The following is a 231,925-nucleotide window of genomic DNA, read 5'->3' as shown; positions in this document are numbered from 1 at the left end:
AGTCAAATCGTGAGTGAACTCCCATTCACAATTGCTACAAAGGGAACAAAATACCTAGGAATACAACTTACAAGGGATGTGACGGACCTCTTCAAGGAGAACTACAAACCACTGCTCAAGGAAGTAAGAGAGGACACAAATGAAAAAATATTCCATGCTCATGGATAGGAAGAATCAATATCGTGAAAATGGCCATACTGCCCAAAGTATTTTATAGATTCAATGCTATCCCCATCAAGCTACCACTGACTTTCTTTACAGAACTGGAGAAAACTACTTTAAATTTCATATGGAACCAAAAAACAGCCCACATAGCCAAGACAATCCTAAGCAAAAAGAACAAAGCTGGAGGCATCACGCTACCTAACTTCAAACTATAGTACAAGGCTACAGTAACAAAAAACAGCATGGTACTGGTACCAAAACAGACATATAGACCAATGGAACAGAACAGAGGCCTCAGAAATAACACTACACATCTACAACCATCTGATCTTTGACAAACCTGACAAAAACAAGCAACCGGGAAAGGATTCCCTATTTAATAAATGGTGTTGGGAAAACTGGCTAGCCATATGTAGAAAGCTGAAACTGGATCCCTTCCTTACACTTTATACAAAAATTAACTGAAGATGGATTAAAGACTTAAATGTTAGACCTAAAACCATAAAAACACTAGAAGAAAACCTAGGCAATAATACCATTCAGGACACTGGCATGGGCAAAGACTTCATGTCTAAGACACCAAAGGCAATGGCAACAAAAGCCAAAATTGACAAATGGGATCTAGTTAAAGAGCTTCAGCACAGCAAAAGAAACTATCATCAGAGTGAACAGGCAAGCTACAGAATGGGAGGAAATTTTGGCAATCTATCCATCTGACAAAGGGCTAATATCCAGAGTCTACAAGCAACTTAAACAAATTTATAAGGAAAAAAAAACCCCATCAAAAAGTGGGCAAAGGATGTTAACAGACACTTCTCAAAAGAAGACATTTATGCAGCCAACAAACATGAGAAAAAGCTCATCATCACTGGTCATTAGAGAAATGCAAATCAAAACCACAATGAGATACCATCTCACACCAGTTAGAATGGCAATCATTAAAAAGTCAGGAAACAACAGATGCTGGAGAGGATGTGGAGAAATCAGAATGCTTTTACACTGTCGGTGGGAGTATAAATTAGTTCAACCATTGGGAAGACAGTGTGGCAATTCCTCAAGGGCCTAGAAACAGAAATACCATTTAACCCAGCAATCCCATTACTGGGTATATACCCAAAGGATTATAAATCATTCTACTATAAAGACACATGCACATGTATGTTTACTGCAGCACTGTTCACAATAGCAAAGACTTGGAATCAACCCAAATGCCCATCAATGATAGACTGGATAAAGAAAATGTGGCACATACACACCATGGAATACTATGCAGCCATAAAAAAGGGATGAGTTCATCTCCTTTGCAGGGACATGGATGAATGTGGAAACCATCATTCTCAACAAATTAACACAGGAACAGAAAACCAATGTTCTCACTCATAAGTGGGAGCTGAACAATAAGATTACATGGACACAGGGAGGGGAACATCACACACTGGGGCCCATCAGGGGGTGGGGCACTAGGGGAGGGGTAGCATTAGAAGAAATACCTAATGTAGATGATGGGTTATGGGTGCAACAAACCACCATGGCACATGTATACCCATGTAACAAACCTGCACGTTCTGCACATGTACCCCGGAACTTAAAGTATAATAATAAAAAAAAAAAAGAGAGAGAGAGAGAGAGAGATTATCATGCCTCAGCCTCCCAAGTAGCTGAGATTACAGGTATGTGCCATCATGCTCAGCTAATTTTTGTATTTTTAGTAGAGATGGGGTTTCACTATGTTGGCCGGACTGGTCTCGAACTCACAACCTCAGGTGATATGCCTGCCTCGGCCTCCCAGAGTGTTGGGATTACAAGTGTAAGCCACCATGCCCAGCTGGTTGATTCTAATGGGCTTCAAGAACCCATTCAGTCTGGGATGCCTACTCTCATCCCATGAGTTTTGGTGTTTTGTAGGGTGAGAAATGAGCTGTTAATAAAATCCTTTCTCCAAGCAGAGTAGTAAATTTACTTTTTGTTGTTGTTGAGATGAGGTCTCACTTTGTTGCCCAGGCTGGTCTTGAAATCCTAGCCTCATGGGATCCTCACCTCTCAGCCTTCCAAAGTGCTGAATTACAGGTGTGAGTCAGCAAATTTATTTTTATTTCCAACTCATCTTCATTTGGCTAGTATAGGATAACAATAGTAATCTCAATCTTTTGTTTTTTAATCATTTATTCAAAGGCCGAACTCATCCTACAAAGAATGGCAAACTAAGAAAGTGCTTGGTGTTTTGAACACCCACTCCACATCATACACTGGACTGGGCCATTTGCCCATTTAATGGTTTGTTCCAAATTACACTACAGTAAAATACATATGATTCCCATTTTACAGTTGAAGCTCAAGAAATTAAGTTACTTGCTCCAAAGGTAGCAGGGGAGAGCGTGGATTCAGATTCAGGTCTACCATTCACCTAAGCCTGCATTCTTTCTAATACATTACATCACCTGTCAAACACGGAGAGTTACAATTAGAAGGACCGTCTTAGTCCAGTCATTTTATTTCAAATGAAAAGATAACTCTCATTTTAATCTATTTTATTTATTTAATAAAGAACAAATGGCCCAAAGCAGTTTTCTTTAAGTTTTTCTGCTTACTCCTTCTCTTAATATGAGGACCAAAAAGGTACTGGTACCAAATGAGAACCCTTATTATTTGACGTAGTAAGAATTAGTATAGATCCTATGTTGTAACATGTTCCACTCACGTTGACTACCCTTCTTTCTATATAATCTAACAGCCTTCATTGCACAGTTCATTTAACTTATGAACACTTTAATTCCAAAATTGCTAAATCAAGATTTTAAGACTAGAACTAAATTGTTTAATAGAGAATAGAAGAAAAAGTCATTTACTTAAAAATGCATATATTTTCATCTTACATTTCTCATAACAGGAAATATAACATGTATATACATTTTTCCATAATACCTAACAAGAAGAAATGCTTATTTTTAAAAAATACTTCGGCTACTCACTAAAACCAGTTCTTGAAAAACTTTCCACGTTTGTTAATCCTGAAAAAAATGTTCACATTTGTTACCAGTTCTTAAGAATGAGGGAGACATGACTTCCTGTTTCTACTGTTCACCTGCATCATGTGAGAAAGAGGGAATGGGCCGGGGTTCTAGGAAGGTGTGATGTCTCTGAATTCGGTTGAGAAGCTGCTGTGCCGCAGGTTTGAATTCTGTTTCCCAGTGGAGTTTGTGATAGTTTTTTAGGTCTGGATCAAAACTGCCATCCAGTGCTAGTTCTTCATCTGTATTAGAAAAATTTAAATTACAGCATTATTTAGAAATGTAATCCTATTGAATATCATTTAATTTTGATGATATGAGTTAAACTCACCCTGGGTCGGTCACCCTTTAATACCAACGTAACACAAGATAGGATTTCAGAGAAGTTCTTTACTCTCTTCTGTTCTTTATGAATACATCATTTTATTTTATTTTATTTGGAGAAGCAGGGTCTCCATGTATTGCCCAGGCTGGTCTCCAACTCCTGACCTCAAGCAATCCTCCCACTTTGACCTCCCCACGTGCCAAAGTGCTGGGATTACAGGTGTGAGCTACCTCGCCAAGCCCATTACTTTACAATTAGTATATTTTGGTATCTTAATTTAAATGGGCAATATTTTTTTCAAAAAAAATCTGGCCAGGTGTGGTGGCTCATGCCTGTAATGCCAACACATTGGGAGCCTGAGGTAGGAGAATTGCTTGAGCCCAAGAGTTCAAGATTAGTCTGAGCAACACAGTGACAGCTCAGGAAAAAAAAAAAAAAAAATCAGAAGATTATCTGGGCATGGGGGCATGTGCCTGTGGTCCCAGCTACTCAAGAGGCTGAGGTCAGGAGGATCGCTTGAGCACGGGAGATTGAGGCTGCAGTGGGGCATGACTGTGCCACTGCCCTCCAGCCTAAGCGACACAGCAAGACCCTGTCTCAAAAAATAAAAAATCTGAGATTGAACTGAACCTTTAACTAATTCCTTAGTTTTTTATATGTAAGTTTGTATCTAAAAGTTCGATCACAATTTCTCAGAATTACTTCGTTATGTGTACATAGAAAAGTTAATTACTTCAAAGGTTAGATACAAAAGGAATCAGGAAATCTTTGAGGAAAGTAGTTCAGTTAAATTTGACACTTTAAACTTTACTGAAACTCAGAACTTGGCTGGCTTCACAGCAGCAGGGAAGCAGTACTTTGAAAAGACAACCTTCCACCCCCCTACTCTCTCCATAACTGAAAACTAGGAGGCCTTGGGAATCCTAAGGAATATTAGAATCCCAGGTGAGCCCATGGATAATGCAGAAAAGAACTTGTAAGAATAAAATGCAAAAGTACAACTTCGATTTCCAATCCAAGGGCATCCTGAATTCTGGGAACACCATATATTCAATCCAAGTAGGAAGATAAATGGCCACTGAGGCTTCTGTGCTCATTGCCACAGCAATTTTATGTGTTGATGTTGAGCCTCGCACCCTGTGTGACAGACTTCAGAAAAGTACACTGACCTGCCAGTCAGATTAGCTCTGCCACTTCCTACATCTGTGACATGAGGCCAACTTCTTAAACGGTAACCACTAAATCCTAAAACAACCACAGATGTTGTTACTGACATTGCCAACATTTTATTTATTTATTTATTTATTTTTGGGAGATGGAGTCGCGCTGTGTCACCCAGGCTGGAGTGCAGTGGTGCAATCTCGGCTCACTGTAACCTCTGAATCCCAGGTTCAAGCAATTCTTCTGCCTCAGCCTCTTGAGCAGCTGGGATTACAGGCATGTGCCACCACACCCAGCTAATTTTTGTCTTTTTAGTAGAGACAGAGTTTTACCATGTTGGCCCAGCTGGTCTCCAACTCCTGACCTCAAGTGATCCGCCTGCCTTGGCCTCCCAAAGTGCTGGGATTACAGGCTTGAGCCACTGCACCCAGCTGCCAACACTTTTTTATAGGGCCAATTAAAATCCTATTATAAAATGCTTCATGACTCCGTTGATATCAGATTTTCTATACTGAATATTTGTGTACATTCACTGTGTCCTTTGGCACTAGGGGTGTTAGTGTCACCACCCAAAATAAGATAAGGGAGTCTGGAATCCCAGTTTGTACCTTCCTCTCATCACAACCAAGTGGTCAACTATGCAGTTCTGAGATAAACTCTAGGCAGACACAAACACTTCGGCAAGGAGCTCCATAGAGACCCTGTAAGCAAACCTGGATCTCCCCACCCATGAGACAACTGGGCCCCGAGGGGAGGAGAATGCAGGCAGTGTTTGGTGCCTTCAAAGCTCTTCCTGTTTGGCTACTTCCGGACAAAAAGAGTCAGGTAGACCCAGTGATTTCAGATTTCATTTCGTTTTTTGAGACAGAGTCTACTCGGGAGTGCAATGGCGTGATCTTGGCTCATTGCAACCTCCATGTCCCAGATTCAAGTGATCCTTGTTTCTCAGCCTCCCAAGTAGCTGGGACTACAAGCATGTGCCACCAGGCCAGGCTAATTTTTTGTGTTTTTAGTAGAGATGGGGTTTTGCCATGTTGCCCAGGCTGGTCTCGAACTTCTGACCTCAGGTGATCCACCCACCTTGGCCTCCCAAAGTGCTGGGATTACAGGTGTGAGCCACCGCACCCAGCCAGTGATTTCAGATTTCTAGACCATCTTCCTACTCACTGTTTTCCAGATTTTCTGAACATTAAACTTGTTGAAAAGTGAATTCTGCTGTATAAAAATAAAATTCTGTTGTATAGAAAATGAATTCTGTTATATAGAAAATAAATTATGGGCTGGGTACAGTGGCTCACGCCTATAATCCCATCACTTTGGGAGGCTGAGGCCGGTGGATCACCTGAGGTCAGGAGTTTGAGATCAGCCTCGCCAACATGATGAAACCCCATCTCTACTAAAAATACAAAAAAATTAGCCGGGCATGGTGCTGGGCACCTGTAGTCCCGGCTACTTGGAAGGCTGAGGCAGGAGAATCACTTGAACCCAGGAGGCGGAGGTTGCAGTGAGCCATGGTCATGCCACTGCACTCCAGCCTAGGCAACAGAGAGAGACTCTGTCTCAAAAAAATAATAATTAAAAAAAAAAAAGGAAAGAAAGAAAATGAATTCTGTTGTAGAAGTCCTTCTTCCCCAAGCTGCTGGCGGCTGAGCAGTATGGCCTGTGCATGTCATAGTCCCTTCTTCCTCCCAGGGCTTTGGTTGGATTTAGTGGTTTTAGCAAAATCTCTGTTGGGTGTGTGGCTTTTTAAAATCTAATGTCAAGACCATGTTACTTGTCTTGAGGCCCAGCCTATAGTTAATCCACCCACAAACCATATTAATTCTAAATTGGGTTAGAGAAGATAACAAGAATAGCCAAACAGCTACAGGTAAGAGAAATGAGGTCTAAAGTTTCAAAGTAAATACAGTGACATACATTAAAAGTGCCATATCACATGGGGTATTAAATTTTGGAACTTGTACTGCAAAGAGTAGCAGAGGCTGATTGAGTAAAAATTTAGATCTATGATTCAATGTTTTTTTTTTTAAGAGACAGAGTCTCATTCTGTCACCCAGGCTGGAATGCAGTGGTGCAATCATAGCTCACTGTAGCCTAGAATTCCTGGGCTCAAGTGATCCTCCCACCTCAGTTGAGTGGCCAAGACTACAAACACAAACATCCAGCTAATTTTTTTACTTTTAGTAGAGATGGGGTCTCACTATGTTGCCCAAGCTGGTCTCAAACTCCTAGCCCCAAGTGATTCTCCCACCTTGGCCTCCCAAAGTGCTGGGATTATAGGCACGAGCCATTGCACTCAGTCTTTAATTCTTTTTAAGATTTGAATCATCATAAGTTAGAAACTGTGCGTCATAGTATTTTGCATCATGACTCTGTATACATATACCTACTTACATACAAATAAATGTTTCAAGTGCAATACTTGTCCTTACTACATGTAATATATTGTGATATTTTCTTTCTTTGTTCATTCATTTTTTAAAGATGCTGGTCACAACCAACTAAATTGATTTCCTAACCTGCAGTGTGAAAAGTGCTTATTTAGATAACCAATCATTCTTAAGCTTTCTTTAGGCACAGCATGCTTCCAAATACTAAAATTTGGGGCAAAGTATTAGAAAGGATTAAAAGACCTTACAATAATCAATGATCATTACAACACAATCATTATTAGAAGTTTGTGTCCTGTAGCATCTATAAAAGCTTTCTTTACTCACTACACTATTTCCTAGCTAGCTGTTCAGCAGCAGGTGGCTGTTTAAGGGATTTAACATTGCCCTGACCATTCTCTTATAAGGTAAAGTTGTCGAATGTTCTAGAAGCACCTGATAGCTCTTCAGCATAGGTTGATATGATCCTCCAACTTGAACATGGCGCCCCACTCTACCCTTGTCACAAAACCTAAGTGCCCACTGCCACATAACTTATGATGAACATACAACAGCCTAGTGTACTTCCCATTTGCAACAATAAACTGCACACATGGTCATCAGGTGTCAGCTCCCCGCAGAGGGGCTCATGGTAGACTGGAGTGCTCAGTATACCACTAAGAACTTCAGCATCAACACACTGTTTATGAGCTCATAAGACATAACTGGAATATAGTGGGCAGTTTCAGACCACGTTCTTTTAAAGCCACTTTCCAGAAAGACTGTCAACATTCCAACGATGTTGATATATTACTTCTCCCTTTTTTCTAGTCACTTGGCAAGAAAAAGTTAGGTAACTTACATTACTATAGAAATTGCCATACCAGTATTTCCAAAAACAGTGCTCATACTTCAACATGGGCCTCGGTAATTTAATAGCTCATCCTGTTTCCAAAATGGCCTGTTTTTTGTTTTTTGTTGTTGTTGTTTTGTTTCTTAGCTATCTTTGTAAAAGAATTGAAATGCAAATTTACTCTCACCCACACGCCCATTTCACTTGCAGCAGTCCCACTGCCCAGACACAGCCTGTCAGAAGTCAGGGTCTGAGTGCCCACTGCTGAGAGAAAAGCACAGCCCAGCACCCAGCCCACAAGGCCCAGTCCCCACGGTTCGTGAAGAGGAGCTCTCGATCATGTGAGAAACCGGGGATGCACTGCACAGTGGCTTGGCTCCCTGAGTGAGCTGTGTTTATTTGCTGTTATCCATGCCACAGTCTCTCGGCAAGGGTGGGGTGGAGTAAGGGTGTTCTAGGTAACACAGGGCTAGTTGGTTGTTTTCGGATGGAAAGTCCTGCCTTTGCTACAGTGTGACTTCAGGCAAGCCACTTAACTGTCCTAAAACCTACTTTCCTTATCTGTCACCTAGCTGATGGCCTCAGAGAGATCTTTCAAAAATAGAATAAACCTGCTTTTAAAGGGATATAGCACTATTGAAACAAGGTACCACCATTGGTAGCCAATCCACATGCTGCTATCAAGTACCTTCTTTGTATGAGGCAATATCCTTTCCCTAAGGTGGTTCAGTTGGAAAGGGGAAATAAAACTCACAAAATAATAATACAGGATAATTACAGGACAAGTTCCACAATTCATGATTGATTGCTATATAAGAAGTCTAGATTTCCTATGACTAGACTATGACTGTGGGCTTGAGAAGCTATGTGGGAAGGGCCTGCACCTGGATAGGCAGATCGGGATGAGCAGGTAGGATATGAAAGAGAACATGTGCAAAGGCACAGAGGCGGGAAAAGCACGACCAGAAGCCCAATTTGGCTACGGAAAAGTTGGGAATGGACCACAGTCAGCCCTTCGCATCCACGGGCCACACGTCCACAGGTTCAACCAACCACAGATAGAGAATATTTGAAACAACAACAACAATAAAAAGAATACAAATAAAAATCACAGCACGACAACCATTTACAAAGCGTTCACATTGTAGGTATTATAAGTCTAGAGATGATTTAACATGTGCAGGAAGATGTGTGTAGGTGAAATGCCGATTCTATGGCATTTTATATCAGACACTTGGGCATCTGTGTTGGTATCCGAGGGAGGCCCTGAAACCAATCCCCCCAGATACCAAGAGGTGACTGTAACAGGCAGCAGGGCCCACTGAAATGAAGTGCCTTCCAGGTACACTGCCCCTGCTGAGAAGCCAGCCATGCCCACACCTCCTTCTGATCCATCTTTGTGCCACACGGCCCCACAGTCCCACCATCCTTGTTATTTATGGCTGATTGCCGCAGACTTGGGTAACAAAGGAAACCACACGTAGCCTGTCACCTGGTAGCTGCTGCCTACGCAGGAAAGTCCTGGGCCACAGGACACTGACTCACTGAGCCAATCGTATCTTCTCCCTGAGTGGGTGACATAGGAAAGTGCCCTGGCAACAGATACACACAGGGAGGGCAGCAAGTGGAAGCCTGGAGGTAGCTGAAGCCACGATCTAGAAGGAGCCTAGAGGGAGTAAGTGGGGAGAAAATTCTTTCCCTAACAGCGGACACAACACAGCTGCGTCTCCAGAATGGTGGAGCCCAGGGGGCGGAGCTCATGACGCCAGTGGCTGAGGGGTCACTTGGGACTCCCAGCTCCTGACTGGCTCTCTGGGAGGCTTTGAGCAGTATCTTGTTTCCTGGCTTCTTTCTTGTCTGTACGCTCTTCCCTTAAGCTCCTTTGCTAACGAGAGCAAGGGCTCTCAAGCCTAGCTATTATCAGACTCACCTGTGGAACTCTGAACACAGATTCTCAGCCTCATCCCAGAGCTTCTGAATCAGAATTCCTAGGGCTGGGGCCAGGAAGGTGTTTCTGGTTTTTTGGGGTTTTTAACTCCACGGCTGATTTCAATGCTCTACCACCATCGAGAACTGAATTAAGGCAACCTGAACATGCACTTCTGCTTCCTACAACCTGAGACAGTTTAATGCTCATGGAGCCAACTGTGAAGCTCAATGATTAAAAGAAAATGCTTAATTTTTTCCCTTATTGTTTTAAAACACATATAAAAAATTATATTTACCTGGAAAAACCAAATTTCACATCGACCTAGCACACCCAATTCTTTCAAACAACTCCTGAGTTCCAGTTCCTGTTTAGTGGCATAGTGTTACAACACTTAAGACCAACCTGGCTAACACGGTGAAACCCTGTCTCTACTAAAAAATACAAAAAATTAGCCGGGCATGGTGGCGGGCGCCTGTAGTCCCAGTCACTTAGGAGGCTGAGGCAGGAGAATGGCGTAAACCCGGGAGGCAGAGGTTGCAGTGAGCTGAGATCCAGCCATTGCACTCCAGCCCAGGCAACAGAGCAAGTCTCCGTCTCAAAAAAAAAAAAAAAAAAAAAAAAAGTTTCCAGAGCACGTCAGCCACCTTCTGAGGACTTGCTATGTGGCTGGCACTGTGTTTAGGCTCTTTGTATACATCTGCTCATTTATCACCCTGCAAGCTGGACATTAATTATCCTCATCTTGGAGATGATAACAAATCATTTCGGAGCGGCTGAGAATCTGTGTTTTTAAAAGTTCTACAAGTGAGTCTGCTATGCAGCTAGGATTGGGAGCCTCTGCTCTGGTTGGTGAAGGAGTGTAAAGGAAAGGTATCTGTTAAGCTTTCTCAGGTTGCGGACAAGTTGAACTCAAACTTTAAAAACTCAGCACAGCACTTTGGGAGGCCGAGACGGGCGGATCACGAGGTCAGGAGATCGAGACCATCCTGGCTAACACGGTGAAACCCCGTCTCTACTAAAAAATACAAAAAACTAGCCGGGCGTGGTGGCGGCGCCTGTAGTCCCAGCTACTCGGGAGGCTGAGGCAGGAGAATGGCGTAAACCCGGGAGGCGGAGCTTGCAGTGAGCTGAGATCCGGCCACTGCACTCCAGCCTGGGCGACAGAGCCAGACTCCGTCTCAAAAAAAAAAAAAAAAAAAACTCAGCACCTATGGCTTCTGAGTGACCTTGAGCCTTTTCACATGGCCTCAGTATGTGGATCCAGTATGGTGGCTGGGCAATGATGGGTACATCTCCTCTACTTGGGAAAAAGGATTATTAAAAACACTCATTTACCGACCCAAATCATTGTTTTTAGAATTAACCCAGGATGAAAAAAAAATACTCTAAAATTATAAAAGATTTTTAAATGTAAAAAATGATCCTGGCCAGGCAAGGTGGTTCCCACCAGTAATCCCAGCACTTCGGGAGGCTGAGGTGGGAGCATCGCTTGAGCCCAGGAGTTTGACACCAGCCTGGGTAACATAGTAAGACCTCATCTCTACAAAAAATATATATTTTTTAAATTATCTGGGCATGGTGGTGTGTGTGTCTGTAGTCCCAGCTACTTGAGAGGCAGAGGCAGGAGGATCACTTGAGCCCAGGAGTTTAGGGCTGCAGAGAGCAGTGATCGCGCCACTGCATTCCATCCTGGGTGACAGAGCAACAAGAAAAGAAAGAATCGTCTTTCCTTTGATTTGTATCAGTGATTTCCTTCCTTTCAAGGATATAAACCCCATTGTAATGCCAAATAGTCTCACAGGCCCTCACCCACATGACAATTAATGTAGCTAATTAAAACATACAGCTTCATTTAAAAGCATGACTTAATTGAGTAGCTTTTAGCCATTTTTAGCTCTATTTTCTCAATTACAACAGTGTCTATATGCTTTTGAACAAGAGAAATACATTTATGCTGAGGTCTTATATTTATGCACTTTAGAGAAAATGCAAAAAAAAAAAAAAAAAAAAAAAAAAGCCACAGAAGAAATCATGATTGTATCTAGTGAGTTGTAAGTCCTTCTGTCCCCATCGTAAATAGCATTCAGCCTCTTCAGATAGTTCCAAATTATAGTAATCTTTAACATACTCTTGTTGCTTATAGAAATATAGTCACCCAAATGCATACTAATATTTATCTGAACAGGTCACAGAAAAAAACTATCTCACACTCTGATAAAACTCACAGACTCATCATAGTCAAGAGCCTTACCTAAAAATGATGAGAGCAGGAGTAAAAGTGTGTTGGTGTCTTCATTTCCAAAACATGACGAAGCATTAGTGATGTTTTCACTGAAGTTCCATAAAGTTTTACAAACCAAGCAGGCCAGCTGCCAATCAGTAGGACCAAAGTCTCTTAAACAATCCACTAACCTAGTAAAGTTCAAATTGAGAAGTTGTTAGGTCAGAATTTGTCTTTAATATTGTTAGCATGATTATTCTTCTGTGATACATAAGTATAATCCAGAGATCACTTAAAATAATTCCTTATCTATAAAATTAAGTGGTTACAAAGTAGCAGTAATCTACTTCTGCACCTTTTTTTTTTCTTTTTTTTAAGACAGAGTCTCACTCTGTTGCCCAGGCTGAAGTGCAGAGGCACGATCTCGGCTCACTGCAACCTCCACTCACTGCAACCTCCACCTCCCAGATTCAAGCAATTCTGCCTCAGCCTCCCAAGTAGCTAGGATTACAGGCATGCGCTACCATGCCCAGCTAATTTTTGTCTTTTTAGTAGAGACGGGATTTCACCATGTTAGCCAGGCTGCTCTTGAACTCCTGGCCTCAAGTGATTCGCCCACCTCGGCCTCCCAAAATGCTGGGATTACAGGCATGAGCCACCGTGCCCGGCCTATTTCTGCACCATTTTAAGTATCCAGTGGAATCGAAACTCCCTCTTCAGCCTCAGCTTAGGGGCTTCCCAATGTTGAAATCCCTTTGCCCCACAGGAATGATGAGAGGACCCAAGCTCCCGAGAACACGATGTCCTTCAAATCCCGAGTCAGTACCCTACACCTGGAAACTTACTTCTTGATGCCACCTCCTTCTTTCAGGATGACACGCTTGTCTTTATCCACAGTGAGATTGAGGAGAACACCACAGGCAGAAAAGCAGATATCCTGATGCTGAGCATCCAGCAGCGCCATCATGAACCTGTGGACTACGAGGGAAGAGCGCAAATGCAGCCCAGTAAAAGCCCAGGGTTCCCAGCTGTCTCTTGTTTTACAGATGGTACAGGGGAAATGGTGAGTGGTTTGCAAACCCAGAATCCCTGTTAAGGGACTTAACTCATTCTTCCTAAGGCTTTATCCATCACCCAGCAGTGGGTTCCCCAATACCCACCACTCCCAGAGCCGGCTCCCCCAATCCCCAGATACTGCAACACCTGACCCAGACAGCAGCTGCTTCTCCACGGCAGTGAAAGAGTCCCTGCTGGTGGACACGAGGGAGCACAGGTGACACTCATCTAACTGCCAGTTGTTCTCAAGGGTTTTCCTGAACCTCCAGCAGCAACTGTCTTTAAATACACAGTCCTGGAGCGGGGAGCTGGCTCCTGGTGATCATTCCTGAAGTCTCCCAGGGCCACGTGTAAGACTCAGACTGCTGAAAACCAACCTGTGGCAAGGCAGGCCTTCCAGTGGAGGGACATCTCAGGGCAGCACAGGCTCCCGCCTCCGGGGAACCAATTTCCCTTACTCCTAGGAAATGCAACTGGGAACCGATTGTCCTGTTTTCTCATCCCTCAGCAGATGCTGAGCAAAGGGTTGGGGAAGAGTGAGTAAGGTGTGCATTCCGCCTCCTCCCACGGGGCATGCACCTGAGAGGGGCTGCCCTGTTCTAGCCCCGGCCCTGTCGACTGGGTTGGGCAGTGAGCTTGGCAGAGGCAACATCACATACATATGTGCTCTTAAGAGGCTAAAGAGTGCCCAGCAAAATGTGCAGTTATCTGTAGGTAGTGAGAGCTGGAGCATGGTTTGCTGCTGCTGCTTTTTATATCTGTATTATTGAAATTTTCCATTACGAACATGGAAGTTATGTTTTTAAAATTATTATTGTTACATGAAATATTTGAGACATACAAAGAGTCAAAGTATACTAATATTTGAGACATACAAAAATATTTGAGACATACAAAGGGTATAAACATGTGGGTACTTGCCACTCAGTTTGAGAAATAAAACATTACATTCCAAACAACATGTACATAATAAATATAAACAATTCTTATTTGTTGATAATAAATAACACTATAGGTCTAATGATAATCTTTGGACATCCCTTTCCTTCCAAAGGTGAACGCGGTCCTTTTTAAATTTTTAATCTTTATCTTTCAGAGGTAGGTTCTCACTCCGTCTCCGAGCCTGGAGGGAAGTGGCACAATCATGGCTCACTGCAGCCTCGAACTTCTGGGCTCAGCTGATCCTCCTGCCTCAGCCTCCCAAGTAGCTGGGACTACAGGCACGTGCCTGTCTGGCTAATTTTTAATTTTTGTAGAGATGATGTCTCACTATGTTACCCAGGTTTATCTCAAACTCGTGCCCTCAAGCAATCCTCCCACCTTAGCCTCCCAAGGTGCTGGTATTATAGGGTTGAACCACTGGACCCAGCCTGAACTCTGTCTTAAATTGGAGTTTACTATTTCCAATTACTATTTATACTGTATAGCATCACTACATGAATACCTATGCAGAAGCAATACCCAAGATAGTTTTGTATGTTTTAAAACTTATATTCATGGCATTCCTCTGTATATATCCTCCTATTGCTTGTGAATGCTAGAGAACATTTTATGGCGTGAATATACCATAATGAATTTATCCTCTTGTCTGTTGAGGGACATTTAGGTTGTTTCTACTTTTTGCTATTATAAGCAAAATGTAATAGACATTCTAGTACATAAAAGAGAATGTCTTCTTGAGAATATGCCCCCAGACAGAAGTGATGACTCAAGATTCACTGTTTCTGTTAGACATACACACACCCCATCCTGGTGCACAGAAGGCCATTCACAAGGGAGACGGGAACACTGCCTAGGTCCATCTTGGCATCCTGAGCCAGGAGCCTTAAACACGGAGCTCTACAAATCTCAAAGCAGAAACAAGTACAACACTGTAATGACTCAAGCTCCAAAACCACTCCACTGATTACTGGCAAGAAGTGAATGTTTATGAATTCTAGTGTCATTAACTCACCATTGTTCTGCACAATGAAATCACAGACATCACGGTCCTGGGAGAGATTTCCGAAAACACGCACAGCCTCCAGGATTCCATCCATGTTGTTACTGACAAGAAGTTTTAAGAGCACTGGATTTGGTGACCAGAGAAATTAAATCAGTGAATTTAAGTTTTAACTTAAAGGTTAATGGAAATCAACATCATACTAAATACTGATAATTTTAAAATGATAATAAAATACAAACTCTAAGGGACTTTAGCAAGAATTAAGAAACTAATTTTTCCCATTTCTAGTTTCCCCATATTCTAATTTCTTAGAATCATCAGGTTCTAAGTAAGACATTTTTGTACCAGAAGGCAGAAGATAGTAATGTCTCCAGCTCTGTATTTAGTTAATAAAATCGAAACCTCAAATGAGCACTCATTTATCCAAATCCGACTCTGAACCTTACATTCAGCAATATATAGCTTTTTGTCTTGAATTATGGAATTCTTCACTTGGTAGTAAGATAAATTGTTGATTGTTGCTGTAGCATTGATCACCAGCTCCTCACAATCATCAAGTGACTTGTATTCTGAAATGAAGTGAGGATAAGGGAGTCAAAGACCCATTGCAGGAGTAGAACCAAGCACGTTGTAACTACAGCAATAGCAGGGCCAGGGGCAGGCTGCTGTCACGGCAGGGTCCCTACAAAGGCCCTGGAGAGGCAGCTTTACCACTTGATTTCCCCCAACTCCTCCTGCACGGAAATGCCCCAAATACAAGGGCCAGCTCCTGGCCAGAGCGGAGAGGATACTGTCAACTCAATCCTTGCAGCCAGGAGGTTTGGAAAAGCCTGGCTGATCTGGGCTCTGTGTCTGAAGTAAAGCAAAGGGGCCAACATGGCAGCGAGCGGGGCCATCTCTATTCCCGCCTGTTTTCTGGGTTCTCAGGCTCTCCCAGGGGCTCCTCCCTGGAGTCTTTGCCCTACTTCCCACACCGCCTCCTAACAGAATGGCCCTGGGGTCATGATCTGTCAGTCACTATGAACTCTAGAAGACACCTCTGGCCTCCTCTACCACCCCCCTAATTCATCTCTCAGCACTTGCTGGCTTCCCTTCTTCCACTTTTGCCTCCCTAAATCTATTCTCAACACAGTTATCCTTTAAAAGCAAGTCAGTTAATGCCACCCACCTCATAACCCATGAATAGGCCACGTTGTCTGGTCCACAAGACCTACCTGGCAGCTCCAGGCCTTACCTCTCTGGCCTCATTTGCTCCTCCTACTCCCAGACCACCAGGGTCAACCACAGCAGCCTCCTGGCCTCCTGGAATATGCCAGCATGCCCCTGCCTGAGAACCCATGCACTGCTGAACTTTCTTCTGGAACATACTCTCCTCCCAGTTAGCCACTTGGCTCACTCCTTACGTCCTCCAAGCAGTCGCTTAGAGGCCGCCTTGTTGGACATGCTTTCCGTAACCTCCCTATTTAAAATAGCACCTGTTCTCTTTTCTCTTACCCTGCTTTAATTTTCTCCATAGCACATATGACCACCTGATGTTATATATGTGTTTAATGTTTGTCTTTCAGCCCTAAAATGTCAGCTCCCTGAGGCCTAGGGATGTGTCTGTTTTATTCATGGCTGCATTCCCAGCTTCTAGAACAGTGCCTGGCACATAGTGAGTGCTGGATGCAAGAATAATTGATCCTCTAGCTTAGCACATAAGGCCCTTAGTGGTTTTTGTCTCTGCCTCCCACTCAGTCTCCAGACTCATCTGTTGACGTTTCTGGCCACAGTGTGGGGAAGAGCAGACGCAGGGCTGCAGCTGGGAGTGGTCCCAGTGACCTCAACATAGCACGGACATGGACAATGGCAGAGATGTGGCAGAGTGGAGACTGTGCTTGGCAGAGACTGGATGGGGTGTGAGGGAGAGGAATCACCTGGGTGCACATAACTGGGTAGATGCCTGAATTAAGGGCACAGGAGGAGGGCCAAGTTCAGGGACAGGTCATGAGTTCAGCTTCAGATATGCTTCTGAAGCACCCCCAGGAGAGGAGGGGTAGGCAGTTGGATATAAGAGTTGGGCAATCAGACTGGCTGAGCAACACTGTAAAACCCTGTCTTTACAAAAAATACAAAATATTAGCCGGGCGTGGTGGCAGGCACTTGTAATCCCAGCACTTTGGGAGGCCGAGGTGGGCGGATCACTTGAGGTCAGGAGTATGAGACCAGCCTGGCCACATGGTGAAACGCCGTCTCCACTAAAAAGACAACAATTAGCCCGGCGTGATGGCACAAGCCTGTAATCCCAGCTACTTGGGAGGCTGAGGCAGAAGAATTGCTTGAACCTGGGAGGCAGAGGTTGCAGTGAGCCAAGATTGCACCACTGCACTCCAGCCTGGGCGACAGAGGGAGACCCCATCTCCTGTATGAAACCGAAGTTTTTCCTCGGGGAGCAAGCAGGGCTGCTATGAGCTGAGGAAGAGGACTGTGTTTGTTCTTAAATTCTCTGACTTAAGTACCGCCCCCTTTGGCCACCTTTTCCTGTTCATTAAAGAGAACAGCCTTTTTATAAATTACTATGTTGAAAGGAATGCTCAGTCATTTGTAGGCCACAGAAGACATAGACTGTTCCTTCCGCCAGTGGCCCCTCCCGCTAGAGCAGCCAGCATAGGCCCAGTACCTGGTAGGCACTTAATGGATACTTGGAAAAAGAATAAAGAAAGACCTGACTTCCTGTGTTTTAGTTTAAGTACATAAAAAGGGAATAAGGAACTGAATTATTTTGGTTATCAATATGGATTCTACTGTAAGGAAATATCCTAGTTATGGTAAAAGAAGGGACACAGGACCTCCAAAATTCTTCCCTCTTGCTTTGGCCATGACTCTGAAGCCAGAACCCTGTGCTTCCACTCACTGGCCGTGTGACCTTACTCAAGTTATTTAACCTCCCTGAGCCTCAATTTCCTTGACTGTAAAGTGAGCATGATCATTGCACCTACATCATAGAGTTGTTACGAAGTTTAAACGCATTTAAGGGTTTAAATGAATGTGTGGCACATAGTGGGTGCTAAGTAAGTGCTTATTAAATGAACAGATGGGCCATCCAGAATGACCGCTCATGGGGAGCGGCTCAGGTGAATGTCTAACTCTTGGGCAAAGGGTCTACAGCCCTGGTTTCCTCCAGCCCCAGACTGATGACACTAGGTCTTGGGCAGTGTTTGGGGATCTGTTTTATTTCTCTTGCCTTGGTAGGAGAATTCGTTAGCTTGTCCAGAACATGCAGGGTAGCTCTTAGGTGTCTAACCTCCCAAAGGACCACACGTTTGAGAAGCAGGAGTGGTGTCTGGTACCTGGAACTAGAGGGTAGGTCCTCACAGCTGCTAAGCATTTATCATGAACAGCACCAGGCACTTTACATGCATGTAACCCCCAAAAGTCAGCTACTAATAAGTTTTACATGCACTTACAAGAATTCACACCCACAATAATTAATTCTCGAAAGGTGCATCTGTCTCAGTTACCTTGGCCTGTCATAATAAAATACCATAAACTGGGTGGCTTGAGCCAACAGAAATTTATTTTCTCACAGTTATGGAGGCTGGAAGTCCAAGATCAGGCAGCCTGCGTGGTCAGGCTCTGGTGTCTCTTCTTATAAGGGCCTAACTCGAGCATGAGGGCCCCACATCATGGCCTTATCTAAACCTAATTATCTCCCAAAGGCCCCATCTCCAAATACCATCACATGGGGGTTAGGACTTCAAAGATGAATTTAGGGGTCAGATGAGAACACTGAGGTTTAGAGAAGTTCAATACCTCGCCTGACTTCACAGAGCACACATCTGAATCCAGGTCTATTTGACCCTACCATCCTACTCTTTCCACAGAACCCTGCTGAAGTCAAGGACCCAGTGTTGCTGAGTTCCCATTGGAGCTAGTTGGGGCAATAGACTGCTTCCAAAAAAGCATGACAGAACCATCCTACCCTCTATAATTGACTCATGGATACAAGAAAATCTGGAATTTGGACTTGCCACTAAGTCAGCAAATCTCTGAGTCTGGTGGCATACTGAGAGGGTCAGTTCTTACTAGAAACATTATTGATTTTAAAAAGACCCTCTGCAATGAGGCTGACCTCTCTAGGCAAGTCCTAGGGTACAAGCAACTCCCTGTGAAGGGTGCAGGGCTAGAGGGAGGTAGGAAGAAAAAAACCCAAGGAATGCCCTTCCCACGTGACTAGGCAAGGGGGCCATGCCACAAGAGCCATCAGGCTGGGAGAAGTGCTCAGCTCTGAGGCTAAACAGGACAGCAGCAACTCTGACTTCAGTCGGCACAACCAAGCCCTGGGCAGGCCCTTTCGATAGTCACAGTCACAGCCCAGCACTGGCCCTGCGTTGCTCTAAGCTGCCAGGCCTGTCGGAGGGGGCAGGAGGCCGTTCCTGGAATGTGATCACCACTCCACATCGATGCAGATAAAACAGGTAGGAAATCCCCAGAGACCAGTGTAGAAAGGGCTTAGCAGGACTCAGAAACTCACCCAGGAGTCGAGTCATGTAAGGGGAAGGTAGAAGGGGGTGACCCCCTGTCAGGGGTGACTTTTGCCCTTCTATAAACTTTTGTTTGGAGATAAAATCTTTCAGGAGAGAATAGAGAAGGGATCACCTGCTTGTCCAAACAACTGCCTAAGGCATAGGAGGCAAGAGGCCTGACCCACCACGGGAGAGCAGGGTTTCTTCACTTCTGCTCAACCTCATATGGTACCAGGCTCTAATACAGAGACGAAAACACTTCTCACAGGGAGGCCCTTGACCTCCTGTATCAGGAGCAGCCAGGGAGCTTTAGAGAGAGTCTCACTCTGTCATCCATGCTGGAGTGCAGCGGTATGATCTTGGCTCACTACAACCTCCACCTCCTGGGTTCAAAAGATCTTCCTGCCTCAGCCTCCTGAGTAGCTAGGACTATAGGCGCCCACCACCATGCTTGGCTAATTTTTGTATTTTTAGTAGAGACGGGGTTTTGCCATGTTGGCCAGGCTGGTCTTGAACTCCTGGCCTCAAGTGATCTACTCGCCTCGGCCTCCCAAAGTGCTGGGATTACAGGCATGAGCCACCGCTACCAGCCTTTTTTTTTTTTTAGACGGAGTTCTCGCACTGTCGCCTGGGCTGGAGTGCAGTGGCACAATCTCAGCTCATTGCAATCTCTGCCTCTCAGGTTCAAGCGATTCTCCTTGCCTCAGCCTCCCAAGTAGCTGGGATTACACAGGCACCTGCCACCATGCCTGGTTAATTTTTTTGTATTTTTAGTAGAGACGGGGTTTCACTATGTTGGCAAGGCTGATCTCGAACTCCTGACCTCATGATAACACCTGCCTTGGCCTCCCAAAGTGCTGGGATGACAAGTGTGAGCCACTGCACCTAGACCTTTTTTTTTTTTTTTTGAGAAAGGGTCTCACTCTGTTGCCCAGGCTGGAGTGCAGCAGTGCGATCATGGCTCACTGCAGCCTTGACTTCCTGGGCTCAGGTAATTCTCCCACCTCAGCCTCCTGAGCAGCTGAGATCACAGGCGTGTGCCACCACACTCAGCTAATTTTTTTTTTTTTTTTTTTTTTTTTAAACAGAGACAGGGTTTTGCCATGTTGCCCAGTCTGGTCTAGAACCCCTGGCCTCAAGCAATCTGCCTGCCTTGGCTTCCCAAAGTGCTGGGATTATAGGCGTGAGCCACCATGCCCAGCCTCTTGCCTCTTTCTCCTACCCCAAAGCATCACTTTCTTTTGAGTCAAAAGCAAGTTATTCACTCTTCCTTTATAGGTAGAACTGTAATTTCTAAGCTCATAAAATATTTATAAGACGAGGAGTTTTTTCGCTTTATATGTGAATATTAACAATTGTGGGATCATGAATCATGCATAACTCTACTCCTTGGCTATTCACAGCCATGTGCCCCCAGTCCAGGTGTTTGAGGTCTGGTCCTCAGGCCCTTCCTGGGCAGCCACAGTCAGGCAAAAGCATTAATTCGGCAACAGATGAGAACTTGCCCAGTGGGTTTCAGGCTTCTGCTAGATTCTAAGGAGCCAGAAAAGCCAGCGTGGTTCCCTGAAGCACTGGGTCTCAACACTTAATGGACAAAAGACTCACCTGGGGGCAGAGGAGGCATTAAAAGGCAGATTTCAAGACTCTAATGACATTTTATAGAGGCAGTTTCTGGGCAAGGGCCAGAAACCAAAAAGGGTATTTTAATGAGTCCCACAGCTGATTCTGCAGCAGTCACATCCCTGGTCCTGGGCTGAGAAGCCCTGCTCAGTGTGGTGAGTGGATCTCAGGAAGGGGAGAGGAGCTTCAGCACACACGGGCATGCTACAGAGCAAAGGCTGAACATTTTGAGGTTGGAACAGAAACTGAATTTCTCTCACTGTTATGTGCATATTCTTCCATGCGGCTTAATGTGCAGTCAGCAGCTTGGAAAAGAGTTCAAGCCTAAACACAGAGATTGCTGAGTTATCTACACGGAAGTGGTAAGTCATGGTGCAGATCCCAGTCAGAATTGAAGAGTCCTTTCTCTAGACGGGTGACATGTGATGTGGGGTGCGGGGAAGCACAGGTCAGGGGCCCAGCAACTTTGCCACTTGCTCACTTTGTGACCTGTGAAAGTCACTATATCTCGCAGAGCCTGTTTCCTCATCTGTGAAATGATGAAAATAACAAAACGTGCCCTGACATTGTTGTGAGCTAACAGATACGAAAATGCGTTTTCAACCATAAAGCTCCATAGTGAAGCACGGCCTTGTCACTCACAAGCCCACAGCCGGGCTCTGCCACCCGTCCCTTAGCTGTGTGCGCCTAGCTTCTGCCCTTCTCAGAAACTGCAGTTCTTGTCTGTGCACCCGATGTCCCTCTACCACATATACCGAATTCCTTGAAAGCACATGCCAGCCTCCATTTTTAAAACCTTGTTCTAAACTGAATGTTGGTGTCCCCCAGAATGCACATGTAGAAGCCCTATCCCCTCAATGTGACTGTATTTGGAGCTAGGTCCTGTGGGGAAGTGATAAAGGTTAAACGAGGTCAGAAGGGTGGGGCCCTTATCCAGTAGAGCTGGTACCCTTACAAGAAGTAGAAGGGACCCCAGAGAGTGCTCTCTTCAGCACATGAGGACCCAGTGAGAGGGCAATCAACCACAGGCCAGGAAGGGGAGCCCACACCAGACCCTGATCCTGCTGGCATCTTGGTCTCGGACTTCCAGTTTCCAGAACTGTGAGAAAATACATGTCTGTTGAAGCTCCCCAGTTTATGAGATTTTGTTATGGCAGTCTGAGCAGAATAAACAAAACTGAATGCATAGCACAGAACTCATTACCCAGAAAGAGCTCAGGAAATGGCTCTTGAGTTGAATAGTGGAGGCGAGGGGGAGCAGGGAGTTCACAGTTTGCTCCTCCAAAACATCATTTGTGTCAGGCATTAAGCTTCCTTCCAAAACAACAACATTTTTCACAAGTATGGTTAGTAGTAGTTAATTTTCTTTTTTTTGGAGACAGAGTCTCACTGTGTCACCTAGGCTGGAGTGCAGTGGCACGATCTCAGCCCACTGCAGCCTCTGCCTCCTGATTTCAAACGATTCTTCTGCCTCAGCCTCCTGAGTAGCTGGGATTATAGGTGCACACCACCATGCCCAGCTAATTTTTGTATTCTAGTAGAGAAGGGGGTTTCACCATGTTGGCCAGGCTGGTCTCAAACTCCTGACCTTGTGATCCACCCACCTCAGCCTCTCAAAGTGCTGGGATTACAGGCCTGAGCCAGCAGGCCCAGCTAGTAGTGGCAAAATTGATTACCTTGGGTTGCAGTTAATTTCCCTACACACTAGCAGGCAGAAGTGCCTGTGGGAGATGACAGGCCTAAAAAGTGTAAGGGTTGCCATGGACTGAATTGTGTGCCCAACAAAACTCATATGTTGAAGCCCTACTCCCAATATGCTTGTATTTGGAGATAGGGCTTTGAAGAGATATAGCAGGTTACAGAACCCATAAGGGTACGGTCCTAATATGATAGGATTGGTGACTTTATAAAAAGAGGAAGGGGAGAGAAAGACTGTCGCCTACTCCACAAGTGCTTGCACCAAGGAATAGCCATGTGAGCACACAGTGAGTAGGTGGCTGTCTGCAGGCCAGGAGGAAGAGCCCTCACCAGGAGCTGAACTGTCTGGCACCTTACTCTTGAATTTCTCTGCCTCCAGAAGCATGAGAAATAAATTTCTGACAAAGTTGCCCAATCTGTGGTATTTTGTTATGGCAATCTGTGCTAATACAAGGGGAATTAATAGGACTTGAATGACTGGGGACTGTAATTACAAATAATGTAAGAACCTGAAGAGGAAAAAAAAAGGAATTAATTTTAATTATGTGGATTGCCCACAATATTTGGGATGTGGGATTTTAAACTCAAATATTTGGAATTTTAAACTCTTTGTGGTTAGTTTAGCCAAGTTTTCTCCATTTGCTAAGTATAATTTTTAAAAAATTGCAATATAATTCACAAACCATAAAATTCACCCTTTTAAAGTGTACAATTTGGTGGGTTTTAGTAATAATCTCTATTACTATGTTTTCTTTTCCTTTTCTAAAAATCTAGATTACTTTTAAGACAGTTCTGAACAGAAGAGGGAATTTCCTTCATACAGCTAAGACTTTTGCATAGGGAGCCACTTGTGCTAATAAAATCCTTATCACACCCCAGACACAGAACGGTCTTTGGGCTGCAGGAAAGTCGGTTGTGCCTGCTGCAGCCAGTGGGCCGCGGTTCTCACCCAGCGTGGTCAGGAGCAGGCCCACTATCGCCGGGTTGGCGGCCAGTACCGGGCCCACGCCCGGGTGGATGGCAATGTTGGCCAGCACGCGGGTCAGCTTGATGAGCACGTCCTCTGCCTCTGACGGTGGCCTCTGCGCCCTGTGCTGCTCGCCTCGTTGGCCCACCGGCTTCTGGGACTGCAGATCCAGCTGATGGAACATCTGGAATAATGACAGCAGAGTTTGGATGCTCCCTTTCTCTTTGGAAAATTGTTCACGAGCCTGGTTATTTTTCGCCGTCAGGTTGCCAAGAATAAAAACAACACGGACGACTAAATCCTGCAATAAACAAAAGACAGAGTCACAAGTGCAAAGGGGGCTAGAACGCATTGTGGGGCAGAAGATAGTATTTAATTTATTCACAATTGCATTAATAGTAAAATGGAACACATCTGGCTTCGACTCACTTGTACAGTATTTGATTCCCAAGAGCAGTGCAAAGTGACAGAGGAGATTATAAGCACCTGGCAGCAATGAAAGAATACAAACTGACAGATGCGACCAGCAACGCCTCTTACCTTCAGATCCTTCATCTGAAATTCTGGCTCGCCTTTCTTTTTCTCCTTCAGAGAACAATTAGCTGAGTGGGACAGCATTACTAAAAATGTGTCATGGAAATCTAAGTTTTGACAATAGTCGGTTTCTTGAAATTCCAAATCTTTCCTTAAAATTTCATCTCCTGATGAAGCATGGTGTTTTTGAGTTTGGGCAGGATTGACACTTGGGACTGGATAATTCTTTGTTGTGGGGAGGTGTCCTCTGCATTGTAGAGCATTTAGCAGCATCCCTGGCCTCCACCCACTAGATGACAATACCTCTCCAGATGTGACAGCCAAAACTGCCCCTCCACAGCGTGGAGAAGCACCGTGTTACGTAGCTACACTACTTTAAGGCAGTATCTACCAATTCTTGCCCAGGGTGGTGGTTACATGAGTGACACCTTTATAATTACTTGCTGAATTGTGCATACCTGTTTTATGCACTTTTCTGTATATAGGTTATATTTCACAATTTTAAAATGTTTTTACAAACCCTAAGCTGAGAACATTTTGAAATTAAACAAGATATAAAAATCACTGTGCTTTTAGTTTGACAACAATGTCCAGATATGAGTCCAGATCAGCCTTCCCCATGGGTGTCAACGAAGGTGACCTGGGAGGAGGAGATTTTAAATGAATACTCATTGGAGGGCTACAACTGGCCTGGATGGTATTATATATATATCTATATATACAGTGCCAGGCACTGTGCCATTTTATAGACAAGAAACTAGGGCCTGGAGAAGCCGCCCAGGTAACATGGCTGGTGAGGGGTAAGGTCAGGATTTGATTCTAGGGTTACCCAGACTCTAGAGTCCTTTCTACACTAACATCTGCCTCCCATACAGGGTGTCATGTACTTTTTCTCCTCCTTTGCCTTCTTGCAGAACAGTTAAAGAATTATCTCCTTTTAAAATGCAAATATGTCACTAGAAGGGACGATCATAAACCTGACTTTGTTGATCGGGTCAGTAATTAGCAGCAGCCTTAAGAAAAGGGGACAAAGGGGCAAGGGCTGGGCACATTTTCATCGAGGAGCACATGTCCAGGTGCGATGCCAGGGTGTCGGGTGTGGCCAGGAAATTGGGGAAGATTGGGGGCAAAGTACAACTTTTGGATTTACCTAGGCCTTCTCTGCCAATACCAACTTGTTCCTGCTTGTTCTTGCTAAAAGAACCAAAAGTTTTCCTTGACATTCACTGCAGAGAAGCAAGGCTGCTGCTTGCACAACTGGACACCATTTGCCAAACATTAAGGACCGCGGCTAATGCTACAGCAAAAACTGGAGATGGTCCAGGAGAGAGTTCATTTTTGGAGACATTTCAACTCACAGCATTCAACCAACCACAGTGGTCATCCAGTTAGGAGACCCTGCTCCTGACTCCACCCCAGGAAATAGAATGTTAGTCCTCAGATAAGTTCTTAATGCCAGGGGCCTAGGAATACACACACATAACCAAGTCTGAGAGTCAGTGTTCTGAAGAGCTTCTCACCTACTGAGAAGACAAAGCTAACATACGTGGGTAAACAGCAAAGACTAAAATGGCAAACGAAGAAGCGAGATGCGGAAGCGGATTATGAGTCCCAGGTCCAGAGCCAGGCAGGCTGGGCTCACACAGGTGCTTGGCCTCTCTGTGCATCCATTAACTTATTTGCAAAATGGAGATACAATTCGTACTGTGAGATCACATGAGATACAACAGGCAAAGCACAAATTGTATTGACCAATGATTAGGGCACTGCTGTGAACTCTTTTTATGTCCTAGCAATAAAATGCTAACTAATAGCAATAAACTCGGTGGTGCAGGCCTAGTAGTCTTACAAGAGTTTCGAAAAGAGGATGCTCCGGGAACAGTGTCAGGTTCAGCAGAGTTATCACGAAAGAATTTGAGTTCAACCCTGGAAGCTGTGAGATACAGAGAGATGTGGAGGGGAGCATGGGGTTGGGTGGGCAGCAGAAAAGTCTCTTTTTTTTTTTTTAACTTTTTAGGCTCAGGGGTACATGAGCAGGTTTGTTACATGGGCAATCTTGAGTCATGGGGCTGTGGTATGCAGATTATTTCATCGCCCAGGTACTAAGCTTACTACCCAATAGTTATTTTTCCTGATCCTCTTCCTTCTCCCACCCTCCACCTTCAAGTAGGCCCCAGTGTCTGTTGTTCCCTTCTTTGTGTCCATGAGTTCTTATCATTTAGCTCCCACTTATAAGTGAGAACTTGTGGTATTTGGTTTTCTGTTCTTGTGTTAGTTTGCTAAGGATAATGGCCTCCTGCTCTATCCATGTTTCTGCAAAGGACATGATCTCATTCTTTTTTTATGGCTGCATGGTATTCCATGATGTATATGTACTACATGGTGTTTATCCAATCCACCATTGATAGACATTTACGTTGATTCAGTGTCTTTGCTATTGTGAATAGTGCTACAATGAACACATGTGTGCATGTGTCTTTATGGTAGAACGATTTGTTTATATTCCTTTGGGTATATACCCAATAATGGGATTTTTTTTTGAGACAGAGTGTTGCCCTGTTGCTGGAGTGTAGTGGTGCAATCTCAGCTCACAGCAACCTCCGCATCCTGCGTTCAAGTGATTCTCCTGTCTCAGCCTCCCAAGTAGCTGGGATTACAGGCATGCACCATCAAACTTGGCTAATTTTTGTGCTTTTAGTAGAGACGCGGTTTCACCATGTTGGCTAGGCTGGTCTCAAACTCCTGACCTCAAGTGATCCATCCGCCTTGGCCTCCCAAAGTGCTGGAATTAGAGGCATGAGCCAGTGTGCCCAGCCTGTTTTCAGTTTGAAGAGGATTAGTTTGAGAGAGTATCTGGGACTATCTCCTTCCTGGGCCAGGGGTCATCTTCTCATTCTTCAATTACCTGACTGTTCCCTAAAGAAGCTGACATTTATGGGCCTTAAGTCTAAAACAAGCACACACAATCTGATTATAATACTTGAATCCCACTTCACATGAAATAGAGGGTTACTTCAAGTAATGCCTGGTGGCAAAGGCCCTGCCCTGGGCTCTGAGTTGGTGGCTTCTCCTCCACCCTGATCAGACCCAACAGAGAAGCAGAAAATCAGTTTTCCAACCACGACAGAGGGTATTTCCAAGAATTAAGCATCTTAAAGAAGAACTTCATCTGATATTTTCTATGCTGAGGACTATAAATACAATTTTTGTGAAACTTTGATACATGTTTTCTGCTTAAAGACTATATGAGTTCTAGTTCTGAAAATCCTAATAATTAATACCAATAGCAGCACAGTAGTAGCAGCAACTAACACATAGTACTTATTAGTATTTATGCTGTGCCAGGCATTGTCCTAAGCATTTACATATACAAATTAACTAATTCACTGACAATGATAACTTCCACTTCTTTCATCTGAACAAAGCTATTCACAGTATCTTTTACAATCTAAACCACAGTCTCCCTCGTACACTTGATAACAGTGATGTTAGTAAGTTTTGGACTTCACCATGTTCCTGGAATTGGGCTCTCTTCTCTCATTTCCATAAAAGCATGTTAAACAAGACAGGAAATGCATTATGAGTGATTTTAAGTGATTGCTTAAGTAACTTAATTAATAGCTGCATTCTACACACTAAATTGTTACCAGGACTAAACGATTTACCTCCTGAAATGTCATGGCATCTTCTAAGGGTGCTGGATTGATTTTTTTTTTCTTCCTAGGCCTTGCCGTTTCACCTCCATCTACCTATCTTGCTTTTCTCTTAGTCCAGCTCAGTAGGCTTCTCCAGCCCTGTCCCACCTCCCGCTGTCAGTGTTGATTTGCCAGGATTTAGATCAGATCGCTGGTAAAGACAGATCTCCTCAGTGGGCATCATTCTTCAAAATTCAAATGACCTCTCCCTATTGTCACATGCAGTCTAATCTGGGAAGACTAAGTGCTGCTTTTCTTTTTCTAAAAATTCCCTCAGGCCCCTTACTCTTCTAAAATTCTCCCATTCTGTCATCTCTGTAGGTCCTAATGTGGCCAAGATTATTAAGCCTCCAGTACAGAAGCAGCAGCTCTAGGCTGTAGGGCAGGAAGAGTTAACACTGTTATAATACCACTTTTCCTGCTTCAGATGGAAAAGGAGGGGGTGGTTCCTGGCAGCCGTGGTGCCAACTGAAGCATGGCATGCGAGATCAACAAATGGGATGGCAGATTGCACCGTCTGCAGCACCAAACTTCCAGCAACTGCTATCTCTGCTTACTGTTTTTGTCCTGTTTTTCAGGGTTGGCTATGGTACTTCTTCTTTTCTTTTTTTCCCCACCTTTCTTAAATATATTCTACATGGATCTAGGGAGCATGGAAGAGGCCAAAATAGAAGCCGACTCACAGGAGGTCAGCAGAGGTAGTGTTTTCTTATCTCCATGCAAGGGCTTGTCTTGACTCGTCTGGAATCCTGAAGGAGGCTGAGCAAGACAGCTTTCCAGGGCCCCTCTCCTCACCATGGGTGGCCTCTGCTCCCACACTGTGCACTCCAAGGTCCTCCCAACCGAACCAAGGTCTGCGTTGGGCGGGATCATGAAGAGATCATCTACTGTTCCACAGCCCGAGCCATCTCAAGTCTATAAAATATTACTTAATATTCTATAAAGATCTGTAAAAATTAAACCAAGGCCAAAATCATCTATTTAGAGAGAGCACCAATTCCACAGCAGAAACGATTTCATCAATATGCAGCTCTCCTTTGAGCCACAGATTCTCTCCTTTATTCTTAGACAATATCTGAGAATCATCTATAAATTAACACTCCACTTTTATAGCATTTTTATTAAATTTAACACAATGTTGCATATTCATATCATAACTATGTGGTTTTGAAATAGCAAAATGAAGATGAATCAAGAGAGATCTTTTTTTTTTCTAAAGAAGGCAGTCTAGTATAACCAGTTCATATCGACTTTCTAATTTTACTTAAAACAGAATCAGCCTAGCAACAGCTACAGCCAACCAGAGCTTAGACAAACAGGTACACCTAGAGGAAGAAGACTGACCTCAACAGAGCTTTCCAGTTAGAGCCTGGGGGATATTGTCATTAGTTTCGCAGATGTTGTGCCCCAGTGAGCAAGCAAGTTACTCAATCTGAATGGGCCCCACAAGCCTGTGAATGAAATTACTTTAACTGGAATAAAACCAGGAACAGGGCACTGCTCACCAGGATGGTCTATGTTGAGTTCCAATGGTGGCAGCATTGGCAGCAGCCGTTGCATGTTATTTTCCATGGGAGAGACATTGGCCTAAAGCCAACGAAAGACATTTTTACCCCTATATGGAGATGTTGGAACTGAGGCTTCAGGAGACTCATTAAGTAAGCCCAAAGTCAAACACTGGTGAAGAGAAGAGGCAGGACTTGAACAATCATCTCTGTACACACAGATGGTTTCCAAAACCACCTTCAGCCCAACTCCTCATTGCTCCTCATCATCATCTTCCCCGTCCCCCAGTCCCAGCCCCAGCATCTCTGATTCCTCTCTGTCTCATCCCCTCACCAAGCAGTCAACAAGTCTCCTCGAACCTGTTGTCTCAAAATGACCCCCAGCTCCCTCCTGCCCATGGACCGAATCTGCCTGTAGACTGTTGTCAGAGGCCCTTTCCAGGCTCCTCCCTCTGCCGTCAACCCTAACACCACTTCTTGAAGCACAGCTCTTCCCTTTGCTCAAAAACGTCTACTGCCTGTTAAATGAATGTCAAAGCCAGCATCTAATGCACCATCTGGCCCCGTGCGACCACTTCTGTGCTACCTCACATTACTCTCTGCCCACAGCCAGCCAAAGTGAACACAATCCTCCCCGACTCCCACACCCTTCCTACCGTACCTTAAAATAACTCATGTGCATAATGTTGACTGTGGGGAAGAAACAATATCAAGCTGTCACAGAAAGAATAAACTATGTTCAGCAGACTCCACTTAGGAGGGAACTGCTTCCACTAAGTAAAGGAAAACATTTTAGGAAGATTTGTAAGAATGGGTTGAAATGGAAGGGGATGTAAATATGCTTAAAATCTGAACCCTCTATTAACCAGAAAATTAATCAAAATGCCCCGTTTAAAATATGGTTACAAACTTCTCATGCCTGAGAGGTGAATCAGGATTTACAATTTTCTTTGTTTATCCAACTCCCCACCCTCAAACAAAACACAAACATTAATTGAGCTTGCAGGTGGCTTGAAGAACAGATAAATTTTAGCAAACTGGAAGACTGACTGTGCACTACCGCAAAAATGCTAACTGACCATAGGGCACCGAAAGTGGGTCAAGAGTTTGCCTACGTGTTTAACTACATAAAATAGAAGAATCTAAAATGTTGGAGACTCAAAGCCAAGAATCTAAGTAGAAAATCATTTTAAAACCAGAAGAGATTATGCTTGATTCCCCCATCCATCTATCCATTCTATCGGCAATCATTTATTGAGCACCCACGATATGCCTTTGAATGTCACTCAAAAGTACCAGGGCAATGCTAGAATTTCACTGTGCTCGGTTCTTTTTCAAGCCAGCAGACATAAATCAGGCATTTGGGTTCTGTGCTGAGCAAGGAAAGAGCCAGTTCCACAAGGGCAAAGCCAGCAGGAGCTGGAAAGAATGAACAAGCTAAGGGCGTATTGTGCAGCCTGCCCAGTCAGGGGCGCAGACCAAGGCCAAGGCTGAAAAAAGGAGCAAGCTCAGTCAAATGCTCTCGGCACCCACTGGGAATGTGCCTGCAGAGGGGCTGGGAAGACAGCCATAGGGCGTGCTCCTGTCAGGGAGGAGGCAGAGGGCAAGCTGGGAGCCAAGTCGCCCTACAAAGGCACCAGGGGAAGGGGTGGAGGCACCTTCCTAACCAATCCTCAATGGCCCAAAGAGGATGGAGGGAAAGAGAAGGCACCTTCTCTCTGGAATGCTGAAAGGCTGTGGTTATATTCAAGATGAACAGCTAGAAAAATGGCAGTTGGTTTTGCTTTCAGCCCACACTGTTCAGACATTCCAGCTCTCATTTCTGACACCACGATGGCTAAGCATTCCAAATCAGTGTTCACTGTGCATGCATACATGGCTGAAGACAGCAGCTTATGCCTATAGCAGTCTAAACAGAATGAGAGGTGGGACTTTAAGAGCAGCACAACCAAGAATGAGTCTGGCAGTTCCCAGGGTTTGCAAAGACTCTGACGACAGTCCTGCTGCATCGGGAAGCTCTGTGGTAAAAGACACAAGAAATTAACCATATCTACATGTGGAGAGAGTTAAATAGACAGTGGGTCAATGGATACATGTGATAGGAATGTGGACAAAGACTGTTCTTTTTGATCATGACCTTTGAAAAATATTGCCAGTCTTTTGAAAGTCTTATTTAAGGCATTTTACCAGATCTCTTGCCCAGCAGATATTTACAGAAGAAATGGGGAAAATCCCTTCATGTTCTTCCAAAAAACAAACCCAAACGTATTTTCCTGAGATGCTAAATGTAGCAACACTGACGTCAGAGGCACCTCCTGAGGCAGGCTCTGCCTCCCAAAGGCTGATAGCAACCCCACTCCCTCGTTCGTTATTAAGCCCATCTGTTTGCACATTTGTTTTGTACCAAATGCAGTTTACACCATAAAGCAGACAATATGTGCACATTTCTTAAACGAGATTTGTCATTTAATTGATTTTTGGCCAGTGTTTTTAATAGATATTTTACCTAACTCTAAAGTTTAGCTTTCATACAGCCTCAAGCCGACCGAGAGGCTGTTTCATCTCAGTTTGTGTGTGTGTGGGAACTGGAGTTACTAGTTGCATCACGGATCTTGGACAAATTAACTACATAGATAAGAGCCAAAGAAGTTTCCCTTGCTCTCCCTGTGGAAGTCATTTATAGGAGCCGGGAGGAGCAGATGCCTTTTCGTTGAGACTGTTGGTGAGCCAGAAACCCAGGCCATGCACACAACCATCACATACAGATGGAAACGGAGGCCCACTTCACTGAGGGCCACTGTGCAAACAGAGGCAGTGTAAAGCGGACCATATTCTAAGTGAACTCATCACTCTCAATTTAACTGTTGCAAACAACAGCATTTAGATATGGGTATATACTGCACTGTCTCAAAACAGGACATCTGCAGGAATAGTAACTATTTTAAAGACGAAATTTCGTGCTTGTTTAACCTAACAAATGAACCAACAACTCGCGGCTTGTCTAGCCAACTGAACTGAAGACACCCTCCCTTGGACAGGCGGCTCTAAGGGTCCTGAGGAGTAGAGCCTGTGCTCCTCTCTCCTGGGGGAGCCACTCTGGCCAGTGCTTAAAGCCTTATCAGTGTGATGGGCACCTTCAAACTAGGTTTCATCCCAGGACTTATTCTGACACAAGTCTGGCAGCGAAAATTTGTGGAAAAGACTAATGTACCGTCCTGTGTTCTCCAGCTGAGAAATCATTCCTCAGCTGCCTGTGCAAAAGGCAAAGGGCCAGTGGTTCTTACCACTTACTGAGAAGCCTATATCAGCACCTGGTGGGTCTTGTCAACTTGGTTCCTACTTTGTCAGGAAGAGCCACTGTCAGCTGTGCTCCTGTAGAGAAAGACTGACCCTGTGTGGCTGATTTGATTAATCACTTTAAAATCTTTTGAGGTTTTATGGGAACCCCTCTGCTGTCAATACTGGAAAAAATGGTTTTAAAGAACCACCTTAGTAAGTTATACCATAGGTCTCAAAATCTACTGCTCATTTGAGTCACTTGAGAAGTCTCTTAAAAGTAGGTTATTGGGCCCTATCCCAGACGTGAATCAGAATCTCTCTGGGTAGGGCCTGAGCACCTGTATTTCTATTTTTAAATTAAAACAAAATTTTTAATTAAACCCAAATTTTAAGTGGAAAATAGGCTTAAGGGTTCTTCTTGTTTTGTCGTGTTTTGTTTTTGTGAGAAAAAGGGTTTCACTGTGTAACTAGGCTGCAGTGCAGTGACTCGATTTCAGCTCACTGCAACCTCCATCTCCCAGGCTCAAGTGATTCTTCTGCCTCATCCTCCCAGGCAGCTGGGATTACAGGCATGGGCCACCAAACCCAGCTAATTTTTGCAGGGTGTTTTTTTTTTTTTTTTTTTAATTGTTCTTGTAGAGATAGAGGTTTACCATGTTGCCCAGGCTGGTCTCGAACTCCTGAGTTCAGACAATCCACCTGCCGCAGCCTCCCAAAGCACTGGGGTTACAGGCCAACCTGAGCCACCTATGCCCAGCTGAGCACCTGTATTTTTAAAGCTTCCCAGGTGAATCTGACGATAAGCCAAATTGGGGAGCCACTCTGATTTAAATCAAGAAAAAATTAGAAATCTCACCACTTGAATACCCATTATTTGTCTTTGTCTTTGTAATAATGCTTTTTAAAAAATAATATGAATTCTTGTAAATATAAATCCTTGTTCCTCAATAATCCTCACAGTATAGGTGTGTAGAAAATAAAAGTGAAACCACTTCACAACCCCTCCTGTCGATGGACTTGATTTAGGCTTTATATACTTGAATATGTAAAGTATATTCAGACTTCTCATATGTTGAAATCAGACTTTACCTTGACAAGAGAAAAAAATGTAAAAATAATGGAAAATTTTGTGACTTTTGGTATCTTCTCATGTAATTCTAATTTTTTTCCCCTTTGATGGAAAACAACAGCAGATGGAGAGGAAATATTCTACTTTCTTCCAACAGCAACCAGCCCTGGTGCTACCTGGTTCAAAACAGGATTTCCCCCTTGGTGGACGGCAGCAGCGACCGGCAGCTTCCTGTGAAGCTCCCCATCCGCTGATAAGATCAGTTCAAGAGGCGTGTGTAGGTGACATTTCATTTATCACTGTAAAGGGTTTTTTCCCTTTTCTTTCTTGTTCTTTTTAGATTTCTGTTTCTACGTTTTTTGAGAACGCGATTAGCCATAAACATGATTTGATTTAAAAGTGCACTTTAGAAAAATGAAACCTATGCTGATTCTAAATGTAGTCCTCAGGCTTTCAAGACAGAAGCAATATTAACCTCCCAGAACAAAAACAGGGAAAGTCTACTGACTCTGATTGTCTAATCATTTGGCAATGGCTATGTGTATTAAGAGACTACAAAGCTTTCAAAGTATTTCTCTACAACCCAAGTTAGTCTTGCAGGGATGTCTCCTAGAGCTGAAAAAAAAAAAATAATTATAGGAAGTACTAATTCTGTTTAATTAAGTTGCTGGAAGGCTGGTTCACATTTCCACGATCAGTTCTAAGCCTCAACATGCAAGTAAATCCCAGGTGCGGCTAAGTGTCTAACCACTGCAGATCAATACACTCACATCAGAACGTTAAGAGGAAAAACAAATCGTATTTGATCCGCCACCTGGGCCACGGGAAACATGAAACTAAGAAGCCATGCTGTTCTGAAGGAATTCTGTTTTGCTGTTTACGACAGCCCACCCATGTGAAAATTGTGGGAAAAAATTCTTATTATATCCTCCTCCAAACTAGGAAGAAGAAAGTACATATTTAAGGAGGAAGCACTTGAGTATTAGAAAAAAGTATTTTTTAACACCTTACAGGTGGCAAAGCATTTCACATACTCAAAATTCTTTCTTTCAGCACTTACGAGCTTACTTTGCCAAGCATCATCTCGGTCTATCAGGACAAAGTCTGTGTCGTTTAGGAACTCGCAGTAGTGGGTAGGGCAGCTACATAATAATAACCATTTGGAGAACCACTAAAGAAATGTTTTTGAAGACTAATGGGAACTTCTGGTTAATGATTTTAGGAAGTAGTTGGGACACATAGCTACTTCCTTGTAGCCTAAACTCTTTCCTTGCTCTTCTAAAATATTTTGGTTTTGAGGAAAATATAAGTTTGTATTTTTCTTACTAGAAAAAAATCAAAGTAATGAGTCAAAACTACAACATTGCAATCATTATTGTAAGTAAAAGTATTGAGTCAAGTACAATTTTTTAAAAATTAAAAACATGACTCTCATAGGCTCATAAAATGAACACACTTAAAAAGTATTTAACTCATTAATGAGGGGGCCAATACCACGGTAAAGTTTGTTCCAAGCACAATTGAAGAACTGGGGATTTACAAGCACTCAAGATTTCTAAGTTATAAACAGACCTGACAAATGCCTACAAAGTAATAAAACCATAACTTTTGAGGTGATCCTGTCTACCAGACTGAAACCTATGAATTAATGTATAACTTTATTGTGTCTGGGATCTAACCAAATAGTAAACAGCAAGTCCAAACACCAATACGTTGGCCTAGAGAATTAATCCCTGACTGGGCCATTAAACAATGCCCTGGCATGCCTTTGTCAGGACATGCCTCCACCTATTCCACACCTTATCTCTAAGATTTGTATAGTTTTCCTTAATAATAGTGAAGTGGTTAAGGCCATACACATACTGCTTGGGTTCTCAGCTCTGAGTGTACTAGCTGGGGTACTAGCTGTGTTAAAGTCTTAAAAATGTTGCACTGATGAGGGAGAAATTGACTGGTCTTGCTTGGGAGGCCTCACAGAGGAGCAGACAAGAGAGTTATGACTTGAAATATGGAATTGGCTTTGAAGAGAAGTCACAGAGAAGTTTCATCAGAGCCCCTTAAGCTCTTCTCATTAAGTCTGTTCATATTCAATTTTATTTTAGGGTTTTTAGTCTAAAATATCTGTCTGTCTAGCTAGCCAGCTAGCTAGTGATCAATGGCTCACTGCAGCCTGGGCTCAAGCAATCCTCCCACCTTAGCCTTCCAAGTAGCTGGGACTACAGGCATGTGCCACCACACACAGCTAATTTTTTGTTTATAGAGATGGGGTCTATGTTGCCAGTCTTTTCTCTCTCTCTCTCTCTCTCTCTCTCTGAGATAGGATTTCACCTTGTTGCCCAAGCTGGACAACTGGTTTCACCAGAGACTCGCACCACCACGCCTGGCTTATGTGTTGATACTGGAGTTAAAAAAGAAATTATTTAGGCAAATAGTGAGGGTAAGGAGGGCCTCAGTAAAGTTTTCCTTTTAATGAAAAGCAGCCCTCAAATAATTTATTTTCTAACAAAGAGCAGCCTGTAAAATCAAGCTGCAGATATAGAAAGGCAAGCTAGAAGCTTGCACGGGTGAATGTTGCCAGCTGTGCCAATAGGGAAAAGGGTACCTGGGACTAGGCATGTCCACTATGGCAGCTCCATCTTCCCTTCTCTTTGCTAGCCACATGTGCAGTAAAGAGCAGGTAACATGGTGCCGGACAAGCAAAAATCCCATTTGTATAATAAGAAGACTAGGGTGGGGTGGCCAGCTTCTCTGCATGCTATGTAAACATCACACCTGGTCCAACCAATCTTTGGGCCCTGTGTAGATCAGACATGACCTCCTCAAGCCTGTCTATAAAACCGTGTGTACAGGCCAGAAGTCCCACTCAGGTGCCTCTTGTGCACAGGAGAGAGGGCTATTCTCCTCTCTCTTTCTTTTGCCTATTAAACCTCCACAATTAACCTCACTCCACATGTGTCCATGTCCTTGATTTCCTTGGCATGAACCAACAAACCTCAGGTGTCACCCCCAACAATGATGCCATTTCAGTGTTACTTTTTTTTTTTTTTTTTTGAGATAGAGTCTCCCTCTGTCACCCAGGCTGGAGTGCAGTGGCATGATCTTGGCTCACTGCAGCCTCCACCTCCCGGGTTCAAGCGATTCTCCTGTGTCAGCCTCCTGAGTAGCTGGGACTACAGGCTAATTTTAATAAGCTTGGTTATGAGGTTCCCCAGCTAATTGCAGACAAATAATTGCAAAAAAGCAAGTAAAGATTACTAAAGGCAGAGTTAGCAACCAATAGAAAAAGAAGAGAGAGAAAATCTACAAAGAAGATGCAGACATTTAAAGAACCTTATCAACAGACTCAGGTTTCCCATGTGGGACAAACAGCCTCTAGAGCAATAATTAATGCTTATAATAATGACCTTTGCTATCAAGAGGTTAAGTTAGTTTTAATATCTTCTAAGAAGGAAGAGAAACATGTAATATACTTGAATACGATTTTTGCCACAATGATTAAGTTTAGTGATTAAAGTGATAACATGCATTTCTTTGATGGTTCTGAATAAACATGTTACTGTACATGGTTCACAAGGTGCTCTCTATTCCTCTTTGGAAATTAAAATAATTTTAATAGGTGTTTTAGTCTGTTCTCGCATTGCTCCAAAAAAATACTTCAGATTAGATAATTTATCAAGAAAAGAGATTTAATTGGCTCATGATTCCGTAGGCTGTACAGGAAGCATGCTGCTGGCATCTGCTCAGCTTCTGGGGAGGCGTCAGGAAACTTTCAATCACGGTGGAAGGTGAAAGGGAAGCAGGCACATCTTACATGGCCAGAGCAGGAGGAAGAGAGAGAGCAGGGGGAGGTGCTACACACTTTTAAACAAGCAGATCTCACGAAAACTCACTCACTCACTATCACGAGAACAGCACCGGGGGATGGTGCTAACCCATCCATGAGAACTCCGCCTGCATGATCCAATCACCTCCCACCAGGCCCCACCTCCAATACAGGGGATTACAATTCAACATGCGATTTAGGCTAGGACAAAGATCCAAACCACATCAATAGGAATATAAAATGGTAATTAACATCAATAGAGAAAAATGTGGTTTCTTAAACATGAGTTTTGCTTTTCAGATAACCATTGGTCTAATGTGAAAAGTAGTTTAGTTAAAAAGTATAGTAAAATTTTATGCCAATTTAAACTTTAAGACATTTAGGCTGAGTGCAGTGGCTCACATCTGCAATCCCAGCACTTTGGGAGGCTGAAGTGGTAGGATTGCTTGAGCCCAAGAGTTCCAGGCCAGCCTGGGCAACATAGTGAGACTCCCATCTTTATTTTAAAAAACAAAAACAAAAAACAAAAAAACTTTAGGACATTTAGTTACTCAAACTAGAAAAAGCATACTCTTAGCCATACTGATATCTCTAGTCTCTCATATTGGTGAGATACCAGGATTTTTGTTGGTTTATTCCATATGGCCATCATCTAAGCTCCAATCAGAGAAACAAACAGTATCTACTAGTAATGCTAGAAAACAATAGCACTATTTGTGAGTACTCAATTAATGAATTTTCTTCCTTAAAAAAATTATGGATTATAACATATCTCAAAATCAAACTGTTAAAAGGAAGTTTTCTTTTGTTCATATTTGAAAATTCTAGAGGCAAGGCAAATAAATCTTCTCTAATTAAAGACATCTAAATCACCCAAGATCAAAGCACCAAAGCAAAAAAAAAAAAAAAAAAAAAAAAAGGTAGTGATGGGAAAATAAAATTATAATTAAAATTCATAACATTAAATTAGAAAATAAAATATATAAATAGATCTCTTTTGAGTATAACATGAAAAAGAATTCTTTTGGGCCGGGCACAGTGGCTCACACCTGTAATCCCAGCACATGGCAAAACCCTGTCTCTCTCAAAAAAAAAAAAAAATCAGCCAGCTGTGGCGTCACATGCCTGTAATCCCTACTTGGGAGGCTAAAGCTGGGGTAAAACCTGACAAATTTAACAATTCTCAGCAGAAGTCTTTGGCTGGGTAAAAATAAGTTCAATGCTAGTCAGTAACAAACAGAGATTATGTTTTGAGGTGGTCTTAATATGGCTAATAAAACAAACACAAAGCTTTAGATTAAAATATTGTTAGTATATACACACATTATTTGGTCCATAAACTGGTAAAACTTACTATAGGATGTTGAAAATGTACCACATTTAAAATGAATACTTATTGTATAAATGGGCAAAATATCTAAGTTGATGTCACTTTAATAATTTATGAAAGTGAATAAAAGTTGACTCTGCTTTAACGAATACTTAAAAACTTATAATAAAAATTAATGTTTGTGGCCGGGTGTGGTGGCTCACACCTGTAATCCCAACACTTTGGGAGGCTGAGGCGGACGGAACATGAGGTCAGGAGATTGAGACCATCCTGACTAACACGGTGAAACCTCTTCTCTACTACAAATACAAAAACAAAATTAGCCAGGCATGGTGGCGGGCGACTGTAGTCCCAGCTACTCGGGAGGCTGAGGCAGGAGAACGGCGTGAACCTGGGAGGTGGAGCTTACAGTGAGCCGAGATCGCGCCACTGCACTCCAGCCTGGGCGACAGAGCGAGACTCTGTCTCAAAAAAAAAAAAAAAAAAAAAAAAAAATTAATGTCTGTATGAAGTATTATGATTTGATTAATGAGAAATCATTTGTGAGTTCTTTCTTTTTTAAACAACTATATACATTTTTGCCTTGATTCATTAAAACTAAATTATTTCATTTAAGCACTTTACCTAGAAATGTTACCTTTTAAATAAAACAATGGAGTCAAAGAATTAAAGAACTTAAGGGCTAGAAGAATCTTCAGGGACTATCCAGTGCAGGGGAACTGCAAACCTTAATTTGCATCAGAAGTCCCTGTGGTTGTTAAAATGCAGATGGCCAGATAGGTCCTACCCTACCCATCTGACTCAGTAGCCTGGGATGAAACCTGGAAGAATAACAATTACGGAGATAACCCTTGGGGTGGGGTTACACCCCCACCCCCACCCCAAGGTGATTCCCATGTAGGTTGTCTACAGATCAGTGGGAGGAAAAATATTGTTACAATCTACTACCTTCCTTCCCAAATCAGGAAATTTCCTAGAACATCAACATTCCATTTCTGACTCAAACTACTCCTTCAACTCCTATAGGTAACTTACTGCCTCCCAGGGCAGCCCATTACACCTTTATTGGAAGTTTCTTATAGAAACCTATACATTCAAAACATAAAGACATTCGACATGGGCTTACACAAATACATTAGTGTAAAGACTCATTGAAGAATTAAATGAATGAAGAACTGACCTGCTTCTTCTGGTATTTGTTAATTAGATTCAGAAATAAGGCATAACATCTGGAATAGCTGGCCAAGGCTGCACAGCAGTCACGGTAAGAAGTAAGTTTGCTGCAGAAATGCCAAATGGGAAAATAAAGGTAAACTTTGTTTTTCTGTAAAATTCAAGTACACATAGTATCACTTTAAATGCAGACCTTCAAAACATTGCCCAGTTCAAGAAAAGGAGTCTAAAAATCCTCTACATATCAGTTCAGGGAAGCGGCAAGGAGGCTTGCTACCTGCTATAGACTCTAGAGAGATGGATCCAGAGAAATTTAAAAGGTAACTTATATGTATGTGGTGTGAACTTACACTATCCATGTAGTTCAGAAAACACAAACTTACATGAAATTTATATAAAATCTGGTTGGATACCAGTGAGTCTCCTGGCACCACATCAGAAGCAAATGTAAAACTACTTTAGTAGGCCAGGCACGGTGCCTCATGCCTGTAATCCCAGCACTTTGGAAGGCTGAGGCAGGTAGGTTACTTGAGGTCAGGAGCTTGAGACCAGCCTAGCCAACATAGTGAAACCCCATCTCTACAAAAATACAAAAATTAGCTGGGTGTGGTGGCATGTGCCTGTAATCCCGGCTACTCTGGAGGCGGAGGCAGGAGAACTGCTTGAACCCAGGAGGCAGAGGTTGTAGTGAGCCGAGATTGCACCACTGCACTCCAGATTGGGCAATGGGGAGAGACTCTGCCTCAAAACAAACAAACAAATACACAAACAAAAAACCTATACATTCAAAACAAACAAACAAACAAACCTGCTTTAATACAGTAGATTGGTAGTGCTATATTAATATTAGGCAAAACAGACCGACCTTAAGGCAGGAAGCCCTGAAAACAGCTTCAGAATTTCTAAAGCAAGTAAGCAAGCAAGCAAACAAAACCCATAAGGCAATATTGACAAACCCACAACAAATCAGGAGATGTTCATATACTTCTTCCTAACTGATGAATCAATAGGTAAAACATCATTAATATGTTAAAAACTTGACCACATACCAGGCCATAAATAAGCCTCAGTAAATTTTCAGAGAACCGGTATCTCAAAGACCACATTCTCTGGTCAAAGTGCAATTAAATTAGACACCATTTAAAAAATAAATTTTTAAAAAACATTTTTTTTGGAAATGTAAGAACACCTAATTTATAGGTCAAAGAAGCATGAAAATTACAAAAGAAATACTTAAATACAAGTAATAAAAATATTACAAATCAAAACTCATAGGATGGGCCAGGCACAGTGGCTCACGTCTATAATCCCAGCACTTTGGGAGGCCGAGACAGGAGGATCACTCGAGGCCAGGAGTTCAAGACCAGCCTGGCCAACATGGTGAAACCCTGTCTCTACTAAAAAATACAAAAATTAGCTGGGCGTGGTGGCGCATGCCACCAGAGTAGTCCCAGCTGCCTCCGGAGTAGTCCCCGCTACTGCAGAGGTTGAGGCAGGAGAATCGCTTGAACCTGGGAGGCGAAAGTTGCAGTGAGCCGAGATCACAACAGGGCACTCCAGCCTGGGCAACAGAGTGAGACCTTGTCTCAAAAAAAAAAAAACGAAACAAAAAAGGCCGGGCGCAGTGGCTCAAGCCTGTAATCCCAGCACTTTGGGAGGCCGAGACGGGCGGATCACAAGGTCAGGAGATCGAGACCATCTTGGCTAACATGGTGAAACTCCATCTCTACTAAAAAATACAAAATACTAGCGGGGCGTAGTGGCGGGCACCTATAGTCCCAGCTCCTCGGGAGGCTGAGGCAGGAGAAAGGCGTGAACCCAGGGGGCGGAGCTTGCAGTGAGCTGAGATCTGGCCACTGCACTCCATTCTGGGCGACACAGCGAGACTCCGTCTCAAAAAACAAAACAAATAAAAAAAAAAACTGGTAAATACTAAATTCCTCTAATTAGTATTTAGAGGAAATTTTATAGGTTTAAGGAGGCTGAAAAGAAAGGAATTATGTTTTTTACTAAAATAGTTAGAAGAAAAATATGATACATTCAAAGAGTAGAAGAAAATGATTCATAAGGATAAGAGCAGAAGAAATAAGACATGAAGCAAACATACAATACAGTGGGTCAATAAATATATTTGTTCTTGGTAAAAGCTAATAAAATAGGAAAGATTTTGCAAGACTAAGAGAAAAGAGAAACAGCACGAACAATCAAAATTAGGAAAGAAAGTCAATATTAACAATGAAGAAGCAGGGTAACATAGTGGTTCAAAGTACGAATTCTAGAGCCAGACTATGGTTTGAACTGCAGCTCTATGACATACTAGTTGTGTGATCTCAGGAAAATAACTAAACTTCTCTATGCCTCAATTTCCTCATATGTAAAAAGATGACAATAATAACACATATCTTAAAAAGTTGTTATAAGGATGAAATGAATTCGTATTAGGAAAATATTCTGAATATTGCCTAGCATGTTGTAAGTGCTATACAAATATCTGTTAAATAGGTAAAATAAATAAAAGGGGACATAATTAGAGATACAACAGAGATTAGAATAATAGTAAGAGAATAGTTGGAGCAACTTTTATATTGTTTGAAAACTTAGAGAAATTTATCAAATTCCTACAAAAACATAACTTTCTGAAACTGAACCAAGTAGAAAAAAGAAACATATAACCGTGTAGGAAGAAACTGAATCAGTAGTCAACAATATTCACACACACATACACACACATATACCGTGGATAAAAACAGCATTTTGGGCAAGTTTTTAAAACTTTTCAAGAAACAGGTCAGCTTTTTACAGATTCTTCTAGGAAAGAGAAAAAAATTGGATTACCTCCCAACCCATTTTATGAGACTGGTATAAACTTAACACTAAACCCAGACAAGGACAATATGAGAAAGGAAAAATATAGGTCAACGTTCATGACCACCAATGACAAATCCTGAACAAAATATTAGTTAACCAAACTCAGCAATATATAATGGCTTAACTTGAGAAACTTTATTAATGTAATTTACTATATTAACAGATTAAAAAAGAAAATCCATAATCAAAAGCAATTCAGGTAAATGTGATTTATCACACACAACTAAAGACAAAAACCACATGATTATCTCAATAGACACAGAAAAGGCTTTCAGTAAAATTCAACACTCCTTCATGTTAAAAACTCTCAATAAACTAGGTACTGATGCTGGGTGAGGTGGCTCACGCCTGTAATCCAGCACTTTGGGAGGCTGAGGCGGGTGGATCACCTGAGGTCAGGAGTTTGCGACCAGCCTGGACAGCATGGTGAAACTCCATCTCTACTAAAAATACAAAAATTAGCTGGGTGTGGTGGCACGTGCCTGTAATCCCAGCTACTCTGGAGGCTGAGGCAGGAGAATCGCTTGAACCTGGGAGGCAGAAGTTGTAGTGAGCCAAGATCACGCCACTGCACTCCAGCCTGGATGACAAAGCGAGACTCCGTCTCAAAAAACAAATCAAAACAAAACAAAAAACTAGGTATTGAAGGAACAGACCTCAAAACAGTAAGCGCCATCTATGACAAACCCACAGCCAATATCATACTAAATGGGCAAAAGCTGGAAGCATGCCCCATGAAAACCAGCACAAGACAAGGATGCCCTCTCTCACCATTCCTATGCAACATAGTATTGGAAGTCCTAGCCAAGCAATCAGTCAAGAGAAAGAAATAAAGGGCATCCAAACAGAAAGGAAGGAAGTCAAACTATCTCTCTTTGCAGAAGGGTACTTAAGAAAACCTACAACAAATGTTATTTTCAGCTGGTGTAACCATGAAAATATTTCCTTTAGAGTCAGAAGAAAGACAATAGGCCCAACACTTACAGATGATTCTACTTCTAGAAAACGCCATAGTCTCAGCCCAAAACCTCCTTCAGCTGATAAACAACTTCTGCAGTTTCAGGATACAAAATCAATGTACAAAAATCACTAGCATTCCTATACATCAACAACAGCCAAGCAGACAGCCAAATCAGAAAGGCCATTCCATTCACAATCGCCACAAAAAGAATAATATACCTGAGAACACAGCTAACCAGGGAGGTGAAAGATCTCGACAATGAGAATTACAAAACACTACTCAAAGAAATCAGAGAAGACAAAAACAAATGGGAAAACGTCCCATGCTTATGGATAGGAAGAATTCGTACCATTAAAATGGCCATACTGCCCAAAGCAATTTACAGATTCAATGCTGTTCCTATCAAACTACCAATGACACTCTTCACAGAACTAGAAAAAAAAAAAAAAAAACTATTTTAAAACTTACATGGAACTGAAAAAGAGCCCAAAAAGCCAAGGAATCCTATGGAAAATGAACAAAGCTAGAAGCATCACATTGCCTAATTCAAACTATACTACAGGGCTATGGTAACCAAAACGGCATGGTACTGGTACAAAAACAGGCACATGGACCAAGGGAACAGAACAGAGAGCCCAGAAATAAGGCTGCACACCTACAACCACATGATCTTCAACAAAGCTGACAAAAACAAGCAATGGAGAAAAGGCTCCCTATTTAATAAATAATCATGGGGTAATAGGCTAGTCATATGCAGAAGACTGAAGCCAGACCCCTTCCTTTCACTATATACAAAAATCAACTCAGGATGGATCAAAGACTAAATGTAGCCAGGCGTGGTGGCTCACGCCTGTAATCCCAACACTTTGGGAGGCTGAGATGGGTGGATCACGAGGTCAGGAGATCGAGACCATCCTGGCAAACACGTGACACCCCGTCTCTATTAAAAATACCAAAAAAATTAGCTGGGTGTAGTGGAAGGCACCTGTAGTCCCAGCTACTCGGGAGGCTGAGGCAGGAGAATGGTGTGAACCCGGGAGGCGGAGCTTGCAGTGAGCCAAGATAGCGCCACTGCACTCCAGCCTGGGCAACTGAGCTAGACTCTGTCTCCAAAAGAAAAAAAAAAAAAGACTAAATGTAAAACCCAAAACTATAAAGACCCTGGAAGATAACCTAGGCAATACTATCCTGGACATAGAAACGAGCAAAGATTTCATGACAAAGACACTAAAAGCAAATGCAACAAAAGCAAAAATTGACAAATGGCATCTAATTAAATTTAAGAGCTTCTTCACAGCAAAAGAAATTATCAACGTAGTAAACAGACAACCTACAGAATTGGAGGAAATATTTGCAAACTATGCATCTGTCAAAGGTTTAATATCCAGGACATATAAGGAACTTAAACAAATTTACAAGAGAAAACAACCCCACCAAAAAGTGGGCAAAGTGCCGGGTGCAGTGGCTCATGCCTGTAATCCCAGCACTTTGAGAGGCTGAGGTGGGTGGATCACCTGAGGTCAGGCATTCGAGACCAGCCTGAGCAACGTGGAGAAACCCTATCTCTACTAAAAATACAAAAAATCAGCTGGGTGTGGTGGTGCGTGCCTGTAATCCCAGCTACTTGGGAGGCTGAGGCAGGAGAATCACTTGAACCTGGGAGGCAGAGGTTACAGTGAGCTGAGATCACCCCATTGCACTCCAGCCTGGGCAACAAGAACAAAACTCTGTCTCCAAAAAAAAAAAAAAAAAGTGGGCAAAGGACATGAACAAACACTTTTCAAAAGAAGACACACATGTGGCCAACAAGCATATGAAAAAAAGTTCAATATCGGCCGGGCGCGGTGGCTCAAGCCTGTAATCCCAGCACTTTTGGAGGCCGAGACGGGCGGATCACAAGGTCAGGAGATCGAGACCATCCTGGCTAACACGGTGAAACCCCGTCTCTACTAAAAAGTGCAAAAAACTAGCCGGGCGAGGTGGCGGGCGCCTGTAGTCCCAGCTACCTACTTGGGAGGCTGAGGCAGGAGAATGGCGTGAACCCGGGAGGCGGAGCTTGCAGTGAGCTGAGATCCGGCCACTGCACCCTAGCCTGGGCGACAGAGCGAGACTCCGTCTCAAAAAAAAAAAAAAAGAAAAAAAAGAAAACAAGTTCAACATCACAGATCATTAGAGAAATACAAATCAAAACTACAACGAGATACCATCCCATACCAGTCAGAATGGTTATTATTAAAAAGTCAAAAAATAACAGTTGCTGGTAAGGTTGCAGAAAAAAGAGAACACTCATACACTGTTGGTAGGAGTATAAATTAGTTCGATCATTGTGTAAAGCAGTACGGTGATTCCTCAATTAGCTAAAAGTAGAACTACCATTTAACCCAGCAATCCTATTACTGGGTATATACCCAGAGGAAAACAAATCATTCTACCATAAAGATACATGCACACTAATGTTCACTGCAGCACTATTCACAATAGCGAAGACACGAAATCAACCTAAATGCCCATCATTGACAGATTGGATAAAGAAAATATGGTACCTATACACCATGGAATACTATACAGCTATAAAAAAGAATGAGATCATGTCTTGTGCATGAACATGGATGGACCTGGAGGCTATTAGCTCAGCAAACTAGTGCAGGAAAAGAAAAGCAAATCCCACATATTCTCATTTATAAGTGGGAGCTAAATGATGAGAACTTAACAACACAAAGAAGAAAACAACAGATGTTGGGATCTACTTGAGGGGGGAGGGTGTGAGGAGGGAGTGAAGCAGAAAAGATAACTCTTTTAACTATTGGATACTGGGCTTAATCCCTGGGTGATGAAATAATCTGTACCACAAACCCCTGTGACATGAGTTTACATATGTAACAAACCTTCACATGTACTCCTGAACCTAAAATAAAAGTTAAAAAAAAAAAAAAGATTCAGGGCAAGCATTTGACAAAACTTAATACCCATTAATAAGAAAAAAATCATTAATCTTCTAAAGGGTAGTTATGAAAACTTACAACAAATATTATTTTCAACTAGCAAAACCATGAAAATATTTCCTTTAAAGTCAGAAGAAAGACAACAGGCCCAACACTCACAATGTTGTATTGAACTCCTAAACGATGCACTAAAGAAGAGATGAGGATGGGGAAAGAGTTACAATAATTGAAAAAAATTTATATGCAGATAACTTGCATAGAAAATTCAAGAGCATCTATAGACAAACTCCTAGTCTTAATGTTCATCAAGATTCTTGGATATCCTTCCTGTAGCAGACAGCTAAAATACATAAATAAATAAGTAAATATTTTTAAAGAGATATCAACACAAAATAATAAGTTCATAAGGAAGGGAAAAGAATAAGAAGAGTTTGGGTTCTTTTTTCTTTTGTCTTTTTCTTTTTTTCTTTTCTTTTTTTTTTTTTTTTTTAGATAGGGTTTTGCTCTGTTGCCCAGGCTGGAGTGCAAGTGGCTCTATCTTGGCTTACTGCAACATCCACCTTCCACCTCAGCCTCTCAATCCTCTCAATCCTCCCACCTCAGCCTCTCAAGTGGCTGGGACTACAGTCACACACCATCATGCCTGGCTAATTTTTTGGCAGGGGTTGGGGGGGCCACTAGAGATGGGGTTTCACCATGTTGCCCAGGCTGGTCTCAGATTATTGGACTCAAGTGATCCCCCACCTTGGCCTCCCAAAGTTCTGGAATTACAGGTATGAGCCACTGTGCCTGACCAAGAGTTTGGATCTTAAGGGAGAAAAAAAGTGAGAAATTTGAAGGCCAGGCAGGGTATCCAGAACAAAGCTCAGGGAAGTGCAGTAGAAAAAGATTAGATCTGGAGGGAAGGAGGGGGCTGGGGCTGAAGTACCACCTGTTGGGTACTATGCTTACTGCCCGGGTAACATGATTGTTGAGACCCCAATCCTCCACGTCATACAATTTACCCACATAACAAACCTGTGTACCATTTAATCTACAATTCAAGTTGATATTCGTTTAAAAAAAATCAGATTTGGACTCACATCCTCATACAGGGGTCCTGGGGTCAAGTACCAATTCAGTCTTCAGGAAAGTTTGCTTTTCTTTACAACTACAACGTTATAGTTCAAGAAAAAAGCCCCAGGCTCCCGAGAAGAATCATTATGTAAAAATACTGACAAAGAGCAGCAGGAGGAAACAGAAATGCATAATTTAAAGACAGCTCTGAAATTTAACAACATCTTGCTTTGAGGCAACCTGGATTCAATGATCATTATTTCTGGAAGAAATAAAGTAAGTGTAGACATGACCAGTGAAAGCCTGAGCCAAAGTTCAAATAGCTGAAATAGAATAATCTTCTATTACACAGTCAGATCAGACTTTCTAAGCATTGATCCCCTTCTCTGAGTTAAAACTCTTGTTTATTTCCTAGCAAACTGGAACATTTGCTTTGTTTTATATACAGTTTTTTAAATCTCAAATAAACTGAGAGGAAGATTAAACACACACACGGAGCTCACCACTCACCAAAGAACTAAAATGACTTAACAACCAACGACTTTAGAATCACCACAGAATCATATAGACAATGGAGTCATTTGTTTGAATTGTTCATTTTTAACTTGGACCACTAGATTTACCCTTTCTGGTAGGTGAAGTAAAAAGAAGAAAAAGGATTTCTTGCCAGTCACACAAGCAAATATTAAAGATAACCCAAAATCTAAGCATTAGCATTTTTGTAAGGCTACTTCACATCTTAGTCTACCCACCTGAATATTCTGGCAATATTGGTACAGACGTCCTTGTCACCCATGTACTGTTCCACCGCCGTACAGAGCTGGGGAAGGGCACTGATGCTTAGGAACTTAGTTCTTACTAATGGTGAATCAACCAAGTTTCTCAACGTAGCAGTCACCTAGGATAAAAGCATGCTTGTGCCATTTTTTTTTTAAACTGAAAAAATATAACCACAAGAAGCAGCAGAGTACAATTCATCTCATAAATTTTCTTACATCAGTAGCTAAGCGAAGCTCCCCCTATGCCTCTCCCACCAGCACAAGTAGCAACAAATGAAAACAAAGAAAGCCTAATTTGGTTGAAAAGTAAAGAATGAAATATTAATCTTTGTAAGCAATTGGTATACCCCAAACCCAGGGTTAAACAAATCATCATCTAGGTTTAACAGTCCTAAAATCTTCAGCTGGCCCCCTGATAGCCACGTCAGTTCTGCAGATTAGAAACTTTTTGTTCTGTTTATCTTTCTTTTTTTTTTTTTTTTAATTTTATAGGTATTCTTGTCTGATTGTTCTATGCTTTTATAAATAGCATCAGGTAATGATGTGGCCAAGGAATATTTAAGATCTTTACTCTCATTCTCTCCCAAGAGGCAAGTATTAAGATCTCACAAATTTGTCTTATTTTGTAAAAATAAAATAAAATAAAATGAAATTCAGGAAAGCATCTACTTTACCTTTGTCAAAGAGTCAAGAAGAGAAGAGTTTAGTAAATCATAAAATGAATGTTGTTATCTAATAATTTTAATATGCAGTGTGCTCCTTCCTTGTGGGACACTGCAGGCAAGCTACTGGTTAAGAGCCAGTTCAGCCCCATCACCCATCAGCCTAGGTTAGTTACTTAACCTCCCAGAGCACATTTTTCTCATTCAATAAAGTAGAGGTGATGATACTTGCCTAGTAGTTGTGAGGATTCAATGAGATGAGATGTGTGAATGGCATTGCTGCCATCACTTTAGAGTCAAATGACAGGGATTCAAGTCCCACATCTCTTCCTAGTGAAGTGCCTAGGGGCAGCCACTCCTTCCTCCACTTCCCCATTTCCTCATCTGTGAAAAGCGGGTGACAAGCACTGCTCACCTCTGGGGGTGGGGGGGTTGTGTGTAGCAAATGGAACCATGTAGCACTGTTTTTATTACTTATCTAATACTGTAAAGCATCATGTAAACATAAAGCATCATTATAGCCATAGTATATAAACTTCTAAAAACAGTTCTTAAGATGACGTGATTAGTTTTTCTTTATAACAACAGCAACAAAAAGATACATTAAAATATAACTGACTACCCTGAAAACACAGAAAATGTTAAAAAAAAAATGCTTCAAATAAATGTGTACAAGTCTTTTGCAATCAATTCAATTATACAATGATTCTGTAAATTCTTCCCTGAAAGTTTCAGATATCCCAAACACTGGAGGTGAAACAAACTACTTGAGTATTCCACTTAACTCCACAGATCTGCACAATATAACAATATAGTCTTCTACGCTAAGGAATTGACTTTTTCTTCTTCTCTTTTTTTTTTTTTTTTTTTTTTTTTTTTGGAGACAGAGTCTCCCTTTGTCATCCAGGCTGGAGTGCAGTGACAGGATCTTGGCTCACTGCAACCTCTGCCTCCCCCATTCAAGCAATTCTAGTGCCTCAGCCTCCCAAGTAGCTGGAATTACAGGCACGTGCCACCACGCCTGGCTAATTTTTGTATTTTAGTAGAGACAAGGTTTCACCATGTTGACCAGGCTGGTCTCGAACTTCTGGCCTCAAGTGATCCAACCACCTCAGCCTCCCAAACCTCTGGGATCACAGGGGTGAGCCACTGCGCCCAGCCAGGAATCGATCTTTTGTGAAGACTAATGAACCATTCTAGGAATTCCATTGCTGTCATAAAATGGAAAAGTCTCATCATCTGACCCCGTTTCTACCTCTTCTCCTGAGACAGCCCAGGCACTGGAGCACTACTGGTTTACATTAATTCAGAGGATGCCTCAAAACTCTCTTCAATGGAGACCGAAGACTACAGATGCCTGACTCCCAGGCAGACGGACACCATAGGAAACCATGAAATACCCATTCCAGTCACTGCACACCAACAGTTCCTTTTCCCTGGCCCCTAAGGCATCAAAGATGGGTCATCTCAGTCCATAGTCATCCTCATGCTCCCCACATCTAACCTCTGGCAAGGGACACTGCCAGCAGAAAGGACTATAGTTTCCTTAGGAGCTTTTATTTTCTTGTTTCAATCTCAATTTTTTCTCCTTCTCAGGCCTTATTCTCACCTCATTAGCAAAAGTTTAGACAGTTCAAGGTTCTTCTGCCCCACATACATAACTTTCACAAATAACCCAAGTCACGAGAGAAAGTCCACATTTATATGTGACATGTCATCTGATTGAAATCCCTACCTGCACGTGATACACACAGTTGAGTTGATACAATACCTCATATATTTCCAAATTTGTCATTTGTGGTGCTGGTAGAAATAACATGCATGAAACATACACCATGCATTTGAAAAATACACAGCAATAGCTCAATAGATGACACCATCAACCTAGTTGTTCAAGCAGAGACATCCCAGAATCCTAGGAGGCTTTCTGCTTTCTGTTACTCCAAGCCATATTGGCTTTTTGTCCATAGCTCCCAGGATAATATTCAGTTCCCTGACCACGGTCTACAAGGATCAACAGATCTGGTCCTTCTCAAACCATCAAGCTTCATCTCATACCATATATGCCCCCATGAACTCTACTTAATGCTAGGTTATTTAATATTACGTTTTACTATCTGTCTACTCCTCCGGACTAGAAGCTTCAGTAAGGGCATAAACCTTGTTCATCCTTTTCACCACTGCGCATCCAGCTCCAAGTCCAGTGCCTGGTACATGTGGGTGCTCAATAGGCATTTATTAATGGAATGAATGAAGGGGTAACATCTACAAAGGAAAGACTGGGATATCAGAACACTATGGGCTAAGCAGACAATATCTCTGAGGTAGACAGATTTTAAGATTTGTTTTAAAGCAGAGGAGTGAAAAATAATGGATGAAAGAAAAATGAACTCTCTGGAAGGGGACCGGCCTCTGTGTATTTGTTCTCTAGCCTATCTCATTTCTGACAGCAGCCCCTTCCCAGGCTCCTAAACTCCCTCCCAGGCCCTACCCCTTTCCCCACCTTACCGGTCACATGTTCACCCCTTCTCTCCATCACCAGCGTCACTGGTTCAGTTTAAGCTTACTTTATCTCTTACCCAAACTCTACAGCCCCCTGGATGGGCTCCTTCCACAGTTCACCCCCACAGCTGCTCACTGCTGCCAGAGGGGGCATCTGAAAGCCACGCCTTCCCTGTTCAAAGGCCTCCTGTGACTTCTGGCCCAGCCAGTAGCACCCATAGCCTAACGGTTCCTCAGTCGCTGAAGTGCAGTTCATCCCTCCAAATTCATCTCCTTTGCCTCCGCACCACCTGGCCATCCTTCAGACTGCACCACACGAGGTCTTCATCCCTTCATGACGCCATGCCTTTGAATAGGCGGCTTCCTCTGTCCAGAGTGTCCTCGATTACACTCTGCCACCCCTTCTCCCCCTGGCCATCTCCTGCTCATTTTTCTTTTCTTTTTTCTTTTTCGAGACGGAGTCTCAATCTTGGCTCACTGCAACCTCCGCCTCCCGGGTTCAAGCGATTCTCCTGCCTCAGCCTTCCGAGTAGCTGGGATTACAGGCAAGCATCACCATGCCCCGCTAATTTTTGTATTTTTAGTAGAGACACGTTTTTGCATGTTGGCCAAGCTGGTCCTGAACTCCTGACCTCAAGTGATCTGCCCACCTCGGCCTCCCAAAGTGCTGGGATCACAGGCATGAGCCACTGCGCCTGGCCTCCTGCTCATTTTTCAAAACCCAGTTCAAGATAACTTCTCTATGAAATCCTTTCCGAGGCTGATCAGTCACTTCCTCTTCCAGTTACCAAAGCATCCTGTTCCTGCCTCTACAACCCCCATCACAGAAGCATTATCACTTGTCTTCAGGCATCTTCTCTCCCATGGTGAGCTCCTCGAGGGTACAAACCACTTCTTATTCCTCTTTCTACTCAGAAGACAACAAATGTGCTCATAAAAAGCTCTTAAATGTTCAGCTGCCGGAGGGCTGGATGAGTGAATGAGAAGGGGGAGGAAGAGGGGAATGAGGAGGGGGAAGAAAGAAAGAAGGCACAGGAGCAACAAAAGGGAGGTTTTTCCCTTTAAGACACCTCTGGCAAGAAAGTGCAGGAGCTTAGCGGAGGCCTGGGTGAACCAGGGCCTAAAGCCCTGAGGGGGAAGGATCAGGAAGAGGCCACCACTCAGACGTAGCTCTGAAGGCCCTCTATCTTGAGAGACTTGTCACCAACCTCTGAGAGTCCCCAGTCTCACTGTGGGGTGATGATGGGGCCCTGAATGCTCAGACCAGTAGCCTTTTCTGGAAAAAAACGCAAAAAAAAAAAAGGGGGGGGGTGTGGGGAGGAGAGTCTAGCTAAACCATGTGGTCACAGTAAAGGCAAGTTCCAAGCCGACCCATTTAACTCTGAATTGTGCTCCAACTTTTGAATTCATTACATGCAAGTAAAAATTTAAAAAAAAACACAAGAACTGTCAGTTGAACAGAGATAAATCTGTGAGAATTATCAATGAGTTCTGTGCCCTACAGCAGGGTCTTTATTTCCCGCCCCCAAGGAAAGCCCACCCACTGGGCCCGCCCCCAAAGCAGGAGTTAACCAAAGCCCAAGCTTTTTATGCTTGGAGGTGTGCATCCATTTCTTTCTTAACTTCCTATTCTAATTTGTATTATTTATAAATGCACAAACTTAAACACACATTTTTCTTTTTTATTGTATATCATCTTTCAAACCACCTCAAATCCCTTACTTAAAAAAAGTCTAAGTTAAATGAACACCTAGATACTTGTTTAGTCTCTAAAGGACTTAGTAGAGAAATTCCCAACCTCTTACGTAGCATTTCACCAAGAAATAGCACACTGAAAAACACAAGTTTTAATTCCCATCTTTTTCCCCATCTCCTAACTTGCAATCCTGTGGGACTTGCAATCCTGAAGGTAGCCAGTAGGAAGAAGAAAAAAGAGAAGAAAATGACACTGATAATCCACAAAGAGGACTAATAAAAATGTAAGTTTCCTTGCTTATTAGCAATTGTTAGGTGATGTTTAGGGCAAAAGGGGAACTAGGGTTTCGGCAAATACCCAGGAAGAAACACTCCATTTTGCTTCTGGTCACTAATCTACTGCTGAAAAATAACTGCGCTACACTCGACAACCTTCTGGTGCTCACTTTTCTGAGGCAGCTTCTTTCCACGTTCCCCAAATTCTTTGATCATAACAGGTACCACCCGCAGTCAGGTAAAACACTCGAAGAGTTGGCAAAACTACCCAGCTCACATTGAATTATGTAAGCCTCAACGTTTTCATTGTGCAGTCAGTATTGGGAGACCCATTTTAAAGAGAAAAAATGTACTAAGAAGAAATTAGATCATTCATAAATGCACAACTACATTTTAATACAGTAAGATGAGAACTCAAAAGCTTTAGCTTCTGTTTTTTACAAGTTGACTATAGGTACTTAATTATCAATTTCAAATTGTGTTTTCAACTATTAATTAGTTGAGAAACCTTAGCAAACACAAGAAATCTTTGTCTTAAAATATGGGGCTGGGCCCAGTGGCTCAGGTCTGTAATCCCAGCAACTCTCGTGGTTGAGGCAGGAGAATCACCTGAACCCCAGAGGCTGAGGCTGCAGTGAGCCATGCCTTTGATCGCACCACTGTACTCCAACCTGAGTGACAGTCAGACTCTGTCTCAAGACAAAAAAAAAAAAAAAAAAGCGGAGGGGTGGTTCTCCTGACTTGGATCACCGGACTTGAGGACACAACACAGGCCCAGCAGCTGTGGTCTCATTCCTGCGTTCTCTACTGCCGTGGGTGGGTGCAAGGGGAGGCAACCTCCACACACACTGATCATGTCCAGAGTGGATGGCCCTCTCTTTCCCCTCTGTGCCCTTCCTCCATCAGAGTACTCCATCCTCAAGGAACTCACCAGATTCTGCTCTAGAAGGCAACCTGCCATCAGAGCTGCCCCAGATCAGAGGAGCTTGTGACTCACTGAAGCTCAGAAGTCTATCAGCTCCCAGGTAGGCTAGTGCCCTGGCCTCCGTTTCTTGGTCTGTTGCCTCCCTACTCTATTTGGCACTGGTCTCTAAAAACATTTTGCAATCATCTGGAATATCCACATCTGAAATCTCTCGAGCTTTGTCTCAACTTAACTGCCAACTGCAAAATGGTTGACTTCCCACTAATGATGTAAAAGAATAAACGCAGCCGCCAGAGACCACAAACAGTGTGAAATGATTTATGACCAAAGCCACTATTTTCCAACCTCAGCTAAACCATCTCCCTCTATTAATAAAAGCACATTCATTTCTTTGAATTTGTGCCCATTGAGGCCACATATATGCCAAAACCAGAGCCTGTGTGGTAACCCAAGAAGTTTCATATTGTCTCATGTATGATTTGTACAGTTCTGGCTGAGACAAAAGAAATCAATGACAAGATGCTGCTAGACATGTGAAATCACTGGTAACAAGCATTTCTAAGCTTTTATTGGAATTCATTAAGATATACGCATATGAAGGTAATATTAATTAAGAATCCTTGATAACACTCGGTGCCTGGCTACACAGGCCTACTTGGCACATCCCTACCATGGGTGTCCAACTTAGCAGGAAATGCTTCTGTCCTCCTTAAACTTTGGCTCTGTTTATTGTTGTTTCTCCATTTACTGCCTCTATGTCAGTTACCTCACTAAAATGAGTAGGTACCTGATTCTTCCAGCTGTGGCTATGTATGTATCAATACAGGAGAAATTTTGAATATCATACAAACAATTTAGAATGGCAATGCAGCAAAACAAGAAAAAGGAGTCTGAAAAAGATAGTGCGTTAAGACCTACCAAGCAATGAAACCACTATTCACAATTAAATGCTAAAGTTAGTGACATTTCCTTACTGCCACAACTAATATATCCACAGTGAAGAAAGGAGGCTGAGCAGGCAGAGCACTAATGGAGAGCAAATGGCTCTCCTCAGACACAGTAGGAGCCTCATTTTCCACCCTTGATCTGTCTTTTAGCATAACACTCCTGGCCATCCACTACCCTCACTTCCTGATTGGTGAGCTTGGGATAGGAATCGGACACTCCCAGTCCAGCCCCTACCTGGTCCCTCTCTTCCCTTCCTCTTTTAGAAGTGAGCTGCCATCAGAACACAGGTGTTCTGCTCCTCCAGGGACAGATGAGGTCTGTGACTGGGTGAGTAAATCTAATTCTAGGAAACAGGATTAGAAAGCATGCCTGCCTCAGCTATAAGCCACATCCTCCAACCACGGTGATAACTTTCTCCCCATCCCCATCCTCCTCAGTCTCTTATTTCCAAGTAAAAAACCCAAGGCATTACATGTTTAGGTCTCTGAGTCTTCTCAGATCTTCAGATCTGCTGTCCCTGGAAAATCAAAGAACATGAGTTGCCTATAGATAGCTCCTTCCTAGGAAAGGGAAGAGAAGGGAAGAGGAAGAACCTGGGCCCCGAATGCCTACTCTCTCGTGGCAACTGGGCACGTGAGTGGTTAGTTATGCTGCCGGCAGTTCTTTTATAGGAAAGAAACCCCATAAGTAGAAAATAGCTGTCCCCTTCTTATTAACAAATACATCATTAAAAAAGTGGCGGCGTGTGCCTGTAATCCCATCTACTCAGGAGGCTGAGGCAGAACTGCTTGAACCCAGGAGGTGGTGGTTGCAGTGAGCCGAGATCGCGCTACTGCACTCCAGCCTGGGCGACAGAGCAAGACTCCATCTCTAAAAACAAAAACAAAACAAAAATTAACCAGTGTAGTGATCAATACCAAAGACTAACCCCTAAAAATGCTTCATCTAATCTCAAAAGCAATATGCTAAGCAAAATAAGCCAGATATGGTACTCTAGGTAACTACGGCATATCCGTATCAATGTCCTGGGTTTGATAATGTACAATAGTTATGTAAGATATCACCACTGGGAGGAGCCGGGTGACGGGTACACAGGACCTCTCGGTACTATTTTTGCAACATCTTGGGAATTTATACTTAGTTCAAAATAAAAGTTTAAAAAGGTGCCAGACACAAAAGGGTACATGCTGTATATTCTGCTTATATAAAGTTTTAGAACAGGCAGAGCTTATCTATGGTGAAAGAGATCAGAAAAATGGTTCCCTCTGGGAGGAGGGTAGAAGAACGAGGATTAATGAGAAGAGGTGGGAGGAAATTTCTGAGGTGACAGAAACCTTCTGTATCTTGATAAGGGTCGGGGCTATGTGGCTTTCTACTTTTGTCAAACTCATCAAACATATAAGATCTAAGCATGTCACTGGATGTAGATTATACCTTAATTAAAACAATAAGAAAATTAAAAACCTCATCTGCTGCTTGCTATTCAAGCAACACCTTCAAAATAAATGCTTTAAATTTGGTTTAAATTATCAAATCTCCAAAAAAATTATCTGTAAGAACTTAGGAAATAAATCATGGGGCTACTTGCTGCCATTTTATAGGTATGCAGTTTACTTCCTCCAATAATCAGAGCAAAGTTCTACTGGCAGACACTGCTACCCTGCTTCTGATTCCACAGTCTGAAGAGGCAGGCTTCCAACAGGCGGGGTGGCGCAAGAGAAAGAATTAACATAATTTCCAGCATAAGTACGCATACCTTTAATTATCTAAACACCTAAATACAAATGCATTAATCTCTACATTTAAAACTACTGAACATAACTAAAGCAAGATTTAAAAGACCCCAGCCACCTTGATACAATCCTTAATTACTAATAATAACTTAAGTCACTGCTTGGTCAAATCCCCAGACTTCAGTTGAAGGCCTCTCTTAAATTCCCCAAATCTTGAAGCAGAGAATAGTAGGCTCTGAGAATTGGAGTCCATCATTTACCCAGAATCTCATACATCACTCTAACACCCTCCTCCAATTTTAGTTTCTCTTTAGCGCTCTTCTCCACATTGCTTATCAAAGCCCAAACAACAAAAAGATTAAAGATTTGAAATCTATCCTGGACTCTGTCTTCTTAAGTTTCTTGTGATTACGTTTTTATCCTATCAGAAGGAATTGCTCTTTGAAGCTTCAGGTTTGGGTAATTCTGATCTTATTTTATTGAATGGCTTTCTGGTGAGTGCCTACTATGTGCCTTACCCTGTTATGGGCGCTTTACTGGATCATCTCATTTCATTTCCCAGCTGCCCTTTAAGGCAGGCATAGTCAGCACTTTAGAGACAGGAAAGTGAGGCTCAGAGGGTAAGGTGGGCTCAGTGTCCCAGCTGAGCGGCCAGCTCAGGCTGGGGGCTCCAGTGCGGTGCTCTCCTCACTGGACCATGCAGGGCGGCAGCACTGGGCCTGCCCCAACACAGCCCAGGGTTGAATGAACCATCAGGGTTCCTGATGGCAAACACTGAATACAGGATTGAGCTCAGCTCAGCCAAAGTGGGGAGCTCACTCTAGGGCTCAGAAATTTAAAAAACAAAACAAAACAAAACAAGTATATCAAAACACCTTTTAATTTAAAAATACAGAGATAAAGAATTATATGATTGAAAGAGAGCAAGAGAACACACTGTTGTCCTAGGAGATGGCCCCCGCACACCCCTCGCTTGCCTATTCACACTGCTCCAAACAAAGTGGCGGGATTCCTCTTCCCCTACACACTCTCTGCAGCATTTGCCAAAGCTGACCCATCCTTTCGGAGAAAATCTCTACTCTTGTACGTTGCCCTTCATTTCCTGGTCACTTCCTTTTCTCTTTCCATTCCACAAATGAGGCCATTTCACACCATCTGTCGTCAGTCCCTCTGCTCTTTCTCTACTCTCTCCTTGGGTAATTTCATTGTCTTTTCTGCCTTCAACCATCACCTCCATGTAGATGACCCTAAATTTGTATTTTTGGTCTTACCTTCTCTTCTAAGCCTCAGCTCATACCTCCTACTTCCTACTCGACAGGCCTGCATGGCTATTCTGCTGGCATCTGAAAGTTTTATATTAAAGCTAATTTCAGCCAGGAGCAGTAGCTCACACCTGTAATCCCAGCACTATGGGAGGCTGAGGCGGGTGAATCACTTGAGGTCAGGAGTCCGAGATCAGTCTGGCCAATATGGTGAAACCCTGTTTCTACTAGAGACCTACTAAACAATTTTAGTTTTGTACTAAAAATACAAAATGTAATCAGGTATGGTGGCACGTGCTTGTAATCTTAGCTACTCTGGAGGCAGAGACAGGAGAATCACTTGAAATTGAGAGGCAGAGGTTGCAGTGGGCCGAGATTGCGCCACTGCACTCCAGCCTGGGCAACAGAGTGAGACTCTATCTCAAAAAAAAAAAAAAAAAAATTAAAAATTAAAAAATAAAAATAAAGCTAATTACATAATTTTCTTCCCATAATTTTCTTTCCTCCTCTCACCAAATCCATTCCTGTGTATAACTCTCTAATTTCTATTCATGATACTATCATTTATCATTTTCTGAACTATCCAGGCTCAAATTGTCGAAGTGTTCAATACACTTTCCTATACCCTAAACCCTAAAAACAAAAGGAAGGAACCGAGTGAAGGAAGGAAAGGACTGATGAGGTGGGAGGACCGACCTTCCTAAGAAACTTCCATTTAGAAAAAGGAAGAACATGACAGTGGTATGGTACTGAGCAAGCGGGAGAGGATCTGGACTTGTGGGAGCTGCTAGGGAGGTGTCTGCAGGCTTAGGGGCCAGAGAAGCGGGGGTGGGGGCTGCGGGGAGGAAAAGCAAACCATGTTACCTGGGGTGCTGCAGAACAGTTTTAACTTCAAAAATAGTATATCTAAAGCAGGGAAAGAATACACTTCTCTAAGGATTGAATTCAAAATCAAGTGGGTCAGGCTGTAAAGAAAAAACAGATTGGAAGTACAAGCGAATCCAAAAAACAGGCATGAAAGTTCACGTCAATCTGAGCTTCAATAGTTACATTGTCCACCTATAAATTACCTAGCTGTTAACATAGGTACATTGAGATTTCCTTCAATTACAGCAAAGCAGCTTTGTACATGATGTTCTCAAGACACAGAGGACAAAGGAGACAATGGGAGGATTTGGGCTTGGTTGTGATTGTGACATAGACAGAAGACTCTTCTCTGTTCTCCAGGAAAGGGCACAAGGGAGACCAAAATAGACTTTCAGATGGAGGTGACTCCAGGAGTTTCCTTCAGCTCCTATGTCATGCCTGCTCAACTGCTGCTTTTCAAAGGCCACAGATGAACCCTAACACCTCATGATAATCCATTCTAGAGCAGCACTGACAAGCTCCTCTTTCCATCTCTGCCACCTCCTTGGTGGTGCAATTTACTACTGGCATTTAGGGGCCTTGCTTGTTAGTTGGCCTATATTTCTCTTTTTCCAAGTTCCAGGGAGCTCCCCCTAAATTCTAGGGTTCTGGAGTTCAGTGAACATGCACAGTTTAACCTGCTTTACTCTTATGACTTTACAGACAAACTCGCATCTCCAGTTCTGCCAGCCTGGGACTATTCACACTTTGACTTGATACACAGGTGGCAGCACCCAGTTTCTCTGAGTATCTTGTCCTTCTCAAAATGCTATTACATGTCTGACATGCAGAACTGAATGCAATGTTGGCCATGTGGAAGTACCATAATTTTGCAGAAGAATAAGCATTGGAATACTATTATCTGGATACAGGGATCATCAAAAAGTAGGTGCCTACTGGCAGCTCTCCTGTCTTACCACCCAGAACATGCCTGGCACAGAGCAGCCACACCACAAAACTTGTGCAATGAGTGTCTCTTGATTTCAGCCACCAGGTGATAAACATATATTAATGCATACAGTCATACAGATACATATATGTAAGAAACAACACAAAGAAGACCTTCCGAAGTTCAACACTGTGGGTTTTTTTTTTTCTCTAAGCAACATTAGTCCATGTGCTTTGGAGGAGCTTTTCCTTCATACCCATTCCTTTACCTCCACTCTAATCAGTCTAAAATCTAACTGCAGCAATGCCTGCTAACTGGGGCTGCTGTGTTTGAGATCTTAGCCCTCCAATCTGTCATGTACCACGGATACGTTCTCCTCCCATCACTTTTCAGCTATTGGGTCTTTATCAGTTTCACATTTTGTGCACATTCATCTTTCTGCCACTCTGATCTCATCTCGTCCCGCATGCACTCACCTCCAACTGCTCCTTGTTGCCCCAAGTCCACTCTTGGCAGCTGGTATCCGAGACTCATGGCTGTACCTTCTGAATCTCACCTTCCAAGATGCCCACACAGAATCTCTACTCTAGACAGCCCTACCTCTTCAGTACCTCCCAAACACACCTTATTTATTTCCCACTTGAGTGTTCAACATCCTTTTCCCTCTATTCTAGTTTTCCAAATCCTGCACAATCTTCAACGTCCAGCTTTGGAAGATGTTTTCCACTCTTTCCATGCGTCCAATGGAACTGCTTTTGGAAAACAAGATGACTCTAACGCTGTGCCAGATGTTAAAGCAAGCGAAGTTTTGTAATATGAGGTCCCCAGAAAGTGTTCCGAAGCTACTGAGGTTCTTGGGGTTGAAAGTTGTAGAAGAAAAGCAGTCACGCCACTAGATGTGGCCTGTTTGTATCTTTTTTGCCGTCATCATGTTCTCTCTGGCTGGCAGGCATTGTTTTATTTTACTACAGCCATAAGTAAATTTATGTTTTCAACTGAAAAAAGCTGCTTTTAAAAATGCCTCCTGGCCAGGCACAGTAACTCACACCTATAATCCCAGCACTTTGGGAAGCCAAGGTGGGCAGATCACCTGAGGTCTGGAATTTGAGACTAGCCTGGCCAGCATGGTAAAACCCTGTCTCTACTAAAAACACACACAAAAAAAATTAGCCGGGTGTGGTGGCAGGCGCCTGTAATCCCAGCTATTCAGGAGGCTGAGGCAGGAGGACTACTTGAACCTGGGAGGTGGAGGTTGCAGTGAGCCGAGTTCACACCATTGCATTCCAGCCTGGGTGACAGGCTTTTTGTCTCAAAAATTTAAAAAAAATTTTTTAAAAAGCCTGCTGAGCTGGAGTTACCAGGTTCTCAAAGCTGGTGTAAACAGACATTTCTGCTTGTGGCCAGATCTGTCTGGCTGAATTTGCACATGAACCGGCTGGTGAAAAGTCAGTCAGTGTTACACATTCACAAAAGCAGAGGCTTTCGGCCGGGCGCGGTGGCTCACGCCTGTAATCCCAGCACTTCGGGAGGCCGAGGCGGGCAGATCACGAGGTCAGATCGAGACCATCCTGGCTAACACGGTGAAACCCCATCTCTACTAAAAATACAAAAAATTAGCCAGGTGTGGTGGTGGGCGCCTGTAGTCCCAGCTCCTTGGGGGCTGAGGCAGGAGAATGGTGTGAAACCCGGAAGGTGGAGCTTGCAGTGAGCTGAGACTGCGCCACTGCACTCCAGCCTGGGCACAGAGCAAGACTCCATCTCAAAAAAAAAAAAAACAGAGACTTTCATCTGCTCTTGGAGTGAAGTCTTGTTGTTTACATTTTATCATTCATATGATACAAAACAGTTTTTGTTTTCATTAAATATGAGGAAGTGTCCCATTCAGGGAATTCTGCAAATGATAAAGACTAAAACAATGTCTCCTTCCTCCCCAAATCTGTAAACACACAGTGATACAGTTGATACAAATGGCATTTGGTGACCACAGCTGGAGTAAGTTCAGGTGGATGCCATAATGGGCTCCATTTTCTCCTGCTAGACAGGGGTATGGGCCACACATGCCAGGCCTTAGGCTGGTTTCAAGGAAGGCTTTGGAGACAATGACAGAGCCCACTGCCATCAGGTGGTGGCAAGTGGTGGTGGGCAGTGAGGAGGAACTTCTACAGTGCCCCCTAGAGGTAGGAGACACAAATGTCAGGAGACGAGAGGGGATCTGACCTGTTGAATCAGGTTGCACCTGAGGATGCTGAATCCAGGGAAAACGGAAATAAAAGAGTAACACAGGCAGCAATATACTGTATGTGCACACCAGAGGTCCCCTTTCTTGATTTGATACATTTTTGGTAACAGTAACACTCAACTGTGCACACATGCACGCGCGCGCACACACACACACACACACACACACCCCGTGACATAGTTGATGCAAACAGCAAACATTTATATGTGTATAAGATGGGGTTGGAAAGAGATTAACTAGACAAGAATTCCATAAGCTGTTACATAAAAATTTAAAACAGAGTGAATATCTCAATATGGGAATGGTTGAGAATTTGAGATATATCCTAATCACAGAATATTATGCAGTTGTTAAGAAAAATTAAATAAGTTTTTAGGGTTAACTCAAGGGATTTTTACTACGTATTGTTAAATGAGGAGAGAGAAGGGCATAGAATATTCCATTTGTTAAATCCGGTGTGTGTATTAAAAGGTGCTGAACACATCAGTGTGAACAATGTTAAGGAGAAACAGGGAGGGAAGAGAATGATAGAAAACAAACAAAAGTGACTATTAAAAGTAACAGGTTATTTAAAAAGTGAGAATTCGCCGGGCATGGTGGTTCATGCCTGTAATCCCAGCACTTTGGGAGGCCAAGGCAGGCGGATCACCTGAGGTCAGGAGTTCGAGACCAGCCTGACCAACATGGAGAAACCCTGTCTCTACTAAAAATACAAAATTAGCTGGGCATGGTGGCACATGCCTGTAATCCTAGCTACTAGGGAGGCTGAGGCAGGAGATTCGCTTGAGCCTGGGAGGTGGAGGTTGCGGTGAGCCGAGATCGTGCCATTGCACTCCAGCCTGGGCAACAAGAGCAAAACTCGGTCTCAAAAAAAAAAAAAAAAAAAAAAAAAAAGTGAGAATTCTATTAAATTATGTACATGTATATAAATGACCACCAAAATGCTGGAGGTGTTATCTGAGGGTGAAACCATTGCAGGTGATTTTTATATTCTTTCTTACACTTTTCAGCATTTTAACAGGAAATATAATTAGTCTATAATCAGAAATTACTATTTTCATTGAGGGAAAAAAATTGAATGATTCAATAACACTGGGAGCATGGAAAATGTTTCTGAAGTCTTCCTAGCCAAAACAGGGCACACAGAAAAACTGTGCACATTTATGACTCAAAGAGGTTTTCACAATCTTCTTCAAAATGGAGACAGACCACAAAGTCCGAAATTAATAATCATCCAAATACTTTAAGCACCTTGAAGACAGGGCCTAAATCTAATTTTTAACAGTTTCCTAATAGCTTAGAGTGCTCTGAGTGCTCAATCCTCATTAACTGACAAGCACATTTCAAATCCTATGAATTATTACATCAAAGATGCCATTATTTGACATACAAATGCTATTAAAGATAAAATCTCATCTAAAAAAGAGTATCCAAGCCAGAGCAGCTCCAGTGAAAATAATTTAACTATGAAATTTAATCTGCTACAACGTAAGCAATAAAACCCTAACACATAACAAAACTGGTCTACCTGCTCTGTTTATATTCAGTGCATCCAGTTTTGTTCCCTGCATTCCTACAGTCTCGGGGCTGCCTGGTATCTACATACCCACCTCAATGACTGTCCACTCAATCCCATTACCTTCTGTTTCTTACTGAAGATACAAGAGTAATGACATTAGCTACCAATCATCATAAATCATCTCCGGGCCAGGCCCATCTTCAACACTGAACAGCCTGCTAAAATTTGACTCCAACATGCAATTGTTTTGCAGAGAGGTACAACTTTTCCCTTCTTCCAGGCCTGCTTTCTCTGCAGGGCATTGAAAGTGCATGCTGTGTGGAGAGCTGCTCTGGTAATAACCATGGAATAGCCCGTCCAGGACAACAGGCACCAGGTCCTCATGGGGTGGAGGTGGGCTGTGGCTGCTGCCCTTGGAGGCCAGGCACCCACACCTGGCTATAGGGGCCTCTTGCATGCCATTCTTTTAAAACTGGCATTAGGCAATGTGAAAACTAATTTTACACGTCTAATCTTTTCAAGTAAAATACTTACCTGGACTAGCAAGTGGCCCGAATTAGGCAAACATGTACCACATTTCTCGGTGTTCTCATTTATTTGGTTTATCAAATTTATCAGTATTTCCACAGCACCTTTGCTGATCATTTCATTAAGAAATCCTGGATTTCCAGAAATGAACTTTATAGACCCCATACAGTATAAAAAAGCTTCCATGTTAGTTTCCAGGTCTTCACTTCTTAGTACCTCCAACAATGATTCTGTCAAAGAGATGAATTATTATAAATGTCTGAGTATAACAGCGGGAGATAAATATATTAAATAAGTTGTGTGTGAACATAAAATACACTTTGTAAAATATGTTTACCAAAATCTACATTCAAGTGCTTGTTAAGAGTTATATCGTATAAAGAGAAAAGCTTACTTTTAGTTAAGACAAATCTCTGTAATAGTAATTTCAGCAAAAGGATGGGATTATTAATAAATAAGAGAAAGTATTATTTTAATTAATGTCATTCCTTGCCTTTTACTAATTATTTATTGGCCTTTATTTTTTGTTACAAAAATTTTGAGTCATAGAATACTAATAATTTAACAAATTTAAGAGTTAAATTTCAATAAGTCTTTAAGAATATATTTGTTTCTGTATTATTAGTGGGAAATCCATGACAGGAGCTTAAAAAATATCTCAATCACCCTAGAAAAAGATAACTTGAATACAACACCTATCCTTTTCCCAAGACAACTTAAGAACATTTGTTCAATAACATACCACTACTTGGTTTTACGAGTAATCCAGGCAAATCCAATAAGGTTAATAATGCATATCTCACATTTAATTATATTAATGCCCATGTAATAATTTGAGATGATTGTTTTCAGTCTACAATTCTTAATTAGTTGATTCAACATTAGACATTTCTTTCAGTACTGGTTTTGTCCCTGTCTGCCAGGGGCAAAGAAAGATGAAAAGATAATTTATCCTATGTTGCAAAAAGAGAACTCAAAATATTTTCCATGTTGCTGCATGGAAGATACTTTGTATCTTCTCTTCTTGTATCAGCAATATTAATTCATAAAAACATTTCCATTTAGGTAACTAGGTATCTTAATTTTTTAGAAGTACAACAAAAATTAGGCATGAGTTAGACAAGGTGTAATAAAACTTCCTTACCTACAAATTTGAAATATTGTGATGTTAGGTTGCTATAAGAGTTATAGATGTCTTTCAACTTTCAGTCATTCCTAGTATATTAAAGACTAAAATTTTTCAATTATGTCAAATACTATTACATGCATTTTTCTATATATTAAATCCAAGTCCAGGAAATGAATTCTTAAATGGGGAACACTTTGTAAATCACACAATGTTACTACAGGTGTTGAAAGAAAAGAGAAAACTACCACAGGATACATTCAACTGAATGTGGAAAACAGAGAAGGACAAAGTAAAAATGAGCATCGCAAAACTTCTGCATGTTTCTAGAAAACAAAATATTCCTGCTATCATTGATTATACATTTTCTCTCCAGATATCTAATTTTTACTCAAGTACATTTGCTCAATAGTAGCACTGAATGACACTCACCCAGAATGCTGTCATTTTGAATCAAAGAATCATTCTTCTCATTCCTGCTAATTTTAAATATAAGTTTGCAGACATTAAGAAGATTCTTTCTACTCACTTTAAGCTGCAGAGAAAGAAACACATCTCTATTGCAGAAGGAAATAAAGACATGCTGTATTTTAAAAAAATAAACCACAAACATCTATTTTTAAAGTGCAGCAAGAGTATTTTTAAACATGAAGAAAAGTTCTAAAGAAATCAACTTCGAAAAATTTAGAACACATATTTGCTAACTGTGGTATCCAATTAACTCAATTATAGTAAATACAATATAAATGATCTTTAGAATAAACATTTTAATGACAGATCTTGGCGATTGTGAACAGTGTGGAATAAACAAAGAAGTGCAGATTATCTCTTCGATATATTGATTTCCTTTCTTCTGAGTATATACCTAGCAGTGGGGTTGCCAGATCATACAGCAGCTCTATTTTTAGTTTCTTGAGGAACCTCCAATCTGTTTTCCTTACTTATTTCTTACTTCATAAAGTCTCTCTCTCTTTTCTTTTTTTCAGAGACAGGGTCTTGCTCTTTCACCCAGGCTGGAGTGCCGTGATGCCACCATCACAGCTCACTGCAGCCTTGACCTCATGGGCTCAATCAATCCTCTTGCCTCTGCCGCCAGAGCAGCTGGGACTATAGGCATGTGCCACCGTGCCTGGCTAATTTTTTCAACTTTTTTTGGTAGAGATGTTGCCCAGGCTGGTCTCAAACTAGCAGGCTCAAACAATCCTCCTACCTCAGCCTCCCAGTGTTGAGATTACAAGTGTGAGCTAACACGCCCAGCCAAGTCTCATATTTATATGTGTGATTATTAGTTACTTTTAAAGGAGTATATGAGGAAGAAAGGGGTGCAGTGTACTGCTAATACATTTAATTAGAGTAATTGCATTAAAACACAAAAGTAGAGAAAGATGAATACCAAAATTTCACATTAATTTAGAAAAGAATACATAGTAGAGACGAAGGAAAGAAAAGAAAGGGGGAAGCTTTTGGTTTTATCATTTGTATAAAAGAAAACTTAATACTGTTTAATTTGATAATATACATATATTTCTTTTTAAGGTCTACTTCTGGAATGCTTTGAGATAATCATAAGTAACATCTAAAGTTGAAAATTACCTTCTAGGCTGGATGCAGTGGTTCACGTCTGTAATTCTGGCACTTTGGGAGGCTGAGGCAAGTGGATCACGAGGTCAGGAGTTCGAGACCAGCCTGACCAATATGGTGAAACCCCATCTCTACTAAAACTACAAAAATTAGCCGGGTGTGGTGGCACGCGCCTGTAATCCCAGCTACTCAGGAGGCTGAGGTAGGAGAATCACTTGAAACCGGGAGGCGGAGGTTGCAGTAAGCCGAGATCGCGCCACTGCACACCAGCCTGGGTGACAGAGCGAGAATCCGTCTCAAAAAAAAAAAAAAAAAGAAAAGAAAATTGTCTTCTAAATCATACAAAAAGATCTAAGTAAACTAAACACAGGGTGATAAGGAAATATAGTTGGTTTTTTTTTTTTTTTAAAGCAAAGTATAGGATGACTGACTTAATCAAATGTTCTAAATTAGCTGTTTATTTAAAGTAGTAAAAAAGAAAACTAAAAAACACCCTAAATATCCAATATTAGGGAATAGTTTAATAAACTGTGGGACATCAATACTATTCACATTAAGCAGTCACAAAAAAGCGTAACTGTGAACACTATGTTTAAAAAGGGAAACATTTATAACCTACTGTTAGATGGAAATACTATGTGCCCTCATTGCAAAGGTGTAAAAATGTGTTTGTAGGAATAAAGTCATCTGAACAAAAAATTATTTCTGTGTGAAAAGGATGACATATAGGTTATTAGTTTATTATTAAAAACTATCTTTTAAGTTATTTTATTTATTTTTTGAGACGGACTTTTGCTCTTCTCCCCCAGCTTAGTGTGCAATGGCATGATCTTGGCTCACTGCAACCTCCGGTTCCCGGGCTCAAGTGATTCTCCTGCCCCAGCCTCCCAAGTGGCTGGGATTACAGGCACATGCCGCCATGCCCGGCTAATTTTTGTATTTTTAGTAAAGATGGGGTTTTGCCACGTGGGCCAGGCTAGTCTCAAACTTCTGACCTCAAGTGATCCACCCACCTTGGCCTCCCAAAGTGCTGGGATTACAGGCGTGAGCCACCACGCCCAGCCTAAAGTTATTTTTAATAATATTTATTAATGAGTTTTCAGTTACTTAAAAAAATATAATGGAATCTGTCAGGCATATTTGTTATTTGTTCTGTGTTTGATCCACAAATATTTACTGGGCACCTGATGTGTACCAGGCACTGTGCTGCTCACTGCAGAAGACACCAGGATGGCCATGGTCAGCCCCCAGCTGGAGCGGTCCCAGGAGGCGAGCACTGCCTGTGGTGCAGCTTCTGCATGCCCTCCTGCAAAAGGCCACTTACAAAAGTTATTCCAGAGCAACCCTGCAAATTCGGTGATGTCATTCCCATTTTGCACTTGAGGAGTGCGTGCCTCAGAGAGGTCACAGAACCACCTCGGCATCACCTGGGCATGCATTAGGAATGCAGAATCTCAGGCCCCACCCTGCAGTACTGCCTCAGAATCTGCATTTTACAAGATCCCCAGGGGATGCATGTGCACACTGAAGTCTGGGAAACACTGTTATGGAAGCTTCAGAAACTGTAACACATGGCAGAATGGAGATTCCTTCTGTTCCCAGGAGGAAAATAGGAAATGGGAACCTTAATACATGTTTAATGATTAGGTATTTAAAATAACATTGTTTAAAACCCTCAGAAAATAAGAGGGCTTAAGAAAACAGAACATTTCTATATTGATGGAAATATATATTATTCCTAATATTTGGGAATATATTTGAATCGGCTGACTATCTTCTACTAGATTGTGAGTCCTTGAGGTCAAAAACCACCATTTATTACTCTTTCTATATGTAATATGTAGGATGAGTTCCATACTTAATAAAACTTCATGGAAAAAAATGAATAAAACTCACTTTCCTTTCCCCCACCAAATCTTACATTTTTAGTAAAAAGTGGCAAACGAAAACAAAACAAAACAAAAAACCCTTGTATCAGAGTTTTCATTAAAACAACAAGAAGAAAAAATAAAAAAGAAAACAAAGAAAAGAAAAAAGACAACCACAATTTCCAGGCCTGCTGTAATGTCAATTTACACTCAGAGCAAATTTGTATAGCTTCTCCATTGTTAACTGTAAAATTATGACTTTAAGACATAAAAAGATAATAAAATCTTACATTTATGCAAGGGGTGCAGACTATCTTATTTTAAAAATTCCCTGTTACTCTCCCTTTCCTTTGCTCTGCTTTATTTTTCTCCCTTAGTTCTCATTATCTCCTTTGGTATCTGCTGTGTTTGCTGTCTGTCTGCCCTGCTACAGTGGCAACCCCAGAGGCAGGAGCTAGTTTATTCACTTGTATTCCCAGTGTCAAAAAGAGTCTCTGGCCAGGTGTGTGACTCACACGTGTAATCCTAGCACTTTGGGAGGCCAAAGTGGGAGAACTGCTTGAGGCTAGGAGTCTGAGACTAGCCTGGGCATCATAGCGAGACCCCATTTCTATAAAACATTTTTTAAAAATCAGCCAGGTGTGGTAGTGCATGCCTGTGGTCCTAAGCTCCTCGGGAGACTGAGGCAGAAGGATCACTTGAGCCCAGAAGTTTGAGACTGCAGTGAGCTGTGATCTTGTCACTGTATTCTAGCCCTGGGTGACAGAGTGAGATCTTGGCACAAAGTAGGTTCTTGTGGTAGGGTAGTTTTCCTCTTACGTTAAAAACAGTAGTTTATTCTATTTAAAGTAAATTTGGCAAATTAAAGTCAGAGAAGTTTAAAAATCACTCATAATAGTGCCACTATGTATAATCACACTTGCTATTGGTATTTCTTTTCTTTTTTTACCCTGTACAAAGGGTGCTAGATTTTTTTCCCTCCTAAATATAGTCACATTCATACTGCATATATTTGTTTGTACTCTTTTAAAAAAACTTAATATAGTAACATTTAAGCTTATATATTTTTGTATATTATTTTGTAAGAGCTTTTGACACAAAAATTAAAATTAAGATGACAGTCTGGAAAACTTTCATTTGCCAATATTTGCCAATAAATAGGCAGAAAGAAATTGTGAAAAACTTCTTAGTCCCATATAGCTTTAGTTTTTGCTGATTTTTTCTTCTTCAACGGTTCTTACGATGTAGTCTTTTAAAATTTTACACAGAACCCCATCACCAAGGCCTAAGCTAAACAAGACCTTGCCTGGAATGTTACAGGAGATCGAGGCAGTAGATGGGAAGTTGGCCTTGATGGATTTGAAGGTCCTTTCTGATGCTGGTTCTGCAGCTAGTCAGAAGGCAAACCTACCCAGCTCTGCACTCTGGAGTTTTAGCCCAGCATCTTGCTCCTGATTCAGCAAGGCCATCAATGTCACCAAGAGGGCTTTAATCATATGTTTAGCTCAAAACATGTTCACTGCCTGGCAGATCATTTAGCCTTTTGCCCTAAAATAATAAAATTTGTGCCATATATAGATAATTAATTTGAATGACACCATTAATAACCAAAATAATATTTTCTCTGCAAAGCATTAAAAGAATTCATGTTCCTTCCTTCCTCCTTCCTTTCCTTCTTGCTCTTTCTTTTTTTTTACCCCCCTCACTCTTTCTTTCTTTCTTTGGCTTGGTATGGAACAAAATGTCTAGGATCCAGATTAAAATAGCAAAGGCAATCTTTGGGCAGCTACTGCACCACCAGAGTCGTGGAGTGAAATCACTATTTCAAACAAGTATTGCTTTCTTCACCACATATCACAATTTTTAAAAAGAGAGTTAATAGTTTGACAGCTAAATAAGAATGTAGCCTCCCCCTGATATTACACAGATATATGCTCAGAAAATTCTGCTTTATGAAAGACTTCATTACCAGTATAAGAAAAGGTGGCATTCTTATTAACTAATAGTAAGTATGGCAATACTTACCTTCACTGTATACTATAAGATTTTAAATTCTATAAATTATGGGGTGTTAGCACAAAGCTTTTACTTGTATGAAACCAAGAAAACAAAGCTTCATTCATTTGTTTTCGCGGCTCTCTTAGAACATTCTATAATAATTGTGGCTTATCTTTTGGTTCCAACTGTTTATGGCTGTGACAATGAAGTGCTTCCCTCAAACAATGATATCATTTTGTTTGAGACAGAGTTTCTACAGACTGTTTTTTTGGTGTCTGGCCTTTTCTTCTCACACCTTGTGAAAGCCTTCTATGACCATTGAGGTACCTTCCTGTGACCACACGCAGCTGTTTTTCGGTTTCACACTGGTTCCTAAAGCACCTGGTTTATTATGACTGTGGCCTAAATTACTTAGTTATTTATTAAATCATATGACAGAATCAAACATCCAAGAGAAACCACAGCCTGCACCATCTGCTACTGATCTCCAGTCAAGTTATTTGAGCAACCGTTTCGAATGTATTTGCCTACGGTTATTTTCTTTTTCTTTCTTGCCTTTCTTTCCTTCCTTCTTTTCTTTTTTTTTTTTTTTAAACTTAGTCGCAGTCCAAAAATGTTAAGAGTTTCTTTGAACATTTTCTATGTACTCAGCTTTAGTTCCTTAGATAATACTTCCTGGTCAAATTCTGAGATGTCAGTTTATTACCTTAATTTTTTCCAAGATTCTAAACAAATACACTACATTTCTAATATTCTTTGTAATATTTACAAATAAAGCATTAAACAAAGCTTTTATGTGATATAGTCTACTAGACCAGAGGAAAGAAAAACTTACTGCTAGAATTATTTTTGCAAGTTTAAGGCTGAGCAAGTCTGAACCAACATCAACTAGTTTACATAGGGTCTTCAGGAGAATACTTCTTCTCTTAAATTTATTTCCAAGCATGTTTCCTTCCTCTAAAGCATGATGAAGTTCTGTGCAAGCAGCACAAACCGTTTCAATGTTTTCTTCTGTCAGAGCAAAGAGAGTAAAGCAACACTTACTAATTAAGGTTAAGTTTTCAAGTGTGTCAAACACAGTGTGAGTAAAAACCCTGTCATTATTTCCTTGGATATCTTCAAATTCCTGAACTCTATTTTTTTCCTTATCTTATCGCTTCCATCTACCCGATTTTTTTCATCCCTTTGATCCACCTCCTACCATGTTGACTTATTACTTATCAGTCATTAGCTTATCTAGAATACACAGTCTTTCAAAGAGGTATTGGAGAATGGGACTTCTACCTGCTTCAGTTGGCCTCCTTTACTCCAAACACCCTCCACCTCAGCCCGTGCTCTGCTCAGTCTCACAGATGCATGCCACTTGCATCTTGACCTTCAACTCTTTTTTGCATAGTTCTATTGGCCTAAAATGTTCTCCATAACCCTCATTCCTACTGTTTCTGGTCCTTCGAGGCTCTGTTTATGTTGTAGCTGCTTCAGAAAAGATGCACTGTTCCACATTCACAAACATTACCTTAGGTTACTTATTTTTCATGTACATATGTGTGTGTTGTTACATGACCAGTGCCCTCAAACAGATGTCATGCTAAGTGAGCCAGTCCTACATATCTATCAACAGCACATGGTACAGTGAGAATACTGTATAGAATACTGTATATAGCATAACTTCATACATATTCATTTTCTAATATATCTGTTGACAAAAACAATGACCAATATTTTCCTATGAGAATAATGCTCATCATCTAAGAAAAGAGGGCTCTAATAGAACAAAAGCCTGAAATGTCACAAAATCCACCATTATCTGGAGGTAGTTATTAGAAAACAGGAGAATAAAAAGATTTTTGGGGTTGCTCACGCCTGTCATCTGGCACTTTGGGAGGCGAGGTGGGAGGGTTGCTTGATTCCAGGTTCAATGCCACCTGGGCAATATAGCAAGATCCTACTTCCAAAATAAAATAAAATAAAAAATAAATTTAAAAAAAGAAGAATATTTTAGTTAGGAAACAGGGAGATCTAGAACCTTTCATTTTATAATTATGATTGTGAGGAAAGTAATTTTTTTTTTTTTTGAGATGGAGTCTCACTCTGTCACCCAGACTGGAGTGCAGCGGTGCATTCTTGGCTCGCTGCAAGCTCCACCTCTCAGGCTCAAGCAATCCTCCTGCCTCAGCCTCCTGAGTAGCTGAGACTCCAGACACGTGTCACCACACCTGGCTAATTTTTGTATTTTTGGTAGAGATGGGGTTTTGCCATTTTCCCCAGGCTGGTCTCAAACTCCTAATCTCAAGTGATCCACCTGCCTCAGCCTCCCAAAGTCCTGGGATTACAGGTGTGAGCCACCACACCCAGCCTCGGAAAGTAATTTTTGAAAGTGGTAGCCACACTAATTCGCATACAAAGAAGAAAAATAGCACAATAAATGGAACATGAGGGGAAATAAAATAATCTAACATATTCTGTTGAATAATATTATCTCTGATAGATTCCTTCGTGAAATTTAAAAGTAGGAAACCAATCTTAAATAAATACCATAATGTGCTCTTAGAAGCCCACATAGAGGAAGTGTGTGCCTGCAGAAGGAAGTGACTCAGGCCATTTTTAGCTCTTTTCAACAATAACATCTAAGAAAAAATTTTAAACCTCAATAGCTAAGTAACCTTCAATGTCTTTCGGTTATGCACTTAAATGAATGAATTGATGGGAAATGACTTAGACTAACTTTAAATAAAGGGAAAAACCTGAACTCCTATTGTATGAAACACTTGTGTTTTGTTGTTTTATTCTTCTGTGACTGGCGGTTTCTTTACAAACCCTAAGTCCAGGCTCTGGGCCACTCATTGGCAGTGGGTGGTCCTCCAAGTATTTTTCTAACACTTCCTTCCACAAACTCTTCAGCCTGGTAGGTTCTATTCAAGAATACTTGTTTTTAGCTTTAAAAAAGAGGTTAGAAGAAAGGCTCACGGGTCAAATTTTAAACTATTGATCAAATCAATCCTTTATACCAAATAGTTTGTTATAAATGCTCTACAGCTGCAAAAGACAACTTGAATCTACGAACTATCAAGATTTGCAAGGGGCTAAATCTAGTGGGTAAAAGTTTGATGTGTAACAGAGAGTTACATAATCTCAGAGTAACTTCTATCCCCCAATATATGTATTCATCACAAAGGAAAGAATAAAAACTTGACAGTGGGTACAGCTGTGGAACACCACCAGCAACAGAACGCAGCAGCATTGTGTACTCCTGGCAGGAGGCGCTGACAGGGACACAGTGGCACTCGTGCTCTGCCTGCCCAAGATGCTAATCTGGAGCTCATCACAGGGAAAACATCAGACAAACCCAATCTGCAGGACAGTCTGTAAAATATTCCTCAAATAGATCAAGATCACGAAAGAGATGTGGCAAATGATGAGAACTTGTGATCCAGGCTTTTATTTTTTCTATAAAGGAAAGTATTGGGACAAATTGGCAAAATCTGAGTAAGATTTGTATAGTATTGTATGGTAATTTCCAGATATATAAGAGAATGCTTTTGTTTCTAAAAAATATACATGCCAGTCAGGCTCAGTGGCTCACACCTGTAATCCCAAAACTTTGGAAGGCCGAGGCAGGTGGATCACTTGAGGCCACAAGTTTGAGACCAGCTTGGCCAACATAGCAAAATCCAGTCTCTACTAAAAATACAAAAAATTAGCAGGGGGTGGTGGTGTACACTTAACATCCCAGCCACTCAGGAAGCAGAGGCACAAGAATTGCTTGAACCCAGGAGGTGGAGGTTGCAGTGAACTGAGATCGTGCCGCTGCACTCCAGCCTGGGCAACAGAGCAAGACTCCGTCTCAAAAGAAAAAAAAATTAGGCCAGACATGGTGGCTTGCGCCTGCAATCCCAGTACTTTGGGAGGCCGAGGTGGGTGGATCACAAGGTCAGGAGTTCAAGACCAGACTGGCCAATATGATGAAACCGCATCTCTACTAAAAAAAAAAAAATTAGCCAAGTGTGGTGGTGGACACCTGTAGTCCCAGTTACTCGGGAGGCTGAGGCAGGAGAATCACTTGAACCTAGGAGGTGGGGGTTGCAGTGAGCCAAGATCGTGCCACTGCACTCCAGCCTGGGTGACGAGAGCGAGACTCCCTCTCAAAAAAAAAAAAAAAAAAAAAAAAAGAAAGAAAAAGAAAAAAGAAAAAATTAAAATATGCATGCCAAAATACTTAGGAATATGGGACATTAGGTTGGCAACTTGTTCTCAAAAGGTTAAAGAAATTAAAAACTGTGTAGTGGTAGAGAAAAAGAGAGGGACGGGGAAGGGACAAAATGAGAAAGCAAATGCGGCAAAGTGTTACTATTGGGGGCATCTGGATGAAGAATATACAGCATTTTTTGTGATAGTCTTGCAACTTTTCTGTAAGTCTCAAATTATGTCAAAAGTTAAAAAAAGAAAAAGAAAAAAATTCTCAAGGGATCAAGTAATCCAGCCCTGCCACCATTCACTGATGTTTTGTTTTGTTTTCTGAGACAGGGTCTCTTTCTGTTACCCAAGCTGGAGTGCACTGGCACAATCACGACTCACTGCAGCCTCGACCTCCCAGGCTCAAGCGACCCTCCAGCCTCAGCCTACCATGTAGCTGGGACTACAAGTGCATGCCACCATGCTCAGCTAATTTTTGTATTTTTTGTACACATGGGGTTTCTCTATGTTGCTCAGGCTGGTCTTAAACTCCTGAGCTCAAGTGATCCTCTTGCCTTGGCCTCCCAAAGTGCTGGGATTACAGGCGTGAGCCACCATGCTTGATCCATTTGCTGTTCTCAATGTTATCTAGAGAGAGAGATGCCATATTTCCGTGTTTAATAAGCTGCCTTCTGAGAAGGGAGATTCATTCACATTTCAAATCCCCACTCCTGTTAAATTTTCTCTACTAGTGTGCATGGTAGGCAGAGCCCTTAGCACCCTCTTAAAATCCTTCCGGCTGAGCTGGACATGGTGGTGTGAGCCTGTAGTGTGAGAACCACTTCAGCCCAAGAGTTCAAGGCCAGCCTGGGCAGCATTAGTGAGACCCCTCTCTTTAAAAAAACTCCTGGCCAGGTGCAGTGGCTCACGCCTGTAATCCCAGCACTTCGGGAGGCCAAGGCGGGTGGATCATAAGGTCAGGAGTTTGAGACCAGCCTGGCCAATATGGTGAAACCCCCATCTCTACTGAAAATACAAAAAAATTAGCTAGGCGTGGTGGCAGGCGCCTGTAGTCCCAGCTACTCAGGAGGCTGAGGCAGAAGAATAGCTTGAACCCGGGAGGCGGAGGTTGCAGTGAGCCAAGATTGTGCCACTGCACTCCGGCCTGAGTGACAGAGCAACACTCTGTCTCAAAAAAAAAAATCCTTCTTTCCTGTAGGAAGACTTCCTACAAGAAAAGCCTTCACAATACTGACTCGGTGTCCCCATTCAATGTTTTGCAATATATTTTCTTATGCAACCTTTACCCAGACTCATTGTTCTTCTCACTATTGTTTGCACATTATCTCCTAAGATAAAGGGCCCAAAGCTAACCTGGCACACTAATATGAGGGGGAACATAGTAACTCTAGAGGGGAAAAAGTCATCACATTCATATCCTTAGGACTTTGGGCTGCAGAAGCCTTTTGAGATAACCTAGTCTCCACCTCGTCTGGCAGGTGAGGACACTATTGCACGCAGAGTCTAGGTGACTTCTCATGGCCATATGCTTAGCAAGTAGCAGCACCGGGACCAGAAACCCTGTCCAGGGCTCCCACATTAACCATGAACACAGCCAAGCACCAAAGGGGAGCAGAGGAGGGGTGAGGTCATTTGAACCTTTCGGGAATCAGGTCTTTTGCAGCACATCCCTGTTTGGTTGCTGGAGAGTTTTCATTTACCCTGCTTCTCTTAGAGCATATTCCTGTGGCTACCAAGCTGGTTTGCTCACCAACAACTCCTAGCAAAGGCTTACTGTGCACTGTGTGCCAGGCACTGGGCTCGCCCTAGGGCTATGACCACTGCTCCAGAGGGCCTGGTTCAACTTCAGAAAGAGAATCCTTGAGGAGCTGCAAAGAGGGAGAAAGTGGAGGGCCAACCCATGACACGCTTTCCCTCCCCTTGCAGGGACCCATCGATCATGGGCCTTCACTTCCGGGGCAGTTCAGAGTGCAAGGGTGGGACACATCCCAGGCCATTTCCCATGCTGTGGGTGGTATTCCTGACAGATGTGCTCCCTTCAAGAGAGTAGGACATATACCAGTTGGACCAAGGAAACCACGGGCACACCTGTCAAGGACGCCAGTTTATGAGACTCAGCTTCCAAGCCTGAAATCTGTTTTAATCTTTTACTTTCTTGAGTATGAACAGCCACCCGAGAGAAGTTAAACCAGAATTTCCTTGGGCAGAGGAAATGATAATTAATTTATATTACAAAGGAAATTTTAGAAATTGGCTCTCTTGGTGCACATAAAGCATAATCTTACTAAAAATTATGTGTGCATGTATTATTTAATACACACAGGGTAAATAAATAGATGACTTCATTTGTTTTTGAACATGTTCACAGAAATGATAGTGAAAACTTACTAAAAATATCAGGGCAATGGGGAACACATAAATAACTACAGGTATTGTTTTAAAAAAAACAAAAACAGGTTTTTGTTTTGTTTTGTTTGTTTACCCTTTTCTAATTGACGCAAAATCGGTACAATCCTCGTATTCCAAAAGACTTCGTCTACTTCTATTTCTGCGTCCTTTTCTTGCAGGTCAGCTTTTGGGACTGCAAAAGAAATCCAGAACAGGAGAAAAAGTTATGAAAAAGGAGTTGTCATGAAGCACAGTCAAAAGCCTTTACTATTCATCACTACAATTAATAAACTAGAGAATTAAATTACCCTTTGCTCCCCAAGTCTGACTATTTCTCATTAGAACTACAGATCTTCTAATCAAATTACCCCAAATTAAACTCAGACTGGATAACGTAAACAAGTCAGAACTTTAAAATATGATCTGGTCACTTCATAAAGTAGTCAGCTTTGTAAATACTGATGACTGTCAGTAAGGCAAACAGTTCTGAGTTCATTTTTACTTAAACGTATCCCTCTGTAATATAGAATAAATAACTATAGATACGTAAAGAATAAGGATTTTGAAAATGTGTAATGAAAAATTTTCTAAAAGCGAGACCTGAAATGACTTTCTTTTCTATAGAAATAAGATGTCCACACTAACATGGGGCCAGTAGCATTAATGCCAAGTGATTTTGTGTGGTGCAGCAGAAAAGCCGGGGCCTTGGGGGCTGACAAATCTCAGTTCAAATCCCAACTCCGTTAAGGACATGGTGAGTGACTGGGGTCCAGTTTCTTATCCTTTCTGAGTCTCTGTTTCCTCATCAGCAGAACAGAATATTTGCCTTCGAGGGTATAAGAATTAAAATATATGGTATAGGTAAAGCTCTGAGCTCAGTGCCAAGCCTTTAGCAATATACAGTATATAATTAATTTCATTTCCCTGATTAAACAAGCACACAAACAGGTAATCACCCCTGCAGTATCTCATACCTGTGTGATACTAACAAGCCATCAAGAGTAGATGCTGCCTGTGAATATGGGTTGCAGGGAATAGCAACCATTGACTGTGTACTCTAGATGCAGGAGGCCTCCATTTCATTTTTGCAGTAACACTACCAGGAGGTTCCCAAACAATCCCCATTTTGCAGGAGAAGAAAGTGGAGCCCAGGTGTACTAAGTTATCTGCTCAGGGTCATATAGCTCCCCAGCCTCTGCACTTGACCTCAAAGCTATGCTGACTTGCAGCAAACTAGCCAACTAAAGGGTAACATTGGGGGGAAATCTAACTCATATTAGAAACTGCTAATTATGATTATATTTCACACAGGCAGTATCTCAAGATCTAAAACACTGACTGTAGCTGGAGGTGGCATTGCTGTGCTGAGGCATTACTGAACAGTGCTGGAGATGTATTCCTCAGTCTCCCTTCTCTGAAGACCACCCTTTAAATCCTTTATCTGGCACTTGGTCTACATCAAGTCAGGGAGTCCACGCCCTCTCGGGGCAGGGTGGACCTGGTACCAATTAAGTGTACACACAGAAGGTGCCTGGACCCTAAAAAGGTCACATAAAGAGTTAGAAATCAGGAACAATCAGAAGGTGAGAGGTTGGAAGAGAAAGAGACAAGAGGCAGAGAAAGACAAAGAGACAGAAACAGAGAGAGGAGCAAAAGGGTATATAGCCCATATATTTTCAGGTTACTTTAAACAAAGGACAAGTTGAGCAGGAGGCCTGTTAATAGCACAGGTTTGGAGTCACCATCCGAGTTTGAATCCTAGCTCTGCCACCTACTAGCTGGTTGACTATGGGCAAATTGCTTCACCTCTCTTCTGTAAAATGGGGTAACAATGGTTATCTCTAAATATTGGGATTAGGATTATTAATTTATTTGTGCTCTTCTGTATTTTCCAATGCCTCTAATGCATTATTATTATTCTTGAAGAGAAAAATATATACAACACATATTAAATGTGTGTAATACCTTAGTACATATCCGTATTAATATTTTTTAATATTAATATGGATTAAAACAAAATTCTCTGCATCAAGAAATCCAGTAAAGTCCCTTGACGATTATCTGTACAAATAGCAGAGAAATCCATAGATAACACATAATGGCATGTATTGAAAAACTCATTTGAATTCAGAGATATATTTGAATTCTGAATACTCACACCATCAAATGGTGCTGATGTCACGCAGGAGAAGCAGGGACACTGTACAATCTACCTATCCCGCCCAACACAGAGGCCTTCCCCTGTTATACTACATGCTAGAAAGGGCCACTCCCAGTTGCAGCAAGTACAGGCTTGCCTTTTATCAACCCTTCCCACTGCCAAGAGCAGCTGACCCACACAGGGCATCCAAGATCACCTAAGCAGCAAAAGTACATAGAAAGAGATTGTCAACAAAGCTATTATTAAACATTTGCAGTGCAGTAAATAGCCTTAATAGCAAGGTTTCAGATAATCTATCTAACCCAGTACAAGACTTCACCATAAAATACTAAACTGAATTGTCTTTAGGACAAATTAGTCCACATCAGTACAGATTCACAATCCCTTATCCAAAACCTCTGGAATCAGATATGGTTTGGGATTCGGAAACATATGGATTTTAGAAAGTCAATATGGTATACACATTGCACATTACAAACCACCCCCGCAGGGTCTTCTGCAGCAGCACCCTGTAGCAAAATATATGAATATTCACAGTAACAAAATGAAGACTCTAACTGACTTCCCATCAGGCTCAGGGATTTTGGAACTACAGATAGTTTGTAGACTACCATCTCAATCTTTTGGATCATTGTTTTTATGAATCTGCCTTAACTTTGATAATTTATGGATGTGGATTCTAAAAATAAACATGAATATTCAAGTAATACAAAAAACATAGTTTCTCATATTTGTGGATAATTAACCTATTCAAAGTCCAAAGTATATAAAGAATAAAATAAAATAAACATCTATCAAGGCAAGTGAAAGCCAGAAAATAAGTCAGGCAAGTTATTTAATCCACACATATTTATGACACACTTAAATTTACTAGAAACTAGACTTTGAGTCCAGTAAGTTCAAGTCTGCATTTTTTACCTCCTATACAATATGCTGCTTAATACAGAAGTTCTATGAGAAACCACGACTATCAACTGTTTTTCAGGACAAATAAAATGGATAACTTATTCACCCCAGAAAGAGCTAAATTACAGGGGTGAGTCAGAAATCACAGAACAATTGATTTAACCCTCATGGGCCCTTATGAATGTTTCTGAGATTGGCTTCTCCTCAGAACCGAAGTTACTGAGTCACTGGTATGAGGGTTTCCTTCCAACCCTCTCAGGAATTTCACAGTGCACAGTTGTGTCTGGCTATAGCCTTTCTACCTCTTCACTCACCCTGGCCTCCCCTTGCCTCCATTTTATACACAATCCCTGAGTTACTCTAGAAAATGAAGCACGGAATCATATGACTGCTTTTTAAGATACACATAGACACACAAATAACAAAAAGGTTGTCTCAATCTTGGGCAACAATCTAATATTATAGAAAGCACTTTCATCTAGGTTCACAGTTTGCTAAATATAAACATTATGATTCAACAGGAAATTGGGTAAGTCAAGCAAAAATTTCAGCATGTTTTTGAAGATTTTGCTGTCTCAGTGGTTATAGTTGTTAACCACAGCTTTGAGTTCTGGACACAAAAACCTGACACAATGTTTGGATTGGCTGATGTTTTTAGCATGTAAATGTAAAATCCTTAGCAACTATGCTGGCTCGAAAATTACTATATCTAAGATTTTCCTGAGTAAAGAAATTCCCAATGGCACAAAAGTCATTTTATTGATAAAAAACTAAGTTTTGAAGATAACAATTTTTAAAATCTAGTATTCAGTATTGTAAAATCTCATGTGTACAAAAATATATGAAGAGTATAACAGACACCAGTGTACCCCATACTAATTTGGTCAGATATTAACATTTTGCCAAATTTTTATCCTTTCCCTTATTTTAAAGAAATGAAACATTACAGATGTGTGGCTCCCTGCATCCATTCCCCTCCTCCCTCTCCCTCTAGGGGTTACCACCATCCTAAATCCACTGGTTACTATGATTACACTTGACTTCACATGCTTACCACATGGCTGTGTATCAGCAAACAATATATGTCTTTGCTTTTGCAACTTGTTTCATCTCATATTATGTTTATACTGAATTTACTCAATATTACAATATACAAAAGCCCATGAGTTCACTTTTCTAACAACTATATTCTATTGCATGAATACATTTTGTATCATTTCTAGACTGTGGTTTATATTGTTACATATTTTCTCAATTAAACCGTTTAAAGGCCCAAAGGATGGTCTTAGTAAAGTTAATATAGTTTCATTTAAGTGAGCAATGTTTTTTGTTTTTTGTTTTTTTTGAGACAAGTCTCGTTCTGTTGCCCAGACTGGAGTGCAGTGGTGTGATCTAGGCTCACTGCAAACTCCATCTCCCAGGTTCAAGTGATTCTCCTGCCTCAGCCTCCCAAGTAGTTGGGATTACACGTACCCCACTCCCTCACACCATGCCTAGTTAAATTTTTTTTTTTTTTTTTTTGGTAGAGATGGGGTTTCACAATGTTGGCCAGGCTGGTCTTGAACTTCTGACCTCAAGTGATCTGCCTGCTTCCAAAGTGCTGGGATTATAGGTGTGAGCCACCATGTCCAGCCAAGCAATGCCCTGAACTCAAGTTTTTAACCCAAGAACTATGTTAATGTTAAGTTTTGCAACTTTCCAAATGCTTTTACAAAATGATTTCTACAAAACCATTAAGACTGTCATCTAGGCTGGGCATGGTGGCTCACCCCTGTAATTCCAGCATTTTGGGAGGCCGAGGCAGGTGGATCACGAGGTCAGGAGATCGAGACCATCCTGGCTAACACTGTGAAATCCCATCTCTACTAAAAATACAAAAAATTAGCCAGGCGTGGTGGCAGGTGCCTGTAGTCCCAGCTACTCGGGAGGCTGGGGCAGAAGGATGGTGTGAACCCGGAGGTGGAGCTTGCAATGAGCCGAGATCTCGCCACTGCACTCCAGCCTGGGCGACAGAGCAAGAAACTCTGCCTCAAAAAAAAAAAAAAAAGACTGCCATCTACAGACGTTTGAGGCATCTGAGTTGGGTAGTGGTAAGATGGTAAGATTGTATGAATATAATAAAAATGTATAAAAATAAATGTTGATTTGTGATCAAATTGGACAAACTTCCTGAAGTTTTCAGTGAGCCAACATAGATATCTTCAGTGCAAACATTTTTCCTTTAAGTGGAGATGCTGCAGATGAAGCAGTGTAAGGATCCCTCACCTGCTTTGGTTTGCAGCCTGCTCAGGTCTGAGCTACTGGGGCGTGACGAGGCCCTTGCATGTCTCTTCCCCTGGTCCCTAGGAGAAATACATAAAACACTCAGCACAAACGTCAAAACACTTCTAATTTTGTAAATGACAAGAGTCTGCTATATACAGTTTCTTATTATTTTGAGATAGGTCTCACTCTGTCACCCAGGCTAGAGTACAGTGGTGCTGCAATCACAGCTCACTGCAGCATCAAACTACTTTCAGCAAGTGATCCTCCCACCCCAGGCTCCCGAGTAGCCGGGACTATAGGCACATGCCACCATGTCTGGTTACTTTTTAAAAAACATTTTGTAGAGACAGGGTCTCACTATGTTGTACAGGCTGGTGATTCTGGGTCTCAAGTGATCCTCCTGCCTCAGCCTCCCAAAACGCTAGTATTATAGGAGTGAGCCACTGTGCCCGGCCAATATACAGTTTCTGAAGAAACCATCGAGAATTGTTTATAAGGTGGGGTTTGGTGCTCTATATGCTGTTTTGTTTTTGTTTTTGTTTTTATGAGATGAAGTCTTGCTCTGTTGCTCAGGCTGGAGTGCAGTGGCGCGATCTCTGCTCACTGCAACCTGCCTTAGCCTCCCCAGTAGCTGGGATTACAGGCACACGCCACCATGCCCGGATATTTTTGTATTTTTAGTAGAGTCGGCGTTTTGCCATGTTGGCCAGGCTGTTCTCAAACTCCTGACCGCAGGTGATCGGCCCACCTCGGCCTCCCAAAGTGTTGGGATTATAGGCATGAGCCACCACCCTGGCCTCGATATGCTGCTTTAATTTACCTTTGATTTCCAAGTAAGATTTATCTTTTTAAAACAAGTCATATTTGCCTAACAACATGAAATACAGTTACTAGAAAGAACAAAAAATCCAGTTTACTTTGCAAATCAAAACAAAATTGGTTAAGGATATACACCACAAGAGGTCACTGTTACAGTAAGAAAGAACGCTGGGATGCTTGGATTACAAAAGCCTAGCTTTGGGAGCTGGGAAAGACCTCTGTCTCTTTTTCTCTCTTCCTCCCTCCCCTCAACCCTGCAGACAAAGAAATTATGTTCCAGCTGGCCAGATGTGCCCAAGGTCACACAGTAAAGACACATTTGGAACCTAGGTCTCATAATTAATAAATTCACTTCTCTTTCCACTACATAAAAATGTGCCCTGGTTCCATTTTTAAAATTAAATTAATATTCTCTGAAAATATTTATTTTTAGAAATATTTTAAACGTTAAAAAACTGAAAATAAATTTGGACAGTCCCCAGATGACAAATATTTTGTATTCCAAACAAAAGAGCAGTGGCTGGCCAATAGCAGGATTATATGCTCAGGTTTTTAAAAAGTTTTATTTAATGTAGAGAACATCTCTGAAGGGTACAGCTTCTCTTTAGCCAGAGCTGACACTTAGAAGTACTGACTTTTAAATATCTGCACAAAATTCCAAAGTGAAAAAACACCAGGAGAAGAAGAGTGCAAGTTTTATATCAAAATTTCTTTTTGGCCATCAAATATAATAGTTGTCCCAAAAAGCTCACAGAGAAGGCCTATACATATGATAGTCCCGTGGGCATCTGTATGTGCCCGTGGCTTCTGCTTCCTGTGTAGTGAGCCCCCCAGTGACTATGCTGTGTTGCAGCTTAGCCCTTGGCCTTTCCTACCACCCTGAAGATTAGCTTCTCCAAATACCATTTTTTACCTCATAAACATGTTCCCCCCACTTTTTTTTTTTTTTTTTTTTTTTTTTTTTGAGATAGAGTTTCACTCTTGTTGCCCAGGCTGGAGTGCAATGGCGTGATCTCGGCTCACTCCAACTTTCGCCTCCCAAGTCCAAGGGATTCTCCTGCCTCGGCCTCCTGAGTGGCTGGGATTGCAGGCATGTGCCACCACGCCTGGCTAATTTTGTATTTTTAGTGGAGACGGGGTTTCTCCATGTTGGTCAGGCTGGTCTTGAACTCCCAACCTCAGGTGATCTGCCTGCCTCAGCCTCCTAAAGTGCTGGGATAACAGATGTGAGCCACAGCGCCCATCAGCCACCCCGAACCTTTTTTTCTTTAAAAAAAAAAAAAAAAACACTTAACACATCCTTTAATCATAAAACAGGAAAAAGATGAAGCCAATTTTCCAAAAATTATCTAATTAATATTCAGAAACAACTGCTTTATTTGTACATAATAAAAATACATGATAGCAAATGTCCCAAGTCAATCAAAAATGGCTGTGGGGATAGGGACCTCTCAAAGAAGGCAGAAAGAAAAGAATCAACCCTGCGAAAAGATAAAATACCAAAAGTTTGTCAGGGTGTGGAGCCAAGGAAGTTCTCATATTTATGACTCCTAGAAATAACGAGAAGGTTTGAGACTAGGGACAAGGCCTTCCTTTCAATATATACAACTGCCCTATACAACTATTAAAATCAAGCAAGATACTTTTCAACTGACGGGCTTCCAAAGTCAATGGTCCACTCTCCCTGCGGTCATGGTCAGTGATGAGGTTGCCTACATAAATACCACATGCATGTATCCCCACTTCTAGGGGAAAAAACGAAGTGTCCTTATATGCAAAAGCTCAGCAGTGCTGAGTCTCCCAGTTCTCAAGAAGAGCACAGAACTAATTAACTCAAGATGGATTAAAGATGTAAACATAAGACCTAAAACCATAAAAACCCTAGAAGAAAACCTAGGCAATACCATTCAGGACATAGGCATGGGCAAAGACTTCATGACTAAAACACCAAAAGCAATGGCAACAAAAGCCAAAATTGACAAATGGGATCTAATTAAACTAAAGAGCTTCTGCATAGCAAAAGAAACTATCATCAGAGTGAACAGGCAACCTATGGAATGGAAGAAAATTTTTGCAATTTATCCATCTGACAAAGGGCTAATATCCAGAATCTACAAAGAACTTAAACAAATTTACAAGAAAAAAACAAACAACCCCATCAAAAAATGGGTGAAGGATATGAACAGACACTTCTCAAAAGAAGACATTTATGCGGCCAACAAATATATTTTAAAAAGCTCATCATCACTGGTCATTAGAAAAATGCAAATCAAAACCACAATGAGATATCATCTCATGCCAGTTAGAATGGCAATCATTAAAAAGTCGAGAAATAGGCCGGGCGCAGTGGCTCAAGCCTGTAATCCCAGCACTTTGGGAGGCCGAGATGGGCGGATCACGAGGTCAGGAGATTGAGACCATCCTGGCTAACACGTTGAAACCCCGTCTCTACTAAAAAAAATACAGAAAACTAGCCGGGCGAGGTGGCGGGCGCTTGTAGTCCCAGCTACTCGGGAGGCTGAGGCAGGAGAATGGCGTAAACCCGGAAGGCGCAGCTTGCAGTGAGCTGAGATCCGGCCACTGCACTCCAGCCTGAGCTACAGAGCAAGACTCTGTCTCAAAAAAAAAAAAAAAGTCGGGAAACACCAGATGCTGGAGAGGATGTGGAGAAATTTAGGAACACTTTTACACCGTTGGTGGGAGTGTAAATTAGTTCAACCATTGTGGAAGACAGTGTGGCAATTCCTCAAGGATCTAGAACCAGAAATACCATTTGACCCAGCAATCCCATTACTGGGCATATATCCAAAGGATTATAAATCATTCTACTATAAAGACACATGTACACACGTATGTTTATTGTGGCACTGTTCACAATAGCAAAAACATGGAACCAACCCAAATGTCCATCAATGATAAGACTGGATAAAGAAAATGTAGCACATATACATCATGGAATACAATGCAACCATAAAAAAGATGAGTTCATGTCCTTTGCAGGGACATGGATGAAGCTGGAAACCATCATTCTCAGCAAACTAATACAAGAACAGAAAACCAAACACTGCATGTTCTCACTCATAAGTGGGAGTTGAACAATGAGAACACATGGACACAGGGAGGGGAACACCACACACTGGGGCCTGTCAGGGGGTGGGGAGGAAGGGGAGGGATAGCATTAGGAGAAATACCTAATGTAGATGATGGGCTGATGTGCACAGGAAACCACCACGGCACGCGTACACCTATGTAACAAAACTGCACGTTCTGCACGTGTATCCCAGAGCTTAAAGTATAATTTTTAAAAAGTAATAATAATGCTAGAAATAAAAACGAGCACAGGACTGGGATTAACTGCTGTTCTATGTGATCCTTATGGTGTGGAGGGTATGTGTAGGCTCTGAACCCAAGCTGCCTGAGTTTGGGTCCTGGGTCTAACTTTTATCGGCATTGTGACCTTTTACTTGGCTTTGGTTTCCTCATCATTTAAAAAAAAAAATTTTTTTTAATAGAAATGGGGGCCTTGCTATGTTGACTAGGCTGGTCTAAACTCCTGGTCTCAAGCAATCCTCCCATCTTGGTCTCCCAAAGTGCTAGGATTGCCGGATGTGAGCCACTGTGCTGAGCCTGGTTTCCTCATCTTAAATCGAATGCAGTGACTCTGCTTAGTACAGCGACTGATGTTGGAAGAACTTAATAAACTGAGATTAATTTTCTCTTTCCTTATGAGTCAATAAACACTAATCTAAGCAGTCCAGAGCCAAATCTTATTGAGTTAAAGAATGTGCATGGCATTGCCCTGATGAAGTTTAAAATCTACTCTGAGGAACTAAGGAAGCACTGTTTTTTCATGGAAAAGTCCAATAGAGTTGTTAATAACATGCTAGAATGTGAAATTAAACAGATTGCAAGAACTAGAGGGTGCTAAGGAGGAAGTGATTAGTGAGTGGGAGAAGTGGACCACAAAATGGGCCTTTAAAGAGTAAAAGTTGGCCAGCATGGCAGCTCACGACTATAATGCCACCACTTTGGAAGGCCTAGGTGAGATGATCACTTGCGCCTAGGAGTTCAAGGAGCTCAAGACCAGCCTGGGCAATATGGCAAGACCTCCCTCTAAAAAAAATTTTTATACTATCTAGCATGGTGGCACACAACTATAGCCCCAGCCACTTTGGAAGCTGAGGCAGGAGGATCGCTTGAGCCCAGAAGGTCGAGGCTGCAGTGAGCTGTGATTGTGCCCCTGCATTCCAGCTTGGGTGATAGAGTGAGACCCTGTCTCAAAAATAATAATAGGCAGGGTGCAGTGGCTCACACCTGTAATCCCAGCACTTTGGGAGGCTGAGGCAGGCGGATCACTTAAGGTCAGGAGTTCAAGACCAGCCTGACCAATGTGGTGAAACCCCGTCTCTACTAAAAATACAAAAATTAGCCAGGACTGGTGGCGGGCGCCTGTAATTCCAGCTACTCAGGAGGCTGAGGCAGGAGAATCGCTTGAACCCAGCGGGGTGGAAGTTGCAATGAGCTGAGATTGCATCACTTCACTCCAGCCTGGGTGAAAGAGCAAGATTCTGCCTTAAAAAATAATAATAATAAAATAATAAAAGTTAAACCAGCAAATGACAACACTACTCCCAGAAGGGGAATAGCACGAGTGAAAATAAAGACTGGCATAAGCAGCCTGATACTGAGGGCAGGGGATAAGTGCCCAGGGCAAATAAGACAGTCATAGAAGGTTTCTACTGAGAAGTGTTGGGAACAGTTGCCCCACACTGTGGGTTGAGTAAATGAATCTGATTTGACAGGCAATAAGGAACTCTCATAGGTTCTTATACAAGGAAGTGATGGGATTTGGGGGTGTGCGATGACGGGAGTATTTAGGAGACCTGGAAAGAACGAACAAGGACTAATCTGAGGGTGACAGTGGAACTGGAGAAGAAGGAACACATTCGAGAGGTTCTACAAATCAAGGGTTGGCAGGATTTCAGGCAGAGGAAAGAACAGAATGTAGCCCTGAAGGAACAGGATAGCAGGGGAAGCCTACCAGGGTTTCCACACAGCCATAAAGCTGAAGTCCCACGGTGAGACTGAATGGGGAAGAGAGGCATCAAGAAAAGAAAATCACTCCGTTAAGGAGAAAAGGAAGAATAGATGGACTTACGTACTCAACAGCAATCTGTTTTCCTATAAACTCTACTCATTGGTCTTGGTTCTACTAATTGGAACTGCATGAAACAAATCTTTGTCCTTTTCCTTCTTGATAATCCTGCACATATTTAAAGACGCTGCATTCCCCACATAAAGTCATCTCCTGTGGTTTAAATCCCATGGTTCAACCACTTATAGCTGTGTGACCTCGGGTAAGTTTTGGTTTCCTTATCTGTATAAGGGGGTGGTAAATAACACTATCCCCCAATGTGAGACTGCTGTGAGGACTAAATGATAGGATGTGCAATTGGTTGGCACAGTTCCAGGCACAGAGTAAATAATCCATGTTTACTATTATGGTTGTGGTCATCGCTGATGTCATCAGCAAACTCCTCCAGTCCCTTCAACTGTTCCTCACATGATACCGTTTCAAATCTCTTCTAGGATACTCAGTTACTTGAAGTGAGTGTTTCCTTGTCTGGATCCCATTTAAAGTCTGGAACCCAGCACTCAGCCAAAGGTAGTATTGCTTGAGGACAGAGAGATGTTCCAAGTAACACTTCAGCCTAAAATGACATTAGCGGTTTGGTGGCCACATCACAGTGGTGGGTGTCTCTAATCTTTTCCTGCATGTGCACTAAGGCAGATTTTCCCATCCAGGTTGGGCCTTTGCTCATTCCTCCTAAATTCCACGGTGCTGCATTTGGCAAAGAATTCCTGCCCATCAGATGTTTTTGGATCTTGATTCAGTCATCCAGCAAAATTGTTCTTCCTAGTTTCCTGCTACATATTATTAAAGACTGTAATTACATTTTTTTTTGCAATGATTTTTCATTTACCAAAAATAATTTCAGAAATTATTTCTTTTTTTTTTTTTTTTTTTTTTTTTGAGAGGGAGTCTGAGTCTGGCTCTGTGGCCCAGGCTGGGGTGCAGTGGCCGGATCTCAGCTCACTGCAAGCTCCGCCTCCCGGGTTTACGCCATTCTCCTGCCTCAGCCTCCCGAGTAGCTGGGACTACAGGCGCCTGCCACCTCGCCCGGCTAGTTTTTTTGTATTTTTTAGTGGAGACGGGGTTTCACCATGTTAGCCAGGCTGGTCTCGATCTCCTGACCTCGTGATCCGCCCGTCTCGACCTCCCAAAGTGCTGGGATTACAGGCTTGAGCCACCGCGCCCGGCCCAGAAATTATTTCTTAAAGTTCCTCTGTGAAATTCTTCGTAGAGGCAGATCGGCACTGTTTTGTTCATTAGGATATCTTAATCGACAAATAACAAAAACCTAATTTTAATGGATTTAAACAATAAGTGGAACTTATTGACTCACATAACCCGAATGTGGACAGGTAGGGTGGGTTTTAGGCATGGTGCAATCAGACCTTTGGCCGCATCTTTCTACGATTCTCTTAGCCCTGCCTTTTCCTCAGTTCCAGCTGTAACCAGGGTGGAGTTCTGATGAAAGCAAAATGGGTAGAGCATTCCCAGGCCTCTCTTCCTCAGCCTACATGTTTAAGAGCAATAGCAAAGTCTTCTCTTGCAATCAGTGAGGAGGGTCCTACATTTCAGTCTGAACAGCCAGAACCAATCTGTGGCTATGGCAATGCTATACATGGACTGACTTGAGTTACCACTGCCCATCCATGAGTCAATCATGTGGAAAATATCTACTTCTGGACCACATGCACCCCAAAGAAACCCAAGTATATTTCTTTAAAAATACTATAAAATTAGCCAGGGATGGTGGCTCATGCCTGTAACCACAGCACTTTGGGAGGCTGAGGTGGGCGAATCATTGGAGGTCAGGAGTTCAAGACCAGCCTAGCCAACATGGCGAAACCACATCTCTACTAAAAATACAAAGATTAGCTGGGTGTGGTGGCGTGCACCTGTAATCCCAGCTACTCGGGAGGCTGAGGCAGGAGAATCGCTTGAGCCTGGGAGGCGGACGTTGCAGTGAGCCAAGATTGCATCACTGCACTCTAGCCTGGGCAACAGAGTGAGACTCTGTTTCAAAAAAAAAAAAAAAAAAAAAAAAACTAAAAAATTCAGATTTTGCTGTAATTCTGACAGTTCTTCTAATTATTATGACTAAAGTTCTTTAGTCAGAGGTTAGCAAGCTTTTTCCCTAAAGAGCTAGATAATATATGCTGCATACTTTGTGGGCCAAGTGGGAAAATCCAGGTACTACGTGGCTACATTCACAACCATTTAAAACGTAATGATTTTAAAAAGTATATAAACCATTCTTAGCTCAAGGGCTGTAAAAAAGAAAAACAAAACAAACAAACAAAAACCAGATGGATGGCCAGATTTCACTCCTGGGCTGTAGTTTGTCTGTTTGTTTGTTTGTTTGTTTGTTTTGAGACAGTCTTGCTCTGTCACCCAGGCTATAGTGCAGTGGTGTGATCTCTGCTCACTGCAACCTCTACCTCCCAGGCTCAAGTGATTCTCCTGCCATAGCCTCCCAAGTAGTTGGGATTACACGCATGTGCCACCACACCTGGCTAATTTTTGGATTTTTAGTAGAGATGGGGTTTTACCATGTTGGCCAAGTGGGTCTCGAACTCCCAACCACAGGTGATTGGTCCACCTTGGCCTCCCAATGTGCTGGGATTACAGGCGTGAGCCACCAGACCTGGCTGGCTGTAGTTTGTTTATTCCTACTTTAGAGGAATAAACAAATATTAAGAAGTAGATTAAATAGAAGGATTTGGAATGTTTAAAAAGTCAATAAATTTATTTCCACTTTGGAAAAAACGACATGCAAGGAAATTGTAAAGGATGCTTATGGGCAAGAGAAAATTTAGCAACTTTTGAACTAAACTTATCCTTGCCATAAGAAAAAGACACTTCATTTTTCAAACTAGATTCAAGTTGTGTAGGTTCAAGGTAGTAAATGTTTTAGGCTTTGTGGCCACACAGTTTCTGTCATAAGTACTCAACTCTTGCTGGAAGATGGCCATGGACAATAGGTGAATGATGAGTGTGGTTGTGTTCCAATACAGTTGTATTTATAAAAACAGGTAATGGGCTGGATTTAGCTCATGGGCCTTAGTTTGCTGATCCTGCTTTATAGTCTCTTCAATACTTCGACTGCAATTTGGTAATACCAACGGAGGGGTGGACAACGGAGGGAGGGTCCCCTCAGCATGTTTCAGAGCCTAAAGCACCAGATATACAGTTTCCAGACAGATTATCACTTTTTCTTTTCTTTTTTTGTGTGTGATGGAGTCTCACTCTGTCACCCAGGCTGGAGTGCAGGGGTGCGATCTCAGCTTACTGCAACCTCTGCCTCCTGGGTTCAAGCAATTCTCTGCCTCAGCCTCCCAAGTAGCTGGGACTACACCCAGCTAATTTTTTGCATTTTTGGTAGAAATGGGGTTTCACCATTTGGACAGGCTGGTCTTGAATTCCTAACCTCGGCCTCCCAAAGTGCTGAGATCACAGGTGTGAGTCACTGCATCCAGTCAGATTATCACTTTTTCTTAATTACTAAACTTAAACACTCTACTTAAACAGCTATACAGAAACACTTGAAATTAAAGGACATGATTTTAAAGGGATGTCTGTAAGATCAAAATTTTAAGAAAGTCCACCAAGGTACTTAATAGTGTTGGCTTGGGCACAAGACTAAAATACACACACACACACAAACACACACACACACACACCTTGGCACCTTTTTCAATAATCACTAACTGGTTATTACTAAAGTTCTATATATATATACACGATTAGATATATTGCTTTGTCACTATCCACGTTAGCTTAACTTAGTTAACCTTAAATTCCCTTAGCTTAAGAGTAAAGGCTCATGGTTTCATACTCCCCTTAACATTCAAAGCCCCACAGTTTCAAGGCACTGCATGTGAAAAGCCCTTGTAACTTGTCAGTGCTGCATCTGGGAGGACTTCGTTCAGTACAGGGAGCAGTGGCTGTGACTGGCCTCTTCTGCAGCATGCTACTGTGGTAACCAGTGCAATGCAGGGTTCCATCTCTTCTTTCCACTCTGAATGCCCTGGTGCCATGCTCCCCTCACTTTACGCTAGAACTGCTGCAACCGCTTCCCAATGGCTTCCTTTGTCCCAGGCTCTCCTCTCCCCATTCGTCCTTCACATAACTGACAGCGAAAGTCACCTCTCAGCGGTGCACCTTTATTTAAACAATGGACCCACATGCCTGGGAGTGGCATTGAAGGCCATCTGTCGTGTGTCCCTAACTTCCCTTCCAGACACGCTGCTCAGCACTATGGCTTGCAGCCTCAGGATGCCTCCTGCCACTGCCACATCAAATCCCACCTCTGGCTTATGCTCCTCCTTTAGCCAAGAACACAGTGCTCCATCCCTCATAAAAATCAACCTTCAAAATGTACCTCCAAATCCCAACTACTCTAGGAATTTTCCCTTGATCCTCAAGTCAGAATTAGCTGCTCTGACCTCTAAACTCTCAGGATACCTTCTTTCAGTTCCCCTTTCATTCCTCCAGCATTCGAGTTCATCTTTGAACAGTGCTTCGAGACCTCGTGTGCGCATTCAAAGCACTTGGAGATCTTATAAAAATGCAGATTCTAATTTGGTAAGTCTGGGGACCAATGTTCTGCATTTCTAACAGGCTCTCAGAGGATGCTGATGCTGCTGGTCCAGGGAACATACTTGAGAAGCAAGGCCTGACATGCTGGTAAGCTCCTCAGGGACAGGGTCAACTCCTCTACCAAACCCTCAGCACAGGGCATTGCTTACCAAGAAATGCTTATCGGACAGAAACAAGAAGGGCCTCTACAAAATCAGGCCAATGTCTTGTCTTTTCCAAATGGAAAGTTTCTCAGCCACATTGCTCTTAATTTCTTAAAAGAATAATGACTTCATTGTTTTTGAAAAAAAAATTATATATTTATTATTTTTAAAGGCCAGGCAATATAATAAAGTACAAAGAAGATTTTAAAAAAATTATCCAGGATCCCATCACCCAGAAATAAACATCATAATATGTGGTCAACATCATTCCAGATATATTTCTGCATATGTTCAAAGGAAAAGATAGAAGAATGAAAGAACAGAAGGACAGGAGGGAGGGCAGGCAAATGTATACATATAAACGGTATCATACCATACATGATATTGTAGTGAAAAAGCATTAAGTATAAATTTTGCTTGAACTTAACAGAGAAACAGAAATTGAGGTGAAACTGAAGGAACTGTAGAACTTCAGATGAATGGGTCTTCACAAAGAAATAATAGTTTCTAAAAGATCTCTCTAAAGTTAAGAAAAAAGTAATGAAAAACATTAGGATGCTGAAATCATTATTTTTTCAAGTATATATTTCAATTTCAGACTTTAGCTACTGACAAATCTATTCCCCATTATGAAAATAAAGAAATCAGTACTCACACTTCCTCCCAAGTACTGGTTTTGGTTATTTATATTACTACCACATAGTCAAGGTTTCTTTTCCATAACCAGAGTTGTTTAGTTTTAATCCAATACAAAAACAAAATCATTACTGTACTCACCATGAATGCTTTTACCATAGCTTCTTCATTTCTAGGTTTTGAATTTTGACTCATCATTTTGTTGTCTACAAGTTTTCTGGAAAGTGCATGAGTAGTATATTCCCTCATTTCATTCATATTGAAAGTGTCTATCTGTTGCCTCTGTACAATTTGACTGGCAATACAATTCTTCAGTTACCCCTTATTATACTCAGGACTTCATAGACATTACTGCCTTCTGGCACTGAGTGATTCTTTAAGAAAACCAGGGGCCAGCCTGCCGCCTTCTCCTTTTATGTGACTTGTTTGTTCAGCGAGGAAGGCCATAGGAAACTTTCTTCATTTGCCCGCCCAATCAACAATTATTCACTGAGTGTGTACTATGTACTGGGTAGTGTTCTAGTGCTGAGCACTGGTGGAAATGTCTTAGTGTGGATTATTCCATATCAAATTTTCTTAGAATACCATGTGTCCATTTGAGCTTCAGATTTAAGTATTTGTTCCAGAAAGTTTTCCTCTATTATGTCTTAATATTTTTCTTCTTTCTGCTCTGATCTCTTCTATTCTTCATGAGTTGTTGTGAATATTAAATGACTTAATATATGTAAAGCACTTAGAAAAGTGTCTGACAATTCACAGTAAGATAGTGTTAGCAGCGGAAGTGAAGGAAGAGAATTTTCTTCTTCAGGAAAACAAGTTTCATTCTTCCGTATCTATCTCAACAATCATTTTCATAGCTTTATTATTATTCATTTCTTTTTGTATAATTTCTTCTAGCCTGTCCACCATGTCCTATTGTATTTTCAGCTGTTTTATTCTAATTTTTTATTCCCAATGTGGCTTTCCTCTTGATACATTTTTCTTTCATTTCTTTTTTGCATACTGTAAGCTTATTTTTCATCTCCTTATGTGGGCTCATAATCTATAATTTAAATTCTTAAAACCTAAAGAACAGTGTTTTCTTTCTTTCTTTTTTTTTTTTTTTTTTTTGAGATGGAGTCTCACTCTGTCACCCAGGCTGTAGTGCAGTGGCGTGATCTCGGCTCACTGCAAGCTTTGCCTCCAGGGTTCACACCATTCTCCTGCCTCAACCTCCCAAGTAGCTGGGACTACAGGTGCCCATCACTATGCCTGGCTAATTTTTTTGTATTTTTGGTAGAGACGGGGTTTCACTGTATTAGCCAGGATGGTCTCGATTTCCTGACCTCATGATCCACCCACCTCGGCCTCCCAAAGTGTTGGGATTACAGGTGTGAGCCACCACACCTGGACCTTTTTTTTTTTTTTAAGAGAATGATCACGTTATCTATAATTTCTCTGAGACTATGGAAAATTGTTTGTTTTTGGAGGGTAATACCTTCTGTGATCTGCTTCCTTCATTTGTCTTTTGCTATGTTCCTTATACATCTAAGCTTGAGTCCCACGCTGATTCCTGTCTTAATAGTATTTATCTTTAAACAGAGCCATTTATTTATTGACACTGAATAAGATCCATAGAAAGCGCGAACGACGGTATTCTGTAGCTTAAACTGTAGTTCGTTTTCTTAAACTTGCAATCACCAAATCCATTACCTTTGCTGACCTGGGAGTGTATGTTCCCTTGGTTTGTGTGGAGCAGGTCGCTGTGATGCACAGAAAAGCCCTTTCACATGCTGGGCTCCTTAAATTCTAATGTATCAAGCCCCTCCCCTCAAACACACACACACACACACACACACACACACACACAAACTAGCTGGCTCACATGTAACCAGGAGTGTCTGTCATCCTCAGCTCCATCCTCCCCCTCAATTCATGATCTGGATCTTGAATGGAGTCCTTACACAGGGCATACTCCCTGCTCCCACAGCCTGCCCACATCGTTAGATCTCATCTCTTTAATTAAATATTGAGTACACCTTTCTAAATTAAGAGATTCACTTTTAGTGAAATCTGTTTCTTGCTCAAGGTCTGAGAAGGTTATGTGTCTACTTTCAAATTACCCCTTGTTATCATCTAGATTTCTTAGGGTCTGGAAGGCTAACTAGATTCTTATGAATGCAATGGTCCAAGTGACAAAACCTAATCTAAAGTATCACAAACTCTCCCGAAAGGAAGGAAGGAAGGAAGGAAGGAAGGAAGGAAGGAAGGAAGGAAGGAAGGAAGGAAGGAAGGAAGGAAGGAAGGAAGGAAGGAAGGAAGGAAGGAAGGAAGGAAGGGAGGGAGGGAGGGAGAAGAGAGAGAGAAGACAAGAAAGAAGAAAGAAAAAGAAAGAGAAAGAAAGAAGAGAGAGAGAGAGAGAGAGAGAGAAGAGAGAGAGAGAGAGAGAGAGAGAGAGAGAGAGAGAGAGAGAGAGAGAGAAAGAGAGAAAGAGAGAAAGAGAGAAAGAGAGAAAGAAAGAAAGAAAGAAAGAAAGAAAGAAAGAAAGAAAGAAAGAAAGAAAGAAAGAAAGAAAGAAAGAAAGAAAGAAAGAAAAGCAAGCAAGAAAGCCAGCCAGCCAGCCCCGGTGACTCATGCCTGTAATCCCAGCACTTTGGGAGGCTGACGTGGGCAGATCACAAGGTCAGGAGATCAAGACCATCCTGGCCAACATGGTGAAACCTCATCTCTACTAAAAATACAAAACTTAGCTTGGCGTGGTGGTGCATGCCTGTAATCCCATCTACTCAGCAGGCTGAGGCAAGAGAATCGCTTGAACCAGGGAGGCAGAGGTTGCAGTGAGCCAAGATCGTGCCACTGCACGCCATCCTGGCAAAAGAGCTAGACTCCGTAAAAAAAAAAAAAAAAAAAAGAAGGAAGGAAGGAAGGAGAGAGAAGAAAAGAAAAAGAAAGGAAGGAAGGAGAGAGAAAAAGGAACATATTGGCTCACAAAACAGCATTCTACAATGTTGATGTGGTGACTTCAGGCACAGCTGGATCTAGAGGTTTATATATCATCCTTGAACTTGATCATTATATTCATTCTTTGTTTTTTTTTTTTTGTTTATATACCACTTCCCTCTCAGAACCTCTCTCCATAAGGCTGTGGAAAGGCCACTGTCAGCTCCAAGACCACATCATCTTTATAGTTTGTGAACTTGGAGAAAGAGCACTTTCCCCAAAGGCCTTGGTGAAAGTCCCATGGAGGAATGCAACCAGCCTGGCTTGGATCATGTGCCCATCTCTGAATCAACGGCTGTAGCTGGGGTTGGAACTCTCATTAGCCAGCCCTGGGCCACACAACCATCCCTGGGAGAGACACAGGGAAGACAGGGCTAGCCTTTCTCCAAATATGGATTGAGCAGGATTTATTACACAATGCAAGAAGGCCTGTTTGTCAGGCAGACCAACAAACATCAAGCTCATACTGCAGTGTAAAGTTTGCTTCATGTTGTGTAGTTCAGGGTCGTAGCCATTTTTTTGTTTCATTGATGAAATTTACTTCTCTGTTTTTCATTCTTTGCTGCTTTCATTGAATTACTAGAGAATGCCTTTGTGCCTTTAACCAGAAGCCCTCTTTTCTTATTTTTTATTCCAACAATACTAAGAGCACTTGATAGTTTATTAGTAAGGCTTTCAAGCCTTAGTCATCATTCCACAACCTACAGTGAGGGCTAGAAGGAGATGGCCATAAAAGAGCAGAGTTATTTCCATTTTATACATTAGAAAACTGAGCCCCTGAAAGTGTTAACAGACTTGCCACATACCGCTAAATCAAGTGGCTGAAAGAGAATCAAACCTAAGTTCAGAGATTCTGGCTCCTCAGGAAGAGTCCCTGACTCTCCACAACAGTTGGCTGCTCTTGGGCTTTCCTCCTAAAGATCACATTTCCAAAAACATGACAGTTTGAACATTTACACAGAAAGCCTTAAAAGATTTTTAAAGCAGGTAAAGAGATTCATCTGCTTTGAAAGAGATTCCAAGGATGGATGGATGGATGGATGGATGGATGGATGGATGGATGGATGGATGGATAGATGGGTAGATGGGTAGGTGGATAGGTGAATGAATAGACAGGTGAATGGATAAATGGGTGGATGGATAGGGTGATGGGTGAATGGGTGCATGGATAGGTGAATGGGTGAATGAATGGGTAGATGGGTATATGGATGTATGAATGGACGGATGGATGAATGGATGGGTGGATAGGTGGATGGATGGGTGGATAGGTGGATGGATGGGTGAATGGGTGGATGGATGTGGAGATATATGGATGGGTGAATGGGTAGATAGATGGATGGGTGGATAGGTGGATGGATGGGTGAATGGGTTGGATAGATGGGTAAATATATAGATGAGTGGATGGATGGATGGATGGATGGATGGATGGATGGATGGATGGATAGATAGATGGATAGATGGATGAATGATGGATGGGTGGGTAGGTAGACGGATGGATGGGTGGATGGGTGGGCAGATGAGTGGATGAGTAGATGGGTGAATGGGTGGATGGATAGGTGGATGGGTGGATGAATGGGTGTGTGGGTGAATGTATGGGTAGATATGTCAGTGGGTGGATGGGTGGACGAATGGATGGCGCATACACACATTTAGTTAATGGCGGCTGCATTACTTTCAATCCATATAGTAATACAAAGCAAGTGATGGTGAAGTATTGCTGAGGAGCAAGTCTGCCAGACCTTAAATGAATCCCTAAATGGGCATATGGAGACTGTTATAACTGGCACAAGGTTTGAGGATGGCATTCCATACGTGCTTGAGAGTGTGTTCTCTTTTGTAAAGTTAAATAGTCCTCTAAAATATTGTTTACAATGATACTTTGCTTAGCAAATCCTTTTTCCACTATAACCAGCATAAAGTTGAACTCCAGTCCATCCCATATCTGAATTATCCATATTTTAAATGAGAGTATACAATTACTGCAGTTTCATGGAAATAAAATGCTCCTTCCTCTCCCAGCCAGACAAACACACACCACCCAGGTGGCCACTCTCACACTGGACAAGCCTGCAAGGTCCCCACACTAGGAGTGTGTCCTCACCCACTCTGTCCCCTTTCCACAGTCTACTTACACACTCCTCAGCCCTCCCTGCTCCTGCCAGCCCAGCTCACTGACAAGAGTCTTCATTTTCACTTTATGGTCTAAAGATGAAAAAATGTTAATTGAGGGTAGGGCTCTAGCATCAAAACTGGGAAGAGTCCATTGCATAGCAAAGATTGTTTCTTGGAATTAGTCACTTAAATGTTTACAAGAAACAATTATCAAATGTCCCAGACTGATTCACTAATGTCATTAATGAAAGAATTGCTAAGAGTTTCCATTTTCTGGTTTGTTTTAATCCTACTATATAAACTTTTTTCTTTTTTGGCACCACTCCAACAAAATTCCACCCAATGATTAAAGGAGGTAAAGATTCATAAAACAAAAATGTTACTGTACTGAAAATTAACCTTGCCAGGGTACATTGCAAACCAAACTTAGACGCAATCCTTATATGATACAAAAGCCATCCTAACAAAACACAAAGAAAACAATTAGCGCTGTTGCCAACGCCTCATAATTTTGGACAGTGAGGAAGAAGTGCTAACTGATTTGTCTTTTGCTGTTTGTGGGATAAAACATGTAACTGAAAATGCCCCTGAAGTTCCAGAATGAGGAAGACTTAATGAACTCTGGCTTTCCAGATTATTCTGCCACATCTGAAGGTTTGCAAATAAACAAATTAAATAGCTCTTGTCTGGTTTTTCTAGTCAACTTTCATTACTGTAAGGATGGATGCAGCAAGATAAATGTTTCCTTTTTACTTAAATACTGAAAGAAACACAAGTTTTCCTGCTGCCTTTTATGTTTAAGCTCTGAGGTCCACAGCCTATTCTTATTCACCAACTGGAAACAATTTGTCTGCAATGGCCAGTTTGATGTTTTCTACTCAACTCCCAAAGTCCCAATTTGAAGTCGCTCTCTTCCACTTAAGGAGACATTTCATTTTTCCTTTAATTTAAAAAAATGTTCTGAATGCAAAACGACATTACAAGGACTACTAGGTTGCTTAATATAAATTCCATGTGTGTGACACTCTTCAGGCTGTGTCAGCAGACAAGGTCGGTTCAGCTAAACAAGCTGCCAGGCAGCCACTTGGGGGAAAAGTTTTGAGCATGCTACATGTGTCCAAGCCAAAATCAGACTCGAAATCTAACGTGAGGGTAAGAAATACTTGATCTTAAAATGGCCCATGGAATTTAATCTTGTTAAGACTGGGCAGTTATCCATGATGACCCAATGGAAAGTCCTAGAAAAAAATATCTTAAACTGAGTGACCTGTCCAGTTCAAGACGTTCTGCCTCTCTTAGCATCATTACTGGCTGGGACTGGAAAACAGAGCCTGTTCTCTCCACTCTTTCCCCCATTCCAACCACCAATTATTCAAGGTTTCTTCAGTAAAACACCAGTCCAAACAGCAAGCATTTCTCCACAGATCGTTAATATGGTAGGAAGATTGATTCTCAAGGAAACCCTATCGAGGAACATGGTATGAAATAAAGTAATTCCCAATCATTCATTTATGAGGGACTAATGGAGGGATCTCACAGATAACTGAAATCTACAGGACTCTTCTGTTTTAGCCATTAGTTTGCAAAATAAATATTTAATCCAAGATCTACTGAAGAATAAAATAAGTGTCCACTCTTGCGGAGTTAAGGACAGTGAACTAACCCAAAGGGAGACAATAGGAGATTCCAGGCCATGCAAGAATCGCAAATAACACACAAATGGAATGATTATCACTCAAGGGATGGCTAGAATAGTCCAACTAAATCTTATTCTGATAGTCCTACAGAAGCAGCACTGTGACAGTCATGAATAAAGGTTTTCTTGAGCATTACATGAGGAATGATATAAAATCAACTCAATTTGGCCATGAGAAGTAGTCTCTCCTATTCATGTACCCTTAACATAAAATTCACTTATATAAAAGAGAAAAAGCAAACCAATCATCTATATAAGATACAGATGAAACTGGTAAATGACATCATTATCCTGACCAGAAAATTAAATAAAAAGAATACTGACCCTCCACTCTTGAGATGAGATGGTAAGGATGTTGTTCCTTTGAACATTTCTTGCTCCTTTATTTCACTGAAGCCTCCATCATAAGTTAGCTGAAGTGGGTGACTCTTTAAGTGGCAAATAGCATTTGATTTTGTTAAATAAATCCCATTTATTTTCACCACAGAGTCCCCCATCATAACTGTTTCTTTGGATTCCACTGTCTTCTTTGCTGCAACATAACCAAGAAAATGTTTTGTTATTCTTATTTTAGGAATCACTACCTTTCAATGTTATTTTTCAATCTAAGAATTTATATGGTTTTAAAGTTATACATTGCTTATAATTAAGTCTGGAATTTTATGGCCAAAGCCTTTCTGAGCATACACAAGACCAGTATCTTAAGCCTAGCACCATCAATTCTGCAGGTAAAAATGTATAGAATCTTATCTCTATCAGCTTAGAGTCTACTTGAAGGCAAACTCTCAACTTCAGGCTTATAAACTACCTAGTCCACAGAAGTAGTCCTGTGTTCCATAACAGTAGCTCTTCCTCCTGAATTTGATCATGCAATTTTTCATTCAAAAAACATTTACTGAGTGGCTCCCCCATATCAAACACTGTCCTACGCACTTGGTGTGCATCAAAACAGATCCCTGATCTCACAGGGCTTACATCCTAATAAACAGAAAACAAGCAATCACCATAATAAATAAGGTATACATGGTGTTATAAGATAATAAGTGCTATGGGAAAAAAGCAAAGTATAAAAGTGGGGAAGGGTTAAGGGGATTGGGAATAGGGTGGGTACAGTAGGGTAGGGAGGACAAATCCTTTCTGGGGTGAGGCATCCAGCCACCAGGGTCAGTATTTTGAGCAGAGAGAGCAGCTGGTACAGAGGCCCCAAGGTAGGCTGAAGTGGGGGACTCTTCAGCACCCACTGTGCCTGGGGTGCTCAAGGAATAGCAGGAATGCAGTGTGCAAGGAGGCGAAGAGGAGGACAGGTGATTAGAGGGGTGAGGGGTGGATTGTGGAGGCCTAGCCTAGTAGACCACTACTCTGCAATGGAAAGGACAGGGCATTGAAACATACCTCTAAAGAGGGATAAGATAGAGTTGCAAGAAGACATCATTTTTGTTTATGACTCCAGATTTTTAGACATATAATAATATAGCACTTCCCTTTTCAGCAAATTGGTATTAGGAATAGCTTATTGTCTATGCTGCCACAAGGCTGTAGTCTGTGAGAAAACATTTTGTTAAAGGGGAAGAGAGTAAATCTCCCATAATACAGTGTGTTGGGGGGTGGGGATGAGTTTCATGTAGAAAACTACCTACTGTTTTGCAAGATTTTTCAAAATGACTCAAGGTTTCCTTTCCTTTTCTGTACTTACTAAGAAACCAACAAACCAATAAAAACTAATAATAACAAAACCACCTATTCTACCCCTCTGACCAAACTCCCTGCTTTCAAAACACTAAATTTTAAAACTGAAAGGAACCTTAGAGATTCTAGGCTTCTTATTTTTTTTTTTCAGATGAGAAAATTGAGAATCCAAAGGTTAAATGACCTAAGGTCACAGGGAGAGCCAGGACCATGGGGTGGGAAGAACACAGGCTTTGGCTCAGACTTGGGTTTGAGTGCAGGCCCCCTTGAGCACCGGCTCTGTGATGTGGACGGTCAATACACACCACCTTCTGTGGTCCCCACCTCTTGGGGATGTGGTGAGATTTAAAATGATGTGGCCTAGTAAAGTGACTTATATGGTGCTAGCACACTCAAAACCTAGAAGTTATTGTCATTATGATGATTGGAACCCAAGAATCCTGACTTCCGGGCTAGGGCTCTCTCCATACCACCACACCACCTTCAATGACTTTACTACTGAATTATGAAGCACACATTCTGTTTCCGATTACCAAGTACTTTTAGCCTATCGTTATCTTTTAGCATTCGTTTTTCTTATTCATTCACTCCCTGAATATTTATGAAGCAGCCACCACTACGTGCCAGGTGCTGTTCACTGCATGGATGAAGCCATGGTGAACAAGTCCTGGCCATCATGGAGCTTCTAGAAGGGGAACCCAACCATACCTATTGGTCGAGGAGCTACACCTGTCTATCTTCAAATCTACTGGAGTAAGCTTGTCAGTTATTACTACAACGAAGAGCTGCCCTGGGGGGCTCACTCTCATTCCTGATGAATGTCCTCGATGAAACTGAGCATGCATAGCTATGGTCTGTATCTTCTTGGTAGATAGTAGAAGCACATTGTATGAATTTTGTAATGGATCATGGGTAAACTTCAAAAGGAAACAGCTCCCAGCAGCCTTACCATGCAGGACCAGTTCAGTTTCACAAATATTTATTTGGTATCTGTTATATACCACACCCTGTTATAGGCTCTTGGGCAACAAATAGAGAAAAACACTTTTCTTAATGACGTTGCTCTGTCTAGTAGGGGAGACAAAGGGGGCAGATGTGTAAAGAGATAAATGAAGCCCAGTGTGGCCCCAGTCAGGTAAGGAGGGGGCAGAGAGAGTGAAGAAAGCTTGAGGGGTTAGGAGTTGGTCAGAGAAAGCTTCACAGAAGAGGTGGGGGCTGAGAAGCATTTTGAATGGTCAATAAGAGGTAAACAGCTTGAAGAAAAGAGAACAAAAGTCTGGAGTGAAAGCCAGCTTCAAGTGTGTATTGCCGGTACAGTCAGGCAGGGCCCCACTTTTAGAAGGGCCCACACTTGTTTTAAGGCTCTGCTGTGGCTATCTTGAAACTCTTAATAATCTTTGAACAAAGGGCCCCACATTTTCATTCAGCATTGGACCCAGCAAATTACACAGCAGGTTCTGCCTGAGGTTTGAAACAGCAGGGTGGGTGTAGGGAACAAAAAGGGGTTCCACCCTGCCGGTGCACCCACCGTGAGGGGGCAGGCCCAGGACAGGCGTGAGCAGGGCCTGGAATGTTGGGCTGGGGCTGGATCACAACACAGCTGTGCACTTGGAGGATCTGGGACTTCATCCCCCGCCACCCCCACCAGAGCTCAGCAAACTACAGCCCCACCAAATCTGCCCCACCTCGTTTTCGTGTAGCCTGCAAATTAAGAACGGTTTTTACATTTTTAAATGGTTAGAAAAAAATCAAAGAAAGAACAATATTTTGTGACAAGTGAAAATTACATGAAATTCAAGTTTCAGTGGCCATAAATTGGCGGATGGCTGCTTCCACACTACAATACAAAACTGAGGAGGTTGAGCAGAGACCATAGGGACCAGGTCTAAAATATTTACTATCTGGCCCTTTACAGAAAAAGTTTGCCAACTTCCATAGTAGGCTAGTGTTTCGCAAATTGTTTTCCCAAAAGACAGATCCCACAGTCCAGCAGGTTTGTGAAATGCTACGTTGAATTAAAATTAAACAGATTTCTTTACCAACACTTTAATACACTCGTGTGCACAGAGACTCTCCAAGAAGATGAGGGGTAGGCAGTGTTTCCCTGACCTATTTGAGCACTGAACCTTTTTCCAAAGAAAAGCTATTAACATTTTGCCAAAAGTGTTCCCTGGAGTTCCCTGGAACTCAGCTTGGCAAACACTTCTGTAGGCACAGCGGGGCCTCTGAAGGGTTTTCAGCAAGAGGATGGTGCAATCTGATCTTTATTTGCTTCCCAACCTCTTGTGCTTTATGGAACACACAGAAAATGATCATTTTTCATGGTCCCCTGGGATAAAGGGATAACGCTGCTGCTCATAGCCATGTCGTGTTGGGAGCTCAGCATCCTTAGGCTCCGCTGGCTGTGCCTCAGGCTGAGGGCCTTGCACCCACCGACCTGCAGACCATCACAGCACCCCAGTGAGCAGAGGGTGGTTTAAAAGTAGCAAAACAGGATGAGGCAAGAGGGATGGAGGCACCACGGCAGTGGTGAGGGAGAATGCAGACTCAAGAGCTAGTCAGGAAGCACATGTAGGGCTTGCTGACGCAGAGTTTGACAGGGATGGCTGAGGAGGTGGTACTGGTCTCAGGCCTCTTGTCTGGCTTGAATAACTGGGGAAGCATTCACAGCAGTGCTGCCTCCAGCCAAAAGCCCTATGTGAACGCAAAGCAGTTATACTGCTGGCCTTGTGGAGATGACTACACAAATCTCTTCCTCTTTCACTCTCTTAAAGCAGGAATTCCAAACCTGCCACCACACCCTGGCCCTGCTTGTGGGGTAGTGTCAGCCACAAATGACTTCACAGCAAATGATGGGATGCCCTCCTTTTCTACAGTCTCAGTTACCCCATAAAGCCTACCTCTTCTAAACAATAGAGAGGATCTGAAATGAAACCCAGGGAGCTCTTATACAAATGACAATGATTCCAAGGCTGGAGAGCTCAAATATTTTTTATAACTTTATAATTGGATGACATGTGCTTTTAAAATAACAACGAGTTTTTGCTGCCAGTACTTCCTGAATGCTGGCCCAGACCTCAGGGATGACCTGAATGGTGACTGCAAACAGGGTGGATAAAAGAGCCACGATGAAAACATGCTTCAGTGCACCTTGAAGGTGTGAAGCTGGCCTCAGTGCTGGGAAATGACAGCTGCACAGGGCATCTCCCAGAGCATGCAGACAACAGTCAGGTACCCCAGGGGGGAAGGAGCTAAGTCACTGGGGAAGCACTGAGGAGGAGGATGGTGGGCAAAGCACTCATCTCTGCAGTCACTTTCACACCAGTGCAAGCAGCAGGGTTTTCTAGTGTGCACTCCCAAAAGTTAAAAATGCATGAAACACATACACAGTATTCAACCTCACAAGCAAGAACACAGAACGAAAAACAAGGTAGGAGTCCTCGCACCAATCCTGCCATCCTGTTCATAAGAAGTGCCCTTCACCTCCAGGTCCCAGTACCCCCCATCTTGGCAAGCCCTTTGCTCCTGCAATTACCAACCCTTTCTGATTTACCTGAGCTGACATGGGACTCTGGGGGTGGAGCTTTTGCAAAGCTCCTCAGGCGATTCTCATGGGCAGCTACAGATGAGAACTGCTGTTGTTGAAAAAACACACGTCATGTTGCCTCTCCCTTTTGTAAACCCTACCTTTTCACTACAAGTAGAATACAGCTGGGTGTGTTTCCCATGTTCCGAGGCCCTGGGCAGTTCTGTGGCCTCAGCTCCCTGCAACTTCCCTTGATCAGCCACTTTCCAGCCACCGGACCTCCGGGTCCTCCACCACCAGCACTTGCTCTCGTACCTGGTCATTGCACTCGCTTTTCATGTGGACACTTGGTCCATGGATTTTTACACAGCTGCCTCCTTCTCATGAGTCACCTTCCTACTCAGCTGTCAGCTCCTCAAAGATACCTTTCAGAGCCACCTGAGCTAATGCAAACTACCCCACCACAGTCACTCTCAAGTCCATTATCTTGTTTATCTTCTTCAGAGCATTCATCAGCACTCAAATTATCTTATTTGTTCTCCTGTTATTGTCTATCTCCTCTCACTAGATTGTAAGCTCTCTGAGGCCAGAACTCTGTTGGCCTAGAATGGTGCCTGGCACTTAGTAGGAGTTCAATAAATATCAGACTGACTGGCAGTGTACGAAAGGAAACAAATTGGGACATCGAGGTAAAGCAAGTTGCCTGATGATATACTTGGTCACAGCATCACAGTGTGAGGCACACACCCTGCACATCCTCATTGTCTTGTCTTTTCTCTTCTCTTCCTTCCTTCCTTCCTCCCTCCCTTGCTCTCTCTTCTTTCTCTTTCTTTTCTTTTTCTTTTTTTCTCTTTTTCTCTTTCCTTTTTTCTTTCCTTTCCTTTCCTCCTTTCTTCCCTCCCTCCCTTCCTTCCTCCTTGCTCCTTCCTTCCTTCCTCTCTCCCTCCCTCCCTCTTTCCCCCCCTCCCCGCTTCCTCCCTTTCTCTCTTTCTCTTTCTTTCTTTCCTTTCTTTCATTCTTTTTCCTCCTTTATTCTACCTCTTCAGCCTCATCAGGGACCAAACAGGCAAGTGAATGGCACAAGCCAGGGACACGGTGACTGCAGACCATATCCTGGCCACAGAATGGGGGTACCACTCAGCTCCAATCATGCCCCATTGTGGCCACATGGAACGGCGACACAGTGTTGCCAGATTTTCTGATTTTTCACAAGGAGTCATAAATCTGGATTCTTCCATGAGATTCTTCTACTTTTTAAATGCTGGAAATGAATTTAAAAAAATACTTGTCCAGGCCGGGCGTGGTGGCTCAAGCCTGAAATCCCAGCACTTTGGGAGGCCGAGACGGGCAGATCACGAGGTCAGGAGATCGAGACCATCCTGGCTAACACGGTGAAACCCCGTCTCTACTAAAAAAAATACAAAAAACTAGCTGGGCGAGGTGGCGGGCGCTTGTAGTCCCAGCTACTTGGGAGGCTGAGGCAGGAGAATGGCAGGAACCCGGGAGGCAGAGCTTGCAGTGAGCTGAGATCCGGCCACTGCACTCCAGCCTGGGCGACAGAGCGAGACCCCGTCTCAAAAAAAAAAAAAAAAAAAAAAAAAAAAAAAAAAAAACTTGTCCATCAAGTACGATGCTCAGGTGGGGGCTGTGATCTTTGGTATGTATCTTCCAGGCTCTCCCCATCTCTCAGTGACTGTAAGCCTATCTCTCTTCATCAAATCTTGTTGATGGAGGGAGAACCAGTTCTGTCAGCTCTTGGTAAAGTGGTTTCCCAACTTTTTTTTGACCACACACAGTCAGAAATCGTTTGTAATATGACCCTGAACACACACTGAAAACCAAAGTAAAGTCTCCTGAAGCAAAACTTACCCCTATTGTGTGTTACGTATTCTGACATTTTCCATTATGTTCTATTCTACTTTATTTTTTAAAAACGCTGGTGGGATCCACTAAATTGATTGTCATCCCACTTCTGGGTCCTTTTCCGCAGTTTGAGAAACCCTTAATATGCCCTGGATGGGGAGTGATTCCAACTGTTGGTGGGACTCCTTGGGCTGTGATCTTTAGCCTCTCTGTTCCCAGGTTTAGGTGCCTGGCAGCATTCTTAGGCAGTAGGAAAAGTCCCATTGGAATTTTGCTTACATGCTCACATGGGATCAGAAGGGTATTTTCAAAGAAATAACCTTAATGAACATAATAAGAATCTTACCATTTTCATTAATTTCTAATAAAATTAACAACTTTTTGAACTCTAATTTAAAAATTATTTATTTCTGATATACGTGAACTATCCACTAGGGAATACTTATCCCAATATTCTTTTTTTTCCTTTTTGTTGAGATGGAGTCTCACTCGTCAACCAGGCTGGGGTGCAGTGGCACGATCTCAGCTCACTGCAACCTCCACCTCCTGGTTTCAAGCAATTCTCCTGCCTCAGCCTCCCGAGTAGCTGGGATTACAGGCACACGCCACCACATCTGGCTAATTTTTGTATTTTTAGTAGAGACAGGGTTTTACCATGTTGTCCAGGCTGGTCTCAAACTCCTGATCTCAGGTGATCTGCCTGCTTTGGCCTCTCAAAGTGCTGGGATTACAGGCATGAGCCACCACGCCCAGCCACTTATCCTAATTTTCTTTTCCTACCAACTGTGATATTTAGGTATTCCTTATAAGCACCCGGAAAAATATATGAACAATGTTTTTTAACCAGCTTTTTCCCAATATTAACTAACTCTTAGTTAACATAAAAATCATCTAGGGTTAGGAAAAATCATATAAAAATAGCTTTTGTGTGCAAATTCAAGAAGCATGCCTGTCCCCAGAGATTATAGGATGTTACATGACCTTACAGTCAGAGGGAGGAAGGGATCTGTCCGGCAGAAGGGCCCCCTGGGAGGCAGCCCTGAATAAGCGAGCCCTGGCACTGCTTATTCTTCTAATCTTCGCAGGGTCCACTGGGGGCTTAGGAAAGGAAAAGCAGGAATCCTCCTCTCTGGTGGGAGATGCTGGAACTTTCGGTTTCTGGAAAGAGATTTTTTAAATAATTGGAATGACTTTCTGTGTCTCAAACAACACTTACCTCAGAGCTAGCCTTCCAGAAGAGCATGAGGCCTATCTGCCTGGCTTCATCTTGGCTTCCTGATTCTACCAGCTCACTGGCCCATCTTACATAATGTGATATATGTAGATATAAAGCATTTTTTAATTGTTTTTCTCAATCATACTGTATTAACTACTCTGTTGTGCTATTAGCATACTTGAGTAAAACAGTTTACACATGCTAGCAACCAATATTATCTGTATAAAAGACTACAAAATTGGCTGGGCGCAGTCGCTCATGCCTGTAATCCCAGCACTTTGGGAGGCCGAGGCAGGTGGATCACCTGAGGTCAGGAGTTCAAGACCAGCCTGACCAATATAGTAAAACTCCGTCTCTACTAAAAATACAAAAATTGGCTGGGCATGGTGGCGCGTGCCTGTAGTCTCAGCTACTCAGTAGGCTGCGGCAGGAGAATCGCTTGAATCCAGGAGTTGGAGGCTGCAGGGAGCCAAGATTGTACCACTGCACTTCAGCCTGGGCGACAGAGCAAACTCCATCTCAAAAAAAAAAAAAGACTACAAAATTACATATAGTGTATTCAACATGCTTTGCAAATGTCTGAGTTCAAGTCAGTTCAGAAAACACTTATTGAGCACCTATATGTACCAAGAATTATGTGGAATATAAGTGGTACATTTATGTATTTTGGATGCCACAAATGTATTTTTTTAATGATATCAAAATTTTTAAACAAGTTAGGTGAAAAAGTCATAAAACATAAAAGCAAGAAGTTGTCTTAGACTTATGATATGAAAGTGTTTTATTTATTTATTTATTTATTTATTTATTTATTTATTTATTTAGAGACGGAGATTCGAAATGGTGCGATCTTGGCTCACTGCAACCTCCGCCTCCTGGGTTCAAAGATTCTCCAGCCTCAGCCTGCTGAGTAGCTGGGATTACAGGAGCTTACCACCACACCCAGGTAATTTTCGTTTTGTTTTTGTTTTTTTTTGAGATGGAGTTTCATTCTTGTTGCTCAGGCTGGAGTGCAATGGCGCAATCTCGGCTCACCGCAACCTCCGCCTCCTGGGTTCAAGCAATTCTCCTGTTTCAGCCTCCCAAGTAGCTTGGATTATAGGCATGCACCAGGATTTAGTAGAGACGATGTTTCACCCTATTAGTCAGACTGGTCGTGAACTCCTGACCTCAGGCAATCCACCCACCTCAGCCTCCCAAAGTGCTGGGGTTACAGGCGTGTGCCACTGCGCCTGGCCGAAAATGTTTTACTTTTTACATCTCAGAAATTGTATGCTGATACTCTCTATTTTTACCCCCTTCTTTTCTTAAGTGTCGATGTTGATACTCTTAGTAGAGGAACATTACTAACAAAATTCTAATTCCTTAAAAACTTTTTTAAAAACACCTGCACCAACTTCTGTGCCACCCAGAACTCCCTCTAATCTGAGTGGCCTCTGACCTGGTGCCCTCATAGGGTGACTAAGCTCCTAGTTTTAGAGTTACCTGGTGCTCTTATCCTTCCTGCCTCCAATATCAGCGCAGTTATTTGCCTATGAAAGAACAACCTTATAGCAGCAAGTGCTTTTAGCTGTAACCAAAAATAATCAAGTTAACATTCCTAAAGTCACTTCCATAATATGCGAATGAGTAACTCACTATCCAATAAGTTAATCAACAAATTTTTGAAACACCCAGTGTGAAATCCAAGTCATATAATTTGGAAAATTGGGTGAAGTCATTTATCACATATGACGCATAATCTCAAACACTTGTTTTCTCACATACACGAATAGAACATAGACATCTATATTAGGGTGTTCCTTCCAAGAAGTTGTTCATTTCAATAATGATGACATTCTTCAAAATTTTTATTTCCTCTTGTCCATTTGTATTTAGGATCAGTTTATAAACCAGACCAAAAAAAATTGTTCTATGATATTAAAGACATATTTTTCTAACACAGCTAGAAAAAAACAGTAAATAAAATAATCATCATAATACGGAAGAAAGCATAAATCACTTTTGGAGACCTGCAGAAGGACCCACTCACTAGTTATGTGAACTTGTGCAGGTCATTTACTTCTCTGAACCCGCCCAGCTATAACACAGAGACAGTTCTTACAGGCCCATTCCCATAAGCACAATTCCTATTATGGAATGTGTTGCTATATGGAACTAATGTGTTCCTATATGGAACTGGCTCAAGAAATGCCAGTTCCTTTCCCCATGTAAGTTTCTCAGCCCTTATTTATCAGGTTTGGTTCCAAGTTACTTTTAACTCTTCCCAAAAGTAAAGGTCCTAGCCTCTGACACAGGCTTGCTAGAATTAAGATATTGGATTCTGAGGGGTCTGTTCTGAAGTAGGTAACACTTGTTTGTCTGCATAAATTGCATTATATTTGTTTACCAAATAGTCCTTTACTTTTTAGCCTCCCCACTTTGTTGCAAAATATTCATAGGAATGTTACTTAGGACATGAAGCTAATAGGAACAGAAAAGCTGAGAGTGTAATACGGGAAAATAGGTGTTTTCTGTGCAACTATGAAAAATGAAATACAGAGGGTAATCTCAATTTTGAAGACAGATGTGTGGTTTTCTTAACTCAAAATGTCTGCATTCTGCAGGTACCCTGAAACTGAAACAAAGATCAAGAACTCTGTCAAATAACAATCATGCAGACAAAGTAAATGGCTCCTTCTACAGACATCCAAACTGTACTAAATGAAATTTTTTTTTTTTTTTTTTTTAAAGACAGGGTCTCATTCTGTCACCCAGGCTAGAGTGCAATGGTACGATCATGGCTCACCACAGCCTTAACTTCCCAGTCTCATGCGATCCTCCAGCCTCAGCTTCCTTAGTAGCTGGGACTACAGGCATGCACCACCACACCCAGCTAATTTTTTATTTTTTGTAGAGATGGGGTCTCCCTATGTGGCCCAGGCTGGTCTCAAACTCCTGAGCTCAACAGCTCTCCTGCCTTGGCTTCCCAAAGTGCTAGAATTACAGGCATGAGCTACCACACTCAGCCAAAAGATTTTATAAAGAGGGAAAACACGGTTTGGAAAGCAAATTTCCCCACAAGAGAATCACTGAATTTTCTCTGCAGGGCAAGATAAAAGTCCCACAAATGCTCCTCAATAAAAGGCATTATTTTCTTAGTGCAAAATTAGTAATTGTATAACAAAAATTTGGTTCCATTTTACTACTGACATTTAATAAATTATGTGTCCCATTTAAACATGCATCGCGTGGGACTACTTAGAATATAAAGTGACATATGTAAAGCATGTTTAATTATTTAAGAGAAAACAATTAAATGACTCAGCAATTTCTTTTACGCCAAGTTCTACAAAATGTTCTATCATGCTGTGGAGTAAAATGACTTTTATAAAGAAAAACAGCAAACATGTTTATCTCATAAAATTCAAATAATTTTAGAAATTAGAGAATGTTGCAAGTAAGTTTAAGTTTTCACTTGAGGGTCAGGTGCGGTGGCTTACACCTGCAATCCCAGCACTTTGGGAGGCCGAGGTGGGTGGATCACCTGAGGTCAGGAGTTCAAGACCAGCCTAGCCAACATGATGAAACCCCATCTCTACTAAAAATACAAAAATTACCCAGGCATGGTTGTGCATGCCTGTAGTCCCAACTACTCAAGAGGCTGAGGCAGGAGAATTGCTTGAACCCAGGAGGCAGATGTCGCACCACGGCATTCCAGCCTGGGTAACAGAGGAAGACCCTGTCTCAAAAAAAAAAAAAAAAAAATTCACTTGAGAACCTTAGCTACCTCACATTTTGTTTCATGACACTAACCCGTGACTTCAGCATAATCAAGGACACAGGCACAGCCATATTTTAAGGTCTGTTCTGGCTGGTGGACCTGTTAGAGTCCATTGAAGACACAGTCTATTTCCACAGGACAACCCTGTTGAAGAAGACACAATACATGGAACGTTTAAGGTATCGTATGCATCAGGCTGGCCACGACTCTTCCAAGCACTGTCACCTTGGCCAGTTTCTGCCCTGGCTCTTCCAGATCACCCAACAGGGTCTCCCCACATCCTATATGACAACTGGAAAAGGGAGTTCAGGACACCTCACCCCAGAAATTCTGGTGCTCACAATTTAACCTGAAAAGCAACAGATCACACACACATGCAACGAAAGACACCTTGAAAGTCAGAAAGCAAATATTAAACATTCTTGCAAGCGGCCGGGCACAGTGGCTCATGCCTGTAATCCCAGCACTTTGGGAGGCAGAGGCGGGTGGATCACGAGGTCAAGAGATTGAGACCATGCTGGCCAACATGGTGAAACCCTGTCTCTACTAAAAATACAAAAATTAGCTGGGTATGGTGGTGGGCACCTGTAGTCCCAGCTGCTCGGGAAGCTGAGGCAGGAGAATCACTTGAACCCAGGAGGCAGTGGTTGCAGTGAGCTGAGATCGCACCACTGCACTCCAGCCTGGCAACAGAGCGAGACTCTATCTCAAAAAAAAAAAAAAATTCTCACAAGCACAGAACCTTTGTGATGCAGCAGTTTTGTGTGCACTTCTATTACTATGATTTTCTCCACAGGTACACTGGGGTCCTCTGTCACTCTGGGCATGTGACTCACTGCTGTAATGTCACCGTTTGCTTTAGCAATCATGAAAGAAAAAACACTGCTTTGGCTCTACTCTATTTGTCTTACCCTGGATCGCCCATCCCCAAGGTTTATATGAGTTCCTAGGACCCTTTCTTTTAAAAATATTAAATTTTGTTTCACTTTTGAATTACCTGGAGCTTGGTTATGCCACTCAAACTAATCCACGCTGTTAGAAGTGGGGCTGGTAGTTGCCCAGAAGAGGCAGTGGCTGAGAGGGGCCATGATGGTGGATTCGGAGCCCAGAAATGATCGATTTGATGATGCTGGTAGTGACCTATTTTTCCCTTTTGAATGTTGGTTACTGAGTGTGTTTAGTTTGTGTAAATGTATCAAGCTGAATTCTTCTGTGTCAATAAAAAGTTGAATAAAAACATTTGGGGTTTATATAACTGGACTCAGTAAGTTTAGGAAACCAAGAAAATTCTATCTTGTTGACTAAAATAATGACGAAAGATAACACTTCCTGCTTATTCACAGGGTCACATCTCTTTTCTGACTTTATACAATTCAAAGCAAGAGAACAGTTATCTCTGTGTAAACAAATTTGAACACCATCTAACCAGAGTAGAAGAAAAATAGGAGTAACTATCACCCAACTGCCCCAGGTCTCAGTGCTCCTGTGGAGTGGCAGGGAGCTGCTAAGAAGGAAAAAAGATGTAAGCTGGCACACCTATATAGCAGGTAGATATAAACGTTAATGAAAGACAACAAATCAGGCAGGCACAGTGGTCCATGCCTGTAATCCCAGCCCTCTGGGAGGCCAAGGTGGGTGGATCACTTGAGGCCAGGAGTTTGAGACCAGCCTGGCCAATATGATGAAACCCAATCTCTACTAAAAATACAAAAATTAGCCAGGTGTGGTGGTGCACGCCTATACTGAGCCAAGATCATGTCATTGAACTCCAGCCTGGGTGACAGAGCAAGACTCTCTCAGAAAACAAACAAACAAATAAACAAAAACTACAAATCAGGGTGTTTCTGCTAATAGGAACCCCCTGGGCCAGTGGGGCTGGAGGGCAGGGCCTGAGCAGTCAGGAACCATGAGCGTCAGCTCTTCCTCTTCTCAGAAGCCCTGGGCAGTCCTGAGTGTGGGCAGCCCATTGCCCGCTGGAGGGTGTGTGGGGAGCACAGGCCACATAGGATGGGGAGAAAGAGAGAGAGTGTAGCTGTACAAAAGCAGCGTTGAGCTAATCTGCTCACTGTAGGAGCTGAAAGGCTGCTGTCTGAGTCCCTGTTCCCTGACTGACTGCTGGTGGAGGAATTGTTAAAAGGCAAACTGGTCTGAGAAAGTGTCCTAGATCCAAAAAGCACTGAGATTCAACAGGCTAGGTCCTCACAAACTCTTTCAGCAAATGTGTCCCTTAACTGTGAGATACTTCTCCACCATTCTCTCTCCCTCTCTCTCCAGTTATCTCCTTCTCTCCACTCTCTCTCCCTTCATCTATCTATCTCTGCCCTTTGCCAATTTAGTGGTTACCAGAGGCAAAGAGTTCTTTTAAAAAATGAAGGGATAAAGAAGAAAAAAGGTGGAAGGTCAGGTAGCATGGGGCCATTTTCAGAATTTTTTGACTGGGGGCCCTAAATTTTAATTACTGTTTAAAATGAAATGTACTTAGGACCCTCACATAAACCACAATAACAACAACAACAATCTCAAATTAAGTAGTCATTTTCCTTAAAATGGGAGCTTCTTAGACGACTTTTACTTTGCTTTTTGTTTGTTTTTTTGAGATGAGTCTCATTTTATTGCTCAGAATGGAGTGCAGTGGCATGATCTTGGCTCACTGCAACCTCTGCCTGCTGGATTAAAGTGATTCTCCTGCCTCAGCCTCCAGAGTAGCTGGGATTACAGGCATGCACCACCACACCTGGCTACTTTTTATATTTTTAGTAGAGACGGGGTTTCACCATGTTGGCCAGGCTGGTCTCGAACTTGTGACCTCAGGTGATCTGCCCACTTCAGCCTCCCAAAGTGCTGGGATTACAGCATGAGCCACCACGCCTAGCCGTCTACTTTTACTTTGAACATAGCACCCAACCATTCAGAGGTATGGAAATTTAAGTTCAATGACCCTAAACAGATAAATGCCTATCTTGTCTTAGCCCAACAGCTAATCCTACAGTCCAAGTACTGTACCAGTTTGACAAGGTCCAGGTTATCTCTAGAAAATGAGATTTTTTTTTTTTAAGGGAAGGGTAGACCCAAACTGAGTGAGTCCCCCAAAAACTAAAGTAATATTAAAAGCAATTTATAGGAGTCAAACTACAGAATCATAGAATAAAGAGCCACTCTACAAAAAGGTAGAGCCACTGAGCTGCCGAACTGGGTCCTCAGGCTGTAGCTGGCTCAAAACCCAAGTGATTCCCAAGATTGTAGACACTAACAAGCCATGTGTCAACAATAGCTGGCAAATTATTTCTTGCAGTATTGGTTCATGCTTGCTATCTTGGGATCTTATGTTTGTCATCTGCAATATATGAACAAGTATAATCTTTCTCACAGAGGCAATCTGGTAAACACTTTAAAAATATAAGATACATTTTGAGGCAATTGGGGTCATTTGAACATGGACTGTACATTAAATGATATTACTGAGTAATGTTAATTTTCTGAGCTATGATGATGGTATTGTGGATATGTAGGAGACCGTCCTTGTTCATATGAGATGCACACTTAAATTTTTGTGGATGAAGTATCACAATGTCTGCAACTTACTTTCAAATAGTTCATTCAAAACAAACATTCATACAAGCACACGCGCGTGCACACACACATATACTCACACACACACAGAGTAAAACAAACATACAAGCACATGCACGTGCACACACACATATACTCACACACACAGAGTAAAACAAACATTCATACAAGCACACGCGCGTGCACACACACATATACTCACACACACAGAGTAAAACAAACATTCATACAAGCACACACGCGTGCACACACACATATACTCACACACACAGAGTAAAACATTCATACAAGCACACGTGTGTGCGCACACACATATACTCACACACACACACAGAGTAAAACATTCATACAAGCACACGCGCGTGCGCACACACATATACTCACACACACACAGAGTAAAACAGTCATACAAGCACACGTGCGTGCGCACACACATATACTCACACACACACAGAGTAAAACAGTCATACAAGCACACGCACGTGCGCACACACATATACTCACACACACACAGAGTAAAACAGTCATACAAGCACACGTGCGTGCGCACACACATATACTCACACACACACAGAGTAAAACATTCATACAAGCACACGTGCGTGCGCACACACATATACTCACACACACACAGAGTAAAACATTCATACAAGCACACGCGCGTGCACACACACATATACTCACACACACACAGAGTAAAACAAACATTCATACAAGCACACGCGCGTGCGCACACACATATACTCACACACACACACAGAGTAACAGAAATTGAGAAGCGCTTGACTAACATACCAATTTCATAAAAGCCTAGGGAACTGGTATCACCAAGTACTTCTGGTAGCAGAGGTAGAAGGGGAGGAGTGGCTAAAGTAAGTAGGATTGGCTGAAATTCTGTGTAATTCCATCCTTCCCAGCTCCATGCAGTCAGGCTACTGAACCCAGAAGAAGATGGGTTTATTCTCTAAAGAAGGTAAAGCAGAGGGTCTTCTTTAACTGAGGTCAATAAGTAAGGGTACTAACAATAAGTACCCTTATTGTTGAGTGTCTGAGTACTTATTATAAACATGGATGTTAACTGAATATTTATATCCTAAATGCTGGGCATTCCCGCCTTCTTCCTGCACCTGGAAGCTAGCAACCAGACTTTAACATCCAGGAAACAGCGTGGAAGATACTTCTTTACAGAGAATATGACTAGCCCGTATGAAAAGTCCTAAAGATACTGCCACTGGGGTGTCATCAACAACACAGCCCAGCCAGATCCCCCTAACTATAGGTGTGGGTAGATACCACCTATAGGTTGACCAACCCAATCCACACACCACTACTCTTTTTTTCTTTTTTTTGAGACGGAGTCTCACTCTGTCACCCAGGCTGGAGTGCAGTGGTGCGAACTCAGCTCACTGCAAGCTCCGCCCACAGGTTCACACCATTCTCCTGCCTCAGCCTTCTGAGTAGCTGGGACTACAGGCACCCGCCAACACGCCTGGCTAATTTTTTGTATTTTTAGTAGAGACTGGGTTTCACTGTGTTAGCCAGGATGGTCTCGATCTCCTGATCTTGTGATCCACCCTCCTTGGCCTCCCAAAGTGCTGGGATTATAGGCGTGAGCCACTGTGCCCAGCCGCCACTACTCTTGAGAGCGGCCAAACAAACAGCATGAGGCATCAGAGGAAGCCTCTAGTATAAAAAGCAGAGACAAAAATGCAACAGAGACTATAAAGGGAGAAAACTTAGTTAAAAAATCAAAACTACCACTAATACACTCAGATAACATGCTGCAACCATGAAATAAGAACAGACTACTATACAAAGAGATAATGTAGAGGGGAAAAAAACTTTTGAAAATTAAAAATATGATAGCAGAAATTTTTAAAAACTCAATAAAGGGATCAGAACATAGTCTCTTCCACAAAAAGATGTGAAACAGAAAAGAGAGAAAATAAGAAAACTGAAGTGTCAGTCCAGAAAGTCCTACATCTTTTTTTTTTTTCAGACAGTTTCACTCTTGTCGCCTAGGCTGGATTGCAACGGCGCAATCTCAGTTCACTGCAACCTCCATCTCCTGAGTTCAAGCAATTCTCCTGTCTCAGCCTCCCAAGTGGCTGGGATTACAGGCACGCACCACCAGGCCCAGCTAATTTTGTATTTTTAGTAGAGACAGGGTTTCGGCATGTTGGTCAGGATGGTCTTGAACTCCTGACCCCAGGTGATTGGCCTGCCTAGGCCCACCAAAGCGCTGAGATTATAGGCATGAGCCACCACGCCTGGCCCAGGAAGTCTTACATCTGAATAATAAATTCCAGAAAAAGCAAACAGAAAAAAGTCGGTAAGACACTATGATGATATTAAATATTCAATTAATATCCATGTTTACTGAAAGGCATGAGATTCCACATTGAAAGGGCCCTTCACGTGCCCAGCATGACTGATAAAAATAGACTCACACAAAGGACCATTGTCATTAAATTTCAGAACACTAGAAACAAAGAGAAACATCCTATGAACTTCCAGAGAGGAAAAAACAGGAATCAAAGTTTCAAATAATTTACTTCCCATGTACCCTTTCTCAAGAAACTATGGGAGGGAATGCTCTACCAAATCCACAGAAAATCAAGAGAAGAGGACTTGAGACACAGGAACCATGTAAAAGCCAGCACAAGAAGGAGAAGCCATCTCCCCAGGAGAATGGTGAGGGGCATCCCAGGAGAGCTGTGCTCAGGGAAAGTGGTTGGGCAAGACATGTGAAGAGTTCTCCAAGGAGGTAAATCCATAGAATGCCTCATGTGCCTGAACATAAAAGGAGATTAAGACCACTGGGGATGAGCTTGGGGTTGAAATTTGAAATACTAATAATACAAAACTTAAAAAGTAAGGCAATTATTAATGCCAGGGAAAACAAAAAGTGGTGCAGGAAAGGAGAATTTATCATCAATTCAAGGCTCAACTATGAACAGGTTTATGTAATCATAGTCAGAGAAAACAGATCTAACCAAAGTTTTATATCTATATGGGAGTAATAATGGGAATAGAAAAGGTGAACGCATTATGATAAGAGGCAAAAAGACAGACAGAAACAAAATCTTCATCTTCCTTAGAAGTCATTAGATAATTCCTCAAGTTCATAAGTCAGGAAGCAGCAAGACAGTGTGGCATTGGGAAGTCTGGATGTAAATGCTAAAAGGATGCGTCAAAAGAGCTTAAAGTGAAAGCCACTGAGAGGGGAACAATGAAGAATAAGGGGACAGGAGATCACTGGATTTTTGTTACTTTTTTTGTAATAAATCTTTGACTACATATATTTATATGTAAATGTGTATATATAAAGAGACTACATATAAATATATGATTTTTATACATGTATAAGATACATAACTTTAATATAAATTATACATATAATTTTTGTATATACAACTTAAGAAAATATGTATGTATAACTAAGAAAGCAAAAATATTGTGAAATATTGCTTACCAAGTTATTATATATTTTAAAAATTCTTCTTTATTATCAAACTATAGGTAAATTATAGAAGTATTTCATTAGATATTACCCATTACATTTGAACAATATAAAAGAATCTGCTTTCATATTAAATTATTAGTCTATTTAGGTGTACATGATAATTATCATAGCATATATAAGTACTGATTCCAAGTATTTTTGGCCAATTTCATTTCACAACATAATATAAAGTACTGGTGGTTATATAAAGTACTCACCAGCTCTAGTGGACTAAGACGTGCGCCAGAGATAGGCCTGGAATCAGATGACTCAAAACTGGATGCATGGAGGCTAGCATAAAAGATGGTGCAGAGTGTTAGTTTGTGAAGAATTATTTCTTTATTTATAGTATATATTAGTTAACACTAGCTAAAAAGCAAGTAAAAGGATGCGATGCATAAGCCTTAAGGAAAAACATTTTTTAATGTTATTGTACTTAAAACAGTTTATTAAGAAGTCTTTTGATTACATTTAGGAAGTTTGAAATATACTGAATAATGAAAAGAATAAGTGTATAGAGGAATTTTTTAAAAAGCTTTGTTCATATCACTTCAGAAAGCTGGTATGGGACAACCGCAAGTAACCATTTCATTCCAAAGTAACTTCCTGAACCAGTGTTTGGAATCACTTCTAGGAATCTTGAACAAAATTCAAACTTAAAAAGACAACTACCTTGAAAATCAATCAATGTAATCTATCACACCACAAGCTAAAAAAGATACAGAAAATACAAGCTAAAGAAGATACATATTAGCAGATATAGAAAAGGCATCTGGCAAAATCCAACACTCATAATAAAAATTCTTAGCAAACTAGGAATAGAAGAAAACTTCTAAGAATATCTACAAGAAACCTACAGCTAACATCATATTTACAGTAAGAAAGAGTTTTCCCACTAAGATGACGAAGAAAGCAAGGATGTCCCCTCTTACTACTGCTTTTCAGTATCATACAGAACATCCCAGCTAATGCAATAAGAAAAAGAAATTAAAAGCATACAGATTGGGAAGGAAGAAATAAAACTCTTTGTTTGCAGATAACAGGATTATCTATGTAGAAAATCCTAAAGAACTGACAAAACCTCCTGGAACTAATAAGTGATTATAGTACGGTTGCAAGATACAAGGTTGGAAACTGAAATGAAAACATATTATCATTTATATTAGCACTCCAAAAATTAAATACTTATAAATCTAACAAGATATGGATAAAATCTAGATGAGGAAAGCTACAAAACTCAGTGAAAGAAATCAAAAAACTAGGAAAATGGAGAGATCTTCCATTTTCATGGCTAGGAAGACTCAATGTTATCAATATGTCAGTTTTTCCCAACTTGATCTATAGATTCAATGCAATCTCAATCAAAATCCTGGCAAGTCATTTTGTAGATATTGACAAACTGATTCTAAAGTTTCTATGGAGAGACAAAAGACCCAGAATAGCCAACACAATGTTGAACAAGAAGAACAAATGTAAAGGACTGACACTCCCTGACTTTAAGACATATTATAAAGCTACAATAATAAAGACAGTATAGTACTGGTGAAAGAATAAACAAATAGATCAATGGAACAGAATAGAGGGCCCAGAAGTAGACTGACATAAATACAGTCAACTGATCTTTGACAAAGGAGCAAAGGCAATACCATGGAGAAAACATAGCTTTTTCAAAAACTGGTGCTGGGCTCTTTCATGGAGGTGGAGGCTCGATGCATTCAAGATCCACCTTCACTCATAACCCATTGCCATGGCCAAAGAAGACACTGCTGCTGGAGGTGCAGTGGATGTTAATACTGCTTTAAAAGAGGTGCTAAAGACCAGTCTCATCCAGGACAGCCTAGCACATGGAATTTGCAAAGCTGTCAAAGCCTCAGACAAGAGCCAAGCCCATCTTTGTTGCTTCCATCTAACTGTGATGAGCCTGTCTATGTCAACTTGATGGAGGCCCTTTGAGCTGAACACCAAATCAACCTAACTAAGGTTGATGACAAGAAACTAGGGTAATGGGTAGGTTTCTCTAAAACTGACAGGGAGGGAAACCCCATAAAATGGTTGGTTGTAGTTGTATTGTAGGACTATGGAAAAGAGTCTCAAGCCAAGGATGTTATCAAAGAGTACTTCAAATGCAAGAAATTGACAAGTAAAACCTTGGCTCATATTCCTAAAAAACAAACAAACAAACAAAAAACAGTGCTAGGACAACTGGACATCAACCATCTATATGCAAAACAAAAACAAAACACAAACCTAACACCCTTCACAAAAATTAACTCAAAATGGGTCATAGACCTAAATGTAAAACACAAAACCATAAAATCCCTAAAACATAACACAGGACAAAGTCTAGAAAACCTTGGGTATTCCGGTGACTTTTAATATACAACACCAAAAGCAAGATCCATGAAAGAAATTGGTAAGCTTGACTTCATTAAAATTAAAATTTTCTGCTCTGCAAAAGACACCATCAAGAGAAGAAGAAAAGCCGCAGAGCAGGAGAAAACATTTGCAAAAGACATGTAAGATAACGAATTGTTATCCAAAACACACAAATAATTCTTAAAATTCAACAAGAACACAAACAACCCATTTAAAAAATGGGCCACAGACCTTAACAGACGCCTGACCAAAGAATACACACATATGTAAAATAAATATATAAAAAGATGCTCCACATCATATGTCCAGGGAAAGTAAATTAGAACAATGAGATACCACTACACACGCATTAGAATGGCCAAAATCTAGACCACTGACAATGCCAGTGCTGGCAAGGATGTGAGGAACAGGAACTCTCATTCATTGCTGGTGAGAATGCAAAATGATACAGCCCGTTTGGAAGACAGCTTGGCAGTTTCTTACAAAGCTAAACACAATCTTCCCATACGATCCAGCAATCATGCTCCTTGGAATTTACCCAAAGGAGTTGAAAACTTCGACAGGTATGATGGCTCATGCCTGTAATCCCAGCACTTTGGGAGGCCAAGGCGGGCGGATCACGAGGTCAGGAGATCGAGACCATCCAGGCTAACATGGTGAAACCCTGTCTCTACTAAAAATACAAAAAAAAAATTAGCTTGGTATGGTGGCGAGCACCTATAGTCCCAGGTACTCGGGAGACTGAGGCAGGAGAATGGCGTGAACCCGGGATGCAGAGCTTGCAGTGAGCCGAGATCGCACCACTGTACTCCAGCCTGGGCAACAGAGCAAGACTCCATCTCAAAAAAGAAAAAAAAAAAGAAAACTTATGTTCACACAGAAACTTATACATGGATGTTTATAGCAGCTTTATTTGTAATCGCCAAAACTTGGCAGCAAATGAGATGTCCTTCAGTAGATGAATGGATAAACTGTGGTAAAACCAGACAATGGAATATTATTCAGCACTAAAAAGAAATGAGCTATTCAAGCCATGATAAATCGTGGAGGAAACTTATTACTAAGTCAAAGAAGCCAATTTGAAAAGGTGACATACTATATATTCCAACTATATGACATTCTGGCAAAGGCAAAACTGTGGAGACAGTAAAAAGATCAGTGGTTGCTAGTGGGTGGGGGAAGGAAGTGAAAAATAAGCAGAGCAAAGAATTTGTAGGACAGTGAAACTACTCTGTGTAATATTATAATAGTGGTTACGTGTCATCAGAAATTTGTCCAAACACATAAAATATACAACACCAAGAGTGAACCCTAATGTGAACTACAGCCTTTGAGTGATAATGGTGTGTCAAAGTACGTTCGTCGATTGTAACCAATGTACCACTCTGGTGGGGGATGGTGATAATGAGATACTGTGGATGTGTTGTAGTAGGGGGTACATGGGAAATCTCTGTACCTTCCACTCAATTTTGCTGTGAACTTAACACTGTTCTAAAAAATAAGTCTATTTTTAAAAATTATCCATAAGAATTAAGGGAAAGTATAACCTGTTGTTTAAATATCTGAGCGAACATGAATGCGAAATACCATATACCTGAAGGAGGAAGGAGGTCTATTTTCTGACGTTCTTGAGGATGCAGGTCCGAATAGTTTTCTTTGGGCTTCCTGTGGTGTAAATGGTCTTTGGGTTCTAACTGTTCTTAATGCATTTCGTGCTTCACTTATGATTTCTGCACTGGTCTTCTGCTTGGACACTGAAGATCGATAAAATGGATCCAGTTTTCCTAACATTTTATCATCTGGAGACAGCATCCTTCCTTTGAAAGTAAAATATTCTTCAGATAGACACCATGCCCTGCAAATACATGGTACAAAACCCATTAATTATTTTTATCCAGGACTTTATAAAAATGAATGCTTAAGCCTATCCATATATTAAACCATTCCTCTATATTAAGCTTTAAAAATTTGAATGCATTTTTAATTAAAAATCCACCAAGCAGTTAGAAGGTTAGGATCTGAGAACAACTCTCAAAAATGTAGAGAGGAAAATTTCCTCAAAAATGTACAACTGAGGAAAAAGATGCGCAGGGAAGAAACCCAGGATGAAAGCTAAACCCAGAGAGAAAGACTAACCATGAAAGAAGACAGAATAGGAAGAGCGAATCATCTCATGGTCTTCAGCCTACAAAAAACACTGAGGGTTCTGTTAAAATGTTTACAGTTTCCTTTTCTTCCCCACTGCCCTCCACACTATGTGATACTATAAGGTTAAATTTTAGACAGAAATGTTGTATTTCTAAAGGACACTTGATTTTGCAACAAACCTCAGAGAATGGTTCAGCCCCACATTTGTCCATGATACAACTGAACGAATTGATCCAACTCACCTATAATTTGAGGTAGTGACCTAAGTAAATAAATACCAAATATCAATACCAACTGATCCTTTCCCAACACCCCTTTCTGAAAGAGTTAAAGTCATTACAAGGGCCATGAGAATGCAGATCCTTCTCAAACGTTGGTGTGTTCCATGGAGATAAATCTGAACTTTAAAATAGGACAGATTTTTAAAACGTAATTCTAATGAGTACGTGGCATTAGGTGTTTCTTAAAAAAAAAAACTCGAACCCCACAAAATGCCATATCTCTAGAGAGAGAGAGGTCTACATGGATTTTCCACCTATTTCAGTTGCCCAATTTTAGAATAACTTCTGCAAAACAGAAAACTGCTTTGTGACATATTCCCCAGGAAACTAAAAAGATTCCATTTCTATAAGTAGAATTAACAGGTGATTCCTTAGACAAAAAAGATTTACTATATTATGATTCTAAACATTGTTACATAACAACAGACAACAAGAACATTTGTTTAGCTCTACACAGGCCCCAACCCAAGAGTTTCTGATGAAAACTATAAACGATATGTCATACTTTTCATATGGAAATGCCAGGTGTTGAGTTAAAATAGTAAAAAAATTACTTGATAAGCAATGCTATTTTAGGAATTTTTGATACAGGATTTTGAATTTAAGCACAGTCCCTACAATTATGTTCATTAATATAACTATCAAAAACGATGAGGGGCCTAGTACATTTTATTTCTAATACTTTTGAAATGATTGGCTTTCACTTTAAAATATTCAATGATAATTATTTAAAATATATACACAATTTTTTATATCTACATATATGTATATTATTTTTGGATGCATAATACAAATTCAGTCCCATAACATCTAACTTAAGCGGCCATGACAGGTTTGTTGGTCTGTTTCTAAAAGACCTACTGCAGTAAGAAATTGTGCCACTAAGTGAGAAGAGGTTTCTGCACAATCAACAGGCTTCTTCCAGAGCCTAAATCAGGTTTGCCACCCCTTTGGCCTCACATGGCACTAATTAGTCTAACAATGTCCAAAAGTAATCTGGCAAATCTAATAAAGATTAGAGAAAGTTCTGTGGGGAGTAATAACGGACTCTCACTCCTGACCTAAGATTCTCTCTGGCTATCTTTGAGTTTGTATTAAAAACTATACTCTTTCAGAGAGTGATGAAGCAGGAACATTTACTCAGGTCAAATTCTTTCTGTGAATTACCCAAGGGCATACAGGAATTTAGACTGACCAAATACTATACTGACAGAAACAATGTAGTTACAGGGCTAAAAATATTTTTGTCTATAATTTTTACCAAAAATTCTAACACAACTTTCTCTATCCTTCTTCTTCTCTTTTTCCACCAAATCTCACTTTAACAATTATATTGTGAGAAACTTGTACAATAATGTAAAATCTGCACAATATGTTATGATCATATGTTAATATTCACTAAATCAATCATGGAAATATTTAATAATACATGTGAACTGACTTAGAAGAATTAGAAGTGGGGCTTTGGGCAGAGAACTTTTAAATTGATATTTGTTAAACTACAAATTATTATAGATGGTTTTTGCCAACTTGAAAAATTAATCACTCAGGACCTGAAAGCTTATAAAATATACCTGAACCATAACACAATAATCCTACAGAAATTCTAACTTTACAAAATTTTTCTGCCAAGTCGAGCAAATCCATTCAGCCAGTAGTACTGATTAACTGTTTCCTAAGAGGAACACAAAACCATCTTCACTCTCAAGCAAGCACCACTAATGTGAGATAAACATTTACTTTAACACTAAGCACTGTGCTAAGTACTCTTGACTGCATTATCTCAATTAACCCCACAACAATTTTGCAAGGTGGACAGAGTCTTTTTAAAAAAATAACTAGAGATGAGGTCTCACTGTGTTCTCCAGGCTGGTCTCAAACTTCTGGGCTCAAGCTATTCTCCTTGGCTTCTTGAAGTGCTGGGATTACAGGTGTGAGCCACCATGTAATCTATGGACTGGACAGGGTCTTAAGCAATAGAAAAAAAGCTATGATACATGCCCACAGATAATATTCAAACTCCTACCCACTAGATGGGGTGGTAGGAGGTGGGGCACTTAAAGGCATTGGGGCTGCAACTATTAACCCACTCACATAGAGACCCCAATATTTTCCCAACAGGAACAGCCTTCTTGGTACGTACCAGCTGAGTATTTACCCTGCTTATACTCAAATGATTTAAATACAAGGTAGAAACTGATGGCAGCAATAAAAAAAAAAAAAAAAAAAAAGAGACAAATTATTTATGTGATCACAAAGGAAGAAGAGATTTCTGATTGGGGGAAGACATCAGGTAGACTTCCTGGAAGAGGTGTTGCTTGAGCTAGGTTGTGAAAAAAGGGCTGAATTTGAGCAAGTGGCAGTGGCTGGCACTGGAGCTGGAGTAGAGAAGGAAGTTCCAACAAAGTCAGCAAGTGAGCCAATGCAAAGAATCAAGACATACAGGGTGTGTGTGGACAAGGGGAACTCTGAAAATGGTGATTGGGGCTGAACCAATTAAATTAAATGGTGAGAATGTAAAAGTTGATGAGCAGATCAAATAACAACATTTTGAGGGATGATGTGATCTGGCAGGGATGGGCAGGAAGGAAAGGAGGGCAAAGATCAGAAGTAGTGAAATCAGATAGTTTTTATGTGATCACCCAGCTAACTCTCAAAGGTCATTTCCTCAAGGAAGCTTTCCTGAACATGCCTCTCCCACCCTGCTAGCCTGAGTTAAGGGCCCCTCCTCCAGACTCCACAAAGGCCCCCAGCTGGTCTCTGCCACTCCACCCTCCCACTGTGTTAGAATTGCCTGTGCATGTGGTATTGGCCCGAGACTCTCCGCCCCAACCCTCCACATGAGGCACAGCTGAAGGTCAACACTTACATAATCACTAGACTCCATTTTTTAAATATAGACTTGAGCTAAGACATTTTCGGATGAAGGCTGCATAGTTTCTCTAACTGGAGATATTTGTTACAGTGAATTATGAAATCTGGACCTTATTTCAAATCTGTCTTGAAGTTATGTGGTCAGATGAGTTCAGATTTAGCCTCCTTTCCCTGACTTGCCTTTATTTCAAGTTGCCTGGCACAGAGTAGGACTCAATGTTGTGATGAATCAGTGAAGTATGGAAAGCCTGAGATACAGGAGTCAAGGTGAAGCAGAGGTTAGAGGAGAGACGATAACAAGTGAGGTGCACTGAGAACAGAATTAAAAACTGAGAACAGAATTAACAGGATTTGGCATCCATGATTCCAGGAAGAGGCCAGAAACAACACCGGGTATGCAAATCTAGGGGAGCCAGAGGGCAAGGAGCCTTTTAAAAGAAACAGGAGAAGCAGACTTCAAGAGGAAAGAAGAAAGAGGTTGAGTTCTGTCTTGCATCACACTATCCTGAGTCTGTCGTATCCACAGGACCTCTAGAGGGTGAAATTTCCAGCAATAGGAAATTTGAAAGTGAAGAACTTTTTTTTCAACAAGATATTTCTTATTGGTCTGGGGGAAAGTTCAGAGTCATAATTTATAGAAGTTTATAACTAATTATAAAGACCTGTCTTTACTGTTGCTGCTAATAGCCACTGAACCAGAGCCTTCTTGCTAAATGCAACACTGCGCTACCAGGATGTCTGCAACAGGGGAAAAGCAGGCCAGTTTCATAGTCTTCCCTGCAAATCAAACACTCAGGACCCTTCCGTAACTCTGAATCATTTTTGTATTAATATGAGCATCCAAAGAGGCAGTGGTTAAGTGCTTAGATGCTGGAGTAAGGGTTTAAATGCTGACAATTCACAGCCATGTGACCTTGGGCAATGCCTCTAATATCTCTAAGCATCAGTTTTCTCATCTGTAAAAGGTGCATGGTAATAATTGCCTCATAGGATTGTTTGAAGAATTAAATTATATAATACATGTAAAGTGCGTTAGCACGGTGCTTAAAAAATGTTAACTTTTTTTTTTTTTTTTTGAGATGGAGTCTCGCTCTGTCGCCCAGGCTGGAGTGCAGTGGCTGGATCTCAGCTCACTGCAAGCTCCGCCTCCCGGGTTTACGCCATTCTCCTGCCTCAGCCTCCCGAGTAGCTGGGACTACAGGCGCCCGCCACCTCGCCCGGCTAGCTTTTTGTATTTTTTTTAGTAGAGACGGGGTTTCGCCGTGTTAGCCAGGATGGTCTCGATCTCCTGACCTCATGATCCGCCAGTCTCGGCCTCCCAAAGTGCTGGGATTACAGGCTTGAGCCACCGCGCCCGGCCAATGTTAACATTTTTTAATATGGCCCTTAAAATGTTAACAATGTTAACAGATGTTAACAATTATTGCCCAAGTGCTACATGATAAAAGGATACAGCAAACTCATTTCTACGAATGAAAAACTGCATTTTAAAAAAGAAACTGCAAAAGAGAGAATGATGTTTGTTCAGTGTTTCTATACATAAAGTTTATTATTATTATTATACTTTAAGTTCTACAGTACATGGGCACAACGTACAGGTTTGATACATAGGTATACATGTGCCATGTTGGTTTGCTGCACCCATCAACTCATTTACATTAGGTATTTCTCCTTTTAAACGGCGGGTGGTGGTGCTTGCCTTTATGAAAACAGATAATTTTTATTAAGCATTTTATTGAATATCAGCGATGCCAAATTAATATCAACAACTAACCAGAATCCCATAGATTAAGAAACCAGGATAAAAATAATAAATGGTGCTTGCTTTTCAACCAAGTTAAAGTATAATAATTATAAATCAGGGTGGGACGTAAGATCTGTTGTGTTACTTGTGGGAATGGATCACAAAAGGCATTATGTATACGCTCCATGATTTTAACGTATGTTAAATATTGTTACACATACATTTTTATTTATTGAGGCCCTGTTGCCTGAAAGTGCCCAGATATAAACTGTATGACTCTGGCCTGGTCACCGCCTGCCTAGACAAAGCCCCTTAGTCTACCACTCTCATTCAACAAATATTACTGGGCTTCTATTAACCACCACGCACTTGGCTAAGTGCGACAGTACATAAATAAAGACAACCGCCCCGGACCCCTGACAACATGCACAGGGCACTCATCGCCTCTCTACCCTATCCGAGGACACATAGGCAGACGACCGCAGGAGGGGTCCCCGGTGAGCCGCAGGGGAGACCTCACCTCCCGCGCAGACAGCGGGTCCCCTACCCACGGCAGTGCCCGCTCTTCCACGGTCCCAGCCAGGGCAGGGCGCAGCAGCATCCTCACCCAGCCCGGCCGCCCTCCCACTTTGCCCTGCCGCCAGCGTCTCCACGGTAACCGTACACAAACTACCTCCCGCCGCCGCCCGGGCCGCCAGACTGCGGGGCCAGGCCGCTGCAGGGCGGGCGGAGCCGGCCGGGGAATGAGCTTGGCGAGGGCGCAGGGAAGGAGGCTTTCGGCCTGACCCAAAGCACCTGTGATGAGCGCTGGAGATAGCAGCGGCTGCGAGGTTCAGCTCATCCTCCGGCTCTCCCCGGGCAGTGACCAAGGAAGCGGCGCTGGAGCTGGCGGGGTAGCCCCAGGTCGCCGTTCGGCCACTGGGCCTGCGCGGGTCCCGCCAACGCATGCGTAGAAGCTCCGAGGCGTGGCGACGGCCGGAGCGGGTGGGAGGAGCCTGGAGAGGGCTGGAGGCCAGGAGGTCAGAACAGAGCCGGCGTCATGGGCAGGTGTCCGCTTTTAAATTAGCAATTTGCCGAGCCACATTTGTTGCTCCCCTATCGGATCCCAGCGCATCTGTTAAATAACAACAGGCAGTCCGGAAGCTTAATGCTTGCGGGTAAGAAGGATTTACTGGCTCAGGTTAGGGCTCTGTATAACCTGGAGCCACTTGCTGAGCCTCTGTTTCCTCCGATGTCAAGTAGCAGGAAATATTATTAATAGTACCTATGGAGGTCTTGGGCTGTTATGAAGGTTGCATGAGAAAATAGATGTAAAGAGCTATGCACGTGGCAATCAACGAATATTAAACTGTTGGCTGTTATTAAGCCCTTGCATTTGTAGAGCACTTCAGAGTTCGCAGAGTATGCACGTAATCGTACCTTCTGAATCTGAGGAGGCAGTCTGGCGTCCCCATCCACAGGAGAGAAACTGGGGGCCTGAGGTGTAGTGATCAGGAGAAGGAGATTCCAGTCTAGGTCCCCCGTGGCCAATCGTTTTTTGTTCGTGATCACAGTTGAACGGCAAAAAGCACTCCATTTATGTGTTTCTAGTTTAAATTCCCTTCTCTCCTATTAGACCATTTAGCAGCACTTTACGGTGTTAAATACAAGTGAGATCATAAGCACTCTCCATTCAGGTTTGCACCACGTTTTATAAATATGGGGATTTTCCAGCTGAAGTGCTATTTGTCATCAACATTGGAAAAATGCCACTTCCTTTGGTGCTAAGCATCTTGTAAAGAATAACTAAATTGCAAATATTTTTGAGCACATACCATGTGTAAGGCATCGTTCCAGGTGGGAAATGATACTAACCTGAACTAAAGGCATGTAAATATTCTTCAAAATACTCAGGAGGATTTCAAACATAATAGAAAATAAGTACCTATTCATTGATTGGATAATTTTAGGACCCGAAACAAAATATTTTGTGTTCTTCAGGATTAAAGTATTTTCCAGTGACTCAACATGACATATCAACAATTCCCATTTACTGGTCAATGGACTCCATTGTGAAATGGACCACTGCCCGTTTTAAATAAAACTATGTGTTTTGAATTCACAACTTGTGAGACATCATACAATGCCACTTTATTTTGGTCTCTCGCTCTCATTTTAAAATTTATTCAGTGCTGGTTATCTTCTCCTGTCCCTGGATGGGAAGAAATTTGGGGGTAAAGCCCTGGATTTTTCTGCTCATTCTTAGATAACTGATAGTCCTGTCATAACTAAATCTCAACCACAGCTTCATTTCAAAACTATAATGTTGGGTGCAAGTTTTAAACAAATGCATCAAAATTCACAGAAAGTAAGTCTTCCTCCCCCATTCCAGCCCCCGGTTTAAGCTCTCTAGCTGGCCTTCCCTGAAGGGGTGCACTAGGCTTAGGCTTGCCCCCCATCCCAACCCGCCCCCCTATTCACTAGAGGTTGTTTAAGACCCAGCTTGGATCAAACCGGCAGTGAGGAGAAGGAGGTGAAGGAAGGAGATGGAGCATTTCTTCCTGTAGTTGAGCAGCTTCAAGCTTGCCGTGCTGGCCTGTGGTTAAAGCAGCTCCTGTAGGTCTTTCCTGATCCTTTGGAGTCTCCCACTGATGGGGACCTCCCTCCTGGGGGCTCCTGAAAATCCTAAAAACACAGGGTTTATTCCAGCTTTCAGTGTCCCTTTAGAGAGGTCCCAAGGGAAAACCCACACATCTGTTACCCTAGTGATTCTGAGAGCTCAGGCCTGTCTGGGTGCAGCCCCTTCCAGGCTGCCATAGGCGGGAGCTTTAGCTTACCCAAGAGTGAGTCAGGCTCCAGTTCTCCAGGCCACGTAACTACAGTCTCTGGCAGTCCCAGGCCCCTGGGGAAGCCCCTCTCGCTGGCTTGAGATGAAGGGCATAGCACCCCACACTCCTTTCTCCAAGGAAGTTTCCCCACACATCTTCCCTTTCCACTCTCTGACCCCTTATTTTTAGCTGCAGCCTGGGTGAGGGGTTGAGGGGGTCTTAGGTTTCTTTGTCACCTGCCCTACGGAGACTCTGCCTCACCTCACTTGGAACTGATGATTACATAATTACCATCTCAGTGGAAACATCAGCCTAAAAACCTCTGGTGCAGCCAATTACTAGCTGTGGTCTCACACCTTAGGATCTTGGTCTAAAATAGACCGTAAGCAAGCTACTGGAACCTGATGCTACCCAACTCAGCTGGCCAGGAAATATCTGCTGGGCAAATTAGAACCATTGAAAAGAATGACATGGGTAGAATTAGAGGAAGCAGTTATTTGAAGCAATGAAGCTCCCCAACTTACCTCACTGCAGGACACTATATGAGAAAATACTTCGGCTGTCACAGCAGTGGCGTATTATACGGACCTGGCTGTTTCTCCACTGTTACCTGATGGCTATTTTACAGAATTTTACATCGGTTTTGTATGTGGCATTGCTTTAGAAACAAAACTGTTGACATGTTTCATATACTTTAGAGAGATTAAAGAGGAAGACAAAGTATTATAAGTATCTGACATTTATAAAGCACTTTATAGTTTCCAAATTGCTTTTATTTGGGACACTTCATTTCTTTTGTCTAATTTGGAGTTTATAAGAAGCCTGGAAAGTAGGTATCTCAATTTGAGATGGGAGGAAACTGAGGTTCAGGGTGGTGAACTGGTCGGCCCACAGGCACACAGCTAGTAAAAGGACCTGAGATCTGGCGTTCTTGATGCCCAAGTTCAGTACACCATGCTGCTATTATACATGCATTTTGTCCCCAGCATGGAAAGGTACTTTGGAGGTTACTGAAGCTGTCAAGCTATGCTCTTTATTTCCTCCTCTCACTTATCCCAGAGTATTTGCTGCATGGGGCTATAGGGATCAAGAGGAACTTAAGAATCTTTACATTCACTTGAAAATGCCTTCTGAATTTCTGGATTTTGAATTAAAGCAAGAATTATATAGGCAGGAGATTGGGTAATGATACGGTTTTATGCAGTCTCAGATGCAAAAATTGCAACAGAATGATGAACTCATAGATGCTTTTCATCCAGACTCTACTAGTAGATTTTACAGTTTGTATCATAGTTTCTATCACATACACCTCTTATTTGATATCTATAGCTCATCCTAATTTATCTGTTAGATATATTTTTGAAAAGATACATGTTAAATAAATACTTCTTTAATGTTCACAATTCCCCCCACTGCCCTCTCCCCCCCCCCCCCCCCGATTTTTATGACTACAACTGAGCTGTGACTCACAGGGGGAAAAAAATACTTCTGGCATGGAATGAAAATTGCCAATTTAGAATTCTAATATTCACTTCAAGACACTTTCTGCTTTTGTCAGTATAGAATCTTGGTGCTTTAATTATATGTATCACACAATATAGTGTGAGGAGTTCATCAAATTGACAGCCTATGCAATCTTTGTATACAAATTTAAAGGCACAAATACATTAAAATGCAACTTGCTGGAAATTTATAATTCAATGAAAATTAACTAACTTCATGGAACTGGATAGACATGAGACTGTGGAATTGTCCTAAAACTTATCAGCTAAAATGTCTATGTAAATCCTGTCTTTATTGGGGCTCAGCTGTGACCTGTGCACCTAAGTATTACTTTACCTTTAAGTACACTATCCCATATCACCCCTGCCACCCCAGGCCACATGCTCCACCAAGCTGCCAAGCTGTTGACAGGAATGCTAATTAATAAGGGTCCATTTAATTACCAGTGGATTACAGAGTCTCTAAGGACCCTGCATTTCACTGGAAGGGAGGAGGTTCTCTTTTCAGGGAGTGTGTCAGTGTCAGTAGGATTGTAACTATGAATTACTTCATCCTGAACAACTCTTGGATGTTAAAACAGACCAACTAAAACAATCAGAAACCCAATATTCTTTGTACAACTCACTTATGAGACATTACTTAGTGAGCATGCCTGTATCTTTTGGAAGTTTTTGCCTGCGAATAACAGAATATTCCACCAAAAGTAGCTTACACGCCAAGGACATTTATTGTTTTGTTTAACAGTCACTGGAACTGGGCTGCTTCAGGATTGGCCCTACAGCTCAGGGACCAAGGAGGATCAGTCAAGTCTCCCCACATGGTCACAAGACGGTGGTGGCCACACTGAGCTGGGAAAGGGGAAGGGCCCTCTCTATGTGTATCTCTACACTGAGAAGGAAAATATTTCCCAGAAGCCTCTTGGTCACCTTGTCCTTACATCTCATTGGCCAGGCTGTGTCACATGGCCACACACCAGGCCCTGGCAGAGATGGATGGGGCTACCATTACTGTGGTTGATTTCAATCCATCAAGGTTCATCCTTTGGGTTTGGCGGGGAGGAGCCCACTTTGCTGCCACAACCTGAAGCAAACTGGAGCTTTGTTCAGCAGGAAGGAGGGGTAGTGGCTGTTGGATAGATCTGAAAGACCGCCACAGTGGCCTGGTGACAGGTCTCCCCAGTCCAAATGGGCAACTGTCACAATCTCTCGATTCTCTAATAGAGAGTTGTCCTGAGAATCGAGAGATTGTGGCAGTTGCTTGTCCCACCTGGAGACAGCTGGAGGTGTAACACAAGGCAGGGTGCTCTATCTTGGTGCTAACTCTCAGTTGAGGCCTGGTCCCTGGTCTCACTGCGGCTCCATCCTGGCTGCACAGTGGAGTCACCTGGAGAGCTTCAGCACCATCTCCACCCAGTACCACTCAGATGAACTGATTCAGTGCCTCGGGTGGGTGGGAGTATGGGAGTGGAGCCAGCTGTTTAGAGCTGCGGAGGTGACTGTGGTGTGCACAGCCAGCCTGGAGAACCTCAGCCCTGGTGAAGCCAGAGCTCCCCTGCCTGAGAACCTTAGCCACAACCCAGCAGGAGGCAGAGCTGCCTAAAGAATCCCTGGCCTTCAGAACAGAAGGGATGGAGAACAGCCTAATTGATGCCTGACCCAGAGATGAAAAACCCCATGTCACAGACTGATGGTGCTCTCCAAGATGTGTACCACCTCATGTCCACCCCACCAACCCCCGCCGTCACCAGGCCATCTTGGGCACTTTTTGCATCTAGTCTCCAACTGGCCCCTCTGACCCCACTCCACTTCCTTCCTGCTCCAAGAGTGTTGTTCACGCTACACTCAGCAACCAAAGTGAGTGTCATCAACCACAGTTCTGGACATGCCTTCCCAACCCCTCTGCCCAGGAGCTCTCAATGTCTGCCCACTGACCACCAAGTCAAGTCTCAGATCCTCCGTGATCTGCATGACAGCCTGTAGTTCTGTTATTCTAAGAACTAGGACTTATTTGGGGGTTAGATGTCATAGGCTCTGTGCTAAGTGCTTTGCTCACTTTAAATCAGTTCCCTTCCAACCCTAAAGTATGACTATTATCCTCATTCTACATGAATAGAAATTGAGGTTTTGCTTCTTCGCTTACCTGGGTCATACAGGTGGTAAAAGTGGTGGATCTAGGACTCAAGTCCAGCTTGTTGGGTGTATGTGTATTAGGGTTCCCTAGAGGGACAGAACTAATGGAATATATATATAAAGGTGAGTTTATTAAGTGTTAACTCACATGATCACAAGGTCCCACAATAGGCCGTCTTGCAGGCTGAGGAGCAAGGACAGTCAGTCCGAGTTCCAAAACTGAAGAACTTGGGAGTCTAATGTTCAAGGGCAGGAAGCATCCAACACGGGAGAAAGATGTAGGCTGGGAGGCTAGGCCAGTCTCTCCTTTTCACGTTTTTCTGCCTGTTTATATTCTAGCCATGCTGGCAGCTGATTAGATTGTGCCCACCCAGATTAATGGTGGGTCTGCCTGTCCCAGCCCACTGACTCAAACATTAATCTCCTTTGGCAACACCCTGGCAGACACACCCAGGATCAATACTTGGCATCCTTCAATCCAGTCAAGTTGATGCTCAGTATTAATCATCACATTGGACTTAGGAGGCCATGTTACTATAGACACTGCACGCTTAGCCAAACCAGACTGCTGCCATTCCCTGATCACCCGCTGTATCTCACCACCTCTGTGCCTTGGCTTTGAATGGTCCCTGCCATGGGATACTCAGCAAACACGTCTACTCAGCACTGGGCACCCATCGGAAAGGACTGCAAAGAGGAATTCACCTTGAAGTAGTCCACGGGAGAGAGAAAGATCAACTGGTCAAGTCATGGTGGATCCAGTCAGCACCCACCTTTTATGGCTTTATGTAGCAATGCCCCATGGCCCAGGAGGAGGAGCCGAAATTGTGTTTATGGGGATGACCAGGGCTGGGGATGGCCAGAGAACAAAGTCTGAAGGGGCAGGCGACAGGCACAGGCTGGATGGGGAAGTAAAGAGGGAAGGAGGAATGGTCTGCAGGGTTAGGGAGAGGCTGGAGGACTGAGGTCACTGACGGGAACAGAGCAGATGAGGCAGTTTGAGGAAGGAAAGTCAGGAGATCTTATTAATTCAAATGCTGCCTCTCACTAAAGTGCTTTGCTCACTTTAAATCAGTTCCTCTTCCAACCCTAAAGTACTACTATTACCCTCATTCTACATGCATAGAAATTGAGGTTTTGTTTCTTCTCTTACCCAGGTCATACAGGCAACACCCTCAGCTGTTTGCCTGTGGTCATATCACTTAATAACTACAGATGGCTTTTCTTTGAGATGTGGAAGTTGAACCCAATGACCCTTAAGATACTGCTGAGCTATGGGATTCCATGGGAGGAGGTTGTAGTCAGGGGGCTGAGGGTTAGAGATTTTGGAGGTGGCTCAGACGGGAGAGCCAGATGATGAGGTCCAAGAAGTGGCCTGGCTGGTTACTGTCCTGGAGAAAGTCGGGGAGGTCAGAGGTCCCAAGAGGCCAGATGAGGCACTGACAGAGAGGGGACAGAAGGAGAGAAAGCCTGAACTGTCAGTAGTTGGTACCTCAAGCCCCTTGTGCTGTGCTAATGACACCTGTGTACAGAATGACCTGTATGCGCCACCCCACAGAGAAGGCAGTGACCCCCAGGGATTGCGGCTCCGGGAGAGACATGCCCCCTGGTTCTCTTGGGTGATGACAGCAGTGAGTTTCCCTTAAAAGGAACCCCCTAGGCAGTCTGGGGACCCATGGGCTGAAAGGAGATCCCCCAGGACACTTATTTTTTTCTCTCCTTAGTGCTCTCAAATTCAGTTAAAAACAACAACAATAAAATAACAATGATGTACTTATGTGCTATTAAGTTACTAGCCCAAGAATATATTATTTTGGCAATATGACAAGAAGGACAATTTAAATAGAGAAAAGGAAAGTTTGATTTAACTGTGATCATTCAAAGAAATGTGGAGTCCAGCTTCAGGTTTAAATATTCAAGGAATCCTAGCAGGCTCCAAATCTAGCTGAATGTATCCAGGCTTCTAATAGCAAGATCTTTAAAATCTAAAGATGTTAAGTACATATCTTCATTGACGTAAGAATAGTCATATGAGTCTTTATGTTATTAGATAGAAGGTATTACATAAATAGGATCTACAAAATTATCTACCAAGAATGCAGAAGTAGGCCGGGCGCGGTGGCTCATGCCTATAATCCCAGCACTTTGGGAGGCCGAGGAGGGTGGATCATGAGGTCAGGAGATCGAGACCATCCTGGCTAACACGGTAAAACCCCATCCCTAATAAAAATACAAAAACTTAGCTGGGCGTGATGGCGGGTGCCTGTAGTCCCAGCTACCTGGGAGGCTGAGGCAGGAGAATGGCGTGAACCTGGGAGGCGGAGCTTGCAGTGAGCCAAGATTTCGCCACTGCACTCCAGCCTGGGCAACAGAGCCAGACTCTGTCTCAAAACCAAACCAACCAAACAAACAAAAGAATGCAGAAGTAATAGCCGCAAACAAAACGTCATGATAATCATTGTGTACTTGGAAGGCACTTTTCCTCATCAGAGCACAAAATGCTTCATGTTTCGTACAACTAAACACACACACACCCGTATACACCACAACACATATCAAACAAGGGAAATTTGAATATGGTGATGGATTCTGTCAATCAATATCCTGACTATGATATTGCACTATAATTTGGCAAGATGTTACCATTGGAGAAACTGGGCAAATGGTACATAGGACATCTTAGAATTTCGCTATATTATTTCTTACAACTGCACATGCCTCTGCAATTATCTCAAAATAAAAAGTTTAAAATAAACCTCTTCACTCTCTTGCTTACTATTTCATCTCTGTAAGGCTTATAGGTGAAAAGTTAAAATGCAGAGGAAATACCATTCTGGAAATAAATAAGATGATTATTCCATAATGCAGTGTGGATAAAACAATTTCCCTCTGAAACTTGAAAACCAATAGCTTGGCTTAACTGCCCAGGAAAAGTGAATTTCAGCGCTGAAAGTCATTCAGTGAAATTATTCTTTCTGGTTTTTTTGTTTGTTTGTTTGTGTTTTTCATTCACACCCAGAGAGTGTTAAAATGAAGGGTGGTGTGTCAATCACTATTCTTATTAGGATATGGAAAGCAACAAATGTTTCTGTTTTCATTTTTATTTTGAGAGCTCAAACTCAAAGGCAGGCGTTCTTGGCCTCCCTGGCAGTATCCACAGCAGCTCATTTTCTATCGGGAGTGGAGAGCCCTGGCTCTGCTAGGACCCTGCTGGGCTCTGTCTATTGTCTGCCGCTGCTCATGCCCTCCACTGATCCTACCTTCCCCAGCCCTCTAATTAGGCGGCAAGGTCCCACACACAACCCCCACCACTTTCCCACCACGTGATGCGCCACCTCCCACTGCAGCCTTGCACCCAATCCGGCTGTGCACTAAAAAAAATTGTGATAGAGTCTTGTACCAGCTGGTTTCCTCGAGCAGCTTCAGACAGAGCCCCCTGTGGGTCTCCCGCCAGGAGCCACCCTGAGGTCATGTCTGCAATGAGGAAAGCGCATCCGAAATGGAACAGCATCATTTCATGTCCGCCAAGCACTTCGTAAAGGAGGTCCTTTGCAGAGATACAGGCCTTGCTTTCAAGAACCTTACCAAGAAAAAAGATTAATGATGCCTCTGCAGGAAGTTTTCAAAGCTACCCCAAACTGTCTCTTTTTCGGTTATTGGTGTGGTTTTTTTCCACTGTGTATTACACTTCTTGTCCAGCTAGGTTGTGGAGTGGGGAACTCCAAAAAAGAATGGAGATGCTAAACTGTATGCAGGCGAGCACCCAGAGAGCAGAGATCTTGTCCGTCTTGCACACCTTTGGGTGCCCTCCACATAAGAATGCCAGCTGGAACATATGGATGTTCTGTAGAATAAGCAACCAAATGAACGTGAACTTGAGGATATGCTATGCAGGGTGAGAGTGTCCTCCAGTGTAATGCTTACGTGCCAGGATGCAGTTCCACCGCCAGTCACCTCCCCAGACCCCTCTCGCCTCCACCTCCCCAGGCTGCCAGTCATTTCTGGGAGTGCCTGTGGTGGTGCCACCTCACCTGTGCACAAGAACAAACCGACTTCTCCCTCCCATTCCCGCCTTCTCAAGGGCCCCTCACTGCCGTGGCTCCAAGTGCCTTTTCTTGGGGAGGGCGTGGCTCTGCTGTCCTTCCCCTAGGACACTCTGAGGTGGGAGTGGCAGGGTGGGCTCTCCAGATCCGTGCCTCCCTTGTCTCTGGGCACAGCTGCACTGGGTCCACCCAGACTCTCACATGGCCGGTCACAAACGCCCTCAGACTCCCTCCCACACCTCCCTCACTCAGGCCTGGCGAAGGGACAGACCTCTGCTAGCCCCCTCGCTTCTGGTCTCTCCATTTCTTCCTCTGGCACCAACAAACTCCTTCCTTTTGCAGGCACCTGCAGGGGTCACCAGCCTCCCAGATGTAAAGGCAGCAAGGCCAGGTGTGAATGATTGGGAAGGAGCTCCCGGCTAAGGACCCGGAGTCTGGTGAAGTCTCACACGGCCACTCACATGAATGCTCACACGGCAGCTGCTGCTCCTAACCACTTGTGATGGGGGCAGAAATCATGGGAGCTCGTGGCCCCAGTTTCTGGGTCTGTGAAATAAGTGGATCTATGTGGTACCAAGAGATATTGAGAGAAGAAAGTGAAGACAAGGGGTGCAGGAAGGAAGCGGGGAGGGGGTGAGGAAATCAGTTTAGCCAAGAAAGGCTTGCAAGGGAGTGATACCCTGGCACTGGGAGGACACAACCCACCCTCAGCACCAAAGAGGGCAGCCTCTGTAAGTACACAGGTAAAAGGCACCTCTCCTCTCTGGGGCTGGTCATACTCCTAGTCCAGGTTGTAGACAGAAAAGGCGCTGGCATCACTCATTATCTTCTACTGGCATTAATGCTGTAATAAAATGCAACATGTGGGTTTCTGCATTTTTTTCAAGCTTTAACCACAGAATAGGGACTTAGATGCACTTGCACTGGGGGGAAATGAAACTGAGTTTGGAGTCCTCCCTCACAGCAGGACAGATGCCACAGGCAAAGTTGTCAGGGTCTCAAAGTTTGAAAAGGGATCTTGAGTTCTCTTCTCTTGCCTCCTCCTTTTCTCTCTCTTTTCCTCCTTACTTCCTGCCTTCCTGTCTCCTTTTTCTGTTTCTCTGTTTCTTCTTTTTTCTCGCCTCCCACAGTCCTCTCCTCCCCTCTCCCTGCCCTTCCTTAACCACAAATGTAACCAACCCCAAACCACTGACTTTCTGTTCTGCTCCTTCATCCTTACGGGTTTTCTTGGTTACACAAGCTCTCCAGTCTTGGCATATTTGGAAATCATTTCTTTCATTATATAGTAAGACCTAGGTGGCCCAAGGGACATTTTTTGCCTCCCCCTTCCCAGTTCCATTTACGTGAGGCCCCAGTGAGATTTCTGAAAGAAAATGATAGACGGCCCCTGGGACTGATGTTCGGGCCTTGGGAGACCTGACACAGAAGGTTTCTGTTCTGGGGGATACGCATCAGTGTTGGAGGAGACCTTTTAACAAATTTTAAACTTTTCATATTTTTATTAAGATGGAATTAACATAACATGAAATTAACCACTTTAAAGTACACAGTTCTGTGGCATTTAGTACATTCACAATGCTGTAAAACCACTATCCCTATTTAGTTCCGAAACACTTTCATCACCCCTAAAGGACTCATTAAGCAACCACTTCCAATTTCTCCTTCCCCTCAGCCCCTGGCAACCATTCACCTGCTTTCTGTCAGTATGGATTTACCTATTCTGAACATTCTGTATTAATGGAATCATATAATACATGGCCTTTCATGTCTGGCTTCTTTCATTTAGTATAATGTTTTCAAGGCTTATCCATGTTACAGCATGTATCAGTACTCCCTTTGTCTTTTTAGGGCTGAGTAGTGCTCTTTTCTACAGATAGACCACATTTTGTTTATCCATTTATCAGCTGATGGAGCATTCAGATTGTTTCACCTTTTAGCTATTATGAATAGTGCTGCTATTTGCGTACAGGTTTTTGTGTGGACAAAGTTTTTATTCCATCCAGGAGTGGAGTTACTGGGTCATAGAGTAATTCTGTTTAAAATTTTGAGGAACCATCAAACTGTCTTCCACAGTTGCTGCACCATTTTACATTCCCATTAGCAAAGTATGAAGATTCCAATTTCTCCCCGTTCTAGCCAATACTTGCTATTGTCTGTGTTTTTAATTATAGTCCTTCTAGTGAGTGTTAAGTACTATTTCAATGTGGTTTCAGTTTGCATTTCACTAGTGACTATTGAGAGTGTGTGTGTATATATATATATATATATATATATTTTTTTTTTTTTTTTTTTTTTTTTTTTTTTTTTTTTTTGGAGACCAGGTCTCCATATGTTGCTTGGGCTGGAATGCAGTGGTGAGATCATAGCTCACTCCAGGCTTGAACTCCTGGGCTCAAGTGATCCTCCTGCCTCAGCTCCTGAGTAACTGGGACCACAGGCACATACCACCATGTCCAGCTCTGGGCATCTTTTCAAGTGTGTGTTGGTCATTTGCGTATCTTCTTGGAAAAATATCAATTCAAGTCCTGTGGCCATTTTTAAATTGGGTTGTCTTTTTGTTGGGGAGTCATAGACTTCTTAAATATTCTGGATATTAGATCCTTTCATATATGATTTGTAAACGTTTTCTCCCATTCTGTAGTTTTTCTTTTTATTTTCTTGATAGGGTCCTTTGATGCACAAAAAGAGTTTCTGATTTTGATGAAGTCTAATGTGTCTCTTTTTTCCACGTGTTGCTTGTGCTTTTGCTGTCTTATCTAAGAATCCATTGCCAAATCCAAGGTCGTGAAGATTTTCTCCTGTTTTCTTCTAAGAGTTTTAGCTTTTACATTTAAGTCTTTGATTCATTTTGAGTTAAGTCTTATGTATGGTGTGGTTAATGGCCAAACATCATTCTCTTGCATGTGGTTATCCAGTTGTCCCAGTTGTTGAAGAGGGAGAAACTTTTTTGAGGCAATAATATGTTATGGCACTTAAATGTCCTTTGATGATGCAGGGCCAGGGTTGCCGGAGTGGAGCTTTTCAGGAAAAGGGGCGGTAAGATCCTGAAGGTGTGAGCTTATTAGACAGTGGTTGCTATGATGTGTTGAGGAAACAAAGCCCACTGCTCTTCTGCCATAACAGCTTCAGCAGTCCCCTGAGGCATGGCAGGAGAGTGGGGACAGTGATGAGAGGAGAGGCGGCTCCTGGCAGCGGCAAGGTCAAACTGTGCTGAGGCAGCAGCAATGGTGTCAGTGGCCACCAGGGGGCAGAGCAGAGGTGGGTACCAAGCAGGAGTACATTAAATGGCCACCACGGTGCACCGTGTAGGCAGAGGGCCCTCTGCTAGGGGAAGAAAAGGACTTAGAGGACATGGGTTTCGGCATTTCCATTGTTGGGTGCTTGAAGCCAAAAATTATTTTGTTACTTTTTGTTTGTCCCCCCCAGGGATGGCACGGCCTGGAAAAGCAAGAATTACAATTAATTTCCCTTTTCAAAATGCAGTTCAAAAAAGAACATTGCTTTTCAGGACCCTGGCTTTCTGTGAGAAAGCCTATCCCAGCATTCAAAATTAAGTCATGTTTGCCAAAATGTAAATTTCTTTCATGGCTATTTGTTTTAAAGTCACTGCTTATATTTGTAGCAGATAAAATAATAGGGAAAAGGAAGAATAATTTATCTAAGAAATAGCAATTCTATTTTTGGGAAGGGATGTCACAGAGAACTGCTATAGTTCTGTAACATTAATCTATTTCAGATTTTTCAAATGTCAAGAATGCAGTTTACATTTAGTGCCACAAATTTGGTGAACATTCTTCATTATGCACTAAGCAGAAAATTTGAAAGTTCAGACAAATGAAGAAATCCCCTCCCCCAGGCCATCCTTTGACATAACTAGGACAATCCAATATAATAACCCTCTAAAAGGATTAATTCTGCCTAAAACCAGCTCCTGAAGAAAACCACATGGCACTTTCTGAAACGTTCTTGATAATGTGCACATCTTTATCACAGTTACAACCCATGAGCCTGGTGCTCACCCTGTGTCTTCGAAGATTCTGTGACAATGCTGAATGAGGGCATCTTTACAATCACAGGAAAACAATAATATTAAAATCTACAGAATAAAACAGCATAAGTTTCCATTTTGCTTCTATTGAATATTAGAAACATACCCATTGCTGGCAATGGTGTAGTGAAACTCATCCACACCTACATTACCAATAGCAATGCAAAGCTATTAGAAATATTTACATGGTTCAGTGATTTGCATTATCCAAAAGAAGCATAATCTTTTACACCTGTTTAATACAAAATTACTCTAAGAACATTTGCAAGCCAGAAGCTTCTTGACCATCTAGTGAGGGTGGTAGTGGTTAGGTAAAATACATTGTAACCATTTAATGAATGTAAGGGTAAAATAGAGGCATTGAGATATACAAATGACACAATGTTAAGAGGCACAAATAGTTCTGTTGAGGCAGGGGAGGAGCAGAATTGTAAATGCAGTTTTTCCTTCTGCTATTTAAAGTATCATTCATGTTGCCATAATGTTTTTTGTTTTATAAAAATGTTAAATTAATTGCAGGGTAGGTACATTACCTTTTGGTTGTATGTAAGAGGATACAAAATTAAACATACATAGCATTTCATGTTTTTAAAATATTTTTTATTTCAGTAGTTTTTAGAGTACAAGTGACTTTTGGTTACATGAATGAATTGTATAGTGGTGAAGTCTGAGACTTTGGTGCACCCGTCACCTGAGTAGTGTACGTTCTACCCAATATATCGTTTTTTATCCCTCGGCACCCTCCACCCACCCCCTTCTGTGTCTCCGTAACCCATTATGTCACTCTGTAGCACTTTGTTTTTAAAAACGTTTACATTTATGCTTGGCTTGTCTTGGTTGGGCTGGTCTATGATTACTTCCACACCGTATTAAGTTATAGCTACCCATTAGGCAGGGGTGGGAGGAACTCTCAGGGTGTCAAGGAACTCTCAGGGTGGCAAGGCTCAAGGGGAGAGACCAGGCAGACTTCCAGGGAAAGCTTGGTGAGTGGGCATCACAAGGAAGACAATGGCAGAAAGGAAGCCGACTTTGGCGTCAGGGTATAACATCTGGGGCATCTTCATACTTTATCGTCTGTGAGTGCTACATTGTGGTGCTCCACAGAGCATACAACCCCCTGGTGTTTTGCAATGTCAAGTATCTGTTGATCCCCTACTGTAGTGGACACAGTTTTGCCTACTTCTTCCTTGCAGAATTCCTGGTAATGAACGACAAAATCCACTCAAGCTAGTTTAGGCCAGAAAGGAATTGTTTCAGAAACATAGGGAGCTCATAGAACTTCCAGGAAGGCTGGAAAATAAAGGCTGGAAGGCTACATAACCTGGAACAATACCCAAATTATCCTACCAAGCTGCTCCAGCGGAGGCCTGCATCCGCTGCCGCCTACAGCGCAGATGCTATGCACAGGATGCTACCACTCAGCTGTCTCCGAAAAGTCGACTGTCTTTCTGCAGTGCTCCTCCACCTTCACTGGAACATGGATTCTGCCTGGCACCTAATTCCATGCTTTTCTCCGTTCTGAATTCAAGCATGATGCAGGTGTGTCTGATGGGAGGAGTCCAGGTGACATACCGCTATCCAAACACGCCTGCTGACTGGGAAGGTGAGTTCTGTTTTCCTCTTTGGTGGGCAGGACTCCTAAAGTGGGAAATTTCTCAAATATAGTCAGCCACAAATGTGACGAATGTTCACTATTTGCTAACAAAATCTTACCTGACTTTGTGCAGCTGTCCATTTTACTCTTTGTAGCCATGAGCTTTCGGGAAGGTTGCCCCCTTCCCAGCTACCCTGATTAAGCCAGTTGTGACATTCCATTTCCTTAATGTTACCTCATGGAAGAGGCATGTGACTCAGTGTGACCAATGATTCATGAAGACACATTTGCTGAGGGATTTCCAGGAAAAATTTCTTAGTTCTTATAAAGGGACACAAAGACACAGTACTTCCTTTGTTCTGCCTCTGGAGAGTGGTGTGTGGGGATTTGAAGCCCAGAGTTGCTGCAGCCATCCAGTGACTGACATGCTTAGAATGGCAGAGCAGAAAGATGGAATCAATCTGGATCCTTGATAACATTACTTGGCCACTGAATTAACCACCCTGTGTTTGTTCCATCTCAGAATTACTTCTTATGTGAAATACTCCTCCACCTTCACCGGAACATACATTACATTTCTGTAATGATTAGGCCAGTTAAGTTGAAGTTTTCCTATTACGTGCCACCCAAAGCATTGTGATCTACTTCCGTGTCCAGCCCTATAAAAATGATTGTGATCGACAGGAACATAAGGCGTGGCCATCTCCTTGGACCTGAGCAGCCTGTGGATGTGTATCCATGAAAATAAAATGAATACAAAACATGGCCATATTCAGAAAGTCCCTTCTGAACAACTGTCCCTCTCAGAAGTAGACCCAACATCCATTCTCCCTCTACAATAGCAGCCAATTTCATTTTGTGGAATTTCCTTTCCTCTATTATGTTCAGTAAATGGAAATAATCTGACCTGCCACCAAGGAGGCTGAAAGGGTTCCTGAAGGTTCTTTCTGGCAGATACTTCCTCTCACCCCACGCAGCCAGGAGCAGGCTCACACCTAAGCTCAGTCAATCAGGCGCTTTCTCTCAAGACTTTATGTCTCCAACCAAGTGATTCAAGGATAGAAAATAGTGGTGGGTGTTCATTCATCCCAGAAACTCCCACTGTAGCCCTGGTATCTGGCCAAGACTGCCAAGTGGTTCCAGCTGCCTGGTTGCCCAAAGCTGCCCTGGAGGAATATCTGTTCTGTTTCTAAAACCACCATGTTCTCGGAAAACAGATTACAAAACATCCCCAATAGCTCAGCTAGAGACATTGCAGCACGAAAGCGTACACACTTGAAGAAAATCCAAATCAGAACGTTATGAAAGTCCAGTTTTACAATTCTACCTCTTTCTCTAAAGACTGTGTTAGTGAATTTATACTGAAGTGTTCTTTACACATGTAACTCATCCTATTTATTCTTCTTGTTCCCCTGTCAAAATTGGGGTGTTTAAGTTATGAAATAAAAAGGCTGATATAAAACAAGCTGCTAAAATTAAACTCACGAAGAAGTTTACGGATGAATCAACTGTTCATGGAACGTTTATGTTTTAAAATTTAAGGGAATATTGGTATCCCAGATCTTTGCTTCTTGGGAACTTGAGGACAATTATATGAAATATTTTTCAAAGTATTTTATTTCTAGGAACTGTAATAGTGAATACCATGTGACCTCAAAAAGCAAGAAAAGTAAATATTGAGGATATGGAAGAAAAAACCATTTCAGCCTTCATTTGGATTTTTTTTAACTTACATAATTTTTTTAAACTGTGATAAAATACACATAAAATTTCCATCTTAAACACTTTTTTTTTGGTTTTTTTTTTTTGAGACAGGGTCTCAGTCCAGTTGCCTAGGCTGGAGTGCAGTGGCATGATCTTGGCTCACTGCAGCCTTGACCTCCTGGGCTCAGGTGCTTCTCCCACCTCAGCCTCCTGAGTAGCTGGGACTACAGGCGTGCACCCCCACGCCCAGCTAATTTTTTGTATTTTTAGTAGAAATGGGGTTTCGCTATGTCGCCCAGGCTGGTCTCAAACTCCTGGACTCAAGCAATCTGCCCACCTTGGCCTCCCAGAGTGCTGGGATTACAGGCATGAGCCACTGCAACCAGCTATCCATCTTAAACTTTTAAGTATTATATTTCATTGAATTTTTTAAAGTTAGTTTAATATTTTGAGTTTACTAAACATATTCTTATACAATTTGCTAATGTGAAGGCTTGTGAATTTTCAAGTAAAACCAAAATTCTTTTGTCTACTCTCTGAAGAAATGTTAGTTGTAAAGCTCAAGACCACATTGCAGTAATGACTTCTATTCTGTTTCTGTACATTGAAACAAATGAAAAGGATCAAAGAAACAAAGAGAGACATATTCATGCTGTAAGTCATTTAATTTCTCATTTTAAACCTCCAGCTAATTAGAAATACTAGATAATGTTCAGTGGGTCTTATAGTAGTCAAAAGGAATTATACATAACTTTTTTTTTTCGCTCTGTTGCCCAGGCTGGAGTGCAGTAGTGCAATCTCGGCTCACTGCAGCCTCCGCCTCCTGGGTTCAAGCGATTCTCCTGCCTCAGCCTCCTGAGTAGCTGGGACTACAGGCATGCGTAGAGACAGGGTTTCACCATGTTGGCCAGGATGGTCTGGATCTCCTGACCTTGTGGTCTGCCTGCCTTGGCCTCCCAAAGTGCTGGGATTACAGGCGTGAGCCACTGGGCCTGGCCTACATCACTATTAAAACAAATTTATTAGGAAAAATTTCCGGTGCATACAAAGTGGACAAGAGTAGAATAAGCCCCCATTAGCCAACCCTCAGTCTCAACAATTATCAATATTCTGCCATTCTTCTTTGATCTATAGCTCTCCCCTTCACCCTCCCACATTTACATCCAGTTATTATAAGTTTTACTTAGGCCGGGCATGGTGGCTCACGCCTGTAATCCCAGCACTTTGGGAGGCTGAGGTGGGTGGATCCCCTGAGGTCAGGAGTTCAAGACCAGCCTGACCAACATGGTAAAACCTGGTCTCTACTAAAAATACAAAAATTAGCTGGTGTGTTGGCACATGCCTGTAGTCCTAGCTACTCAGGAGGCTGAGACAGGAGAATTGCTTGAACCCAGGAGGCGGAGGTTGCAGTAAGCTCCAGCCTGGGTGACAGAGCGAGACTCCGTCTCAAAAAAATAAATAGGCCGGGTGAGGTGGCTCATTCCTGTAATCCCAGCATTTTGGGAGGCCAAGGCGGGTGGATCATGAGGTCGGGAGTTGGAAACCAGCCTGGCCAAGATGGTGAAACCCATCTCTACTAAAAATACAAAAATTAGCCAGGTGCGGTGGTGGGCACCTATAATCCCAGCTACTCGGGAGGCTGAAGCAGGAGAATCACTTGAACCCGGGAGGTGGAGGTTGCAGTGATCTGAGATTGCACTGCTGCACTCTAGCCTGGGTGACAGAGCAAGACTCCGTCTCAAATAAATAATTTTTACTTAGTCCTTTTGGGTAAAATTTCTACCCAAGAGGGTGCACAAATCTTAACTGTACAATTCTGACAAATTAATACTGACATGTAACCTACACCCCATTACAATAGAGAACATTTCTGTTTCCCCAGAAAGTTTCCTCATGTCTCCTCTATATCGTTCCCCATTCAGAGGAAGTCACTGCTTTCATTTTTTCACCTTGATTATTTTGGCCTATTGTAGAACTTCACCAAAATGGAACTATCTGTGTACTTTTTGAATCTAATTGCACGTAGCATAATATTTGTGAAGGTTGTTGGTGCTGTTGAGTAGCTCCTCCTTTATCATTGCTGAGTTGTATTCCATTATAGAATACAATGGACTAGATAAGCAAATACTGCACTTTGCTCATCTATCCTCTGGTTGATGGGCATTGAGTTGCTTCCAGCTTTTGGCTGTTGTGAAGAAAAGTTGCTATGAACATTTCTGTACAAGCCTTTTTGTGGACACGTTTTCATTTCTTTTCAATAAATACTTAGGAATGGAATTTCTAAGTCAAAGGGTAACTCTATGCTGTGCATAAGACACTGTCAGACCATTTTCCAAAGTGGTTGAACCATTTTATAGTCCAACATATAACTTCCATATTATACATCAACATATGAAAATTCCAGTTATTCCACTTTATCTGCCTTTTACATTGTAGCCACTCTGGTGGATATATAGTAGCACCTCATTGCTCTTTCCATTGGCGTTCCCCTGGTGAGTAATGAGGCTGATCGCTTTGTCATATGCTATTAGTTATGTGTGTATATCTTCACCTGTGAAGTGTCTGTTCAAACAGTTTTCCTTTTTAAAAATTGGGCTGTTCTTTTTCACTATTATTGTATTTTAGGAGTTCTTTTATATATCCTGATACAAGATCTTTGTCAGATACATGTTTTATGAATATTTTTCAGTCTGTGGTTTGTCTATTAACTATCTTGTGTCTTTTGACAGGCAAAATATCTTAATTTTGGTGAAGACTAATTTGTTAATTTTTTTGTGGTTTTCACTTTCCTTATCCTGTCTGAGCAATTTTTTTGCCAACTCCAAAGATGTAAAGATATTTTCCTGTGTTTTCTTGTACATACTTTGCAGTTTTTGCCTTTATGTTTATATCTATAATTCATCTCAAAATAACTTTTGTGTATTATCCAAGGTCAGAGTTTATTTCTTAAATGTGGATATCCAGTTATCCCACCATCATTTTGAAAATACTTTTTTTCCCATTAATTTATTTGGCACCTTTGTGAAAAGTCAATAGACCGTATTTGTGAGTCTGTATGTCTGAATTCTATTATTTTTCGTTGATTGATATGACTATCTCTTTGCCAATATCACACTGTCTATATTACTATTAGAGTATATGTCTTATATGTTAGAAGAGTTCGTTTCTGTATTAGTCTGTTCTCACACTGCTGTAAACAAATGCCTGAGACTGGGTCATTTATAAAGAAAAGAGGTTTAATTGGCTCACAGTTCTGCAGGCTGTACAAGAAGCATGACTGGGGAGGCCTCAGGAAAGTTACAATCATGGCAGAAGGGGAAACAGGCACGTCTTACATGGCTGGAGCAAGAGGAAGAGAAGAGATGGGGGGAAGGTGCCACACATTTTTAAACAACCAGATCTCATGAGACCTCTATCATGAGACAGCACTGGGGGATGATGCTAAACCACTGGAAATCCACCCCCATGGTCCAGTCACCAGGCCCCTCCTCCAACATTGGAGATTAAAATTCAACATGCAATTTGGGTGGGGACACAAATCAAAACCATATCAATATTGTAACTTGCTAGTGAAAACTACTACAAACTTTGTGACTTAAAACAACACCAACATATTCACTTAAGGTTCTGGAGGTCAGAAGTCTGAGATGAGTGTTAGGAGCAAAAACCAAGGTGTTGGCAGGACTGGTTCCTTCTTGAAGCTTCTTTCCGTTTCTAAAGATTGCCTGCTTTCCTTGGCTTGTGACTACATCATTCCAAGCTCTGCTTCTGTCATCTTATTTCCATCTCTGACTCTACTCTTAGTGCTTCTCTCTTATAAAGACACTTGAATTTGTTCTACCCAAGTAATCTAGCATGTTCTCCCAGGGTATTCTCTATCTTAAGATTCTTAATGCATCTGTAAAATGTCTTTTGCCTATTAATGTAACATATTCACAGGTTCTGGGTATTAGGACATGAACATCTTTAGGGAGCCATTATTCAGCCTGCCACAGTAGGTAAGCCCTTTGTTCTTATTCAGTAATGTTTTGGCTATTTTAGATCTTTTGCATTTTTATGTACATTTGAGAATGTGGGAGAATTAACATCTTAAAAATATTAAGTCATCTTATATATAAACATAGTACAATTCACCATTCATTTAGGGGTTCCTTAATTTCCTTCAGCAATATTTTACAGTTTTCAGTGTAGAGGTTTTACATTCATGTAGAGATCTTTCATTAAATTTAGTCCTAAGTAGTTTATAATTTGTTGCTGCTATAAATAAAATTATTTGGGGCTATTATGTTATTTTCCAATTATTTCCTGCTAGTATACAGAAATATAAATTTTTATGCTTATATATCTTTATAGATTTTGTTTCTTCAGGTCTTGCTGAATTCACTTTCTAGTTTTAGATTTTTGCTGTTATTATTGTTGATTTCTTGGGTTTTTTTAAGTAAACAATCATGACATCTGCAAATAGAGACAGTTTTACTTTGTTTCTAATTTTTCTAATTTTTATTTAACAATTAGAACAATGGTTAACACCTCCAGTACATATTGACTAAAAATGGTGAGAGCAGATATTCCCTAATCTTAGAGTATTTATCTTTACAACAATAGATATAGGTATTAGTTATAAAATTTTATAGGTGCCCTTTATCAGATTGAGGATGTTATCTTCTATTCCAAGTTTCCAGAATTTTTTTTAAAAACTATGAATGAGTGTCAAGTTCTGTCAAATGCTTTTCCTGTATCTACTGTGATAATCTGTGTTGTTATTCTGCTACTTGGGAGGAATGCATTTGTTTGATTTTTATTTATTTTATTTTTATTTTTTATTATACTTTAAGTTCTAGGGTACATGTAAACAATGTGCAGGTTTGTTACATATGTATACATGTGCCATGTTGATGTGCTGCACCCATTAACTCGTCATTTATATTAGGTATTCCTCCTAATGCTATTCCTCCCCTCTCCCCCCACCCCATGACAGGCCCTGGTGTGTGATGTTCCCTTCCTGAGTCCAAGTGATCTCACTGTTCAATTCCCACCTATAAGTGAGAACATGTGGTGTTTGCTTTTCCGTTCTGCGACAGTTTGCTGAGAATGATGGTTTCCAGCTGCATCCATGTCCCTACAAAGGACATGAACTCATCCTTTTTTATGGCTGCATAGTATTCCATGGTGTATATGTGCCACATTTTCTTAATTCAGTCTGTCATTGATGGACATTTGGGTTGGTTCCAAGCCTTTGCTACTGTGAATAGTGCTGCAGTAAACATACATGTGCATGTGTCTTTATAGCAGCATGATTTATAATCTTTTGGGTATATACCCCGTAGTGGGATGGCTGGGTCAAATGGTATTTCTGGCTCTAGATGCTTGAGGAATTGCCACACTGTCTTCCATAATGGTTGAACTAGTTTACAGTCCCACCAACAGTGTAAAAGTGTTCCTGTTTCTCCATATCTTCTCTAGCACCTGTTGTTTCCTGACTTTTTAATGATTGCCATCTAACTGATGTGAGATGGCATCTCATTGTGGTTTTGATTTACATTTCTCTGATGGCTAGTAATAATGAGCATTTTTTCACGTGTCTGTTGGCTGCATAAATGTCTTCTTTTGAGAAGTGTCTGTTCATACCTTCACCCACTTTTTGATGGGGTTGTTTGTTTTTTTCTTGTAAATTTGTTTGAGTTCTTTGTAGGTTCTGGATATTAGCCCTTTGTCAGATGAGTAGTTTGCAAAAATTTTCTCCCATTCTGTAGGTTGCCTGTTCACTCTGATGGTAGTTTCTTTCACTGTTCAGAAGCTCTTTAGTTTAATTAGATCCCATTTGTCAATTTTAGCTTTTGTTGCCATTGTTTTTGGTATTTTAGACATGAAGTCCTTGCCCATGCCTATGTCCTGAATGGTATTACCTAGGTTTTCTTCTAGGGTTTTTATGGTTTTAGGTCTAACATTTAAGTCTCTAATCCATCTTGAATTAATTTTCGTATAAGGTGTAAGGAAGGGATCCAGTTTCAGCTTTCTACATATGACTAGCCAGCTTTCCCAGCACCATTTATTAAATAGGGAATCCTTTCCCCATTTTTTGTTTTTGTCAGGTTTGTCAAAGATCAGATGGTTGTAGATGTGTGGTATTATTTCTGAGGGCTCTGTTCTGTTCCATTGGTCTATATCTCTGTTTTGGTAACAGTACCATGCTATTTTGGTTACTGTAGCCTTGTAGTATAGTTTGAAGTCAAGTAGCATGATGCCTCCAGCTTTGTTCTTTTGGCTTAGGATTGTCTTGGCAATGCGGGCTCTTTTTGGTTCCATATGAACTTTAAAGTAGTTTTTTTCCAATTCTGTGAAGAAAGTCATTGGTAGCTTAATGGGGATGACATTGAATCTATAAATTACCTTGGGCAGTATGGCCATTTTCACGATATTGATTCTTCCTATCCATGAGCATGGAATGTTCTTCCATTTGTTTCTGTCCTCTTTTATTTCCTTGAGCAGTGGTTTGTAGTTCTCCTTGAAGAGGTCTTTCACATCCCTTGTAAGTTGGATTCCTAGGTATTTTATTCTCTTTGTAGCAATTGTGAATGGGAGTTCATTCATGATTTGGCTCTCTGTTTGTTATTGGTGTAGAGGAATGCTTGTGATTTTTGCACATTGATTTGTATCCTGAGACTTTGCTGAAGTTGCTTATCAGCTTAAGGAGAATTTGGGCTGAGACAATGGGGTTTTCTAAATATACAATCATGTCATCTGCAAACAGGGACAATTTGACTTCCTCTTTTCCTAATTGAATACCCTTTATTTCTTTCCCCTGCCTGATTGCCCTGGCCAGAACTTCCAACACTATGTTGAATAGGAGTGGTGAGAGAGGGCATCCCTGTCTATTGCCAGTTTTCAAAGGGAATGCTCCCAGTTTTTGCCCATTCAGTATGGTATTGGCTGTAGGTTTGTCATAAATAGCACTCATTATTTTGAGATACATTCTATCAATACCGCATTTATTGAGAGTTTTTAGCATGAAGGGCTGTTGAATTTTGTCAAAGGCCTTTTGTGCATTTATTGAGATAATCATTTGGTTTTTGTCTTTGGTTCTGTTTATATGCTGGATTACATTTATTGATTTGTGTATGTGGAACCAGCCTTGCATCCCAGGGATGAAGCAGACTTGATCATGGTGGATACACTTTTTGATGGATTTGGGGATTTGGTCTGCCAGTATTTCATTGAGGATTTTTGCATCGATGTTCATCAGGGATATTGGTCTAAAATTCTCTTTTTTTGTTGTGTCTCTGCCAGGTTTTGGTATCAGGATGATGCTGGCCTCATAAAATGAGTTAGGGAGGATTCCCTCTTTTTCCATTGATTGGAGTAGTTTCAGAAGTAATGGTACCAGCACCTCTGGTATCTCTGGTAGAATTCGGCTGTGAATCCATCTGGTCCTAGACTTTTTTTGGCTGGTAGGCTATTATTGCCTCAATTTCAGAACCTGCTATTGGTCTATTCAGGGATTCAACTTCTTCCTGGTTTCGTCTTGGGAGAGTGTATGTGTTCAGGAAATTATCCATTTCTTCTAGGTTTTCTAGTTTATTTGCGTAGAGGTGTTTATAGTATTCTCTGATGGTAGTTTGTATTTCTGTGGGGTCGGTGGTGATATCCCCTTTATCATTTTTTATTCTGTCTATTTGATTCTTCTCTCTTTTCTTCTTTATCAGTCTTGCTGGCGGTCTATCAATTTTGTTGATGTTTTCAAAAAAACAGCTTCTGGATTCATTGATTTTTTTGAAGGATATTTTGTGCCTCTATCTCCTTCAGTTCTGCTCTGATCTTAGTTATTTCTTGCCTTCTGCTAGCTTTTGAATGTGTTTGCTCTTGCTTCTCTAGTTCTTTTCATTGTGATGTTAGGGTGTCAATTTTAGATCTTTCCTGCTTTCTCTTGTGGGCATTTAGTGCTATAAATTTCCCTCCACACACTACTTTAAATGTGTCCCAGAGATTCTGGTATGTTGTACTTTGTTCTCATTGGTTTCAAAGAACATCTTTATTTCTGCCTTCATTTCATTATGTACCCAGTAGTTATTCAGGAGCCGATTGTTCAGTTCCCATGTAGTTGTGCAGTTTTGAGTGAGTTTCTTAATCCTGAGTTCTGATTTGACTGCACTGTGGTCTGAGAGACTGTTTGTTATAATTTCTGTTCTTTTATATTTGCTGAGGAGTGCTTTACTTCCAACTATGTGGTCATTTTTGGAATAAGTGCAATGTGGTGCTGAGAAGAATGTATATTCTGTTGATTTGGGGTGGAGAGTTCTGTAGATGTCTATTAGGTCTGCTTGGTGCAGAACTGAGTTCAATTCTTGTTATCCTTGTTAACTTTCTGTCTCGTTGATCTGTCTAATGTTGACAGTGGGGTAGTAAAGTCTCCCACTATTATTGTGTGGACGTCTAAGCCCCTTTGCAAGTCTCCAAGGACTTGCTTTATGAATCTGGGTGCTCCTGTATTGGGTGCATATATATTTAGGATAGTTAGCTCTTCTTGTTGAATTGATCCCTTTACCATTATGTAATGGACTTCTGTGTCTCTTTTGATCTTTGTTGGTTTAAAGTCTGTTTTATCAGAGACTAGGATTGCAACCCCTGCCTTTTTATGCTTTCCATTTGCTCGGTAGATCTTCCTCCATCCCTTTATTTTGAGCCTGTGTGTGTCTCTGCATGTGAGATGGGTCTCCTGAATACAGTACACCAATGGGTCTTGACTCTTTATTCAATTTGCCAGTCTGTGTCTTTTAATTGAAGCATTTAGCTCATTTACATTTAAGGTTAATATTGTTATGTGTGAATTTGATCCTGTCGTTATGATGTTAGCTGGCTATTTTGCTCATTAGCTGATAAAGTTTCTTCCTAGCATCGACGGTCTTTACATTTTGGCATGTTTTTGCAGTGGCTGGTACTGGTTGTTCCTTTCCATGTTTAGTGCTTCCTTCAGGAGCTCTTGTAGGGCAGGCCTGGTGGTGACAAAATCTCTCAGCATTTGTTTGTCCGTAAAGGATTTTATTTCTCCTTCACTTATGAAACTTAGTTTGGCTGGATATGAAATTCTGGGTTGAAAATTCTTTTCTTTAAGTATGTTGAATATTGGTCTCCACTCTCTTCTGGCTTATAGAGGTTCTGCTGAGAGATCCACTGTTAGTCTGATGGGCTTCCCTTTATGGGTAATCCGACCTTTATCTCTGGCTGCCTTTAACATTTTTTCCTTCATTTCAACTTTGGTGAATCTGACAATTACGTGTCTTGGAGTTGTTCTTCTCGAGGAGTATCTTTGTGGCCTTCTCTATATTTCCTGAATTTGAATGTTGGCCTGCCTCGCTAGGTTGGGGAAGTTCTCCTGGATAATATCCTGAAGAGTGTTTTCCAACTTGGTTCCATTCTCCCCATCAGTTTCAGGTACACCAATCAGACCTAGATTTGGTCTTTTCACATAGTCCCATATTTCTTGGAGGCTTTGTTCGTTTCTTTTTACTCTTTTTTCTCTAAACTTCTCTTCTCGCTTCATTTCATTCATTTGATCTTCAATCGCTGATACCCTTTCTTCCAGTTGATGGAATCAGTTACTGCAGCTTGTGCGTTTGTCATGTAGATCTCATGCCACAGTTTTCAGCTCTATCAGGTCATTTAAGGACTTCTCTACACTGGTTATTCTAGTTAGCCATTCGTCTAATCTTTTTTCAAGGTTTTTAGCTTCTTTGTGATGGGTTTGAACTTCCTCCTTTAGCTCAGAGAAGTTTGATCATCTGAAAACTTCTTCTCTCAACTCGTCAGTCATTCTCCTTCAGCTTTGTTCTGTTGCTGGCAAGGAGCCGCGTTTCTTTGGAGGGGAAGAGGTGCTCTGATTTTTAGAATTTTCAGCTTTTCTGCTCTGTGTTTTCCCCATCTTTGTGGTTTTACCTACGTTTGGTCTTTGATGATAGTGACATACAGATAGGGTTTTGGTGTGGATGTCCTTTCTGTTTGTTAGTTTTCCTTCCAACAGTCAGGACCCTTAGCTGCAGGTCTGTTGGAGTTTTTGCTGGAGGTCCACTCCAGCCCCTGTTTGCCTGGGTATCAGCAGTGGAGGCTGCAGAAGAGTGAATATTGCTGAACAGCAAATGTTGCCACCTGATTGTTTCTCTGGAACCTTTGTCTCAGAAGGGTACCTGGCCATATGAGGTGTCAGTCTGCCCCTACTGGGGTGTGCCTCCCAGTTAGCCTACTCGGGGGCAAGGGACCCACTTGAGGAGGCAGTCTGTCCGTTCTCAGATCTCAAACTCCATGCTGGGAGAACCACTGCCCTCTTCAAAGCTGTCAGACAGGGACATTTAAATCTGCAGAGATTTCTACTGCCTTTTGTTTGGCTATGCCCTGTCCCCAGAGGTGGAGTCTACAGAGGCAGGCAGGCCTCCTTGAGCTGCGGTGGGCTCCCCGCAGTTCGAGCTTTCCAGCCATTTTGTTTACCTACTCAAGCCTCAGCAATGGTGGACGTCCCTCCCCCAGCCTCGCTGTTGCCTTGCAGCTAGATCTCAGACTGCTGTGCTAGCAATGAGGGAGGCCCCGAGGGTGTGGGACCCTCTGAGCCAGGTGAAGGATATAATCTCATGGTGTGCCATTTGCTAAGATCCTTGGAAAAGTGCAGTATTAGGGTAGGAGTGACCTGATTTTCCAGGTGCTGTGTGTCATGGTTTCCCTTGGCTAGGGAAGGGAATTCCCTTACCCCTTGTGCTTCCCAGGTGAGGTGATGCCTTGCCCTGCTTCAGCTCTCGCTCGGTGGGCTGCACCCACTGTCCTGCCCCCACTGTCCGCCATGCCCCAGTGAGATGAACCTGGTACCTCAGTTGGAAATGCAGAAATTACCCGTCTTCTGTGTCACTCACACTGGGAGCTGTAGCCTGGAGCTGTTCCTATTCGGCCATCTTGGAACCAAGATCTGTTTGATTTTTAAATATTAAACCAACCTTGCATTCTTGGAGAAAACCTGCTTTATCATGATGTATCATTTTGTTCAGAATTATTGTGTCTTGTTGATGACATATAGTGATCTTTAATTTTCTTTTCACTTAATGCTTTTGTCAGATTTTGGTATCAGGGTTTTACTGGCCTACTAAAAGAAGATGTGACCTACTAAAAGAAGAATATTTCTCCTCCCTCTATTTTCTAAAGGATTTTGTCTAAAGCTGGTATTATTACTTTGTTAAATGTTGGATAGAATTCTCCAGTGAATGAATTTTTTTTCCCCTTTCTGTTCTTTAAAGATGTTATTCCATTTTATTCTGGCCTGTACTGTTATTAATAATTTTTTTTGATATGGAGTCTCACTCTCACCCAGGCTGGAGTCCAGTGGCACCATCTCGGTTCACTGCAACCTCTACCTCCCAGGTTCAAGTGATTCTCATGCCTCAGTCTCCCAAGTAGCTGGGATTATAGGCACATGCCACCACATCCAGCTAATTTTTATATTTTTAGTAGAGAAGGGTTTCACCATTTGGGCCAGGTTGGTCTTGAACTCCCAACCTCAGGTGATCCACCTGTCTTGGCCTCCCAAAATGCTGGGATTACAGGCATTAGCCACCATGCCCAGCATGGCCTCTGTGATTATTAGAAGGCGTTATATGTATTGTTCTTCCCCTGTATAAAATGTGTTGTTTGCATCTGACTAGTCAACCCACTGACGCTGTGAATTTCTGCTGTCCTTAAGCTGTGCACAGATTGGGAAGTGAATGAAAGCAAAAAGCTCCTGCAAATGAGTGAGTCTTACCACAGCAGATCCCTGTCTAATTTCTCAAAGCTTTGGGTTCTTTTTCAGAGCTTTCTCATAGTCGTTTTTATAAATAATGTTTCCCAGATGTCATAATTATTGTTTGGGAGGGTTAGTCCAACCAAAGTACTCTGTCACTATTGTATATTATTTTTAAATATATTCAAAATTTGGAAATTATTTATTGAGAAGCTCAAAATTACCCAAATGCTCAACTCTGAAACCCAACTGTACATAAGAGAAAGTAAAGCATAATTTGGGCCTTAATACACAAAGTATATAGAACCTATTTAAACAATCACAAGGTATTTCCCCTTGATGAATGCTGCTGACAATTCTATTCCTATTGGCAAGGTGATGTAGGACAAAGCAGTCTGGAGCAGGTGGCATGTGCCATGTATGAAGTTGGTGCAAAAGTAATTGCGGTTTTGCCATTATGCACCAACCTAATAACGCTTAAGTGATGAGCAGTGAGTACCCCACATGTAATTCCTTGTCAAAACTAGCCTACCAGCAGACTGATAGCCTTAATTATGAGACAATACCAATGGGAAAGATTTGTATGGAAGGTGGACAGTAGAATGATACATAAGACAATGCTCTGTACTGTCCAGAAACAGAGCAACTGCAGGCAGTGTAGGACGAAAAGTGCTTTTAAGGATGTTCGATTTCTTTTCTTTTTTTTTTTTTTTTTTGAGACAGAGTCTCGCTCTGTCACCCAGGCTGGAGTGCAGTGGCGTGATCTTGGCTCACTGCAAGCTCCGTCTCCCAAGTTGACACCCTTCTCCTGCCTCAGCCTCCTGAGTAGCTGGGCCTACCACACCCAGCTAATTTTTGTATTTTTAGTAGAGACGGGATTCACTGTGTTAGCCATGATGGTCTCAATCTCCTGATCTTGTGATCCGCCCACCTCAGCCTCTCAAAGTGCTGGGATTACAGGCGTGAGCCACTGTGCCCAGCCAAGGAGGTTCAGTTTCAAGCATGAAACCAGTTGTTACATTGAACAAGAGTGTGAACGAAGGAGGATGCATGATAGAAAAAGAGGGAAGAGAAAGTATATGCCGATGACTTTCATATCCAAATTTCCTCAAGTAACTTCTATTGTTATTCCCCTTTATGAATTAAGGTTGAGGTTTAGAGAGGTCACTGGCTTAAGTGACTCCAGTCTGTTGCACATACCACTAGGGCAATGGTTGTAAATTTTTAGAAGTTCAATGTCAAATTGCCAGATCCTTGGCCTTTGATGGATGACAAAGTTGTCCTTAAAGGCATTCAAGAGACACCAGAGGAAGTGCCATTGTTAAAAAATCTCTGGCTCTGCGCTACCCACACCCACAATCTATTACTCAATCAATCCTCTAGTCAGTTAATTAGAGTTTTAAGTGGGTTAAAAAGCTACTCTCAAAAAATAAAATCCATTCCTGGGAGGCTTATGTATCGGTCATGTACATCATTGTATTAATGATTTTACTTACATGGGTTTCCTCCTAATAGCTATCTGAGAAAGAAATGTGTCATCTTTGGTAGGGTATGGGGAAGAAGAGAAGCAACGTGGAGCCAGGGCCACTTGGCAGAGGACTCTGGGGGAAGCAGGGTGGGGCTTTCGGTACCAGAGAGTACCATGCTTTCTTGCGGGGCAGAAACAAGGAAGATGTCAATTGCCAAGAAGAGGTTAAAGACTGTTTTTCCACTTTTGACTTCTCTAAGGTCATTGTTGGTGGCAACTCTCACTACCATGACCACTGCTGAAGATCTTGTGTGTGATGCTGCCCTGGGGAACGAGTTCTTTCTTGAAGCTAGCCTTGCTGGCTTGACTCATGTAAAGAATAGGCATTGTGCCTAAAGACAGATGGACCACAGGCTTATCTGAGGGTTCCCCTGCTACTCTATGGTTTCAAACACATGTGGCCCACCTCAGCAGGCACCAGATAACTGACCCTAAATAAAGAGAACCGCTGAGAGGTGGGGTGCAGTCTCTGGCACACAGGTGCTAGGGAACTAGGTTTTGATTTTAAACACGCTGTGAAATGTGTAGCCAATGTGTTCCCTTCTTTGCCTTGGTGCCCAGGAAGCTCAGAACCAAATTTAGAGGCTCAAGAATTACTGGCAGACATTTCTGTGAACTAACTTCACTGTTGTCTTTATATTACTATTCCACTTTTATCTTCCCCTTTCCCTATCTCTTTGTCTGTTTCAGTTTGATATATTGTGTGCATTTGTATAAAGCCAACTCAAATCCTTTTGGGAGTAAGTCGGGGGAAATAAATAAGGAAGACCTTCTTAAATGGTCTTTTAACAGCCTGAGTATGCATCTCTATCTGATAAGAAGTACTGAAGCTGTTTGGTAGCCTTTGTCAAATGAATTGTGGAGTAAACCACGAACTTGCTTTTTTTTTTTATTTTATTTTTTCTTTTAGAGATGGAGTCTTGCTCTCTTGCCCAGGTTGGAGAGCAATGGCATGATCTTGGCTCACTGCAACCCCTACCTCCCAGATTCAAGCAACTATCCTACCTCAGCCTCCCAAGCTGGGATTACAGGCACCTGCCACCACACCTGGCTAATTTTTATAATTTTAGAAGAGACAGGGTTTCATTATGTCGGCCAGGCTGGTCTCCAACTCCTGGCCTCAGGTGATCCGCCCGCCTTGGCCTCCCAAAGTGCTGGGATTACAGGCATGAGCCTCCTCGCCTGGCCTACGAGCTTGCTTTTAAGTAGGAAAACAATGTTGACCCAGGGATGTCCTGCCTGCCCCAAAGCTGAGTCTCCTTTGTTTTCTTTGGATTCTTTCCTATCCAGACCAAATTGCTCTACTAGCCTTTTTATTCTGATTTAATTGTTCAACTAGCTTCTAACTTTGTTAAAGCTAAAATGAGAAAATGAGTAATATTGCAGAAAAATCATACTTTGGTTTGCTGAAATAATGAAAGTGTTGTCCTGAAACATGGTTAAAACAAAAAGTAGGCTCACTTGGTTAGGCTACAGAGTTCCTATCCCTAACAGCTTGAACAATTTGCACAGACAACTTCCATGAATGGTTTGAGCACAAATCTCTTTTTTTTTTTTGAGACAGAGTCTCGCTCATCATCCAGGCTGGAGTGCAGTGGCATGATCTTCGCTCACTGCAAGCTCTGCCCCCCGGGTTCACGCCATTCTCCTGCCTCAGGCCTCCCAAGCAGCTGGGACTACAGGCGCCCGCCACCACACCCGGCTAATTTTTTGTATTTTTAGCAGAGACGGGGTTTCACCGTGTTAGCCAAGATAGTCTCGATCTCCTGACCTCATGATCCGCCCGTCTCGGTTCCCAAAGTGCTGGGATTACAAGCCTGAGCCACCGCGCCTGGCTGAGTACAAATCTCTGAATAATATCCTTACAAAAATTATTTTTGTGACTTGCCATCAATCAACAAACATTTACTGAGTGTTATCTCTGCTCAAGCACTCAGGGGATTACAAAGATAAGTAACCCTGGCCAGATGTGGTGGCTCATGCCTGTAATCTCAGTGCTTTGGGAGACCAAGGCGGGCAGATCACTTGAGGCTAGGAGTTCGAGACCAGCCTGGCCAATGTGGCAAAACCACGTCTCTACTAAAAATACAAAAATTAGCTGGGTGTGGTGGCAGGTGCCTGGAATCCCAGTTACTCGGGAGAGTGAGGCAGGGGAATTGTTTGAACCTGGAAGGCAGAGGTTACAGGGAGCTGAGATGGCACCATTGCACTCCAGCCTGGGCGACAGAGCAAGACTCTGTCTCAAAAAAAAAGAAAAAAGGTAAGTAACCCCAGTTCTTGTGCTCCAAGGGCCTACACTGTGAGGATTGGAAGGTGGACTGAAAGATAAGTAAATGCATATATTGCAAGACAAAATGAGAGGGATACCCGGAAGGCAGATGAGCTCCTGTGAATGCAGAACAGGAGAGGGTCTGGTTTGGGGGCTGAGAGTGGTGCAGTCTTCTTGGGAGAAGCAGTGTTTGCCAAGGTTGTTATTTTCAAATGGAGAACAGTGAGACAGAACCAACGCAGCTGTAGAGACCCAATATAGAGGTGCTTGAATTCAGGACAGAGGCACTGGTTCTCGACTTTGCAGTAAGGGGAAGCCACTGCAGGATTAGCTGCTGGAGAGTGGTGTGTTTAATCTGACAGCAATGGCATTTTTATTTAATTTTATTTAGACACCACGTGGTTTCAGATTCGGATTTGAACTAATCATTAAACTCTTTTTTAAAAAAGAAATGAAATGGAAGCCAGGCGTGGTGGTTCATACCTGTAATCTCAGCACGTTGGGAGGCTGAAGCGGGGGGATGGCTTGAGCCTAGGTGTTCAAGACCAGCCTAAGCAACACAGGGAGACCTCATCTGCAAAAAATGTTTAAAATTAGCTAGGCATGGTGGCACATGCCTATAGTCTCAGCTATTCAAAAGGCTGAGCTGGGAGGATGGCTTGAACCCAGAGGTTGAGGCTGCAGTGGCAGCTACAGTGAGCTACAATCATGCCACTGCACTCCAGCCTGGGCAAAAGAGCAAGACCTTGTCTCAAAAAACAAAACAAAACAAAACAAACAAAACAAAACAAAAAAACCCAAAGGAAAAAAGAAAAGAAAAGAAAGAATGAAAATAAAAATAAGAAATCAAATGAAAAGTCTAAGTACCAACTTATATTCCTGCAAACTGAAAATGAACCAGTCTATTCTTGGGCCATCACGGCCTTGTTTTGATTCTACAAGGTACATAAATAACTTGAATTATGGAGAGAAGTAACCAGAAGTCAAATAGCACGTTTGGGAGGGCAGTTCCCTTTAGCGGAGCAATGTGACATTTTAACCTCCCTGCTTTCATTTGGACTGCCTGGGTCCACCTCCAAGAAGCGTGCTGACATTTTAATAGTATTGTTACACAACAAGCTTCCTTTTATTTTACTGAATTTTCCCTCAGACTTGCAGCTTTTCTGACACTACCAAATTCCCTGACAGAAATAGCCCTTAAATTAAGTTGCCTCCTTGACTTCTTTAGAGTTTAAAGTTAAGGAAACAATATGTTTCTAGTTCTCTTTCAAGTTCTTATGCTCAAGTCAGAACTTTTGCTCTGGTTATGTTACTGATGCTGCATTTTATGTCTCAAAATGCCTGCCATGGCTTTCCTACAAAGTCAAAAAGGATAATCTCAATGACACATTTCCTTGGCAGACATTTTATTAGTAGAGGTAAAAATAACAGAGGGTGCTGGGGATGATGCCTCACACCTGTAATCCCAGCATTTTGGGAGGCCAAGACAGGCGGATCACTTGAGGTCAGGAGTTCGAAACCAGCCTGGCCAACAAGTGAAACCCCATCTCTACTAAAAATATAAAAATTAGCTGGGCATGGTGGCAGGCACCTGTAATCCCAGCTACTTGGGAGGCTGAGAGAGGAGAATTGCTTGAACCTGGGAGGCAGAGGTTGCAGTGAGCTGAGATCATGCTACTGCACTCACTCCAGCCTAGACAACACAGTGAGAGATCTGGGAAAGGAAGAGAAGAGAAGAGAAGAGAAGAGAAGAGAAGAGAAAACACAGGGGTAGAGGGGAGGTAAGAGATAGGAAATAAGGCCAGTGTATTAGTCCAGTTTGCATTGCTATAAAGGAATACCTGAGGCTGGGTAATTTATAAAGAAAAGAGGTTTATTTGGTTCATGGCTCTGCAGGCTGTACAAGCATGCCGCCAGCATCTGCTCAGCTTCTGGTGAGGCCTCAGGGAGCTTTTACTACTGGCAGAGGGTGAAGGGGAAGCAGATGTGTCACATGGTGAGAGAAGAAGCAAGAGAGAGAAGGGTGAGGTCCCAGACTCTTTTTTTTTTTTTTTGAGACAGAGTTGCTCTGGCACCCACGATAGAGTGCAGTGGTGGCCCAATCTCAGCTCACTGAAACCTCCGCCTCCAGGGTTCAAATGATTCTCCTGCCTCAGCCTCTCAAGTAGCTGGGATTACAGGCATGCACCACCACGCCCAACTAATTTTTGTATTTTTAGTAGAGATGGGGTTTCACCATGTTGACCAGGCTGGTCTCAAACTCCTGACCTCAGATGATCTGCCCACCTCAGCCTCCCAAAGTGCTGGGATTGTTTTAACAATCAGATCTCCCATAAACTTGTTACCGTGGGGAGGGCACCAAGCCATTCATGAGGGATCCACCCCCATGACCCAAACACCTCTCACTAGGACCACCTTCCACAGTGGGGATCACATTTCAACATGAGATTTGGACAGGAAAAATATCCAAACCATATCAGCCAGAAAGTTTGGTACAAAGAAATGATTAAATATGATCTAAAATACTGTGGTATGATAATATATGTAGCTAAGAGTCTTGGGGTCAAGGACAGGCAAGGCAAGGACTCATTTAAGGAGACAGGAAGCAGATGGATCTGTCTTTAGGTACGGAAGTGAATATGAAAGACTGGCAAAAAGAGGCAGGAGTTCCTCCTCCCATAGGCTCTTTTGGTACCAGGCCCAATCCTGCTGGGCTACCCCCGTTGGAAGAAGCAGGGAACCGTTAGGCTTCTGGCTCCCTACCCCAGGGTTCCCTAAAACCCCAAGATCAGCAGATAGGCCTGGGACAATTCCAGGTGCCCTGACCCAGAGCCTATGTCCTGAAAATGGAACATCTCCACCTCTTCCTACTGAGGCCTGAAACTCCTTTAAGCAGTTGATGATAAAAGACACATTCCAGTTAAAGATAAAAGTCAAAAGATTGGCTAGGTAGCACTTTGTGTAAATAAGTTGGTTACCTTATCCTTTCATAGAGCCAAAGGCTACATGGCTGGCGGGGACTGGAGGCTCCCTCCTTCAAGAGAGGAAGGAGGGTTTGGAAAGTGGAGAGTCTGTGACAGAAGAGGGACCTGGGAGGCACAGCTTTGGGGAGTTGCTGTGTTCACCTTCAGTGGACCGAAGGCAGAAGAAGCTGTGCCCTGGGGCATCGTGGCCCAAGGAAGGCAATGCTGGGTCACATGATCCCTTAAAAATAATCACATAAGTTAACCTATTTGTTATAGGCCAGTAATGTTTGAAATGGAGCCTCTACCGGTCTTCCAATCCCATTCTTCTGATAGCTGACTTTACTTTGGGGTTGTAGGTCCAGGCACCACTGCTACCATTTTCATGCTGGAGCCACAGTGCCACATTACCCCTTCATCTTGGTTTTGCCACAGAAGGAGCAAAATGTTACTTGCAGGCTAATTTCAATTTTCTTCATTTTTCTGAGAAAGGCACCATACTGGGTCCCATATTTACCAATGACTCCTACCTTCTTGGTGTATTTAGCCATACCTCTGCCATCCACCTGTTATGGTTTGGCTGTGTCCCCACCCAAATCTCATCTTGAATTGTAACTCCCACAATTCCCACATGTTGTGGGAGGAACACAGTGGGAGGTGATTTAATTATGGGGGCAGGCCTTTACTGTGCTGTTCTTGCAATAGTGAATGAGTCTCATGAGATCTGATGGTTTTTAAAACAGGCGTTCCTCTATACAAGCTCTCTTTGCCTGCTGCCATCCATGTAAGATGTGACTTGCTCCTCCTTGCCTTCTACCATGATTGTGAGGCCTCCCCAGCCATATAGAACTGTGAGTCTGATTAAATTGTAAATTGCCCAGTTTTGGATATGTCTTTGTCCACAACATGAAAACAGATTAATACACCACCTTGGAGCCCAGTGAGGAAACCACCTCCTTTATTTTAATGTCTGCTAATTACTGTATAAATGAACCTCATCACCAGAAGATTTGTTAACTGAAGTAACATAAAATTTGCTGTTTCTCTGCATCAACTAATGGGCAAAATAACAAGCTAGCATCATAATGACAGGATCAAATTCACACATAACAATATTAACCTTAAATGTAAATGGACTAAATGCTTCAATTACAAGACACAGACTGGCAAATTGGATAAAGAGTCAAGACCCATCAGTGTGCTGTATTCAGGAGACCCACCTCACGTGCAGACACACATAGGCTCAAAATAAAGGGATGGAGGAATACTTACCAAGGAAATGGAAAGCAAAAAAAAGCAGGAGTTGCAATCCTAGTCTCTGATAAAACAGACTTTAAACCAACAAAGATCAAAAGAGGCAAAGAAGGGCATTACATAGTGGTAAAGAGATCAATGCAACAAGAAAAGCTAACTATCCTAAATATATGTGCACCCAATACAGGAGCACCCAGATTCATAATGCAAGTTCTTAGAGACCTACAAAGAGACTTATACTCCCACACAATAATAGTTGGAGACTTTAACACCCCACTGTCAGTGTTAGACAGATCAACGAGATAGAAAATTAACAAGGATACCCAGGACTCGAACTCAGCTCTGGACCAAGCGAACCTAATAGACATCTACAGAACTCTCCACCCCAAATCAACAGAATATACACTCTGCTCAGCACCTTATCACAATTATTCTAAAATTGACCACATAATTGGAAGTAAAACACTCCTCAGCAAATGCAAAAGAATGGAAATCATAACAAACAGTCTCTCACACCACAGTGCAATCAAATCAGAACTCAGGATTAAGAAACTCACTCAAAACCACACAACTACATGGAAACTGAACAACCTGCTCCTGAATGACTACTGGGTACATAACAAAATGAAGGCAGAAATAAATATGTTATTTGAAACCAATAGAACAAAGACACAACGTACCAGAATCTCTGGGACACATTTAAAGCAGTGTGTAGAGGGAAATTTATAGCACTAAATGCCCACAAGAGAAAGCAGGAAAGATCTAAAATTGACACCCTAACATTACAATGAAAAGAACTAGAGAAGCAAGAGCAAACACATTCAAAAGCTAGCAGAAGACAAGAAATAACTAAGATGAGAGCAGAACTGAAAGAGATAGAGACATGATAAACCGTTCAAAAAATCAATGAATCCAGAAGCTGGTTTGTTGAAAAGATCAACAAAATAGATAGACCGCTAGACAGACTAATAAAGAAGAGAGAAGAATCAAGTGGATGCAATAAAAAATGATAAAGGGAATATCACCACTGATCCCACAGAAATGAAACTACCATCACAGAAAACTATAAACAACTCTATGTAAATAAACTAGAAAATCTAGAAGAAATGGATAAATTCCTGGACACATACACCCTCCCAAGACTAAACCAGGAAGAAAGCTAAATCCCTGAATCGACCAATAACAAGTTCTGAAATTGAGGCAGTAATGAATAGCCTACCAACCAAAAAAAAAAAAAAAAAAAAAAAGCCCAGGACCAGATGGATTCACAGCCAAATTCTACCAGAGGCACAAAGAGGAGCTGGTTGGTACCATTCCTTCCGAAACTATTCCAAACAACAGAAAAAGAGGGAATTCTCCCTAACTTGTTTTATGAGGCCAGCATTATCTTGAAACCAAAACCTGGCAGAGACACAGCAAAAAGAAAATTTTGGGCCAATATCCCTGATGAACATCGATGTGAAAATCCTCAGTAAAATACTGGCAAACCCAATTCAGCAGCACATCAAAAAGCTTGTCCACCATGATCAAGTCTGCTTCATCCCTGGGATGCAAGGCTGGTTCAACATATGCAAATCAATAAATGTAATCTATCACATAAACAGAACCAATGACAAAAACCACATTATTATCTTAATAGATGCAAAAAAGGTCTTTGACAGAATTCAACAGCTCTTCATGCTAAAAATTCTCAATAAACTAGGTGTTGATGGAACATATCTCAAAATAATAAGAGTCATTTATGACCAACCCACAGCCAATATCATACTAAATGGGCAAAAACTGGAAGCATTCCCTTTGAAAATTGGCACAAGACAAGGATGCCCTCTCTCACCACTCCTTTTCAACATAGTTTTGGAAGTTCTGGCCAGGGCAATCAGGCAGGAGAAAGAAATAAAGGTATTCAATTAGGAAAAGAGGAAGTCAAATTGTCCCTGTTTGCAGATGACATGATTGTATATTTAGAAAACCCCATCATCTCAGTCCAAAATCTCCTTAAGCTGATGAGCAACTTCAGCGAAGTCTCAGGATACAAAATCAGTGCACAAGAATCACAAGCACTCCTATACACCAATAATAGACAAACAGAGAGCCAAATCATGAATGAACTGCCATTCACAATTGCTACAAAGAGAATAAAATACCTAGGAATCCAACTTACAAGGGATGTGAAGGACCTCTTCAAGGAGAACTACAAACCACTGCTCAAGGAAATAAGACAGAGCACAAATAAATGGAAAAGCATTCCATGCTTATGGATATGAAGAATCAATATCATGAAAATGGCCATACTGACCAAAGTAATTTATAGATTCAATGCTATCCCCATCAAGCTACCACTGACTTTCTTCACAAAATTGGAAAAAACTATTTTAAACTTCATATGGAACCAAAAAGGAGCCCACATAGCTAAGAATCCTAAGCAAAAAGAACGAAGCTGGAGGCATCATGCCACCTGAGTTCAAACTATACTACAAGGCTACAGTAAGAAAAACAGCGTGGTACTGATGTCAAAACAGATATATAGACCAATGGAACAGAACAGAGACCTCACATCTACAACCATCTGATCTTTGACAAACCTGACAAAAACAAACACTAGGGAAAGGATTCCCTATTTAATAAATGGTGTTGAGAAAACTGGCTAGCCATATGCAGAAAACTGAAACTGGACCCCTTCCTTACACCTTATACAAAAATTAACTCAAGATGGATTAAGGACTTAAATGTAAGACCTAAAACCATAAAAATCCTAGAAGAAAACCTAGGCATACCATTCAGGACATAGGCATGGGCAAAGACTTCATGTCTAAAATACCAAAAGCAATGGCAGCAAAAGCCATAATTGACAGATGGGATCTAATTAAACTAAAGACCTTTTTGCACAGTGAACAGGCAACCTACAGAATGGGAGGAAATTTTTGCAATCTATCCATCTGACAAAGGGCTAATATCCAGAATCTATAAAGAACTTAAATAAATTTACAAGAAAAAAAAAATCAACCCCATCAAAAAGTGGGTAAAGGACATGAACAGACACTTCTCAAAAGAAGACATTTATGCAGCCAACAAACATATGAAAAATAGCTCATCATCACTGGTCATTAGAGAAATGCAAATCAATACCACAATGAGATACCATCTCATGCCAGTTAGAGTGGCAATTATTAAAAAGTCAGGAAACAACAGATGCTGGAGAGGATGTGGAGAAATAGGAACACTTTTACACTGTTGATAGGAGTGTAAATTAGTCCAACCATTGTGGAAGACAGTGTGGCAATTCCTCAAGGATCTAGAACTAGAAATACCATTTGACCCAGCCATCCCATTACTGGTATATACCCAAAGGATTATAAATCATTCTGCTATAAAGACACATGCACATGTATGTTTATTGCGGCACTATTTACAATAGCAAAGATTTGGAACCAACCCAAATGCCCATCAATGATAGACTGGATAAGGAAAATGTGGCACATATACACCATGGAATACTATGCAGCCATGAAAAAGGATAAGTTCATGTTCTTTGCAGGGACTTGGATGAAGCTGGAAACCATCATTCTCAGCAAACTAACACAAGAACAGAAAACCAAACACTGCATGTTCTCACTCTTAAGTGGGAGCTGAACAAGAAGAACACATGGACACAGGGAAAGGAACATCACATACTGTGGGGATGGGGGTCTAGGGGAGGGATAGCATTAGGATAAATACCTAATGCAGGTGACAGGTTCATGGGTACAGCAAACCACCATGGCACGTGCATACCTATGTAACAAAACTGCACGTCCTGCACATGTATCCCAGAACTTAAAGTATAATAAAAAACATTTTAGGTATCATTTAAAAATTTGCTGTTTTTAAAATGACTTATTGAGATAATCAGAGAGTGGTATTTCAACCATGGAAACATTAATAGACTCAGAAAAAGCAAAACCTTGGCACACTCCAGTGCAGGGACCTGCATAGGGGCAGGGTTTAGGTCAAAATAAGGATTGCTAGGACACAATCCCACAGACCCTGCTTTGCTAGCCGGAAAAAACACTTTCCTCTATGCATCAGCTTTCCTGCCTCAAAACAGGAGCTACTGCTTTACAGAAAATGTCAGAATGACTCTCACAGCATTCATCCCTGTGAGGGGCATATTATTCTCTCATTGGGCAGCAGTTAAGGCCTGCACTTGAAGCCACAGCATTGGCAAGTCCAAAGCTAGGGTTGAAGGGAGGCTTGGGTGTGGAGCCTGTACTCCTGAGCACAGTGTGCATGGCCTCCAGGGGCTCCCCTGCTCACCCAGGGCCTGGGAGGCAGCCACACAGCCACCTCCATAATGCACAGGGCACCTATCCACAGCCCGGACACTCTGCAAGTATTTCCAAAAGTGCCCTTAGTTCACTGGAGATTAGTCAGGATGAAGAAAGGGGCTTTCTGCCCTGCCTTTCCTCCCATCCAAGGGCAGCTCAGATTGATAAAGGCTATAAGAAGAAAATCCTCTCTAGCTGGGTGTGGTGGCTCACACCTGTGGTCCCAGTGACTTGGGAGGCCAAGAAGGAGAATCACCTGAACCCAGGAAATGGAGGTTGCAGTGAGCTGAGATCGTGCCACTGCACCTCAGCCTGGGCAACAGAGTGAGACCCTGTCTCTAAATTAATTAATTAATTAAAATAAAATAAAGAGAAAATCCTTGACCTGGAGCTTTACTAAGACGCTCTAGCATGATGATTTTCCTCCTTTCTAGAGGTGTGGAAATCACCTCCTAGATCCTGTCTTACTTTTCTTTATAATGTGTCTGAATCGAACGACTGCCTATAATTGTCAGAACAAAATCTTAAGGCAAGTCATACAGCTTGCTGCTGATCCTAGCGGTCATTTGTAGTCTCTATCTTGGTCCCTGTGCCATTTTCTTGGAACAGTGCCACTCAAACAGTGGTAGAAAGGCCGACATCAATCATCATGGGCACCTGGGAGTTTGTAACAGATGCAGATCCTCAGGTCTCACCCGAGACTTACTGAATCAGAGACTGGGGAGTCAGGCCTGGTCAGCTTCAGCAAGCATTCCAGGTGATTCTGATGCAGCTAGAAGCTGGGAAGCACTGTTTCAGGAGACTATAAATGACAAATTAACTAGTGTTCTACTTAAACCCTCATACTGATAGACTCAGATCCTATGTGAGTTTTGGACTCCTAGATGGATAAACCTAAGTGTCCTGTCAGCTGCTAGACCTGCGCCCTCTCCCAGTCACGCCTCTGCCCTGGAATTTTCCCTTGTCAACACTCTGCTGTCCTGTGTTCCATAGGGCGGCAATTTATGAGACCAATTTATTAAAGCGTTGTCCCTCCATCCCCACCTCAGGTAGTATGCCTTTCAACAGGGGAGATGTTGTAAATAAGCACACAAAAATTTAATGCAGAATACTATTTTGAAAATTATTACCAGGCATTACTTTTTGTTTGCTTTTTATGAGCTCATGACCTTCTCCCCGGTCTTACTGAAGCAGAGGATTAGGATTATTTCAGAAATAATGCAAACAGAAAAAAAGTTAATATTCAGCTTCTGGTATCTAAAATAAGATTTGAAGCAAAACAGTAACCTTGAAAGTTGGGCGTTAAATTAAAAAATAAATAAATAAAGGTTTTCTAAAACGTTAGTTCTTGTGTAACATATTAAGGGCTCTATGTGGTGAAGTATTAGATCATGGAACTTTTTACAAGGTGGAAATTGCATGGCAAGCACCGAAATTGCATGGCCAAGCACAGTTCAAGCCCGTAATCCCAGCACTTCGGGAGGCCAGGGTACGAGAATCGCTTGAGCTCAGGAATTTGAGACCAGCCTGGGAAACATAGTGAGACCTTATCTCCACAAAATTTTTTAAATCAGCCAGGTGTGGTGGTGCATGCCTACAGTCCCAACTATTCAGGAGGCTGAGGTGGGAGGATCGCTTGAGCCCGGGACGTTGAGGCTGCAGTGAACCATGATCATGCCACTGCACTCCAGCCTGGGCAACAAAGAGAGACCCTGTGTCAATAAATGAAGGAAAGGAAGGAAGGAAGGAAGGAAGGAAGGAAGGAAGGAAGGAAGGGAGGGAGGGAGGGAGGGAGGGAGGGAGGGAGGGAGGGAGGGAGGGAAATTGCAGGTAGACAGGAATGGGAATTTTTGTTTTCAGTCCCGTCCCTCGGACCTTAAATAGCGTTGGGCAGTGAAAGGTGCTCCATCAGTCAGCTCTGGGACCTGATCACCACTCTCTGTTCTAGGCCTGAAGGAGGAGACATTTAGATCAGGTTGAAGGAAACATTGCAAGTGGCAGGGCTGTGCCCCGTTTCCCATCTGGGGCACTGCTTGGTGGGGACTGCTGTGAAGGTCAAGATAGGCAGCCTTGCATTGCTAGGAGGGCAGAGAGCGGTCTAGTGTGTACTCTTGAACACATTTTCTCCCACAAGCCAGGAGATTTGCCAAGGCCCTAATGTGGCTGGGAGAAAAATAACCCTACAGCCCAGACTGTGGGTGGCAACCTGGGCCAGGACCCAGAGGGACAGTGTGGCAGGGACTCAGAAATGTCTGTGATGATAGAGTGAGGCAAGGGGAGGCCATATCCGTAGGGAGGGCCAGTGGGTTGAGAAAGACCACAGCAAGAGTTTACAGACAGCTGAGACCAGTAGCACACCAAACCAGCCCACACACAGCATGGGGGTCACCAAGGGTGTTCTCACACACAGGCCTGCCATGACATCCTGAAAGTCTGCTCCTCACACCCTACACAAATACCTTCTAAGAAAGGAGCAGGGGCAGGAGAAGAATCTGGAAGACAACAATTCAACCATGGAGACCAAAGTCACCCTAAAGGCACAGTATTTAAATCATGGCATCTAAGTCTTGAACTGCTTGGACTCTGTCTAGTTTATTTCTGTTGCTACCCAGTGGGTGGGGGACTCATGAGAACCCCAATAGACATTTTCTTCGCACATGTGAGCATGATCAGTCAGAAGTCCTGCTACTCCCTGGGTACCACCTGAGCTAAACGGGACATCCTCGTCCTGTTTATTTTCAGTAAACTACATCCCAGGCCTCTCCAGTGGAGCCCAGCTGATGCCTGTGATGCTATGTGGGTTGTCAGGCTCTCCATGGTGCCATCTTCAGGCTCAGGGGAGATGCCAGACGCTTCCAGCTCCCTCATGTTCCTCCTTTACCAAGTTATTAATATATTTTCAGCACGTGGTCTCACCCTGATGCACCAAGACCACCGGTTGGGTTTGGAGAGGGCTATGGGGGGTGGTGTAAGGCACCCCCAGATTGTAGGAGGAGACTCAAAGAACCAAGGGGCTCCAGGCAGTTGTAGGAGACACAAGAAAATGAAAACTGCAGACCTGGAGGATTGGGGTTCAGAGCGCATCTGTCCAACCACCTTACTTGACCAAACCAGGAAACTGAGGCTAACCAAGTCGTAATATCAAGACAAGAGCCTGTGTTTGGGGGTCTCTGTCCTTTGCAGCCCTCCCCTGGAGAAGAGGGTGGTGCACGGGTAAGGGGGTCCCAGGAAGGCTCCATGTGGGAGACTGGTCCCACTTGCCTTTCATTTCCCTGCAAGCCAGCCCCGAGAGTGGGACCCACTTCTAGTTCCAGTTTGTTCTATTATTTTTAAAAAATTGTTTTAAAATAATATTACCATTTTAATTAACCTCTTTCACTGTTTAGCATCATCCTAGTCCTTGTGCTCCATATACCCCTAACAACAAATCATGCTGCTTGCCTATTGACCGGCTGTAAATCAAACCTTTTACAGCCTATTAAATCACAGCAGATTGACTAGGTGGTTTTTGCAACGTCAGCCTTTTAGGCCAACATTGTTGTTTCTTCTTGTCTCCCAACTTGGGAGATGGGGCCCAAGTTCTCTGTGTGGGGGTTGTGGGCTTTAGGGCTGACCGTGTTTAAGGCTCCAAGCTCAATTTAGTCCTCCCAGCTGGTTGTTATTCCAGCAACTAAGTGTAGGCTTGCCCAGCTGTATTTTAAGCTGAGCCCCAAATTTCCCTCTGTTTGGTTTTGTTGTGTTCTGCAGGATTTTGCTTTAGCTACCAAAAATATACAGGATTTTCTTGTGGATGTTTAAATAAGTAAGTTCAACAGGAGTGGGCAAGAACACGCCATCTAACCATGACATGGAAATTTGTGATTTGAAGGTACCTGTCTGGCAAGTGGAGGACATTTTTTTGACCACCAAGTTCATTGTCTGAGACTAAGGAAAAAAGGAAGGCCTTGATTGCTAATTTGCACATTCAGAAAGCTTACTGTTAAGAAGCATTTGCAAAATTTCCAAAACCCTATGCTAAGGTACAAAACAGTATACATTGTATGCCACCATCTGTATAGGAAAATAGAAAATACATGTTTGTATATGCAAATGATATTTCTGGAAACATTTGCAAGGAATTGGCAATGCTGGTTGCCCGTGGAGAGAAAAACTGAACGACTGAAGGTCAGGGAGTCGGGTTAGAATTTTTTTTTTTTTTTTTTTTTTTACTGTGTGTGTGCATTCCTTATAGCTTTTATGCTTTAAAAATGTGTAATTCAGATTGTGCATCTGTACACTGACATGTAAATTCATGGCTTCATTATTCCACTATTGCCATAGCAGTGTGCAATGTAGCACCTCCCAGTGCAGAAACTCTGGGGAAGAGCAAGCAACAGGTCGCAGGTGTGTGAGCAGGGACATGTGAGTTCACAGTATACACACATCTGCACATGCACAGACACACTCATATTTTTCAGCACATAATTGCACTAGTAAAGGTTTTAAAAATAGAGTACTGACTAAAAAGGCTGGAAGCAAATATTCCAAAATGTTAATAGTACTTAATTCTGCATAGTGGGAGTGTGGGTGATTGCTATTTTCTTCTCTAGACGTATGTGCATTGAAAACATTTCAACCCAAAGCTTTCTTTTAAAAATAGTTCTGGACCTTTTGTTTTTAAAAAGTGTCTTATGCAGGAAGACTGAAGGAGTCTGCATAGGAGTGAGTCTCCAAGTGTTCATATTCAGTATCCTATTAGAAGCACCTGAATTTCTTCTAATTTTCACTTCATATCATTCAGGGATGACTCATATTTGCTAATGCCTCACCCTTGGATCCACTCATTTCAGTTCAACAAATGTTTATCCAACAAGTATTATGGACTCACAATGGGCTGGGTCCGAGATGAGTGAGACACAACATAGCTCAATTCATGTGGGAAATAATTATCCTTTCTCTAAGAATTTTCTAAAGCAAGAAAACATTTGCATTGACTCTCAGCTTTAAACAAAATACTTCTCAGTCATCACAATTCCATGCAGCTAAGGCCTTATGTCTTCCTCCTGAACTCTTCCCACAGGGATTCTTATTTCAGGCGCCATCCTTGCTCGAAGGCAGGAGGCTGGACAGGATGACCTTCAGGGGCCATTGGATTCTTGTCATTTGTTGGTCCCGCCCTATTCTACAACACAATAACAAGACTGAAGTTGTGACATGGTAAAGAAGAAAACAGTTTATCCTGGAAATTGAGAGTCAAATTTCTTAACAAAGTCATCACAGTGTGTTCTACTTACTTCAGCATTTTAACCTCCTGGACCAACTGTGAACTTGAGGTCAGTGTATTGACTGCACCAATAACTCACTCAAAGCTCTTTCTGGAAAGGAGCTAAACACCAGGATGAGCTTGCCAAACACTGTGTGGAGGCAGAGGAAGAGGGTAATGGGGGTGCAGGTGAGAAAGATCTGGTCCTAGGGAGAGTGTTGGTGAGAGCCAGCGGAAGTGCCAGGAAATGCCTGGAGACAGGGAGAGACACGGAGGTCTCCAGTGGGGATCCTCACTCCACAGAAACAGATTCTGTTCTGCAAGGTCCCCAGTGGGGTCGTCTGGAATTCCTGCCAGAGCCTGAGTCTGCATCCTGACGGACTGCTACCCTCACAGAGCCAGGCCAGCCTGGGGCTCACACTTAGTTTAGAATCATTGGCGAAGTAGAAATGAGGAAGTGGGAAGTAGAAAAATGACTCTGAGTCACTTGGGTTTTTGTTGTTGTTGTTGTTGTTTTTACCCAGCACCGTAGAGTCTCTTGACCCTGACCTTTTGTTTAATCTTTTTTTTTTTAAATTTTTTCTTTCATTGTTTCAGAGACAGGGTCTCCCTCTGTGGTCCAGTGGTGTGTAGTGGTGTGATCCTAGCTCACTACAGCTTTGAACTCCTGGCCTTCAGTAATCTCCTTGCCTCAGCCTCCCAAAGTGCTGGGATAACAGGTGTGAGCCACCACACCTGACCTGACCCTGACCTTTTAATACACCCAACCTTGGGCCAATCGCTCCATCCATTTGTTCTCTGGCTGAAAACAGGGTGCCATCTATTGTTGCAGCAAATCGCTTAACTGCCCGCTGTCTCTGCAGCAAATCCGTGCTTTCTATAATAACCTTTGTGGGCCCTCCGTGTTGCTCAGAAACTTCCTACTTACCCCCTGGGCTCTCTCTCCTCGTCGCAAACATATTTTTCCCTACACCTGCCATACATTCCTCCATGGTCCTTTCTTTCTCAAGGGTGAGTCCATCCCCTTTTTCATTAGAAGACAGGCTGCCTGCTGTGTTTCAGCTCCCTCAGTTTCCCTTCTTGCTATGCAAAATCTGCCATGTTGTGTATTTCTCCCTGTGGCAGGCAGACTCCAAGATGGCTCCCAATGATCCCTGCCCCTGGTGTTTGCACCCTTGTGGATCTCCTCCTCTTGGAGTATGAGGGCACCTGTGACTGTCTCCAGCAATAGAACAGGGCGAGGTGATGTCGCTCCTGTGATGACGTTACATAAGATTGTAGCTTCCATCTGGCTAGCAGACTGTCTCCATCGAGTTTCCCCCTTGCTAGCTTTGTTGAAGTAACGCACCATATGGAGAGGCCCACGTGGCAAGAACTGAGAGCAGCCCTCAGCTAACCACAGCAGGGAAGTAAGGCCCTTTGAGAATCCACAAGAAATTGCAACCTGCCAACAACCACATAAGCCTGGAAGGGAATCCTTCCCTAGTCAAGCCTCAGATGAGACCCCAGCTGAGGTGACACCTTGGCTGACACCTTGATTGCAGCCTTCTGAGAGACTCTGAAACAGGACTGAGCTAAGCTGTTCCCAGATTCCTGACTCACAGAAACTGTCAGATAATTAATGTGTGTTTCAAGTTGCCAAGTTTGTAATGATTTTATTACATAGCAGTAGATAACTATTTTTCCTCCTTTTTCAAACTAATAGATGCTTCCCCAGTTCCTTTCCAACTCCCTAGCCCATCCACATCTGCTTTTGATCCCATTCCTTCCTCTCTCTTTCAGGTTATTTCTTCAGCTTCGGAGTTAGTTAAATCCACCTGTCCACCCATGCTGTAACTGCATATCCACAGTGGAAATTAATGCATACCCCTGATGACCATTTCACTGGACTTCAGGGCCACTGAACTTGGGGGTCCTTAAGGGCTGTCCTGATATTCCCTAGACCCCCAGGACTGTCTCCCTCCTAGGTCACCAGATTATACCTTTGCCTCCATTCTCAAATCTCCAACACCCCTTTACCTATCTTGTCATTAAGCTGCTGACTTTGCTTGCCATTTCCCAGAGAAAAAAGGAGCAATCAATAGGGAACATGCACCCTTGCCACCCCCACACTGCCACCACTGCATCTGCCAACTTACCTGCACCTGTGTCCAGCCACCCTGCCTCTGCCTTCTGTTTCTCTGAACTGTGAGCTGGAACCTTGCCTAAGGCCAGTCTCTCCATCTGTGCAATAGATCCTACCTCCTTTCACCTATCCAAGTCCATAGCACAAAACGTCCTCTTTATTTCTTCTGCATCAGCAATTTGTCCCTGTCTAACAGAGTCTTTCCATGAGTTATACTGACCACTGTGATTTCTCCCATCTTAAAGAAAAACAAAAGAAAGAAAATACTTTCTTGGGCTCATATCTATCTTTCCCTCTTTCTATCACTCCATTTTCCTACTCTCCTTTGCAGCAAAATTCCTCCAAAGAGTTGTTTAAATGTTCTCTCTCTGATTCCTCTCTCAGAATTCTCTTTCAAACCTCCTTCTGCCAGGCTTCTCCACTCACTCCCCACCACCCATTCCCTTGCTCTTGCTAGGTCACCAGTGACCTCCATCTGGCCCAACCCAATGGACAGTGCTGAGTCACCATCTCAGCTGGCCTGGCAGTAGCATGCCCACCTCCTTCAAACACTTTCTTCATGTATCTCTGGGACACTACTCACCTCTGATTCTCCTCTGCCCTCACTGACTACTCACTCAGTCTTCTTGGCTGGTTGCTTCTTCTCTCCTGCTCTAAATGTGGGGGAACCCAGAGCTCAGTCCCCAGACTCCTTTTCTCCCTGCGCTTACTCCCTAAGGGATCTCACCCTTCTCACAGCGTAAATACTGCCTATACACCAAGAATCCCAAATGTCCTGAGCCAGCACGAATCCCTCCCCTAGGCTGAAGGCTCACATGTCCATCCACCTACTTCTCCACTTGGATGTCAAAGGGCATCTCAAAATGAGCGTGTCTAAAACTGAACTCCTAACTTCCCAGCAATACTGCACCTCTTGAAGTCTTCCCATCTCAGCAACTCCATCTTCCCAATTGCTACTGACAAAAACCATGTGCTTATCCTTGATTCCTCTCTTCCTGTCATGTGCCACATCAAATCCATGAGCATATTACAGTGGCTGCACTTGCAACATGTATCCAGGATCCAACCTCTTCTCATCACCTCCACTTTAGCCCAAGCCACCCATCACCTATGACTGCAATAACTTCCTTACTGTTCTCCCAGCTTCTACCCTTCCCCTCCATCAGTCTGTTCTCAATATACTCACCAGGCTGGTCAGTTTAGAACATAAGTCAGATTATTCCTCTAATCAAACTTCATTAGCTTCCCCTCCATATTGCTTAGAATAAAAGTCAAAGTGCCTTCAGTAGCCTGGGGATAAGGTCTTCCATGAGCTATCCACTGCTCCATCCCCACTCCCACCCCTCACTATTTCTCTGAACTCTTTTACCAGTGACCCCTTTACTCATTCTGCTCCAGCCACACCGACCTCCTTGCTCTTCCTCTGAGCACGGGCATGTTTCCACCTCAAGGCCTCTGTCCTTTCTGTTCTTTCTATCTGGATCATTCTCTCAGGAGTCACAGATATCTTGTGCTTTTTTAAAGCTTTATGCTCCAATGTCATGTCTTCAGCAAGGCCTACCTTGACTTACCCAGTTGAAAATGGTAACACTCCCCACCCAGCATTCCCTTTCCTTCTTCCCTGTTTTATCATTCTCTCTATCACTACAGAATACACTCTATATCTTACTCATTTAGTTATTGGTTATTGTCTGCCCCCACTGTAGAACAGAAACTGGTTGAGGGTAGAGACATTTGATGTTATAGTTCACCTCTGTACCATCAGTGCCTGGCAAGTGGTAGGTACTCAATAAAAATGATAGGCTGAATATTGTTGTTAAAAATTCCTTGGACTTGGTCTTGAGAGAACAATTAGGGTGACAGGGCTAGAGCGAAGCAGAGAGCTCACGCTCCCACTCTACATCCACAGATTCGACTACAGGCTGAGTATCTCTTATCCCAAATGCTTGCAACCGGAAGTGTTTCGGATTTTGGAATATTTGTATTATACTTGCTGATTGAGAAACCCAAATCTGAAAACCCAAACCCCAAAAAGGTCCATTGAGCATTTTCTTTGCCCATGATGTCAGTACTTAGAAAATTTCAAATCTTGGAGCATTTTAGATTTCAGATTTGGGATGCTCAATCTGTAATCGCCTCTATTTGATAAACCCCACCTTTATATCTCTGATATCCAAATTCTTATTTCTAGCTGCCTGATTACTGTTTCTATGAGAAACTCAGAGTGTGAACATTCTGAGTTCGTACCTCGTGTAGTATTCTTTTTGTGTTTCTCATCTCAGAGCAGGTCATTACCTGCCATTCACTCAGTCATCCAGATGAGAAGCTGATCAATTACACTTGTGCAAACATCTACTGAGTATCTACTGTCTGCCACCCAGCCACTAGCAGCACAGGGCAATGCACACAGCTCCCTCTTTCAAGGAGTTGAGTTTGGTGCAGTAGGCATTGTGATAGAGAAATGTACAAGGTGCTTTTGTTCATTTTTCCAAAGTGAAACTACCTACTTTTTAGGATTAAAATAGCATATGCCTCTTATAAACAGTTTGATTGCAGAAATAAAATAGAAAATGAAAGTCACCTGTAATCTCACATTCAAGAGAGCACTGCTGTTAATAGGGTGGTATATGATACACTTTGGATATCTGTCCCCTCCAGATCTCAATGTTGAAATGTGATCTCCAGCATTGGAAGTGGGGCCTAGCAGGAGGTGTTTGGGTCATAGAGGCAGATCCCTTATGAATGGTTTGGTGCCCTCTCTCTGGTGAGGAGTGAGTTCTTGCTCGATTAGTTCACATGGAAGCTAGTTATTTAAAAGAGCATGGCACCTCTCCCCTGTCTTCCTTCTTTCTTCTCCTAGCATGTGATACCTGTTCCCCTTTCCCTTCTGCCATGAGTAGGAGCTTCCTATGGCCTCAGCAGAGGCAGTTGCTGGTGCCATGCTTCTTGTGCAGCCTGCAGAAGCATGAGTCAAATAAATCTCTTTTCTTTGTAAATTACCCAGCCTCAGGTGTTCCTTTATAGCAACACAAATGGACTAAGACAGCATATATCCCTCCAGACATTTTTCTATGTGTATTTAAAGATAGCTAATACTTACTGAATTCTTAGCATGGATTACAAACCTTTATGCTATGCACTTTAATATTAACTCATTTTAACATCGCAATGATCCTCTGAGGTAGGTATTTTATTATCCCCATTTTATGGACAAGGAAACTGAGGTTTAATGAGGTCAAATAAGATCCCATAGGTGGTAAAATGACTCTCAGTCAACTTAGGCTGAGTTATGTTCTGGTAACAAGCATTTTCTTTTCTTTCTTTCTTTTTCTTTTTCTTTTTTTTTTTTTTTTTTTTGAGACAGTGCAGTGGTGTGATCTCAGCTCACTGCAACCTGTACCCCCCGGGTTCAAGCGATTCTCCTGCCTCAGCCTCCCAAGTAGCTGGGATTACAGGCATATGCCACCACACCCAGCTAATTTTTGTATTATTTAAGGAGAGACAGGGTTTCACTATGTTGGCCAGACTGGTCTCAAATTCCTGACCTCAAGTGATCTGCCTGCCTCAGCCTCCCAAAGGGCTGGGATTACAGGCATGAGCAACCATGACCAGCCAACAAGAATCTTCAAAATCTCAGTGGCTGACAATAACAAAGGTTTATTTCTTGCTTATGCTAATGAGTCATGTCGACTAAGAGTCAGCTGTGGCTCTGCTCCATGCTGTCTTTGTTCCAGGACCCAGGATGAAGCTGAAGGAGCACCCTCTATCTGGGACTTAGCTGATCATCATAATACAGCAGAAACAAACAGTGGCTCCTGAAGCATCTACTTAGAAGGGTCATATATCACTTCTGCTCTCATTTCTTAGCCAAAGCAGTTTCTAGGACCAGCCTGCTATTAATGAACAGGAACGAACAACCTTCCCCCAGGGAGAGACAGTAAATATTTTTCAGCAGTAACACAATCCACTGAAAGTCCTGAGCTGGGATTTTAACCAGCCTGTCTTTAGAGCTTAAAAGCTTAACTACTCTTCATATACTGTGTGTATTTTAACCCTAAAAGTAGGAGTTCTACATATATTGCTGGGTAAACTCCTTTATCATCTAATCAGTCTCAGACATCTTGTTATATTTGTTCATATAGACTTTGCATATTCTTTTTTCAAGGCTATAGAGTTTCAGATACGGTATCCCCCATTCGGCCTATTGAGATCCTTCTCATTCATTCAAGTTCAACTCAGGGACCTCACCCACCAGAACAAGTCATACTTTTTCAGCATGTGGGCAGTGTTGGGTTTACACTTCACTTTGGTCACATGCATGCCTTGTCTTAGAATTCTTTGTATATATATCTGTTTACCTCACTTGGTTTTAAGCACGTGGAAGCAAGAATCATATTCTAGACATAAATAAAGATTGCTATCTTCCTATGCTTGGCTGTGCTCAACAGAGATGAGATGCTGTTTGTTGGTTTTGCAATACTGTGGAATTATCCTCCGTGCTCTCTCTGTCACTTCATTGCCTGCGCTGGTCCTTTTGTATCATTTAAATTTGGTGACCCCTTCAGAACTCACACAGTTTGAATAGTTCTGCTTTCCAGTATTCATCAAATTACACCAGCAATGACAACATTAAAGAAACAATGGCAAATAGGCATCAATCTCTCTCTTCTGACTCTTTAAAAGAATATAGCGCAGGAGAAACACAAACTAGTAAAATAATTGCTCTAAATTCATACCATCAAGTTTTCCTCTCCCCTCTCTACAGCAAAAGTTACTGGATGCATGGGAGTTCATCTTTAAGAACAGAGCTGTCGGAATGACGCCAGGGCTGAAGCCTGAATAAAGCCGCAGAGCCAGGCGCACTTGCTAATGATCTAAGAGAGGGTCCCACCACATGCACTCAAACACACAGCACACTCTCGGGGTTCAAAAGCTCCCTTTCGTGCACCCAGAATGTTTTTTTTTTAAGAGTGGCAAATGAAAATGAATTTCTAATCTGCATCACAACCAGAGTGCTTCATGCATCGAAAAAAAGCCCTTCCCTGACACAAAGGCCATGGCCATCTGGAAGAAAAGCCACCCTCCTAAGCAGATCAGCTGCAGGTTCCATCGCACTGGGGCGGATTTGCCCGGAAACAGGCTTCTTGCCTTTATTAACTTACCCCGTCATTAACAGTAATCAGCATTGTCCGCTCTATCTAATTCTTACTGAGCACCTGGGTATGTGGTGTTGCATGGCCTGTCCCTGAGAGACCCTAAGGACAAATGCATCCTCTCTTGTCCCAAAGCCAGCTTTGTCAACAGGAGGTGCTTTGGAAAAGTAGTGTGAGCAGGGCCAAAACCAACCAAAGTCAACACGATTTTTAAAAGTGTGGTGTGTGTGCAGGTGAATGTCAAGCCCTTAGTGGTAAGGTGGTGCTCTCAGGGCCCTCCCCTGCTTCTTCAGGACTTCCCCCACCAAGGCCCCTAGGAGCACAGCCAGATTTCCCCCCTCATTCTGCAGTGCAACAAGGTTCTCGCCTCAGTGCACTGAGCCTGCTCCTGCTGTGGGGACCCAGGCTGGAGTGTGAAACCAACTCTCCGCCTGCCGCAGGGACTGTTATCACCGCTCTCCACGTTGCTTCCTGTCACGTATCCTGTGCCAATGCTGTGTCAAGCCCATCTTACATTTTTCAAAGTGCCTTTAGCATCATTTCCTGAGCCTGAACATTTGCTCATGCTGAAAAACAAGAACTCAATTTGCAAAGTTTCACTCGGGATTATTGGGACCACAGAGGCAAGAGTAAACACTATTCTCTTATCAGCAAGAGAGACAGAGAGCCCAGCTTTGCTGTGACACTCCAGTAATTTGCAAACCTGAGCAGATCTGTGTGTTTTTATCTAAGTAGAGAGACCTGCTCTTCCAGTTAAAAAAACATATTAAAAATTAAACCATTCCCTCTCCCCACATAGTTGAGCATCAGATAATTTTCTGCTGTGATTCCTTCTTTCTCGAGGGCTGCAAGGAGGCAGCATGGAGGTGCCAGGAGTTTGGCTCAGTGTACAGGTGGCGGGCATGTTAGTCTCAGCCCAGTTCACTGTAAATAATGCAGCCTGACAAGATTTCTCCTTTCCTTTCGCCTTTCACCTAACCCTTTCAGCCCGCTCGCTTACATCATCCTGGTTGGATTTAAATAGCTAACTGTGCCATGTTCTCCCGGATACAAACCACTGGATTGGCCACCTCCCTAGCTAGCCTCTACCTACTGAGAGGCAGGAGGTAGAGCTCTGGGGCCAATGGCTGCCAGAGCTCAGCGCTTGCTGGAGTCCAGTGGATTTTCTGTCACTAAGGGAGGGAAAAACACAGACACACAAGAGGTCTGTTCGTGCATGGGAATACTTGCATGCCTGGACAATAAGTTGTGGTGTGTGAATCTTACTATGTCCTGCGTATAAAGGGAAAAGATAATGTGCATCCTTTGTTCCCTCCTATTAGACTATAACTAGATGATACATTCAAACTCAGTGGTTAACTTATGAAATAATTTCAGCTCAAAAGATGGATAGAAAATCTCTGGGAACTGCAACCTTTCCCTTTTCATTTTAAGGATATGTTAGCTACATTCTTGCAGCAGTGCAATGTTGCATGAATATCAAGCTGAGTTTAACTCCACTGTGCTCAACAACAAATGCTTTTAATTATTTTAACATTTTTTAAAGTAATGAATTATGAGTTGAGCAGTCTGCTAAGCTGTTGTTGTCTTCAGTAAGAACTCTTGCAAAAAAAAAAGGCTAGAAGAGAAAACTGATTGAAGAAGTTAAGGGTGAGACTAAGGTAACCCACTGGAATCATATCATTCTAGAATTTTAATTAAGTAAATTTAAAAGCACTAGAGAGCCATTTACACAAATAATAGGCTGAAAGTTACCAAGCTGTGTTTAAATCTGCAATCGTTGTTCAAAGGAAAACTGGAAATCCTTAACCCTATGTGCAACCCCCAAAGAGAATGAATGCTGTGGGAGCAGGGGGTTGAGGCACAGAGAGAACTCCTGGCTTCCCATTCAGAAAACATTATGAAAATCCTTGCAGAAGGTATGAGACCTGAGATAAAGCATAATGGAAATAACACATATGCATAGATACACGGTATGCCTTTACAAATACATTAAGCCACAATTCACTTAAATGATAAGAATGAAACGGAAAGCTGGCTCAAGCCTGTAATCCCAGCACTTTGGGAGGCCGAGACGGGCGGATCACGAGGTCAGGAGATTGAGACCATCCTGGCTAACATGGTGAAACCCCGTCTCTACTAAAAAATACAAAAAACTAGCCGGGCGTGGTGGCGGGCGCCTGTAGTCCCAGCTACTCGGGAGGCTGAGGCAGGAGAATGACGTAAACCCGGGAGGCGGAGCTTGCAGTGAGCCGAGATCGCGCCACTGTACTCCAGCCTGGGCGACAGAGCGAGACTCCGTCTCAAAAAAAAAAAAAGGAATAAAACAAATCCCTGTAAAGTCACTTGTATGACAGGATACTTGGGGTAGGCTACATGATCTAAGCAGTTACCTTTGAGCTAATTCAGGCCTTTTGCCAGGCCAGGCCTGTGTATCTCATTGATTAGGGTCAAACACAGCAAAGAACTAAATTTAGGAACACACAGGTGATTGGTTAGAAAAAACAATCCACTTCGGACACAGCTGAGCCCACTAGATGGAATACATTTACAACCCTAGCAGCATTTGAGTGCAGGCTTCCAGATTTCAAAGCAAAATTAGATAACTCCCTTATTCCAAATAAATTAGCAATAACTCATGACTTCAGTGACCTCACACTTCAGTGCTTCCTAAATGAAATGTGATTTTCCTTGTTGAGATGTAATAATGCTGGGTACATTGTTAGTTGCATTATTTTTTATACTTTTTTTGTATTTAAACTATTTCATAAAGTCTATATACCATTTGACCTAGTAATTCTATGCATAGGAGTTTATTCTATAGATATGTTTATACATAAGCATTGCTTGTAATAACAAGGGATTTTAAACAACTTAAAAGTTATTCAAAAAGAACTGGTATGGATATTAGGCTATAGCCTTGCAGGGGGGAACTATGTTGCCCATCAAAAGAATGAAGCAGCACTGACTGTACTAATATGGAACTATCTCCATTATACAGTAGTAAGAGACAAAAGCAAGAAGAACTGAGTGTAGAAAATGCTGCCATGTGCAGGTTGTTTAAAAAGATTATAAATGTAGCTGGGCACGGTGGCTCACGCCTGTAATCCCAGCACTTTGGGAGGCTGAGGCAGGTGCATCACCTGAGGTGAGGAGTTCTAGACCAGCCTGGCCAACGTGGTGAAACCCCGTCTCTACTAAAAGTACAAAAATTAGCCAGGCGTGGTGGCAGGCATCTGTAATCTCAGCTACTTGGGAAGCTGAGGCAGGAGAATTGCTTGAACGCAGGAGGCGGAGGTTGCAGTGAGCCAAGATTGCGCCATCACACTCCAGCCTGGGGGACAAGAGCAAGACTTCGTCTCAAACAAAAACAAACAACAACAACAAAACAAAGATTATAAATGCATACATGCAGGGAACTTCTCTAGAAGTCAATATGCCACCCTCTTCAAAAAATATCACAGCAATTATTCCAGTAATCTCTGGGGAGTGGTAGGGTGGTTAGGGGACAGGGAAGTGAGAAAAATTAGGTTTGAATGTCATGACTGGGTTTTTTTCCCCATTTAAATCAACTTTGTTGATATATATTATTCAATGAGTTTTTGACAAACAAATATTATGTTCTTTTATGCTCTTGCTTTGTGCATGTATTACAAAAAATAATTTTAAGGAAACATGCGTTTGAGCTAGATTCTTCAGAAGTTTTATAGAATAAATGCTTATCTCAGATGCCTTCTTTGGTCCATAAATTAGAAGTAAGAGGTGATCACTTTGGAAAGATCAGTTACTCTGATCTTAAAGCTAAATATTGTTTATAGCATTGACTTACCTGAGATAGGTGTTGGGAGAGAGGAAAGCTGACAGGAGACGAACTATGTGGTTCTTCCTGCTTCTAAGAGCTAAAAGCACCTCTCCCTGGACAGAGGATGGACTAGAAATATTTTTATTTTATAATCACCATATCAAAGTATAAGGAGGTCTTTCTGAAACACTTGCTTATAAGCAAACGTTTCCAGACCTCTCAAAATATATAAGAATTATTCTATGTGCTAAAGCCAATTTAATGTTCTGACTGTGACTTCTGTCACCTTAGGAGGTGGAATTTCATTTCATCTCAAATTTACTCTGTAAACTTGGTCAGAGGACTTTGGCCTCCTGCTCTATCAGGAAGGCCCTATGAGGTGGCAAAGTAAAGAGGATCGTGACAGAGTCAGGGCAATTGGCTGGGAAGGCCACAGAGTAGGGACATAGTGAATTAACCCCACCAGGGAGAGGTGAGGCAGAGGCTGAATGAGTGGGGAAGAGTCTGGAGATGTTCACCTGGTCCCGCCTGAGCTATCTAAGGAGTGAACGACTTGTTATCAAACCCCGTCATGTCACTCTGCAGTTCTTTCACAGTTATGGAGTCCACTGCAGGAGCTGAAATGCAGACTTCCCAAGCAAAGAGAATTGTTTCTCCTCTGCTTCCTCCTGTTTCTCCTCCTCCCCCTTTTGTCCCCAAAACACCCAGCAAATGTGAAGACAGAGAAAGGAAGGAATGATGAACAAAAAGAATCCCTAATGGCAGTGGAGTTGGTAAGGCAAGTATACAATTTAAAGAGGAGCTAAATGTTCTGAATTGTATGTAGCCTTTTGGACAGTCTATCTAGAGGGTTTACACTCACTGGGGAGTCGAAGCATGGCTTTTGCACATCAGCTGAGTCCAGGTATCTCTGAGCACAGAGAGGGCGGCCCTCTGAACCTTCCAGGCCTCATGTTCATGTGGTGAAGGTAAGGCCACTCTCCTCTTGGTGCCAGCCCACCTGGGTACGGATCAAGCTCCTCCACTGCCTCGCTGTGCCACCCTGAGCAAGGTAACTTCATGCCTCATGCTTCATTTTCCTCATCTAGAACATGCGGCTAATCACAGTACCCCTCTCACAAGGCTATTGTGAAGACTTAACTTTAACACATATAAATATAAACACAGATTAATAGAGGTGTCCACTTAGCATAGTATCAGCCACACAGAGACTATATAACTATGAACTATTGCAATTATTAATATCACTAAATTATCGAGGTTTTCCCCACATTAAACAGCTTAGTGACGTTAACAATGACATCACCATTCTCCTAGTGGCTCACGTGTTCTGTGCTTTGGGTAATGATGGTAAGTGCAATATTACATTGCAGGGTAAGGTTAATTGATGTTGTTTAATAAACGTGGACATTCAGGTGGTTGTACAATCAAGAAGCCCACCTAAGGAAAAGACCTGATTGTACTGCACATATAGGAATGTTAGTCATTAAAATGTGCTTACAGAAAAAATCCCATTTCCTGTCATAAATCTCACAACAGAAAGAATTCATGAGGAGCCTACTGAAGGCAATATTTGCCATCATACCCCAAGCATGAGGCAGCTTCACCCCAAGCATGAAGGCAGTCAGGACTAACACCGACTGCCCCTACCAAAGGCTGAGTAATTCCTGCGTCAGTATATTATATTCTTCCAGTGGTCTCATCTATCTCACGTGGATTCAATTTAGAGGATGCTGCCAGACAGAATTAAATATATTAGTTTGAAAAATTACAGGGAAAGCGTATTTATAACAGTTCCATTTTGATTGGATCAATTTTCTAAGCATTTATCTTTTAAGAGTCCTAGAGGTCTTTCTTACGGGGTGTGCCTCCCAGATGGACTTTGCATTACACCATCTGCAGGAAAGAACCCCAGAATGTTTTACCTGGGGTCTTCAATAGCTGTCTAAGGGGACTGCCGCAGAAGAAAAGTGTGGGAAATATCAATACAAACATTTCCACAAGCAATGATTCCATCTCTTACTTGGATTAACTATTAATCTGTATATCCTAGGAAGGTCAGATCACAACAAACAGGTTACAATGGGACATGACTAATGAGAATGTCTCAAATACTAAATGAGGATAACCTACATGATGGCACCAATTCTAATTAAGATTCTTCTACCAGAAATAATGATAAGCTTGCATGAAACACCTGCTGTTGGCCAGGCTTTGCACAAGGCACTTTATATCTGCCATGTCATTGGTACTTCATAACAACACTGATGGATTTATTTTATAGATGATGAAATTAAGATTCAGAAAAACTCAGTGAGGTTAAAATAAGCTGCCCAAGTTCTATAACTGGCTATTAGCAAAGCTGGCACCTGAACCCAAGTCTGGTTGACCTCAAAGCACATGCTCTTTTGCATCCTGCCACACTGTCAGATTCAACAGGTAAAACCAGGACAGTAAATCATAATCGTGAAATATGTGGTCCTTTCCCACCACAATTTCAGACATATTTCCTTAGCATGAATCTAATCATCTCACAAATATTTATGTTAAAAAAAACAGCCATCTTAGGGCCATTCGCTATTTTGAAGGAGTATGATCGGAAGAAGTATAATGTCTTTTATGGAAATTGTTTTTTCCCCTGGATGAAATTCCTGTCCTCTCTCTTTTAAAGTTTTTTTTTTTTTTTTTTTTTTTTTTTGAGGAGAGTTAACTCCTTTACTTTGTATTAAAAAGAACTAGAATATAGAATTGAGAAGTACTAAAAATATAGTTCAGAATTATATATATATATATATATATATATATATATATATTTATTTTCATTGCAACCTCGACCTCCTGGGCTCAGGTGACCCTCCCACCTCAGCCTCCCAAGTAGCTGGACTATAGGCACACACCACCATGGCTGGCTAATTTTTGTATTTTTTGGTAGACATAGGGTTTCAGCATGTCACACAGGCTGGTCTTGAACTCCTGGGCTCCAGTGATCTGCCCACCTCAGCATCTCAAAGTATTAGGATTACAGGTGTCAGCCACCACATCCAACCAGAACGAGATATTTTAAATGACAAAAATAGACACTGGGAGAACAAAATGAGAAAGTATATCCCTGAGAGTTCTAGAAAGAGATACTAGGGAGAATGCAATATTCAAAAAATTAATCACTGAGAATGTTCTAGAATTAAAACACAAATCCTTAGGTTGAAGATGTACAACAAACATTGAATAGAATAAATAAAATAAGCTCCATTTATATATATATATAAAAAATAAAACTGTGGAACCTCAAAAATAAACTAAGACAAGTTAAAAACAACCAGGAAAAAAAGGCACTTTGTCTGCAAAGAAACAATTAGACTGAGAGTTGACATCTCAGTAACAAGAAGTAAGGCCAAAATAAAATAGGAAAATATCTTCTAAACTACTGACCTAGAATTCTATAGCTAATTAAATTATCATTCAAGAGTGAGAGTGAAATAAAGACATTTTCAGATGGAAAGTAAGAGAATTGTATTTGCAGATTTATTTTATGAATTAATCGAGGATATACTCCAGGGACTAGGAAATATGAACCCATGAGAAAAAGGTCAAGAAGCAATAAATTATCCGTGAGCAATCTGAAAAAGAAATTAAGAAAGCAATTCCATTTGTAATAGAATTAAAAAGAACAAACTACTTAGGAATAAATTTAACAAAAGAACTATAAAACTTGTACTCTGCAAACTATGACATTGTTAAAAGAAATTAAAGAATTCCAAAATAAATGGAAAGACATCCCATGTTCATGGATTCAAATATTTAATATTGTTAAAATGGCCATACGCCCATATTCATCTACAGAGTTAATCTCTATCAAAATCCTAGTTGGCTTTCCTTTGCAGAAAATGATGCTAAAATTAATATGTAAATGCAAGTGACCCAAAATAGTCAAAACAATGTTTTAAAAGAAGAACCATGTTAGAGGATTCACATTTCCTGCTCATTTCAAAACTTACTACAAAGTCACAGTAGTGAAGACACTGTGGTACTTGCTTAAGAATAGACATAGATTAATAAAATAGACCTAGTCCAAAATATTTTATTTTGAAATAATATTTTTATTTAAGAAATATAAAAATAACAGGCTGGGTGTGGTGACTCATTCATTCAATCCCAGCACTTTAGGAGGCTGAGATACAAGGATCATTTGAAGCCAGGAGTTCAAAACCAGCCTGGGCAATGTAGGGAGACCCTGTCTCTAAAAAAATTTTTTAAAAATTAGCTGGGTGTGGTGGTGCATTTCTGTGGTCCTAGCTACTTGAAAGGCTGAGATAGGAGGATTGCCTGGGCCCGGGAGGTTGAGGCTGCAATGAGCTATGATTGAACCACTGCACTTCAGCCTTCAGCCTGAGTGACAGAGAGAGACCTTGTCTCAAAAGGAAAAAATATATATATGTAAATGTGTGTATATATGTGTGTATATATGTATATACAAAAAATTTAAATAAAATTTAATTTTAATTTTATTATTTTAATAAAATAATAAGTTCATTTTTGTTAAATATATTTTATTTGCCCCACATTTACTCTCAATATAACAAGGGTACAAGACATTAAACGAGGAAACATGACTCTTTTTCAACAAATGATATTGAGATAACTGGATAGGTATATGCAGAAGAATGAATTTGTACCCCCTTGTCACTTCATTTATAAAATTAACTAAAAATGGGCCGGGCACGGTGGCTCACACCTATAATCCCTGCACTTTGGGAGGCCGAGGCGGGTGGATCATGAGGTCAGGAGATCGAGACCATCCTGGCTAGCATGGTGAAACCCCGTCTCTACTAAAAATACAAAAAAAAATTAGCCAGGCATGGTGGCGGGTGCCTGTAGTCCCAGCTACTCGGGGGGCTGAGGCAGGAGAATGGAGTGAACCCGGGAGGCGGAGCTTGCAGTGAGCTGAGATGGCGCCACTGCACTCCAACCTGGGCTGCAGAGTGAGACTCCTTCTCAAAAAAAAAAAAAAATTAACTAAAAATGGATCACAGACCTAAATGTAAGACCTACAACTACATCCTGGTTTTTTTTTGTTTTTTTGTTTTTTGTTTTGACATGGAGTCTTGCTCTGTCGCCCAGGTTGGAGTGCAGTGGTGTGATCTTGGCTCACTGCTACCTCTGCCTCCCAAGTTCAAGTGATTTTCCTGCCTCAGCCTCCAGAGTAGCTAGGACTACAGGTGTGCGCCACCACGCCTGGCTAAGTTTTGTATTTTAGTGGAGACGCAGTTTCACCATATTGGCCAGGCTGGTCTCGAACTCCTGACCTCAGGAGTTGTAAGAATTACAACTCAATAATAGTAAGTAAATACAAGTATTTTATCTAATATATGATTGCAAATTTTTTTTCCCATTCTGTGAGTTGTCTTTTCATTTTCTTCATGATGTTCTTTGAACCACAAAATTTTTCAATTTTGATGAGGTTCAATTTACATATATTTTTCTTTTGTTCCTTATGCTTTTGGTAGCATATCTAAGAAGGCTTTACCTAACCAAGGCCATGAAGATTTAAGCCCATGTTTCTTCTAAGAAGTATATAGTTGTAGGAACCAGGCGCAGTGGCTTACACCTATAATCGCCTATGTAAAGTAATTCTTACAACTCAATAAAAACGTAACTCTTACAACTCAATAATAAAAAGGCAAATAACACAATTTAAAAATGGACAAAGGTGGGCAAGATGGCACATGCCTGTAGTCCCAGCTATTTGTTGGGCTGAGGCAGGAGGATCGTTTGAGCACAGGAGTTTGAGGCTGCAGTACCATGATTGTGCCACTGCACTCCAGCCTGGGTGACAAAGTGAGACCCTGTCTCAAAAAACAACAGGGGAGGAAAAGGATATGAATCTCCAAAGAAAATATGCAAATGGCCAATAAACACATGAAAAGATGCTAAACATCATTAGTCATTAGAGAAATGGAAACCAAAACCTCAATGAAATACCACTTACACACAGGTGAAAGGCTACAATGAATAAGGCAGGTGTGTTTTGGCAAGGATATAGAGAAAGTAGAACCCTCATACATTGCTGGTGGGAATATAAAATGTCACAGCCCCTTTGGAAAACAGTTTGGCAGTTTTTCAAAAAGCTAAATTGAAAGTTACCCTTTGACCCTCTAATTCCACTCCTAGATATATATCCAAGAGAAATGAAACGTATATGTCCACGCAAAAACTTACAAATGAATGTTCATAGCAGCATTATTCATAGTAGCCCAAAAGTAGAAACAATACAAATGTCCATTAATTGATGAATAGATAAATAAAATGTGGTATATCCATACAGTGGAATATCATTTAGCCATAAAAATAATGAAGTACTGATACACACTACCACATGGATGAACTTTGAAAATATGCTGTGTGATGTTCTCACTCATAGGTGGGAATTGAACAATGAGAACACAAGGACACAGGGAGGAGAATATCACACACTGGGGCCTGTCGTGGGTGGGGGTCTGGGGGAGGGATAGCTTTAGGAGAAATACCTAATGTAAATGACAAGTTAATGGGTGCAGCACACCAACATGGCACATGTATACATATGCAACAAACCTGCATGTTGTGCACATGTACCCTAGAACTTAAAGTATAATAAAAAAATAGAAAATATGCTGTGTGAAAAATCCAGTCACAAAAGACCATATAGCGTATGATTCCATTGCTCCAAAATATCTAGAACAGGCAAATCTATAGAGACAGAAAGCAGATTAGTGGTTGCCTAGGGCTGGTTGGGTTGGGGAGAAAATGGAGAGTGACTGCTAATGGGTATAAGGTTTCTTTTGAGGTTCATAAAAATGTACTAAGGTTGACTGTGCTGATAGTTGTACAACTGTCAATACACTAAAAACCATTGAATTGTGTACTTTAAATGGAGGAATTATATATAAATTACACCTCAAAAGTTTTTAGAAAAGCAGTGGAGAATTAAAAAGTTGAAAAATATATAGTCAAATCTAAACAAGCATTGACTATATGAAACAATAGTAACAAAAGTACTAATGGAGGTTCCATAAAAACATGGAATTAAAATACTAGAAACAATAATATGCGAGAAGAAAAGAAGAAGAGAGAAAACAACCTAAGGTCCTTATTTTGCTTGAAAGGAAACCAAGGGATATTGATTAGCCTACAAAATTGTTGAACAGTATGTTTGTTCAATTTTAAAGTAAATATGAAAAAACAGAAATATAATCATTTGAAAGATAATATTGATCAGTTCTAAAAACGGCAAAGAAAAGGGAGAAAAAAATGAACAGAAGCACAAAGGAAGATTAAAGAATAAATCCACCACAGTATAGAATCACAATAATGTAAATGGACTAACTTCATAGGTAAAGGACTTAGTTAATTTAAATAAATCCAGCTATATGTCATGTTTTTAAAAAACTGTGTCTTGTTTGTTCCTGATAATTAGAATGATGTTGCATTCCAGTATTTTCTGTGTCTTGTTGCTGACTTTAAATGGGATGTTTTTAGGATTTCACCACTGAGAATAATATTTGCTTTAGGGTTTGGTAGATGCCATTTTTCAGGTTAAAGAACGTTCCTTTTTTGTTGTTGTTTTTTGAGACTGGATCTTGCTCTGTCACCCAGGTTGGAGGGCAGTGGTGTGACCATGGCTCACGGCAGTCTCAACCTCCAGGGCTCAAGCAATCCTTCCATCTCAGTCTCCCGAGTAGCTAGGACTACAGGCATACATCACTATGCCCAGCTAAGTTTTAAAAGTTTTTTTAGAAAGGGGATCTCATCATGTTGCCCAGGCTGTCCTCAAACTCCTGGGCTCAAGCAATCTTTCAGCCTTGGCCTCCCAAAGTGCTGGAATTACAGACATGAGCTGCTGTGCTCAGCAAGGAATGTTCCTAGTTATCTGAGAGAAGTTCTATTTAGGGTGTTGAGGGAAAATAGCTAACTTAGAATTCTATATAGAGCTAAGCTATCATTCAAGAATGAGGATGAAATAAAAAGACATGCCATTTACATTTATAGTTTTTTAAAAACTATAAGTTACCTAGAAATAAATCTAACAAATGACATGAAACTTTTACAAAGAACGCTCTAAAACCTCGTTGAAAGATAGAAAACCTGAAAAAATGATGAGATATACCCTGTTTATGTATGGAAAGACAACAGCTTAATAGTAGCAGCTTTCCTAAATTTATACTACTAATTTAATAACTTCTGTTCAAAATCCCTGGAGAATTGTTTTCACTACCTTGATAAGCAGATCAGAATATCCATCCAGAAAAATCAAGGGGTTAAGAATAGCCCAAACATTTTTTTTTTTAAGTGACAGGATCTCGCTCTGTCACTCAGGCTGGAGTGCAGTAGTATAATCATAGCTCACTGCAGCCTCAAACTCCTGGGCCCAAGTGATCCTCCTGCCTTAGCCTCCCAAAGTGTTGGGATTCCAGGTATGAGCCACAGTGCCAGGCCACAATTTTGAGACAGTATAAAGAGAAAGGATTCACCCTAACAGCAAAACTTATGACAAGCTCACAGTAATTAAAATATTCTGGGCACGGGGTGGCAATGGTGGCCACTGGGGCTGTGGAAGCGGGGTCCCGGGGTCAGCCATCGCCCCCTTGCCCACCCCAGTCTCACCGCCTGTCCTGGGTCATCTGTTCTGGCCCATCAGCGCTGAGGATGAGGAGCAGCATCCCACCCAGATCGAGTCACTGTGCATGAACTGTTACGGCAATGGCATGACACACCTCCTGCTCACCAAGATTCCCTTCTGAGAAATAATCGTGAGCTCCTTTTCCTGCCACCCCTGTGGCTGGAACAACACAGAGATCCGGTCGGCAGGCAGGATCCAGGACCAGGGAGTGCGCTACACTTGGACCTTCAGGGCTCTGTAGGACATGAGAGAAATGGTGAAGACTGACTCTGCTACCACAAGGATTCCTGAGCTAGATTTTCAAATTCCTGCCTTTAGCCAGAAAGGAGCTCTGTCCACTGTTGGAGGATTGATCACCCATGCTATCTCTGGCCTGGAGTGGGACCAGCCTGCAGGAAGGGCAAACAAAGATGCCACAGTTGAAAGAATTGATGAGTTCGTTGTCAAACTGGAGGAGCTAAAGCAAGCAGTCTCCCCTTTCACTCTGATCATTGATGATCCCTCAGGGAACAGCTCTGTGGAAAACCCATGTGCTGCTCAGAAAGATGATGCCCTGGTGATCACACACTACAACCGGACCCGACAGCAGGAAGAGATGCTGGGGCTCCAGGCAGAGCACCAACAGAGAAGCCAGAAGAGGAAGATCTCAGAAATGAAGTGCTCCAGTTTAATACAAATGGCCAGAATGAAATGCCCCGGCTCAGACCAACATGAAGCTAGTACAAATCCCTGCCTTTAAGGAGGTTATCATCATGGCTACCAACTGCAACAACTGCAGGCATCAGACCAACGAGGTGAAATCTGGAGAAGCAGTAGAACCCTTGGGCACCAGGATCACCCTCCACATCACAGGTCCCTCACATATGACCAGAGACCTCCTCAAGTGTGAGGTTTGTAGTGTGGAAATCCCAGAGCTAGAATTTGACTGGGAATGGCCATCCTCGGGGGCAAGTTCACCACATTGGAAGGGCCACTGAAAGATATCTGGGAACTGGTGACCAAAAGCCCTTTCACACTGGGCGACAGTTCCAATCCTGGCCAGACAGAGAGACTGCAGGAGTTTAGCCAGAAGATGGACCCGATCATCGAAGGTAATATGAAGACCCACTTTATTATGGATGATCCAGCAGGAAACAGTTACTTGTAAAACGTGTATGCACCTGAAGATGATCCTGAGATGAAGGTGGAGCATTACAAGCGCACCTCTGACCAAAATGAGGAGCTAGAGCTCAGTGACATAAAGACAGAGGGCTATGAGGCAGGCCTGGCTCCACAACAGTAGCATGGGTGGGCCAAGGGCCAGCTCTCCAGTGCTGCTCATTCTGCAGGTTATTTATTAGCATTGGAAGGAGGCTGGGAGTGTCTTCCCCACCAGCCCTTGCCCATGGTGGGGAGGACATCTGGTCTGAGTCAGAGATCTAGGCACATTTTCTAAACAGCTTGTGATGCAAGTGCGAGTCTATTGTGTTACTTGACCTTATTCTGGAGGTTTTGAATTGGCCTAGGAAGAAATCCAGAAATGAACCAGGGGTATGTCATTACCACTTTTTTCATATCAAGTCCTTACCCTCCTTCCACATAATGCTCTGCCTCTAAGGTTGGAACTCTGAAGCTGGAGAAGGTGGAATAAAATTACACCTGGAAAATAAAATAAAATAAAATATTCTGGTATCAGCATTTGGCTAAATAGATCAATGGGGCAAATTTTCTGAAAAAGAAACACACATAAGTAGGAACTTAAGATATAAGAGGTGACACTGCAAATCAGCAGGGAAAGGATGACTATTCAATAAATGGCACTAGGACTATTGGCTAATAATATTTTCTAAGGGAAAAATTAGATTCATACCTCACTGCGTGAACAACAATAAATTTCAGATGTGTTAAGGAAAAGAAGTAAACATTTAGACAGAACTATAGGAAAATATTTCTATGATATCCAAGGAGGGCAGGGTTTCTTAAACAATACAAAGCAAAAAATTATCATGGAAAACTGAGAAGTTGAAGTGTATAATTTTTTAAAAACTTCTTAACGACAAGTGGCACTAATAGCAAAGCAAGAAGACACACACAGACTTGGAGAAAATAGTTACATCCCACATTTCCAACCAAGGATTACTATCCAAAATATATAGCTAGTTCCTACAAATAAACAAGAAAAAGAGAAACAACCAAACATCAAAAAGGCTTAAGGATGTCAATAAGCAACTGGCAAAAGAGGCCATTTAATGGTCTATAGATGCATGAAAATGTGCTCGCCTTTATTAGTAGTCAAGGAGATGCAAATTAAAACAAATAGATTCTATTTCATGCCTATTAGACTGGGAATTTCTTGAAAAAACTCTGACAATACCAAGAGTTGACGAGAATGGAGAAATGGATACTTACATCCACGGCTAGTGGGTGTGTAAAAATGACAGACCCAGTGTAGAGAGTGATTTGGCAACACCTGGTAAAGTTACTGCATAACCTATGATCAAAAATTCTGCCACTGTATGTCTAGAAGTTCCCAAGAGACACATGGGTCCAAGGAGATATGAACAAAAGCACATTCTTTCAGCACTCTGGGTAATAGCTTAAAAGTGGAAACAAGCTACCTGACCTTCAGGAACAAAATGGGCAAATCAAATGTGGATTATTCATGCAATGCAATGCTGCACAGCCATTAAAATGAGTGAACTAGATCCTTATCACCTACGTGGATACATCTAAAACGTGTAATGATAAACTAGAAAGATGCAACATAAATATTTATACAGTATAATTTACATAAAATGTAAAGTGTATGAAACGGTAGTATATATAATTTACTAATACGTTAAAGATACCCACATCTTCCTGGTTATGGCTCAGATCTATGAAGAGGGGAGAGAGAGGCCTCCTAAACCAGGTGTCTGAATGTTACAACATCTAGAAAGACCCTTGAACTTACACTTCATGAAAGAGAAAAAGAGTGTTTTTTAAAAGAGCAACTGAGCTACTAATGAGAATTTGGCACTATTTATGTTTTTATGTACAAAGAACCCTAAAGGATATTCGATGGGTTCTGGTATCAGTTTTCTTCACTTAGGAGCTGATGCTACTAACCCTCAGTCAGTGGGGCTAAGAGAACAGTTCTGACCTAGCTCCTGTCTCCTACAGGTCCTTCAGGAGCAAAATGGGCAAACAAAATGTGGATTATTCGCACAATACAACACTGGGTTATTCTCCCTCACCCAGCCTACAAGTTTGCCCAGAAAATCCCCATCCTGCTTCTGTTGGATTCTTTCCTGTGTTTCCTTTGCCAGTTGCTGAAAGTACAGTACCGTTCTAGCATCCCAAATTTTACCTGCTGATTTCTGTTGAAGACTCTACAGCCCAACTCTACCTTTCTGATGGGTCTGGACCTGTGCCTATTCAGTACATGTGCCTGTTCAGGGGAGCTGCCTCCCTGGACAGGGTTAGCTTTTCTCTAGGTGCTACAATGCTGGGCAAAGGGTCTTTAAATCCCCTTTGGTTTGGAGTGACAGAACCATAATCCTTCCTGAGCTCCTTGTTTAAACACACATATACACACACATGCTTTCATATACATGCACATGTACAAACACACATATGCACAAACTCAGACAAAAAAATGCACACACAAATACCTACACCACTCCCTTCTCTGCAATAGGAGTCGGGAATGCTTGGTTACTCTAAATCCAGTATTGTATAGGTATTGTGTGATAGATCTGATTTTAAAATGGAAGACAATGGGAATAATAGGATTTGCTATTCACGAACACATAGATCTCAAATATCAAAGGACAACTGTATGATACCATTGGAACCATTATAACACAATAGCCGTCTCCCACTCGCCAAGCTCAGAGCATACGACTTTCCTTTTTCACGTTGGGAGCAGAGTTGATTGAATTACACTCTTCAGTTCTTTTTCCATTACCATGACTGTGTGTGAGGTCCCTCTCTAGTTTTACAACTGTGCTTCCTTTTATATTCCCCTTTGTGCCTGATTCCACTTTCATTTCCTGTGGTCCCACTCACAGGCATCTGCTGGAATGGGTTTGATAGCTGCCCAATTGTTATTTATCCTGTTGCTTTTCTACTGGGACGGCATGGCAAGAGGATGTTTGTTTCTGATTCATTATGCTGATTCTTTTTATTAAGCAGCCATACAATTTCAGGTGTAGTGCCGGAGTGGATCCCACTGTGGAATCCAGCAGCCAAACAATGTGAACTGAACATCTGTTTATTTTTGATGGTGGGTCCTGGGGCGTCAGTTCCATTATTTTGTTTGCATTATAGAATTTGGCTAACAAGATCACACTCCTGTTTAAAAAAAAAAAAAAAAAAAAAAAAAGTGTGCCCTTTAAATTGGGAAAATGCTCATCTCATCTGTCCTGAATGAGTTAACAGTGCTTCTGCCTGCAAGCAGAGTGTGCGATGACTCACCGTCCCACGAAGACGCCTTCCCTTCTACCTAAGTCTGTCCCACAGAACCCCACGTGCGGGCGTCCCTGGAACCTGGCCCATAGGTGGCAGTCTCCCTTCATCGTTCCCGGACTACGAACCTCGGAAGGGCAGCCTGAGACAGCAGTTGCTTTTGCTTTTTCTTCGGGTTTCCTAATATTTAATGTTCCCTCCACTTAAGTTCCCCCTCCGTCCCACAGAGAGTGTAGAGACTGCATCCCTGGAGGCGAGCAAACGACAAAAGAAACTTCGCTTGGAACCAAAGTCGGGAGACCTGGGTTGTGCCGACTCTCAATGCGATTGTTTTGGAATTTTGCTGAAGCTCTCTTGCAGAATTGCTCTGTAAATGGCAAGAAGAAATGCCTTTCACTATAAACAGAAAATAAAGCTTTCACAAGTTGTCATATTTTTTAAAAGCAATCATGCTGATGCAAGTTTTTATCCCCTCTGTTTAGTCTTGCCTCCCCTCCCTGCCAACACACCCCCACAGAATTTGGGATGAATCTTTGCGAGTGAAGTAAAAGTAGGCATTCTCTCCAACATGTGCCCTTCCTCCAGCCCCTCACAGAGCCTATTCAACAAGATATCAAACGGCCATAGGCAGAGACGAGTGTGCATGCGTGTATGAGTGTGCGCGTGTGTGTGCGAGTATGTGTGTATGCAGACAATACTAGATGGAGAGTCAAAGGGAAATCAAGAGATCCAGAAAAGGGGCACCACCTTCTCACCTTCCTTCCACCCCACTCCTCCTCACCCCAGGAGGGAAGGCAGGTGGAGCGCTAATCCCGTCCCAGGCCCTTTTGGGCGAGCCTGCCCAATGGGTTTCTAATCAGTCAACACTTTGGGCCGGCCCCCACTGTTTATGGCACCAAAGGGACTTTAAATCACTAGCAGGTGTCAAAATGCTGGAGGAATGTGCTTGCCTAGGAAGCCACAAGGAGTGATTCATCAGCATTTGTAAAAACCGCCTTGGCAAAAAGAGGTTGAACCCAGCACTGGGGGCAGATTTTGTGGATTTCAGTTGAATCAGCAAACAGAATACTTTTTAAATCTTAGCAGCACCTGGTTCTGAAAAGGACACCCCCCATAAAGAAAGGGCTGCCTTGTCTGTGCTGGAAGGAGACTTTCCCTGCCTCAAGGTGCTTCTCCTCCCCAGATCAGAGACCTCATTCGATGCTTGGTCCCTCTCCCTTCCTAAGATTGGCAGAGGGCTTGGAGATTTTCACCTGGGCTTTGGGACAAAGCCAACACAGGATGTCCTGAGTTACAGCAAGCATTTCTGAATGGAGGTAGCCATTGGTCAGCCTGCTCTAAAGAAGGCCAAGTTCATGTTCCCCCCAGGGTAGGTGGGGATTTAGGCTGAGGTGGGTAAGTCACTTGAGGTCAGGAGTTCAAGACCAGCCTGGCCAACATGGTAAAACCCTGTCTCTACTAAAAAATGCAAAATTAGCTTCAGCCTCCCAAGTTGCTGGGATTACAGGTGTGCACCACCAAGCCCAGCTAATTTTGCATTTTTAGTAGAGACAGGGTTTTACTGTGTTGGTCAGGCTGGTTTTGAACTCCTGACCTCAAGTGACCTACCCACCTCAGCCTCCCAAAGTGCTGGGATTAGAGTCATGAGCACCACACCTGGCCAGGTTCTCAAAATCTATAAAATAAAGCCTCAGGGGGGGTGTTTAAACTCTGCTGGAACAGGGGCCCAGCAGACCTTCCTGCTTTGTCTCCCACACCTGCTGTTAAGACACTGTCACTGTTCCAGCCCAGCCCTCAGTTCCTCTCACCCCACCCTGCTCTTGGAGATCCTTCTCCCCCAGGTCTGTTTCTTATCTCACTGTTTCCACGAACCTGATCCCTCCAGAGTCGACTACCCAGCCCCACTCTTGCTCTCGTGGGCACCCAGCTGTCCCATGGCATCTGAGTGTGCACAGCCTCATGGTTCGGCTGCTGTGCCCATCCTGCCGTTTTCCTCCAGGACTCATATGTTTCCTGTGAGCACCCTCCAGCTTTCAGTGCATTTCCCCTAATACTCAGCACTGCGTCTTCCAGTCAGCAAAGCTGAACCTTTGTTGGTGAGATCTGAAATCAAACCATGTTAGCATATGAAAATAAATACAAGTATCAGGCCTCATCTGACTCCATTCAACGTAAGAGGCACCATTCATTCGCTTCTAAGAGAAGAAAATTAGTAATGTAAAACTAGAAATGAATTAGCTAATGAGCAGAAGGACAAAGAATGTTCAGCCTCTCTAGAATGCAAAGACTTCAGAATTGTTTGTGAAAATAAGGAAATGCCAAATTTGACAAATCAAATTAACAAATTTAGAGGAAATTACATTGGTCACCACCGCCAGAGTCACAGTGAGACATGAACTCTCAGGACTGCCAGCAATGCAAATGAGAACAGCACTTCTCCAAAAGTTTTATAAAATGTCTCAAGAGTCTTAAAAATTTTTAATTACATATGTGGCTCACATTTTGTTCTATTGAACAGTACTGTATTAGACAACTGCATTTTTTGGTAAAAGACAAAGAAAGCTGCTAGGTGAGGTTATTTCTGGTTCTAGAATTATGAGTGATTTTAGTTTTGTTCTGTTTTTAAATTTTTTTGATACATGGTCTCGCTCTGTCTCCCTGGCTGGAGTGCTGTGGCGCAATCTCAGCTCACTGCACCCTTGACCTTCTGGCTCAAATCTCAGCTCACTGCACCCTTGACCTTCTGGCTCAAGAGATCCTCCCACCAAAGCCTCCTGAGTAGCTGGGACTATGGGAGGCACGTGCCACCACACCTGGCTCATTTTAAAAATTTTTTGTGGAAACAGGATGTTGTTATGTTGCCCAGGCTGGTCTTGAACTCCTGAGCTCAAGCAATCCTCCTGCCTCAGCTGCCCAAAGTGCTGGGATTACAGGCATGAGCCACCACCTAGCCTAGTTTTGTACTTTACACTCTTCTGTACACTGTTTTCTCAATGAGCATTTATTTCTAATATTTCATGTCTTTTGTGGAGCCTTCCCCAAACTCCCAGACTGGTGTCAGATGCATCATGACTTTCTACACTTCTTCTCTGCCGTATTCATTAGAGTTGGAAGTTATATGGCTGGTTGTTTGATTCATTTCTGCCTGCTCAGCAGATCCTCAAGTCCATGAATCTGGGACCCAGGTCTGTTTTGCTCACTTTTGTGTCCCCAGCACTTAGCTCAGTACATAGCGTGTGGTAAGTATTTAATAAAGACTGGTTAAATGAATGGATGAATACTTGATTAAAGAAAAAAGTTACTTCCTAGAATCAGAAGAATCCAAGTCACTGTAACTATAAAATCAAGGAAGTCATAAGAGCAATATTTGCAAACTTCAGTAAAAAGGTGATCAGCACAGATTTTGGAGGGGCAACAGCCATGAGATCTGCTGCAGGGAGTGCCGCTGATCAAGGGCCCCAGCTGCTGTGCTCTGAATCTATCAACACATCTGAGGCTGAGCTTCCCAGGGGCTGCCCCCAGTCAACCTCTCAGTGTAGCAGGAATAGGAAGGCACGCTTTCTCCTGGGAGAGATGGGACTTCTGATGGGCAGTTTTGGCTCAAGGACGTTCATTGACCTTGTCAAAATTTCCTTCCCTCTCTCCTGTCTTCTCCAGGGTCAGACCTTCATTACACTCTGTGTGTTCTCCCCATCACCTCTGGCTCCATCCTCATTTTCCATTACAGGTGTGTTCCCCAGTAAATTACTTGCATCTCAGAGGACACAAATAACACAAAGAAGAACATTACTTCCAAAATTCAAATATATATTATCTACTTTTAAAAATGGCCAATACATGCACATTGTAGGAAATTTGAACAGCAAAAAGTTTTTGAAGTGGATATATTAAAGGAAAGTTGCTTTTTTTTTTTTTTTTTTGAGACAGAGTCTCGTTCTGTTGCTCAGTCTGGATTGCAGTGGCGCTATCTTGGCTCACTGCAACCTCTACCTTCTGGGTTCAAGTGATTCTTCTGCCTCAGCCCCCCAAGTAACTTGGACTACAGGCATGTGCCACCATGGCCAGCTAATTTTTGTACTTTTATTAGAGACAGGGTCTCACCATGTTGGCCAGGCTGGTCTTGAACACCGAACCTCAGGTGATCCGCTCGCCATGGCCTCCCAAAGTACTGGGATTACAGGTGGGAGCCACCATCCCTGGCTGGAAAGTTGCTCTCTCATCTCTTTCCTCTGACCCCTGATTACCTTCTAAATATTCTCCTTCCTCTCTCAGAAGTCAATCTCTGTCTACTCTTCCACACTATGCACTATTTTTACATTGCTTTTGTGACTAGAGTATGGAATACTAGTCATGACCATACACACCATACATATATATTAGGCCCCATTCTTTATATGGCTCCACAGTATTCCATTGCATCTAACTGTTTCCACATTGACAAACATTTAGGTTTGTCAACATTTAGGTATTTCAAATCCTCACCATGGAGGTGAAGACTTGAAGATGGAGAGTGAGACTCCATCTCAAAAAAAAAAAAAACAGAAAAAAGTGGAATTGTCAAAATATATTTTATTAAGCCCAATATATCAAAAATATTACCATTTCAACAAGTAATCAGTGTAAAATGTATCAATGAGATATTTTACATTCTTTTCCTCATACTATATCTTCAAAATCTGATGTGTATTTTATACTCACAGCACATCTCACTTTGGACTGGGGCTAGTAACCAACACAATGGACAGCACAGCTCTAGAGAGTGTCCAGATGAATAGAGCTTGGCTCCCTGAATGACCGGAAGAGAGACTATACAACCTGGTAACAGCCAACTGTACATGACATACATAAGGAAGAACTTCAATTATGTGAAACCATTGAGAACCTGGGGTTTGTTATAGCAGTTACGTGATTTTATATAATTAATATGAGATCATACTCTACTTTTTCCAGATGGCTGTCACTTATGAAATAATTGATAATTTATCTTTTTCACCAATAATTTGAAAATCATCTTTCTCATGTTCTATATCTCTATATGCTTTTGGATTTATTCCTTGACTTTCAATTTAGACCTACTTATCTATAGAAACTATTATTATTTTGAGACAGGGTCTCACTCTGTTGCCCAGTCAGGAGTGTAGTGGTGCAATCTTGGCTCACTGCAACCTCCCCCTCCCGGGTTCAAGAGATTCTCCTGCCTCAGCCTCCCAAGTATCTGAGACTACAGGCACGTACCACCATGCACAGCTAATTTTTTTGTTCAATTTTTTTTTTTTTTTTTTGAGACAGAGTCTCACTCTGTCGCCCAGGCTGGAGTGCAGTGGCATGATCTCGGCTCACTGCAAGCTCCGCCTCCCAAGTTCACGCCATTCTCCTGCCTCAGCCTCCCCAAGTAGCTGGGACTACAGGTGCCCGCCACCATGCCTGGCTTATTTTTTGTATTGTTAGTAGAGATGGGGTTTCACTGTGTTAGCCAGGATGGTCTCGATTTCCTGACCTCGTGATCCGCCCATCTTGGCCTCCCAAAGTGCTGGGATTACAGGAGTGAGCCACCGTGCCCAGCCTTGTTCAATTTTTAGTAGAGACAGGGATTCACCATGTTGGCCAGGCTGGTCTCAAACTCCTATAGATGTGAGCCACTGCACCCAGCCCTGAATCTATTATTTATTGATCAATAAATATTGACCTATTTGTTCATCAGTGTCATACTGGTTTTGTTTTTTGAGACAGGGTCTCACTCTGTCACCCAGGTTGGAGTGCAGTGGCACGATCAGAGCTCATTGTAGCCTCAACTTCCCTGGGCTCAAGTGATCCTCCTGCCTCAGCCTCACAAGTAGCTGAGACTATGGGTGTGCGCCACCATGCCCAGCTAATATTTTAGTTTTTTATGTTTAGTAGAGACGGGGTTTCTCCATGTCGCCCACGCTGGTCTCAAACTCCTGGGCTCAAGCAATCCACTCACCTTGGAGTGTCTTACTGTTTTAACTGTTACCTTCTAGTATGTTTTAATATTAGTAATAGTAATAGTAAGGCTATTACCCCCTGTGGTAAGCAGAATTCTAAGTTGATCCCCAAGGTTCCCCCTCCCCGGTATAAACATCTTTTATAACCCCTGGAATTTGTGAATGACAGGATAGTTACTCCACGATTAAGTTATGTTCTTTGGCACAGCTGACTTTAAAAAAGAGAGATTGTGCTGAATAGACCTGACCCAGGTGAGACCTTAAAATAGAACGGGCTTTTCCTGGAGACGTAGATTCAACACATGAAAGGAAATCAGTATGAGGGAAATTCTCTCTGGTTGGCTTTAAAAATGGAGGGGGCTGTGTGGCAAGGAATGAGGGAGGCCTCTGGGGAGCTGAGAGCCCCTGGCTGACAGTCAGCAAGGAAACTGGGTCCTCAGTCCTAGAACCACAAGGAATTAAATTTGGCTAACACGCTCAATGAAATTGGAGGCTGATTCTCCCGCAGTCCCTCCTCCAGATAATACGCAGCGTGGCTGACATCTGGATTTCAGCCTCATTAGACCCGGAGCTGAGAACCCAGTCTTGCTGTGTTGGGACTTCTTACCCACAGAACTGAGAGCTAATACATAGGTATTGTGTTAATCCACTAAATTTATGGTAATTTGTTATGCAGTAATAGAAAACTAATACACCTCCTTGTATCCTTTTTCAGATTTGTTTCTGGTTAGTAATTATTTATTTTTATAATAGACTATACAATCAGCTTATTTAATTCCAAAAGAATGTTCTGATAGTATTTTTATTGTTATTGTTTTACATTTATATATTAATTTAGGGAGAATTGACATATTTACAGTGTTGAATATTCCTACCCAAGAACATCATGTCTATTTTTTAAAGTCTTCATTTGCATTTTCAAGTTTTCTCTACATAGTCCTTGCACAATTTCCTTTTAAATTTATTCTGGCTCTGCGTAGTAGTAGCGCCTGCCTGTAGTCTCAGCTACTCTTGAGGCTGAAGTGAGAGGAGCACTTGAAGCCAAGAGTTTGAATCCAGCCTGGGCAACAAAACGAGACTCTGTCTCAAAACAAACACACAAAATAATTTGTTCTGGACAACTTATTTTTTTGTTCCCATTATACGTGAGTTTTTTCTTTTGTTACATTTTAACTGGCTATTGTTTCTACATAATGAGACTATTGATTTCCTAATGTTAACTCTGTAACATGCTTCTTAAATAAATTTTCTTATTATTTATGATTTATTTTCAGTTGATTGTCTTGAATTGTAAAGTAATTATCTACACAAAATGGTAATTTTATTTCCTACTTTCAAGTTTTCATACCTCTATTTTTCTCTTGTTTAATTATGTTGACTAGCATTTCCAGTTCATTGTTAAATAATAATACATATTTTCATCTATTTTCTGACTTTAATGGGTCTGTTTCTTTTATTCTAGATTTTTACAGCAATAATCATTAGGTGACACTGGGCTATAATTTTATTTATTTTTGTTGCCATTTTGTTGGGTTTTAATATCAATGTTATACTGGCTTCATAAGAAGAATTTGCACCTTTGATTCTCCTCCTTTGTTCCGAAACATCTTAAATAGCATTGAAATTACCAGTTTCTTAAAAGTTTTATAGAATTTGCTTAATAAACTATATGAGCCTATTGCTATTTAGTTGTTAATATTATTAATAACATTTTCTAATTTCTCCATGTTAATTTGTTTAGTTTTCTTTTTGTTCTGACCAATTTTGGCAATTTATGTTTCCTAGAAAAACATCCATTTAGCAATTTATTTACATATAGTTAAGCAAAGTAGCCTTTTATGATTCCTTCACTTCATTTATTAAAATTTTATATATTTGTGCTCCCTATTTTCTTGATTAGATTAATTAACATCTATATAGTTTTTTATTTTTCCCCTAAAGAACCAGTTATTGGATTGATTTTTTTTTTTTTAGTATCACCATTTTTCTGTTTTGTAATGCAAAAGTTAAGCTTTTACCTTTAGTATTCTTTCCATCTGTTTGCGTTAGTGTTATTGTTCTTTTAAACTTCTAGAACTGGATACTTCATTTATTTTCTTTCTTGTTTATCGATTTGGCAATATCCCATAGATTCTGATTATATATGTGTTGCTGTTACTTTGTAGATTTCCTATATATATATATATAGATTTTTTTTTTTTTTTTGAGATCGAGTTTCGCTCTTTTTGCCCAGGCTGGAGTGCAATGGCGCGATCTTGGCTCACCACAACCTCCGCCTCCTGGGTTCAAGCGATTCTCCTGCCTCCGCCTCCCGAGTAGCTGGGATTACAGGCATGTGCCACCACCCCGGCTAATTTTGTATTTTTAGTAGAGACGGGGTTTCTCCATGTTGGTCAGGCTGGTCTTGAACTCCCGACCTCAGGTGATCCACCTGCCTCGGCCTCCCAAAGTGCTGGGATTACAAGCGTGAGCCACCGTGCCTGGCGATTTCCTATATTTTTAAATTTCCTATTTGATCAAAAAGTTAATGAAGAGTTTAAATGCTCTAAATGATAAGGTTTTTAGATTTATAATTATTTAAAAACTAATTTCCATTTTGTGGAAATGCTGATAATTTTACCTGCACTATTTCTCCATTTTGCAAATTAGTGAAGTATTATTTTAATCTAAGAGTAACATTTTTGTGATTATTGCATGAGTACTTTAAAGAAGATATATTCTGATATAGCATTTGAATATATGTTCACAAAGACTATCTTTTAAATTGCATTATTTTAGTCTTCAATATTCTTATTTTTTTGTACCTGTCAAAGTCTCAGGTAAAAGAATTAAAATCTTCTACCATTAGTGTTTTTCTATTTCTCTTTGAATTTCTGTAGTTTATGTTTTATGAATTTATCACTATTATAACTTACCATATATCTATTTATAACTACTAGGGTTTCATTGTGGTTTACACTTTTAGCATTACAAAACATCATGCTTTGTCTTGCTTAATACTTCTTGTTTAAATTCAAACTTGTTTGATTTTAGCCGTGCCAATTCCTATTTTTTATTTGCCTTTGTTTCGTATGATTTTGTCAATCCTTTGTTTTCAGGCTTTCAACAACACATTGTTTTACATGGAGTCTTATGTATAGCCCATGAGGCATTTTTACTTTGAAGTTTAGTTTGAGTTTTTTCTTTTATCTAAACAGAAGGACTGGCCACTTCCAACCAGATTACCAGGGCGTTTTCCTCCCTGCCTCCAACACCAGCTTCCCATCGTCCATTTCTGTTCTGCCTTCAGGTGAACTAGAGTGTCAGCCTCCCTCACCAGGCTTCCTACCAGACCGTGAGAAACACCTTCTGAGACCAAGACAAAATGCAGGACACTTACTTGAAAATTGAGTATAAAAGCGCTACGTGTTTACTCCTCCCTCAGTCTCATGAGCATGTTTATATAAATCACACAATATCAACGTGTTCACACATCTGTTTTGGGTGGAGGGACATTGTATTTGGGGCTTTTAATTTGTAGAAGCCACTGAAATTGACATCATTGACTATTAGAGTAAATAGAAACCGTTAGATACTACATAGGTGTATATTTGAAACATAAGACACAAGCAACTGTTTTTTCATAGCATCAGTTACTGCAAACTGTGTGTTCTGATGAAAATACATCATGACTGATAGTCCAAATATCTACTGCTGTGTAATAAACTATTCCAGAACTTAGCAGTAAAAGATAATCATTGTATTATGTTCACAAATTCTGTGGGTTGGAAATTTGGCAAAAGCAAGGTGGGGACAGCTTTTTCATGGCTTTGTAATGTCTAGAGTCTTGGTTGGCAAGACTTGGAGGCTGGGAGCAACTCAGTCATGAGGTACAGGAGTCCTCGGGAGTCAGCCTTACTCATGTGTCTGGTAATTGATGGCATCTGTTGGCTGAGACTTCAACTGGGCCCATTATCCAGAAAACTCTCATCTGGCCTTCGATGTGGCTGAGACTTACTCAGAGCTTGGCAACCTTGGACTTCTTACGTGACAACTTGGGGCTGCAAAGGCAAGTATCCCAAGAGAACCAGGTACAGCAGTGTTGCTTTTTATAACCTAACATTGTAGACATTTAGGATAATTTTTGCCTTATTCCATTGGCCAACTAGTCACTAAAGTGGGTCAACAAATAACTAAGGCCCAGATTGAAGCAGAAGGATACATAAACCTACCTCTCAATGGCAGAAGCATCAAAGAATTTGCAGACATGTTTTATTTTTTATTTTATTTTTGAGACAGGGTCTCACTCTGTCACCCAGGCTGGAGTGTAATGGTGTAATTACAGCCCACTACAGCCTTGACCTCCCAAGCTCAAGGGATCCTCCCACCTTAGCCTCCCAAGTAGCTGAGGCTACAGGCATGCACCACCACACCTGGCTAATTTTTTTTTTACTTCTTTTTTTTTTTTTTTAAAGAGACAGGGTCTCATGATGTTGCCCAGGCTCATCTCAAACTCATAGGATCAAACAATCCTCATACCACGGCCTCCCTAAGTGTTGGGATTACAAGCATGAGCCACCAGACCTGGCCAGTTGTGGCACTTTGTAAGCAGCAACACCAAATTTAACATGTGAAATATGTAAGTTATTGACTAATAACAAATAGTTATTCCAATTTTTAAAATAACTATGAAATACAAGGACAGAAATTTTGAATGAAGTCCCACAAGCTAAAAGCCTGGAGTCCTCAGGAGAGTACAAATGTTCGACTTTCTGTGGGCCTGGCTGGCTTAGAGCCTTCTTGGCCTGCTCCTCCAACCTGCCATGGCTTACACCTTCCCTGATGGAGGGATTATGTATCTTTTGCTAAAAATTACCCCAGAATGATGCAGTGTGTCCTTTCTCCCTGATCCCATGACTGCTACCTTTGCTGCTGTCACACCAACCTCCCATCCATTGCTCTCACTTTATTTCCCCCACTCCATAATTCATGTAATGGACAATTATCACTGATCACGTACCAAACTCTTGAGGAGATATCAAAATGAACAAGGCCATGAAGATATTCTTTAATGCTATCTTTTAGAAGCTTTACTGTTTATCTTTCACGTTTAGGTCTATAATCAATCTGAAAGTGATTTTTGTGTATAGTGTGAGGTAGGGGTCAAATTCCATTTTTCGCAAGTGTATATCCAATTGACTCAGCACATTGTTTATTGAAAAGCTCATCTTTTCTTCACTGCATTGCAGTGGCACCTTTGCTGAAAATAAAAGACTGTATATTTCTGGGTCTGGATTTTTAATTTTGTTCCAATAATCTATTTATTGATATCTACTTGAGGCAATATCATTCTGTTTTAGTTACTGTAGCCTGATAATAACTTGTCATATTTAGTAATGTTAAGAAAATATTTTTTCCTTTTCCAGGTAGTCTTTGCTATTCCTGGACTTTTACCTTTCCATATAAATTTTGAAATTAGCTTATCACTTTCCACAAAATCTGGGCTTTCGATTGGAACCATACTTCATTCTGTCAGGGATCCTATCTACTCCTTCCAATACTAGCTATCTTGACATTTCTCCATGCTATCAAAAAGCTGGGTGAAGTATAGCTTTTATGGTTGTTCCTGACAAGAGGGCCATCTGATACCAGTCACTCCATCATAGTCAGAAGCAGAAGCCCTTTGCAAGCTTTCCGCAATTCTATATAAAAAAAGAAGTTCCATGATAAGAAACCTGTATGACAAACTTTCACTCTGCAGACTATGTTTAAAATCCCACTTTATGAAACAGGATTCATCCACCTGCAGTTGAGAGAAGACATGACCCATATTGCGTTAAACAAACAAAATGTATTGGTTCATATAACTGAAAAAATTCAGGAGAAAAATCATCATATACAAGATTCCAAACAAATTTTTTCAGGATCCAATTTATCTCTCTCTCTCTGTTCTACTTCCTGTTTGTTGAAGCCAATCTCAAATCAGCTCATGACCATAAGATGGTTGTCAGCAACTCCCAGAACTATACTGTCTCAGGTCCACATCCAGGAGAAAAAGAGTGTCTGTTTCAGGATACCTGGGAAAAGTCCTATTGGCTCTAGTTGGGTCACTGCCCATTCCTGAGGCAATCACTTTGCCAAGGTAAATTTGATGGATTCATTAACTTAGGCCCAGGTCAGGTGCCTGTTCCTGAGCCAGCAGTAGATTCAGCTCCTCTAGAAGTCCATGGATTGATAGCATTAGTGGAAGTTCCCAAGCAGGAAGCTGGGGAATGATTAAATGAATGCCAGACAACCAAAAAAGCAAAAGTCTGCTTCACAGCCACACCCAGTGTCTAAATCCACATCACCTAAAGGTACCTGGAAGATCATAGGTTTCCTTGTCAGGTCCTCCAAGGCCACTTCCATGATCTTGCTTCTAGGACTGGAACCCCACCCCCTTCACATGGCCATGGGCTCCACATGTGTGGTCTGCAGGACATACACAGCTCTTCCGGGCCCAGCATGTCCCCATCCATGTGTTCTCTTCCTTCTGTTACCTAAAGTCTTGGCAAGCATTGGGCATGAGGAACAGGGGGATGAGCTTGGTTTTATTCCTTCATTGTCGCCACTTCCCTTTGCTCTCACTATCTCCTCAACAGGACAAGAACAGGATTATCAGGCTTAGCTTCCTAATGCTACCATTTACTGCTGTGATTCTGAAAAAGTCACTTTGCCACTCTGAGTCTCATTTCCTCAGCTGCAAATGGGGCTGATCATGTCTATGCATACTTTACCTCTTTCCAGGCAATCTCTCTAAGAAGAGTTCTATAATATAACAGAGGGAGGATAAGAGGTAACAAGCCCGGAGAAGATATCTTTTTGAATGGCTGTTGAGGCTGCTGGTGATGCTTCTGCTTTGGAAATCTTAAATGTGGAGTTTTTTTTTTTTTTTTCCCCTAAGCATTTCAATAATTGTGAAGGTTAAGTGAAATAGTCTGGAAATGTTTGATAGACTGAAGCTCTAAAGAGATGCTGAATTGTATCATGGGTTCCAGACAGATCATTGCGAAGCTCTTGTTCTACCCCAAGTGTTGTTTGTGTGTAACACGTGTCAAGGGTTTCCACTCTAGGGAACAAAAGCACAAAAGTTTCACTGAAGTCCTTTGGCCTAATCCTCTTAAGAGCTGTTGAAGCCTCCCTGAATTGATCAGAGGCAGTCAAGTGCCTTCTTAAGACAGGAGGCTCTTTCAAGTTTTCTTATTGCTCCTAGTTCTGACGAACCCACTCAAGTTTCCTTGCTACCCCTTCACCATCACTCATACAACACTTGGAACCTGAGATTCTGCTCAAGGTCACAGTGGGCAGGAAGTGGCTGGGCAGGGATCTTTCTAGAATCCACTCTCCTTCTACAGGGCCAAAAGGAGCTAAGACTGCACAGTCACAATGGGTGCATGCTACAGAGGCCTCTGAAAATGCAGGTTTTGACTATACCTCACAGGAAGGACAGGATAGCATCTGAGCAAAAGTTGTGTGTATGAGAAGCAGTGGCAGGTCTGGAAGTGTAATCAGGAAAATCAGCTGCACCTCCTGGCACAGGTGCATAACCCAGAATTGAAGTAATAAGACCAAATTCCCTAATGATCTTTGCAATTCAGAGCCTAGCACAATGCCTCATTTAGTGGCTATTCAGTTGAGTTGATAGTTGGGGTGGAAAGGAATAGATAGATTTAAGAGAAGTCTGGATAGTAGGCACATAAGACATAGGGCTTGTTGAAGGATGAGGACAAAAAAGAGTAAACTATGGCGTTAGACACAGATACATCAGCAGATGCTAGGGGTGGGGAGGCAGTCCAGATGAAACCCAACTGTGGGTTATGAGGAACAACCACGTGGCTGTGTTGCCACAGGTCTTTTCCTCCCCAAATGCAAATACGCCCATTAGTAAGGTACCCTTGGCTGGAAGCCAATCTGGTTTCACCCCTGAAACCGTAAGCATCATTTCCACAGTGCTGTCAGCCTAAGAGGTGAGCTTCATTTTGCCAACAGCTTCTACTGAGATAGGGTTTGTTACTCAGGCATCTAAATAGCTCTATTTTAAAGATAAATTTATTTTCTGCAGATTAGTTCAGCTGATGTATTAGGTAGCCCACAAAAACTCTAAAAAGAAAAGGAAGAAAGAAAAACCTCAACCCTTAATTCTACGGCTCCCTTTAAAGAAGGAAAAAAAAAAGATACCACATAAATCCAAGCTCACTGATCTTCCAGCTCACTTGATTTACCTGGAACAGACTCACACTCAAGGGTGACCTCTTTCAGGAGCAGACTCTGGATTTCTTACCCACCCTGGAATTCTCTGGTACTTCAGTGTTCTCAACTGTATAGTGAAAACAGAACACATTCAAAAGTCTCAGCAGGCCGGGCACAGTGGCTCACACCTGTAATCCCAACACTTCAGCAGGCTAAGGTGGGAGGATTGCTTGAGCCCAGGAGTCCCAGACCAGCCTGGGCAACATAGTGAAACTCCATCTCTACAAAAAAATGTAAAAATTAGCTGGGCGTGGTGGCACATGCCTGTAGTCCCAGCTGCTTAGGAACACTTCAGCCTGGGCAACAGAGCGAGACCTTGTCTAAAACAAACAAAAGAACACTTCTTAGCAAACTGTGTGACTGTGTGCAGGCATATGCAGAGGGACGGGCAGAGCTTAGAGACTGGCTGTAGATAGTGAGGAGTAAGTATAGACAGACACTTCTCGCCCTACCTAGGAATGGTGGAAAGTCTGAGTTGAGGCAATGCTGAGGGCCTTCCTCCTCAGTGCCTAACAGTACAACCTCACATTTACAAAGCATTTCCAGTTTTCATCTCACTCATTCTCCCATTTCCTAGATTGCTGCTGTCAGTCAAGAGCCCTTCCTTAGCTCCAGTTTCACATGGTGCTGGAACCTCCATGCCAGTCCCCACAAGGAGGTCAGGCTGCCACTGCCTGCACATCTGACAAGAAGCAGCCCACCGCCTGGCAAGGCCTCCTGCTTCCATTTTTACAGGTAAACTCCGCCTCCGTTTAGTTTCATCTGCTGGATTAGCTTTGGCCCTGCAGATACCCATATGGATTATGCACTTCCTCATCCTTCTCACCATTTATTTCTGTGCAAACCACCATCATCTCAGCCCATTAAGTGTTCTCCTTACAGGCCTTAAAACCACTGATATAGACCATGATTTCCCAACCATTTACGCTAGTTCCAGTTTGTCAATAACCTTATTAAGCGTATGCTTACAGAACCCAATGCTTACCTGGCCACGCATGCAAGCCCAACATGGTTCCTTGTCCTAGATTCTACACTTGTGCTGGGAGAGTCCATGGTTTTGCTAACTTCTTTGTCAATCCCCATTCATATTGAGACTTGAATCAATTAAAACTCCTAAATCTTCTCGAGTCCAAACCTGTGTATTCCCTTTCCCAAATCTTTTCAACAAATAAACTAGTGTGCATCAAGAACAAATGCTGTCACTGGTGCAATTTTTGTTAAACCTAAATACAATTCTGTGCATTTACCTTAGACGTTTCATCTAAATGTTCCTACAAGTCTCAAGGTCTTCAAGAAAACTTATCTGTCATTTGTCATTAGCTACACTCTAGCTTCATGGCATTCACCAATTTGATGGGTGAGCTTTTTATTTCTTTATTCCAGCCACTGGTACATTGCAATAAAACTTGTCTGTCTATACTAGGGGGGGTGAACAGATGTGATCAAATCTGTTTTTGCAGATTATAGACCTTGTTTGCTCGAAGTCACACGATGGACCTGTGTACTGTGGAGCTGGCACTAGAACTCTGATCTCTTAAAAACCAGAGTGGAGATTTTCCCACAGTGCCACAGGCTGCTGCATGGAATGTTTGCCTCCCCCAGGCCTGGCCACACTTGAGTGGACACTCATCATCCACTCAGCAGGTAGGGGCTTCACACCATTTTCAAGGTGAGCAACTGTATTTATTACCATGTGTTGGCTGATAGAGGGCTATAGCTAGTAACAAAATTATTCTTCACTCACATTCACTTTGACACATCAAGCATCTCTGTCCAAACCCAGCTAGATCCTTCCCCTCTACACCTGCCCGGCTCACCATGATGGGATGGACACGGTCAAATCTGGGCACTAAGAGACTTCGGTCACAATGTTGGTTCCACTGTGTTAATTCCTTAACCTTGTTTGACAAAAGCCATTTAATTTCCCTGAGCCTCAGTTTCTCACCTTGTATTCATTGTCTCCTTTGATGCTCAAATCAATCCTGTAAGGTAGGACCAAACCACCCTACCTTACAGGACTGATTTGAGCATCAAAGGAGACAATGAATACAAGGGTTTGTTGTTTGGCAAACTCCCCCATACTTCGCAAAGGTAGGTACATTGTTATTATCAGATGGGTATGGAGAACTCTAAAGTGAGTCAGTATCACTTAAAATTCCTTTTAAAGCAGTCCATTGCATCCTAACCTATTTATTCATTTCTCTTTTTTTCTTAAAGTCCCAACAAAAACTTAATATGAAGACTGCATGCAGGGATAGCACTGAATACAAATTAACCATTCAATGTTCTGTAGTCCCTCTGGCAGGGAAATGATCCACCTATTAAAACACCCAGTCAGAGCTGGCACACACAGTGCTGATAACCCCAGCAGGCAATGACCTTGGCACCATTACAAGGGCAATATTTTCAAATGGATGAACTATTCCTGAACAAAGTGTCCAGTGTACTAGGAATAAACAGGCTTTTCATCAACCAAGGCTGTGTGTTTTCTGGTTCCAACAACCTTTCCCAGAGACAGTGCTGGAGAGGAGGGGTCACCAGGAAGCAGCACCTCCTCAGCAGCCTGCCCAGCCCGCTCATCCCTCTTCCAGAATCCTATGACTGGACGGGCCTCCACACCTCCATCCTCTCCTCTGATGGTTTCATGATTGCTTTTCTGCACTTTTGCAAAAGGAGAACCCGATGCTGCCCTTGGTGACTCTGGTCAGACCTCAGCAGGTGGAGGATCAGCCCTCCCCGTGGTGTACAATGAAGTCCTGGAGCCTCATGAACAAGAATCTATGATAGAGAATCACGTACAATGTCACCAGGTAACTGCAAGGCCAATTTTTGAGAAGATGGGCGAATCACCCAGGACAGTCCAAAAGAGATCACACAAGAGGCAGACAAGATCCTTGAGACAAACTTCACAAGGAGAGGAAGAAAAGACTCTGGATCCACCAGAATGGAAGCACAAGTGCAAAATACAACTGGAAAAACTTGCTTCTTCACTAAGCCAAGGAGGCTGTAGCTGGCCTTTACAGCTGTTTGTTCTTTCATTCATTCTACAAATGTTTATTGAGCACCTACTGTGTACCCAACACTGTTCTATGTTTTGGAGGCACAGAATAAACAAGACAAAGTCCCTGCCCACTTTACATTATGGTGGGAGTAGACAAACAATAAAGTAACTGTCTAGGTAGTGATAAGTGCTGAGAGGCACAGGGAGTGTAGGGCATGAGCTGACATCAGGGAAGGCCCCTCTGTTAAGGTAAATTTGACCAGAGGTTTGAAGGCAGTGAGGGAGCAAGCGATGACTATCTGGGCCAGCATATTCCAGGCAAGAACAGGATTCAAACAGCGAAGAAGAGGGTGTTACAGGAATGGACTGAGCCAAGGAGAGTCCAGAGAGATGAAGGCAGAGGGGCAACAGGGAGCCTGCGAGCCATCTTCAGCATTTAGGACCAATTCCAAGTGATCTGGGAAAATACTGGCAGAGGGGGAGGGTTGAAACAGAAAAGTGAGACAATCTGATTTTTGTGTATGAAGCTCATGCTGGGTGCTTGATTAAGACTATAAAGAAGGCAGAAAAGAATGCGAGCAGCAAGACTGTGAGGAGGAGAGCAGGACAACTTAAGCAGGAGATGGTGGCGGTGGCTCAGACCACGACAGCAGCATAAGAATGAGCTGAGAGTCTGGATGTTGTTAGGGTAAGACCTGTGGAATTTAATAATAATGGGACATGGGAAATGAGCGAGACTCAAGGATTAGTCCACAGTTTTCTTTTGCTGAAGCAACTGGAAGGATAGAGTTAACATTTAGTGGGAAGAGGAAGGTTATGGGTGAAGTAGGGTGAAAGGCATCAGGATTACGGTTTTGGGTATGGTTTGGGTAGCTATTAGACACCAAGTGGAGATGTCTAGTAGGTTGTGGATCAAGCAAGTCTTGGGTTCAGGCTAGAGATGTAAGCTTGGAAATAATCAGTGTAGAGAAGGTATTCAAAGCCAAGAATGAGGTTGATATTAACAAAGGAGTAAGTACTGAGAGAGAAGAGATCCAATGACTAAGTCCTGGGGCAATCTTACACAAAGAGGACTTAGCAAAGCATACTAAAGTGAGTTAAAGAATTTTTTCTTAAAAAAACAGCCTAGAGAATATATAAAGAAAATTTCTCAAAAAGTAACCATTGATTGACTTTGCCAAATGCTGCTATTTGGTCACAAGTGATAATAACTAAGAATTGACTATTGGATTTAGAAATTTGGAGGTCCCTGGTGACTTTATTGGGGCAGTCTTATTTCTCCAATGAATAACCCTGGAATCAATAACTTTAGTACAATAAAAAGCTTATATTTCACTCATCTCACAGTCCAATCAAGTATTTGGCAGGTGGCCTTCTTGGTGATTTGGGTGCCAGGCTCTTTCCATCTTCAGTGCACACCTGCCATGGTTCCCTTGGAAAGGGAAGGAGTGGTCCATATAGAAGCACACCTGAGCTCTGGTGCTTCAGCCTGAAGCTGGCACATTGACCCTACTGGAGTTCCCATGGCAAGAACTAGTCACATGGCCTCATTTAAAGGCAAAGTAACTGGGAAACATCATTTGGTTATGTGCCCTGGAAGAGGAAGTGGTTTGGTGACCATCTAGCCAGTTTCTCTCACAATGACCTCGGCGAGAGCACTTTTGGAGGAGGGTGAAAACCAAAGACTGATTGAAGGGAGTTCAAGAGAAAACAGGGAAGTAAAGAAATGGGGTGGTAGCTAAAGCAGGCTTGGGGTCTAGAGAGGTGTTTTGTTTGGATGATATTGGAAACAATCCTGTAGAGAAGAGACAACTGCTGGAGGGATGTCCTTGAGTAGGTGACAGAGAAAGGGATCTAGCTCAGTGCCATGCATAAGAATGCCTTGGAGAGCCCATTGAAACAGATTCTGGGGCCCCAACTCAGACTTTTTTTTTTTTTTTTTCTCTCAACAGAGTCTTGCTCTGTTGCCCAAGCTGGAATGCAGTGGCACAATCTTGGCTCACTGCAACTTCCGCCTCCCAGATTCAAGTGATTCTCATGCCTCAGCCTCCCAAGCAGATGGGATTACAGGTGCATACCACCACGCCTGGTTAATCTCTGCATTTGTAGTAGAGATGGGGTTTCACATGTTCATCTCGAACTCCTGGCCTCAAATGGTCCACCTGCCTCGGCCTCCCAAAGTGCTGGGATTACAGGCATGAGCCACTGAGCCTGGCCCTGCCCCAGACATTCTGATTCAGCAGGTCTGGACTGGGGGTGGACAAGCTGCATTTTCTGACCATCCCCCAGGTGATACTGATGCAGTCAAGATTCAGGCCCACACTTTGAGAATTGCTGACAGGCGCTTGGGAAATTCATTCTTTGTCTAAGGCGGGAAGGCAGAGCAGGTAGGCACAGATGGAGGTGGGAGTGCGGGCAAGGGTGGGAAGATGGGAACTTGGCAGCCAGTTATTTTATTAGCTCAGTGAATTTGGAAGAAAGGTCACCAGGTGAGGGTGAGGATAGGGGAGGAAGTGTTGCAAGTTAGAGTGGGGAAAAAATACGAAATCACTGTCTTGGAGAGTGTGAGAATAAGTAGCGCAGGGAAATGAAATAGGAGTGCCAGCCAGACGCCAGGACCCACCTGCAGCTAGTGAGGCTGAACTTAGAGTGAGACCAGGCAGCTGCACACAGCCGGGCAGGTGCACACAGTGGGCAGACAGTAGGATTCAGCCAGGACTGTGGTCTTGCCAGGCAGGTACAACAAAGGAGAGGGGGTCAAGGGAGTTGACTGTGTATTGATGGGAGGGATGAAGACCCCAGATCACAGCATCTAAGCGGGTACAGAGGGCAGGGAGGACTTGCAAGTAGGAGCAAGGAACGGTGAAAAGATGGCAGACCAGTCCATTGTGGGTCGCAGTAAAGCTGAAGAATCACTGGAGAGGGAAGACTGAGTGGGATGGGTACTGTGTTAGGAGAGTGGGACGTTTGAAGTCAAGGCGGTACAGACAGCGCAACTGGGAGTAACGACAGAGTCAAGGGAACGGCCATGGGGGTGAGTGGCGGCGATACCATAAAGGACAAGATTGGTGGAGAAGAGCAAGGAGAGGAACCAGGAGGCTGAGTATCGGAAGGATCATGTCTGTGGATAATGAAATTGCCAAGGATCATTATCAAGAGTATTATTAGAAAGAACGCTGAGAGCTGTTGTTTTCAAACCCTCCTTCCAGAACCTAGTGCTCTAAGGAGGGGAAGAAATTCTGAAATATCAGCTCTCAGCCCCCAAGCAAAAATGTCCCCAGAGTCTCCTTCAAGTGCTAATTGCAAAATAAACAGAAAGCCAGCAGGGGCTGCCTGGGGAGAAGTGGAAACAGCAGAGGAGCATCCCCTAGTTGGCCGGTGTTTGCCTCCGAAGAGCCCAGCTTCCCCAGCTGCTCTCCTTGCTTAATGTGAAGAATTAAGAGTGGTGGCAAGTGGCTGGGGGCCCTAAGGTGACTCATCGCAGCCAGCCAGCCAGCCCTCGGTACGTTTCTGCATGCATTTTATGTGGAATCCTAGGCTGCTGGTTGATGACATCTTAGATTTCATATTTAACTGCCGTGCGTGTTCTAGTGCAGAAAAGACTAAATATAGACTTGGAATTGGGAAATCTAAAAGGAATAGCAGAGCAGTCTCAGTGGCCAGTGCTGGAGGGGGTGTGAGGAGCTAAGTACGTGGAAGTGTGGCCAAGAGGGCATTGTCTCTGTCCACTCCTGCCGAGGACCCTGCCCCAGGACGGGGGTGCCAGGAGAGAAAATACCAGCCCCAACGCACTATTGAAGATAAACAGCTTCCCTCTCTTCACTTACCAGAGTGGGGCTGCGGTTCCCCCGGTCCTCCCTGCATGGAAGCGGCAGTGGATTCTGCTCAGAGCTGTGGAGCCAGTTCCTCTCTGCCAGGTCAGACCTGGCCTTGAGACAGAGAGAGCGCCGGGCTCCCTGTTAGCCCCTCCCTTTACCCTCCAGGCCCAAGAAGCCCAACAGAAAAACTGGCCCCTTCGCCTAAGTCAGTCATGGCTGCAGATCAGCGTCTGAGGGGTGGGGCAGCGCGATGCTTGGACCACACATGAATCCCATCAGCAGCATATGTAGTGAGATTTAGAGACTGGAAGGATGGACAGGAGGGACTTACATCCAAAGTCGGCTGTGGTTATCTCTGGGTGATAGGATTATGATGACTTTTCCATTTTCTTATCTGTATTTTCTAAATTTTCTATAATTAGTATGTATTACTAACATACATACAAAAACTCCTAATAAGCTTGTTTTGTTTTTTGTTTTTGTTTTTGAGACAGCGTCCTGTTCTGTCACCCAGGCTGAAGTGCAGTGGCGCGATCTTGGCTCACTGCAACCTCCCCCTCCTGAGTTTAAGCAATTCTGCCTCAGCCTCCTGAGTAGCTGGGACTACAGGTGCCCACCACCATATCTGGCTAATTTTTGTATTTTTAGTAGAGATGGGGTTTCACCATGTTGTCCAGGCTGGTTTCGAACTCCTGACCTCAGATGATCCACCGGCCTTGGCTTCCCAAAATGCTGGGATTGCAGGTGTGAGCCACTGTGCCCAGACTGTGTTGTTGTTTAGAAAACACTTAGCTGGATGGGTTAGCCTTGACAAGGGGCACACCAGCCTTGAAAGATCATTCCGCCAAACACCCAAAGACTCACCTAGCACACAGCTGGAACCGAAATTCAGCATAGGGTGCATAACACAGGCACCAAGGAGTCGGGGTTAGCATCACCTGGCGGTCACATCCTCTTCACTTCCCAATTACAGATAGCTGGACCCCCAATCCTGTGAAGACAGAACAAAGAAGCATGGGAGACGGTGGGGTTCTCAGGGGAGAGGACCCTTCGCATCCCCTCCAGTCTATAATTCTCTCTCTCGCCTCGATGGTGTTGACTGCAGCATCTTGTGTGGTTTACATGCCTTGTGAGCCAAGGCCAGTGTTACCTTGCTGCTGGCCAGTGTAACAAGGGGGACCTTGGGCCACCCAGCCTGAACTAGATTCATTTTCCCCACCTGGTCTGGGTTGTCACATTCGGGTGCAGTACTGCAGATGCTGCATTAGCCTTGACATGAGGTTTGAAATCAGGTTCAAAGACCTGCAGTCTAATATAAACACAAAATGACCTTGGATAAGGGCAGGCCCTAGATAAAACTGTTAAAGAGGCCAGGTGCAGTGCCTCATGCCTTAATCCCAGCACTTTGGGAGGCAGAGGCTGGTGGATTGCTTGAGGTCAGGAGTTTAAGACGAGACTGCCCAACATGGTGAAACCCCATTTCTACTTTAATACAAAAAAATTAGCCGGGCGTAGTGGTGCATGCCTGTAGTCCCAGCTACTTGGGAGGCTGACGCAGGAGAATCGCTTGAACCCAGGAGGCAGAGATTGCAGTGATCGGAGATCGTGCCACTGCACTCCAGCCTGGGTGACAGAGCAAGACTCTGTCTCAAAAAAAAAAAAAAGCAAACCTGTTAAAGAAATAAAACGTATCTTTGGACATCTCCCTAAAAAGGAAAGAGTGACTTCTTAGCAGGGCACCTCACTTTCTAGGGCTGCATGCAAGTACCCATCGTAGTACTTTCCCATCCCGGGTCCCTGTCCTTAGGGATCTCTTCCTGGATGAGTGCCCTAATCTGAGAGACACATTCCCATGTGGCAGTAGCCACCTGTGTTCACACCTAGCTGCAAAATGAAACTGTATCTTAACCCAAGGCCTCTTTCTTGAAAGACATGGCCTTAACCCAATAAACAAAATGCCAATGGCAGAAATTTTAGCTTGACCTGTAGGATGATAGTAGGGAATTTTTAGGATAGAGTGAAGGGTTAGGAATCCACCTAAAATAATGACCGTTTACTTAAATATGTCTCCATCAACAGGAACATTGACTCACTGGAAGATTAAGCTACCTTAAATCTTTATGGAGCAACAAGAGATTTTTAAATGAAAAAAAAAAAAAAAAAAAAAAGGAGGAAAGAGAATAAAAAAGGAAAAAAGAAAAGAGAATTAGTAGGATAGGGAACTGATTTTTTTTTAAATTTTTTTTTATTTATATGGACATAGAATGTGAAATGAAAGGGGACTGTTTATAAAACACACATCCACATTCTTTCATTCGCTTTTCTCCTTCATCCTATGCATGGCGCAGTATGATATGGTATTTAGCCTCCCTTGTAGATGAGCTTCAAGTCTTATATTTTAAATAGTATTTTCTAGAATAGCCATTGTCAAACTGTGGACCAGGGAACCCTGGGGGTTTTGAACTCATCTATTTTTTTTTTTTCATTTTTTAAAAAAGCGTTTTAAAAAATATAGAGATGGGGGGTCTTCCTAAGTTGGCCAGGTTGATCTTGAACTCCTGCGCTTAAGGGATCCTTCTGCCTCAGCCTCCCAAAGTGTTGGGATTAACCCATCTTAGGACATTCTTGATGTCAAAACTCTTTTTGTAATAATACACAATTTGCCTTTTTTACTCAATTGAGTTTTCCACAGGGCACATGATATGTCATGACATCAATGCATCAAAAAAGCTTCTATGGTCCCAAAAGTTTGGGAAACATTTTAGACTCTCTCAGAGAATGTATAATGTCTATTAGCATATTAAAGGCTCTGAGAAGTTCTGTAATATAAAACCTGTTTAACTTGGTTTAATGTAACTGCAAATTTATTTGGCTATAGCATTTATTTTTGTTTTTGTTAGTTTTTTTCAACACCTGTTGCTATCATATTTTGGAAATGCTCCTCCAGGGGTAAGATGTTAAGCCAGTATTCCTCTGACCGAGGAGTTTTATTAGAGAGCTCTCATCTGGACCTGATGTAAACAAGTCAAAGAATGGGTATTAGTGTATCGGTATAGTGGAGTGGTCAAGAACAGAGCCGGACTACCTGGGATCAAATCCCAACTCTGCCACTTACTATCTGAGACTTTGGGCAAGTTATTCAACCTTTCTTTGCCTTACATTCTTCATGCATAACATGGGACGATTTTATGTATACATTAGAATGGTGTCCTGCACATAGTAAATGCTATTTAAGAATCAGATCGGTCAGGTGCGGTGGCTCACACCTGCAATCCCAGCACTTTGGGAGGCTGAGGCAGGTGGATTACCTGAGGTCAGGAGATCAGGACCATCCTGGCTAATATGGTGAAACTCCATCTCTACTAAAAATACAAAAAATTAGCCAGGTGTGGTGGTGGGCACCTGTAGTCCCAGCTACTTGGGAAGCTGAGGCAGGAGAATGGCATGAACCCAGGAGGTGGAGCTTGCAGTGAGCCGAGATCGTGCCACTGCACTCCAGCCTGGGCGACAGAGCGAGACTCCATCTAAAAAAAAAAAAAAATCAGCTTTAATCTATTACTAATCTATCATTGTCACAGGCATGCTTGTTTAGGATCAGGAATAAAAGCTGGGCCACTAACTAGCGATATAACCTGAGGCAGGTCTCCGACCTGCCATCGACGTCAGTTTGCCCATACTTTGAATTAGAAGGTAAGACAGGGCCGGGCATGGTGGCTCACATCTGTAATTCCAGCACTTTGGAAGGCTGAGGCAGGCAGATTACTTGAGGTTAGGAGTTTGAGAGCAACCTGACCAACATGGTGAAACCCTGTCTCTATTAAAAATACAAAAATTAGCTGGGCATGATGGTGGGCACCTATAGTCCCAGTTACTCAGGAGGCTGAGGCAGGAGGATCACTTAAACTTGGGAGGTGTGGGTTGCAGTGAGTCGAGATCATGCCATTGCTCTCCAGCCTCTGTCTCAAAAAAAAAAAAAAAAAAAAAAAAAAAAAAAAAAAAGTGAGATGAGATAAGCTTGAAGCCCCTTAATGCCAATATTCCCTGACTGCACAGGCTCCCTACACAAGGCAGCACTAAACTGGGGCATGACAGGAGAAACCAGAGAGGGAGGGAGCAGGCGGCCTAGGAGCCTTCAGGTCCTGCACAGCATCAGCAAGAGATGAAGGGGCTCACAAAATGGGATGCTTAGCCTTTGGGAATGCAGTTTATTGGCTCCCGAGTTCAGCCTCCCACCAACCAGCTTCTCAAACTGCCCAGATGTGAAGGAGAAAAAAGGCGGGGTTAGATTTCCCCACCAACGCCATACCACCCCCCTCCATGGCACAAGTTAATCTGGCTGCTTGCAGTGAGGGCCTGGCTACAGAGAGGATCGGGTTTTTCAAAAGGGCCACCTTTTGAGGACACTCTCATCTCCACCTCAGCCCCAGAGAAACCTTTTGGACACCTAATCTTGGTAAGACACGAGTGGTTGCCTTTAGAAAAATTCCTCCAGTGTGACTTCATCACAGTTGGGGATGAAGGGAATGCACGCAGGGAAAAAAACTGAACATATCTGTATAAGAGAGAGCTTTGAATTGCTGGCAGCTGTGGGCCAAGGTAGAGGAGCCCAACATAAAGCTTATGAGGCTAAATCGGGAACATTTGAATGCTTGGTTTTGTGCTTAAAAAAGCAAGTAGCAGCTCAGCTGCCAGATGTTGGAGAACTTGGACATGTAGCTCGTGGGCTTTGGTATCAGCAACACTTTGGCAGGTGACCACACGTCAAAGAGAGATGATGACTTGCTTTCCTAAAACTGCTTCTAGGGAGGGAGCCTGGTGGCTTTCGTGTTTCACTTTCACTGAAGCAGTTATATTTGGGAACACCAAAAAGAATCTCTTAACTCAGAGAAGATTGACTCTAGGGCTTGTCAGCAAAGGAAGAACTCCTGAGAACTGGCTTCATAAGAGCTCAGCTCCCTGTCACTCAAGCCTGTGAATAATCACTGAACTACTCTCTCTCTAACACAGTATATCAGTTAGGAATTGCTTTCAGTTGCTAGCAATAGAGAACTGACTGTAGTGGCGTAAATGCATGAAGGTGTTTATTTTTGTCATGTCATGAGAAATGCAGACATAGGTGATTACTGGCATTGGTTTGGTGGCTTGAGAAAATCAGGGACAGGTATTTGTAATTTTTTTATTTTTATTTTTTGAGATGGAGTCTCACTCTGTCGCCAGACTGGAGTGCAGTGGCACGATCTCAGCTCACTACACCCTTCGCCTCCCGAGTTCAAGCGATTCTCTTGCCTCAGCCTCCCAAGTAGCTGGGACTACAGGGGCACGCCACCACGCCCAGCTAATTTTTGTATTTTTAGTAGAGACGGGGTTTCGCCATGTTGGCCAGGATGGTCTCAATCTCTTGACCTCATGATCCACCTGCTTCGGCCTCCCAAAGTGTTGGGATTACAGGCGTAAGCCACTGCATCTGGTCCATGATTCTTTTAGTCTTTTCTTCACAGCCTCAATATGTCTGTTGCAGCTCCAGCCATCACATCCACATCTCAAACAACAGGAATCAGGAAGGATGGAATGGCAAACAAGGCTTTCCTAGAAGTCCCACCCAACAACTTCTGCTTTTATCTTCTGCAAGAGAATTCATCTTTTCATTGGATACGTGCTAACCAGGATAACACCGGGGATCTCTAAGAGAGAAGGTGGGGGTGGATATCGGGTAGGAAGCTAGCACTCTCTGCATGGGGCTTTCCAGAGAGATGTGTTTAGAAAAGAAGTTGCTGTATGAACTGGTCCTTCTGGGAGAGCTTGTTATGTGAAAGAGCAGGTATCTGAGGGAGCCTCAGTTTATTCATGAAACTGACCTCTAGGTCTCTCTCACTCTGAGAGGGGTGAACTGGCTTTGGTTCTATGAGTGCCCCTAGTTCCCAAGTCAACTTGATTAGGAAAGGAGAGGATCAGGAAATGGAAATCTCTGTAAAGCAGTGGATTCATTCCTTGATCAAAGGCATGGTGGTTTGCAGCAAGTATACAAATACGAATGTGTATGTTGACAGAGGAAGCACCCGGCTACTACTTGTCAATGTAGTGAGGCAGGGGATGGATCAAGAAAACATGCTTCTGAAATTTCAGAATCTTACAAATTAGAAGAGAGCAACACAAAACATGAAAACTAGAAAGTGAGCCGGGCGCGGCGGCTCACGCCTATAATCCCAGCACTTTGGGAGGCCAAGGTGGGTGGATAACGAGGTCAGGAGTTCGAGACCAGTCTGGCCAACATGGTCAAACCCTGTCTCTACTAAAAAAAAAAATACAAAAATTAGCTGGGCATGGTGGCAGGTGCCTGTAATCCCAGCTGCTCGGGAGGCTGAGGCAGGAGAATCACTTGAAACCAGAAGGTGGAGGTTGTGGTGAGCCGAGATCACGCCACTGCACTCCAGCCTGGGCAACAAGAGCGAAACTCTGTCTCAAAAAAAAAGAAAACTAGAAAGTTAGACAGGCTAAGTGGAAGTCAGCCCCTGGCACAGAGAAGGGGGCAGTCATTGCCACTAGGATGCTCCCAAAGGCTTTCAAGAGGAAGGGGAAGATGTGAGGCTTGCTGGATGACCAGGGGGATAACTGGGAGGCTGGGGACTGGTGGTATCTCCTAGTCACACAGTGGGGCTCCCTCAGCTGGCAACAGAAGCAGCCGTTGACCTGAATTTCCAAGGACCACCATGGATTCCCAAACAAAATGTCATCCCAATGTTTCCAGCTCTCTATCCAGCCTTGTAAAACAAAGATGTGGAATTTAGCAAGATCCAACAAAAACTGTGGAAGGGCACAATACATAAAAATACCATAGCCAAGAACCAAAACACTAACTTCTGTTACCGGAGGGGGAAAAGCTCTCACGGATGCATGGGCGGATGGGCTGAAGAAAAGGGGACATTTGTTCCTGGGCTTTCTTCAGATTTGGGAGCGAAAAAGGCTAGCAAGACAACAGCATTCTACAGAGAAGCTAAGTGGGGAGGTATAAGGGTGGCTGGTTTTTCCTTAAGTCTACACGTTTCCAACTGCTATTTCGTGCTTCCAGCCGTTACCATATGTTCACAGATTTTAAAGTCACAATAAACGTCAGGGTGAGCAGCTGTGGAATAATTCACACTTTTGTTCATTTTCCAGCACCCCCCATCAGATCGCATTGCTTAAACAATGCCCCACCCTCCCACTACCTGCACATCAAGGTCACGGTCCTCCTCCATTAACAGCAGCGAGAGCACCCAGTTTTACTCTTGCGGGAAGTTGGCAAAATTGCAAACTTGACCGCTGAGCTTCGGATGGGTCATGAAATGTTTAGTCTCTAAACCTTGCTTTTCCAGGGGTTAGTTATTTAAAACATTTCTTTTTCCTAATGGTATCTTTCAATCATGCAAATTACCACAAGTACACAAGAGCAAAGACGATCACATTCTGTGTCAGTGTTTTGTTTGCATTGTGAGAGGCTGATAATGTGGGAGGAAGTTTGTGTAGTGACTGTCTGGGTTCAAATCCTGGCTCTGTCACTTATTCGCTGTGTGAACTGACAAATGTAAACTGATTAGAATGGTGCCAGGAACAGATGCTATTATTATTCAGCAACCAGCCTGAATGTAATCATGTACTTGTTTACCTTTGTAGCTTCTTAAGGGCTAATCTTTAAGGGTTAAATCCTGCAGGGATCTGCTGTGTGTTTGCCCAGTTAAGTTCTGGGCAAGGAAAAGGCCTGGGTCTTCTGCGTGGCTCCCTTCACTCTTCCACCTGTACATCCCATAACCAGCATCTTCTATAGTGCAGGGGACAGGCCTACTGGTCCATGGTTAGTTGCTGGCCCACCTGTGAGGACTCAGGAAGGTCTGAAAGACGGCAGAATTGAGAGGCCTCAGTTTGGAGCTTTTCTTTTTACTTTTCTGCAAGGCTGGTAGGATGGCAACCTTACAGAACTGCAGTCTATCAGATGCATCCAATTGTTCATACATCTGCTCAAAAAGCAGCTTGCTCTTGGGGAAAGAGATGAGCAGGCCTGGCCCGACCCTTTGTGACACCAAAGAGGCTAGCACTGCTCTTGGGAATCCTGCCCAGTGGTCTGGCCTTGGGAGCTGCCAGCTACACGGAGAGAGTTGGATCCTCTCCATGTAATGAAATTGACTCAAAAAGAACAAAGTTGCTTTCAACACCTGCTCACCCTCGTGCAGCTCTGAAGGCCAAGAGGGGAATGGGTAATTGCAGACCACAGGCAATGACAGAAAAAGAAGGGGGAAAAATCAGCAGTTCAGCATCTTCCCCTTCATTTCATGGTGGGGGGGATCAATGCAGACCTCACCATGCCTCTCTCCAGAGAGCTGGAAACAGTGGAATGGCTCAAAGGGCAGCAGGAGAGAAAGGACAGAGGGATCTGGAAAAGCAGCCCCAGAATGGCCTCCTTTTTGTGTAAGCTAGCTTGGAATGGGTTTCTATGACTTCTAGCCACTCTTATTTGCAATTCATTTTTTGAGAAAGGCAACATGGACACCTTGGTACAAGAAGAATAGTAGCCCGTTCACCATTTCAGAAGAGCTGCAAGGTGGCTTCAGGGCTCCCGGGGCACCACAGCCAGTCTAGCCCCATTCACCCACGGAGCCCTCCAGCCTACTTTTGCTCACTTTGTTTGGCTGCATTGCCCAGCGGTGGCCAACCTCCATGGAGTTCACATGATCAAACTCATGGAAGGCAGCAAAGATGGGGACACTAGGAAAAGAGATTCTCAAAATTGAATCTTCCTCTCTCACTGACTGTTGTAATCACACCACTAGATGTTGCCAAATGTTTGTAGAAGTCTCTTCTCCTGGTACCTGCCCAGCTCACACCCACAGGGATGGACAAAGAATGGTCAAATTTATTCTGTGTGACCCCTGTCCATATTCATGACTCACTGGACAACACGTGTCCACACCCAGCCCAGCTGAACCAACCGAATTAGGACCTGGCATAGACGTCTGGGCTCATGGCTTAAATTAAGGCTATGCAGTCACAGGAGCCATGGGGTATCCCTGCTTGGCCCTGCAAGCCAGAACAATGGAAGCCACTCTGGAGAGAGAGACAGAGATGAAAACAGATGGAAAAGCAGTGAGAAGCCACAGGAGCAAGCTGCCTGCATTCCCCGCTCTCCAGACCCCGGCTCTGGATCCAGCCTCACCTCCTGCCATAGTTTCTGAGAGGTATCCCAGTCTGCTTTCAACTCAGTGTCTTCCTTTTTGCTTACTTGATTGTGTTTCTATTACGTGCATCCAGAAGAGTTTCCACTAAGGCAGTGATTCACAGTTTACTGAATTCTTTCACATGTTGTCCTGTTTGGATTTTGCTTCGCACGCTAGTCCAGGGAGAAGGCAAGGGAGGCATCATCATCATCTGCATTTTATGGTCAAAGACGTCCAGGCAATGACTGCTCGAGGTCTCCTAGGCAGAGAGGCAGGTCTTTGACCCAGACGCAGCATCATCTCCACTGCAC

At 42.4% G+C, this 231,925-nt stretch overlaps 2 protein-coding genes, 1 long non-coding RNA gene and 3 pseudogenes across 8 annotated transcripts; 2 read left to right on the top strand and 4 right to left on the bottom strand.

Moving 5' to 3' along the window:
• Window positions 1-2,310: 2,310 nt before the first annotated feature.
• ARMC2 (armadillo repeat containing 2) lies at window positions 2,311-131,017 on the bottom strand. Of its 6 annotated transcripts, none has more exons than XM_008007401.3 (18): window positions 130,871-131,017; window positions 124,623-124,883; window positions 120,871-120,943; window positions 109,585-109,756; window positions 101,848-102,055; window positions 83,409-83,485; window positions 78,171-78,269; window positions 72,330-72,505; window positions 66,480-66,582; window positions 64,928-65,151; window positions 48,811-48,956; window positions 40,239-40,338; window positions 23,806-24,124; window positions 15,480-15,602; window positions 15,043-15,156; window positions 12,878-13,010; window positions 12,063-12,223; window positions 2,311-3,415 (listed from the first exon to the last, which is right to left on the bottom strand). In XM_008007401.3, the coding sequence occupies exons 2-18, from the start codon at window positions 124,838-124,840 to the stop codon at window positions 3,237-3,239; spliced, it is 2,625 nt and encodes an 874-aa protein (XP_008005592.3). In that variant the 5' UTR covers window positions 124,841-124,883; window positions 130,871-131,017; the 3' UTR covers window positions 2,311-3,236. The 6 variants fall into 6 exon arrangements, with proteins under 6 accessions (XP_008005592.3, XP_037856971.2, XP_037856972.2 ...); XM_038001043.2 differs by having other exon boundaries at window positions 23,806-24,007; XM_038001044.2 differs by lacking the exon at window positions 15,480-15,602.
• Window positions 97,149-99,699, bottom strand: LOC140713262 (uncharacterized; the record flags this gene model as incomplete). The annotated part of the gene is given in 4 exon segments (XM_073022704.1): window positions 97,149-99,085; window positions 99,087-99,331; window positions 99,334-99,519; window positions 99,522-99,699. Coding segments are annotated over 4 exon segments (1,026 nt in total), but the record flags the coding sequence as incomplete, so codon positions are not given.
• LOC103240613 (small ribosomal subunit protein eS12 pseudogene) lies at window positions 122,346-123,660 on the top strand (annotated as a pseudogene).
• An 11,021-nt stretch (window positions 131,018-142,038) lies between the features above and the next one.
• On the bottom strand, window positions 142,039-222,957 carry LOC140713153 (uncharacterized). Its single transcript, XR_012095025.1, has 4 exons — window positions 222,439-222,957; window positions 201,508-201,746; window positions 198,519-198,589; window positions 142,039-143,995 (listed from the first exon to the last, which is right to left on the bottom strand). It is a non-coding gene; the product is annotated as an uncharacterized lncRNA (long non-coding RNA).
• On the bottom strand, window positions 166,666-167,108 carry LOC119625217 (large ribosomal subunit protein eL43-like; annotated as a pseudogene).
• On the top strand, window positions 196,373-198,512 carry LOC103240610 (zinc finger protein ZPR1 pseudogene; annotated as a pseudogene).
• Window positions 222,958-231,925: the final 8,968 nt, after the last annotated feature.

Source organism: Chlorocebus sabaeus, chromosome 13 (genome assembly GCF_047675955.1).
Source record: "Chlorocebus sabaeus isolate Y175 chromosome 13, mChlSab1.0.hap1, whole genome shotgun sequence".
In the NCBI taxonomy this organism is placed as follows: domain Eukaryota; kingdom Metazoa; phylum Chordata; class Mammalia; order Primates; family Cercopithecidae; genus Chlorocebus; species Chlorocebus sabaeus.
The sequence above is the reverse complement of the archived record's forward strand: the minus strand, read 5'-3'. Positions and strand labels throughout refer to the sequence as shown.

Bases quoted from the DNA above. Each gene is read 5' to 3' on its own strand.
- ARMC2 (XM_008007401.3), bottom strand. From the start codon at position 124,840: ATGCTGTCTCCAGATGATAAAATGTTAGGAAAACTGGATCCATTTTAT. The intron at 83,486-101,847 runs GTCAGTATTCTT...TATTTCTCCTAG, and splicing joins TCTCATCTCAAGAGTGGAGG to GGACCAGGGGAAGAGACATG. The intron at 12,224-12,877 runs GTAAGTTTCCAG...GAACTTTACTAG, and splicing joins GAAGGAGGTGGCATCAAGAA to GTTAGTGGATTGTTTAAGAG.